Source organism: Diplotaxodon limnothrissa, linkage group LG15 (genome assembly GCF_057381915.1).
Source record: "Diplotaxodon limnothrissa isolate DT_005_m linkage group LG15, D_limnothrissa_male_GT1.1, whole genome shotgun sequence".
Taxonomy (NCBI): Eukaryota; Metazoa; Chordata; class Actinopteri; order Cichliformes; family Cichlidae; genus Diplotaxodon; species Diplotaxodon limnothrissa.
Window position 1 is genome coordinate 35,245,391 of NC_140610.1, and position 245,133 is coordinate 35,490,523.

Sequence of the window (245,133 nt, forward strand, 5' to 3'; positions counted from 1 at the left end):
TTTGCAACATATTCTACTATGTGCAATCCAGATGTTGTGTTATAATAGAGCAGGGTAGCTACGTGGTATATGTGTCCTAGTGAAGGTTATGTTATTAACTATAATCTTAATGAACGAAAGTTGCCAAGATGAATGCGTCATGGACGCTGTTCCGGAAGATGTCAGCGAGAGAAGGTGTGTTTCCGGAAGACGTGGCTGTTGCTGCAGTGGCAGCTGTCATCCAAAATTATTCTGAGAAGAGCTTTTTTGTTCTGCTTCTGTCTCATCCAGCTACATTATCAAGATGATTTCTCTAACGGACTCCCAAAGTAAGAGCTGTGTTTTTGAGTGTATCCGTAGGTTCCTGCTGTCTGAGCTAACCCTAGTTTGAGCTGCAGTGCTCAAAGTGCTAACTAGCACTGTCAGTACAAGAAAGTTACCTTTCATTTTTCTCTCATGACATTCAGTGGCACAAATAGCCAGCAGCTTTCCCCCCGATAATATCCGCTGTAGCCACTAGAACGACCAGAGTTACGTGCAAGTACATTATTAAGCGTTCTGACAACTTTACCATTCAGCGTGAGCAGCGGAGCTCCTTTGGAAGCCCTGCTGTGATTCTTATTGTGGATATTTCTGCCATCCTTGTTTGCATATGTGTTATTGGAGTACTTCCGTGTGCTTTAATTTGAAATAAGTCTGTTAGAGTTATGACTATGTGCAGGATTACATTCTGACATGCCGAGCATAGCTTCTGTCAATGTGTCCGTAACGAGATGTAAACCAATTGGTTTGCTTTCGACGTAGAAAAACGTGTAACAAAATATTATCTCTTCATGTTATCTTAAGATTTAAATGTCAGACTCTGATGGTTTGTGTGTCCTTCAGAGATTGGAATGGGATTAACAGGCTTCGGCGTGTTTTTCCTCTTCTTCGGGATGATCCTGTTCTTTGACAAAGCACTTCTGGCTATTGGAAATGTGAGTAACCTGTTGTTGTTGTTCCAAAGGATGTCTAAAAGTGCAACTTCTGATTACGCAGATGCATTACTGTGTGACACGTGACAATTATTATTGATTATAATCTGTTAGTGTGATCCAGCTGTGTTTAGTTTCACATAAACATAGCAACAGCATCATTAATAGCATCAAAGTGCCTCACTTTCTCAGCAGTGTCACATTTGCATTATTTCAGTTACACAGGAAATATAACTAAAATAAAATGTCTCAGTTATGAACTTGCAGGCCACTCTTCTGTGGAACCAGCTCCTAGTTTGGATTTGGGAGACAGACAACCTCTCTATGTATATTAGGCTGAAAACTTTAGTCTCTGATAAACAGCATAGTTAGGGCTGGATCAGGTGACCATAAATCTTTGAGGCTCCCCATGATGCACTGAGTGCTTCTTCTTCACTTTCCTTTTTTTAGGTCCATTTAGTTATTAGTTATTAAAATCTGACTTTCTTCCACAGCATGTCTTCCTCCTCTCATCCCCAAACAGTCGCAGCAGATGGCCGCCCCGCCCTGCTGGGGGTTTCTTCCTGTTCCCAGGCAAATTTACCTTCCCACTGTCACCAAAGTGCTTGCTCATAGGGGATCATCTGATTGTTGGGGCTTGTCTGTATCATTGTAGGGTCTTAACCTTATGGTATAGAGCACCCTAAAGTAACTCTTGTGTGATATGGCACTATATATACATAAAATTAAATTGAATTGAATCCAAAATCCCTCATAGATATTCAGCTGACTGCAATTATGATTCACGTGATTTTAACACATATAAACCTTCCAGTGAGCCCAATCGTCCCATGAAAGGGGGTAATGTTATCATGAAAAAGACCATTCCCATTTGGACAATAATGTTTCATGTCACAGGATTGCTATTACTGCTAAACATAAGAGAAGCACCCAATCACCTGACCATAGAGGTCAAAGGTTCAAGCATGATCTCTTGGTTTTTTTTAGCTGTTGAAAATGTATTCACTTCTGCGTGTCTCACTTTTTGCGATGCTGACGGCCTCTATTTGCTTTATAGTGCTCTGAATATCCACTGTAACACTAATATCAATATCTGTCGTCATAGAACTAATGATGGACTATTATTGGAAGAGCTGCTCTTTGCCTTTGCTACCAAACTAAATCAGTTATGTGCCAGACTGCAATTCATACTTTCTAATCTATTTAATGACATATTTCCCATAGATCTGAATGTAAATGGCAGTTAGGCAGTGTACGGATACACTGTCCAGTTGAGCAGTCTTTGTGACAGAGGGTCCTGCCACATGGGCTGCAGCAATAAACCATCTTTTAAGATGGTTTATTGCTGCAGGTCTCTTAGACCTTTTCTTCCTGCTAACGTGAAACAAATTCAGAATAAACAGGACCTGCTTGGAATTTCTTATACATCATGCCGGGAGTATTGCTTGAAGGCTTTTACTCTAACACTGGATAGATGGACTTGACACGTTCAAAATCATGACATTCATCATTTTTGTCGTTAGCAATATGGCTGCTTGTAAAAAGGATTGCATTTTGGATTTTTCTATAATGCTGCACAGTGTTAAAAATGTTCCTTCTAATATTCTCTGTAAGCACAGAAAATATACCCTACCAGTCAAAACGTTTAGAACAACAACATTCCAGTTATTTATTGGAATTCAAGTCGTTCGAGGTACAAAGGTAAGTTATGAACTGCCATGTTAAAAAAAAAAAAAAAAAGCTAAGGTTACCCAAAACTGAAAAAGTAATGCACATTTCAGAATTGCAGATGGCATTTTTCAGGAAACACAAAATGGGTTAACCATTTAAAGCTGTTCGGATCAAGCCTTGAAAGCTGGTGCTACTAATTTTTACAGGTGTTCCAACTTTTCTAGATCACTCACAGCACCCTCTGTCTGCATAAAAGCAGTGTTGGAGTGTGTTGCTACAAAAATGGTGAGGAAAAAGGCAATTAACAATGGAAGAGAGACAGACCATCATAAAATTTAGGTCTTTCCTACAGAGAAATTGCAAAGAAAGTCAAGGTGTCAGTGAGTATAGTTTCAAAAAGACATCAAAAGACACTCAGAAACAAACTCTAACAGGAAGAGGTCTGGCAGACCCAAAACTGAATCAGAGGACAAGTTTCTTAACCGCTTGCATGCATTTGGTTTGCAGTTTTGAACCCTTCTCTAATATGTTTCCACTCTTTTTTTTGTCTCTGCAGATTCTCTTTGTTGCTGGACTCTCCTTTGTCATCGGCCTTGAGAGGACCTTCCGCTTCTTTTTCCAGAAGCACAAGATGAAGGCCACCAGTTTCTTCCTGGGAGGAGTGTTTGTGGTGTTGATTGGCTGGCCCATTATTGGAGTTTTGCTCGAGATCTATGGTTTTTTTCTCTTATTCAGGTAAGATGAATACAAAAGGCACACAACAGATTCAGTAGACTGACAGTTATCTTGTTTAAAGAGCCCACGAAACACTGAAACCTGAGATACAGTAAACTTATTCTTTACATGAAAGAAGCAGGATGACTTGAGAGATCTGATTGAAACTTGGGCTCAGTCCTGAAAAGCCCTAAATTTTATATATTAAATTGCACTTTGGAAAGCACTGTTTTCATCAAAGTTGCAGTGTGTTTAAAGACTTAAAGTGGACATGAAACACTACATGGAGTACTATGCTTTAAAAAACTGCCATGGATTTCGCACTGTCTGTCTTATTTCTGGATTTAAGAAATAACTGCTCAAAGTCTTTAAAACAAGTTTAGCACCATCCTGAGTCTGCACAGAACATGACATCACCGGGTTGGGTTGATTAATTGTGGTCTATAGACTTACTGTCACGATCAGGCGAGCCATTTATTATGGTTGAGAACAAAGCATGAACATTAAAAAAATATATATATACACTGTAAAAGCTAAATTCCTAACAAACTGAAAACCTGGAACACTGGGAATACCTGGAGACACTTTGGAAATATTGAGAGAACGAGGAGACGCGAGGGAGCATTAACAGACGCAGCCAACTGTTGTTGCAATTTGGCACTATATACATGAAATTGAATTAAATATCCTAGGAGCCACACATAGGCGAGCAGTCTGAGAGTGAAGAGCTCTGTTGGGTTAATATGGTACTTTGAGATTATTAAGATAAGATGGGGACTGAATATTCAAGAGCTTGTATGTGGTGAGAAGGATTTTAAATTCGATTCTGGATTTATCAGGGAACCAGTGATAAGAAGCCAATACAGGAGAAATTTGCTCTCTTTCTAGTCCCTGTCAGTATTTTCACTGTAGCATTTTGGTTCAACTGAAGCTTTTCAGTTCAGGGGCCCGTTCTTCGTACGTCGCTCACTACATCCAAGATCAAATGACACATCCAAGACCAAACCATCGCGCTAACCGTGAGCTCGCTAATCCGGTTCCCCGAACACACCTGTTGTTGACGATTAGTACAGCTGGACGCAGTAATGTGACATCACTGGGTGTCGTAAAAGGGGCTACGCATCGATAGTAGAAACATTGATCGGCAACCCGCTGATTGGTCGGCGAAAATGTCGAAGGGGCGCGCTCGGTATTTTCCGGCAGCAGAGCAAGAACTCTTGATTGAGGGATTTCAGGAGTTTCAGAGTTTAATTAAAACGCAAGGGAACACTGCAAAGGCTGCAAAAGCAAGGAGAGAGGGCTGGCAGAAAGTTGCTGACAAATTAAACTCGTAAGTAATTTAATAATAACAATAATAATGGAGTGGATTTATATAGCGCTTTTCAAGGCACCCAAAGCGCATGACAATACCACTATTCAGTCACTTTATTATTTATTCATAGATTTATTATATTACACTATATTATCCAATATTATATTACATTATATTATATTGTTATATTATATCCCCTTTCACATTAGAGCCACAACAGGACCCACTAGAACATGGGAACAAGTAAAAGTGGAATATAAGAATATTCTACAGAATGGTAATATTTATCACTTATATTGCTTTTCGTCTCTTGGAAAGAGACCCTGAAATAATCTATTTGTTTGTTCATAAAAGCAACCAAGAAAAGGGCAGAGCAAAAAAAAGACAGGTGGTGGTCCTGCACCCCCTCGTCAACAAGTTGGTTAAGTATATAATACCCTCACGGGAAAATCGATATCTCTCAATGAGCACACTGTCGTGCTGAGCTAAAGGATCCTGTCTGTCCCGCAATATACGCTGAATTCTGAGGACTCTCCTTATCAATCTTGCACCTTCCGCAATGGGTGGCTCGCGTAAACGGACAGGACATGGCTGCGACAGGCTTCCCAAATCCACCTTCGCTTTTATAGCCGTGGTCTCTCATCTTGATTACACGAAGTGATTTGCAATTACTACTCTGAAATATGAATTACATCTGTAATAATCACATACATGTAATAGAATGTTAACAGTACATTTCCCTTTTTTAGGAAATGACCTGTATGTATCTGTGTGACATCAATAAAAGGATCAAGTGCTGCATTATCTTTAGTTACATTGATGTTATTTATTTATGGTGAAACAGTGGTGGAATATCGCTGTTGCTTTCGTATGAATGACGCGGACATACCTGCGTGGCCGCGATCTAATCCTGTTTACATAAAGTAAACCTGCTCCCGAGCAGGTTTACGCTTACGGCTCTGTTGCTATGACAGCAAGTCCCGGATGAGCTTCGGGGAACCGAACGATCCAAGATCACGCGAAATCGTCAACAATCTAATCCAGCTAACTTACTTAGCGAGGTACGAAGAACAGGCCCCAGGAGTTTTTAGGTTAGTGCTAATATGTGGTAGATATCATTTTAGCCAGTGTTGTTTAGAAAATGTTTTCAAAATAGACTTGACAAGGGAAAGTCTGTCAATTCCAAAATTATCACCGGATAATTAAGATGGAACCAAGAGATGCAGATAATGCTTAAAGACGAAGACCAAGCCCAGTTCTGAGGAGCCTTGAGAGCTAGCAACAACTTGGTGTTAATAATCGACCTGTGGGATGATTCTTTCCATCTTCATTATAAAAACATTTATGCATAAAAGTTGGTCATCTGGTCTGGTTCATACGGAAGAGGATTAGGCTACTGGGGAGGAAAAGTGAGCACGTCTTTTTTTTTTTTCTTCTTTTCCAGAATTCTGAGAAAAAATAATCCTGATGGAAAAAAAGTCAGAATTCTGACTAAAAAAGACATGCACGTGTTCAAATAATGTAATAATCAAAAAACACTTTTTTTCATGAATTGTCTTTGGCTTCTCCCCTCTGTCTTACTCTCCTTTCTTTAATCACATCCAGGGGCTTCTTTCCAGTGGTTGTAGGCTTTATCAGGAGAATACCAGTCCTTGGCTCCATCCTAAACCTGCCCTTTATCAGTGCAGTGAGTATTACCCAGCTCCACACCTGCTGTGCAGCTTTTGTTTAAACACAGCATGGTTTCTTCATTAATCATCATATTCAAACACCTCAAGCACAACAGATTAACCAGACTGCCCAAATAAATGCCATGGTTATTTAACTGAAAATCAATTTAGCAGACACACGAGCTCAGCATACACAGCTAGGATGGAAGCAGTTTGGAAAATTAAATGTAGTTTTGTGTGTTTAGCTTGTCTCCACACATTGCTTTGTGGCTAATAAACATACCCCTACCATGCTGTTGTGTTGGAAGCTTTGTTTTGAGGTGAGCATCTGTCTTTATTTTTATTTTTTTCTTAAGCCTTCGTAAGGCTCTGAGGACAATCAGCAGTCGTGGTCAGTCACTGCCGATTTTCCTTTGCATGTTAACTTATCTAACACGCTTTGAGTCTCATCTTTTTGGAGCAGGTAATTGTCTTTTGTTTTTTAACCTTTAAGGCACACACCACAGGCATGTCATCTGAAGACTGATATATCTTAAGATGACATGTTGTACATCCAGTCAGCCAAGCCATCCATCCATCCATCCATCCATCCATCGTCTTTTACTTCTCCAGTTCAGGGTTGCAGTGGAAAGAGTCGGTGGCCTGTCCAGGCTGGTGACCCTGGACAGGCCACCAGCCTATTGCAGAGATAGCACTGAGAGACATTGACAGTCACACTTGTAGCCAATTGAGAATCACCAGTGAAGTTTACCTGCTTGTCTTTGGACTGTGATAGGAAGCTTGAGTACCCGGAGAGAACCTGCAAATCCCACGCAGAATGGCCCCAGTGGATTTTAACAGTAAGGCTGCACCATGCAAAATGCAGTGAAATATGAATTGTACAAACTGCAGACAAAAGGATTTAAAAAGTTGGTCTGCAATGAGCCACTGAATATTTTAACAAGCTAAACAGCCAGCTTCTATGGAAGATTAGCTGTCACAATTTCCCACTATCATGTTGGCTAACCTGACAAAATCTTGTAGTTATGGGCATATGTGCATACATTTTCTTCTTTTTTAACAGTATCATGCATAAAAGAAGTGGATATAGCCTTCAGATCTAAAAAGGAAGTCAGTTCCTTAAATGACATTAACCTGCTCTCTCTCCATTGGTATTTAATAGTCCACCTATAGCAGGTGCTGTAGGGGTTCAGTGCAATAAGGACTGGGCAGCAGTCAAAGGCAGAGGTCCCGTTGGCTCTAGGGAAGGGGTCTCGAAGTCCAGTCCTTGAGGGCTGGTGTCCTAAATCTTTTCCATGTGTCCCTGTTGCAACACGCCTGTATACAATTAGTAGGTCACTAGCAAGACTGTATAGAACAGGGGCAGGCAGTTCCAGACCTCGAGGGCCGGTGTCCTCATTTTAGATGTGTCCTTGATCCAGCACAGCTGATTCAAATGGCTCAATTACCTCCTCAACGTATATCTTTTCCTCAACATAAGTTCTCCAGAGGCCTGGTAATGAACTAATCACTTGATTAGTTCATTACCAGGCCTCTGGAGAACTTCAAGACATGTTGAGAAGGTAATTTATCCATTTAAATCAGCTGTGTTGGATCAAGGACACATCTAAAACTTGCAGGACACTGGCCCTCGAGGCCTGGAGTCTGACACCTGTGGGTTAGGGGTTGCCATTTCAGCATGCAGTCAAGTTGTATACTCTTGCTAATGACCTACTAATTTTATTCAGGTGTGTTGCAACAGGGACACATGGAAACGTTTGAGGACACCGGCCCTCAAGGACTGGAGTTTGAGACCCGTACTCTAGGGACATGGAGTGTCACCTCTTTTGTGGGGAAGGCGTCTGACTAAGTGCTTTTGGTTAGAGATACAGGTTAGATATACTCATCAGGCTCACATCAGCACATATAGCTCAGGTTCTGAAAAGTGTTTCCTGGAGAGGGGCTAGACTCTGTTCCACTTTGGAGTTTCCCCTAGTGGGAGGTGGGTTTGGTATATACTAGGCTGCCTGTTTTACCCTGGTGGACGAAAGGGTTTCCCTGCACCATCAGGTTGTGTGCGATTATGTACTGAAAGTATAGTATTCAGACTTGTTAGACTCGTCTTTTTTGTTTGTTTAAACAGAAAGTAGTGCACACAACCTCGTTGCAAACAGGTTATAAAAATGACCTGAAATTTTGAGACTGTGCCTTGTCAGCTGTGGTGTGTCCCTTTAGGTCATGCATGCTTCACTTTAAAGTGTTGCAGGATAATCGCAAACACTGCAGTTCAGCCGCTCCTACATTTATCTGTGCCAAACATTCTCCACATGAGTCCTGAATGCCAACAAGTTGTCACTTAACACGGTTTCTTTCTTTTCTTTCAGTATGCGGACAAAGTGGGCGAGAGCAACACTATGGTATAACAGTGACTTTTTGTAACCAGAGAAAGTTGTTTGATTATAGGTTTTATAAAGCATCACAATCTCCCATGGTGCTGAGTAAAAGCACCTAAATATACAGATCAGATTCAGATTTCCACATTCAAGCAGACAAGGACTGTTTTTGTCTGTAACTTCAGTGGTCAGCACTACCAATCACAGATTCATCACTGTATCGCACCATCAGTTTCTTACTGTCAACACTAAAGTCTCTACAATAAATGTTTCAAATGCCATCGATCCCTTCGCCATTGACTGCATCTTGCGTTTAAAAGGAGGATAGAAGACTCCCTCAAGGCCCGACTTTATCTACATGATGTTCTTAATCTGTGGAACTGTCAGATAAAACTACCCAGTGCAAGGACAAGAAGTGGAAGTGCATCCTGCCATGTTTGCCACGTTTGTGCCTGTGCTTTAACCTAATTTGCACAAAAGCTTTTAAATCCAGGATTTTGTTTACAGTTACACCCCCGTTCAGCTGTTGGAATATTTACTTTGTCCATTTGTGATTGTGTTCAGTGTTGGCTAGAAGTGTTTCTGTATAAATTATTTTTTAAATATGATCGCTTGACTTTATCTGTTATGAGTGGCAGTCTGTCTACTCGTTCGTTGGGATAGACACAGTTCTCGAGTTAAGTGTTCAAAGACAATGTTCATGCAACACACAAGTTAAGGACACATTGGATCTTGATGAATTAATATTCAAATTGTAAATCCTTACTGACGCACAAAATAGTTTTATACCAAAATCATATACTGTTTGAGAGCTAGGATTTAAAATTACAACAAAAGTTTAAATTATTTTCTGCCTTTTTTTTTTTAGCTTTTATGATTTACTTGTTTTTTGTTTGTTTGTTTGTTTTAATAACCGGTAGTAGGAAATGTTGTTGGGTGACTGCTATTAGACATTTAAACAGAAGATGACATGCTACTAACTATAGGCATCAGATCTGTGATATTAGATGTTGCTAAATAAATAAGAGAAGGCTACAAAGCCAAACAGGATTATTATCAATAAAAACTTCTGTGTGGAACTGAAAAAATACTATTACAAAATAAAAAAGGAAACAACTTTCCCCAGCTGGGCCAGATAAAGCTAAGGCACCACAAGTGTGGCACAACTATGTGCATTTTTTTTTTTTTTGACAGTGTTGTGGAGGGTCTTCAAAGAGTACTCAAATAGTTTGCAGTAAATAATGAATAATATTTTTGCCATCCGTCTTACTTTTTATAATCTTTTCCTGTTTGCTTCCACCAAAGGGGACAGCATGTGGAATAGGCTCAAGCCCCCAAAACACTGAGTTGGATAAGCGAGTAGGTTTGTAAAATTCTTTCGCCTGTGAGGCTTTTTCAGTGTTTTCAGTGTTGACATGACAGTGATCAAAAAAAGCAACACTTGAATCTATTCTAAGGTTTTTGGGCCTAATTCACTAATATGTGTGAACAAATATTCTTAGCTGAAATAGGTGTGCATAAAAAGTTACTCTCATGTTTATGAGATGTGCACATAAGAATCATTCAACAGCCCATGCCCGCAGTCAGTATACTGATTTATCTAAGGTAACACTTTAGATAACTAACTAACTAACAGCTCTAAAGCTTAACCTAGACTAAAATGTAGCGTATGTTCAATGACTTTGTCACCATTATACACCATAGATGGGGGTAAGTAATTCATTTTATAAAGGTATAAGAACACACAAGACATAAGAGGGCCACACCAATAACTAAACTCAAGCCTGCTCAGTATTTATTTCATTATAAATTTTTAATTGTTTAATTTAGATTTCACGAGTAAAAATGCCAACATTTAATCATTATTTGATCAATATTTCCAAAACAATTGTGAACAAAATGAGTGAGAAAGATCGAGGCTATTTTGGGCTTGAAAATGTGTATTAAAGTCAGATTGAATGTCTTCAGTATCTCAGTGTATGGATTTGTTAAACTTTATCTCTGAAAAATGTTTGTTTACATAAAAAGGTTGAACGAAGAGAGCCAGCATCTTCTGAGCAAGGTTCCCTACATGTGGAAAGTTCTTGCCTCTGAGAGGAAAATAGAAATCCAGCACTCAGACTAAATGGAAGATTGTTCTGCTACTAATAAATCAAAAATCAAAATATTTTGATTCAGCGTTCTCGCCTGATGATGGTAACTATTTTAGTTACAACACCTCAACTCTTGGAAAGGGCACCTGCTAATATGCTTCTTTTTTCTCAGGGTATATTTGTGTTGCCCATCAAGTACTCTGATAAATTCCCCATCAGATATATATTTTTTGCAGTTTTGTAGGAACCTGCAATTTTTATTTCACCCAACATTTGTCTGGCCTCACATATACCAAAGGAAACACACTGGACCTGGTTTTTACTTTTATTATTTACATTTAATAAGGACTGTATTTGTTCTGGGGACATCTTTATTTGTGATCATCATGTTACTGTGTGGTTAGCGCTCGCGTCTTACATTCCTGTGCGGCTGTGAAATTCCCTGCTTTTGAACAGTCTTATTCCTTCACAATGACCAACAGTGGTTTTACGATCTTCTTTCCATTTCAGATAACATATATCGTGTTACAGTGAGGTCAGCTCCTGTTTCAAAATCTTTACTTTAGACAAATGACAGGATTTGCAGTTTAAAGTGTTCTTGTCAAAAAGTGGAGCATTTGTTGAACTCAACTCATTTATACATTCACCTGCTTCGATTAAAGGATGATGCATTATAGAAAGATTTTGACATGTTTAATTGTATAGTTAGCACTTTTTTGGCTAAGTGCCTACTCATTTTAAGAATCCCGCCACTTAAAAAGCAAACAAAAACAAGCTTAACAAGTTTCTCTCATTTACAGGCCAATCTAAAATTATTTTTTATGCAAAGATGTTAGAGAAGGATGTGGCTAAAAGCTTACAGCTGTTTTGGACAAATACAGCTTTCTGGATCATTTTCAGTCCGTCTTTAATCAAGCTCATTTAACTGGAACAGGTCTTCCTCCTTTGATCCAATGATGAAGAAGAATGTTCTGTTTTGTTTGACCTGACCTCTGCCCTTTGAACTGCTGACTACTACATGCGTGGTGCTTGTATCTGGGTCTGCTTTGGATTGGTTCTCCTTATATCTGTCTGAACAGTCCTTTCCTGTGTTGTTTCCCAGTCCACCTCTCTTGCCTATAATGTGCCATAACGTTCCACCTGGGGGCTTTTATTGTATTTGTTAAATCTTCTCCCTTTTCAGCACATTTTGAGCACCTTTAAGAACTTTTTTTTATCACTGATATGATGATGTTTCTCCAGTCTAGAAAAAAAAGTGCTATATTAAAAAAAACCCAACATTTTAACTTTGACACCGATGCAGCCCGAGCAGATCCCTGTGATCAGAGAACTAAAGCTGGAACTCTTTCCCACTGAGCCTGTGACCTGTGGACTCATCTGTGCTGTTTTTTTACAAAGCAGCTAAAAAACAAAAACTTTTGGGGGAAACCTTTTGTCCCTTTTTGTTTTTTACTGTTTTTGTTCTGAAGCTCTTTGTGATATTTATCTTGGAAAGAATTATATAAATAAAAATGTTCTTAACTAAATGAAAAAGCTGGTCTTGATTGTTCCATCCCTGCATGTGTAAAGTTTGGTTAAAAAGTCCTTGTTGTAATGCAGCTTTGCTAAACAAGGTTTGTCTATTCCCACTCTGCGTCAGTCAAGTTCTTGCATTTCTTGATTCAGATTGCAGTAAATAAATACTTAGAAGACTGGGGTTAGGCTAAATGGTGATTTTAAATTGCCCATAGGTTTGAATGTGAATTTGAATGGTGGTCTGTCTCTCTGTATTAGCCCTGCAGCAGACTGGCAACCTGTCTATGGGTGCACCCTGCCTCTCGCCCTGAGACAGCTTGGATAGACTAAAGATTTTATATATACAGTGGGGCAAAAAAGTATTTAGTCAGCCACCGATTGTGCAAGTTCCCCCACCTAAAATGATGACAGAGGTCAGTAATTTGCACCAGAGGTACACTGCAACTGTGAGAGACAGAATGTGAAAAAAAAAAAAAAAAAATCCATGAATCCACATGGTAGGATTTGTAAAGAATTTATTCGTAAATCAGGGTGGAAAATAAGTATTTGGTCAATAACAAAAATACAACTCAATACTTTGTAACATAACCTTTGTTGGCAATAACAGAGGTCAAATGTTTACTATAGGTCTTTACCAGGTTTGCACACACAGTAGCTGGTATTTTGGCCCATTCCTCCATGCAGATCTTCTCGAGAGCAGTGATGTTTTGGGGCTGTCGCCGAGCAACACGGATTTTCAACTCCCGCCACAGATTTTCTATGGGGTTGAGGTCTGGAGACTGGCTAGGCCACTCCAGGACTTTCAAATGCTTCTTACGGAGCCACTCCTTTGTTGCCCGGGTGGTGTGTTTTGGATCATTGTCATGTTGGAAGACCCAGCCTTGTTTCATCTTCAAAGTTCTCACTGATGGAAGGAGGTTTTGGCTCAAAATCTCTCGATACATGGCCCCATTCATTCTGTCCTTAACACTGATCAGTCGTCCTGTCCCCTTGGCAGAAAAACAGCCCCATAGCATGATGTTTCCACCCCCATGCTTCACAGTAGGTATGGTGTTCTTGGGATGCAACTCAGTATTCTTCTTCCTCCAAACACGACGAGTTGAGTTCATACCAAAAAGTTCTACTTTGGTTTCATCTGACCACATGACATTCTCCCAATCCTCTGCTGTATCATCCATGTGCTCTCTGGCAAACTTCAGACGGGCCTGGACATGCACTGGCTTCAGCAGCGGAACACGTCTGGCACTGCGAGATTTGATTCCCTGCCGTTGTAGTGTGTTACTGATGGTGACCTTTGTTACTTTGGTCCCAGCTCTCTGCAGGTCATTCACCAGGTCCCCCCATGTGGTTCTGGGATCTTTGCTCACCGTTCTCATGATCATTTTGACCCCACAGGATGAGATCTTGCGTGGAGCCCCAGATCGAGGGAGATTATCAGTGGTCTTGTATGTCTTCCATTTTCTGATGATTGCTCCCACAGTTGATTTTTTCACACCAAGCTGCTTGCCTATTGTAGATTCACTCTTCCCAGTCTGGTGCAGGTCTACAATACTTTTCCTGGTGTCCTTCGAAAGCTCTTTGGTCTTGGCCATGGCGGAGTTTGGAGTCTGACTGTTTGAGGCTGTGGACAGGTGTCTTTTATACAGATGATGAGTTCAAACAGGTGCCATTCATACAGGTAACGAGTGGGGGACAGAAAAGCTTCTTACAGAAGACGTTACAGGTCTGTGAGAGCCAGAGATTTTCCTTGTTTGAGGTGACCAAATACTTATTTTCCACCCTAATTTACGAATAAATTCTTTACAAATCCTACCATGTGAATTCATGGATTTTTTTTTCACATTCTGTCTCTCACAGTTGAAGTGTACCTCTGGTGCAAATTACTGACCTCTGTCATCATTTTAAGTGGGGGAACTTGCACAATCGGTGGCTGACTAAATACTTTTTTGCCCCACTGTATCTCCTAAACACAAACACCAAATCATGCACACTGCTCATAAGTAGATGAAGATGAACACACGCACAAAAAAACTACAAATAGGCAAATTAATTAAATGGCCTATTTTATTTTTAAAATGTCCACTAATTAATATTAAAATATGAGCAGTTTAGAAAAGAAAGAATTCAAAATGATGAGTACTAATGTCAAGATAAAAGCAACACTCCTGTACATCACAAGGTAAATGCAGTGTCAAATGAACACCAGTAAAACCAAAAACAACAAGGACAAACAAGGAACAAAAGAAAAGAATAGCCCTTTATTGTTGTTGTACATGTACAATGAAATTCTGGGTGTCCACACCAACTGTGCTGAAACAAAAAAGAAATAGTAGACAGCAGGAAGAAATATAAAACAGGAGAAATAAATACAATCAAGTGGGATATAAAGTATACAAAACAAGAGAATGTATCCAAAAATGAGAGAGAGAATAGGCCCACATTACAAAACAAGATGCAAAATGCTTGGAAGTGGTGCAAAGAGAAGACCGAATAGAGTGGCCTGTGTGTGATTGGCCTGAGTGATGGGGGCTACTCAAACCATGGCTCAGATTGGTGAGGTGGGTGGGGTAGTGTTGTTGACGATCTGAATGGACCAGAGGAAGAAGCTGTTTGTGAGTCTCACTGACTTGAGGAGCCGACCACACCACTGCTGTGTCATCTGCAAACTTCACTATGAGGTTATTGCTGAAATTGGCTTTGCAGTCATGTGTGAGCAGGGTTTAGAGAAATGAGCTGAGGACTCAGCCCTGAGGGGAGCCAGTGTTGTAGATAAAGGATGGATAAACATGTGATGGTGTTGATCCTAACAGATTGAGGTGTGTTAGTATTGAGTTTTTGCAGTATCATCCTTAACTCTGCTGATATCCCACTGAAAGATGAGTCATCCAGGGCTCATTTTCTGGGAAAATCATCACCTGCACCAACTCTCTGTGGCTTTGGAGTTTGCCCATTCTCTGACCCAGGCTAAGGAGACGCTCCAAGCCCTGTTCATCACCTCCACATTCCCAATTCCTCCACCTCGCAGCAGTAGCAGCAGGAAATCCTTTCCACATCACAGTAGCAGTGGACAAGCCTTCCCACGTTGCAGCAGCAGCAGCAGTGACCCAACTCCTTGAGTCCCTCCTCGTTCACATCACCGCCACAGCTAAATCTCACCTCCTGCAGTTCTCGGCCCAACCATTCTTATGGATTTAACCACCATCCTTCTGATCAGCAGATGACCTGCTGAGCTACAGCCACCCCATGAGTGTAACCGTATTAAAAAATGCACACAAATGCTTGGTGGCATCTTTGAGTAACCAGCTACAATGTGGGAAATAGGGCAGTTAGTGATATTCTTCTATTACTGACAGTGAACATCACTCATTCACTCCTGTAGGCTGTGGACTGTTCCTTTCATTAGTGGATATGTTGCCTTTTGATTCATTAAATGAACTCACATCTCTCCGTATACCGCTCCAGTAAGCAAGGTGCAAACATTAAAAATTACCACAGAGGAGAATATTGCTGTTGTTATGAACATCCAGGGTGCTCCACATTTCATATTAATGGCCTGCAGCTCCGACTAATTTTGAAAAACCACCCTGGGGAGCAGGAAGTGTTTAGAGAAGCTTGATTCAATTCACAGGTATTTTACAACAGACTTCAGCTGTCTGTGAAAGGAACTGGATCGATTAGTGGCACAATTCATTCACTCTCCTAACCGCCCCCTTTCCATCAAACTTGCATGACCTATTGCTGGCAGCATCTTGACAGAGCATAGAAGGTTCACAGAGGATATAAGTAGAGGCAGAGGAAACACCACCAGCAGCTACCCTGAACCTTCTACTCTCTCATCGTCTCTGCAGGCGCCAGGCTTACAGGACCTGTGATACCATGAAGGTAGGTGGAAGGCATGAAACATTTGCAGTATTTTGGTGGAAGGAATTTATTTATTTATTTTTCTTTTAAAACAGGTTTCATTGGAAATTTTTTTTTAAATATCTGGGCTTTTTGCATCCTCAAAAAAGTGAAATGCATTCTTTCTTGAAAATGTCATTTAGGAAAATGTTATCTTAACTAAACATTTTAATATCTCACTTTCTAAAAGATGAATCAATCAGCAATATCAAAGTAATTTTGGAGATGTCCTCACTAAAAGTTCACTTTTTTCTTTGTATTCACAGATATATTGCATATACACGTTTTTCACTGAGGCTTCACAGTTACTGAGTTAATTATTAAAAGATTTCTTCAAGTGAATATAAAGGCACATATCTGAGTGAGTCGGTCTGTGAGGAAGATGAAGGATGCTGATGACATGATTTGATCATTTCTTTTTTGCTGACAGGGTTTGAAGACTGTCACAATAGCGTATGTACTCACACTTTTATTACTGGCAACATTTATCTCCCAGTCACGGAGCACGCCAAAGGTACGGCTGGTTTGATTTAATTTTTTTCCCCTGTTGAACTGCTTTGTTACAAGATTACCAAAACAATTATTCATATTCTGACAGTATTCTAAAGTCATAAAAATATCTCCAGCTTTGAGCTTCAAATACTATTTCTTCTATAAAGGGCTCATTCCAGCGAAGAAACTGGACCCCGCAGGCTATGCTGTACCTCAAGGGCACCCGTATGTATCTAGCTACTGACATAATAGGAACAGGGTGACGATAAACATTTACTGTCACCATTTATCTATTTATTTAGTTAGTTATGTAAATAAACCATAAAGTTGTTTTTAAAAACATTTTTTCAGAGGGAAGAAGGTTCATCTCAGAGGACCGAAAAGAAGGAGATGTCTACGACACTCTTCACCTAGGTACAATAAAGTATCCTGTAAAATGTAATAACAAATCCATCCATCCATCCATCCATTCGCTTCCGCTTGTCCTTTTCAGGGTCGCGGGGGGCGCTGGAGCCTATCCCAGCTGTCATAGGGCGAGAGGCAAGGTACACCCTGGACAGGTCGCCAGTCTGTCGCAGGGCTAACACACAGGGACAGACAACCATTCACACTCACATTCATTCGCACATTCACACCTAGTGACAATTTGGATTATCCAATTAACTTATCCCCACAAGCTGCATGTCTTTGGACGGTGGGAGGAAGCCGGAGTACCCGGAGAGAACCCACGCAAACACGGGGAGAACATGCAAACTCCACACAGAAAGACCCCGGCCTGATGTTGGAATTGAACTCAGGACCTTCTTGCTGTGCGGCAACAGTGCTAACCACCGTGCTGCCCTTTGTATAATAAGTAATAACAAATGAATAATTTTTTTAAAAAAAAGTAAAGAACCTTTAGTCATCATTGGTGATAACCATAACTCTAATTTGAAAGCAAAATAGCCTCTTGAAAAAAATGAAAATGGTTTTGGATATGTGTGGGGGGGGGGGAAACATTTTGATTGCACAGGGCTTATGGTAAACACTGATGGTGACTTAGACCTCACAGAGTTAACTTTCATTATTTAAAAGAATGACAAAAAAAAAAAAAAAAAACTTTCCATGTTTATACACAGTAAGTGGTTTTCATGGCAGACCTTGACCTGCAATCACCTTCAGGACTGTGTGTTGTGTTTTCTTGATTGTCAGAGACTCGTAGTCACAACACAGAGAAGCTGACTGTGGACCAGGCTGCTACTGTTCTGCTTAATTTCCTACAGCAAGCTAGAGAGGGAGGTGAGAGCAGAATCTGGACCTATGGGTTCTATATACACGTTTTTCAAATGTATGTTTTTCATGCTTTGAGCATCACAAGATGCCATGATGGCCACTTCAGCTGTTTTTGAGAGAAGGTAGATATTTCTAGAGCTGACTGGGTAACTCATATACTGTACACTGTCATAGTGCAACTCCGACCAAATATACAAAAAAAAAAAAAATGATTAACTGTCCTTTAATATCTCTGTGAGAAAACAGATGATTTAGGTGTTAGAGTTCAAGTTGTGGGAACTATGGTACTATGGTAGTTGTCAGCATGGCTGTGTCATTGCAGTTTTATGAAGGTTTTTTGCAACACAAATTTGCCTTTATGCCCTAATAAAGAAAAGAGATTGAATTTTTTTTTTTTAAATTTGTTCCAGTTCGAATAAACTTCAGATTGTAGTGAAAAGGCAATAATATAGAAAAAAAAAAAAAAAAAAAAAAAAAAAAAAATCTCAAATCTTGTGGCATTTAGTTCAAAATGTGTGTTTTGTTCTTCTTTTTGCTCAATTTCAATTCCATACTTTCTTTTACCGTTCCTCTCTTCTAGCTGATGAAAACGCAGATGAGGTGTATATCCAGGAGCTACCAGTGTGGAAGAGGGAATATTTCTAATGTTTGTATCATTGCCAGACAACCTCTGATTTGTTCTGTGTGGGGGAAAAGGAAGCTGTAAATATAAATTCTCTAAATATGAAATGTGATGTTTTAATAAAAAGAGTTTAATTGAAACTGTTTGGGGCAAATTTTCTACTTTTATGGGCAGTGTTATTTTTCAGGTATATAATCAATCCCTGTAAAACAAAATCAAGAAGCTCCAGATTTCAAAAATATGAATCAAGAATTTAAACAGAACTGAAATTAGGTTACTTGGAAATTCAAGGAAAGATAAGTGTAAACGTGATGATAAATAATAAAATAGAGTACATCAGAATTTTTGCAATATTAGACCACAAGATTACCTTGGAAAACTCAAAACATATACAAACCATTTCAGTCCAGAGTGAAGCAAAGCGTCTTTTGAATCAAATCACGTCATGTAGCTTGTTCCCTTATATTGCCATATTTAAACTACTGTGTAGAGGTGTGTGGTAACACCAAAGTGCACTGTAAAAATTGTGTACTTTAGAAAAAAAAAAAAAAAAGGCAATAAGTAGTCGTTAGATTTTGCCCATCACTTTCTTATGTGAAGTGGTAGTTGCATCATCCTAGTGATTCCAAATGTCACTTGTGCAACAAGTCCAATCACAAAAAGTCAGTGGATACTGAGACGCATAGTTTACAGATGTAACCAAATTTTTGCAAAGTCAAATGCTGCAGACCTTCCAACCTCAACTTTTCGGCCTTCAGATTAGCTCAGTGGTCCCTTTGTTCAGTGTAAAGTCCACGTCTGTGTTATACTTCCTGTTTTACTTTGACAGTCCCTCGTCTCATCTCATCGTTTTTGGTTTTGCTTTCTCTAATCTGAAAAATAGTCTTCTAAAATTAAAAGGCTACAGTGTCAAATTCATTGCTCATTCTAAATTGCTCCTAAAGCGCAACCCTCTATCGCTTCATGCAAACAAACAAACGAATGGAAAGCCTGTGACAGACACTTTGTTCTACTCAAGTTTATTTTAAATAACTGTAATGTTCAGTTAGCATTTTTCAGACTCTGCTTGACTAAAGTTATTTTGGCGAGCTAGCATTTGAAGACAGATGATAAACTTAGATTTAACCTTTCTACAAACTTTATAAAAAGTTTGTTATGCAGGGTGGACTTTATTGCCTGGCAGCAGAATAAGTGTAACAATTGTTAACAAAAGGTGATGATGTGGGGGGGGGGGGGGGGGGGGGTCGTCATTACTGTGGTGTAGACTGTGGGGCTAACCAGGCAGTGACCCCGCCCCCCCCACCGCACACATTTGTCTGTCAAGTCCATCCAACTGTAAAGGCCATAGCTACTCTGGAGCATTTCAGTTTCTTGACTCTCCTTGTTGCTGCTTCTTCCCCTCTGGCACAGCATTGAGCACAAATGGAGATTTGATATTCATCCGGTCCCTCTCGGCCTCCTCATCTTCATCATAGGGTTCATCATCGTCATCCTCAACATCACTGTGGTGGGGCGTGGAATGGATAGAGGCAGAAGGAGAGGGTGGAACCGAGTAGGGCCGGGGATACCGGAAACCCTCCGTCTGTGGAGACAAATGAGCCCAGTCACTGTAAGTCAGTGATTCCTAAACAGATCTGTGAATTTTGCTACACTAATCTAAAGTTGAAGTAGATCGTTAATTATGATTAGTGTGTGAACTCTTACCAGGTGAGCAGAGGAGCCTAATAAAGTAAAAAGGAAGCTGGCAGGCTGGCCTAGAACCATGAAATGCTCATTTTTATCTGATAATCGCTTAGAAACATTGGATTTAAAAAGCACTCTTAAATACTTAGGAAATTCTTGTTACAGCAGTTGACTTCATCAAGAAAAGAAAACAAACAACAACAAAATGTATATAGTTGTAGTATTTCAGACTCCCAGTTTGCATCCAGTCACAGAACTAACCTTCCTAATCTGTTTATTCAGTCTGTTGGCATCACCAGCTCCACTCCGCTCTCCACAAGAAACTGACAGAAATTCTCCAGAAGTATCTCAGCTCCCTTAGGAAATAGAGGATGCTCACCCCCTTCTTGTATACAGCCTCTGTGTTGGTCTTCCAATTCAGCCTTTTAATGTAGAAGTATCTGGATGTCAACTCCTGCACCACAGCGGCATCTTGTCCTACGATAGACACGGGACGTGTAGCCACCATCTTCGTTTAGATATCCATCACCTTTCTGGTCTTTTCCCACATTCAGAAGCAGAGGATTTCTCTGCTCCAAAAAAATGATCCACCAGTCCTGTGTACTCCTCTTGTTCCCAACATATCCAATCACTACAAAAATCAGTATTTCTGGCGATGTCATGAGCCAGATTTTTACGTCTGATTTTAAGTGGGATGTGTACAAGGACAACAAGAATGGACGCAGCAAGTTCCCCTTGGAGTTGCTGTATTGAACATTAGACAAACTATCTCACATACCGCAGTTTGTCAGTTAGACTGTGATACATGAGATCCTGAGATGTTTACTAACATTTCCTGTATGTCTCTCTTAATCTGACTGAATTGTGTTAAACTTGATAAATAAAACAAGATGACCCTCAGCAAGCATCTAGATGGAAGCAAGGCTTATGTAGAGACCAAATATGAGAGTCGACAATGCAATCAATCTACCTGCCACAATCTGAAGAGGGTCAAGTGATGTTTTCATGGACCATAACAAGTCTCTCAGACTTTCTCACATGTGATGTGAGGGCCGCTGATCATTAGGATCCGATGGCATCAACTTGTTTGGTACAAGAACCACACAGAATTTAGTAACGCCAGTACATTTCTCATGCTTTCAATTAGGTTGTAAATGTAACACAGGATCACAGCTAGCTAGCAAAGGTCCTAGCCTCATGAGAACTGAGGGGAAAGGAAGAATAAAAAAAATGTAAAAAAATGAAGTTTTTCTGTTTAACATTTTGTCGTCATTTCCTGCCTCTTTGGGCAAAAAGAGGCCAGCCAAACACACGAGAAAGGCCAGGATGTCCTCTGAGCACAAAAGGGGATCAGACATAATCCCCACAAACAGTAAACTCTTTAAATCACTTCACAAAGCTCTACTTTCTCCTCAACACTTACTCTACATAAAGTTTTGTGCACAACTATGATCAAAATCCCTTGTAAAGGATTCCTTACCTTCAGAGGGGCCATGGGATCCATCTTGAACTTGTCTGGGAAAGCTCTACTAAGGGCCAGGTGACGTGCATGTATGTAGAACTGTCAAACAAGCCAGAAATACATTAAGAACTGAACAAACATTTCAATGAAAGATTTGCAATGTGGGCGTCTGAACTACCACCTCTAATTAATCTTGACCATAAGAATACATCCTTCAGTAACGACGAAAGTAGTTTTAAAGTTGGTGCATGCTTTGTTCTACATATGGACCAATTATGAAATCTTGTATGCTTGTTTTGCAATCATCTTGGAGGTCAGCACGTTATCCTGTTAAAGGAGAGGGTGAACTATATAGCAGATCAATACATGGCACATTGTACCACAGTTCACAGGAGCCACAGCATGGTAGCCCTATATTTGACTTCTGTAAGTGGAATAGCCTAGCACAACCAAAGTTGGCAGCTTGCTGTTCACTGTTGTATACCTGTATCTGGTAAACGGCAAAAGCAGTAATGAAATTGATTATTTATTGGCTGAACCAGAATATAGTTCAGTAGTAGACTCCCGTTTTCTCTGATTGTGTCCTGTTCTGACTTTAACCAAGTAACTATTCAGGGCTTCAGAATCAGAAACCGACCCGTCCCAGGTATCTCCAGTCCAGAAGGTCAGACAGCCTCTCAGTTCGGTTGCGCTGGATGATACGCTGCCGCCGAGACTGCTGGCAGAAACTGAACATGAACTGAGTTAGCTGGTTGCAGGACTCCTCAGCAGAACGGAAGCGTCGGTCCACTATATAGATACCTGACAGAGAGGAGGAGGGGGGAAAGAACATAATCCATAAGGATGAACACACATAATTCACAGTGTTTGTGCACCCATGAGTGTGAATGCACTCACACACCATATGCAGCAGGGTCCGACACGTGCTCCTCCATGAAGCAACCAAAACCTGACAAATTGGTGGTCACACTAGGAATGCCCATTACAGTACACTCACCTGGAGAACAGAAGACAGAAGCCCTAAACAATATGCACAGGGGAAGTATAAAGCATTTGTGTAGAAACATGTATGCCTGGCTACAACATGAGGATGGTCAGTCTACCAGGTGTGTAGCCCCATGGTTCATAGTAGGAAGGGAACACTCCAAGGTTACAACCACGGACAAAATCCTCGTAGTCCATTGGCAGCAGAGGACTAGTCGAGGACAAGAACTCCGGGTGGAAAACAACCTGAGAGGGTGACACACAGATAAGAGTTGCCCATGTCCTTATTTGGCAGCATAGCACAAATTAAAACATAAAAGTTAAGCCAGTTTGTTTGTTTTTAATAACTACAAGTTAATAGATTAAAGACCAACTGTGTAGTCACAGTAGATCTCTCCACATTTTAGATATATATTTTAAAAATTAATATCTATCTCCATCAATAGAGAGATCGAGAGATCTTATCACACCTGACATGGCTGACATAATGTTTTGTTTACCTTGACACGGTCGTTCCTGGAGTTGAAGAGGCCAACACGTCTGATGTTGGACAGGATGGGATCTGCTGAGTCGTCCAGCATGTTGTGAGTGGTTACTGGAGGGAGGCTGTGCCTCTGCAAGCCAAGAGGTTAAAGTATGCGATTAGGATAGATAAACATAAAAGTGAGGAATTCAATTGACCCCTGAGTGATTTTAAAAAGTGCCTGGTGACCAGGCCCTTAGGCAATGGGGTCCAGTCAGATGCAGCCCAAAGAAGCTACACTGGCTTCCCTCCAGTAGGTCCACCACCTGCAGGTTAGGGTTAGAAGGCGCTATAGGCATTGGGTACATTGTGTGACAGGCGATGTTCAAAGGCAAAGGCTCTACAGGAGGGCGGTGGTCCAGTCTCCAGATACCAGGGCTGGCTATTAGGAAATAAAACATCACATCTCTGGTGGAATTGAAGCCTGAGCTTGTGAGAGGTTGAGAGATATCAACTAGATATAGTCAGGATCTGGAACCATCCTTGGCAGGAGCTGGACTCTGTTCTAGTCCAGAGCTGCCCTAAGATGTTAGGAGGAATCTGGTATCAGGCATCGAAACCAGAGGAGAAGATACGGACCCATCATCTCATCATGTGGAATGTGAGATTTCTTCACAGTAACGTGGACGAATTGGTGGCCCTGGCATCAGTGGGCATCTTATCCGTCCAATTAACCACACTAACACCAAAAAGTAAGACAGTCCATGTTTATCTGCATCTAATCCAGGCTGACCAAGGAGAGCAGAAATAAGACAAGGGGGGGGTCTGGCTGTGTTTCTGAATGATAAGTGTCCAGAGTTACACCATCTAACTATCAAAAAGACACTCTGCAGTAAGGACATTGAGCTGGTAAGCTAGTAGAATGAGGCCGTATTATCTACTGTGGGAGTGTACATATGTTATCGTGATAACATGTCTTCCTTCTCTCGCCCCAACCAGTTGCAGCAGATGGCCCCGCCCCTCCCTGAGCCTGGTTCTGCCGGAGGTTTCTTCCTGTTAAAAGGGAGTTTTTCCTTCCCACTGTCGCCAAAGTGCTCATAGGGGGTCATATGATTGTTGGGTTTTACTCTGCATGTATTATTGTAGGGTCTACCTTACAGCAACTGTTGTGATTTGGTGCTGTATGAACTTCAATTGAAGATTGAATAACTGCATGTGCCGCACTCTCTGCTAATACTGCGACAGCCTGCGATGTTATCCACACTGTTAACAGCAGACTACAAAAGGACCCACAAATTAAATGAACAGAGCAAGATGACAATTTAAAAAAATAAAATTGTATTATGTTATATGAAATTCAAAATAAAATATTCCAGCATAGCTTTAACATTTGAGTCAAAATGAAAGTTATATCTTTAATGTTGTTGAAATAAGTTATCCTGAAATTTGTATGTGCCTAAATGTAATAGTGGCGCAACCATAAACATGGCCCTTTATGTAGTAAAAAGGTCGTTTCTGTCTGGTTGAAAAGATCCCAATTTCCACATCATTTTACAGATATTAACATTTTCTTATCAAGAGTGTCACCTTAGGTGTAAAGATTTCAGCTGAACACAGTTTGTCTTGGGAAACAATACACTGGTACAATTTACTGATATTAATCTTTCTAAGTCATCATCAATAAGGACTAATGGTAGTCAGTTACTTGAAAGAGGGGAAGTAGAATTAAAGATTATTTCACGCACACACGCACACACGCACGCACGCACACACACACGCACACCTGTGTGGCGTAGATGGCTCTCTTCATAATGGTGAAGTCATCTCGGTCCAAAATGTTGTTGAGATCAGGGATCTGCCCTCTAATGAAAGAAGACATACATACATCATCATCATCGATCTGCAAATTTACACAACACTTTGATATCAACATCAAATACCTCAGCAAGTAGAAATACTTACTTTAACAGAGCATCATACAGCTTTTTACCAAATTTCTCCTTAACAGCATGAGCTGTATCCCTGTTAAAAGCAAAGGAAATCTATCACCACTGCAGTTGTTAGTTTGAAGCACCAACAGTAACAGAAAATCATTATTATTTAGAGTTTAAGAGTTAAAGCAGGGAAGGAGCAAAGTTCCTAAGTTGCATTTTTGCTGAACCATGCCCACCTTGGCAACCACTCATGAGGAAGTACACATTTTTTAAATCAATGTTGGATAATGACGAGTCTTTCAGTACAGCTTCCTAATGGAGGTAAACACTTTGTTCAGGCTGCAGTTAAATCAGGTTTGTGTTTCAAATCAGATCAATACCAGGCTGTCTCAAACTGTCTGCTATTTACAAGTGAAGATTGGATTTGTCTGATGTGTCGTGGCTGCCCAGAAAGGTCGATAAGCCCAAGCTTGAAGCAATAAATGTTGTGCAGGTGATCACCACAAACAGGTGGCGAACAGCTACACGAGAAGTTCAGGGAACTTGAGCATCAGTAGCGCCTAAAAATAAATTCTCCTAACAACACTCCTTTGTCTCATTCATTAGTGCACTTTCTTCCTTATTACCTGTTGGCATACAGCCTCTGCTTTTGCATGGCAACAACAACATGGCAGAGACAACTTAGAAGGCCCTGCAATTCCCAGGCTCCATTTCAGATTTCATTCATGTGCCGTTCTTTATAGCCTTCTTCTAAATTGGGAGGCAGATGCACTACAACCTGTGGGATTTACAATTTTGCCAAAAACTGCAGCTCCCCAAGTGATCAGTGAGGGAGAAAAATCCCAACAGATTTCCAGATCCCCCCCTCCCCGGGTATTGTTCATCACATTTAGAGTATATAATGGAAAAAAAAAAATGGATGTACTGTACAGAATTATTTAATTGCTACAAATAATCAGCAAAGCAGGACGTACCAAAGCTGTTTACGTACTGCCTGCCCCTTCAGTGACTCCACATTGAAGTTGTTAGTTTTCGCTGGCATGATGAAGAAAACTACGACCGTCACATCGTTTCGGTGGACCTGCAGAGACGGTGACGATAGGTTTCCATTAGATGTGTACAACACAACACTACCAAAAAGGCACAAAACAAACACGGCCTCACCCGCAGCAGATAGTTCAGTCTGGACAGTGATTCAAGGAAAATATCTGCTCCTTTGTTTGAGAACTCATAGCGCCCAGCAATGAAGAAGATGAGGGTTTTATCCAAGTTGAAGTCCAGGTGACTACCGAGATAATAAAGATTAATAAAATGAAATTTTCGATTCATTTTATGAAGTACAACAAACTTCGAGAGCTGCCAGGACTACTTTTTAATAAAGCAACAAACCCATAGAAGTGTCCCCTGATAAACTCCTGGATTTGGGCCTTCTTGGTGGAGTGCAGGTTTTGAAACTCATGCATGGCTGAGAACTTCTTCACATTCAGCCCATTTGGGGTGACCACATCTGTACCAACAAAGGAAAAGATGGTTTTATTCATTTTCCGTTGACAGCGGTATCAAAATTACTTTGTGTTTAGCTTCAACATTTTATTTCAAACTTGAAGGTATTTTTGCCATCAATCCCTGGAATACAGTTGTGTGACTGTGTGAACATCATACAGAAACTGATTACTTCAAGTTACTGTTGCTAGTTATCACTACAAATGAGTCAATCATGATATGTATTTATCTACAGGACTGTAGTGTGATTTGTAAAAACATTTCTTGCATGACTGTGTTGCATGGATCGTCAGAAAACCAATAGACAACGTAAAACTACGTTCTTGTGGAGATAGTATAGTGAAAAATTTCCACCTGGTTTCCTGTGCAGCATGTGGTTGGCCTCCACAGCAGTGATCTGAGAGACTGTCGTGAAGACGTGAGCACAGTGAACTGCTGCTCTCTCTAAGCAGTATCGGTGGTAGATCTGCCTCTCACCAGCCTCCTTGTCAATGTTAAACTGCCACACACAATTTTTAAAAACAGAAAAAACAAAAACATTCATTTTACTTTACAAAACCTGTTTAATTATCAAGCATTTTTTTTTTTTTAAACCTGCCCAGAGCAGCAGAATATTTTTCTGAATGCCTTTTTTTACCAAATATATTTGCTGTAACAAGAGGAGCCTACAGAGGGTCTACTTTTCTCATCTGAATGTTTTTGTTGCAATTATTTTAAAAAAGAAAATATTATTCATATTATCGCTTGTGGATATAATGCTGGAGTGGACAGAGGGTGAAGACTAGGCAAAAGACAGGAGAAGTGGAAGAATAGAAGGGACAAAAAAAAAAGAGGGAGAGATAGATGCAAACAGACGTGCTTCCTCTGTAACAAAGTACACCAACGATACAACACCTAAAAGACAAAACAGAGGGAGGTACACAAACAAATACAGAGTTATGCTGTGTGTGGATGCGAGCGTGCATACATGTTTAAATGAGCAAGAGAGGACACGAGTGCCCGAGTATGAGCGTTTGTCATGAAACATACTGGGAAAATGAGGATGAGACTGCACCAGTTTAGTTCACCGCATCCTCATTAATCCTACAAGGCAAGATCTCGACTACCCTCGTGGGACCACAAAAAGGTTTGGTTATAACAGCATGTATAATTATCAATTTCAGGCATAGTTGAGCATAAACAAGAGCATAATAAAATATTGCATTTCATTTATTCAATTAAATGAATTTAAAAAAAAATCTCTTTTAAAGTTCATTTACAGTTTGTAAGTCTGGAAATGATCCTGCTTTGTTTTACCACATTGGCTGCATTTTCTGACTCTCAGTTAACAAGATTCCATCGACAGAATAAGTGATGGTCCTAAGAATCATCTGTCAATTATCCATTCGGTCAAGGAGTAACCTTTAGCTCCACATTGACCTTTAGCTTGTGTGGCCAATTACAAACATTGCATTGACATCTCCAAATGTAGCTCAACATTACTAATGATGCTCTAAGTAGTCCTAAAAGACCTAAACCTTTAAATATGAGCATAAATCTTATGGCTGGTCATTGTAGGCAGAGAGGCGCGAGTGTGAGTTGCACGCGTATTTTGTGATGGACGTGGGGTGCCAGGAGACAGACTCTTAAGAACTTTGCTTTTTGTTCTGTTTTCATAGGTACACTGCAATAGGCCTCAGCATGCTGTGGGCTTCTCTTCTTCGCTCACTTTTTGCATTTCATATTGTAGTGTAAAGGCTGTGCAATATGAAATATAAAAATGATTACTATTGTGATTTGATAATATAAATAACATGCCTACTGTAGTGCCCCTATGTTTACAAACACTGATGTTTTTCCCCCTTCTATTAGGGTCAAAAGGATTTAAGTACTACCCAATTCAACTATCTGAAATTTATTTATAATGAATCTAATATGCACATTGTAGGCAACATATCAGCTGTAAAGATCAAGCTCTGATTCACAATAAAACATTGACAAATTTCCCTGCCTGTATTATTAACTAGAGTCATAAGAAGGGAATGGCTTGGTGTCCATGACAGTTATAGGCCAACTACAAACAGTGTTACTATGTGTCTGTTTGCTGTAAGGCAGTTCTCTTGTTCTCTCACCTTGTCCAGGTTGTTGTAAAAGTCAGTGCTCCCAGCACAAAGGTATCTTCCCAGCAGGGTGGCATGTGTTGTGAATACTGTCGCCATGGGAATTTTGCGTGAGCGAGAGAGAATAAGTCCAGGACCTGCCTGCCATTCATGGAAGTGACTGATGACATTAGGTTTGTCTCCAAGGTGGTCTGTCAACTAAAAACACAAAAGAAAGCTGCCATGTTTACTTATGCCAACCATCTCAGTGATGCATATTGAGATTTATTTATTTTTATAAATCCAAAACTCAGCATAGGAGCCAACAAGACAATTAGGTTCACTTATAATGCACCTCTTTGAAGAACCATGCAATAAGGGAGCCCAAAATGAGCGAGTCATTGGCTTCTCGGTCATGGAAGGGCAGACCAATGTTGCAGGTGTCCCAAAGGTCCCCTTTCCAGCGGTCCAGGTTCCAGGCTGCTGAGCCTATGTCAAACAGGATTACGTAGGGGCTGCCCTCAATCAGCCAGCGACCAAAATGAACCTGCATTAAAAACAAGTTCAGCTTTATTAGGGACACTTTCAGATTTAAGTGCCTCTGTGCTTCTATCCCAGGATATGCATTCAGTTTCATGGCAACAGTTTTAGCCTGAGGTTAGCCTAACCCTAACCCTACTTAGGGCGTAGGTGGTATGAAGATTCTGGTTATATCCACTTTGCTAAGAGAAATTTTGGATGCATGCATTTGAAGTATAAAGTGATCACTATATTGTGTTGTTTTTTGCATGACAGCAATATACAGCCAAGTTGTGTTCTTACAAACACATTTTCTATCTGCTCTTAAAGTTAGACAATATAACTTAGGGATCATTTTAAACATCTCCAAGGAGCCTTGCAGCTTTAGTGTAGCTTTTTACTAAAGTCATGCTAATTGTTATTTCCTTAAATGTATTCTGACAGTCTGATCTGCAACTGTCTCATCAGCATATGTGCACCCTCTAGTGGTCAAACACGCATTTGGCATCTGAGCCTCCTGCGTAACTACCATTCAGTGACCATCCTCATCCAGCAATCACATCATTCCCATCATACACAGCGTACATCCAGGGCAGCCCAAACTGTATGACAGTGATATTCATCATTTCACAATGATGAATAACTAATTTCATGGGTGAGAACCCCCAGACCCACTAGTCCCCTTTATGGTTAAGCAAATTGTATGCCTGTCAACTCAGTAGGTTTTGGTGTGTCAACTGGTACACAGATAATCTTTCCTCTCCCATCCCTCACCTGGCAGCCGTTGTGGATGAGGGCATCCATGGCCTTCCTGATGGCAGGATTTGGTGGCTCACAGCTCTCCACCTGAGTCTTGAAGTTGTGCTCGAAGTATGGTCCCATCATGTAGTAGTTGTCTCCCCATTCATCCACAGTGATCTTAGCCTTGGTCTGGATGACTGTGTAGATTCCCCCAACTATAGTGACACACAGGGCAAGTGAAAAGACCTGAAGTCACTGCAAAAGGTTTCAAACTTTTGACTTGACTTGTCTTTTAAAAATTCTTGTAAAAAGTCCAATAGGAACCAGTCTGTATGTTCACAGACTCCTAACACATTACTACAGTAATCTGTGGAGGGGGGGGGGAAAAAAAAAAAAAAAAAAAAAAGACTGTCAGTGTTTGAAAGAAAAGGGTAAAAACTTTTAACTGTTGCAAGCCAATAGTGCTACAATTTGCCACTTTTCCTAACCCGTCTGGTTAAGAAATGGCGTTAAAGATCGCCGTTTAATTAGTCAGAAAAAAGGGGGTGGGGTGGGGGGCGCCTTCAACACCCCTTCTGAGTGGCGGAAAAAAGGGCAGTTTTCCCGGTCTTTGAACGCCGCTTTTTTCTGCCACCCACAAAAACTGCGTTCATTGCGCAGCTACGTGACGTAAAAAGCGATCTGTCGGAGTCAACGCCATTTTTACGTTAATTCTTAATCCAGTTATTTATTTTGAACTTTAACTATTTGATGCAGAACACCTGATTATTCTGTAAATAGTTTTAAATGGTTATATAAAAACGCCTGAGGCCTTGCTACATTTTTAGGAAAGTAGTTTCTATATAACTTTGTTTGCAAAACTTGTGCATAATTTCTTTTACATTTACAATTTCTTTTGCTTTTCAAGTTCTGAAAATGATTTGTCAAACATGTTTGTAGTTTTTGCAGTTAAAAAAAAAGAAAAAACAGAAGTGTAACTTTTCCTAACCTCATATTATTTGTGTGTTGATTTTAGAGGTAATACAGTACGTCAAAATGAAAAGAAAAACCCCCCAAATCAAACAAGGAGTGCTGACAAGAATTATTTTAAACAAGGCAAGGTAAACAGTTTTAAAAATGTGAAATATACAAGGTAAAATCAAAAGTATTGAAAAAATGGCCAATTAAACCCCAGAGGGTTAAGTTTCTGAGTATCATTGGGGTGAATTTGCTGGAATGTCAACTGAAAGACTGAAAACTGTTTTGAGTGCTTTCTGACTTGCTAATGCCCTCTCTGCAGAATGACTGATTTCAAATTGCTCAAGAAGCAGCCTTATAACCGGTTACAGACTGATGGGCAACAAAAATTGCTTCCTCATAATTTTGATTTCCATCTTCATTGGCATTAGGTGAACAGACACCTGAATGATAATTAAACTACTGCTACTTCTATAGCTGTTCACATTTCCAGATCAGTTAATCAAATGCATTTAGTAGCAGCAACTGGCTGCTTTTCAGTCTCCTAATTCCTATGGAAGTATGAAAGATGTTCCTAGTTTTTCTATACAGTGTTTTTGCTTTTGGTTTACTTTTGTTAAATAACCTCTTATTATGTGCAGAGACATAATCCAGATTGTCATTTAAAAATACACAAAAATGGAAAGAAAGACACAAAACATACCTACATACATTATCATCAGCTGTTCAGTCATTTAGTCAAACACTAAATCACTGAAAATAGTCAGGGGCCATCAATTGCTTTAACAGATCTTTTATACAAACCCATTTTGACCAGGAGCTGATATTGCACTGGTGCCATTTGTAGCAGACACAAAATTTCTGGTTTGTCAAGTCAAGTCAAGTCAACTTTATTTGTCAATTCTGCCACATGTACAGGACATACACAGAATAGAAATTGCGTTACTCTCAAACCCTAGTGATTAGAAAAATGCAAATAAAATAATTAAAAAGTAAAAATTTAAATAAATACAATACAATTTTACGTATAACAAAAAAAAGCTATGCAATATACAATATACAATATTCAAGTAAGAAGGCATAGTGGTGCAAAATAGGCAAATAGGGGGGTATGTAGGGGTCAAAGCACATGTGGTAATGTTTTTCAGTCTCACTAGGCAGCATAAAGACAAATACTGATATTATCACCAAAACATTCAGTGGAGAATGACGTCTGAGCTGCATCAGAGAGCAGGGATCATATAAACAGTAAAGCCAGAGAAAACAGCAGAGTGCCTGATAACCTCTGAACCTTAATGTTCAAATTAATATTTACATTTTTAGATTCATTAATTTGAAATTAAAGGTAATTAAACACAACATGAAACAATGTGCTATTGTCACATCTTTAAAAAAAAAGTTGCAGTTTCCATATCCAACTTCAATCCAAACTGCCAGTAAGAGTGAATAAACAGGCAGCAGAAATCTTCACTATGCATAAAATGTTCTCAGTGATTCGAGGCAAAAGCCACAATTAGTACTGTAACACGACACCTGCTGTCCACATGCAAACATATTCAATATTCAGTCATTTTATCTTTTTTGTGTTTAGGACACTACATGAGCATCAGCTTAATGTTTAACTCTTCAGAGGGAGCACACTCAGTGCAATATTTGCTCTTCAAGGGGCAAAGAGTGACTCTTTCATAAAATATTACTAATATTAACAGACAGAGGGGGTTTTTTTAAACAGGAAATTGTCACATGGCATGTATTAGAGATACAAATTAAAGTAATGTTTAAACTGAAATACTGATACTTTAAAGATACACATTTGTTACTGTTCATTATGGTTTCACAAGTTTTTTTTAATTCCTTTGATTCATAGATATTTATACATTCTGTATATTGTTTTTCTAGCCACAAGAGTAATTTAAAAAAACAAATATATACACACGCACACTGAAATATATTGACTCAAACACATTAATATGAGCTAACTGATTCAAATGAAATAAATACTACAATGATACATCCAGTGTTTTACTGTATAAAATGGAAATAGAAGTAATACAGTTCTGATGAAACTGACCTTTGTTGGTGACCTCCCAGGAGACTTCGAAGAGCAGCAGGTCCTCCACAGGCAGCTCGTCCTCCTCCCAGGCCGGCAGCACCCCGGTCAGGGATGTCATGGAAAGCGAACGGGACAGAGGCATCTTACAGTTTCTGGGGGTCCAACAAACGTCACTGTTGGGAAGAAGCTCCGCTTAATCTCAATGTAGGACCTTCGAACCTGTTGTGGCTAGAGGCCAGAAAGAGCTTTCCTCTCCGAAGGCAAAGATGAGACTTATTAAAAAAAGAAAAAAAAAAAAAGTCACGAGGGCAAAGCACTTCCACCCCGCCTACCTTCCATAATCATGTCAGGGTGAAAGGTTTGGTTTTGGGGTTGTGTGTGATAAAAACAAACTGCAGCTGTGTGCTCAGTCTTACTATTTATTTATTTATTTATCTCTCTGAGGAGTGAAGGCCTAAAGTGATCAATCCGCTTTAGGCTGACTCCATGTTAGCTTAAAAGTGTTGTTTTTAGAGCAGATACTAAAAAACACCTTTACATTCCACTCAATACAACCAAATAAGGATTCTACAAACTACTGAACATCTACAGGGAAATTTCCTCGCTCACGCAAAAAACAGAATAAGGCCTGTTTTCGCCCCTTAGTAGTGTCAAACTCCAGAAAAGTCAGATATTATATCAGCGGAAGCTGTTCACTCCTGAGTCAACTATATTAGCTAGCATGCACATGTGCTCCGTGAGGAACCACCCTGCTGCTGCTTAACAAGGCAGAGTTGATTAGCAAAGGTGCAGCAGCTTGTACCAATCTGACACTTCTCTCCTTAAACCTTACCAAAAAAAACTCACCCCAACTACTTTTATCTAATTAAGACTATTTTTGTAATGGTTTGTACTAAGGAATGATTTTGTAATCTGAATTTCTAAAACCAATAAAAGCAAAAATCAAAATTTGCAAAATAATTTGTATCTAACTGAGACTCTTTGCAGGCCTCAATGAGCTCTTACACTGGCTGACTGATTTATGTAGCTTTTTTTCATCTTTGTGACCAGTCAAAGTGCTTTAGTCTACCAGCCACATCTAACCATACATCTATGCGGACTTCCTGGTGAGAACATACCCCTAGGCAGCAGTTTTTGATATGGGCAACATGGGCGGTTCCCCAGGGCAGCATCATGGCATCTGCAAAAAAAAAAAAAAGAAAGTTGCTCGCCCTTCTGTTTGCAAGGTGCGCCTGCTGCTTACAGGAGGAGAGGGGCGGGCCGGCTGGAGCGGCATCTAACGACCAGCTTGCAAAATAAAACAAAATAAAAACAAACCAACAAACTAGGGCTTTCAATGTAAACGCCGTTGTCACGATTAATGCTATTAAAATTTTCAACGCAATTAATCCATTTGGAGCGCAGAATGACTCAAAATCCCTGAAATGTCTCTGTCAATGCATTTCGGGCACTTTGTCCAAAGTTTTGTCCATTCTGTGCTGCAGATGGTTTGATTGCGTTAAAATTTTTAATCTTGATGACGGCATTAACGCGTTAACGTTGGCAACCCTACAACAAGGGGTCCTAGCACTAGGGTTTGATTAGAGCGTGGAATATTCTTCTTATGAGGGAAACTGATAATCACTGCACTGCAAAAAGCTATGTGCTTTACAGATAACTGGGAAACTTTCTGGGAAAAGTCTGGTGTTGTTAGGTGAGGCAGCATCCATCCCACTTTGAATGGAGTGCTTTCATTTCCACCCAATATGTAACTATCCAGAGTTGGGACCATGAAGCAGAGCTGCAGTCTTACACACCTCTGTGCAACTTCTTTCCTCTTCCATGTACAAAGATAGGCAGAGCCTTCGGCTTTTAGACGCCTCTGTATGGAAAAAAAATAAACTGTGACAAAGCACACAGTTGGGACTGGATCAGGTAACCCTGAATACTCTGTTAGTTAAGCTGTAATAGGCCTAGGCTGCTAGGGGCTTCCCATGATGCAGTTACTGTTTCCTTTTCACTCACCTCTGCATTTAATCATTAGTTATTATTCATCTCTGGCTCTCTTCTGGCTGTCCCTCCCCGAGCGTTGTTCTGCTGGAGGTTTCTTCCTGTTAAAATTGAGTTTTTCCTTCCCACTGTCGCCAAAGTGCTTGTTCATAGGGGTTCATCTGATTGTTTTTCTCAATATTATTATAGGTCTTTACCCTACAATATAGAGCACCTTGAGGCTATATAAGCAAAACTGAATTGAAAATTGAATTCTATTGCACACACTGTAGTTGATTGCATAGAACTGGTTCAGTGACAACTCATGACTTTATATTGACTAAGTAAATGTTGCGGAAACTTTTACCTGGTCTCATTTCAGTAAAAATATAAATCTGATGCATGGGGCACTACCGCCACCAACTGGTGTGGAGTGTATATACAATTTTTGATGTGATAATTAGGTATTAAACATGTTACTGTCATGGTCCGTGTGAGTGGCTGTGTGTTTTTCCGCAGAGCTGGAGTTCCCACCTCTGGGCGCAGCTTCCTCATTCCAATCATGATCTGCGCCTGTTGGCAATTTGGGGCTGCCTGCATATAAGACCAGCGCTCTCAACACACACTCAAACACATCCTGCTATAGCAACACCCTTTTAACACATGTTCTTCGTTCTTATTCAGATATTTATTAGTAAGTGAGTTATGTGTATGTATATATTGTATATATTGTGCTATTTCTTACTTCTTGTATTGTCTGTTTTTGTTACTGTTTGGACTGGAGCACTGTAACCAACATAATTTCCCCTAGGGATCAATTCAATAAGTCTTCGCCAGACCAACAAGTTATTCCTGTGCATCATCGTATTTGGTGTATGCTTCCCTGGTGTTTGTCTGTGGTTTTCAGGAATCGTCTGGTACATCTTTTCACTCTCAACATTACTCACCACTTCTGAACGCTTGTCTGCTCAGTAATCATGATCACAGCCCAAGCTCTGTTAGATATCCATTTACCCGCCTGCCTTCCTCCCTGCTCCTTCTCAAAGGATTCACGATAAACACTCCCTCTGGACACTCGGATTCTGGACACCTGGATCACTTCGACTGCCTTCCCCTCACGCCAGCCTCCACCTACAAAATCTGTAAGACACTTCCAGGTTACTTACTCTTCTTACCTGACCAATCGCTGCCATCTCTGTGTGTTCAAGCGCCACTGACCCTCACCTGAGCCACAATCCTCTCCCTGAGTTGTCTCTCTAGCTCCTGCTATGACGATTTACAGCCCCTTTGGTTTTCACAGCTCATAGTTCACGTTTCTACTTCATAGTTCACAGCTCATTTTCAGATGTTTTGTTCAAAATGATCTTGTTCAGATGTTATTTACTGTCAAGATTCAAGAAGATTATTGTCATATACACCACAAAACACAAGTGGTTATGCAGAGCAATGAAATTCTTACTTTGCAGGTTCCCTTCACACAACTAAATAACAACTAACTAAAATAAAGAATAAGTTTAAGTCTGAGCATACAAAATAATAAAGTAAAACAAGTGCTTATGTAGCTTATGTGTGGGTGTAGTCAGAATCTAAAGTGCCAGTAGTTGCAACACTGTCACAGTGGTAATATATACAGAATGTGCTATATTAAAATGTTTAGACTGTATGAAGTTGTGTTATGTTAGATATAGATGTAAAAAATTACAATTTAACAGGTCAAAGATAATCACAGTTCAAGCGTAAGTCAGTGATTCAGTAGCCTGATTGTGAGGTAGTCACACTCGAACGTCAAGGAAGGTGGTAGGGAAGCAGACTATGCAGACATTTTGGGTTTCCAAGGTGAGCAATTTATTTGCAGTGAACTTAATTTAATGTATAACTTAACAAAACTTTCCCCAAATCAATTCATTTAACAAAACTCAACATAACATGGCTCTGGTGACACAGCTCACCTCTCCTCTCTCCTGCATCTGGTAGAGACTGGCATTAAATAGGGCCATCAATTTCCCTCCAATTGCCCAGCCAGTACCACTCACTCAACTGAGGGATCTAAAACTCTACTCAGGTTATCTAAAAACACAAAACCTCTACACACTTCTAATATGCACATTTACACAACTAAATGGCAGTATTAACAAAAGGAAAAACATTCAACAAATCCCTTTAAACATTAACACAAACAAAAGGAAGCATCTCTCTGGAAAAAGAAACCCCTCCACATGGTTTGACCTGATGATGTCATGTGTGACATGATCAGGACTTTAAAATGAGGAAATGCCAAGCGGGCGTTTCCCCACACCTGACACTCATGATGACTGAAAAGACAAACAGAGTAAGTATGACCAATTGACTTAATCTGTAACATAATAAAGTATAAAGAAACATAACTTAGTATTTGTCTTAATTTGCAGAATGTTTGATTTGCCGGCAACAAAACACTTACACAAACAAACCCGGGATAGTGAGTGAAGCAATGTTACTTGACAAATAGCAAATCATAGCAAATACATAGAAACAGAATAATGTGTACAATGTGCAAAAAAAAGGTAAACACATATGGGACAAATGGAGAGAATTACAACTGCTTCTCCACTTTGTCACACTGATAGCCTGTGGATTGTCCTTGCTTTCACACACCTGTAGCAGGCAGATGACAGGAGTGTGAACAGTGTGTGCTGTGGGTGTGTGTGGTCCTTGATGATGTTACGTGCGCTTTTTCTGACCTGAGTGTTGCAAATGTCCCTCATACATTTTATTTTATTTATTGTTTATTTATTGTTATTATTTATTTATTTATTTATTTATTGGGGGGGTCCCCCTCTCTTTTCTGGTATTGTAAATAATGAAAAAAAAATTATTTATTTATTTATTTAAAAGAAAGTAGGTGGGTGATGATAAAGACAGTACTTCTTGGAGTATGCATGGAATGGATTCACCTCAAACCCAGGCCCTCCGACTTGAGAAAGGGGGGGGTGACCTATCCTGCAGCCAGACACCAGGGGGCGATAGAGATGTTTTGGCTTCATTTTGGGGGAGCTGTTAGGTCGTCCCTATTTTCTACAGTCATCCATACAGTTATGTGTGGTTTTTTATGTTTAAATGACTCGGGTCCCTGTTAAGTGTTTAACAAAAAATAAAAGAAAGAAAGAAGGATGACATACAAGAGCTGGACAAAAAAATGAGTAAGATAAGATAAGATAGAACTTTATTAATCCCTCGGGTGGGTTCCTCTGGGAAATTCGACTTCCAAAAAGCACAGCAACGACCGAAGTTACAGTTACAGAATTGTTATAATACACACACACACACACACACACACACATATATAAATACAGAGACAAATATAAATAAAATATACAAAGGGGATAAATAGAATAAATAGGAATAAAAAATAAAAATACAAGTGAATTGCACATTTCAAGTATTGAGTCTATTGCACTGTTGACTATTTACAAAAAGTATTGCACAAGGTATTGTACAGTCAGGTGAAGAGGCACTACAGCTTAGTTGTTCCCCCCTCCTTTGTCCTCCTGTTTCCCCTCCCTCTCCCCTCCAGAGAGGAGTTAAACAGTTTGATGGCGTGTGGGACAAAGGAGTTTTTAAGTCTGTTAGTTCTTGTCTTGGGGAGAAGCAACCTGTCACTGAACAGACTCTTCTGATTGTTTATGGCCGTGTGCAGAGGATGCCCAGCATTGTTCATAATGTCCATCAGTTTCTTTAATGTCCTTTTCTCTGCCACTGTCACCAGAGTGTCCAGCTTCATGCCGACCACAGAGCCAGCCTTCCTGATCAGTTTCTCCAGCCTGGATGAGTCCCTCTTTGCTGTGCTGCTCCCCCAGCACACCACAGCATAGAAAAGTACTCCAGCAACCACCGACTGGTAAAACATCCTCAGGAGCTTCCTGCAGATGTTAAAAGACCTCAGCCTCCTGAGGAAGTACAGTCGGCTTTGGGCTTTTTTATACAGGTGCTCTGTGTTGCATGACCAGTCCAGTTTATTGTCCACCCACAGCCCGAGGTACTTGTACTTGTTGACCACCTCCACCTCCTCCCCCTCTATCTGAACCGGCAGTGGACCTTCTCTGGACCTCCCGAAGTCCACAACCAGTTCCTTAGTCTTTGAGGTGTTGAGTTGCAGGTGGTTTGTGTGACTCCATGCGACAAAGTTCCTCACCAGACTTCTGTACTCCTCTTCCTGATCATCCCAGATACACCCCATGATGGCCGTGTCATCTGCAAACTTCTGAATATGGCATAATTCAGAGTTGTAGCAGAAGTCAGAGGTGTACAGGGTGAAGAGAAGAGGGGACAGCACAGTTCCCTGTGGTGCTCCTGTGCTGCTGACCACAGTGTCAGACGTGATGTCCTTCAGCCTGACGTACTGTGGTCTGTCGGTGAGGTAGTCGGAGATCCAAGCCACCAGGCAGGGGTCCACCTCCATCCTGTTCAGTTTTTCCTGAAGCATACAGGGCCGGATGGTATTAAAGGCACTGGAAAAGTCAAGAAACAGTATCCTGACCGTGCCTTTTCCCCCATCCAGGTGTGAGTGGGCTCTGTGTAGGAGGTACAGGATGGCATCCTCCACTCCGACACCCGCCTTGTATGCAAACTGTAGTGGGTCCTGGGCATGTTGTACCTGTGGTCGGAGGAAGTTGAGGAAGAGCCGCTCTAGAGTCTTCATAAGATGTGACGTCAGTGCCACCGGTCGGAAGTCATTCAGCTCATTGGGCCGGTTCTTTTTGGGGACCGGGACGATGCAGGATGCAGGAGTAGCAAAGTAGCAAATACACACTTTGAAACCCCTTCACGAAGCTGCTAGTGATCAAGATCACTTTAAAAAAATTACAAAAGACTCACTTGAAGCAAAATATAAAGAAATTATGGGTGTCTAAAGACTTTTGCACTGTACTAGTTGTACAGCATTCAACACGGAGAATGAAAAAACTAGAATATTTTTATAGCGACGACTCATTCCACATTCCCGCTCCAGCTTTTTGATTGACTGCAGATGGGATTAAAAACTGAACTGCAACATTACTCAACAGCTTCATCGCTTTTTTGATTTAAGTGTTTGGTTTTTTTATGCAGCATAGTGATTTGTACTGAATGATGTTCTCAGCATTTCGTAGAAGCGCTGATAAATGACTTAAGCAGCATCAATCAGCTCTACAATTTACAGGACAGAGATGCACGCACTGTGATTGGCTGGCAGCCAAGCGGCGCAGGCGGTCACCTGGTGGAGACATAAAACAGGTTTGAATGGAGGGAAGGCTCAGTAGACAAACAATTTTTGGATCTGGTGTTGAAAGATGAGACTACTGGCTTTGGCTGTGGTTTGCGCTCTCATTGCTATCCAGGATGGACGGAGTGTGGGAGCAGCTCTGCAAGGAGTCGACCCTGCACAGAGAACACATGCAACAGGTGGCTACTGAAGTCTAATATTTTTTATTTGTTATTTATTACAGCATTATGCTATTCATTTAGCACTATTAGTACAGACAGGAAACGTGTCGCCTCAAGAGTTGCAGCCAGTTAGGTTTTTATAGGCTTTGTGAATTTGGAATTTACACTAAAAATAAAGGGTTTGAAAAAATGTAGTTTCACGTCTCAGAATACAGGCTAGAGGGGTGCAAAAAATCATGAAATTCTCAGCCCTAAATTGAATCAAAATGTTTGAATCATTCAGAAGCTGAGCCTGCTATAGGTATACGGATTCTAATGTATATACTTTTTGTTCCTACTAATCTGCTGCACTTTTAGGTTGTCTTGCATTCAGTTTTCTGTCTACTTCATGCCAAAGCAGCTTGATGGGGTTTATGTCTGCAGTTTGTGCCTGTTTCCTTCTCGTAATACTTTGGCACACTATCTTGTTGTAATGCAGTTCTTCTCAGTGTTGCAGGCCCCACTGCACCGATGACCAGAACAATGTGGAGTAAAACTAAATCAAATGAATCTGACTTTTGCAGACAAAATAGACTTAAAGGAAAATGTTGAGGCTTGTTCAAAATGCTGATATTAAAATTGTGAGATCTGAACTGTTTCCATCTTTTGAAGTGGGGCAGAAAAGTTTGAGTAGCTGTAGGATGAAGCGCTGAGCCTCCTGTTCTCATCATTATGAAAGCAATATACAGTCTTACTATCATTAGGACTGTATTTTCCTTATGATTCATGGATTAGCAGAGGATTTGGACATAATCAGTAATAGACAGGGTATCCATATGAAATATTTGCATCAACCATGAAGGCTTTGTTGACTCCTGTGGCTGTTTTAAGTGAAAATTATGATGTCGTAATTGACTGTCTTAATTTTGATATGAAGCTAAAAAACAAACAAACAATAAACCCATAATTTGGTATAAAAATAATTGACACATAGATATTTCATGGTCATAAAATCCTCTTTTTAAAAACAAAAGTACATGTCAAACTAAAATAATCTAAAAAAGAAAAAAAAATACATGAGTTACCTCATCAAACACTGTGTGTGTGGTGATGACTGATTCAATAGATTGTGTAGCAGGTTGCAGCTGCACGTACTCTGCTGTGTTTGTGTATTTGCAGTTGTGGACTGATGTGTCTGGGGTTTGCCTTCAGGAGCAGTGTCCTCTGCATTCAGGAGAACAGCAGGCGACTTCCTGGCAGAGGATCCGAGCCTCTGCTTTTCCCTGAGAGAGAACGAGGACCAGAGGCAGCTCCTTTGCAATGATCGCAGAAGTAATTTCAACTACAACCCTCTCAGCCTTCGCTTTGGAAAACGCTACAACGGCTACATTTACAGAAGAGCTGTTAAAAGAGCCAGAACGAAAAAGGTTTCACCCTTCTCTCTGTTCTTGCGAGAACTGGAGGTGCCCACCTGAAACAGAGGACATGAACTGGGGAAGTATGTTATTTGTGGTGGAAAGTCAAACGGCGACAGCAGTGTTCTTAAAACTCTTTATTTAAAAAAGGTTTCCCTGATTAAAACTTTTGCACCTATCTTTAATGTAAAATTATTTTCAGATGCTACAATGGAGAGGAGAACTATGTAAATAAAATACTTTTAGAGAGCATGTCTTGTCCTGTGTCTCGTCTTAATAATCTGATGAGTTATACAAGGAGATCCTTAGTAGTAATGAAGTGATTTAATTGACTGCAGTCACAAGAGGGCACTGCAAACTAAATAACAGGGAAAATAGTCAAATGTGTTTAGTAGAATTGTAAAAAAATAAAATAAAAATGCTGAATCAATCCAGATCAAAGCGCTTCTTATTACCGGGACATATGTAGAAATAACCTTTGAAAACATCTATCTTTGACCCTTGAGATTCTCTATGACTCCGGTTTTAGGTATGTTCATTTAGCGTCTATTGGGAATCAGAATCAGAATATTTTATTTATAGCAGAGCAAATTAGGTGATCACAGTCACTCCAAGACGCTAAGAACAATAACAAACATGGAAAGGTACCAATATTAAATAATACCTTTAAAAAACAAAATAAAAAAAGCATTTAAAAAAAAAAACAAAAAAAAAGTTGACATTGAGGTAACCCTCTTGTCATTTGTTCCATGGTTATATACTTGTTTTTTCTTTATTGCATTTCAAGTCAATAATTGACAGTTTGAGTTCTTCTAGTTTCAAGTTACTTTTTATTTTTAGTTCCTTTTTTAAAAACAAATTCATTCAGTTTGGTTCCATTTAGGTTCCAGAGGGAGTTTAATTGTTTCAGTTTAGTTTTTTTAATGTTTGAGCAGTTTTAGTTTAGTTTCTCTTGGCTTCAGTGGTAGTTTGTTTTTATTAATTATTTCCTCTTACCAATAACAATAATAAAATTTTGCAATGTTGTAATTGTCCACTATAGCACTACAGAACATGAGACCATTTTTTGGCAGAATACTGGTTATTGTTATTACAGCTTATTTCCTTTATTTGATTCACAAGAGTTATCCTTACACTATTTAACAATGTAAATAAAACACATTGTTAAAGGGATTCTCTACATGTGCTTAAAACCTACTTAATAACTATAAAAACACATCCCCATAAAGTCATTGGTTCAGGTATGTGGATGACACCTGGGCGAAAATCAAATCTCAGGATGTACCACAATTCACAGATGGTGTGGTTGTGTTCCAGGGTAGGATAACATGGCCCTCTTTTTCATTTCTTCCATGTACAAGTCAGCCACAGTGGGTGAAACTGGAGAACCCATGGCACACCCATGTGTAGTTCTTGTTCATTCAGTGGTGCTAGTTTCAGTTATTGTGCAAATGTACTGTGTATGTGTGGTAGTACAATTTTAGACACACTGAAACTTTTAGTCATACTAAATATTTCAGATTTAACTCAACAAATTTAGGCTACCTTTCCAAGTCTTTAAAGTAAAGTTTTATCAGTACAGATAAACAAGTCATTGGAATGCCTAAGATTTTATAGATCTACATGTTGATCAGCTCGATTTGAGATATTGCAGTATTATTTTTAGGTTATCATTCCAAATGATAAACTATTTTGAAGAAGGAACACATCAAATATCTTACTCTGCTGGAACTGCAGCTAATAAAACAGAACACACACCAAAAATAGATGTACAAGCAATCGCATTAACTAAACAGCAACACTGAGAGGACACCCAGTAATTACAAAAAATTATCTTGAATTTTTTTTTTTTTTTTTTTCTCTTTTTGCCTGTCCTGTTTGGCTCTTTTGCCATCAGAATTGTTGTCTAAAGGCAAAGAAAGATGCCCAACGGATTTACTTTACCAAACTGACCATCCCAGCCTTGCCGTAATGGTCCATTTGATTCACCTTTTATTGTTTATTTTATTTTCACTTACTGAATACGGGACAGACTTGACTGGGGGAAAGAAGGGGAGAAAGAAAGAGGGAAAGAGAAACAGCTGAGAAGAGGGACGGGGGAGAAGGGCAAAAGACAAAAACCAACAGAACGGGCAGAGAAAAAAAAAATGCATATATCAATCACCTGGATCACCTGCTGAGAAAGAAAAAAGAAAGCAAGCAGAAGAGAACAAGAGTAATAGAATAAACAACATCACAATGATATATGGGAATATGACAGTAAATACTAAATGTTAAACATTATTGTGCAGCACATAAGATCAACAGAACACAGTGTGCTTTGAGGTAGGAGCCAAAAAGGGTGTAGTTTGTGGGTGTGATCACCCGTGTGTACACCTGTGAGCATGGACGCGCTTGTTTTTTGTTTTTTTAAAAGGTTCCTTCATGTAATAATCTGCTAGAGGGTGTGGGGGGGCCACAGCCCCGTCCTCCAGGGCTTGAAGCAGGTGTGGAGGAGATCAAAACTCCAGACATCCAGAGGCCCCCAGAACACAAGAGACCAAGGAAGACCAACAGAGGGGCAGCTGCGCCACTGTCCCGGAAAGAGCTGAGGAGAGTCCCAGATGAGGGCTCACTCAGCAGCCGCGGAGCAGAAGCCAGGGGGAGTTGCAGTGACGCGCCCGTGAGCTCCGCCGGCAGCCAGCTGCGCCTGAGTGACCGAGCCCCAGGCCGAGAGGCCGGGGGCACCCCACCTCCGAAGTGGCCCGAGCGAGCCCCAGGCTCCAGGCCCCGATAAGCGGCCGCCAAGGAGTGAGCCGGTGTGTACCTGGACGCCCATCCCCGGACACAAAGAACCACCAACGCACCGATGTCTGAGGGGGTCCGCCACTGGCAGGGGAAGTGGTGGTAGGGGGAGATAGGCCTCCAAACCTTGGAGGGCCTGAGATGTCCCCAGAGAGGTGGCGCCTGACACCCAACCTGACATATAGACACAGACATACAGGCACACACAGATACAAACATCCATTCCCACCCTCATGCTCTCATATGCACTTACTCCACACACAACCAACGTGGAGACAGACATAAAGAGACGTTGTACACACGATCACACTCCCCAAGCATACTCTACAAACCGGGTCTAGGTGCCCCCGCCCCTGGAGGGGGGAACTGCACCCAGACCCAGGTGGTGTTTCCCTTTTCCCTGCGGTGGGGGGAGGCAGACCGCCCCGACTCCGCAGCAGCAGGAAGGCTCCACACTCCAGACCGCAGTCGGACGGCCAACTCCTCCTCCTAGCCCCCCTGCTCCAGCAGGTCGCAGAGAACGGGGGTGAGAGAAGACTCCAAACCTCCCTCCACCCGCTCATTGTAGTGTTGATGCATGTGTGTTCTAAGGTGCATTTAAAACCCAGGAGGGCATGGAGCTACCTGCCAGAGAGCAGCAGGTAAGCGCATGGTCCCTCCTGCTAGCCCTCAATGTCTACGTGTATTTAAAATTGAGAGGTGGGCAACGATGCCAGGGGTGGGGTGTACACCCTGATGGTACTTTGGACTCCGTGTATCGTGCCCACCCCCAAGATCCTATATGTATGTGTAATGAGAGTGTGAGTAATGTGAATGTCTAAGTTGTGGGATAAAATTGAGGCAGAGGCAGCCAGAAGGGGACAGAGGGGGGGGTAGCCTCCTCTGCACCCTGGTGACATACCCCTACTCCAAGGCCCTGCATGTGTGGGTGGTTGTGGTGGAGCGGGAAGAGGGAGGCAGCTGGAGATGGGGAGGGAAGGAAGGGAGGGGCAAGTGACCTCTCCCTGGGGCCAGCTCCCCCGCTGACCCCAGTAGGCACCCCCATACTCCGCGACCCGCCAGGGAAAGGGGGCCCAGGCCCATCCAGACCGGGCCCAGTGCAGCAGCGCCGCCCGGCCCCACAGAGCCCGGGACAGTCCACCCAACCCCACCACAGAGAAAACTGCACCCACCCCACCATCCACTCATCTTCCAGACTACATAAGACAATAAACACCCAGGCTGAGATCTTCCTCCACCTCTCCTGTATCTCCCCCTCCTGCAGAGGGAGCTCCTGAGGAGAGGAAAGCTCCTGCAAGATGTGACAATCTCCCCCACCAGTTGAAGAGCCCCCCAGGTGGCTCGACGCACCGGCGGCACCCTGCTCCAGGGCTGGGCCCCCATGCACCCACCCGCCCACAACCCCGGCAACACACCAACCAGGACCCAAGCCCCCGAGGCCCGGTCCGGGTCCCGGCCCAGAGACGGAGCGCCCCCAGAACCTCACGCCCATCCCGGACCCACCCAGGGCCAGCCAGGCTACCAGGTCAGTAACCCACGTCCGTCAGCACAGACCCTCCCTTATCTTGAATTAAGATGTTTCTTTTCCCCCCTCTGTTTGACAAATCATCAGATGAACCCGTTTCTGCAGCATTTGTCTCATACTTGTGACAGTATTGTCCTTTGCTGTATTTTCTTTGCAGATCGTCTGATAATATCTCTGCAGTGCAGAAAAATCACGACCTATGAAACCCCTCTTTTTAAGTCAGCGCACACAGTCTAAAGCAGAGAGCCATGGTTAACAGAGAAAGTGGTTATGATGTCCGTCATCTCCAAAAGGAGATTTAGGGATTTTTTTTCCCCCCGAGCCAGCTAAGACAAAGAAAGCTGGCTGTGTTGAACTTTGTTCATAGTAAACTTTTTGTGTCTCCTTGGAGCTAAATGAACAGGTAATACAAAACTGCTCCCCTGCCAACTTTTTTGAAATGTGCTCCTGACACAAGATTTAGAATGAATATTTCAGAAAATGAAAATTATTTCACTTTTAACTTTGATATGTTGTCTTCATCACATTTTGCCAAGAAAGCCTTCAAATGACTTCTAAATTATTGCATTTTGTCTTTTACATCAAACACAATCAAAAGTTATTTGTACTTTTCCACCAGATGATAGAACAGATTCATTATTTTGCTACAGGCTGTAACATTAACATGAACAAACATCAAAGACACATTCAGGAGGTGTAGTTTTATTAAGTCACACACTGCTGTTTACAACACAAGGCCAGAAAAATCACACCTCGTATCCATAAATCAGTCCTAGCTGGATACCCACATGCTTCCACTGCTACTGCACCTCGCTTCGACAGCACAGAGAAAGAAAGATTTCCCATCTAGACCCAAGTATGTGATGATTTGTCTGCTTCAAAGAAGCAACTTCAGAGGAAGGCTGTCCTTTGGCTTTGTTGATTATTTTGCTCAGTGACTCCCTGCTCTAAATTAAAACAACACGTGAAAATGCAGTTGAAGCAGTCAGTGACACTTTGTGTGTTTTTCTTGGGGGTTTTGTGTGGACTTCTAAGTGCATATGTTGGCTGACACTCTGGATCCAAAGACAGTACAGGAACAAAGGGCATAGATGTGCTAACACAATCACCGCGACAGTAACTTAGGCCTAGCGCACGACGGAAAGCAAATGTGCCCTTTTTTAAAAAAAAAAGCATACCAGTGTTTTTTTAGACCTACAAATAATCTGGTGATTGGCATGGAGTGAGCAGAAACATGATGTAAAACTGAAAAGTTCCCTGACAGTCTTAAAAACACTGGTACTGTTCTTCAAAATAAGGCAACACAAAGCTAGAAGAATGGGCAAGATTATGAAAGGACTGCGTGTGTGAGGACAGGCCTCACTGCATCATGGGAGTGGTACGTGGTGTGTTCACAGGTCCTTGAGGTCTTTCTGGATCCCCCACAGTGTGTCAGCGCTCTTCTTCAGCTGGGCAACCTCGTCATCAGTGAGGGTCATGTTGACCACACTGTTCACACCGTTGCTGTTCAGAATGCAGGGCAGGGACAGGAAGACCTCCTCAGCGATACCGTACATGTCCTGGAAAAGACACAAACACAAAATGAAGAAACACACCAGATGCCCTTTCTAATTCAAAACCCAAAGGGGATTCATAAATCATGACTAATGTTGAGAATTCACTACAGAATTAACTGGTGATTTACAGCAAATGTAGCTTTGGCCTAAAGAGCCAACGTGCTGTTCTGTGTAACAGCCGCCACGTGAAAAATGGTTTTCATGGAGTGACGGTGGCTCAAGAGGCAGAGCAGGTCAGAAGGCTGGTGGTTTGATGCACGCTGCATGCCAAAGTAAGACAATATACCCCAATTGTACGAGACAGAGTCTGTGTGCGTGTCTGACCTTGACCATGGTGGAGACGGGATGGACACGGCTCAGATTCTTGACAATGCTCTCGGTGAGGTCAGCAACGCTCAGGCCGATGGCCCAGTTGGTGTATCCCTTCAGCCTGATCACCTCATAGGCACTGAGATACAAAACACCATTATTAGCATCTGTCTGCAATTAGATATTAAATGTGTTACAGGAAGCTCGATTAGTTTACCCAGGCACACTGACAGGAAGGCTTTTATTATGGGGAAAAAGTTACAGGATTGTAAATCATTCTGAGCAACATGTATAAAGCCTTCGATCTTCTTATAGCAAGTCGAAAATATGTTTATTTTTTGAAGCGATATGATGCTGGATGCATATAAAAAAAAAAAAAGTACTTTGAATGAATGACATTCTTTGCCTGTTGTAATAAATCACATTATAGTACACAGTAACAGTTGCTGCTTCTGATAAACAGTAGCAGCTTCATGTATAATTTGATAACATCTCTCTGGTCTTAAATGCACAATTATTAACAGAACCCACACCTTGAAGCGAGTCCTTGCACACTTACATTAGCTTCAGCTCTGAAACTAACTAAATACAACGACTGAGGTTAGAGGTTCTATTCCCACTGGAGCCACCTTCTGTATAACTGTAATTACTTGTGGCCTTGAATAACTGCAGACATTCCCAGAATGACACACATATTTAATTACAGAAGGATACTGGCTTCAAAAACAGAACATCTGTTAGTTTGATTTGTCAGATCACCATGCGCCTTCCTTTACCATTTTCTGTTTTAACTTCTAGCGGTCAGTTTAAGTGTCCCAGCAGCATTTTTCTGATTGTATGCTTGTGATGCAGATAATTACCGATTACTGAATGCTGAAGAGGATTTCATTTACTTATATACTGATGGCACACACATATTTCCATTAGGTAGTAAGATTATGTTTGAAAAAGTTTGACTTTAAAATAAAAGGTATTTGTAGCAGGGCGCATAAATACAATTAAGTGTGTCCCTGTATTTATCCCAATTTCCTTTTTTGTTAAATTAGACAAGTTTCTCTCTGGGTACATTTGGAACAAAAAAAAAAAAAAAGACAAAAAAGAGAAAGTGGTTGTTGGGTTTAGATTTTATTATTGTCATTTGTATTAGGAAACATTTAACCATATATTCTTAGAGGTGTATAATCAATTGTGTAGTGATAAGTTGTGTGATCTTTAACAGGCTACAGAGGCTTGGTGTGTATTCCACTAGAATGCACACCTACATCCTGGGAGCATGGGAAGAGGTCGCATCTTGTCTTAATTGTTTTATGGTAGGATTAACGTAGCTACGTCTGTTCTAGTCTAAGTGCTTTTCTGTTTAGATGAACTGCTGGACTTCCTCACCGGGGGGGGGGGGGTCTACCCTCTTCCTGACCAAGGATGTTTGCCTTCATGTTATATGACCCTTTGATCAGCAGTAACACACACACACACACACACACACACACACAGTATTCTTTGTTCACATGTATACCTATGTAAGATGCTATATGTTAATGACCCTATGCATATTCATGTAACTACAATAAAAGGAGTGCTATGGGGAGCCTGGCTGAGAGTCTGACAGAGGTCAAGTGGTGGAACGACGCTTGGCTCCAGCCAGGTCTCCCTCATGCATGAGTAACCAGAGAACTTTGGTGCCTTGAGTCTTGCTTTTTGCTGTGTAGCAGATTGTCCTTAACGTTCCAGCAAATAGGTTTATACTATAGACTTATCATTAATTGGTCCTTCGAGCCGGATCCCTGGAGTCGACGTTCACCGAGGGGAAAAGAGACACACCGAAAGACTGACGTCAGCCAGGACTTATAGAGGTCCTGCAACAAAGTCCCGAGGCGTGAGAATTCGTCATCGGGCCGGTGGATTAGCCGTCTGTTTTTTTCTCCTCGATGGATGGCGATTGACGGGATTCTGGACTGATGCTACACGCAATGAGCAACACCAAGTAAGTTGAGAGAGCGACTCTATAACCGCAGAGCTGGGTTAGTGTCCCGAAAAAGAAGTTTTGGTTAAATCGCCCAAGGGCCCAAGCGTCCGGTGTGTGTCCGGTTTTGAAATCGCCCTGGGTGTGTGTCCCGAGCGTCCCTTCATTGGGTTTTGTCGCGCGACTGGGTGAGCGTCCCACTACTGGGTCAGGGTCCCGAGCGGTCCGGTGCAAGTCCGGAGTAGGCCTATTTTGTGTTGTTGTTGTTGTCATTATTGTCATTGTTGTTGTTGTTGTTGTGTGAGTGTGTGCAGAGCAGAACGCGTGGTGTGTGACGTCAGCTGTTGTTGTTGTTATTATGGGTTCTCAAGCAACCAAGAGTGTGCCAGAGGGTGATGAGAAGTTTATGATGAAATTCGCTCCCGGTAGCGCAAAGTATTTAGGACATTGGCGCAAGAAATATGATTTTGAAGGTAAATTGGTTGTAGGACAATGTCAAATGTTAGTAGACCAGTTGACAGTGAAAGCAGCCTGTGCGACAGGGAAATTGAAACAGGAGCGAGAGTTACAACTGGCGTCCGCTAAATTGTGGTTAGAGCAGGCGCCGAAAAGACAGGAGGCAGTGAATGCAAAGAGAGCAGCTTTGCAGGCATTAGCTGTGAAACCTGAAGATGAGACGGTGCGGTCTACTTCAGTGGTGCTGGTTGAAAGGACTAATGGCACAGTAAAGCTGAGACTCAGGAAAACAATGGAGGAAACAGGCAGAACATGGGTAGACTGCATTGAGCTAGTGAAAATGTATATGAGAATCACGCCAACTGATAATGGCCTAACGCCTTTTGAAATAATATATGGCAGGCCATTTAGAGTCCCAGTGTTCTGTAATGATAATGATAAAGCAGAAGAAGAAAACACACTAGCAGACTGGATGATTAAAATGCTGAAAAGCAAAGAAGTCATGAGTGCAAATAATCTGCCAGATGATTCTGTTTCTGTACAGGAAGAACGTCTGAAGCCAGGGGACTGGGTGCTGATAAAGGTCATAAAGAGGAAGTGCTGGTCAAAGCCACGGTGGGACGGACCATACCAGGCTCTGCTGACAACACCAACAGCTGTGAAAATTGCAGAACGACCCACCTGGATACACCAAAGCCACTGCAAGAAGGTGACACACATCCAGGCCAGCTCGGAGTAAGTGGCAGGAAGACCGGGAACAAAGGGGGGGGAAAGCCTCCAGGGCCCCTCGTCTCAATCCGGTGAAGAAACCAACTGAGCCACAGGTACTCATCAGAATGGCTGGTAAAGTGTTGTCTACCCTGCTGGGTGTAATGGCTTTGATGTCATCATGGTCAGCTGTGGAGACCCTGTATGTCCAAGGAAACCACACCCAATACCCTCATGGCTATTCTACAAACTTTTGGTGGCAGTTTATGAATACAACTGCCCACTTGAACAATAGGACAGACTGCTATGTGTGTGCTCATATGCCGTTATCCGCATATACATCTGGACTGTGGCCGTACAGCATATCAAAGGACAGGAGTTGGTGTCTGTTGGGCTTAGCAACTCATCCTGGCAACAGAGTCCTCTGGTCCCAGGCCAATTACAGTACACCTCTGAACATCACCTGGAGTAAGTCGCCACTTCTACACGTGAATTGTTCTGAGCAAACTGACTTATTGGCCTGGCCTCAAGTGTCAGACCCACTGCCAGACATAATATTGCTGAACAAGCTGAATACAGCCCAATTGCCGTTGTGTGTGATGAACAATGGATCATTGTCAGTGGGGGAGTTGCCGCTTCGCTTATGTGGATACATATACACTTACTGCCCTCCAGAGAATGAGAGCAGGTGCATGAAATGCTTGACCAGTGCAAAGTGCGCTGAGAACTTGACATTAAGGAGGACTGAATGCAAGTTCAACCTGGCTTACAGAATACCAGTAAAAGCAAAGAGTCAGAAGTGGACAGGATGTTCAAGGACGGTGCCAAGCAGCAAAGGAACAAGAGTTTTGGCTGATTGGTATTTCCTGTGTGGACATAAAGCCTATCTATCACTCCCTGAGGGATGGGGAGGATTGTGTGCCGTGGTGAAATTATCCGATCATGTCTTCTTCATGGACAGAGTTGAACATCACCCTAGCAACCGACAGAAGCGTGAGGTGAATTTAGCCTCACCTGACTCGTTTGGAGTGACAGTAGACACTGGAGTGCCGCGAGAATTCCGCATTTGGAGTGGAGGAGCTAAATTCTTCCAAAGTTTGATCCCAAACATCGGAGTTGCAGAGGTGCGGGATCATGTGGAGATCAACCGATATGCCCTACTGCGACACATTAATCTCACTAAGACTCTGGGAACAGCCTTAGCGGAGGAGCAACAGGCCATCAGAACGATGGTACTGCAAAACAGGCTGACCCTAGACTTGATAACAGCATCACAAGGAGGAGTGTGTAAGCTGATTGGAGAGACGTGTTGTACGTTTATTCCGGATGGATATACGACTGGAGGAGACATCTATGAGGCACTGCAGAACTTAACTGCTCTGCAGAAATATGTGGCAGACCACACATCAGGAGGAGACGCGTCACAAGGCTGGATAGCCTGGTTGACATCTGGACCATGGTGGAATATGTTCTTACGGTTTTTGACTCCCATTCTTACATTATTGGCATTGCTTTGCTTGTTTACAGGTTGCATTTTGCCATGTGTAAGATCGATGGTGAATAAAATGATTGCTAACACCTTTACCAATTACATACTGTTGCAGCAGAGTGACATGGATACTAAGGCTGATATGTGTGTATGAAATGACGCCTGCACTGAAAATGTTGACAAGTGGTGTAGAGCTGAAGATATATATACGCCGTATAGCCTTAAAAAATGACAATACAGGGTGGTGATGTTGGGTTTAGATTTTATTATTGTCATTTGTATTAGGAAACATTTAACCATATATTCTTAGAGGTGTATAATCAATTGTGTAGTGATAAGTTGTGTGATCTTTAACAGGCTACAGAGGCTTGGTGTGTATTCCACTAGAATGCACACCTACATCCTGGGAGCATGGGAAGAGGTCGCATCTTGTCTTAATTGTTTTATGGTAGGATTAACGTAGCTACGTCTGTTCTAGTCTAAGTGCTTTTCTGTTTAGATGAACTGCTGGACTTCCTCACCGGGGGGGGGGTCTACCCTCTTCCTGACCAAGGATGTTTGCCTTCATGTTATATGACCCTTTGATCAGCAGTAACACACACACACACACACACACACAGTATTCTTTGTTCACATGTATACCTATGTAAGATGCTATATGTTAATGACCCTATGCATATTCATGTAACTACAATAAAAGGAGTGCTATGGGGAGCCTGGCTGAGAGTCTGACAGAGGTCAAGTGGTGGAACGACGCTTGGCTCCAGCCAGGTCTCCCTCATGCATGAGTAACCAGAGAACTTTGGTGCCTTGAGTCTTGCTTTTTGCTGTGTAGCAGATTGTCCTTAACGTTCCAGCAAATAGGTTTATACTATAGACTTATCAGTGGTACTGGCTGGTCTCAGGTACTGGCTACAGGTGGAGGGCATGAAAATTCCCCCTGCGTGGCTGAGCTTGGAGATTTCTTCTTGTGCCTTATCCTCTTTACCAGCCCTGATTTATGCCCAAAAGCAGCCTCTGAGTGGAGGTTTTTATAATAACTCTATTGTCAAAGTTACCTTGAAAATATGGTATCAATTTCGTCGTTATTTTAAGTTGCCCTTTTTTCCCCTTCAGTCACCCATTTTGAAAAATCCCTCTTTTCAGCCTTCGTTAGTTGATGGTGCTTTTTATTTGTGGGCCTCCTTGGGTATCAGGTCTTTTTCTGATCTGTATATTCAGAATACACTTGCCTCCTTTGAACAGCTCTCATTGAAATTTGGCCTTCCAAAAAGTCACTTTTTTCGCTACTTACAAATCCGGAGTTTTGTTAAAGAGAAATCTTCCCAGTTCCCATCTAGACCTCCTTGTCATGACTTTGATAACCTTCTATCGCCTCCCCCTTCATCACAGGGCCTGATCTCTTGTCTGTATGGGAGAATGTGTTCCTTTGGCAACTCCTCAACCTCGGCTATTAAAATGGCATGGGAGCAGGATTTGGGGTGTGTGATTCAGGATGACTTTTGGGATAAAATTCTGTACCGGGTCCATGGCTCCTCATTATGTGCCAAACACGGGTTGATTCAATGTAAGATTTTGCACCGCGTACACTGGACTAAAGCCAAACTAGCTCAACTATACCCCAACCTTAGCCTTGATTGCGACCATTGTCATCAAACACCAGCCTCTCTAATACATGTGTTTTGGTCATGTCCATCCCTCAAACAATACTGGATTAATATTTTATCAAAGATCATCCAGCTAACTCTCCAACCTGTGCCCTTAACTGCTTTGTTTGGGGTTCTTCCTGATACAGTTGTCTTGCCGACGCCCCAAGCGGATCTGGTAGCATTTCTCACCTTATTGGCAAGACGCAGAATATTGTTATATTGGAAGTCCCCTTCTCCCCCATCCTGGGAAATCTGGATCAGAGATTCTTTGCATTTTAGCAAACTTGAAAAGATTAAATCCACCCTGCGTGGGTCTATGGCCAAATTTCTTAAGATCTGGCAACCCTTTTTTGACCATGTTCAGACTTTGCGGTCCCGCAACGCTCCCAATTAGCCAGCTCAGACTTTATTCTATTTTATTTTATCTTATGTTTAACTATACGGACTCTATTGTGCCTGCGCTTTATGATGGTATTTATTTACCTACTTTATACATATTTCTTTTCTCTTACCGATCTGACTTATCTCTACAACTAAGCTGACCACTCATTATGTTTTTGGTTTTTTTTGGTTGGTTTGTTTTGTTTTTTCTGTGTATGTGTGGGGGTTCTGAAACTCTCCACATCTCTCTTGTACACTCAGGAACTGCTATTTTGTACTCCAGGGTTTACTATTCGTATTATTAGATTGGATCCTTTCTTTTTTCTTTTTGTACACCCACTGGTACTCCTATAATTATGAGGTGGGAGTGTATGTTTCATATTGTTTTATGTTCTTCAAAAAGAAAACGGCATATTGTTTAATTTGTCTTTTGTAAAAATGGATGCAGAAAACTTAATACAAATATCTGAGAAAAAAAAAAAAAAAAAAAAGGGTATAGAGTTCAAAGTACAACCTGTCCACCACTGCCTTGTGTGTGGCCTTCCACTGCTCCTTATCGGCATCAGTGCCGATATCAGGGTTCAGCTTCTGCAGGTTGACTCCGGCCACATTTGCTCCGCTCCACACGGGCACTGAAGCAGGAATTCATGGAGATTTTACATGCAGATATGATTTTATAATGCTGTTATTAGACAGAAGCTAATTCGGGTGTGGACTCACCGCTGGTGTCTCCGTGCTCACCCAGCACCCAGCCGTTGAAAGAGCTGGCGTGGATGCCGAGTCGCTCAGCCATCAGGTAACGGAAGCGGGCTGAATCCAGATTGGTGCCGCTGCCAATGACACGGTGCTTCGGCAGACCGCTCAGCTTCCAGGTCACATATGTCAGCACATCAACTGCATTTAAACACAAACACACAATGCCGAAAACCAAATGAATATAAATAAATAGTATTCCTAAGGGTCTTTATGAAACTCTTGCACTTACCAGGGTTGGAGACCACAATGATTGTGCAGTTGGGGCTGTACTTGGTAATCTGAGGGACGATGGACTTGAAGACATTAACATTCCTCTGCACCAGGTTGAGGCGGCTCTCTCCCTCCTGCTGGCGAACACCAGCAGTCAACACGACTAGGCGAGAGTTGGCTGTCACTGCGTAGTCTGAAGGAGGAAGGAAAGAGTAACACATGATCTGCTCAGGCATGTATTCAGACATCTTTCTGTAGCATGGGGGTCAGTGCAGGTCCAGCTCCTGACCTTTGTCTGCCGTTATCTTGGAGGTTTTAAGGAAAAGGCTGCCGTGCTGGAGGTCCATCATCTCTCCTTTAAGACGGTCCTCCATCACATCGACCAGAGCCAGCTCATCACACAGGTCCTGACCACAGGAGAAAATTCACTACTGTATTTCCACACATTTCTCCACATCTCCGCCATATTCCAGGAGACTCTGGAGCTCCCCAAGACTCCAAAGATGGGGGGGAGAAAAAAAAAAAAAAACAAACAAAAAAAAAAAACTGTTGTCAATTTGTTAATTCTATTCCATTTATATAGTGCCAACTCACAACAGTTACCTCCAGGCTAGAGCATTGCAAGGTAAAGACACTACAATAATACAGAGAAACCTCAACAAACATTTGACCCCCTATGAGGAAGCACTTTGGCAACAGAGGAAAGGAAAAACTCCCTTTTAGCAGGAAGAAACCTCTGGCAGAACCAGGCTCAAAGAGGGGCGGCCGTCTGGCGCGACTGGTTGTGGTGAGGGGAGGAAGACAGAACAAAAGACATACTGTGGAACAGAGCCAGAGATTAATAATAACTAATGATTCAATGCAGAGAGGTGTATGAGGATGTGTCCTTATAGGAGATCTGTTCAGGTTTCCTGTGGGCTTTTTAACATGCAATATGAAGCAAATGTGACTGTGGATTGTTGCTATGAAAACATATATATAGTTTCGCACTAAACATGAAACTCTCAGATGGGACTGATCATAAATGAGACACAGATTTCTGCTTATTATAGAAATATGGCTGGTTCCAGAAGTTTTTTAATTAGACAGCAGTGAGTTTGTGGAAGTTTCTTCACCAGTTTGGTGAAAATAAAAATCATGACGTCTGAAAAAAATCAGTGAAAAACTGTCAAACGGCCAGAATTTCCATAAATCACAGAGGATGAGTTAAGACTGTCAGAGAAACTGACTCCAAACTTCAAAGACATGACAGTAGAGCATGGGTCTGCACAGACGAGACACACTGAACGGTACTTTGTGTTACCACATCTCAGGTTTAACCAATGAGAAACAATGTTTTGGTGGTGACAACTCATCTCTTTTTCTAGACACAGCAGCCTCCCAGGGAGTGCTCACTTCTTTAGATCAAATGGTGGAAACAGGAGGTCATTTTATAATTAAATTTCATCACAGCTTTATGTTTTCCTTCACACACTGGCTGAAGGCGGAGTTTGTCTTACCCGCAGCAGGATGCTGACAGCACAGGCCATGCCCACTTGGCCCACCCCGACCACCGTCACCTTGTTCCTGGGAGGCTCAGCAGCGCTGCCGGCCCGAGGGCTGATAAGCTTTTGGAGCACTGAGGACATGATTGCACCTGCAGGGAGACAGAGAGAAACAGGAAATTCAGTCAACTTGTCAAATGACAAAATAAAACAAAGGGAAAAAAAAATTTAAACAGATTGTGTTGACTGCTGCTGCTGAAGATGGGCCAGCACGGTGGTAGAGTAGAGGGCACTGAAGGCTCCTGGCTCAAACCACATGAACTTTGGGTTAAATGCTCACTCTAAATTGGGCATGTGCAGGAAAATTTTTTTTTTTGATGCATACAGAATAAAAAAACTCCATGAATGTGACTTACGTATCCTAACGTTCTCCAAGTGGTGTGTGTGACTAGAAAAGCACAATATTAACTGCAAATATTACTGACCAAAACTATCTGTGAAAAGTTCTTCTAAACTGTTTTAAGCACCAGAAGAGAAAAAAAAAAAAAAACAAGTGCTCCTATTCCAGTTAGCTCCAGTCTTAATTCCAAAACTCAGCCAAAAACTTCCAGAAAGACTACAAAAGCTCAGGTTTGTGGGTTTGCTCAAATGTTCACCTGAGCTAAAACTGTCCCATTTCCAGTTTACTTCCTCCCAGTCCTCTTTAAACATTCTGGGCCTATTACTGGGTGAGGGTTCTTATATTTTATCAGTCAAACTGTCCTTGTAGGAAAAACCCTGAAAAACTAGTTAAGCCACATAAACACATACTCTGGCACATTCATAACAACAATCAAAGGAACCAGCTACACAATGAACGGAGGGTGGTCCTTAGGCACAGAGGTGCTGGAGCCCCTTTTATGCATGTGCTAAACTCAGAGTTGACTGAACCACCTGTGATCAGCTGTTCGGGAACACCTCGGAGTTTTATTTTAAACTGTGATTGTTGACCATGCTTCCTGGTACAGGGCCCCAGGTGCTCCTTGTTCTCACACCGTTTTAAACCACAAACACCAGTGGAAACAGTTTGGAAGGTTCTGGCTTTCTCCTCAGACACTACACCAACTGGTGTAGGGTTTATTCTTTCAACACTGATACTGCTCTCTCCACTTCACCTACAGGTAAAATGTTTCCTTATGGACTGGTTCTTATATAGCGCTTTTCTACTCTTCTGAGCACTCAAAGCGCTTTACACAGGGGTGTGGCCGTATTCAGACTGCAGGCAGTAAGAAGGAGCCAGTCTCAGAATGACTGATTCACTGGAGGTTAAAACAAAATAATCTTGTCTTTTGTGTATTCTATCATTATAATAATTATAATGATTGTAATTTTTAAAACTGGGTAAGACCATTTCTATGCAAATATTAGCCATTTTCTACAAGTGAGAACAAAAATTCTATTGTATATACAAAAAGAAGATTTTTTGTTGTTATGTTTGTTTGGTACGAGTTGTAAACTTTAAAAAAACCCATCTAAATCGGTATGAAACACTTACAAACCATAATAACATATGTAAATGTGATTTGGGGCTGAAATGTCTCAGTAACCTGCAGAGGGTCTACTGTGAAATGACCTACATTGGGTCCAATGGTTGGTTTTATAAACGCCATCAAAAAGTCAAACAAAGTGAGTTTTGGACACAAGCTGTTCATTTCATTAGTTAATCATTATTAAGTTAAAATGATTAAACACTACCACACTCAAGGTTGACTTTGGCTAATATGTTTGATCACAAATGATGTGACATCACCATTAAAAAAGAAAACAAAAAAAAACAAAGAAAAACACCATAAACACAAAAGATGTAAGTATTTGGGTTTTGGAGTGTTGAGGTCAGAGACAGCTTTGAGGAAACAGCATGACTGTGATGGAGTTAAATCTGCTACATTGTAACTGCAAACTCTTCTGAAACCTTACACTGTAACCTATAAACTGCTCCTCCCCACAAATAGAACTATGTGCTACTGTTGACACAGACCACACGGGTATAAATTTTGGCAACAGTGTCAGCCGGTTGCCAAGGTTACTCCATAAAGCACATTACATTGACTGATGAACATCATCATGGGACAGATCATTAGTCCCCAAAGCAATGTGGCTCAGGCCTATACCACATTTTACCACTAAACAATAAAATCATTTTTATTACAAGTATTTTCTTTATATCAACTAACATTTTTATTTTTTTCCAAATTATGTGACATCAGTCCGTCATTGTAAAAAACAAAAGAATATTTGTTAAGCTGAATAATCAAATAAGATCATCTCCACGAGTCAACTACTGTTTTATTTCCGTTCTCTTTTCTTTCATTTTCACATTGGAGCACAAGTTTCTGCCTGAAAAGACAAAAAATATCAGGAGACTCGGAAATAAAAATGTAGTTGATGACAGAAATGGTTTCGGAGAAATTTTGCAGGTCTTTCCGTCCAACTGCTGTCAGACTCTACAACATGGTCTCTCCAGATGACCACACACGTACGTGCAGACACACACACACACACACACACACACACACCCAATACACAATGATAACTTTCGCCATGTCTGCTTGATGTGCAATAGTACCGAGTGCAATTTCCCAATATAACAAAGTATGTTATTCTATTCTTTTCTAATTCTTACTGCTTTTAAATTGTACCTTCTGTGCCATGACCAAAAAAATCCCCACATGTGGAACTAATATAGGTTTATCTTATCTGTTATCTTCAGCTGAAAGCCATAAAAGTATTTCCTTTTTCCAAATACTACACTGCTTACTTTCTTAACAGCCAGTGAGGCTCAATAAGAACAGGAAATTATTCTTTCAAAATAACAGTTAAATGACAGTTAGGTGTATTTTGGGGCTGAGGCCTTAGTCCTGACCTGTGCAGCTGTAAATATGGTGGCTCACACATCAAGGTCAAAAAAGTCAAAGACAAAAATAAAATAAACCAGACCTTACCAAAATATTACGTCCAATCTGCAGAAACTGCCAAATCTGATGTATTAACAGTGTAACATTTCAGTGCAACAAAATGACTAATATAATAAAATGACTGTGTGAACTGTAGATACAGTTATACAGCACATGATTTGAACGAAAACTGCTAGGCGAGGATCCAAAAAGAGATCTCTGAAGTTCACAGGGCCTGTGTTTGGAAGCCACTGACCTTAGCTGCCAGTCAGTGGTAAGAACAAAGCCAGCGAGGTCACCTTGTGTCATATTTAGCCTACCAACAAGCTCCAACCTCTCGGCTATACCAAGGTCAAAGAAATTTGTGAACAGGCCGTGGGGGAGGGGTGCTTTGTCTCCATAAAGGATCACCTTCTGTGCACACTTACACAGGATGTAGCTGCTGAACAGCACGTCTTTTCCTACCCTCTTAAAAATTACCATTGCAGCCACGTACATCACGTCTTTAACACGCCCCGAGTTCGTTTTTCCAGTTTGTGCTATGCCTCAAGGGTCTTGCATTGTAATTTAGTTACGTAAGAGTCCAGGCCCGAGTCCTGCCGTCCGCTTTCACGCAGAGAAAACTATTTCAAAGTCACGCGCACAGCGGGAAAAACGATTACTTGTAGATAACGATAAGTCGACACGGATGTGGTGGAACGCACATAAAGGGAAGGACGACGACATTCGCGTTGCATCACGGCTCTAGCTTCCTGAGTGGGCCTCTCCAATTGAAATAATTTTTTTATATCATTTTTAAAAAGCTAATATTAAACAGTGTTTAAAGCTGTGCAAAACAAGCGTGAAATCGCCCCAATTTTAACGATGCTGCAAAGATTGCGCAGACACTAGTGGAACTTCCTATTCACTGAAAATGGTTTCCTTTAGCTGCCGTTTTAACTCGGAGCATCCATTTCTGATGCGAACACGACGCCGCTTCAGAAAACAGCCACAACAACAAGAACATGGACTTACAGGTTTATAGAAAGCCTGATATTCGTTATCTGGTCCCGGAGGAGGAACAAGGTGATGTTCGGTGGCTGGTGAAGGATGAACAGAAATGTGGTGTGGAGCTGAAAGGGCTGCTGTGAGGAGGGGGAGGGTATAGAGGGAGGTGGATGTGAATAGGCTGGCTATGAGAAAGAGGTGGTGCGGGTCCGCCTGCTTGCCTGAATTCATTACATGTGGACTACTTTTAATAAAAATGATTATGGAAACTGCTCATTGTTGGTAAATACAACAATGCATAAGGCAAATGCAATATTTAAACTGGCATCTTTGTTTTCCCACTATGGACCATACCAACCTAGACTCTCTTTGTATTGTTCCTTGGTGATTGTAACAAATAAACTATCAAGCACGAGTTCCCCCAATGCAGACTGTTAATTAATGCCTGACCGAAAGAGTAAACGACTCTGGAAAATCATTACACTACAGTTAGCAATGTATCTACAATTTCCACCTTCACTTCTTCATTTAACTCCTTCACTTCCTCATTCTGGCCATGTCATGACCCAGTTTATTCCTGCATACAGGCAGAAACTAAAAATCTCTGAAATTGTCGTGAGGAAATCCAAAAAGTGGTCCAGTGAGGTAAAATAATATCTTCAGGCTACTTGGTCTGTGCCAACTGGGATGTGTTCAGGACTGTTACCAGTAGTTTGGACGAGTGCACAAAGTTCAATTTAAATTTAAGTCATTTCCCTTTATATAATGCCAAATCATAACAACAGTTGCCTGAAGGAGCTTTAAGGTGTGAATAATACTAAGAAAACAGAGAAAACCCCAACAATCAAATGACTCTCTATGATAAAACAGGAAGACCAGGTGCAGGCTGTGCAAAGATGCCCCTGAGACAATCCAGCACATACCAGCAGGGTGCAAGATGCTAGCAGGCAGTGCATACATGTAACTCCATAACGAAGTGGCTGGCATAGTTTACATCTGTGCCGAATATGGCCTGGAAGTCCCAAGGTCAAAATAGGACACACCCCCGAGGGTGACTGAGAATGACTGAGCTAAGATCCTCTGGAACTTCCCGATACAAACAGATAAACTGGTGATGGCGAACCAACCGGACAGTGATAGCTGTAGCTATGCCAAATAATAGCAACATCAGGAACATGAAAAGCTGAAGAAATACAAAGGACTGAGAGAGGAACTCGAAAACAATAGGATGTTGCAGCCTTGCCCTCTTCATCCAGCAACACATTCATACCTTAAGGCACCCAGTCAGACACACTGAAAATCAGTATGTGAACAGAAAGGGAAGTAAGAAAGGGAATATTGGGGAAAGTGCAAGAAGACATGCAGAGTCAAAAGTCTGTCACAAAACACCCCACCCCCATCATAGTAGCTGCATTCTTGCCTTATCAGTATTCCTCATTCTCTTTATCTCTAACACTTCAACGGCTTCCAATATTTCTCCCAGCCATCATTATAAACAGTCATCAGTTTGTCTCCATGAGGAAGAAATACGCAAAAAAAACAATCCCAAAAAACAGTAATCAAATATTCAGGTCCTAGTTTGAAACAAACAAAATTAAATATATTGATGCATGCTCAATCACCTGGGTAAGAAAATCTCAGAAAGTTGATTCTGTTCATCTGGACATTGCATTTTCAGCAGTACGCTACATTTAGGTCAAAGTCAAATTCAGCTTTATTGTCAAAATTTGTATGTGCAGATCAAACAGGGGAATTTGAAATTGCATTGCTCCAAAGGCCCTCAGTGTTACACTTAAACAATATAAAAGATAAAAAGATAAAAATCATATGCGCAATACAGTACAATGAGGGCTGGAATGGCCATCGGGCATACCGGGCATTTGCCCGGTGGGCCGCTCGTGATTTTTCGTTTTTATCGGCCGACGGGGTTTTATTTCTTTTCTTCTTCTTTTTTTAATGGTATAAATGAATGGTGGTGGATTGGCCAGTTGGTCATGATCGACTCTGGGCTGGACCAATTACAGAAGGAGGTCGAACTTTAAAGTTGAGGTGAAAAGGAACGCGATTTGTCCCGTACTACTTCAGCTAGAAAGTTGCTAATTCAGTCATGAAACTGATCAATGAAGTTTCATGACTGAAAGAGGAAACCAGCGGAGGTCGCGCTAAACAACAGCAGCACGTTTAAGCTTGATCAGCTGTTGTTAGAATTTATTTAATATTAATTTCTAGTATCAGCTGATGTTTGCTGGAGCCACAGCTGTAAAAACTGCTGGTCATGATGTCGGTTTGGATATCTGGTGAGAAGGAAACATGAAGATGAAACCAGGAGATGTCCTTACTGAATCATCAGAGCTGAACAGGTGATGGAGAAACAGGTTTACCTTTTAGGTGACATGAATGAGGTGAAGGGAAGTTATGAAGTGTTTCTGAGAGACAAATAACACCAGGATCCTTTTCTAAGTAGCTGACAGCTACGTGTGCAGGGGCGGGTCTAGCAAAGTTTTGCCAGGGGGGCAGGTAGGGCATTAACAGGGAAAGGGGGGCACAAAGAAATACTTTTCTTTCTTATTCTTATTTAAAATGTCTAGCTTTTAATAAATAATTATCTGAATCTTACAACCAAAGTTTTCATCTGATGTAAAATGTACAGAAATCCATTATAGTATTCAGTAAATATTAAGTCTAGTATATACCCTTGTAAGTTATAGTATTCTTTCCTTTGGGAAGGTACCATCTGTGCAGTCTGCAATTCTGTTGAAGAAAGATGTTGAATCTATTTAATTACTGGAGAAAAAGAATAGATTTCTGTGCATTTGTTTTATACGTGCATTAAATTAAAATCAGTTTTGTCAATTAAGCATCTTGAGGCAGAGGGTACGGGAGTGGTTCCCTTTTTTTTCTTTTTTTGCTGGGAGTTGGCAACCCTATTAGTTAGGTATATGTAATTATAAATTAAGTTGTTTTATATTTTTGCTAAGTACTGTTTAGAATACCAGAATAGGGAGGCTGGTGTAGGTTTAAGTTTATTATAAAGGCTTTATGGATTTTCCTGTAATACCATGGTGGGCCGGTCACTAGTCAAAATGCCCGGGCTGATTTTTTGTCCCAGTCCAGGCCTGAGAACAATACAATCTTATATACACAACAGTTTGCCATCCCGATGGCAGCAAACTGAAAAGACTGTTGGACGGACGAGTGGAGTCACCTGTAATGCAGAAGGCTTTTAAGGTGAGGCAGGTGCAGCAGATGTCCTGGAGGGAGGAAAAAGAAGTACCCACAATCCTCTCCACTGCTCTCACTACTCTTTGTAGCTTTTTCCAACAGGACCCAGTGCAGGAGCCGTACCACACAGTGATACAGCTGGCGAGGATACTCTCAACAATGCTTCACTAGAAGGTGCTCATAATGGGGGTCGAAGTTCTTGCTCTCCTCAGTTTGTGGAGGAAGTAGAGTCGCTGTAGGGCTTTACTGACCATGATGCTGTGTTTTTTTGACCAGGAGAGATCTTTATCTTCTATAAACAACTTTAAAGATCCAATTTCCCACAGGCCTCAGCAGACTCCTTGCTGAATTCCATTTCTACTAGGACCTTAAATGATATGCAGTCACAGTAAGTGGTGTAGAGCACTATTAATCTTCTCAAAAATAACAAATCACCAGGAACAGACAGTCTAGCTGCAGAATTTCATGAGGTTTTTGCTACTGAGCTAGCTCGTTTTTATGTGAAGGAACGTCTCAATGAAGAAAGTCTTCCACTCACTATGACTCAGTGACTGACCACACTGATTCCCAAACTCACGAAGACCATTTACCTGATTATTCTGATTCTGATTCATGTTATTTTTTAGATTTTTATAAAGCCTTTGACACTGTGGAACACCAGTCCATTGTACAGTCCTTACATAAATTTGGTTTTGAAAGTTACTGTTGTTAATCCATAGAGACTCTATACAGAAACGGCAATGGCTCAGTGAAACTAATTAGTGGAACCTGTCCTAAAGTTGATCTGTCAAGAGGCATTAGACAAGGATGCCCTGCATCTCTGTACCTCTTTTTACAAGATCTTTAGATCTCACATGTACAGTGGGGCAAAAAAGTATTTAGTCAGCCACCGATTGTGCAAGTTCCCCCATCTAAAATGATGACGGAGGTCAGTAATTTGCACCAGAGGTACACTTCAACTGTGAGAGACAGAATGTGAAAAAAAAAATCCATGAATCCACATGGTAGGATTTGTAAAGAATTTATTCGTAAATCAGGGTGGAAAATAAGTATTTGGTCAATAACAAAAATACAACTCAATACTTTGTAACATAACCTTTGTTGGCAATAACAGAGGTCAAACGTTTACTATAGGTCTTTACCAGGTTTGCACACACAGTAGCTGGTATTTTGGCCCATTCCTCCATGCAGATCTTCTCGAGAGCAGTGATGTTTTGGGGCTGTCGCCGAGCAACACGGACTTTCAACTCCCGCCACAGATTTTCTATGGGGTTGAGGTCTGGAGACTGGCTAGGCCACTCCAGGACTTTCAAATGCTTCTTACGGAGCCACTCCTTTGTTGCCCGGGCGGTGTGTTTTGGATCATTGTCATGTTGGAAGACCCAGCCTCGTTTCATCTTCAAAGTTCTCACTGATGGAAGGAGGTTTTGGCTCAAAATCTCACGATACATGGCCCCATTCATTCTGTCCTTAACACGGATCAGTCGTCCTGTCCCCTTGGCAGAAAAACAGCCCCATAGCATGATGTTTCCACCCCCATGCTTCACAGTAGGTATGGTGTTCTTGGGATGCAACTCAGTATTCTTCTTCCTCCAAACACGACGAGTTGAGTTTATACCAAAAAGTTCTACTTTGGTTTCATCTGACCACATGACATTCCCCCAATCCTCTGCTGTATCATCCATGTGCTCTCTGGCAAACTTCAGACGGGCCTGGACATGCACTGGCTTCAGCAGCGGAACACGTCTGGCACTGCGGGATTTGATTCCCTGCCGTTGTAGTGTGTTACTGATGGTGACCTTTGTTACTTTGGTCCCAGCTCTCTGCAGGTCATTCACCAGGTCCCCCCGTGTGGTTCTGGGATCTTTGCTCACCGTTCTCATGATCATTTTGACCCCACGGGATGAGATCTTGCGTGGAGCCCCAGATCGAGGGAGATTATCAGTGGTCTTGTATGTCTTCCATTTTCTGATGATTGCTCCCACAGTTGATTTTTTCACACCAAGCTGCTTGCCTATTGTAGATTCACTCTTCCCAGTCTGGTGCAGGTCTACAATACTTTTCCTGGTGTCCTTCGAAAGCTCTTTGGTCTTGGCCATGGCGGAGTTTGGAGTCTGACTGTTTGAGGCTGTGGACAGGTGTCTTTTATACAGATGATGAGTTCAAACAGGTGCCATTCATACAGGTAACGAGTGGGGGACAGAAAAGCTTCTTACAGAAGACGTTACAGGTCTGTGAGAGCCAGAGATTTTCCTTGTTTGAGGTGACCAAATACTTATTTTCCACCCTAATTTACGAATAAATTCTTTACAAATCCTACCATGTGAATTCATGGATTTTTTTTTCACATTCTGTCTCTCACAGTTGAAGTGTACCTCTGGTGCAAATTACTGACCTCTGTCATCATTTTAAGTGGGGGAACTTGCACAATCGGTGGCTGACTAAATACTTTTTTGCCCCACTGTATCTCACTGCTGGACAGAAATCTGATAATCAGTCAAATGGCTGATGATACTGCTGTTTTTCTGATGAACCAAAAACACATGTCTGCAGCTCTGGAAGCAGTAAAAGCGTTCTCTAGAGCTTCTGGCGTAGATCTGAATATTAACAAGTGTGAACTTAAGGAATATTTCAGTACATCTATTTGTACTATACAAGTTAAAAATGAAGTGAGATACTTGGGAATAATAATTACTAAGGATCAACCAAGAGGAACATCCTTAAATGTGAAATCTGTCTTCCAGAAAACTCAAAGTAGACTAAACCAGTGGCCCCTAGAGATCTCTTCTTAAGAGGAAGAGTTTTGATCACCAAAGCAGAGCAAATTTTACGATTAATATATGCAGCTCTGTCTATCCATGAGGAGAAAAAAACTCTTAAATGTTGCTGAACTGCAGAGCTCCTTCAGTGACAGACTGCTGCATTCTCGATGCATGAAGGAGTGTTTCGCAGGTCTTTCCTCTTCTGCAGCTGTCAGACTCAGAACTGCTCCCAACAAACATAGATGTTTACATCAGCACTGTAACTTGCACTATTTTATCAACCGATTCACACTATAACCAGGTTTTGCCTCTTATCTGTATTTAATTTAATTTAATTCAATAATGATACAGTACTCTGCTTTTGGTAACTGCTGGGTCTGTGTTTCCACAAGCCTCGCTAATTCTAGAGACTTATTCATCATGAAGAAAACAAGACAGTCGATCGATCGATTACTTGCGCAAGGGAGGCCTCGTCTGTGTCCACCACGAAAATGACCCCAAATCTGGCTTCCTCCCGCTGCCTTTTATTGAGAGACAGTTCACACAAAACACATCACAGCAAAGCAACGCCCACATGGTCCTAAGACCAGGCATTGTATGTATATGTGTGAACTTCTGTAAGAATGTGTGTGTGTGTGTGTGTGTGTGCATGTGTGTGTGAGAGAATGTGTGTGTGTGTGTGTGTGTGTGTGTGTGTGTGTGTGTGTGTTATGTGAAAATGTGTGTGTGTGTGTTATGTGAAAATGTGTGTGTGTGTGTGTGTGTGTGTGTGTGTGTGTGTTATGTGAAAATGTGTGTGTGTGTGTGTGTGTGTGTGTGTGTGTGTGTGTGTGTGTGTGTGACCTCCTGCTGACCACAGGAAGCTTAGATCAAAAAGCACAAGGATGTGTCTGTAATAAAACACTACAGCCCCCCACCCAGAACCTCGAGAATCTTGGGGGAAGGACAGTGGAATTCCTTTCATCAGAGGTGGCATAAAAATGACAACATTTAACAATTCACTCCAACAGAACCATTGTCCTTGGTGTAAATATGTAAAAACTGTATGTTTCTGTTCTGTGTCTTGTGTACTGTTTGTTTGTATATGTGTCTTTCTTGCTGCTGTTACACACAAATTTCCCCTTAGGGGCCAATTAAAGGATTATTCTACTCTATTCTAAATGACACTGACAAGATGCTCTTTAGCTTTGTGTGGAGAAATAAGACTCAGTATTTAAGGAAACTTGTTCTCTTGAACACATATGATAAAGGCGGTCTAAACTTTCTGGATTTTAGCACTTTAAACAACACATTTATCATTAATTGGGTAAAAAATGTACAAAAATATCTCAACTCCACTTGGAATGTTATTCCTCTCCATGTGATAATTAAACTAGGACCCGGTCCACGCAGACCGCGAAGGCCGGGTCCTCGAAAGATGCGGCCTAGGTTTTGGGACACAGCTTAACAATTATATAATTTCATATGTCCGTTATTAATAGTCGAATCTTCAGTCCTGGAGCCCTGCTGATCCATGCTAGCAGGGGCGGGACTTTATTTTGATGGGCATATCATGCGGCCAATCACATGCAAAGACAGACTGGGAACATATCACTATGTAAAAGAAGATAGGGGACAGCCGGGAGCCGGTGTTGCGCCCAAAACTGTTTTCCAATGTTTCCGTATGTTTTTTTTATGTGTAATATCCTTACGTATGTTGGTAAATAGACTTCGGTGAACAGGGTTTACAAAGGGGTTACATATAAAATTTAAAAATGACCTGTTTTTCAAGTATCTTTATAGCTCTGTCTTATTGTACTTAGATTATAACCAATCCGGTCCTTTTTGTCCACTTAAAATATGTTTACAGAACTATTTTTTATATTTGTTGCAATTTCCGCTGTCAACTTGAACTTAAAAAAAAAAGACATTTTTAATGTCAAGATAAATAAAGGATATATAAAAGCCACTGCCAAATACTGATTGTGGCTTCTACCTTTTTACAGGATTGTTGTTTGTGGCTTAAGATGATGAGGGATACATTTGACATATGTTTCACGTATTATAGACCAACAAGTTATTTATAGCAGTTTAAATAGGAGCAATCAGTTTTTGGCAAATACCGGAAATCGGTTTTTGGCAGCTGGCGATCATTTTTGGCACAACACCGGATTTAAATGCAAGCATCTCGGGAAAGAGTAAAGAAACGAAAGAAAACATAAAATGAGCAGCATCTGGCTAAATTTCAGTAATATTGTTATTGTAAACCGCAAAGCTGAGTGCAGACTTTATAAGACTAGGACCTGGATAAAGTCATACCCGTTTTTCTTTTCAGCTATTTTCCATTGTGCAGGATTCAAATTTGTCCAGGCCTTAAACCTCGTGTGTGTCTCCCTAGTAGTAGCAAATCCATAAAAATAGTTGGGGGGGTTCTGACAATACAGAGTTAAAAATTAGCTTCCTTGAAAAAGACTAAAGTGACAGTTTAGTATTGAATATTACTTAAAGTATATACAAAGTGTCTTTGAATGGCATAGATGCAGAAATGTCTGCATGTAGCACACAGCTATGGCTCAGTGTCTGAGTGTCTAAATGAGTCTCACAGGCCTGAATGTGCACTGCTAAAGATATTTCTTAAGAGTGATAGGTGGCCTATCATGTAAAATGAGTTTGACACCCCTGCTCTGGAGTAATCAGCTTTAAGTCTGGACCCCAGGTTGAGCAACTCGAGGGCAGTCAGAATGTTCCAACTCCTTTGTTGTCATGAGGTGCCTGTAGCTAAGGAGGTAGAGCAGATCATCTGCTAATTAGAAGGTTTTCTCTTCCTTCAGACAAGGTGAGTCAAGTTAATGCTACAGAGTTCAACTTTGGTTTAATCTTTGGACAGGGTGCGACAGAAATACCCAGTGCCCTCGTTCAACCATTCACGTTGGCAAAAATACTGTTAATGTAAAATAACACTAAATGATAAAGTTTGTAACAATCCATATACATTTGTTTTTTAGTCGTTTGCAGGTTATCTAATATGTTTTTTCATAGGACACATTACAGTGTTCAGTAAAAATATTTTAAAAACTGAAATCTTTTGGACTCTAAAGTGCACAAACACTTTTTTAAAACTCAAAACAGAAAGAGAGAAAGAAAGGAAAAAAGCAAGTTTACGGGGTCCTCGGTGCATGATCTGCCTGTCTGTGTGGACTTGGCGCAGTGCAATGGAAACATAGTTGAAAGTGGACCTGATAATGAAGGCTAAACCCTGACTGTCCCTGATGGAGCCCACTGCTATTTCCATCAACAGTGGGACGTGCTGGAAATGGAGTACTAAAATAGGCCACACATACTGTTCAAGCAGCATGTGCAATAACCCTGTTAGTTTATCAAATCAATGGATTCTTCGTATTCTACCTAAACGTGGAAATTACTGGAGCGATCCACCCAAAAAGAGGAGATGAGTAAACTGAGCGTCTGACAAACCTTTTTATCCCCCATAGTGTTGATGTTTTATTCAATCATTCACAGATGACAGTGTTGCCTCACAAACAGGGAACACATAAATAGACTCCATTTCCCATGACCCCCGGCAACCTTATCCTGCCAGGCGGCCCTGTTGTACCCACTGAGATGCAACCTTATCCCAATAGAAGACAACACTATTGCTGCCAGTGTAGAAGCTGCCCATTTTGTGGGCAACAAATGGATTGTAATGACACCATCAGTACAACAGCACACTGTGTGTGTGTGTGTGTGTGTGTGTGTGTGTAAGGGGGAGTTTCTGTGACCCAGGCCAGGCTCAGGCCCATTAGATGAGCATCAGGTAAATCTGCTAGGCGCTATCATTTCATTTGTGACACAGTAGTTCCTTTTAACTCAGTTTGAAATGCAGTGTCTGATTTTTATGTTCCACAGCTCTACTACATCATTTTAGCAAATACACTATTAGGATCATGAGGCACAACGTGAGCGTATGATAGTGGATGCATGCAAATGTATCTGCAAAATTTAACAGGAAGCAGTGGCTCCCTGGTAATCCAGAAGCAAATTAAAAACCCTTTTCCTCACATAGAAGGTCTTGAATAATCAGGCCCCATCTTATATTCCTCAGACCTCACAGTACTATATCACCCGAGTACAGCACTATGCTGTCAGACAGCTTACTTTTGGTTCCTTGGATATTTAATAGTAGAATCAATCACTTTTATAGAGCAAAAAAATATAAAAATAAAATTCTAAATTGTCTTTCTCTCTCACACACACAAAACTGTGCCATTTGTACTAGAAAATAGGATCTATCAGTAATGAACAATATCTATTGCACAATTCCAGCTTTTGACTTCTACATTAACCATCAACCACAGTCTGAGATGAGGACAATGGAATAATTGATCATATGTTATGCTATAATCTCACACCAGCATGCAGAGAGGAGGTGCAACATCTAATGGACTGGTGTAGAGTCAACAACCTGTGTCTGAATGTGGACAAAACAAAAGATTTCAGGAGAGCACAGAGAGATCACTGTCCATTTAACATTGATGGAGCATCTGTGGAGGCTGTCAAGAGCACCAAATTCCTTGGTGTCCACCTGGCGGAGAACTTCTCTTCCCTCCATCATAGACACCTATCACACCCACTGCATCCGCAAAGCCACCAGCATTGTGGAGGACCCCACGCACCCCTCACATACACTCTTCACCCTGCTGCCTTCTGGCAAGAGGTACCAGAGCATTCGGGCCGTCACTGCCAGACTGCCGAACAGTTTCTTCCCCCAGGCCGTCAGACTCCTGAACACTGAGTAACTGCACTGACACACACACACACCTCCAAGTTACTTTTTGTACAATGCTCAGTTTCCACTGTTGTGTCTATATCGTTCTGCTCTGTCTGGTGTTGCACTCTTTGTTTTGTTTATTTGCAATTTTTGCACATTGAACTTTGTAAAGTCCTGTGTTGATTGTCTGTTATATGTCATATGTAGCTTCATGGTCTCGTTTCACTGTGTACTGTACCACTGCACATGGTTGGAATGACAATGAAGCCACTTGACTTGACTTGCTTAGGGAGGGGCAGCGACTGGGTGGCGTGAGGGGAGGAAGACTGGACAAAGACCTCCTCTGGACTCCAGATATTATAATAACTAATAATTAAATGCAGAGAGGTGTATAAATACCAACAACAAATAGTAAGCAGGTCTCATAGGCACAGCCTATGGGCCTACTTCTAGCCAACTAGAAGTAGAGGACCGCAGTCCCAACAGCTGAGTGATTAAGGTAAAATTAACGTGGTAAAAGTCAAGTCAAGTCAAGTCAAGTTTATTTATAGAGCACATTTAAAAACAACCAAGGCTGACCAAAGTGCTGTACAGTAAATACAGATAAAAATACAATAGAACACAATTTCGTAATAACACCTCGCTGATAAAAATAAAATAAAAATATATAAAACAAATAAATTAAACCTTTCTAAAAGCCAATGAAAAGAGGTGAGTTTTAAGAGCGGTTTTAAAAGTTTCTAGGCTTTTGGAGAGTCTGACGTGAGGAGGTAAACTGTTCCACAGTCTGGGTGCAGCCACAGCAAACGCCCTCTCTCCCTTTGTCTTTAATTTATACCTGGGAACATCTAAAAGCATCAGGTCGGCTGACCTCAAAGATCTCCTGGGGCGATAAGTACTAAGGAGTTCTGACAGGTAAGAAGGTGCAGTGCCATTTAAAACCTTAAAAGCCAGCAATAAGATTTTAAAATCAATCCTAAAGGCAACTGGGAGCCAGTGGAGAGAGCAGAGAACCGGAGTGATGTGGTCTCTTTTTTTTGAACCGGTCAACAGGCGAGCGGCAGCGTTCTGCACCAGTTGAAGGCGATGTAGACAGGAACGATCTAGGCCAGCATAGAGGGAATTGCAGTAGTCTAGCCGTGAAGTAATAAAAGCATGGACCACTCTTTCTAGATCGTTCCTGCAAAGGTAAGACTTGACTTTGGCTAAAATCCGCAAATGATAAAAAGATCCCTTAACTACAGAGCTGATTTGTTTATCAAGTTTAAAAGCATTGTCAAAAATAACACCAAGACTCTTAATGGAAGAAGTGCAATCGGAGGTTAGGGGTCCCAAAAAGTCAAGAGAGAAGTTGGGATCTTTAGGAAGCCCAAACACAATGACTTCAGTTTTGCTTTCATTAAGGTGTAAGAAGTTAAGAGTCATCCAAGTCTTAATGTCAGACAAGCAGGAGAGTAGCGGCTGCAAAGAAACATTGCAGTTCAACCTCAGAGGGAGGTAGATCTGAATATCATCGGCAAAGATGTGGAAGGACACATTATGTTTACAGAGCACATCGCCCAGAGGGAGCAAGTACAGAATAAACAACAGGGGGCCTAGTATGGACCCCTGAGGTACGCCACAGGTTAAAGGAGCTCTGGGAGATGACAGTTCACCAAGGTGAACAGAAAAACTCCTATTATTCAAATAGGACTGGAAAAACTTTAAGACAGTGCCCTTTAAACCGACACAATGTTGAAGGCGGGATAGCAGTATGTTGTGATCAACAGTGTCGAAGGCTGCTGTCAGGTCCAGGGTTACTAAGACAGCAGCACAACCAGAGTCAACAGTTAAAAGCAAATCATTAAAAACTCTCAGAAGGGCGGTTTCTGTGCTATGCCGAGCTCTAAAACCAGACTGGAACTTCTCATAGAGATTGTTATTGTCAAGAAATAGCTGGAGCTGCGTGAGGGCGGCTCGTTCCAGTACTTTAGACAGAAAAGGGAGGTTGGAAATGGGCCTATTGTGGCGGACCACCAGGTGGCTCCACTCACACACAAGTTGAAGGGAAGTGTGGGGGTGGAGATTTTGGCGCTGACTATATGTGAAGTTCTGTCAGTTAATAAAGTTGTTGGAGTGAGACACTGAGATCTCTCCTGTCGTTGTTACATACCTCCACACTATAGTTAGAGAGTAGGGATGGATCTAGATTAGGCTTTTTAAGGAGAGGTTGAACAACAGCGTGCTTGAAGGGTGTTGGGAAACAACCAGAACTGAGGCAGGCATTGATCAGGACCAGAAGGAAAGGTCCGACTGAGTCCAGAACCTGCTTCAGAAGCCGAGAGGGGATAGCATCGGTGGAACAGTTGGTAGTCTTAACCTTGCAGACTATTTCATGCAGCTGAGAGAGAGAGATTGGTTCGAACTGATTAAAGGCAGAATGGCACAAAGACAAAACACAGGGATTGGAAGGTGAAGATGGAATGACAGACTGCAGGGAGGAAATCTTGTTTACAAAGAACTTTAGAAAGTCATTACAGAGGGTGGCAGAAGGTGTGAGGCTGGTGGATGTGTAAGGATTTACAATGGAATTTAAAACACGAAACAGAGTCTGAGGTTTATGGACACTACTGCTAACCAGGTTTGATATGTAGGAGGACTTGGCCTCTTTAACGGCTTTCTGATAGGTTGAAAGAGAGTCTCTGAGGATATTAAAAGAAATGTGCAGCTTGTCCTTTTTCCATTTTCTCTCAGCACACCTACAGGTGCGCCTGAGAGCACGAACAGAGTCTGTAATCCAGGGTTCAGCGTGAGCTTTGGGACGGAGTGTTTTTAGGGGAGCGATGAGGTCCAAAATAGAAGTACATGTTGAGTTGAAAAGAGCAGTTAAATCTTCTGCACACAAGGAATCAATCCAGTCCACCGTGGAGAGCTCAGAGTTGCTAAAAGTAGCAGAAAACTGAGATGGTACATGGGTATTGATGATCCGGTGACGGCGTGAAGGAGGTTTAACTGCAGCATCAGAACAATGTGCAGTGGCAGAAAATAGAACAGGAAAATGATCGGAGATACACGCACTCTCACAAATTTCAGAGATGTGGATACCCAAGCCGTGAGACATGACAAGGTCCAAAGTGTGACCCTTCTCATGTGTGGAGCCAGACACACACTGAGTAAGGTTGAAGGAATCCAACAGTGAAACAAAGTCTCTAACCAGGGGTTTAGATGGACAGCACACATGAATATTCAGGTCACCAACAATAAGAAAATGATCGAAATCTACTGAAAGCCCTGAAAGGAATTCCCCAAACTCACTGATAAAGTCCTTGTTAAATTTGGGAGGACGATATACCACTGCAATCAGTAACGGAGTGGATGAGTTTAGTTTAAAAAGCTGTAGTTCAAAGCTGGAAAAAGAGGAAAAAGAAATCTGATGGCAGTCATAAACAGATTTAAAAACACAGGCGAGGCCTCCGCCTTTGCCAGAGGACCTGGGAGTGTTTAAAAAACAACAGCCTGGAGGAAGAAGCTCAGAGAAAGCCACAGTCTCACCAGCGCGTAACCAGGTCTCCGTCAGGAACATAAAATCCAAGTCGTAAGAAGAGAAAAAATCCTTGAGCAGAAACGTCTTATTGGAGAGGGATCGAGTGTTGATCAAAGCCATAGATAAGGTGAGATCAGTAGCTGTCATCGGGGTTGATATGCGGGTGAGTGGGCGTAGGTTAGAGTTTGTAGCACCAAATCTGCGGATCCGTGGCTGTAGGAGAGCCGATGACCGAGGACCCGGAACGGAAACAGCGAGCGACGGACCCGGAGAGTCACGCAGGAAGGGAGCAAACACCAGGCGTGGGCCGGAGATGGCAGAGAGTCGCCTACCAGAGGAGAACGCCGCCGCCGGCATGGCGAGGAGTGAGCCAGATGACCGAGGGAGGCGCGGGCCAAGAAGCGGGCCTACCGGTAAAGCCGGAGCAACAGCAGGCGGAGTTTGAGAGACGGTTTTCACCCAGGCCCCTCACCGCAGCAGAGTAGCAGAAACCCATCTGAGCGAGGGGAGGATCAGCCAGGCAGGAGAGTGATAGAAATGCCTTTGTGCGAGCCAGGAGACCACTTCGCTTCCCTCGTCTTCTCCAACGTTTTTTCCGGTGTAGCTTGGGAGGGAGGAACCAGGTGCGACGTAGGTAAGGTGGAATACCATCGAACAGTGGAGGCACACCGCTTGTTTGCCCATCAAAGACAGAGGACAAAGGTGCTGACACTGCTGAGTCTCGAATAATAAAGAGAGTTTGCCGGTCATAAGTCCGGAGCGAGTTGATTTCCACAGTTAAGGCAAAGAACAGCAAACAAAAAACCAAAAAACAGGAGGAGGAGTGACGGCGAGCCGAACATACTGGCGCCATCTTGTACTAAAATTGGCTTTTACTCGAGTAAAATGAATGCCTATGTGACCATCAACTATGGCTAATAGTGTGGCTTTTAAAAGAAAAGGCAGCTAAGATGCTAGTAATCATTTAACTTTACACTTAAATTGTCAATAGTTTCAAATTTAAGGTTGTGGGGTATGGTAATGAAATGGCCAGGTTTATATTTGCTAAATAAGGATCTTTCCTGATGCTCACTATAATTTTTTGAAGGAAAAAAAAAAAAAAAAATCAGAAAAGGTCTGTTCTTCAGCATTAAAGTGACAATGGTCAATCTTTCTACTACTGCACAGCAACTGTTGATAATTGGGAAACTTCATTCTGAACACTGCTTATGTGTGGCCAATTGCATTGTGAGTTCTCTTCCTTTGGGCTCTGCCCTCCAGTCACTTGATTCATAGAGTGAGTGCATCAAACTGCAGCAGTGCTTGCGCAGCATATTGAATGGTTTGTGTGCATTGCTGCAGATTCTGCATGGGTAGGTTGTTGATTGCATGAGTGACAACAAATGTGGCCATCAAATGAAGTTATTTGCTCAGATGATATATTTTTCTCCCTTCGTACCCAAATATAATTCCATAGCATTTTCGGTAGGAGAAACATCCCTCTCAACTTCTTCAGCCTGAAGGTGGAGTAAGACCTCCCTCTGGTGGTACTCTAAAACACAGGCCCACCAAGAACACCTTGAACAGTGAACAAAGACTAGTCAGTCATCTCTAATTAAAATGTACCGATCTTCCAGTGAGTGTATTACACTACGCAAACAGTTGACAGAAATCTGGTTCTCCATGCTGATGACCTCAGGCAACTGAAACTAGCAGCATATGATGCATCACAACTACACCACCTTAAACCACTGCAAATTTCAGTGTAATACACAGAACCTTCCCAGTTATAGCAGTAGCGCTCCTTTAAAATTGATATTCCTGCACAGGGCAGATGCACTGTGATAGATGTTGTATAACCTTAAAAACAAACGCTTTAATTCAACGCAGAAACAGACAACAGGTGTTTTCCAGGAAATATTTAATTAGAATTTCCAAATAATCTAAGGACAGGAACTGATAAAACCAGACTGATGTTTCTACAGAGAAAAATTATGTCAGACCCTTGATCAGCCAAGAGTGACGGCTCCATCTTCTCGCCCATTTTGCTTTTAAATATACATGAGAAGTAGCACCCCTGGGCCCTGAAGAGCAGCAGGAGCTGAGGACATAAATACAGTGGCTGCTGTGTGCTGTAGGAATTTGGGGGTTTAAATGTGTTGCTTCTGGAGAATGCAGCTCAGTGACAAGATGGGTTACTCTGTAAGACCGAGCTTCTTCTTCAGGGACTCGGGCATCTCAGGTGGAGGGGGGCGTGGCAGGCGGAAGTACACCTTCACAGAATCGTAGATGAACCACTGCAGGGCTGTCAGAGTACCAATCATGATGATACGGGCAATAAGACCCTTCCACACACCTGAAAGAGACAGCAGTCCGTTATTCCTCACCTCACAAAACAGTGGTTCAGGTCAATCAAGTCCTACTTCAGTAGACACAAAAGCCACTTTGCTATCCACTGAACACAAAAATGTGCTAAACACAAAGTCATCATTCAACCCTACTTGAATGTAAACCAAGTACAGGAGGTGAGCAGTGTAAAAGTGAATTGTTCACAAAGTTGCACTCCTGAACCCCTGAGACACAACTGAGGCCTGATTGCAGGTATGCCATGACTCAAACTCCTCCCACAACATAGGAGCTGCTGAGAAGCTCTGCTCCTCCAGCAGTGGATGGTCTTAAACCTCGTTTCATACTACTGCTGATGAAACAACTGAAATAATGTTGATACAAACCTTTGGGTCCCAGCCTCTTGAGGACCTGCATAGCAGTGCTGCCCTTCTCTTTGTTCAGCACAGACACGACCGAGTCAGCAGGGTGGGACACGATGGCACAGAACACACCAGCTGCACACAAAGCAACGAGACATTAGAAACCTCAACCTTGATTTTCTAGCCTTATACAGCAAAAATGATTGGAGTTTACTTTGCATGCTACAACTAAAGGTCTAGTAGTTACTCAAAATACATGGCAGCATTTAATCAACATCAGCAGGGAAACATCCCCAAACTCACCAATGTAACCAGCCGTAAAGGTCACGACCAGCTGCTCAGGTTTGGTGCACTCACTGCGGGGCTTAGGGACAACATACTTGTAGAGCATCTCCACAGTTCGCTCAAAGCAGGCAAACTTCATCATGGTGTAGGGGATCTGCCTCATCCACAAGGGAGCCACTCCTTTATAGAAACTGGGATTACAGGCAAAAAACAAGGAATGAGCTCAGAGACACTTGGCACTAGAACTTCATATAGAGATAAATATCCCCTAATTTTAAAGTAAGTTTTAGGCTCAGGTACCTGTGTAGCTTACACATTTTGCTGGTTAAATGTAGTTTAAAAAATAAATTAAAAAAAAAATCACTCCAAACTGTCTTCCAGCTCTATGCAGAGACTATGTCGAATGTGTCCGTCCCCCAGGCTCGCTGCACTGGGAGATCCCTGCCCAGTGACAGGGTTGCCAGTGCAGCAGATGGGCTGGGGGACAGGTAGACTGTTCTCACACGCCAATGACTCAAGCACCTCCAACTGTACAGCCAGAAAGCTGCTGAGGAGCTCTGCTCAGAGAACAGCGCCCTCCAGAGGTGGATCTAAGGAGCGTGTTAGCATCACAAACTTGTTCTCCGTTTAATTATTCAATCAAGTGCTACCACACGTTATGGAACAAACTTACGCCCAGAGGCCCTCCTCTGCATACATCTTGGGGGCACACTCTCTGAGGGTGTTAGCATAGCCTGGCTGGGTCTGGATACGGACTTTGGCAGCCTCCATTGGAGCCAGAGCGATGTCAGCGAAGAACTCTGCGCTAGCTGAGGCAGCCAGGTACAGGGAGGTTCTCCACAGGTACGTATTCTCCTGTTGGTCACACAGTGGGAGAAAATAAGAGTAGTTCCAAGCAAGTCACACATAGCCTACACTGCATTTACACACATGAAGAAGGCAGTTCAGATTTCTCCAAAATAATGTGACAACTCAGAGCAGCTTCATGGTCAATAAACGCTCAAAGGACTCCTTTAAACTCATCCCATCTTTCTTCTGTAGACCAGAAGCATGACTCGTGCCCACCCTGCTTTGGCAGGCGTTCCCAGTCAAGTGTCAAAAAGTTCCACTCACCTCTCCTAGCAGGTCACTGTAGAGGATCTTGAACACTTCATAGAAACCAAACTTGCAGAGTCCCTGCATGGAGTAGCCAATGAAGGTAGGAGCCCAGCCCTTTGCCAGACCTCTGACACCATCTTCTCTCACCGTTACTGCAAATCCATTGCCAATGCTCTTGTATTTATCAGGATTCACCTAAGGAACAGAAACACTGGCGTGATCACCATATCAGCTCTGAACACAGGGGTTTTAGGGGTAGTGTTGTCTGCAGGTAACCAGCACCAGAAGGCTGACACTAAGAACATACTTGGACTGGAGACGTCCGTTTTCATGTCAGGTTACTGTTAATAACACTTATAATAATACTGTGTGAGGGCAAATAGAGTCATTTACTGTTAATTAAACTTGTCCATTTCTGCTTTGCTTGGTTTAACAAGCTCTTGTACACTCAGGATCCACATTCTCAAGGAGCAAACAGTTGTCTTTGTTTGTTCAAAGTCACTTCAACTCAATGACTGATATTTATTTTAATATACAATAATTCGTAGACTCCTTGCTAACATACTCATTAGTTGAAGGTTTGAGAGGCTGGCGTAGATGCTGGCTACTGGGAGGTTCAGCTTCCATACAAACCTGCAGACGGCACTTGACAAGGTCGAGGGGCACCACTGCTGTGTGTGTTAGGCCGCAACTCAGGATACCCCCAAAGCCACACAGAGCATAGTACTTTGAGGAGCCAAACTCGCAGCTGACTTCCTCTGTGGTAGAAGGGAGGGGACAAAGACATGCAGCATGCAAGGTCACATGCAACAGGACAAAAATCAACAAACACAGGGCCAAGTAATGGAAGGAGTCACCACTGAAACACCAAATAAGTGTGTTTTGCTCCAGGTCGCAACTGTTTCAATTCAGTGCCAACACCCTTCCATTATGGATGCCTCTGTCACCAACATGCCACCAATCATTAGGACAGTATGATCAAATCACTGTACAAATTCAGTATGAGCGGTCAGGGACCACAGTAATGTTTTGCAGTTAGGCAGTTCTCTCTCCTCGTTTACTGCTTTTCTTAACACACTTCAAACTTCCAACAGATCGTCAATATGTCAGTAAGTCTAAAAACAAATGCAAAACATTAGCAGGATCCCCAACTGATTAAAAACATGGTCTGATTAAACTGAAATAAAACAATATTCATTTCATTGGAATGATTACACACAGCAGAGAAACTGTCGTATCAAACGTACGGCTGTCTTTGCAGTCCTGTTAATGAACAGTCAGTGTGTTGCCTAAGCCAAACTCAGCTGTGTGTAATAAAACTGTCAAAAGAGAAACTGTTCTCCCTCAGGTCGGTCCTTCTGACCTTCAGACACTGGTCCTCTTCTGTGGGTGGCATTCATTTAACAATACCGTGAAAAATCATGCAGGTATGTTATGATCACTCCAACATGTCAGATTAATGGGAACTAATGGCAAAAATAAATTCACCACAACTATGCTGGTGACATTTCTCCCATGGAAAGATGCATTAATTTTTTTTAAAAGGACAAACAGAATTATGGTAAGTGGGCCAAAGACGATGGCAGCAAGCCGCAGCGACAGACCTGCATTCGGCATTTGACCAGATCGAGGGGAACGACAGCTGTGTGTGTGGTGCCACAGCTCAGAATCCCACCAAAGCCACACAGGATGAAATACTTCTGTGAGCCGAACTCACAACTGTCTCCCTCTGAAGAAACACAGGACAGACTTTAAGAACAGGGCAATATGAGCTCAGCATGACTGAGTCTGGAGCAGTGAGCTTATGGAAAGTTTGTCATCCACTTTTCCTCTTACCCAAAGAGCTTTTTACTGCCCGTATCATTTAACTAGGAAATTGGATATTTTGTCTTCCAAACTTAAACAAACACTAACAAACGTAAAAACTGCAGTTTCTGTTTCAAAAACAAATGATCCAAGCTTGATGTCAAATGGCTGGGCCTAGACTTGAGCAGGGAAGGAAGTTCAAATCTTGTGCTGAGACTTGGTTCTCTGAAAACCTGTTTGCAGACTGCAAGGCCCCAGATAAGAACACTGTTGTACTGTGTACCACAGCCATTGCGCCATCTGCCTTCAAAGGTGACCCCTGAGCAGCTCAGAGTCAGGGTCACATTCATTTTTGTTATAATTAGCGTTCAGAAAATCCTTAAAGTGTGTCAAACAGCGCATTGCTGTGCAAAGGCTGAGCGCTGCTGTGTCCTTCCGTGTCCTCCACGGGCGGCCTGTATGCAGGGCAGGCCCGACTGCTCCAACATCATCATCCAACAGTCCTCCGGACCACCTAACCCGTACATAAAACAAATCGAGTACACGTGCCTGCTCAAATAGTAAGTCCGACTACATATAATGTGCGAAAGTAGTTAGCCGCAACCGGGTACATCTGCTCAGCTAAGCTAACGCTAGCCTTGCAGCGACCTTTCGGAGTCTCGGCCGGCTTTACCGTCTACGGTGGCAGCTGCTGCCAATCGTCGGCTCCTCTGGCCCTTATGGCTCTGGAGGGGTTCTTCCACTTTCTGCAGGGTGAAGAGGGGGGCGCTGAACGGGTTGGCCCGGGCGATCTGCGTCAGTGTAGTGGGATACATGGTGGCGTCCTGCCGGCGGAGCTGCAGTGCAATGAGAGACAAGGTTAGCGTGAGCTAAGCTAACTGCTAACACAACCAACCCACTCGCGAGAGTGGGTCACGTGCTGCTCAGCTTAGTTTGACTGTCAGCAGGAAAATCTTGGCTTAATGACCTCAACGCACCTAAACTACAACAGTTATCTAACGTTAATAAAAGTCGCCGAAAGGTTACCAAACAGCTGTACATGAGCTCAAAATGCACGGCAGGCTAGCATTACACTGGCTTTAACGACACGGTAAAATGCTATGCTACATCAAGCTAACGCGACCTAAAGGAGGAGTGTCTGCGCTTCACATTAGAGACAGAAATAAAATAAACCCGCCTTTCAACATGAATCGCGGTTTGACAGTTACACGTCCATAACAAACTAATCGCCATTAATTCTTTCCTCTGTTCTCTCTGAAGAAGAAAAGCACGACTCACTTTCAGTGTCCTAAGATGGCGCCTCCGCTTCGCTGTAACCGGCTGCTCGAAGAGGCCGAATGACCTCGCGCTAAAATGATTTGTCCTTTCGTGACGTCACCAATAGTGGGAGGTGGGGCACAACAAGTAAGTCTTCAGTCGTCATCAAGGCGGTCCTTGTCGACAGGTAAGACTGGGTAGTTGAAACACACTGGACTGTCATATTATATTCAACATTCAGGTGTTTGTGTTCTATAGAGTGACTTCTAATTAGAACTGTGAGAGGAACACCTCTCATAGTTCTAATTAGTTCTCAAAGTTCCGGCTGGGTAAAGCTTTGCTCTGAAGGTGTGATGAAGCCCCTTTGGAAGTACTGACATCTGCTGGTCATTCGATGTACAGCAGCCCTGCTGTGATAATACATATGGGCTACAAACACAGTGGATATGTTCACGTAATTATGTATCAGTTGCACAATACTCATGAAGTCCTGTATAAAATATATATATATATATATATATATATATATATATATATATATATATATATATATATATATATATATATATATATATATATATATATATATATATATAGAGAGAGAGAGAGAGAGAGATAAAACGATTTGTTTATTCTCCGAGGAGAGTCCAGCAAAGCCTAAGAGCTCAGAAAAATACAAGAAGTCCTTCAGGAGGAAGCTGGAGTTCAAGCTTCAGCAGAACACCACAGGGGATGTGTGGAGTGGAATGAAGAAAATCACTGGGTTTAAAGTGACAACCGGTGGGCAGCCCGGAGATAGGAAATGAGCTGAACAGTTTCTTCATTCACAGCCCATGTCCACATGGGTCACGGAAAGACTGGCCCTGGCTCACCTGGGCAGTTCCCAGATCAACCAAATCTGGAAGTGGATGATACATTAATCTACATGCTCCAGAGAGGTTACGCCAACCTAAATAGTAATGACTGCACGGCCAGGATCACTCACGCATTTCACAACACCAATTGCCTCAGGGCAGTTTATATTTCTGGGGGGCACCGAGTCTTTTCCAAGCCAGCCGAGAGTTATCTCCAGCATGTCCTGGGTGTGCCACTGAGCCTCCTCCTGGTACGACCTACTCATTTTATTCAGGTGTGTTGCAACAGGGACACATGGAAAAGTTTCAGGACACCGGCCCTCAAGGACTGGACTTCCAGACCCCTGCTCTGGAGGATGCTACAATGATCAGTTTGTCGATCTCCCGTTTCACTCTTCACTCAATCACAAACAAGACCCATAGATCTTTGAACTCCTCCACCTGGGGTAGTAACTCATCACTGACCTGAAGCAGGCTCTACACCCTTTTCTGGGTGTGAGCTTTTTCCTGGTCCTTCTTTCAGTCCTGCTTTATTTTGACGGTTAGTTTAGTTATGCAACTTTGAGTTCTCTCCCTGGTTTAAATTCAGTCTGTATTCATTTCCCCATTCTCTGTTCAGTTATCGTCATCTCTGGTTCAAATTCCTGAAAATATCCACTGTGTGACCAGCACAACAGATACCAAGGCCAGGGTTATTAGACAGTCTGTCATGACCAGAAACGGCTCTTAACATTACAGCGGTTAAAAAGAGTTTCCAGTTATGTATGTTAGGTACACTATAGATTTCCCACTGAAGCATAATTCAGCCATTAGACTGCATAGTTATAGTGGAAGGCACTGTAAGTGTTAAGGAGTAAGACTGGTTTTCTCCTGACCTTCCAGTAACTGCTGACAGTGCAATAATTGTCAGTAGTTACTGAATAACTGAAGCCTTTCATTGAACTGCCAAATAAACACATTGGTCCTCTCTTTCTGGCCGGACACGTGGCAGCACTTCTGCTATCATTTGTTTGTATTTAACAAAATAAAAGTGCAGACATAAGTGTACACATTAGTTTTTGACTCTCTCACTGAACTACACAGCCTCAGCATGTCTGTACTCTCTGCTCATATTGCCTTCATATTAAATCATTGTAACATTGCACACAAATCCTGCCTAACAAAAAAAGTCACTTCATTAGCATTCTAGTTCTTCATGTGAGTATACGGGCCAGAAGTAGGAGTGGCGTGGGCCGCAAGTGGCCCCCCGGGCCGCGAGTTCGACACCCCTGTTCTGCAGTATTGATCAGAATTTCATTAAACTTAAGAGAAAATGTAATACATTGTTTGAGAAAATGTATTTGGGTATAAAATTTTATTACAAGAGAAGATTAGGAAAATAGTGGGGCAGGCTTTAAAAAGCATTTGAACTATAACAAGAAGCCTCCGTGTCTCAATAACAAAGATGGTCCAAGGTACAAACCAGAATAGCAGCTTCAGACTCTTAAAGACTGTTAAGAACAGAGATACTAAGGCATATTTTGAAAAGTTACAATCACACACACATTCACACCATGCAAGTACGACTAAAAACAAAACGACGAGGCTCCTGTGTCTTTGAAAGCTCCTGTGTGTGTTGATTAGTGACTGGCTTCGTCATCACCTGAGGTCCTAGCTTAAGGATGAACCGCAGACAGGGCTGCTGGGTGCTTTCACAATGAGAGTCATTGAAATGTATTTCTCTTCTCTATAAAAGCTTATTCAGAAATGAGGGCAAAAAAGTAGAATAGTACAAAATCTGTGATCGCAGCAAAATGTAAAGAACACTTAACACACTTAAACATTAATGAAACATGAACGAGTTAAAGCAGACTAAGTCTTCTTCACCTCTCAGTCTCCAGCTGTGCTCTCTATGCTGTGCTACCAGCAGCCACCTCCATGTCTGAGGTCTGAAATGGGTTTATGGAGGTGGTCTCCATGGCCTGGTAAACGAGGAAGAGGAAAGTGGCCACGATGGCCAACAGGAAGAGCTTTATCCACAGAGACATGCTGCGCTGTGCTGCTTGGGTCTGCCCTGCAGGCGGGAGGCTGGAGGAGGTGGTTTTGGGTGGCAGGCTGGATACTCTGTTTACTGAGTAGCTCTGAGTGTAGGAGGAGATGCTGGTCTTGGTGGCTTTTGGAGAGAACAGGCTGTCATCACTCCACAGGTCACTGGATGTCACAGGGCGCCCTGCTGCTCCTCGGATGGGCCGGCGACAGGTGGCACTACAAGAGAAACATTTAAGATTTAATATTCACAGAGACCTCAGCTCGTCATGTAGAGCAGATAATGTACTGGACTTTCCACTGTTCTGAGTCTCGGTCAATCCAGTAACTGCTGTCAAAAAAAAATCCTTGTTATGACAGCACTTACTGACCCTGGCCATGCCAAGTTAAAAGACACTGTAGAGACTTCTGCTCCACTTACAATGCCATGGACTAGTATTTGGCCCCTTCACACTTGTTAAAGTAGTAATTTTAATATCTTTTACTTTCGCTCTGGGGTTCATGTCCTGCTTTCTGTGGTGCCAACTTTAGAAGATCTCTGAATATTTATTTTACTGCTGACTAAACACATCAAACTTCATTTCCGGTAAGAAAAGAACAGCCGACTGCACTTACGTGATTCCCGCTGGACCGCTCCGGTCATTAAGAAAGAGCTCCTTCAGAACGTCTTTCTCGTCTACTTTTAGGGTTTGATCACTGGCTGCGATTTTCTCCACCTACACAGACAAGAGAAATCAAGGTTAAGCTGGGAAATGAACACACTGTTGGACAGTGTAGATGCACAGCCCATCGTGTCCTCCTCTGCCACTCACTTCTCCCCCTCGATGCCTCCCTTGGACATCGATCGCCTCATTTTGTGCCAACGAAGGAAAAAGCAACACCCTATCTGATGCTGCTGTCGCATACGGAGCACCACCCGCATTGCCTTACCCGGGACCTTTCAGTAAAACAAACATCTGGCTGAGTACCACGGGACTCTGGTCCCAAGTCCAAAACAGGCCAGCGAGTGTGCTCGTCTTCCCAGATAAACTGAGCTTTGCTTTATTCGTCCTTTTGTGGTTAAATCAATTCTTAATCTCTCAACTGTCTTGAGTTATCCAGAAATGTGACGATCCACAACACTTTCCGTGTCTCCCACTTCAAGCCGGTTCATTTCAGAGGGCTTGAGAAAGAAGACAACGTCACCTCTTTAGGTCTGTGAAGAAGTTTAAGTTCTCATCAAAGAGGCTGCTGGAGAGTCCCAGGCCTACAGCTGAACAGACAACATTGTATCCACACGATGGGTATAAAGGAGCTGTTATTAATTGACCTTTATAAACCCCGTTCATGCCTTTGCAAAGGTTTTAACTTTCTTTTAAATAAATCTCAGAAAGTCAGTTTGGTTTAGATATTCAAATGATTTTTCACAACATCTGCCACCCTCAGCCTGCTGCTGGCCTTCATCTGACAGAAAGTAAAGGACCTCAGTCTTTCTCGTAAAGGGTTCTGTGTTCTTAATGAAGTCCCGTTAATTTGTCAGTGGAACCCTTTGAAATTCAGATTATCTGGTAGCAGCATAAACCAGATTGACTTGAAGTTTGTCTTGAATCTTTTAAATTAAGAAAAGGAGATGGTGGTTTTATTACTTCAGCAGGAGGAAGTAAATTAAGTGAACTGCATATTGAAGACCACGCTATATTCATTAACTTCCCTTAATCTGATTACGGAGCAATGAGAGAACCTCCACAATATTCACAACTGTACTTACTGAAATCATGGCAACACTGGTAGAAATGAAATGGAAAAACACCTCAGCAGGTGCATGTGCAGTGCCTGAGCAGCAGGGGGTTCTGTTGCTACAACCAGCAGCACAGTATCAGATCACAGCACTCACATTACATAACTTCACACTGCTGTTATTTCTTCAAATGAGTCTGGCCATGTTGCTCTTTAAGCAGCTTTGACTGTACAGACAGAGTGGGGAGAGGGCTAAAAGTGGACTGCTTCAGGTGGCTCCAGTAAACAAGGACACAAACAGACAGATATCACAGGCACTGTGGAGAAATTAATCCACATCATGTGGTTTGAGTGTGACTAGAAGCAAGCTGATCCACTGAAGCAGTCTCACACTGAGCTTGAGTGAGTGCACTTGAGCTTCGAGGATGAAGAAGATACCATGCCGTGTCAGAGGAAACTGTGATTAAAGGCAGCTGCAGGGGTCCCACTATATTACACTTACTACATCTGCATGATACGTCACAATGATCTGCTTCTTGCTGCCACATACAGCTTTGATCGCCAAAATCCAAAAAGTCCGGTCATTGGAACCATTCCACTTTCACTGATAGAGGAGCAGGGAGTCCTGTTCCTGAAGCAAAGACTTGTGGGTCACTTCCACACTTGTACTTTAGTTTTTCTGGTGCAGTATAAATTTCATTTCATATTCACGTACGTCTTTTCATACATGAATAAGAGCTCTATGAGAATTTAGCAGGTAAATTTTCAGCAGTTTCTCATATGTAGCACAGAGCAAGAGATACAGAGCCTGGTTCATTACAGGCCTTTTAAAGGACGCATGATGTGGTCCCTCCGAACTCCACACACAATACCCGTGGCCTTGCTCTCGGCTAGAAGCCTAATAGTCAAGAAGAACAGAACCATTAAAAACATGAGAACCTCTCTGAACGCACTTTCCGCTACAGTGCATTGACGGCATACAAAGTAAACATGGGTAAGAGCAGATTACCGTTGGATGCTATCAAGTAACGGACACCTAAGAGCCTCTTTGGGACTCCCCTCACCGCTTAGCCCGTTTCTAGGTGTGACACAAACAGAGTTGCAGCTTTAAAGAGTGACCAGCAGTGGAATTATGAACGGTCCGTGTCAAGCTGCTGCCGTCAGATGAGTGGAAGCCATCACAGGGGGTCCCGGTGAGTAAGCGACACGCAGCTCTACTAACACAGCAGCCGGGCACTGACACAGAGCACCAGACATCCCTTTGTTCTGCTGCCAGTGACGGACATTGAGCGGAAAGAGTGACAGGTCTGTTCTCTGTAAGTGCGGTGAACACTCGTCTTACCGCAGCGTGCTGGCTGCTGTGGCTGCGAGTGGACATGACCGTCTTCTCTCTGCTCCTCACTGTTCTCTCAACCACAGGAGCTGGTTCTGGTTCCTCCACAGGCTCTGGACCACCAGCTGCAATCACCTCTGGCAAAACGGACAGTCACACAAAACACTATTTAAAACATTTAATACCTTATTTATTCATTCATTTCCAATTTTTATTAATTATTGACACATTTAATTCATTATTTAATGATGCATCTCTTTAATTCATTTTGGCACTCCTGACCCTGCTGCTGTGTTCATGAATTAATTTTATTGGTCAGCCTCACCCATCAAAGTCAGGGGGCGGGGTTAACAAGACAGGTCAATCCTAGATAATCTGATTGCTTTGAACTGGTGGTAGAGATGTCGCTAGCTCTGCTAACAGCTGACAGAGTGTACCGAGCGCTCAGCCCTGGCGTTCCAGGTTAACTGTTTTTTACATTAACTGGTTAGATTTTGTTACATTGTCAAAAACATGTCCATTATGCTAGCAGTGTCCAAGAATTCTTTACCCCCTCCCCCCTGCAATGGCTCTGCGCCCATTGTTAGGGCATATAGTTCAGGTAGTAACTATATGCTATAAATCACATAGAGCTGGATCAGGTGACCCTAGGTCTAGGCTGCTGGGGGATTCCCATGATGCACTGAGTGTTTCTTCTTCAGTCCCATTTTTCATTATGTGTTCATACACCTTTCTACGATGAATCATTAGTTATTAACCTCTGGCTCTCTTATACAGCGTCTCTTTGTCCTGTCTTCCTCCCCTAACCCCAACTGGACGCAGAAGATTGCTGCTCCTCGCTGAGCCTGGTTCTGCTGGAGAGTTCTTCCTGTTAAAAGGCGGTGTGGCCTTTTCATTCTCGCCAAAGCGCTTGCTCACAGTGGGTCATATGATTGCTCTCATTTTCTCTGTATTACTGAAGGCTCTTTACCTTGCAATGCTGCAGCCTTGAGGTAACTGTTGTTGTGGTTAAAACTGAAATAAAACTGAATTGAATTAACAAATTGACAACAAATTTTTTTCTTTATCTTTGGAGTCTTGGGAAGCTCCAGAGTCTGGAATTTGCAGGCAATTTGGAGCTCCTTTAATATGGCTATGTGGATATGTAGAAATACAGTAGTGAATTTTCTCCCGTGTGATGAGCTGGCTCTGGTTGATGTGATGGAGGACCGTCTTAAAGGAGAGATGATGGACCTCCAGCACTGCAACCTTTTCCTCAAAACCTCCAAGATAGTGGCAGACAAAGGTCAGGAGCTGGAGCTGCACTGACCCCATGCTACAGAAAGATGTCTGAATACATGCCTCAGCAGATCATGTGTTACACAACATAAAGCCCCCTTGAGGTAACTGTTGTTGTGATTTGGTGCTATATAAATAAAACTAAATTGCACCTGCTGTCTTGGAACGTCTGCCCCCCTCCTCCTTTCACGTAATGGTACGATCCCAGTCTGTATTTGATTGTGATATGATTGTGCCCCTCAAAATAAAGCCCCCACCTCTGCCTCCATGATTTTTCAGCAGGGCTGAAGGTTCAGCCCCCACGTACTAACAGGCCATCAATAAATGACATATGAAATTATCTTGCAGGCCGGATACAACTGTATCAGGACATACGTTTGACATCTGTTCTACACACAACATCCCCTTCATCAACACACGATATCACATTTCTCATATAGGTGATGAGGGAACATTTCAAATCCAAGCACTCATTAAAGTGCAGCAGCGCTGAATGAGCTGCACCGTGGGTCCTTCCTACCGTCCTCCCTGTCACTGTAGAGGTCAGACTCTGAGCCTACGAGCATCAGCTGTGGTGGCGGAGGCTGTGGAGGCCCTTCATCCAGCAACTTTTGTAGCTTCTTCTCATACAGCTTCCGGGTGGAGGCTGGGAGGACAAGACAAGGGTGATGTTGTAGCAGTGAAACCAACCTGGTTAATCCAGTAATGGGAGAAGTATCTGTCCCCTTCCTAATTTTTTCAAGTTTCACTACAGCTCATAGAATAAATGCTGTTTGCAGACAGTCAAGCAAACTATAAGCAATCTCAGCAACCTTGCTGACGACCAAAGCAACAACGTTTTTGGTGCAACACCCTCTTTGCAACCAATTTTCCCCTGGGACTGTCTGCATCTGTCATTTTACAAATGCGCAGTGAGTGCAGTCTCTGTGCCCACTATGGTGTCTGCAATGGTGAGCAGGATTACACTCACCCACAATTGGCCCCACGTCTAGTCCACGCTCGAGCAGTTCATCCCTCAGGCTCTTGTCACTCAGCGCAGTCACATCAAGCTCAGTTGGTTGAACCTTGTCTGTTTTCCTGGTGGCTTTCTGTGGAAAACAGCAGGGCAGCACACAAAACAAATGATCAGAGCCAGAACGGAGCCAGCGATAGATTTTTTTTAGCCTGAAGGCAAATAATCACAAAGTAATGACTGACAAGAGTCACCTAACACAGTTTCATTTTCAAAGAACCAGCACACACACTGCTAAGTTCACCAAGCCATCAAAAATAAATTAAAAAAAAAATAAATTAAAAAATACTTAGACGTTAAGCAACATTAAAAATGAATACTGAATTATATACTCAGTTGCAGTGCCAGCCTCACACAGACACACACACCTACAGCTGGAGTAGTTAGCGTGCATCATGTTAAACTTTAGGACTGTCAGAGGTCAGTAAAGCTGCTGATTCAACAACACTCAAATATTAAATTGTTACCATAAACATTAACACTAACCATTGACAATTCCGATGTTTCCATGTGTTTTTATGTATTCGTATTGGTTAACAGACTTCAGTGAACAGGATTTACAAAGGGGTTATACATACAATAAAGAAGTTACCCGTTTTGTAGGTACCTTTATGACTCTGTGTTACTGTACCAACATGATCCCTAATCCAACCAATCTGTTGTTGGTCACTTAAAATATCTTTGTACATCTATTGTTATATATGCTTCTTTCTCTCCCCGAAGCTGATTTTATGGTCAAAGGTAGCACCTCCTCTCTGCCTGCAGACAGCTCTGTGGTCAGATGGAGGCAGTGTACAGTCTGTGGGCCACTCTGCTTGTGTTGTTGGTAAGTGAAGTTCTAAACCTGACAGTGCTGAAGTGAAACTCTGTGTTAGAAACAAGGAAACATATCGCTGCAGTCACTGCCTGTGCTTTTAGTGCTGGATTTCTTTCTTTTTTTTGCAGTTCTCTCCCTCGTGCTGAACCCCACTATCGCTCCTTCTCTATTCTGGCCCAACATTTTGAGACAATTATGTCATCTGGTTCAGGTGATGTGTAGTCAGGATCTTGGAAGAGTGCACAGGAGTGCGTCTCAGATGGGTGAAAAGCCCTCTCCCCCCCTCTGTCACCCGGAATAGTGTAGCAGAAGGACTCTGCTCATAACATGGGAACTCATGTGAACGACAGAAGTCAAACTGCAGAAATTTTCCAGAGCAGAAAGGTGGTTACCACCTGTAACGTTCTGGATAACACTGCTGTCACTGCACATAAGTAAAGCCTTTTTCAAAAATCCAGGAGTAGTATGCAGGAAGATTCGTTATTTTATGAATACTTCATTCCTAAACCACCGTTGAGCAGATGTGAAAACTTACTCATGTACACAAACACGTTCTTTAATTTCCTGAAAGGAAGCTGCCAGGGGAAATATTTAGGGAGGAGAATGGGACCGTCTGAAGATGCTGGAGGCGCTTCATCATAGTCTGAAGTTTTACTTAGCGGCTGACAGGAAATTACTTGTGAGGCCAGCATAGTGGCATGATGCTGTGTCTCCTAATTAACAAAACTAAAGGCAGCTCTGCCTTGGAGCAAATCAAATAAACGTACAGTAAATATGTTGCTGAATGCAGCAGCGACATCATACTTCTGAAGACTCAACAGGACAGCTGTCGATAGCTTGTTGGTGGACAGGAACCCTCAGCTTTCTTCTTAGCTAGGCGCTACATGGCTCCAAAGGAGCGTACATGTGTGTGTTGAATGCACAGCTATAAAAATGTGACTCCTGGTTATTGAAGTAGAATTTACGGTCAAGCAGAGCGACCACATTCGCTGTCCACTGTACTCCACGAACTGCCGTCTGTCTGCAGAGGGAGAGCAAAGCTCTAACATACAAAGAGCTGAAGTGAAACTCTGTATTAGAAACAATGACAATTGTGAAACAGCTGGATGTGAACCCAGCTGTTTCACAATCACAGCAGCAGCTCCAAAGACTGCAAGAGTGGAAGGAGGAGGAGGAGGAGGAGGAGAAGTGCCTCTGCAGACCACACCCTGGCCTTTACAGCCATAACTGAACTAAAGAGCTCACAGCTCTGTGGAACAAACTCACTGTGGACTCTCAGACTCTTCACAGAGTCCTGGACAGACGCTCACACATTCCTCACACTTTACAACAATCCATCCAAATCTCATTCAGACCAACATCTAATCTGAAAACATGAAGCTTTGCAGACTCGAAGAGTCACAGCGAGTATCCTCTTTCATGTCAGTCACTGAAAAATGTCAGGAATTCATTTTTGGGCACCTCCCTTTGCAGCCTGTAATCCCTCAGGTATGTGAGCAGCAGCTTTCACAAGATAAACGGCATCAACACTCTAGTGCCAAGACACCAACTATGCTGAGTCGGAGTTCTTCCTAGCAAAAGCATTTCCTCAATGTTCACAATGATAATGTAAGCAGCTGCAGGAAAACATCTGTCTGCTCCACCACCTAAACCATGAAACCGCACTAAACACTCACTGCAAGAGCCACAGCACATGGTGGCTCAGTTATAATAATGGATTGGATTTATATAGCGCTTTTCAAGGCACCCAAAGCGCTTTACAATGCCACTATTCATTCACTCTCACACATCACCTCTGCAATCATTATACTCTTATTGAAACATCAGGCCTTTGGACAACATGGAAATGTGTACTTTTTATAAAAACTACATACTAGTATCATCTAGTACTGCCTGTAGTTTTAAAGTGGGCACACATCCCACTCACTTTAAAAGTGGAAACGTGTAAGATGCACTGTTTCTGTTACAACCTGAACTGATCATCAATCTGCGTCACAGCCAAATTCAGCTATTTCATGAGAAACCCGCTAAAAAACAGGCTGGAGTGCCAGCCTCCCCAAGGGACAAAGCGGGAGGGCTGCTTCAGGAAGGATACCCTGCAGACTTCAACACCGCCTCCTGGTCTATAATAAAATGCAAAATAGTAGTGTCACTCCTGTTTTCAGACACTTTGCTCTGTCAGACCTGAACAGACATCAGTTCGAACACCTGCCAGTTTGTCCCATTTCCTCCTCAGCATCAGAACAAATCTCTTCCTGACTGAGTGCATGTCTGCCAGCTCCTCTAACCTCAAACTCTTTATCCCACCTACAAAAACGAGTAACCGCTGTGCACATGAGCGCGCTGATGCAGAGCTGAAAACTATCAAAAGGCTCTCGTTCCAGTTCAATGTAGTCGGCAGAAACCTTCATTCACAGATCTGTGTCTCTGTCTACATCTTTTCTGTATGTGCGCTAAAACTTTCTTCTGCGTCACGATGGAGAGTCCCCAGCTGCTGCGGGATTAGTAAGGATGGGGCTGGAACTGAAGCAAAGAAGGAAACTCTGTGGGGAGGTGAGACCTGTGAGACTGGTTTGTGGGAAGTGATCTGGATTTGCTCTGCGATTCATTCACGAGACTGCCTTATACTTTCAATCGGAATGACGTTTCCAGTTATGTCTGTGAGGAGAGAGCGCACGTTTCAATGTGAGCCGTGTCCGATGGATGTGTTCTGAACATCCGAAACTATGCTGCGAACATTTACAGTAGTTAACAGACGACGAGTTCAGAACGTGGATTTTGGTGGCTGAATAATCCTGGTGGGTGTGGAAGTGTGCAAATGAGACGGGAGTGGGAGAGCACTTACTCTACCGGAGGAGCGGCTGGTGTCAGGCAGCGCGGGCGGAGGCAGCTCCTCGTCGCTGGAGAACGAGTCCGCAGCTGCAGCCGCGGGGCGTGTGCTTTGGCCGGCCAGCTTCGTAAGATACAGCTGCACGTACACGTCCTTCGTGGGGTTGCCGCTCGGGAGCTCCACGTTGTTGGCCAGCAGCTCGCTCTTTAGCTTCTCCTTGGTGAGCACAGAGGGGTCGCCCAGGTACTCCGGCATGTCGGCGAGAAGACGACCGGGCAACGGGTCAGCAAGTAACAGCTAGCAGAAAACAGCGGAGCCGCTGATGGCGGATCGGGCAACCAGCGCCGCCCACTGGACCGAACTGGCAGAGTAGTGTGTGCTTCAAAGAAGCACGTGGATATGAGCTGCTGTCTATCCTCTCGCTCCCTCCTCCTCTCGGGAGAAGGAAGGAATTAAAGTGGGAAGAAATGAGGAATGCTGCACGGTCCTGACCGGAAGTGGCAGTTGGTAAAGCCCACCTCCTTCCGCTACAAGCTGGGACTGATCAGAGCCAGAGGCTCAGTCACTGCGCAGAACTCATGCCCAGTGAAATCCAGCTCTTCATTCACAGACTGCTCACTGAGGAACTGGATACAGGAACACCATTAGATGTAATGTGATCATGTTAGACACGAAGATCCTTTTGGGTTCTGTCACTGAAAATTTGCTCAGATGTCACAGTTATGGATATTTGTGCTTTCTAGTTCACACCTGATGATCAGCTCTGTTGCAGAAGTCAGCCAGTGCTACATTATTTTATAGATTTAATTCTCTGAAACTGATGAACTATTGTTTACTCAATACAAAAAGTGTAGTTAGCAGAGAAACTCCCAGACCTTCCTCACCAGCAAACGTTATGGTTATGTTCTTTTCAGCATCTGGAGTGTGTATTTACAGTAAGCCTGCACATTTGGCAGGCGCGACGGTCAAGAAATAAAAGCTCAAAGTCCCTTTTTCTTTGTGCATTACTTTCAAATAAAAGTGTAATGCTCAGTTTATTTCATCACTGTGCACAAATGAAGACAGAAACCAAACAAGAAATAATCTCCTCTCCTTTGTCACAAAACAATATTAGCTTTGATTTGGACACTTTAGAACAACTTTAGATACTCAAGCAGAACACTGTAAAATACTCAAAGCAATGCTTCTTTAAGAAATGAAAGCCTCAGAACTTGAGCACTAACTCATTTATTCCTGTAACCATGAACAGAAAACAAGCCTTGGTCCAGCTCATCAAACACCTCAACACTGAAACCAAAACCGATGATGATGATGACGACGTCGTGCAGTTTGGGGTTGGCGGCTCTACATTAATAGAAGTTAGAGGACAGACAGAAGTGGGCTGATCAGAGAGAAAGCAGGCAGCAACGAGCTCACACTCACAGCTCTACTGCTTCACTCTGCAGCCCATGCTGTCCATGGACTGTCGGTGTGCAGGTGAGTGGACTGATGCTGTGACAGACAGGCCAGTCTTAGTGTCCACATCAGTTCTGATGGATGAAAATGCTCTGGACTTGGCTCCTTTCGTGGATCTCGTTGAGGCTCCAGAAGGCGACGCCCTCTCCTCAGGCTTTGATCTCAGGGGTGGAGGTGTACAGCTGCTCAGGGTTCTCACTCCCCAGGTCCTCTGAGAAGGAAGTGAAGAACAATGTGATACATGACAGTGTAATATCATCGTATGTGTGTGTATACACACACACACACACACACACACACACACACACACGTATATGTATAATCATACTATGTTCTGTAAATATACACATACACAAACATTTTACATGTTGCCACAGTTTAAACTCGAGTATTTTCCATGTGGTCATGACATGGTTTGAAAAATGTGCTACGCTGTGGTATAACATCATATGGATAGTTCACAGAGCTCTGAGGTCAGAACAGATGACTGGTCAGCAGCAGCACCGCCTCACAACCTTTGTCTCTTGTGCATATACAGTGCACAACACCACACAACTGAAACAGTGTTGCCAAAGACTGCTTTGTATTGCTCTAATCTTTATAAAAACTTTTTCATTCATTCGTTCAGCATTGCTGTCATTACAGTAACAGTGCAACAGTGTAACTGAATCCAGATGAAAGCATGAACACGTGTCATCAGTTCAGAGTTCAGACTTACCAGGAAGGACACACTTCCACAGGCCGTAGGTTTTTCCCACCGCTGTCTGCCACAGTCGGAGAGTGCCGTCCTCCGAGCCGCTCGCGTACAGCTCCCCGTCAGGACTGAAGCGAACACAATGCACCGGACCAAAGTGCCCCTTGTAGGATTCTGCAGACACATGAGCAGCAGCACCATCAGTTTCCGATTGGTCTATGAAAACATAAAGGAGTAACTGACCAAAGAATCAGGGTTTAACCTTTTTTTTACATTTACAGATAAGTAAGTAGATCCTGTCATGAACTGAGCTGAGCTGGTCAAACAGCGAGTTTAAAAAAAAAACAAATAAAAAAACAAAAACAAAAAACAACCCCCTCTCTCTCTAGTGACAGCAGAACAGAAACGTTGGGATATGTGAAACTGAAATGAAAACAGAACCTCGTGAACCCAGATGTTTTTAAATTAGTCTCCTGCTCTAGCACGCTGGCAACACATGTTTTTCATTACGCTCATTTTGAATTTGATCTCAGCAACACATTGGCAGCAAAAGACTGGGGGAAGAAAAAAAACAAACAAAAAAAAGAATCAGCTCGTGGAATGTCCTGGTCAGGAACACGAGTGGGAATGAAAAGATCATTTCTGTTAGAGAGCCAGAGGTTCACATTCAGTAAAAACTGTATCGTGTACAGACTACGACAATCTGGTGACGTCTCTGCGTGCAAGGGACAAGGCCAGACATAAGTATTGGATAGCTGAGACATTCAGGGCTCAGCGGAAAAGTGAGAAAAGTCAGCAGCTGCTCCCCTCAGCAGTTAAAAGAAGCGAGGATGGTGCACAGGGGGAAACACAGCCCTGTCCTCTCTTCCACAGTTGTGTGGCTGCCATCAAATTCAAAATGAACGGTTTGCTCAGTGCGATTATTCAATATGTTTCCTAGGTTCTGTTGTGAATAAAATACGAGTTTATGACTTGCATTTATTCTGTATTGACAGGTTCTGTTTCTAATTTCATTAAAGGAGTCAGACTGCTCCTCTTCATGATACAATGGAGCACTCTGCTGCTCACCCAGCTCTTCCTTAGTGCTGTAGTCAAACTTGTAGAGCTTGAAGTCATCACCACCGGCAACAAAGAAGTCCTTTTCTGGATGCAAGGAGGCTGAGTTGATAGGAGCTGGGGCCTCCACAGTCTTGATCAATTCCAAGCTTGATAATATTAATAAAAATAGAAACAAATTTAAATTATAAATGATGAATGCTTAATCAATAACAAAGTCAGTAATAAATCAGCATTAATAGAGGTGGTGGATGCCCTCTGTTTTATACACGTCACTCATTGACAATGAACGGGTGTGGCTGCAGGCTGACCTCAGAGCGTTGTAGAAAGCGATGGTCTTTCCATACGTGATCACAAGAATCTGTCCATCAGCTACGTACTCCATGCTGCTCACGGACGTGTCAAAGGTCAGTGTTTTCACCTCCTCCATGGAGCTCCTGTCCCACAGCCTACACACATGAACAGAGTGGTTGCTATGTCTACTGTCAGAAGTGAGAGGTAAGACGGGTGAGGGCGTGTGTCACAGTGCACTGACCGGATGGTTTTGTCGTCAGCAGCAGAGAGGATCTGCTGATCGTTGTTGCACCATAGAGCCTTTTTTATGGCCGACGTGTGGCCCGAAATTTCCTGTGGAGCTGACAGGGACACAGAAGCAACAGCCAGACACATTATACCACACCCAGAATCACTTCCTCCTGGTTTAGTGCCTCAGTAAACATCACATTGCAGGCTACCTCTACACCTGCTATAGCTCAACCTTTGACCTTCAGGGCATAAAATTTCATAACTGCATTTTCTTCTTTGGGGCATATCTAGGTTTTGACGTGTCCAGGATCTTTCTGTGAGGTTACAGTGAGCTGTGAACTGCTCCAAGCTGTGCTGACAGTAACCATCTGCTCACTGTAAACAAGTGATCGATAAAGGCAACTTCCTCCACCAGCACAGACGGCACTTTCTTCATGAGTTACCATAGTAACACCTGCTGCTGTGGAAGTTTTCACAATAAACTGTTACATTGTATATAATTATTTACACTTGATGAATTTGTCAGCTTCATCTCAAAAGAGTGATCATGCAGATCATTTTGTGATTTTACCAAGTCTTACTGTGTGTTCCAGCACAAACCAATGCTGCCGGCTGCTGTATAACCACCCACACAGCTCTGCAGTACATGCAGCAAGTGGCTAGTAATGGTCTAGCGACAGTACATATGGATATGTGGGAGCATGTACTGGTCATATGGAGAGCATGTCCACTTACCTGCTTCAGGGCTGCTCAGGTCATAGATACGCAGCAGTTTGTCGTTACCTCCAGTTAGCAGGCAGTTGCTGTCCTGTCAAAAAGAAGCACGTATTCATGGGAGGCTCTTCACTCCCACCCAACAAGCACAGAGAGTAAAGCTGGATTTATAATCCTGCACATGTGTCATTTTGCAAACAGTTTTCAGTTGTAAGAGGAGTGAGGGCGTGGGGGCTTGTCACTAGGGATGGGTATCGTTTAGGTTTTATCCGATACCGGTGCCAAATCGGTACTTTTGAAACGGTGCCGGTGCTCAAACCGGTGCTTAAAGAATGGAGAACACAAAATTGGTCCAAAAACCTCTCATGTTCAGCTGTTTTTTGTAAAAATATAACAATGTTAGCCTTTTCTGCAGCTATGGGGCATATATGGTATCACTCTTGGCTGGAAGCAGTGCTTAAACAATGGAAAAAACACAAACTTTGTCCTAAACCTCTCATGTTTAACTGTTTTCCACTTTTTCTTTGGTCATTTTAGCCTTTTTAGCCAGGGTGAAGGGAGTATCTGCCATCAAACAAGAAGACAGCAGCATGTAGCTATGATGATGTTTGCTAGTTCACCTTACATGCATTAATGTAATAACGTGGTTAGCCTACTCACGCAGAGAAGAACGGCTGCTGCTGCCATCATCATCCGTCATCATTTCTGCTACACTGGCAGGGCTAGGGGCCAGGACTCTCCTCTTCGTGTTTTTGGGGGATGTTGCATAACAGGCAACCCACCCGCAGTAGATGTGCTCGGTGTGAGGTCTCGCAGCAAGCTATCAAATACGGCGCATTTCTGGGCTTTTAAAAAAAACGCTATGCGTCGCCAGGTGTTTCATCGGATTTGAGGTGTTACCTCCTTTGACAGTATCACAGTATCAGCTTAAAGCACTTGTTGCAGGCTGCTGAGTTTGCATATTTTGCTATGAAGTACAGCCAGACTTTTAACCGCTTCGCCTTGGACATTTTTAATCTGTAGCTCTGCTTTAACAGAACGTACGTACGTACCTGGCCCCGCCTACTATCCTCGGAAACGTAAAATGATTGGCTAGAATCTAAAGTGTATCACAGCTCAGGAAAAAAAAAAGCACCGAAATAAAGCACCGAAATGTGCGCTGCTTTTCGGTCTGGTTACTACCGTTTATGTCAGAACCGGTGCCATCATGGCACCGGACACCGGTACCCATCCCTACTTGTCACCCATGTGAGACATGCTACCGAATGTTGATTGGTTGATAAGTGAGCCGGAATAGAGCAGGAAGCTATAGCAGAGTTCAATGAGGACGAGGCAAAACGCAAAAAACAAGCTCAAAAAACAAAGCATGAAAAGCACAGATAGTGACACATTTCATTGTTCCACAGAGCTGTGAGCGCTATAGTGCAGTTATGGCTGTAAAGGCCAGGGCGTGGTCTGCAGAGGCACTTTTCTCCTCCTCCTCCTCTCGCAGTCTTTGGAGCTGCTGCTGTGATTGTGAAACTGCTGAGATCCCACCGAGACTCAGACACAGGAGCTTGCCACTTCATGTGCCCTCCATATCTCTCACTTTGTCAACCAGTATCCAAACGTCATCATTGAATCCCTCTCATTTTCTGTGGGTTCTCTACCTTGTTTGTGTGTGTGTGTGTGTATTTGTATAATATTTATTTTTTCACTTTGAAAGTGAAGTTTTTGTGGGTAAACACTTGCTCTGAGTTCTTTAAGTGTGGTGCTTTATTCAAAATTCATGGTGCCCCAAATGTGTCCATCTGTGTACACTATTCCAGAGTTCACCAGGAGTGGGAGAACTTCTAAGTGATTCTTAAGGTGTTTTCACAGCTGTGCGCTTAGTTCATTTAAATCAACGTGATTCAACCCCGATCAGAACCAACTACCCAAACCTCTACATTACAAGCTTGAGCTAAAAAAAGGTTATGTAGCCATCTCCTGATGATTGCTCAATCATCCAGGTAAGAAAATCCCACAAACGTTTTCAGTGGGAGAAACGTTTTTTCAGACTGATGAACAGAATGCTTTGTATTCTGGGATGGAACAAGGTACTACAGATGTGCAAAGGTCTGTACGGGCTAGAAGCTACCTGTGAAATGAATGTAAATTCTCCAAGTTTTCCAATAATACACAACACAGCACTTTCTTCCATCCCAGACACATCTAGCCAATGAGCAGACTGAACATTCTCACGCGGTTTGTAGTGTTGCATTTTGGCTCGAAAAGCTACAAGTTTGCAAACTCATCAAACAATTCAGACCAGAGGAAACCAACTATAGGTGAGAAAACACCTCACGCACTACAATAGGTTATCCAGATAATCTGTTTGCTTTTGAAGGCAATACTGTAACATGCATCCGGTGAATCTTTGCAAACAGCATATTTAACTAATATTTATTACGAGGCACCGCGTGCCTGACATTGTAACTGGAGCTGAACACTGCTAAAGCTTTGGCCCTAGAATCACTACGGGCATGCAGGCTCAAATGTTTACTTAAACATTTGAGCTTAAATCTTAAATCTTTTACTAAATGGTGATTTGAACTTGAGCAGGCCAGGGCCTGTTAACTTCTGGTTAGTGATCAACATTGACAAAGAACTTGTTTCACAGCACTGACTGGACTAAAATGTTACCTTATCAACTATATTCTGTTCTTGGTGAAAGGTGTGCATCAATTTAAACCCACAAGTAGAGAAACACATACAGAAACACATGATGAAGTGCACTGACCTGAGTAAAGCTGACAGTTTTCACAATGTGTTTGTGTGCCAGAGACAGGACCTCATCTCCACTCACTGCATCCCACACCTTTCTGCAAAAGTCCACAAGGGAGCTGTTAACAGTGACCTCACACTGGGGGTGTGTGTGTGTGTGTGTGTGTGTCAGTGTAATATGTGTGAATGCAGAGGCTGCTTTATACAAGAGACAAAGTCAGAAGACACATATATGCAGAAAACTCATTCAAAGCTCAGTGTGCAAAACTGTTTCCTCTGTGACATACATGTGATAGAACAAGTCAGAGCCTCGTCTTACAAATCAGTGAGAATGACGGGTACATCAATATATTGGCTTATAACAGACTCTTGGAAAATAAGAACATTTAGCGGGACTAAAGATTTAGCTGTTGTGTCACTGAATTGTCCTTGCTTTGCTGGAACAAAGGGATAGATAAGAATGAAATAATAGGCGCAGCAAGATATTCTATTGTCCACAGAGTTCAGCTCATGATCACACTAATAAAAATGGCTTTACTTTATTCAGTGTAAAGCTTTTTCTTAGAAGGATGCTGGGAAAGCAAGGGTCACCATGGTGACCATGTCTATCACAAAGGCATGTGGGCTACGTCACTGCTATAGCCAAGCTAGAAAGGTCCCTGAAGCTTGTACTAGCACTCACATCTAAGTGATCGATTTTCAATACCATAGCATGAAGCAAAACAGCCGTTTAAGGTTATCTTGAAATGAGACCAGATCACACATGAACTGAGGTTTCAGAGTACATACAACAATACAACACTGCCAATGGATGCATGACAGATTATCCACAGAGAGGAGCACTGAGGATAACTGCCTCTTTCAGGCTAGTTTAGTCTGAGTGTGTGAACTCACGCTGTGAAGTCGGCAGCAGCAGTCGCTGCTTTGGTGGCGTCTGTGTTTAGAGTGGCTCCCCAGACAGCGCCCTTGTGACCCAGAAACGTTCCTATCCAGTCCCCTGTGTCTCCCTGGCGCAACATGGGCTTGCCATCTGATGGAGAGAAGCAGAGAGGATGTGAGCATCACAGTGTAACGGCAGGGGGCAGTAAGGATAATCCACAGGTGTCTGCTAGGTCCTGCTGACCGTGCGACAAGCAGGGGTCACTGACTTCTAGGGTGACATTTGGTTGTTGCTAGGTAAAATTGGTTGTAAAGAGTTGGTACTGCATTGAAAACCTCCTTGCGGTTGCTCTTTTTGCTAGCAGACTGCCACGTCACAGTTTGTATGGAACATGCAGACTTGTCTGCAAGCACTTGCCAATTAGTTGCTAAGTGGTAGTGAAAGTTAAGAGTGCAGTGCAAACAAAAAGCAAAAGCTGCATCTTTTGCAATGTGTTGGTTTAACCCCGGAACAGTTAGGCACAACCTTGACACTGAAGGCACACTTTCACTGTTCAGAAAATGTTTGCCTTCAGTTGTAACAGCTTCACTACTGCTCACTTCAATACTGATTAGTTGGTGAGTCAGCATCCTCCATGCAAGCTATTAATAAATGACTCTTCCTAAAAGAAAGAAAAGGAAAAAAATGAACTTAACCTAGTAAATCTAGGAATAGGAACACTGTTTGCTCTCAAACACCATCTTTCTCAGGGCTGTTTAGTTGCAGATCTGTAGCAACTCAGTGACATGAATACCATCTGACAGCCCAGAGACGATCATTATCTGATCATGGACTTTAGGACATGATCAGATAATGATAAACAGGATGTAATCTTTTCTATACTTTTTCAACAAAGTTGTACAATTCGAGATCAAACTTTAGGAGGAAGGTAAACCATCAGTAGTTAAGCTAGCCGCATGTGCCTCTCTCTCTCTCAGGCTCACACACATATGCGCCCCCGAGCGCACACAGACACACTTAATGACACCAGAAAACAATACAAAGACACAAAGTCAATCAATGGAAGAACATCATGTTTTATAAAGGGCTCATTTTAAAGCCCAACCCGCAACAGACCACGTCCAGAAGTAACACCAGATTCTCACAGGCTACTTTATGTTCATAGTCCTGCCAACACCTCTCACCCTTGCAGGCGCTGATGAGGAAGTATCCATAAGGAGTAATTCCACTGAAGGCCAGGTCCACCACAGGCCGGGTGTGACCGGAGCAGGTGAGGGGAGTCTGTCTCATCGCCATGGTCCTCCGGCCGGCCGGGAGACGGTTTGCACTGATAGAGGAGACGGTTGGATGCTAGCGGCTAGCTAGCAAGCTAGGAAAACTAGCGGAGTAGAAGGAAAACAAGATAACAAGCTAGCTTTGTAGGTTATGTTCCGTTGGATAGCAGTTAGCTGCTGCTCACACTGTGAATCAGAAAGAATAAACTGTAGGTCTGTCGTACAGCTCTACCTTCCAGCGAAGGAACGGCTACCGTGCTAATAGCTACAACATTGCAACTAACTAGCAACGTGCGACACGGCCAAACAACCATAGAGACGACGATGTTGCCGGTGTGTTACGCCAGTTCCGCTAATCATGACGATAACACTTCCGATGCCTTTCATAGTAAAAGTGTCATCGCTTCTAACGGACATTGATACTTTTTAAATTTTGATTGAACAAATATTGAATAAAGGCTTCTTCAGCAGTGCTGAGAGAAATGTTGATATCGATCTGTTATCAAGTAAAAACGGACAGTAATGTCCATACCAATACCTTTCACCCATAAAGGAGGCTTATGTGGGGGAGAGCAGTGTGTCATTATTTATTAGATGTATAATTATTTAATGGCGCTTCTATAGTTGAAATGTTCTATAAATATCTATCGTTATTATCAATACCTGGGTTGATCTACCCACCACTATTCTTCATGAGCTACCTGTCAGCTCGTTTTCGTTTTCAGACTTTAACTCAGACTTTTCATCGTGTAAAAGACACAGTTAAACGTTGTGACATGGAAGGCATCAAAGCTACTTTGTAAACAGGACTTATACTAATATTTCAAACAGAGATTGATTGTTTATTTGTATTACTTATGTATGTAATATTATCACAGCACGTAGTGTCAGTGTTACTTGGATGAGCGCACTTCAAGAGCCCGTGAAAGCTCTAAGGCTGTAAAAGACGTGCAGCTGTATGCGAATGCTTTCTAGTTTTTAGTGTTGAGGTACCGGCAGATCTCACACCAGGAATGAAACTATTAAAACTCTTTGTTTCGTTCGCCCCCATAAAACAGAAAGAATGTATTTATACTCTTACCTCCAGAGGGCGCTGAGTGCATGGATATATTACTGTAAACGCTCAGTGTGCAGCAGGATGACAGGGAGAGAGGAAGGTGCCTTGCTTCACGGCTGCAGGCAGAGATGGCGTCCTGCTGCCGGTGAATAAGCAGAAAAACCAATCAGAGGGAGGAGAGAGAGGACGCATCTTTCCGAGCATCGCACGGCTGAGGATACTCCCGCTGCGATGGCAGCAGCGCTGTGAAAGCCGTGGATGCTCGCTGGTGCTGTTTGAGTTGCAGGACGTTGGGACTCCCCCAGAGGAGGCGGTGGGGCTTGTTTTCTCCCTCTGGCAGGGCTCTCTGTTCGTCCGCCGCAGGGAAGAGAGGGCAGAGGGAGGGACAGAGGAACGATGGCTGCCGGAGGAGCAGGATGCGGGGATACGGTAGAGGAATATCGGGCCGAGGTGGAGCGCCTGACCCGGGAGCTGGCGGAGGCCAACCGCGAGAAGATACGGGCGGCGGAGTGCGGACTGGCGGTTCTGGAGGAGAACCAGAGCCTGAAGCAGCAGTACGCCGACCTGGAGGCCGAGCAGGAGGCGCTAAGGGTGGAGCTGGAGCAGCTGCAGGAGGTGGGGTCAGCAGGGGTATGACTCCTTACTCGAAATCCATGCACTGATCTGATTAGCGTGAGGCGTTTCTGACAGCACCTTCTCACCTGCACCCGCTGGAGGATGTTATGAGCTCACAGGGTGGTTCATTAAAAAGCCTGTCTGTGCACACTTCACCTGTAGTCACACCTGCTGGACATGCCAGCTCTTTAGCCAATATGGCTTAGCTTGTCAAAGATTAAAGACAGTACTGTAATACAGGCTAGTTGCTTTATGCTCTTTATTTAATCTGTTTTTAAATCAAGTCATTATATTTCACACACTACAAACTTTCTGGGCAAAATACTAAATTCCCCTCATACACCCACCATTTCTTTATATCATGCTTCCAAGGAGTCTGGTTTTCTTGTCATTTTTAACTGGTTTCAGTAGTTCTTAGCTTTCTCATGGGCTTTTTTGGACAATGTCAGCTTTTTCCACTCATCTTCACTCCAGTCCTTGTACCTGACGATTTTCAGAGGAATGGTTTTTGTTTTTAAATCCATTTAACACTGACTTATGAATCATTCGAACATGAAAAGACACCCTATGACTACACATAACAGGCAACTTTTCAAAGAACCAGTTTAAATTGTATCTTTAGGAATTTGTATTGCAGGCTGCTGGAAACAAAACACATTATTATTACATAGGCTGGTACTTTTATGGTGCTGTTGTTGAGCACTCACAGGACTTCCTGCTGCAAGTCTCATTTACTCAATCCCATACATACGCATTCAGTGCTTTAATCTATGCCCAAGCATTTTTTTAACATTCACTCACACTCAAATTCCAATAGATGCATCAGGAGCAGCTCAGGGTTCAGTACATTGTCCAAGGTTAATTGTGGGCACAAGTAGGACTGGAGGAGTCAGGAGTCAATCCACTGACCTGCTCACCACCTGAGCCACACCTGCCCATTTCTTTGTTTGCATCTATGGAAAATGTCTTTAAGAAATAGGAAAAAATACAATACAACAACGCTGAAACCTCATAAACCTGTTTGCGTTTGTGTCCATATAATGAACATGAGATTAGTATTCACTCTCCTTCAATCTCAGGGTAAATCAGAGAGGTCTACATATTAAAGTGTCCTTGGGCAGGATACCAAATCCCCAAATTTCCAGTCCGTCACTGTCTGAGTGGCAAAGTTGAAGCATTTATGGCAAAGAATAAAGGGCTATATCAATGTGTGAATGTGGCTTTTTGTAGAAAAGCACTTGGAGTGGTCAGTAAGACTAGAAGAGCTTTATATAAATCTCAGTCAACATACCAGATATAGTAGCAGTGTCCAGGCTGGGCGAAGTTTCTCCATTTAGAGTTAAAAAACGGTGCAAAAAAACTTCTGGTTGTCCCCTTCTTTTTAAGTTTCAGCTTTGCAACCATACTCCCCATGGACTTTGGTTTCCTTCATGCTAGTTGGCAGGTGGTGCAGTGGTTAGCACTGTTGCCTCCTGGCAAGAACAACCCCAATTTGACTTTGTGGAATCTTTGCGGAGTGTGGTGTGGTGGAATTTCCATGTGTTTGTCCAAAGACACGTAATTAACCGGGTTAGGTTAACTGGTGATTAGGTGTTCACTCATAATCGACTGGTTTCTGTCTCTCTGTGCTAACCCTGCATCAAGCTAGTGGCCTGTCCAGGGTGTACACCGCCTCTCGTGTTATTGGGACATTTCACCACGTGTAGGTTGTTTGTCTTTCAAGACTTTTAAGTACTCAGCTTTACTACTCAATATATTTTATAGAATTATGTAATTCTGCATGGGGTTTTTATCCACACTGGAGCTTAATGGTGATAATGATTCACCTCCAGTGAGTCTCATAGTCAGTCTCAGGGATAATTTTGGGATTGTGTAATTTTTCTGACTTACATTTATTGGAGAGCTACTGTATGCTAACACCAATCTGCCAGTTTGTGAGAATGTGTATGTGTCCATGCGACTCCATTAATTTAGAGAATATTTAGGTTTCTATAAGGAATTTCTTAAATTCAAGTGACCAGGCTACATCTCTACTGCATCTGTTTCTCTTCTGTCTTCTTTTTAAAAATACATTCAGGACAGAGATGACCTACAGGAGCAGGACTGAATCCATGATTCATTTTTGTGTTTTTTACAGTTTGTCTTGATGCATGCTCAATCATCTAGCATGCATCAAGAAATTCTAACCCACTTTGGCAAGGACAGCCTAAATGTGTATGTCAGTATGAGCAAACAGCACGTAAGATGGTGATTACAGGAACCACATGAGATTCAGCCTCAGATGCAGACAGAACAGAATCAACTTTTTGGGATATTGTACAGTTGTTTTCATTGCTATGAACAGCAACAATTAAGACTAAGTTAGCGTGTACTAATAGCAGCACAAGTTAGCATTGTGTTTGTTGTCTTCAGGTTGCAAAAAATAATTCTCATGAAATTTTAACTTTTTGGAGCTAATGTTTAGAGCAGGGCGATATGACCAAAAATATTTATCATACATTTGAAAATTTGCGATAACGATATAACTGACGATATAATTGACACTAGACAAAATACTTTACAATTCCTCAACTTTATTAGTGCAAAAAAAAAAAAACCCCATCAATGTATTTTCACTTAAACAAGCAGCTTTTTTTAAGTGCATTAAAGTTATAGAAAAATGTAACAGTGCAAATGCAAATTCCTTGGTGACAGTTTAAACAAAAGGCATTTCCAGTGGAAATTGGCCGACATATCCTCAGCATAACCATGTATAATATCCACAAAACTTAAAAAGAGGTTATACACACACAATACGGTAACATTATGTTGAAGCACAGTACGTATCACTCCGCGAGGCTCCGCCTACGATAGCCGTAATGCTCCGACAATCCATCAAGCAGTGTGGGTTCATAGCTTAGCAAAGTCGTACTGAAACATTTGACAGATTTTCGAGCGCCGTGTACATAAAATCATTTCCAGGTCAGTAAACACAACCAGAATTCATACATAAGGCACACGGGATTATAAGGGGCACTGTCGATTTTCAGAAAAATCAAAGGATTGATTTTAAGTGTGCTGTATTTTCCAAAAAACACGGTAATAACGACGGCCCGCTAGCATGCGCTACCAAAAATAGTGCTTTGTTGTGTATCTGACGGATGAAAGCCAAACCAGTTCCACACCACTGAAGTTGCAGCATTTTTACAAACCAATTCTGGTTCATCCGTTTCATTCAACGATCCACTTTCGCTCTTCTCATTCTGCATCGCCGCCATGTGCGTATGTAAACAAAGGCACTGCGCATGCGCGTTTTACCCATATTCTATGGCGATATTTCATTTTCCTATCGTTGCCCAACATTATACCGGTATTACCGTGAACGGTATGATATAGCCCAGCCCTACTAATGTTGTTTCCTATGACCATGCTTGAATAAATCCACTCCTAAGTGTTAATTCAGGCAATCCCTCACACATTTTAAAGTTTGTGTTAAGTGGCCCAAGAACACAGGAAACCATCCTGGACCAGGACATCACTGAGATTCTGGACAGTCGGAGGTGCAACCTGGCAGTGTCAGATGCAGTGAAATATGACGTCCCTTAGGTGTTCTTGCAGATTTAGGTCAGGCAAGCATGGGGGGCAGACATTGTCATAAATTCATTCATCCTCCAGGACTGCCTGCATGCTCTCATCCAGGGCTGCAACTATTCATCGAGTAAATAGTATATATATAAATATAAAATTTAGCATTTAAGTTTTTTTATTGTTTTTTTTTTCTTAACAGATGTCTTATGCTGGTAAACTTTAAAACATTGCAACTTCTAAAATGGAACCCAATTAGCAGTTCATTCTGAATTTTTTTCTCTTTTGAATATTTGCTATTACCCATCAAAGGTTGATTCTGTTCATCTGTACGTAGTGTTTTCATTGGGGGAAACGTTTCGTCACTCATCCAAGTGACTTCTTCAGGAGACTTCTGGAGACTGAAGAAGTCACTTGGATGAGTGACGAAACGTTTCTCCCACTGAAAACACTATGTCCAGATGAACAGAATCAACTTTTGGAGATTTACTTACCTGGATGATTGAGCATGCATCAAGACATTCATTATTGCTCATCAATAAAACAAAAGTATTTCTTATCTGATTATTCGATTCATTGATGGAATAATTGATAGATTATTTGGTTACTAAAATAATTGATAGCTGCAGCCCTAGTCTCCTCACATGAGGGTATGCATTGTCATGTCCGTGGAGGAAACCAGGATCCACGTCACTAGCGTAGTCTGACAGTTAGACCTAATAAGATGACCTAAACCAGCTTATTTTAGCGTAACTAAGGGATGAGTCAGGGTCACTAACTATAGTGACCCTGACTAAAAAGCAGAGAGTGTGGAACCAGCTCCCAAATCCAAACTGGGAGCTGGTTCCACAGAAGAGGGGCCAGAAAGCTGAAGGCTGTGCCTCCCATTTCACTGTTAAATGTTCAAGGAACCACAAGTCAGCCAGCAGTCTTAGACTAGGGTAATATGGTACTATGAGATCTGTGAGGAGACTTGAGATTTAACAGGGAGTCAATGAAGAGAAGCCAATTTGGGGGAAATATGCTCTCTCTTTCTAGTCTATATCAGTATTTTGGATCAACTGAAGGTTTTTCAACAAGTTGTAGGGCAGCCCATTAATAATGAATTACAGTAGTCCAGCCTAGAAGTAATAAATGCATGAACCAGTTTTCAACGAATGATGAAAGCGGATATTTCTAATTTTAAAGATATTGCTCAAATGCAAGAAAGCAGCACGCCCATGTTGGGATGACTTCTTTGTGTGTGTGGCTGCTGAGTTCCTATCCATCTACCTGCACCCGTGAAATTAAATTAGTTGCCTGAATTGTATTTTTTGTCACACTTGACTTTTGATAGAAATGTAATTCCATACTCTTCCTATCGTTTTCCTACGGTGTGCCATAAGGTTCCATTTCGGGGGTGTTACTGTTTCTGTTAAATCTGCTCCCTATGCAGGACATTTTAATCATTGGTATTTGGATGTCATCACTATCATTTTTTTATACTCACATAATACAAACAGGATATCTGTAAGAATATGCACAATGTACAATACTTGCAAAAGTCTTCTTATTTATTCTTCAGCACAACCTGAACACTGTCAGGCAGCTTTCTGTGATTTCTGTAAATAATACTTCAGGAATAGGTGTCCAGGGTTCATTCAGATCTCTTTGATGTTTCTGTCTTTTTCCTTCATTCTCTGTCAAAATGATGCCACGCTGCTTTAACAATGTTGAGGTCTGGGTTCTGGGCAGGGCATTTCAGGACTGATGGTGTTCTTCTATGTCCCTTTTCTTCTATGAATGTTTTTTATTGCACTGGCAATGTTGTTGATAAGGTGCTGGTTAACAGGTTTGCACAGTAGTGTTAAGGTTTTAGGCAAAAAAAAGTACTCTGATGCTAAGAGGTCAGAAACAAACACCGCATGTCTTTTAATAGTCAGCCTGAGTGAATGGGATATGTGACAAGTGAAGCAGAGGGGAAAATGCAGTGAGTTCATTAGTGTAGCTGATGAGGCTAAAAACAGAAGGGGACCGAGTGCAGTTATCCTCTGTGATGTCATGCAGCCAATGGCACCCCTCCCTTTATAGTCATCAGACACTGCCATCCTTACTCACCTAATGTTGTGGGATGGATCCTTTCACTCTGCAGGTGCTTTGGAAGAAAAGTCTTTATGCTGGCAAAAATCAGTTAGTAGAAAGTAATTCTCATCCAGGAGGAGCTTTGCTTGAAAATTGCTGAGATATGATATATATAGATATATATAGATATATAGATATATAGATCGAGACGCTGCAGTGACTTGTTTTTGGCCTCTATTTCTGATCTCTGTCAGTTGTGGAAGGAACAACCAAAACTGAGTTGCTCTTAAAAACAGCCTGGAGGTCTAAATGATGCATGCCTGGACAGGGTTTCAAAGCATCCGCACAAAAATGGAGAGGATGTGATGAATTATTCATTAAGTACGGGCCTATGATGAGTCCAACCCGGTGACAGCTTACTGTAACACATAATGATGTTATCTTGTTAAGCAACCTCAAGAGATTTGGTCACAGCAAATGCTTAAAAACGACTTATTTTTGCATTCTGAAGTCAAAGTAATTATGATGGAGGCAAAGAAGGTGAGGTAGAGTCATGTGAAGAAGAAAGTAAGCCCTCGTTCACTTTAAGGTTTTATTTAACAGGACTTAATAAGACTTCTGGGCCCAACACTGCGTTTAATAAGGCTTTTGTGTTTTTAACATGTTTTAATGCTTCGTATCCTGTTCTATTTAATCTCAAAAAGCAATACGTGTCATTTAGACCCCATTCCCACAAGACTGCTCATCAAAGTCCTACCATTAATTAATGCTTCAATCTTAAATATCATCAATCTAGAGCTGTAGCTATCAGTTATTTTAGTAATAGCATCACACTCATTTTAACAATTCTTAACAGAGATGGATTGATCTAGGGCTGCAAAGATTTGAATAATTTGAATAGCTTTATTATAAAAAAAATCACTTTTGCAACAAATTGGAATGTGAAGAAAAGTGAACTTCATAGCTGCTCCATCCACTGCCATTTGTTCCATACAGTAAATGTACAGAAGTAAGGCTGCATTAAAACATACAGAGGAACTGTCAACTTAGTCTGATACAATGTTTAAATTAGGTCACTTGCTGAAGGCTCACGGCAGTAGTTAAACCATTGCCAGAACTCAGTTCAGCGTCAGATACTGTTGACCATAATATTTTATTAAAGCGATTAGAGCATGCCGTAGGTATTACAGGTACTGTGCTGCAGTGGTTTTTATCATATTGATCTAACAGACTCCAATTTGTTCATGTAAATACAGAATCCTCTTTATACACTAAGGTTAATTATGGAGTTCCACAGGGTTCAGTGCTAGGACCAGTTCTGTTTATGTTACATACGTTTCCTTTAGAAGACATAGCATATACTGATGATACCTAACTTTATCTGCCCATGAAGCCAGATATCAAATACCAATTAGTCAAACTGAAGTAATGTCCTAGAGACAAAAAAGAGCTGTGTGACCTTTTATTTTCTGCTTCTAAATTTAGATAAAACAGAGGTTCTTGTACTAGGCCCTAAAAATCTTAGAAATATGGCCACTAATCAGATACTTACTCTGGATGGTAAATAATAAATAGATAGTTAAATGGACCGGGTCTCATGTAGCACTTTTCTATTCTATCTGGCATGCATTACCTTGGTCTCTACTAATTGCGTTAAAGTACATGAAACAATATAAAAATAAAGGATAAAAAAAATCTTGTTAATCACTCATGTATCATTTATACAAGGTGAAAGGGACTTTCATTTTTGTACCTTTCTCCCCAGGTAAAGTCAAGAGAAATAATCCTTTCCCCTCCTGTCCTGTTCCAGGCATTCGGCCAGGCATACTCCACCCAGCGTAAGGTCGCAGAGGACGGGGAGAACAATGAGGAGACACTGCTGCAGGAGTCTGCCACCAAGGAGGCCTACTTTAGGGGTCGTCTCCTGGAGCTCCAGTTGGAACTGAATCACAGTCGAGTGGCTGCCTCCAGTGCACAGGCTGACAGCGAGCACCTGAGCAGCCTGCTGCAGGAGCTCAGGGAGGTACGGTACAATCATAAGGCTCTCATATTTAATAGAGATACTTACTCTGGACGTTTAGACTTATGGATAACTTGATAGAGTGTTTTTAAAGTGTCATCAAAATCATGATCATGGCATGTTTAATAAGACTTGAAATTCGATCACATTCTCATCAAGAAAGTGACTACCGAGTTCATGGACAAGGGGCTGGAAGGGCTGTTTTGTCAGAGACTTCAGTACAACCAGACTTTAAAAACCCTTTACATACAGTCATGACCAAAAGTTTTGAGAATGACTCAAACATTGGTTTTCAGAAACTTTCCTACTTCAGTTTTTATGATGGCAATTTGCTATGATTTCATTACTCCAGAATGTTATGAAGAGCGATCCGACGAACTGCAAAGTCTTTCTTTGCCATGAAAATGAACTTGATCCCAAAAAAAGCCTCCACTGCATTTCATCGCTGCCATAAAAGGATCTGCTGAGATCCTTTCAATAATCTTCTCGTTAACACAGGTGAAAATGTTGACGAGCACAAGGCTGAAGATCATTATGTCATGCTGACTGAATTAGAAAAGCAGACCGGAATTGTTAAAATGAGTGTGAGGCTTGAAATCATTGTTCTTCCTGTTAACCATGGTTACCTACAAGAAAACACGTCATTGTGCTGCATAAAAAGGGCTTCACAGGCAAGGATGTTGTTGCTACTAAGATTGCAGGTAAATCAACCATTTATTGGCTCTTTAAGAACTTCAAGGAAAGAGGTTCAGTTGTTGTGAAGAAGGCTTTAGGACGCTCAAGAAAGTCCAGCAACGACCAGGACTGTCTCCTAAAGATGATTCAGCTGTGAGCTCAGGAATTGCAGCAGGCAGGTGTGAGTGTAACTGCACGCACAGGGAGGCGAAGATTTTTGGAAGATGCCCTGGGTTCAAGAAGGGCAGCAAAGAAGCCACTCTCCCCAAAAAAACCATCAGGGACAGACTGATATTCTGCAAAAGGTACACGGAGTAGGCTGCTGAGGACTGGGGTGAAGACATTTTCTCTGATGAAGCACTTTTCCAATTGTTTGGGGCATCTGAAAAGGTAGGCGCTACCATCAGTCCTGTCTCGTGCCAACAGTAAAGCATCCTGAGACCTTTCATGTGGGGTGCTGCTTCTCATCCAAGGGATTGGGCTCTCTTAGTATTTTGCCAAAGAACACAGCCATGAATAAAGAATGGGACCAAAACATCCTCCAACAGCAACTTCTTCCAACCATCCAACAGTTTGGTGAAGAACAACACCTTTTCCAGCATGACGGAGCACTGTGCCATAAGGCCAAAGTGATAACTTAAGTGGATTGGGGAACAACGCACTGAAATCTTGGGTCCAGGGCCAGGAAACTCCCCAGACCTTAATCCAATTGAGAACTTGCGATCGATCAATCCTCAAGAGGCAGGTGGACAAACCAAAACCCACTAATTGTGACAAACTCAAAGTGTTGAATATGAAAGAATGGGTTGCCATCAGTCAGGATTTCGCCCAGAAGCTGATTGACAGCATGCCAGGGCCAATTGCAGAGGTCTTGAAAAAGAAGGGACAACATTGCAAATACTCAAAACTTTTAACCACGACTGTATATGAGCTTCATTCTCCATTTTTTTTTTATGTCAGTTTTTCATGGTTTTGTGTGGAGATATACTGTAATCCATCCTTCACCTTCCCTCTTTTAAAAATTTCATCCTGCAAACTCTAAATACTGGTTACATTACCTTCCTTTGTGAGAACTGTGTCATAAGCAGCTCCAGCTCTCATTTTGTGCTGTCTTAGCAGAGCAATGAGATGTTGGAGCTACAGCGGACCCGAATGCGAGAAGAGATCAGAGAATACAAATTCAGAGAGTCACGGCTTCTCCAGGACTACACCGAGCTGGAGGAGGAGAACATCTCTCTGCAGAAACTGGTGTCAACCCTTAAACAGAGTCAGGTACAGACAGTGCTCAAGTAACGTCGTGAAACTGTTTCAAAGTGTATGTATGATGCTGAAGGTCATTAGACTTTAGCGCTGTCTTTGACTTATTAGCTACAGTTACCAGACAGTTATGTATATTCCCTGCTGGCTCAGATGTCAATCAAAGGTGTACTTATCTACTAAGAGGTCCAAAAGTTAAAGAAGCACAATTCATCTAGCACAAAGAAAAGATTACCCTTCTATGTCCCTAGCTGCTGCTGACAGCCCTCTGTCTTTCTGTATACTTCTTTTCTGAGTGAACTCTGAGAATCCATCCATTAGTTAGTGTTCTTACCCACTTAACCAGCAACAATTGCAGGGGAGTCAGAAGCCTGTCCCAGCTTTATACCAGGTATGCCCACGCAGATGACAATATGTGGTCAGGCTAGAGCAAACAGGTGGTCCTGGGTCCAAAACTTCCAGGGCCTTTCTGCATCTGTAGATTTTCTCCTTGTCATCTAGTATTTTATCACAATCCAAACATATGGATATAAAAGAAATGAAGCACACAAAGTGATTTAGAATATGGGCGAAGATGAGATTTCTTCATAATCTCCGATTCATTTCACTTTCCTGTGGAACTTCCAGTTTGACAGGTAAGACATTAAGATTAGTCAGACGCTGAGCATGTGCAGCATTTCAGTATTCATCCACTGTCAGGCCAATGTCTGTGGATTCACTACATTGTATTATGGAGAATCTTCAATCAGTCAGTCACTACGGTTGGTTTTTCTACCTGTTCAGTGTTAAATGACTAGGAGTGGTTCTCCTCATATTTACATCACCGATTTTTTTTCTGTGGCAGTCTCTGATTTCAGGTCATCCTCTACCTCCCTTACTTACGGTGTCCCTCAAGGTTCGGTTTTGGGGCCTTTATTGTTTTTAATATATCTTCTTCCCCTCCAACATATATTGAGCCCCTTCGAGGACATTTCCCATCACTGTTATGCTGATGAAATTCAATTCAATGATTTTCTTTTTCATTGAAACGGAGCAAATCTAGAAGATACCATCCTGTGCTCAATCAGTCGCTGACTGGTCCGGCGTCCCTCAGCTGGTTCAATAGACTTCCCGCGGAAGTAACCACAGGTTCCAACAGCAAACCATCTGTGTGGGTTACCATGCTTGAATTTGCTTGACAGGAGGTTGGTTCCCTTCTTCCAAGGCCAGGGCCTGTAACAAGAGGTGTTTTTGTGTTTGCTGTGCTGGTGCAAAGGTGAAGGATTGGAATCAGAGATAGAGACCCTTTCTGGCAGCAGTCATAATGAGAAATGTCAGCTCTGCCCAACAAAAGTGATAATCTAGAGATATTGGTGAAAACTCAGAAAGTATACTGTGGTGTAAATGAGACGCGGCGGGTCCAGGGATCATAGTTTTGAGCCATTTTATTTAAATCACATCACACCACAACTCCCACCAACCCCCGAGTCCCTGTGTTTTAACTCGGCGGGCTTGATTAAGGATGCCGTGCAGGTGCGTCCACCCTCGCTGCACGGCACCGCAGGCCACGCCCGACCACATATACCGTCAGTGCTCACTCATGTTTTTCTGAAACATGGTTGAATCAGTACATCTGAGACCAATGTGGATCTGCCTGGTTTCACCCACATATGGGGAGATAGCTACTGGCAAAACAAAAGGTGGGGGTTTGGCTTTATTTGTGAACTGTCAAGGAGAAGATGTTCAGAATACTTTATTGATCCCTAGGGGATTTATGTTGGTTATAGTGCTCCAGTCCAAACAGTAAGAATAACAGACAATACAGGAAGTAAGAAATAGCACAATATATACATATAAGTCACTTACTGATTAATATCTAAATAAGAAAGAAGAGCATGTGCAAAAAGGGTGTAGCTATTGCAGTATACAGTGTGTTAGGTGGATGAGTTGTACAGGGAGATGGCCACAGGCAGGAATGACTTCCTGTGTCGTTCAGTGGTGCTTTTTGGTAATCTCAGTCTCTCACTGAACGTGCTCCTGTGGCTAGCCAGCATGTCATGGAGTGGGTGGGAGGAATTATCCAACATTGGCTTTATCTTGGACAACATTCGCCTCTCCGACACCACCTTAAGAGAGTCCAGCTCCATCCCCACAACATTGCTGGCCTTGCAGATCAGTTTATTGAGTCTGTTAGCATCAGCAGCCCTCAATCTACTGTGGCATGTGACCACAGTAACAAAACCTGCTTAGCCTGGTGAGTGATACCAGCAGCAGGAGGAATGTGTTTTTTACAAAGTTGGACCTACTTGTCACTCTGGGCATCAACATGCCTATCTAAGCTGAAGTATTTAGGTTTGCAATTGCACAAAATATATGCATAAAGTTTAGAATAAATATATATTGTGTTTACAAACATTTCAAAGCAATTTTGATTTTAATATATATTAATCACCTAAACAATGTAGCAGCAACTCAAAATAAAGGTTCATACATTTGAATGTGAATGTCCACTCTTGTTCAGGTGGAGTATGAAGGCCTGAAACATGAGATCAAAGTTCTGGAGGAGGAGACAGAGCTGCTGACCAGCCAGTTACAGGATGCACTGCGTTTGAAGGACATCTCAGACGCCCAGCTGGAGGAGGCGCTGGAGTCTCTGAAGAGTGAGCGCGAGCAGAAGAACCACCTGCGAAGAGAACTTGTTCACCACCTCAGCATGTGTGATGTGGCCTACACTGGGAGTGCAAATCTAATATTCTCCTCAGCACCGCCCAGTGGCACTGCTACCCCAACTACTCTGCTCTCCCCAAACACAGAGGAGCCAACAAGGTGGATATCACACCTACAAACACAGGCACACAGACCTGTCTCCTCGACCCAGTGCATTCAGACTGTAATCTGCAGAAATGGGAGAGTAAGGGGGGGGGTGCAGCAGTTACTAATTGGTCACTGGCCACAGCTGCTTGTGTTCAAAGGTCGTTGCTTACATGAAGTTGCTTTAAAACTTTTCTTCTTACTGTTATTGACACTATAGCTTGTGACAAGACACTTTCTGCTCTAATCTGCCAGATGTAACGGTCACCTTCAGAGTGGCTCAGGACCAGTGACGGCTGTGGGCTCAGCGCTCAGGGCTAATGGAGAGTGCAGAAGGCAGTGTCTGAAAACTGAGGGGGCCGCCACATCAGACCTACTTACTGAGATGAACCTGACAGAGATTCAGAAGCTCAAGCAGCAGCTGATAGCGGTACGTTCCAATGATATCATCCTGACATGTAGACTAAGGAAGACAGTCAGTTTAATAAATGTAATAGTTTATGTCAAAGTAAATTAATTTACTTCTACAACCGCACCCAGTCTGCTTCACATTACCAGCAGTGAGTCAGACTGCTTCGTCACCAGTTCTGTTCAAGGCATTTAGGAACAGGCTTTTTAGGAGCAGCCAAGCCGTGGACTGTTTGGTGGTCTCAGGATCTCGTCTCTGCTATTTGGAGATGATGGTTCTGTTGGGTTCATCTGCCCCCAGCTTGCACTGGAGTGCTGTGCAGCTGAGTATGAAGCAAGTGTGAAGAGAATCAGCACCTCCCAGTTTGAGCCCGTGGTTCAAGACCGGGAAAGCACAAAAATGCACGAATTTAAGGATGTTCGTGAGTGAAGGGTGAATGAAGCAGGAGATAGAAAGAATGAGATCATAGATATAAGCAGAAATTTGCTTCCTCTGAAGTAGGGTGTGGAGCTTAGAGTAGAGCTGCTACTTCCCCTCATAGAGAGAACCAGGATGCCTCCTGAGCATCTCGTGGGTGAGGCGTTCTAGGCTAGAAAAGTGGCAGACCCAGAGCATGCTGGAGAGATTTACTGACCCTGGGGGGATTAAACTGAGCACAAAAAGTGTTTGTTTAATATGGCTAAAAACTGTGAGGATGATAAATAAGCTTTTGAGGAAAAATGTAGCATGTACTTTTTGAGGAAAAATGTAGCATGTACTTTGAATAAAAGTACAAAAAACCAACAACAAAAAAATCAGCTTTTCTTTGGATGACATAACTAATAATGCTTTAAGAAGAAATATATCTGGCTATTATTCCTGTTTTGCTGTTATGACTAGAGATGCACTGATGTCTTCACTCACTTACATGCCAACAGTGTAGCATGTGGCTCGCTGTTGTGCACAAAATGTGCATGAAACACACCGGTTCATAATTGGTCTTCTGGGATAACTGTTCCTGGCTGAAAACTGGAAATCAGTGCATCTGTGTGATTCTCAAAGTAAATTGTTCTTGTGGTCCCCAGGAAGCCCAGTTAGTAAGAATGTATGTGAAATATATCAGTGAGATAAGGGCTAGGCTAACAGCTAACGTCCACCTACGCTTTAGCCACCAACAGCCAGTGGCTTCCAGGTTGCAGCTTGCTGCTTCTGGGTTTGTTTGCACAGTTGCTGATGAACTTTAGTTTGAATTAGTGCTGGACAATCTCATTCTGGTGGCAGACAAGGAAACATTTCTAGGTGTCGCTTAGATGATGATGGTGTCAAACATGGACACAAGTATACACGGCCTTGGCGGCAAGTACCGGCTCAGAACAGTTTCTTCCTGAACGGGTTCTAATTCACATCTTCACATCAGTAGCAGCGTAATCTTTGGTTTTCCCCTTTTAATACGTTTAGATATTAAAACGATTTTTTCCAGAAGATGGTCAGATTGTGATATCTGTGCTACTGTCACTAAATTACTTCCCATTTAAATGTTGTGTTTTTATTTTCATTTAAACAGCCTCTCAGTTTTTTCAGAAATGGGATTGTGGTTGCACCTCTTATCTTTTTACTTTCTTACAACGATTATGTTGACATCACTGTAACCTCAGAAACTGCAGTTTATTAAGTCACGCGGGATACGGCTTTCCTTAATCATGCACTTGGCTTCTTCAGGTTGAACATGAGAAAGCAGCACTGATGACGAGCCTGCAGGAGTCCCAGACTCAGCTGCAGCACACCCAGGGGGCCCTAACTGAGCAGCACGAGAAGACCCTCCGCCTGAGCCAGAAAGTCTCTGCTCTCCGCTGTCTTCATCGAAGGGTCAGCCAGGAGGCTTGTAGCAGTCCCACCTCTCAACTCAACTGTGAAAGTCTGCTGGTGCTGGATAGAGACGATGAGGCTGAGGAGGAAGGAGAAACTGCAGAGGAGAAGAGTAAAAGTCTGGTATTTTCATACCAAACTCCCAGTCTGGAGATCTTGCAGTGCAAGTACCGTGTGGCTGTGACAGAGGTGGTGGAGCTCAAGGCAGAGTTAAAAGTGCTCCATGAGAAGCTTGCTCAGTGTGTGGAGGGAGCTGTGGAGGAGAAGCCAAGGCAAAGGAGTCAGCTCCAGAAGCTGGAGAGGCAGGTTGCCTCTCTGGAAAAGAACTGCCGGGAGGGACGGGATAAGGTAACAAAGTCATACTGCCTGTTGTCATAGAGTCTGTTTCCTCTCCTCTCCTGTGAGTCTGTGAGAGTGAATGTTTCACATTCTCTATCTTTACACTGTGAACTTAATGTGAAGGTAAGATTAGTTTTGCCAGTTTCATGAATTTGTGTGTTGAGTGAATGAAACCTAGTGGATTGTGTTTGGAGGCCCTCTGCAGAGAGAACTGGCCTCCCTGTCTATCAGACTCGGGGTTGGTGGCTGCGGGAGGACAGGTGGATGTGAAAGTATCACTTATTGCTTTCCAATGAATGTGGCTGCTGTTGTCTTTCTCTGAGAGGAGTGTTCAGTTCAAACAGTGTTCAGCTGTCTCTTCACAGATTTATATAGGTTTTTACAGTGGTTATACCAGCTAAGGCAGGATGGTGATGTCAGCTACAGAGTGCTGGTGACACCAGCTCCTGCAGTCATGCAACAAACGGGCTGCAAACCTGAAAACTGATTTGGCAAAGTTGTAAGAATAGTGCATGAGAATAAGGAAGTCGGCTCACAGATAGGTGGAGGAAAATGAAGGTAGTGGACAGATGGGGAATGAAAGCTGAAGCCGATATGCAGTATGTTTGAATGAAAGCAAAGAGATGGTTCTCTATTCCAGTTCTCAGATACTGAGTAACAGGGTGACACATTTATTATCTCTGTTCTGAAGGGAACAGCATTTGGTTACGAACAGCTAAGTAAACAACAAAGAGTTCATGGAAAGGATGAGGACACTGAGTAAAGTAAGGGGAGAAAAGCACTTACAATAATGTGGGTGAAGCACAGATATCAATGGTAAAGAGTAGGCTCAGTGGTAATGGTAGGAGCAGACTGGAATATACCAACTATCCTTCAGCTCATAGCAATGAGAAGGGTTTGTTTAACTCAGGGGTAGAAAACTCCAGGCCTCGAGGGCCGGTGTCCTGCAGGTTTTAGATCTCACCCTGTGTCAACACACCTGAATCAAATGATTAGTACATTAGCAGGCCTCTGGAGAACTTCAAGACAAGACTTGACAAGGACATAAAAGCCAAGCGGGAAAAGATAAGGGAGGGAGAGGGGAAAAAGATGCGTCCACCTCCACCAAGAGCCAAGAAAGAGAAAGAATTTCACTGAGAAACAGCTAGTGTTGAACTTCTGGGACATCAATCAATATTCTGCTTTTTGTTTTTTGGGGGACTACAATTTCAGTTTTGTTTTTTTGTTGTTTTTTTATTTTATTTATTTATTTAGGACAGTGCATGTTAATGAACATAAATGTAAAAAAAAAAAATATTACATGAATGTAAACATGCCAGATTATAGCCAAAGGCTAATTTCCATCTGTTGTCCTTAAACATAAAAAAATAGACATAATAATTCATAAAAATTCATCATTCATTCATAATAAAAACTCCATCACCAAACTTACACATACACACCATTCTGTTCCCAAATAAAACATTAAAACTATACAACTCATACATGATCACACACTTGATTTGTCCATAACCAGTTTTTAACCTTTGCCTTAAACAAATTGAGTGTAGAGCATTCTCTAATGGGTTGAGGAAGACTGTTCCACAGATGGCCTCCCTTAACAGAGAGGACGTTCTGCCCAAATGCTGTCCGTCTGTGGGGTATAAACAAGTCTCCTCGGATTGTAGCTCGAGTGGTCCTGTCTGAGCTTTCTTTATGCCTAATGAACTGCTTTAGTGGTGGTGGAGCAAGGGAGTGTAAGACTTTATATATTAAACTCACTCTTTTAAGTTTCACTAAGTTATTGAAGTTCAGTAATTTATGTTTTTTTTTTAACACATGACAGTGGTGGTGGGAAGTCGGTTTTTTGTCAAGTAGTTTTAAACTTCTTTTATAAATGTTTTCAATAGTTTTAGTGTTGTTGGACAAGCAAGTGACCAGGACGTCAAACAATAGTCCATATGAGAGATGATCATTGAGTAAAAATAAGTTTTTGCAACATTCATATTTAAATTATTACGTATATGATTAAAATTTCGATTATTAAATTTAAGTACCTGGGACACTTTATTTATGTGTCCCAGGTACTTAACAATTGTGCATATGTTAATTTTTTCTCATTTCCTTCTCCTCTCTTTTCAGATTTGTAGCCTGGAGTTTGAATTGCAGGCTGTTCAGTCAGCAGCCAATGAGAGCCAAGGGGCACTGAACGCAGCTCAGGATGAGCTGGTAACCCTGAGTGAGGAGCTCGCCCAGCTCTACCACCATGTCTGCCTGTGCAACGATGAGACGCCCAACCGTGTCATGCTGGATTACTACAGGTGTGACTGTTTTACTGCTCTTAGAGTATCCATGGAAATTCAAATAATAAATAAAACCACTCACATCATAGGTGTGTTTGTCTGTTCTATAAAAACTTCTTTAAAAAATAATATCATCTACGAGAGGCCTGGGAGCTTAAGGGTGAGGGTTTGGTGAGCATTGAGCTGTTTGCTTGCTTTCTTTTACTTGATGTCTTAGTTGAGAAAGCACCTATGACACTAAAGGTTCTGTTCCATTATCTGTTCTATTCTTCCAGACAAGGCAGGGGCCTCAGGGGCCTTAGTTCTAGTCTCAAAGCCATGTGTACAGACAACAGCAAAGTTCTTCTCACACCACGCCTAGCCAGACGGCTTGCTGCTGTTGCTTCAACAACCTCAACTCCAGGAGAGTCGCGGACGCCCTCGGAGTCTCCATCCAAAGAGCCCTTACATGGAGGGAGCCGAAGAGTGGAGAAAGAGGTCCTTCAGGTGCCATCTGAGCAGAGCCTGCCACCTAGCACACCTCCAACCCGCTCACCTAGCATCAGTACCTCTTCATCATCATCGTCATCTTCATCGCCAGCCATGGAGCCTGCTGGTGAGCTGCGCAGGGAGCCCATGAACATCTACAACCTCAGCGCCATCATTAGAGACCAGGTACATCTGCCTGTACCTCCTGATGTGCTGCTATATTGCCAAAGGTCTTTTCTCATCCCTACAAGCATTCAGGTGTTCCAAATACTTCCATGAACATGGGTGTATAAAATCAATCACCTGGGCATGCAGACTGCTTCTACAAACATTTTTTAAAGAAAAGGTCCTCACTATTAAATATCCCACAGGCAGCTGTTAGTGGTACATAACAAAGTGGAGGCAATCGGGATCAACAGAAAGTCAGTCAGAAAGTGGTACGCCATATAAAATCACAGAGTGGGCTCCGCGGATGCTGAGGTGCATAGTGGCTGTGGTTTCCAACTTTCTGCCGAGTCAATCGCTGCAGACCTCCAAACTTGTAAAGATTAGCTCAAGAACAGTGTGTAGAGAGCTTCATGGGATGGGTTTCCATGGCCGAGTAGCTACATCCAAGCCTTACATCACCAAACACAATTCAAATGCTATAAAGCACGCCACCACTGGACTCTAGAGTAGTGGTGACATGGTCCAATTCATGTTCGTGTGAAGGCAGATGAGCAAATACTTTAGGCAATATAGTGTTAATCGTTGTTCCTCCTCTCTACCACCTTCTTTTCTTCCGGCATAAGATGTGACACCTCCAGTGGTTTCCTTTTTTCTTATCTGCTCCTGTCTCCTCCCCAGGTGAAACACCTACAGCGGGCAGTGGACAGGTCACTGCAGCTGTCCAAACAGAGGACTGCAGCCCGGGAACTGGTTCCTCTCTTGGATAAGGATAAGGAAAGCTGCATGGAGGAGATCCTGAAGCTCAAATCTTTACTCAGCACCAAGAGAGAGCAGATAGCCACTCTTCGACTGGTGCTCAAGGCTAACAAACAGGTGAGTATGGAAACGTGATGGTTAAGTTATTATAGGCAACAATATTTCAATAATTTTCCATTGCTGACATTTCCCTACGTGTATTTAACAAAAAAGTAAAACCCCTCAGAGAGTTTTAAGCACCAACCCAACAAGTAGTGACATAAGCATGTAAATAAATGGTAAACGGACTGATTCTTATATAGTGCTTTTCTACTCTCTCATAGACAGTGAAAAAGAAAAGAACTGTTGGTTTGAATGGACGGAGCAGTTTGGTTTTTATGCTTAAGTGCTTTCTTTCTAACAGTCACAGATGCCAACTTCCCTTCTTCCTAAAAACTGGTTCTTGGACTTCCTCACATGTTGGCCATGTACATCTCACATTTGCTTTCTTCCTCTCCGTTATGCATATGAAACATATAAATGATATTTGCAAACAACTGATTACTGCTGTCCACTGCTAAATATTCTAGACAAATAGTCAAGGAAAGTCATTCTGAATCGGTATACATAATATACACTAAAACCCCTGTTATACGAGTACCTACTTGGATCAAGGTCATAGTACCTGATACCAGGTACCTGCTCAGCTGGGGTTCCAAGCGATTTGAGCAGGTACTAAAATGTGACTTCATGTCAATTGGCTGTCAGATAAGTGTCCATAAGAGGGTCCTGGAAACCCTATTGATCCTCTACCTAATCACACGAGCCAAGGTGTGAAAACAGGTGTGAATCACAATCAGCTAAGGTTTTGGATGAACCCATTGTGAAACCTAGCCCCACCCTATCATGTGATTTACTGAGGTCAAATGACCCAGGATGTGAGTGGGCGTTAAGGCGTCTGGGAAGGATCTCAAAACTGGATCATAGGCGGCAGACAGTTGGTGTCATAAGCCACCTCCTCTGTTCAAAGATGGTCGCTCACAGTGGACATAGATGGCTTCTTTTACTCCTCTTTCAAACCATCTGTCCTCTCTGTCCAAATTGTAAGCATTGGCATCCTCAAAGAGTGACCTTTGACCTTTAGATGCAGATGGACAGCCAAGTGTTGTCCTATGGAGGTGGCTCTTCTATGTTGTGCCATGTGTTTATGAAGTGGCTGTTTGGTTTCTCCAATGTAGAGGTCTGAGCATTCCTCACTACACTGTACAGCATACACTACATTGTTAAACTTGTCTTTGGGATGAACCAGTTTTTGTCTGACTGTGTGGCTGGTCTGAAGTACACTTGGATGTCGTGCTTTGAGAAGACTCTCCGGAGTTTCTCTGACAAACCTGCTACATAAGGGTTGACAGTATTGCTCCATTTGCCCTTCTGATTCTCCCTAGACAGAGGAACCTCTTAGGGACACTCCCAATAGGGCTTGAAAATCTGGAACTCTCCACAAATTGCTTTTAGAACTGAAGAAGCTTCTCGGATGAGAGGTGAAACGTCTTCAAGAAACTTAAAGTCCAGATGCTTTTCTTTCCAAGCTTTTTAGACTACGATGAACCTTCACAGACACTTCACAGTAATTCAAAACCAGTTTATCCAAGTAGGTACTAATGGAAAAGGGGCTTAATATACAGTCACTAATATGTCTGTGTGTTTAACTAGACAGCAGAAGTGGCTCTGGCCAACCTGAAGAGTAAGTATGAGGCGGAGAAGTCCATGGTGACCGACACCATGACAAAGCTGAGGAACGAATTAAAGGCCCTGAAGGAAGACGCCGCCACGTTCTCCTCTCTGCGAGCCATGTTTGCTACCAGGTCAGAGAACAAAACAGAACATACTGAAGCACAAACATTTCCAGAAACTCTTTGAGAATCCATGTGTTGGGTTAGTGCAGGGGTGTCGAACTCCAGGCCTCGAGGGCCAGTGTCCTGCAGGCTTTAGATGTGTTCTTGATCCAACACAGCTTATTTAAATGGCTAAACGACCTCCTCGACATGTCTTGTAGTTCTCCACAGGCCTGGTAATGAACTAATCATTTGATTCAGGTGTGTTGACCCAGGGTGAGATCTAAAACCTGCAGGACACCGGCCCTCGAGTCCTGGAGTTCGATACCTGTGGGTTAGTGTGTCAGGGAAAGCCTCTAAAGAATTTAACCAGGATGTAATAAGAAGTCCAGTCATTTCTCTTTCCAAGCTCCTTAGGATTACCATGATCTGGATGACCGAGCACCCACACAGACAACCAGGAATGTACTTCATTAATGTACTAATGTACATCACAGCCCAGCTCTATTTCTAAAGACAAACGGTCCAAAAACTCAGCTTTGTGTTTCCTCTCAGTCAACAGACTTTGTCATCTTAAAGAATAGGTTGATATTTCATGCATTTACATTTTCCTCATTTTACTTGTTTCAGTCTTTACAAATGCTCCACACAGCACCCAGCTGCTTTTATCTGGAGCTTATTAACTAGCATCACGTATCTTTTTCACCATACTCAAACTTAGACATTCCACCAGGTAATGTGTAGCTATCCAATTAGAGTGCAAACATCATCTGTCTTTCTTTCCACATTTTACATTTTAGTTCATTTTCTACACTACTCAAATGTCTGCTTTGTGCAGGTGTGATGAGTATGTGACCCAGCTGGATGAGATGCAGAGGCAGCTGGCTGCAGCCGAGGATGAGAAGAAGACTCTGAACTCTCTCCTGCGGATGGCCATCCAGCAGAAACTGGCCCTCACCCAGCGTTTGGAGGACTTGGCCTTTGATCAGGAGCAGTCCCATCGCACCCGGGGGAGCAGGTTGACCCGTGGAAAAACCAGCACCCCCAAAGTAAGTCCCTCGACTTTGACTACAGCCTCCAATCCTGCTCAAGGGTCCAGTCCAGCTTTGGCCCCTGGCAGCCTCCCTTCTATCAGCCCCACACCAGCTCTTCGCAATGATCCCTCTGACCACCTTAGCCCAGCCACTGCGGCTCTGGCCTCAGCTACCACCTCCCTCACCTCGCACGCATCCTCTCACAGTCCGTCATTACCATCGGTTGCCTCGCTGAGTGGCCCTCCAATGCCAGGGAGCCCCCCTTCTCTGGAGACCCCCTCGCCTCCTTCAGCACAGACCCCACCCTCAACCCCTCTGAGGGTTTCTCACTCCCAGTGGACGGTTGGGGTGCGGACGTTTGTGGTCGACTCCCCCAGTTTCAGCGCCAACATCTCCCCTGCTCCCGCTCGCCCCTCAGGCCTATCCAGGCACTGCACTCCACACACTCACACCCCTCCTCTCTCCCCCACTACCAGGCCCACCCAGCCAGGATCTGCTCCCTCCTCTCCCTATCGGTCCCCTGGTCTGGGTCTCAGACGGTCCACGTGGAGCCCCTCACCTCGAACTCGTCCCCTGCCCAGCATGACACGCTCATCCGTCCTTTACACTCCCTCCTCATCCTCCCCTTACTCCTTCCCTTACTCCCCATCTTCTTCCCACAGCTATTCATCTGCCTATTACAGCTCCCCTTCTGCTTTTACCCCCTCTAGCTCCTACCTCACCTCTGGCACCTCCACTTCCTACAGCCATTCCTCACACTACACGCCCCTCTACCCCAGATTCTACAGCTCCTACAGGCCCCGGGAATGACGCTGTACTGCAAGTCTGTCAAAGGCTACTGCACTGAGCTCCCCGTTTCTAACAAACTGCAGCCCCCATAACGCTTCTCTTTTATCACCTAAGAGGGGGCTCACAGAAAGGAGGACAGACTGGTTTCCCGTTTCCTGTGCCTAAGCCGTGGCCAGTGGGTTCTGAATGTTCAGTGACTTTGCTCAGGGATTATATGGAGCACAAACGTCCCCGCCTTCTTTTATTCTGAGACTGCTGACTGGTTCACAGGAGGACATTAACGAAGACTTTCCAAAGTTTTTAGCATTTAGATGAATCAGGTTGACTACACATTGACTGGACACTTACATGTTTAGATGGGGCTCATGACACATGAAACACTGTACTCTGTATTCAGTTTAATACTCACATTGATTGGTAGTCTGTCTCATATCCTCTAAACCGACACATTTTTGACACAGAGGAAGCAGTGTTTTTGCTGTGGGTCCTCTGTCCTAGACCACGGTGAAAATCCTCATGGCACAGATAATGATGCATAGCTTGGGCACTCAGTTACTCTCGTGGAGCCCACAGGTTGTGTGGACAATTGTCTACAGCTGCTCGTTTTCATTTCCTTCCCTCGCTGCAGGCCAGTGTACATTCTTGGGACACTCCTCCCGTTGTGGTCTTCTTTGTCCAGGGTGTTGCCATGATAAAGCTCATCCCTCAGTATTTTTTGTTCATCTCTAGCAACACCCAGTGTTCTTTTTTATATATAGCCATACACTCAGCTATGCATGTTCACTGTCCCTCCGCTTGCCTTTGAAAGGTCTGTGTAATTGCAGTTGAAGGCTGTTTGGAAGGTTTGGGATGGAGAAAATCTTTTAAGATGAACAGGAAGCTGGGATGAGGGACCTTAAACTGTATGATCACCGTATGATCAGTTGATACTATAGTATACCAACCGTACCATCTCATCTCATGTGTTCTTGTAGCCAACACACAGTTTTCTGGTTAAGTTTTTTTCCCCAAAGATTAGAGTTTTCGTTAAAAGGAAGAAAAAGTTTAATAATTTTATTAGTTGAAGACGCCACACATTTCTGATTTTTCTTTTCTGCGCAGTACTCAAGGCTGCGTCAGGCTCTCCAACCCATCAAATTTCAGATTTGCCTGAAACGATTCAAAGGGAAAGATACACTTCTGTGTGTTTCTTTTTGTCCATTTTTGGTCATTTTAGTAAAAGTCATCACATTTTGTGGCAAAAGAACGAAATGAAGGATGTTTTTCCTGCTGTGAAATGTCAAAACTGCTCAAATTTGACCTGAACAGTATGTGAGGGTTAAACAATATGAATTATGTGCCTTGTATACGAGAAATGTACAGAATACAGCAGCCCCCACCTTCAACACTGTGCTCTCTACAGGCCTCTAAATCTGATAGCAGAGACTGGACATCCAAATATTTTAGATTTTTCAAGGATCCATCATTCCAAGACCAATTTATAGTCTTTACCAGATATTTACCCTAAAAATGAATAACCTAGCTTAAGTTAATCAGTGTTCATTCCTTTAAGGATTTTTTTTGAGGAAATCCTTTTCTCTGCATATTCTTTTTAAGAAGCGCTGACCCATGAACATAATCACAGAACACACTGCATGTATGGCATGGATATATAGGGAAGAGCACATTAGCTATTAACACATTAGTTAGTAGATCACTGTGTTGTTTTCTTGGAAAGCTACCATATCCTCCAGAACCATCATTGAATTCTTTCATGTATTTATTTTCCCTAAAATCACTTTTTCTGTAATATGCTGTCATAGACACTGAGCGGAAGTGATTAAGCATTACTCTGACTCACTCCTGTCATGGTAGACTTGGTTGTAATGGCATGCCAACAGTGTAGCATCTGTAAAAGAATGAATGATTTCAGCATAGCTGAGGGCTCACCTCACCAAAGTTAGTGAACCTGACATATGTTATTCAGCCTGGCACGAGTCATCCTGGAGCTGGATGACCTGTAGCATCATGGTGTGGTTTGAACTGGGAGAAGAGACTGGCTAAACCGAGTGAGTGAGTGAACTTAAAGGAAGAGTGAAAAGAAATACGCTTGTTAATCAAGGTTGATATCTGTTTTGAAACTGGCCTCTTGTGTAACCACTTCTTGATTGACAGATGATGTGAAGCTTCTTGTGATGTGAGTCTACTGACAGTTATTTTGAAAGATGCTTGACGGGCCTTAAAAATTCTGTTACACCTGATATCTCAGCAGGAACCAGCTGCACGGTACTTACAGTTTAGCCTGCTCTGGCAGCTTGCCTTCACCTGGACACAAACAGATAATGTGCTTCCTTTTACATGTTACTCCTCCTGTACCTCAGGCTAAAATGCTGTTCTTTACGTATTTGTCTTTGGCTTGGATTACTTTTAGTCATAATACTTTTTTTGGTCTGGATACTGTTCGTGAAAAAAATCTGGAGCCAAAATGATCAACTTTGTGTGGCCTGTCACTTGCTTTTTAGATTTAATTGATACTAAAAACAGTCAGAAACATAAATAAATAAATAAACGATTTGTTTGTTGCAGTGCCATTCATTGACAAAGCGCAGAGCCAAATAAACCAAGGAGCACCCCTGGGGTGTCAGGCCTTCAGCACACGCACCAGCAGTCGCCTTCTTTGGAGTGAGGATGTCTGAGTCCTCGTGTCTTTGTTACTTAACCATAACGTACAACAAAATGTGTCGTGCACTAGCATACACACTGAGTATTCACACGCTCGTTAGACTGACTCACAGTCACAGCTTGGCCTTCTACAGACACCTGCCCTCAGCATTGTTAGTCTCTTCTGCCCATTGACTGTATGACAGCCTCCCTGTAAGGCCAGTTTACTGTGCTGGGTTTAGCATACAGGGCTTACAAAATAGAGACACAGCTTTCTGAGGCCAGTTCTTCAGGCACAGAGGTCACTCACTAAGGCACACAATAACAGTAATGTTTCCACACTGGTTACATGTAGCAGATTAAGAGAACGTCAAATCTTATCCACTGCGGTCCTTTCATTTCAAACACATTCACATTGTCCTGATCTAGAACAGTCATACTGCATTTCCTTCTCCACAAGCGTTCAGTTAGTTCATTACAGAAGTCATTTAATACATAAATATGTTTAGCTACTGTAAGCTGGGAAAAAGCAGACAAAAAATGTGATTTCTTACTCGTGTTTGTAGGGCTGTGTGCCAAATCATGCTCCAGGAGACAACTGTGTAGACGATCACAGCAGAACAATGCTTGTACTGTTTTGTAGTCATGATGAATACTACAATTTGATTTCAGTGCAGAAGTGAACTAAGTGAAGGCTACAGGAAACAGGGAAAGCCAACAGTATTGTCAGCAACACTGCAGGTTTATCACTCAGAGACATATTTACCGCGTCATACAGTATATCACTTTAGTTACATCGGTGAAGCCAAAGAGGACACATGTTGTCCGAGTTAAAGTTAAAAACACCTTCCCACTTTAACCCGACTGTGGTACATGTCCTCTCTTTTTATGCAACATCCTCCGGTGATTATTAAACACGCAGGACTGCCTTTCAAGTGATTATTTTCAAATGGGTTTGATGTTTGAAGGCTCGCAGTGACAAAGTAACTCGACCCAAATCCGTTAAAGCAAACATAACGTTTTCTGTTTAGAAAATGTAAGAAGTAGAAAGTACAGATATTTGTTTAAAAACGTAGGGAGTAAAAGTAAAAAGTAGTCGAAAATGAAACTACTCGAGTAAAGAACAGATACCTGAAAATTGTACTTAAATACAGTAACAAAATATTTGTACTTTGTTACTTCCCACCCAGAAAGACAAGTTACAGTGATGGGCAGCATGGCTGTCTGCGGTCACAAAATCGGTCCTGGCATTTTCAATCCAGATGATTGCTCAAAGATAGATATAGATATATATATATATACACACACACACACAGTTTTGAAACAGTTATTCTTGTTAATCACGTTGTTACAGTTGTTGTTTTGTTAGTTCTTAGCTGCACTGCACACATGTAGCAAAAAGCTACACTTTGACCATTAGCCACTGCTAATAGCTAAAGTAGCCGTTCACTTTACTTGAATCCTTTACTTGCTCCCTTTCTGATTACTTTCTTCATCTATTTTCTCTCCTTGTTAATTTCACCTCTCGCTTTCTCATCCTCACAGTGGCCTTTCAATTATGCCAGACTACCAGTCCAGTCCTATTCATACCAGTTTTTTGTTTATATTTTTTTTACAGTTGTTTCTCAAAAATCCTCCAATTTTGATTTTGAAGTAAGTTCTGAGCTTTCTTTTCCCCCAAAACGGATCCTTGTCAGGAGTTGATATTTTATAAATGTTCAGGAACTTCACAATAAGTAGTCCAATTTTCTGTTCAGTTTTTTACAGAGGAAATTTAAGACATTCATACTTGTGAATTATTAGAACCCTGATTTAGTCAATTAGTCTTTCTGGATGTTGTGGAAATCCAACTTAGATTATTTGCTGGAGGGATTTTTACCCCTCTTGAAAGAAATCCGATGAATAATTGGTGGAACTGGTTGGTTGTTGTCATGTTTCCCTAAAAGGTCCAGGGGATGTGGAAAAGCAACAAAATGTGGTTTAAAAAAAGAAGATGTGAAGGCAACATGGTTAGATTAAATATTCTTATTAATCTGTTCTAACTAATCAAGCTTAAAGAGACAAGTCGCCATCGCCTTTAGAAGAATGGAAACACAACAAGGCTCTGTAGTCGGTGACTAAATATAAAAGTAAGTCAAAAAGTGCTACCAGAACAGGATTAAACAGCTACCACACACGGGTCCCTGGCTGCAAACCAACAAGACTCTCTGGCACTAGAGCGCCCTTTCTCCAGCCTTAAAATCTCCGCCTTAATTGCTTAGTAAAGTTGGCTGGGGAAAGGACAACACCTAAGGCAGGAGAAATCAAAATCCCTACAGACCCTATTAGGGTCATAACAGGTGGTATAAATGGAGGTCTCTCTGAAACCTGTGGGAGTCCCTCTTACCATGAAGTGTCTTCAAAGTGCTCAATTTGTAAGATGGCTACATTAACCATTGGTGGATTTGTGGCCTGAGATGAATAATTAGTTGTATCTGGACATTTGGCTTCTCCAGACAGTGTATAACAGAGAGCCACATAGTTTAGATGTCCAGACAAGAAAGATTCAAGGAAAGCTTGAACATTAAAAAAAATGAGTCTAGATAAATATTTAAAGGGATAACATTTACCTTAAATGCTCACATGCTGGTCATATGAAATACCTAGAGCCTTTTAACACCACAGGAGTTTATGAAAAGGGCAGCAATTATATATATATATGCACATATTTATTTTATTCAATGCAACTGTAACTTTTTTTCCCTCTTATGAACACACAGCAAAGTAGTTTTGGTGTTCTGATCAACTGGTAGCTATAAACACGAAGTATAAAAATAATCGTCCAATAGGGAGGAAACAGTTTTTTTTACTTCAGTTATTAGCACACCCTGAAGCACTTTTATCAAACTTTAATGTCAGTTTACTTGTTCACCGTGGCTCATAATCACAGCATTTCATGTAGCATAGCCACATAAATTTAACAGATTATGTAACGGTAACGATTTTGGTGTGGGATCATGTGGCACCTGTCAATTTATATGATCATGTGGAGAGAAATGATTTGGCGTTGTTGAAGGCCATACTGGGTTAAGTGGTTTCTGTTTTTGCCCCTCTTGTCCTTTATGGAACATGCTGTTGAGGTCACCTCCTTGGCTTACTATCAATATACTTAGCAATGTACCATCACGAGCAGGAACAGAAAAATTCACACCAGGGTTTGTGGAAATGTAAAGTTTTAAGATGAGTTTCACTTTAGCTTTCATGGAACTAAGTGGCTGCTATGTTTCTACTGTTCTTAAATGCATCCATAGACCCACCAAGAATGATTCAATTTAATTAAGGGAATAAAGTCCACTTATTATGTATTCAGTTCTAGACTAATTTTGTATCTTTTGTAGTTTCCATCACTTTGTATGAGTTTTACTTTGGTCAGAGGCAGGGGCACTGCACTGCTTGCATTTAAAAACAAATAATTTTGTTGAATTTATAACCAACATTTTAATCTGCTTTTCCAGTATCATGTTGCTGAATGTACTACACAACACCGGGATTCATGCTTTCTTTTCATGCTGTGATCATACTGGGTGTTCTGTGCAAACAGCTATTGATCTGTCGTTTTGGCACCCAGACTATTAAATGTCATACAGCTGAATGTGTTCAATGCCTGTTTGCTTTCTAACCACTTGATAAGCAGGTGTACATACTGAGTATTTCAAAGCTTTAAATGTACAGCTTTATGTAAATGTATATTGCAAATACAATTGAATACCATGTGTCATTCTTTGCTACTGATCACTGCTCAAGTCACTTACACTTGACAAATTTCCATGATTTTCATTTGTATTTAGATGTTTGTAGTTCTGCCTCTCTACAATCTGCAAATATACAGCCTTAATCTTACTTTATATGAAATATTAAATTCAAATTTGACCTTTTTCTTCATGGATGTGTTGGTAAGTGTTAAATCTCCTGTTGATAAGCCTTTATTATTCAAGTGGTTAAATGTGAAATAATACCATTCAAAGTTGGTTTGCATCCATCTAACAGTGTCAGTTTCTTGCAGATTGTCAGTAGCCTTCTGCCACAGTGCCGTTCCGTATTCACTCCCCACAGCTGAGGGTTTGTCCTTCTTAGCACTGATCACAGGTAACAGCAATGGCACAACATATCAGCAGGTGTGTGATATCTGTTGGCAAGCATTCTCCCTGCATCGCTTTAAACTCTGATCCAACATTAGATTATTATGTTGTTGTCACCTGTAAGTTTCAGTCAGATTCTTTCACATGCTCGCAGAACAAATTAAGAAATTATTAGTGCTGTCAGCGTTAATCTCGTTAAAACTACGTTAACGCCATAACAGCATTAACGCGGCAAATCTCCGTTAGCGAGTTACCGCGTATCGCCCCGTGTGTGGGGCTGCGCGGCATCAACGCGTTAGCCTGAGTGGGTTTCTCTGAGTACTCTGGCTTTATCCCACAATATGTGACACAGATAAAGTACTTAAAACACTGTATGGTTTAATGTGGCTCATACTTTAAGGTTCTTTAAGCTTCAAGTTTCTCTACACTCCAAAATTTGGAGGTGTGACCGTGGCAGTGTATCCCGGTAAGAAGAACCAATATCATAACACTGAAAAAAAAAAAATCTAACGTTACCAAATGAGGAGTGAATGAAGCCCCATGTTCAACATGCAATCTTTGTGTACTTGTATTGATGTCATAAATAGAACGGTGAATCATAAATGGATTGGTGCCGATATATTTCTACTCTTACTGGTCTTAATCTGTTTTGCATAACGTCTGAACAATGATTTCTAACTCGAACTTTCATATCGTCAGCAGTGGCAGTTCCTCGACCCTCTTCCGTTGCTCAGAAGACGTTTGTGAGTCTTCATCACCTGTTGAAAAGAGCCCATAATACCAGTCTGTGATACTGTCATCCCAGAAGAACTGCAAAACCGTTTCTGCATAGACTCGACCTGAGAACTGTTCCACAATATCTTTGGTTATGTTTACTTTGAAAAATCAAAAATATTACTGAGACAGTTTCTACTGCTAGGAGAGCAACATGAACCACAGTCCCTCTTTATCTGTGTATCAACCCATTCAGTGCTGGTCAGATCCTCCATTTGTGTCATTCACTGTGGTTATTATGTCTCAGTTGGCTTGTTGCCCGGTTTTATTATGTGATCGCAAGATAATATTCAAAGGAAGAGGTTAGCAAAAAACAAAGAGGGATAACTACAGATGAAGAAAGTAAACAGGGGTTTGAGGAAGCAAGGTGTTTGAGTTTAATCTGAGTAACAACAATACCTAGAACTACAATAATACAAAGTCAGGTGAAGTTTAAAGGTTTTATTTGTTTTGCAAATGATTTAGATCATTTAATTTCAAACCTTTTAGATAAAATGTATTTCAGAAGCTGCTAAATAAATAAAACAAACGTCACACATCAATTTAATAATTATAGAAGAAGAGCATTATGGAGAGGTTCCAATTGAACGTTGGATAAAGGGTAGTATTATTTATCTTAAAATAAAATAAAAAACAAGCTCACTGTCTGCCTCAATGTTAAGATGATAATAAATGACGATAAAAGCAGAAAAGTTCAAGTTTATCATTTTGTCCACATCTGACTGCAGCCTCTCTCTCACCTCCGTCTGCAGCCCTTTCCATCCTTGTGATCCCAGTGTTTTTCCCCAAAACATTCCCATAACAGAATGGTTAAACCCTCATTTGCACTTCATAAAGTATGCACAAGGCTTTAGCTTTTTATACAACAAAACTTGTTGCCTGTTTTAAACTTCTGTATAAGGAAATATAAACATTTACTACTACTTTTTTCCCCATTTCTTCTCCGGTCAGGTTTTTCCACAATATTTTTTTAAAGTCCAGAAAGCTGAAGACATCACTGGCTTTGAGGCCAAGGGAAAAAGATCTGTATGACTTCAAAATGACTAGCAGTTATATATGATAAATAAATAAATATAGATCTCAAATACTTTTGACCATTTCTTTTCATTCTTGGATTTCTTAGGGAATACCACCATTAACAGATCTCACCCCTGTCTCTCTTTCTGTCTAGTTGGAACAGATTGTGGACAAAGACACATAAGACTAGTCAGTAAACTATGTTATTCACCTGAGTTCTGCTATAATACAGGCTTTTAAAATACCACCCCAAACAAAACGCTAACAACCAAAAACAACAAATTTTCCCAGTAATACATCTTTTAAACAGATAATGTGATTATGTGACTATTATTGCTTTAAGGAATTTCACGCATATGTGCACATACATAACAAAGGCTATCAGTTTTGACCAATCATGGTGGCCACCCAGACCAAAAATGCCAGGTCTGATTTTTTGTCCCAGTCGAGCTCTGATTTGGATTGTGGAATTTGGTGTAAGAATGAAAGAATGGATCAATGTAGGTCAAAAAGTGCACCAGCACTGAAGATACAAATACCTCAGAGACACAGCTAAACACTCCTCTGGGTCAACACAATCAATGTCCTTGAGTGGCCCAGACTTGAACCTGATTAAACATCTCTAGAGAGATCTGAAAAATGCTGTACACCAACACTCCCCATTCAACCTGACTGAGCTCGAGAGGTTCTGTAAAGAAGAACTGAGAAGCTGCCAAAGGTGGTTCAACAAAGGCTATGAATACTTACGTACATGGTATAGTTTTGTTTTTTATTTAAACAGTAATCAAAATCAAACATACAGCTTTCATTGGCCATGCTGGATTAATGACTCCCAAGTCAGGGAGCCAATTATGCAGGTGGGTGGAAGGATAGTTTTCTAGTCAGGGGATCAGTCAGACGTTGAAAACTATCTTGACATTTTGATAACCAGATCTATAGGTGATAGTAATTAATGAAACTTTATGGCCTCACAGTCTACCAAACTGTATTGATGACATATCTTAGCAGGTATTACTTGTTAGGGAGAAGATATTGACTGCCAGTATCCTTAGATTTATTGGCTGGCACAGCCTTTTGGCCACACCGGACAAGTAGAAACAAAATGACCTTTTGTGCCACAGTAAAGACGCTCACCCACTGCAAGGCATCCTCTGTGGGTTAGTCGAGAGAGGCGAGTATGGCCGAGCAACATGGCTTGCTTGCCTGACTGTTATTGCTAGCTCCCTCCGTTACTCCACCCTGATGGAACCTTTACTGTGTCTGACTTTAAAGGACCTCTTTCCACAATGAAACCAAAGAAGTCTTGGAAAAGATGAGAGTATCATCAAGATCAAGAGTATCAAGATTGACAAAGTTGTTAATGAAATCTCTGGACATCGTTTGAGGGTCTGAAATTTCTGCAGGAGCATTTGTTAAACCAAAAGACATTACCAAGTACTCAAAGTGACCCAGATGTGTATTAATTGCTGTCTTCCACTCATCCCCAATCCTTTATTCTCACCAAATGTAAGCATTACTGAGATTCAACTTGGTAAAAACAGTCGCACTCCTGGAGCAACTCAAAAATAGAGGTAAGCAAGGGTAGAGGGCATTTATTCTTTGTCGTTATCTTAAACCACGGAAGTTGATACAGGGCCAAAGGAACTTGTCTTTCTTCTCTACAAAGAAAAAACCTGTGCATAGGAGATAATGAAGGACAGATCATTCCTTGTACTAATGAGTCAGTAATGCACAATCCATGGCTTCATGTTCTGTCTGTTGAACAATCATCTGCACCATAAGGAAGAGAGAGAGCTAGATCCTTACTGAACATTTTGGCTAGGTCGTTAGGTCGAGCTTGGCAAAGGTGTCAGTTTCAACTGAGGGAATGGCTGACTTAAGGTTCTGTTGGTGGCAGCAACATTTCAACCAGAAATTTTATTTTTGCTTTTAGTATGTGAAGGTTACATTCACTAAGCCACGAGTGTCTTATAACCAAAGTGAGGTGGGGCCTCACCCTACTGCCAGAGTAAAAATAAAAGTACAATATAGAACACCAACATCAGAAAGACAACAAAATCTGAATAAAATGAACATTTCTGTACTGGGTTAAAAGCCAAACCGAAAAGTTGTGTCTCAGAATCTCCTCTCTGCTTTTCGTAGATGATGTGATTCTGTTGGCTTTATCAGGATGGTGGCCTCCAGCTCGCACTGGAGTGGTTCACAGGCCAGTGTGAAGTGACCATCTGGGAGGGGCTCAGAGTAGAGCTGCTACTCCTCCACATTGAAAGGCATCTGACAATAATGCCTCCTGGGTGAGGTGTTCTGGGTAGTGCAGTGCAGACCCAGGACACACTGGAGAGATTTTATTTATAAGCTGGAGAAGCTGGCTAGGGAGTGGGAGGTCTGGGCTTCTTTGTGTAGGCTGCTGCCCCCGAGACCCGGGTAAACTGAAGAAAATGGAAGGATGGATCAAAGCATTTTGTTAACACTATAAAAAGGTGCTAAATAGTTCTTCTCATTACTGTGGAGGACAATGCTTGTCTGACAAGGGTGCCTGGGGAGGTGATTTCAACACACAGCCAAGACATATCATGTATCAGATATCCTGGCAGCAGTGGCGCAAGAATGGATGAAAATGTAGTCTAAGCTGTGCGGTGCACTTTGGAGTGCTTGGACCCTTACATAGCTGTTTTACACCTCGGCTTCGGACAAATCACATGATGATTATTGGGTTAGTGACCTTCAGGACCATCTCCAAGGTCACAAACCAAGTCTGGGTTAAATGGGAGTCTCCATCAGTTGTTAGAACTGAAGAGGCTCCTTGATAAGAGCTGAAATGTCTTCACAAACCAAAAAGACGTCCCTCAGACTACTGAAAACAGAATGGGCTATTTCCCCTATACTGTAGTGCCAGCTGTGTTCTTATTTATTGTGTTCATGAGGTCAAACTGGCGATCACAGAAGTAGGAATGATGAAACGGCACGCTTTGACTCTTTGCTTTTATTCAGGTAGCAGCATCAATCAGCACTGTCCTACTTACACACTGCAGCCCCACTCAGCCCTGCAAGGCTAACAGACGAAGACCGAATATCATACAACAGTCACTTAGATAGCTTCTTCACATTCATACACACTAACCTGCACCAAGACCTTGTGCAGCTTCCTGTACAGGGTGAGAGATCACTGGGATGTGTGTGAGAGAGAGGCCTCTAGTTTCACATCAGTATCACGCAGCATCCTACGGGACTGCACACACCCAGGACACCAGGTGTTTAAGCTGCTGCCGTCTGGCAGGAGGTTCAGGCTGCTGAGGTCCCGAACAAATAGACTCAAGGACAGCTTTTACAACAGGGCAATAGCCCTGATCAATGTAAATAGCTGACCTGACTGGATACCTCCCTGGACTTTTTAGGGGGAGTTTACAATGTTTAAAACGATAACAATAATATTTATATTTATAACAAGGTGCAATAATAATTAATGTGCAATAATAACAGTGTGCAATACACATACACTTATTCTTCTTTTTTATACTAAGTTAATATACTGTGTTGTGTTGTTTGTTACGTTGTGATGTGTCATATCGTGTCGTGTTGTGTTATATGTAGTGCCGACGTAGGACAGTTTTTCCAATTTCATTGTACTACTGTACTATGTATGACTGTGCAATGACAATAAAGAGTTATCTTATCTTATCAAGTTTGTGTGAGTCCAGGGACTTTTTTGGAGACTAGGACCGAGTGACAAGTTGCTGCCTAATGACGCGTTCACTCTGATCCTGGCTGGGACCTGACAGAGGCCGCGGTGCCTCCAGCTGCTCAAAGTGGAAGAGTGAATCCATAACTGCAGCTGACTGCACCTTCAGTTAACAATTTTTACACGCCTAACCTGCAGGAAGAAGGACTGATGTGGATTAAAATGCATGTGTTAGTTTTATTACATTTTGGTTGCTTAGGTAACAGGTTGCTTTACCACCACACTCATGACTGAAGTACAGCAGGCAGCAGGAAACACAAGGGCAGCAGCTGTGCTCAGATAATCAGATTGTCTTTTCCTAGCTGAGCGAAGCTGCACAGAAGAATGTGAGCCATAATTATATCAGGGTGAATTAAGGAAACGTGGTTCAACGCTGCCTTTATTTCCTATAACAGGAAAGCAGTGATGGTGTCCTATAAGTGGACTGACAAGCAACACAGATCATCATCTACATCCTAGTCAAAGATATATATATTTTGAACAATTTGTTATGCCCATAAATGAACTCTTCTTGAAATGACCTTTGCATGAAGCTCATTCCCGTGTGAAACGCTTTGTAAAGCAGACTTAATAAAAATGAATAAAAAAGGTAAATGGACTGATTCTTATATAGCACTTTTCTACTCTCCTGGAGCACTTTATACAACACGCCACATTCACAGAAGCACTTTCCTTTCAGTGCTTCCTAGCTAACACTCACACACTGATGGATGCTTGAGAGACCCTGCAACTTGGAGCCAGGGATCGAACCATTAACCTTGCGATCAGTAGATCCTCAGCTACAGCCACCCCGGGATGATACCTGGGGTGGCTACCTTATTAGGTATTGCCAAGATTAAATAATTTGACTACAGCAATGTGTGAAGTGCACAGGAGGAGCGATCGGACCTTTACACAGCCGTTTCACACTGTGACTCCTGGGGCAAATCACATGATGATTAGTGGGTCAGCAACTTTCAGGACCATTTTAAAGGTGACAAAACAAATCTGGGTTAAATACCGGGATTCTGCTTCACTACTTCTGTCCTCACCTGACCTCATGATGTTTTCCACTGAAGTCAAAACGTTCAGTTTCACTTTCACTGTATTGATTACAAAATTATTCCTGCAGTGATTTGTGTTCCTAATGTCTTTAGACCCGTATCTAACTTTAGTTTTTCTTTATAATATCATACAGGACATTAATGCCCAGTAGTGTCTTGTTATCAGGACTCTATGGCTGCCAGTCTGTCCACAGCCTCTCCAGGTAACATGAAATTAGTGGCACAACATTCATACCAGACCAATAATAAGTTGACGATACACCAACTGATGGTGTGACACCTCACAAACAAAGAGAGCGCACACTGGCACTGTGTTATTGGCTCATTTGGCTGCTATAGTATCATTGTAGGGTCTTTACCTTACATTAAAGCACCTTCAGGGACCTATTATTGTGATTTCGCGCTATATAAAAAAACCTGAATTGAACTGCTGTCAAACTAGAGGCCAGAGGGAGAAAGAACGAGCGTGAGGAAGAAAGTGTTTGGGACTCACCTTACTGGAACTGGTAGATTTTTACAGATTTCCCATCCACCCATCAACCATTTAACCCACTCATAGATAATGCTGACTGTTGGGCCTTGTTGCTGCACTCTGTTATGGGAGGCAGTTAACTAAGCGACAATGCTTCCATCTGCTGTCACATTCTGTAGTCGTACCAAAACCGAAGACACACTACAGGGCTGATGTGGAGATCCCCTGAAAATTAACCAAGCGGATGGTCTCCAGACATTATTACACTTTTAGCTTATTTGTCATACGAGTAGGAAGATTTATTCTGATCTGTATCAGCCATGAAACAAATTCAGCAGCAGCAGATGGTCAGATGGCTGCTACCCTCAGTATCTGAGTGTGTCTCACTCGTCACAACAAGGTTTTTTAACTCTCTGTCAACATGTTGACCTCTTTGTCCTGCTGCCTGCAGATCGGTTGCATTGGAGCCGGGGCTGTGCTGTCAGTCATACTGCAGCTTCCTGTTACTTCATAGTTTTGGAAAGCTTAGTCCACAGTGCTCTACACCCTGCTAAGCACTGTCCTGGCAGAACGAACACACACACACACACACACACACACACACACACACACACACACACACACACACACACACACACACACACACACACACACACACACACACACACACACACACACACACACGTATCTACCTTCACATACACATACAAACACACACCCACACACACATAATGTTACACATAGCCATAACACTGTCATTGGTCTTAGAAATATGGCAAGGCAATATTTTTGTTTGCTGTCTATCATATTCCATAACTGAAGCTTGAGGCCCACACACCTGGGGCCCAGCCCCAGCAGTCCCTTGTGCGATCATTCATAGCTTTAACATCCTGGGAGAAGGAAACACTTCACACATTTTCTCCTTTATCCACAACTGATGACAAAGTTGGAACAAAAGAGCCCCTGCAGTGTCACACTTAGTGTCCAATGTTCTGAGGGACTTAAGTCTCAAAGTATCCCCAGGACCCACACAGGCTTCCGTTCACACTATGCTCCCCTCGTGCAGCCTGTGGAGCATGTCAGTAGTTCAGAGTTGGGGCTATGAGGGTCCGCAGTGGTGGCTAGCTGTTGTTTTCAGCCGTCATGTACTTAAGGGCGGCAAAACCGTACCGCCGCGACATGTTCTGTTGGAACTCCTCCTTCAGGGTCTTCAGGCAGACCCGGTACTGCTTATTGGAGCGGAACTTGGTGATGTCAAAGCTGGGTGCATGAGGCATATGGATCATGAAAGCATTGGGCAGAACCACAAATTCATACTCCTGTGGAGAGAAAAGAACAAACTTTCAGTCTGAATTCCTCAGGAATCACCGTTCATACCTGAGCCCATCTGATCTGGTAACATGTAACTGCATGAGCCACATGCCTCTTGGTCGTGCATAAGAAGCTAAAATTCTCAGTCGAACTGAACCGAAGTGCGCAGTTAACATAATTACTATTCTCATATTTTCAACAATGAGCAACACCTGTCACAGGACACACACAGACATTAGATATAGTGACAATAAAAATTTTATAAACACAAAATAGTTTCTATGACTTTTAGAAGTTGCATTTTTATGCTCCAAAAAAGGATGTTTGCATAAAGACTATTGTTAAGCACTTCAGTCAAACCTGACCTATGACCTCTTAAAATTAAAACCCAGTCATAATGAGTCGCATGCTGATTTCTTCTTCAGCTAAAAGAGAACAGGACCTGTCACTGTAAAGCCATACAACCTGTCCAATCATTTGACCGACTGAGCTTTTGAGCTTTCTTTATCCTCAAATCCTCAAAATACAAAAATAAATGTGGTTAAATTACACAGTGGAAATCAAAATTATCTTAAGTTAAGTTATCCTAATGGAATGGAATATAGTGGAAAAGGATTTCATCATTTGAAAATATTCTGTATCACATTATAAAACAAACTTAAATGAGAAATTTAAACGTTTTCCATCCATCGACTGCAGCTTGTCTGGGTTACAGAGGCAGTTGTCTTGGCAAAGATGCCCAGACCGCTCTCTCCCCAACTACTGAAAAATGTCCTTGTTTAACTACCTCCTTGACCTCATGCCCAGGGATAGACCAGTCATCCCTTTCCCCCACAATTTGCCTCCTCAAAGGAAAGGATGTCAGTGGGCTCAAAGAAACCCTCCTAATAAGTCAGTTAATAAATTGATACATTTTTGTACTACTCTGAATGCTTGAAGTGCTTTTTTCAATTTCTTAGAATCTAACATTGTTTCACACTCTCACACTCTGATGGGGAACAACATGGGCTTCAGTATCTTGCTTTGATATGCAGACTTGAGGAAGTTGAGGGAGTGAACCCCCAACCTTCCACACGGTAGACAACCAGCTCCACCTCTCAGTCCATAGCCACACCACATTCACCACCTAACGATATCCTTATATGAAGTCAGCAGCTCTCTATCCTCACCACATACAGGTGAGCTGGAAGATGCTTCTCTATTCTGAGTCACTTGACAGTTTGTCAGTTTGCCTTGACGTCAGTTAAAAGTCTTGTTCCATAGCATCACCAAACCCAGGTTTTTGCTTCAGCTACTGCCAGAGTCACTCTCTTTGTGACTCTGGCAACGTAGGGCCTACCGTTACCTGTCAGCTGACTGGTCAGCGTATCCTCAGAATAATAGCTTGAGTATGAGACCTATCTAGCGTCTTCCCCTACAACCTGACTTAACTTGCCACCAGTTGGTGATGAGTTGTGCTGATCAGCTATGCTTTTAACTTTACTTGAGGTCCAAAACACCAGTCTGAAGGTGGTGGTGGTTTGAACGATTCTTTTAACTGCTGAGGAGAGCAACTGCTGACATTTCTCAGAGGAATGTTGTCCTGGTCTTATCTGATAGAGGATTCTAGCTGCTCAACAGTCCTGAGGCTCCAGATGTTCTAAGCTGGTGAATGGTGTGGACTCTTCTGCTATGAAGCCGTGCTGCTGGAATAGATGCAATATGCAGTTTAGCATCGTCCTGCTAAACTATGATAAAGACACCTGCTGTCTTTATGTTGCTCTAAAACCTGTATATACCTTTCAGCACTGATGGAGCCTTTCCAGATGTGTCAGCTGCCAGTTCCATAGGCTCTGATGCCCCCAGTAGTATCAAAGATACAGGCATTTGAACTGAGCACCGATAAGCAGTCAGGTCATCCCTGTCCTCTTTAGTCCAGAGGACGCAGCGTTTTCCAAAAAACATTTTGGTTCCGATTTCTCTGACCTAAGATCCGTTTTCCACTTTGAGCTTTGGTCCATCGGAGACAGCAGTGTTTGTGGATCAATGTTACAGATGATTCTTATCTGCATGATAGAGCTTTAACCTGCACGTACGGACGGCACTCTGAGCTGTGTTCACACAAGGTGATTTGTGAAGTGTTGCATTCTCTCAGTCTGTTGATGATATAATGTACTGTAGACAATGAGATGTTCAGTCTTCACAGTTTAGGAACATTACTGTGTTATTGTAGGATCTTTATCTTACAGTATAGAGAGCCTTCAGGTGACCGTTGCTGTGATTTGGCGCTACATAAATAAAACTGAACTGAATTAAGCTAGTTGCAAAATTTGTAGATACATTTTTCTTCCTGTATTTTCTTCTGAGAAAAACTCTTTTTATATCCACTCATGTTACTGACCTGTTGCTAATAAGTCTACTGTATGTTCGTCCAGTTGTGAGTTTAAATAACCGATGTGTTATTATATGACTTAAAGAGATTTTCAAATCACTGGATTCTGTTTGTATTTACATTTTACACAAAGTCCCAATTTTGGGAGTAACTGAGGTTGACAATGGGAGCACCGAGTTACCTGTGCATCCAGCTCCATAATGTGAGCCACCTTGTTCCAGCCAAAGCCCACAAAGCGGCGGTCATACTCAGGACTGTCCCTCCTCACCATAACATAGGGCTCAAAGTCAGCCTCCCACTGCACTCTGTAGGGAGTGGTGGCTGTCCGCCATTTGGCAAAGTTAGTTGGTGCATGGCCTTTAGTCCACACATGATATCTGTAAGGAGAAAAAAGGAAAGTAGTTTACCAGAGCAGAAATGCACTCTACAGTTCCTAAAAGATTAGGTGGTACTTTGGACACAGGGATGCTAAAAGCTCTTTCTCTAGCGTAGATGTGAAAATTGAGTCTTTGAGTTTTTACCCCACTATTCAGACCAAATCATTTATGATGGCAGCACAGTTATCTCCATATATGTGAGTGCCATAAGACCATAAGATAAAAGACGTATTACAGACTGAAGCAAAGTGAATATGACTCAAAGAGCCTTGGGCACCCATAGAGACTGCACACAGGAGTCATGTGTGCAGTCCATGTAGAGTTTTGACCAGTATAGTGTTGCATCTGTACTCACACTAAACATAGGCATATAATTATCTCCATGTCTGTGAGATGAAATTACATTTTCATTAATTTATGTCAAAGTTATTAACATCAGTATTTTGTGAAACCAGCTTCTTATCCTTCTGTTCCAGATGTAAAGCAGAAGGTTTGAGTCACGCTGGTTTTACTGGATGTCATGTGTGCCTCATTGCAGCTTTCTGTTAGTGCCACTCATGTCTTATGTCTGCACTGAGCACCCCTGGTGCGCCTTCCCTTCAGAGTAGTGGTGTTCAGACTGCTCTCGTCCTCTGAGTCCACTGACAGAACGTATCTGCGAATCTACTATTCCTTTCTGGTTCACATACCTTCTACGACAGACAGGGACAAACATGTCTAACCTGAAGGTGAAGAGTGTGCCCATGTCCAGCTGAGACAGCAGCTCGGCTTTAGATTTCGGGTATGACAGTCGATACCGAAGTGTCTCAAAGGCGGGAACCACTAGAGCTTTCTTGGTGTTGGCCATGTCCAGCTGCACCACAGACTTCCTGCACATAGACGGTAAGTGATTGTTCACAGTGTCAATGAGGAATGAGATCAACATTTAGAGCTGTCCTTTGGTTTTTACTTAATCATCTTACCTGAGATACTCATAGAGGCTGTACATAGGCAAGAAGTCAATGTCTGATAGGAACATGTAGGGTGTGTTGACGTGTCGCATGGCCACATTTCGTAGCAAGTTGACTGGGTAGAACTGACCCTCCTTGTAGACAATGTGGTAACCGACATTCCCACGACTCATCAGCACCTCAGAGCCCTGAGCATAGCGAAGGAACTGCTGGGCTTCAGCATCTGACAAGTACAGGGCGAGGCTGATGGGGCCTTCCCAGTGCTTACAGATGGCCTCCAACATCTGGAGCCTACAAGACCAGATCACAGGCATAAATGACATCACCAAATAACTTATATATATATATATATATATATATATATATATATATATATATATATATATATATATATATATATATATACACACACATGCATCGCGACTGGAGTATTAGTTTTGTCAGCCAATGACAAAACATCTGCTGTTCTTTCATATTACAGAAAACAGCAGGAGACCTTGCAATGAAATACAACTACTGGATTGCAATATTTGAGATGTTAAAAAGGAAGTCTGCTTGCTAGCTGTGGGCAGTTCTTGTTCTGTTTTGTTCACAATGATTATTCTGAATTGATGTTAGAATAAAAATATGAAAAGTCAATAAAATAATTAAGAAGTCTTTTTTTTTTATAAACCACATATTTCTGTCACTGGCAACCGCAGTGACTGAGTAGTTGAGAGTGGTGGTTGGAAGTTGCAGGTACTCACTGTGAAATTGATTGGTGAAGCCCAAGTGAGGCAGGCCTAGAGGCTGTCAGTGGTAATTAGGGTAATTAGGAAAAAAATGTGTATTTCCTGACTAGCTGGTGAGTAGTTGCAAGAGGCTGCTTGCTGTAGCAAAGTGGAATTGATTGCAAAGGTGTATAGAGCACTGAACCAAAAACCTCCTTGTATTTGCTTTAGTTGCAAACACATTTCCATGGTTGCCCATAGACAGTATGGAAAACACTGACTGGTCTGCACACAAGAAATGGAGATCATTCCCCTTTAAAGTAAAAGATGAAATTTTTGAAAAGTGTTAGTTTCTGTTAGTTAACACTGAAGGCAAAGTTTTGGTTTGACTTGCACTTTTCCAAGTTACGCTACCATTTGGTGGTTAGCTTTTATCGGGGCGACCATGGTTCAGGGGGTTGGGAAGCTCATCTTGTAACTGGAAGGTTACCGGTTCGATCCCCTGCTCTGTCTGTCTTGGTCGTTGTGTCCTTGGGCAAGACACTTCACCTACCGCCTACTGGTGTTGGCCAGAGGGGCCGATGGCGCGATATGGCAGCCTCGCTTCTATCAGCCTGCCCCAGTGCAGCTGTGGCTACAACTGTAGCTTGCCTCCACCAGTGTGTGAGAGTGAATGAATAGTGGAATTGTAAAGTGCTTTGATGGTCTCGAAAAGCTCTAAATGTAATCCATTATTTTAAGTGTCGGCAGACAATTCGATTCAATTTTATAAAAAAAGTGCCAAAACAAAACAACAGTTGCTTCAATACCCTTCAAGACCCTAAAATAATACAAACTGCCATTTTCCATGCAAACTATAACTAACTATGATAATTTACTAGCAGACAAAGCAATCACAAGGATGTTTTCAGTGCAGCATCGTCTTTGCAGCCAATTTCACCAAACCACAGGGAGCAACCTCCAGCAACCACTCAGCAGCCATCAGGAAATATTCATTTTCCTCTAGCGACCAGATGTTGCCAGGGGTTCACAGACTGGTTTTGATTTTGTTAGTAAGTAAGTAAAGAATTTTAATGCTCCATCCATGTTATACAGTCAGTTGTTGATTGTTTTACTATGTTGATGTATTGTCTACTTTGCTACCAGTCAATATTTTTGCAAGCATTCCCCATCATGAAGATGTGAAAATAAACCTTTTTAATGCCACTATATCGCCTTGATCCAGATTATTGCCGAATAAGAGATGAACTGATCTCACTTTCTGATGTTAATCAAGGACACTTTTAGACTCTAAAATTATTAACCTAGAAGCTCAGAAGTTCTGGGGGTAGTCATTTTTACTGACTGTTAAATACTTTTCCCTGGTCTATGGTTTTAAAAACATAAAACTGCAGAGTACAGGCCGAATGGCTAACCTTTAAACATTTCAGGTAGGTTTGGGTATTTGACAGTATGACAAAAGCTGCAAACTGAAAAAGAGCTGTTACTGGAAGGATGTTTGCTTCTGCTTTTTAAGTATCCTAGTATTCTTTGGTAGTGCAGGACTATATATATAAACCATTAGCCTAGATATGTAAATATATTTCTCCCCCAATGTCATACCTAAGAGGTTTGCTCCTTCGATCTTCATCAGTCAACAGATTTGCCAACACAGCTGTTTATTGTGGGTTTTTTCTAACCAGGAGCAGCTCTAATATGTTTTTTCTTAACATTTTCAATGTTCTAAAACCTCTGGAAGCCTTCCACTTCATTGTTCTGCCCACTTTGAACTAAACACACCTGTGTAGCTTCTGTAAGTGTGGGTGTAAACCAGCACCTGTCCATAGAGAGCTGGGCGACGAGAGTGACATCTGTGTTGTCAGAGCTGGGTTTATACTCATAGTGCAGGAAGTAGAGGTGTGTTCGATGGACAGTGAATCGCTCTCGACGAAACTCGTAGCACGGATCATCTTCATCCAGCTCTGACAGTGTCTTCTGGAGCTGCAGATAGAGAAAGATAGGAAGAATAAGACAGATTACAGACCAGAGAGACAGAATCTCAACAACAACAAAAAAACTAGACAAAACATGCATGTCACTGAGTGAAATAAGTATTTGATCCCCAAACAAAACATTTCTAGTACTTGATGGGGAAACCCTTTTTGCTGGTAATTCTCGTAGTTTGGACACATCTCAGGAGGGATTTTGTGTTACCAATGGCAGTCTTGGTGACTGTGAGCTGCATTCATCTGCCTTCAGATGATTAACAAGCTCCTCCTGTGTAGTTCTGGGCTCATCCACCACCTCACTCTTAACCATCCTCACCCTACGAGGCAAGATTTTGCAAGGGACTGTGGCTGCAAGGTGGTTGGTATCTATGGGAGTGGTAATCCCTGAACCATATGGTGGACAGAGGTGAAAGGAGCAATCAAGCTGAAGGAGGAGTCTTATCAGTGTTGGTTAATTCAATTCAGTTTTATTTATACTGTGCCAAGTCACAATAACAAGGCGCTTTGAATTGTAAGGTAAAGACCCTACAATAATAAAGAGAAAACCCCAAAAATCATATGATGAGAGTGGGAAGGAAAAACCTGGCATCACCAGGCTCAGGGAGGGTGACACGATACTGTGAGGCCTGATTACTTAAGACAGGGAGCCAATGAAGAGATGCCAGTATAGGAAAAATATGCTCTCTCTGTCTATTCACCGTCAGTACTCTTGCTGCAGCATTTTGGATTAACTGAAGGGAGTTTTTAAGACAACTTATAATAACAAATTACAATAATTCAGTCTAAAATTAATAAATGAATACACTAGTGTGTCAGTGTCACATGATTTTAGAGATCTTGCACAAATGAAGGAAAGCAGTCCCACATATTTGTATGTGCATTGAAGGACATATCCTGATCAAAAACGATACAAAGTTTCCTTTCAGTGTTACTGGAGGCCAAGGTAATGCCATCCAGCTTTGTAGTACAACACTCGTCAAAGGACAAGTGTTGTACTACAAAGCAAACAGGGATGACAGACTAAGGTTGGTGTTCCCACAGCAGCAGCAGGAGCAAGTTTTAAGATTGGGGCATATTATTCCACGGGTGGGGCATCTGGGAACTAAGAAGACAAAGGACCGAATTGCCAGCAGGTTCTATTAGCCAGGTATGAACAGAGAGGTTGAGGAGTTTTTCTTGCTCAATCTGTCAGCTGGCTGGTGATAAAAATGTCCCAAAAATTCCTTTAAAGCCTTTACCTGTTATTGATGTTCCATTCAGTCGCATTGCAATGTATATAGTGTGGCCGCTAGAGTGAACCCAGGCAAGTAATCGCTATATATTAGTGGTTTGTGCCTACAGTACCAGATATCCAGAAGCATTTCCCCTTAGGGAAATTACAGCTAAACAGACAGCTTATGCTCTCTTGCAGGTTTTATTTCCCAGGTGGATACTCCATCTGAGATTTTGACGGATGATGGTTTTGAGTTTCTTTTGCATACCCTGAGGCAGGTGTATAAGCTTTAAGGTATTAGCAGTATTTAGACCCCCAAACAGATGGCTTGGTGGAGAGATACAATCGAACTCTGAAAGCAATGTTGAAGAATTTAATCTCAGCTGATGCTAAAGATTGGGACATGTGGCTTCCTGATTGGCTGTTCGCTTATAGGGAAGTGCCTCAAGCATGAACCGGCTTTTCACCTTTTTCACCTGCTCCTGTATGGCAGGCAGGTGAGAGGACCATTGGATGTTCTGTAGGAATCCTGGGTGAGGCCGAGGAAAGAGGTGACGAGCGTGTTGGACTACATTCTTCAGATGAGGGAGAAAATGGAGCAAAACACCAAATTGGTGAAGAGACATATGCAGAGTACTGTCACAACAGGGCCGCAAGGGAGAGCTCGTTCAGCCAAGGACAGCAGGTACTCTTATTACTTCCTACTGCTGAAAACAAATTGTTGGCTAAATGGCAAGGTGCTGTGCTAAGAAAGCAGTTCAACAACTCATGAGATCCAGATGCCAGAGAGAAGAAATCCAAAACAAATTTCACATCAATCAGCTAAAGCAGGGGTGGGCAACTCCAGGCCTTGAGGGCCGGTGTCCTGCAGGTTTTAGATATCACCCTGGGTCAACACACCTGAATCAAATAATTAGTTCCTTAGCAGGCCTCTGGAGAACTACAACACATGCTGAGGAGGTAATTTAGCCATTTAAAGCAGCTGTGTTGGATCAAGGAAACATCTAAAACCTGAGGCCTGGAGTTGCCCACCCCTGAGCTAAAGGAATGGAAAACCCAGAATAATCCAATCCAGCAGCAGTTGTTCGTGCAAACTGTGGCTGAGGAGGATGATATCAATGAGGAATTTATGCCTGTTGGGCTTAACTCTGTCTCTCTTGACCTCTCCCATCTCTCTGTAACTCAGCAGGAGAAGTTGCATGCCATTATTCCTGCCAAGTTATTTTTAAGAAGAAACCAGGGATGAGAAACCTTGTGGAGCCTGACATCTGCCTGAAAGAGAGTACACCAATATGGCAGAGAATGTACAGGATTGGAGTTTTGGAGAAGTAGGTAGCTCTGATATTGGATTTGGGGGTTACTGAGCCCTCAACCAGTGAATGGAGCAATCCTATTGTGATGGTAAAAGTTGTAATTGTAAAAGAAATTGAAATTTCGTTTAAACTCTGTTCCAGTGAAAATAAAAGCATTCTAAACTCAAATGGATTCCTTGGAAAGAAAAGTTTCACGATCTCCACCAATCCATAAATTAATTTGTTTTCAACTGACAGCATGGCAAGAGCATTTAACCTCTGCTGTCCCATGGTGTTGCATGTGAAGGTCTTAATTCTTTTCCACTTTATAATCACTTCTGCTGAATCAAGCAGAAGCTTTTCAATTTCTGGCAGTGACACTCTTTCAGATAAGGCATCCTGAAGGTTGTTCTCAATTAGCTCGAGCAGAAACGAGTATTTCCTGTGTGCAACTCAAAGATACTGTACAGTGACTTCATCCTAATTTTGATCGCTCCTTCAAGTGTGACACTGGGAAATGATGTGACAAACTTCCTTCAGAGAATACAGTCCGTTATTCTCCGGAGGAAGTCGGACGGAATAAGGTGACCACTTTTGATAAATGTCTCCTGTACCTGCACGACACATTTAGTCCTCTTATTCTTTCTCTCTCAGTCAACCCACTCTCTCTAAAACTGTGTGTTTGACTGGATGATCATGGCCATTTTTACACATTGCTTTTCGAGGACATACATAATATTAAACTCTGGTGTCAGCATAGAAAAACTGTAGAACCTGTAAAAATGAAATAAAGCAAATAAACCTGCAAAAATAAAAAAAATACTTCCAAATCAGAGAGTCTTGTTGACTGCTGAAGTGCCCACTCCTATCTATCTATCTATCTATCTATCTATCTATTGCATCATCATAGGTTTGCACAATTAATTTATTCTTGCTATTTTATTGCTTGCGAGTCATTTTGTCCTTAACCTAAACGAATGCAACTTCACATGTGCTAAAAAGTTTCTGCATGTTATGATTCTAACAAGAACAGACCTGTTGTCTGCTGTTTGCTGACTGTGAAGGTCAGTGGCACTTTTGCGTCAGTCTGAGCCACTGACTTTGATCATGAACATTATTACCGACATGTGAACAGCTGCTTTTGTGTCTGGCATGGTAGATAGACTGGTGCTTATGCTATACTCTCCTACTCTGCCTTAGCACTGAGCACTTTATACAACATGCCTCATTCAACCATTAAACAAGCCCTATCTATGCTGAGATTCTATAGTATATTTCACACTGTTTGTGTGCCGGGGATACAAGTTTCACCTGGTTGGAGTTTTGTTTAAGTAAATGTTTATCACTGTTGACAGTAGAGGGCAGCAGGGTGCCTGCTGTGGGACTGTTATGGCAAGACACACCTCTGTTCATTCTATTCTACAGATTAGTAATGGCTCCAAAAGCACAAAAACTTATTAATGAACACTGAAGTTTATCCTCTGTTACTCCAGGCTATGTTTACAATGTCCAATATGTAACACTGTGCTTACTTGAGCTACTCTGGCTAAAATAAAAATTGCATAGATATGCTTCAAGCACAGGTAATGTCTTTTAACACAGAATCATTGTCATGGTCCTGGGTCATTTTGTCCCAGTGTTCCTAGTTTTTCTTGTGTTTTTGTATTTTGTTAGTTCATTATTTATTCCATGGTTCCTAGGTTGTTCAGTTTAGTTTATTGGATTCCCTCCTTGTGTCTCTGCCCTCTGTGTCTCCCTCTGTGTCTGTGTTTATATTGTGGTGTGAGTTCTTGTGCCGTGGTTCCCTTCATGTTTTATTGTGTTAGGTTTTCCATGTTTCCCCAGCGTGTCGTGTCTGTGCTCTCCCTCGCTGTGATCTGCCTCTCCTCTACTCCCACATCATGTTTCCTGTTTTATTGTGAAGGTCCTGCGTTTTCATGTTTATTCTGTTCAGTCCAGTCGCCCCTGTCTCGTTATGGTTATTCATGTCAGCTGTTCCTTGTGTCTTCTCACTTCCTTGTTATCCCTCTGTGTATTTAGGTCAGCATCTCCCTCAGTCCTCTGTCGCGTCGTCCCTCATGGCTGCGTGTCTCTCCCTGTGTTTCCCCATGAGTTCATATTCTTAGATTTTCCCGGTTTAGTTTTGTATCGCTCCCTCTGTTCCCGGCAATAAAACTGTATTTTGAATTCACGTTTTTCTTAAGTGAGTTTGTGTTTGAGTCCAATTCCTGGTTCATGACAATCCTGCTCTCTTAAAATGTAAAGATCAGATCACTTAGTTTTAGATTTTTTGTTCAGTGTTTGTATGTTAATTATACAAAGCAGGTCTGAAGTTATTCAGACCACCCCCAAACAAAACATTTGAATACTGTCAGTAGCCAACTTGACTGGGAACACGTAAAGCATAAAAGTAATATGAGTCATGTCAATAAAAACTTTAGGAAGTACAATACATATGGATATAGGTTTCTTTCTTTCTTTCTTTCTTTCCTTCTTTCCTTCCTTCCCTCCCTCACCCTCAAAAGATGACTTTCCCTCCCTGAGCCTGCTTCTGCTAGATCACAGGTGTCGAACTCCAGGCCTCGAGGGCCGGTGTCCTGCATGTTTTAGATGTGTCCTTGATCCAACACAGCTGATTTAAATGGCTAAATTATCACCTCAACATGTCTTGAAGTTCTCCAGAAGCCTGTTAATGAACTAATAATTTGATTCAGGTGTGTTGAAACAGGGTGATATCTAAAACCTGCGGGACACCGGCCCTCGAGGCCTGGAGTTCGACACCCCTGTGCTAGATGTTTTCTCCTGTTAAAGAGCTAATGATAGGAATTCATAAAACCTGGCGCACACCTCAGAAGCAGTAAAGGCATCATGAGTGTAGGTGATGCAAAATGTCCATGTGCATCCACAATGCTAATGCTAATGTCTGACTAGCCAGCATACCCTGAACCTACCATGTCAGGTATTAATTTAATGTACTAGGCATAGCAGTTACATCAGGAGATGTAGAAACTCTCATGTATGTTGTCAATACCAAGTCAAGAGTTAAGAGAATTCCTGACTTATTTTTCAATTGATAAGAAATTTACTCTTTGTTCGCTACAAATGTAACTTGTTTCTAACTAAATGGATGATGGCAGTTTGAATCCCACAGTGGTTAAGCACCATCTCAAATAACTTCACTACACTGACAACAGAAACAGAAGCACAGAAGTCCCACATACATTCTCACTGTTGTGGTCAGCCTCACTGGGACAGCCGAACAGCTCTCGTCGCAGAAGGTTGCCATCGTACTCCAGAAAGGTAAGATAGAGATTCCGGAAGAATTCCACATGCTTGTTCTTTACTCGCAACTTCTTTGGAGAGTTCCAGTGGATCACCTGTTGAGGAGAACCACAAATGGGAGAGTGGTGAAGAAGCTTCTGGTATCATCAGGTTCTAAAGAATCAGAGCAATAAACCAAAACATTTACACTGCGCTTTGCCAAGAGTGCAGAACAAAGTTACTACTTGTTGTTAACACTTGTCCGTTATTTGGCTCAATACCTGGCAAAAATAATGAGAGAGCAGTGAAGAAAAGCCTCATTATACTGTTTGCTAAGATGTGAAATTACTTCACTCAGTGCTTTAGACAAAGGTGCCATTTCACTAACTGCACTTTTTTGCAGACTGATATAAATACGTTTCAGCAATGCCATTCAAGATGCTCGTTTGTCATATTCAGCAACTCAGTGTTTTGGCCAAGAACACTTTGTGGACATAGAATGAACTGCCAACCGTGCGAGGAGCACATGTAGCATTATCCAATGCAAGAAGATACATTATAGAAGAAACCACATGAAAGAATCCACAAAACTGCCAAAACATGTATGAGGCGTGGCTTCACTTTTGATTGGTAAGATCAAGAGCTTTTCCTAAAACTCATTCAGCAGAGTTTCTTAATGTCTTTGTTTAACGGTCTCAAAAGCACTGTGCTAGTGTGGAAAGTTAAACACGTCCAGTTATTTTCTATTACTTTTACTTGGATGACTAAAAACCTACACAGACCAGTGTGGTAAGAACAGTAACAGACCCTGTGCACGAGAAAATGCTAAGTTCCTGTTTTAAGACCGGATGTAGGCTTGTACATTTCTGGTAGCTTTATTTTGCGGTCAATCGCTACTGCGAAGGTGGACTCCAAAATCATGTCCGAAATACGAAAACGGAAAGATTACATTAAGTTACAAAGAGCAAAAGGTGGGAACACTCACCATTGCCGTGTCATTAAAAATAAAATGATCAATTTTGACGTTTGAAGCGTGTAGATCGATTGGTTGTTTACATCACATCAGAAGACACATCGTCCACATTCAGAAGCACATCTCTGTATAGTGACAGTTCTTATGATTTAAACAGGAAAATGTCCAGTATTGAAACTACAGGTGAAGAATAGTCAAAGCCAGATGTTTCCCCGTTATGTCGATATCAGCTGGTCAAGTGCTCTCCTACACAGCATGTCAACAAACCGTGAAAAAAAGCCACAGGATATAAAAAATACATGAATGATTGCTGGTAAGGGTCTCTATATATTAGTATTTACGAAGGGTATGTTGTGACTTAGCTTCACAATTACAGTGGTCCCTCACTATAACGCGGTTCACCTTTCGCAGCCTCGCTGTTTCGCGGATGTTTTTAGTGCAATTTTGCATGATTTTCTTTCTTTTTTTTTTTTAAAGCGCAGTGTGTTCTGCGTCCTGATCGACTGCAGACCGTTGTCGATCTCCGTGCCGTCTCTCCTGTACAGTACAGAATCGCTACATCAATCGCTAGCAGTGTGACTCTGAAGTGCTGTACTGTATGTTTGTAAGTTTGTAAGTTTTCTCCTCAACAAAAACAATGCCGACGAAACGTTTTGCACCGTCATAGGCACCTGTGGTAGCACCCGAGAGGCAGAGGAAGATAACCATGGCACAAAAAACATTGGACTTCTGGGACCATACGGCGCACCGGGTTATAAGGTGCATTAAGCTTAAATTAAGCAATTAAGCTTACATTTAAATTCATTAGTTCTAAAATCCGTCATTATTATTTATAGGAAAACAAATATACTGTATGTTTACTTTTCAACTAAATGTTTGAGACTGAAAACAGGTTTTGATCTTTGGTTTCATTCTATAATACTGGACTTTTTTTTTTTTTTACGAAGGTTTGAACTCTTAAAGTGTTTAAATGACAGAGAAAAGTGGGAAAATGTCGATGCCTGTCTGAAAAAAACTGTACAAAGCGTGTAGTGAGGGGTTTTACAGCCTTAAAACATATAAAATAATTGTAAAAAAATAAAGTTGGCTACTTTGCAGATTTCACCTATTGCTGGTTATTTTTAGACACCCGCAATAAACGAGAGAACACTATATACAAATACTAAGAAATATAAAATTTGAATCCTTTTTCTATTTTGCCCTGAGGCGAGGGGGAAAATATCGACAAGTCGATGAACATCATCTACAGATATATTCGTTAAATGCTCAAGACATCTTGAGAAATGTAAATCGCCGCTTGATTCATCCATTTGGTTGACCTGTTTTTGGAAAACCCGACCGTAAACAAGGTGCGAATATCACACCGGAAACGAAGCGCCTTACAGGCGTTTCCCCACCGGAAGTAGCATATGCTAAAGTGCACATAATCTATAGCTGCATGCTGGTGTTATTTTGGAGTTTAGAGGAGCAGTGAATCTAAAGAGCATGGTTAATGGCACTAACAACTAACATTAGAGTTTGTTTTGATCTCATTTTTTAATAGTACTCTTATGCAGGGTTTGAAATGTCTAGTTATTTGAAAAATAGAAAGTAAAATAAAGGATAGAAAGTGGGGAACACCTCCGAGCAGGTTCATATGTGTCTCGATAAATGTATAACGGGCTTATCAAGATCTCACCTTTAGGTCGGACACATCTTTGTAGCACTTTTCGGAACGGGTGTGGTCAGACAGCTGGACGTTCCAGAAGCAAGGCAGCTGATGAACCAGGAACGGGTTTTGTTTGATCACTGCGTTAAAGATATCCTGCAGACACAAAATCATATAAGATATGATATCCCCACACAAAAACCCCCACATATTTAGGTTGTCCATTCTTTAATCTGCTGAAAGAGATGTGTCTTCCTGAATGTTTTAAATGTGGTACAAATGCTAACTTAAAGAACTAAGTTGGAATCTGCTTTGTGAGTATTTTTCTGTGTTTAATTGATCGATTTCGATTTTTTACATACATGAATCATTTATCATCATCAGCAACCGGAGAGCTGGGAGGGATTACTACCTGCCTCATGGTTTTATGTTTAATAAAAAGCAAGTGAAAAAGATATTCTGGAATCTTACTGGTCTGGGCCCAGTTTCATAGTTCTGACTCAGCCACCATCCTGTTAAGTGTGCTGTATGTATCCAGATGTTCATCCTTATACAGTCCATTTATTCGTACACTCACTCTCATAAAGCGAAAAACTTGAAATTGCTTTGAGGAAATGAAGTCTGGTTACATCTGACAGACTTTTCTTTAACTTTGAGATTTTTGAAAACTCACAAAGCAAAAGCCTAAGTGCCAGCTTTAGCTTCCTAATGGGAAACATAAAAACTATTTAACCATGTAATGAATACTACAATAAAGTGGGCTGACAGTCCATGGAAGGAAGTCATATAGCAGAAGGCAGATGGAAAGCTGAAAGGAGCCTGCTCCTTTTCCAAACTGCCTACCTTGTGGGAATTTTACTTAATGAAGGTTTAATTTAACTCTCATAACCATACCTCTCATCTAGACAAGCTCTGAATAACTAAACGGAAAAAGGATAACTTCACAAAGCTCTCAGTGTTTGCCCTGTGACTGTTGATGTGGAACAACTCAGAGTATGATAACATGTCTTTGTGACCACTGGCACATAGGTATGCCCAAGTGGACTGTGGAAACTGTGAAGACCACTAACATATACATGAAGAGTTCTATCATCCTGGCACAGACACAATGCAGGACTCCAGTTATTTAGTATATTTAGTTTTGCAAAAGATCCAAACAAAGTTTCAGAGGAGAAAGAGTCTTATAAGTTTTATTTAGCTTGTAGGTGTCTTGAGTCAGCTGACAGTCACTGACAATCCAAGAGGAGAATGGATCCGGCAGTAGCTGAAGCAAAAACTCAGGTGTGGCAGGAGCTCATTGGTATGGGCCATTAGGTCCCTGTACAACTGTAGTGAAAGCTCTCGATCCAGCAGTAAGTCGGACCCTTTGTTATCAATTCTGTTCCTAAATTTTATGACTGACCAACATTTTTAGGTGAGGCAAGTGACTTTATAGGCAGTGACCTCCAGCTCCCACTGGGTGATTTGCAACCAAGTTTTAAAGCAAAAGAAATGAGAATTGCCACCTCTAAATCTGACACTATTGTTCTCAGATGGCAAAGGGCTGCATGCAGCTAAGGGAGGAATCGCTGTTTATTTTGACGTCCTATTTACTGAGCGAAGAGTGAAGCAGGTCACTGACAAGTTGAGGGAGGATGTCTATAAATAGACAGCTGCCTCTGTAAACTGGACCCAGATAAGCGTGAGAAAATGGATGAAGGTCAAAACTATATCTTTTGAGATACAATGTAAAGCTGGGCATACACTGTGCAATTTTGGCCCATTTTGAGCCGATTTTTCAGTCGTGCGACCATTTTGGGGATCGGCCCGAGTTTCGCCTTAATCGTGTGTTGTGCATCGTGTAGTACATAGGTGTCAAACTCTGGCCCGCGGGCCAAATTTGGTCCGCAGCCTAATTACATTTGGCCCGCGAAGCCATACCAAATTACTATTAGAGCTGGCCTACTGGTATTATACAGCTAATATATATATTGTTTAGTATTAAGCTTTGCTTGTTCCATATTCAGTTTTTCAGCAAAACTTGTTTGAGTCCATAAGAAAAGATTCATTCTTATATCTGGAGGAAGATTTTTTTTTCAATAAATATTAACGTTAGCCCGCGACTTTGTTTCATTTTGAATTTTGGCCCACTGTGTATTTGAGTTTGACACCCCTGGTGTAGTATATGTGGGGTAACAAGAAACGATTAACACCTCACGACCAGCTCCCGATCATCAATCATTTGGTCGTAAGAAAATCAAACATGTTTGAAATCCTGTCGTGAGGCTGTCACTGCAGCCTCTCACACTGCGCACGCGCAAACACAGAAATGAAAGTGAAAAGACAGAGCAACACGGCAGTGCAGCGTATGATGGAGGCACAACTTGTAGAACTTTGGCAAGTTCATCTGGGTCTTTTCGATGTGGCCTCACAAAATTATCACGACCACAACAACCATGAAAATAGTTGGATCTATACATTGCTGCTCAGTCACAGCTGCCTGATCAATGTTTTTCATTAGCAATTTAGCAAAGTTGATGGTGGTGTGTGTGTGTGTGTGTGTGTGTGTGTCTGTGTGAGTGTGTGTGTGTGTCTGTGTGAGTGAAAGACAGAGAGGGGGAGCGAGAGGCACATTTTGTGTTATAAGCTTCATGTTATGGACGCACAGTGTGAGCACTCAGGTCGCATCAGATCAGGCCGTATAGTGTGAGACGCTGCATCGTGACCTATGAACTTCTAACCCCTGCGACTCAATCATACAGTTTGAGCAGGAGCTGAATAGCGTGACTGAAAAAATTGCACAGTGTAAGCCCAGCTTAAGACTAACGCCTGATTTAGACTTTTGCAGGGAACCTTTACCATTACGTGTTCATGTTCCAGTGTTTCAACTGTGATGTCAGCCAATTAAAAAAAAAGAAAAATGCTGGTACTTTTCTCTCCCAGGTCCCTACTCTTTGCTGTGGCCAGTGAATTTTTGGGGGTTTTTTTGGGGGGGGGGAAAACCAATAGTGGATCACTGACCTTCAGAACCATTTTCCAAAGGGGGGGGAAACCCAACCTCTGACCCCAAAGGGGCCAGAGTTGATTTTGTTTTCCAGTAACTGCTGTCACATCATTTTGTTTTCAACAAATTAAAGAAACATTTGAACAGTTCAATCATCAATATCCAACATGTCATTTTTTGTACAGTCTATAACCTTTATTGACTGCAACATTTGATGCAACATACTCATACTAATTATACACAACTGAAAATATTTTTTTAATGACTTTTATTATAATGGCAGGTTTACCCACCAGTCCCAACCTCCTTTTCCTGGTGATTTCATCCAGTACCAGAGTGAGATATTCCTATTCAGATTTTAACTGTCACTGAATGCAGAGTTGTCAAATTTAAAGGACATTTTTATATTGGTGCAGCACCATAATGCTGTGCTGTCAGTATATGAAAGCACAACAGGTTTATTTAATTATGTAAGTCCGAAAATACTACTTTCAAATACAGCTGTTTTCACAATTTAAATGACACAATTGTGATGTGAGCTATGACAGTGTGTGTGTGTGTCTCTTACCTGGTCTGCCAAGGAAGTGGACAGCATGCTCATTAGTTCCCTTTCTGCAGTCAGTCTCCACATCTGCTCCCATCTGAGCTTTCGCAGACGATCCAGGAGGAGCAAAATAACCCCTGTAAAGTGGACACACACATGCTCAAACACACACACACACACACACACACACACACACACACACACACACAAAAGGTACAAACAAAGATGGTAGCTTAAGAAACAGAGTGATTGGCGTCTAGCTGGTCTTAAGGAAGGCCAGCTCTTCCTTAAGACCAGCTAGACGCAGTGCCAGAAGTGTTGTTTCTCATTCACATTTTCTCATTTTGTTTCCTTTCTTAAATTCAGTCATCTAGACTTTGCTTTACACAGCTAACATGCTAAAAGCAGGTTATAAGGTACTCACCAGTGTTAAAGCCTCTGCCCAGTGCTGGCCAGGGTCGATGGTTCTTCCACAGGTTCCCCAGATACCAGTCACTCTGGTTCTCTACCAGACCTAGAACTTGCTGGCCTGCCACACACATACATATCATGACTGTTTTCACTTGTTTTTTGTTTTTTTTTTTTGTCTCAAACAAGCACCTTTTTATCTCCACAACCTTCAATTCATTCAACTTTAACCTGCTGCACAGTGGCTGCAATGTCATTAGTAATTACTGATTTGTAGTATTTTGAGGAAAAAAATAAAGGCATTTCATAAGGGATGAGGACAAAACATCATGATTATATTGGGAGGAATAACTGTATGCCACAGTCCTGGATCTGGTGACCCAGTGTTTGTGTTTTTTGATTTATATAATATAATATTCTTTGATTATTGTTATTCATGGTTTTGGTTATCTTTATTTCTTAGGTTAATAGTGATCTTAGTTCTTCCTCAACTTTTATCTAGCCTGCGTATAGTCGGTGTTCCTTGTTTCATGTCGAGACACCCTTGTCTCTATGTTCTGCATTTCCTGTGTCTCCCTAGTCAGTCGTGTCTCCATGTCTCAGCCTCAAGTCTGCATCTTTGTGAATGTCTCATGTTTTCTGTCTCATTTTGTTAGATTAGCTCCAGCTGTGTTCCCACCTGTTTCCCATCCTCTCGTTACCCCTCTGTGTATTTAAGGTTTGCTGCTGGATGGACTGTGTATCTCCCCTGAGGGTTCTACTTTCCCCATTTCATGCCGGTTATTTTGCTATGAGCCTATGTTTTAGTTTCTTCCCAGTTTAGGCTTTGTAGTTTATTCGTTGTCTCTTTTCATGTTGCATTTGTGTCCTGTTCCGCTGCTAATAAAGGCTCACTTTTGGTTTAAGTCCGTCCAAAGCGTCTGCATTTGGGTCCAATGTCTCTCTACTCCGCACTCCGAGTTCAGCAAGACTTTGAAAGGACGTATGTAGATTGTTTAGATAAGAGAATTTATAGAAACAATCTGCTCGTTTCTAGAGCGGGTTGATTGCATCATTTGAGAAAGTGTTTCAATAGCAGTAACAGTAGATTAAAACTGCATGAATGACATAACATGAGCTTAATAGTGGAGTGAAAAACTGTTGCCTCAGAGCAAGAAGGTCTTGGGTTTGAATTCACTATCTGGCCGGGGCTTTTCAGTCGTTGTGTCCATGGGCAAGACACTTCACCCCTTGCCTACTGGTGGTGGTCAGAGGGCCCGGTGGCGCCAGTGTCCGGCAGCCTCGCCTCTGTCAGTGCGCCCCAGGGTGGCTGTGGCTACAATGTAGCTTGCCATCACCAGTGTGTGAATGTGTGTGTGAATGGGTGGATGACTGGATATGTAAAGCGCTTTGGGGTTCTTAGAGACTAGTAAAGCGCTATATAAATACAGGCCATTTACCATTTTTCTGTGTGGAGTTCTCTCCTATCAATTGTCTCTCTGCAAGAAAGGTCACCAAGCTGGAAGCTGGACGCATCAGTAGCAGCAATGGCGTGTCCAGCGGGGTGGCCTGGGGGGGCACAGGCCACCCCCCAAACCAGACTGGCCACCCCAGGTGCCACCCCAAAGGCCAAACAATAAAATTCAATCAAATATCAAATGTCCGATTATGTTTTCACGGTGACGCTCAGATATCCGAGTGTAAGTGAATGCAGCATCGCTTCTGCGCTATGAGCATCACGTTAGCAAAGGTAGGAGAGCCAAGCGCGAAAGATGGCACTGCAGGAAACAATTTTTCGGTGAAAGAAAATGAGGACAGAATAAATGTCCCGGTAAGTAATATTAAGTTTGTTGAGTTTAGTAAACTTCGGTGAAATTAGAATACCAAGGAAAAAATAACACTTAAAGAATTATTGCAGCTGTGGAATATTTCAGACAGTATGCTACTGAGGGCAGCTAACATAAGAGTTATGAGTTATAAGATATAATCTAAGTCGTAACATTGCTGTATGGAGCTGCAGATTTGGTTGCAGGTTAACATAGCTGGACTGGCCATCGGGCATACCGGGCATATCCCCAGTGACTTATTTTTTATTTTTTTTGTAATGGCATGAACAATGAGAGGTGGTGGATTGGCCAGATGCAGGTCGATGTGTAGAAATAACTCCGTTGTTTGGTGGTGGCTATGACGGGGCTTCCACAGAGGCAACAGGTGGATGAGGGAAGGGGAGGCAGGAGGAGAGCCCCGAGGCAGCCACCAGTCCGAGTGTCAGGTGAACTGAACTTCAGGTAAGAAGTTATGACCTGCAGTCTATCTGGGTCAGATATAAACCAAGTTTAGGTGGAGTTTATTTTCATGTTGCTGACTTTTTACTGTCAGTTGCAATAACTCATACTGCGTTCTAGCCAGTTTGACGGAGTTTTTATACAGCTGGGTGGGTGCTATGATGTTACTGATAGTGAACTTTATTTTATTCATAAGGTTAGTTAGTAGAGTTGCCAACGGCTCCTTAAAAAAATGGAATGGTCCCTCATTCAGAGAAAATATTACGCGTTTCGTATTGAGCTGAGAAGAGACGCAGTTTGTCCCGGACTTTAGCTAGAATGGAAAAAAGACACAAAGCTGGATTTATTCTGTGTGTTTATGCTGCACAGCTGCCTCTTCTTCTCTCATTCTCTCCCCCTCCCTCTCCTGTTGCTACTTCAATCATGAAACTGATCAATGATCAGCTGATCGGCTTTTCTCTCTTGTTTGTTTATCGCCCACTTTGCGCCAGAAAGAGGAAACCAGCGGATGTCGCGCTAAACAACAGCAGCACGTTTAAGCTTGATCAGCTGTTGTTAGAATGTATTTAATATTAATTTCTAGTATCAGCTGATGTTTGCTGGAGCCACAGCTGTAAAGCTGCTGGTCATGATGTCTGTTTAGATATGTGGTGAGAGGGAAACATGAAGATGAAACCAGGAGATGTCCTTACTGAACCATCAGAGCTGAACAGGTGATGGAGAAACAGGTTTACCTTTTAGGTGACATGAATGAGTTGAAGGGAAGTTATGAACTGTTTCCGAGAGACAAATAACCCCAGGATCCTTTTTTATGTAGCTGACAGCTGGTAACTGTGCAGGGGCGGGTCTAGCAAAGTTTTGCCAGGGGGCCAGGTAGGGCATTAACAGGGAAAGGTGGGCACAAAGAAATACTTTTCTTTCTTATTCTCATTTAAAATACCTAGTTTTTATTAAATAATTATCTAAATCTTACAACCAAAGTTTTTATCTGACGTAAAATGTATAGAAATCATACATATACCAACAAGACTGTACATCACTGTCACAACAGGGTTTGTTTTCAGTCAAAGTCTTTATGGCTTTACTACCTGGTGGGTCGGTCTGTAGTAAAAATGCCCAATTTTTTTGTCCCAGTCCAGCCCTGCAGGTTAATACTGGCAGTGTCACCATGCCAGCTGACTGTATTTTATCATCAGCCAGTGTTGTTCTTTATCAATATTACCAAAGTTTACCATAAGGCAGCATAGAAAGTATTTACTTGCTTTCAGGTTTTATTCAAATGTTAGTCTTTTTATTTGTTTCCCCACTTTTTTCCTGTTTCAAAATCAAACACCAGTTTGTGAGAAGATTATCTTCTTTTTTTAACAGGCAGATAAAGTTTTGCATTGGAACTGGCTAATTTGTCAATTGTTTGTTACAAATGTTCGTATTTTAATTTTCAAAAATGTTTTTGCCCAAAACATATGTGCACTACATGTCAGTAAAAATACTATGCAAATATTGATGTCCTTGAATGCTGAGTAAACACTGACAAAGCACTGATTGTATCTCTTGTACTTTATCAACGCAGTATCTAAAAACTTTGCACCGTAGTGGTTAAAATCTCATTCTAATAAGAGTTAAAAGTGCATTTGGTTATTAGGTTTATAGGATTATTGAATTATGGTTAACGGTTGGTAGAATTTTTTTTTTAAACATTATCTGCCAATTAAATCTGCCACCCTTCTCCAAATCTGTGCCCCTACCTGGCCCCCCCCAACAAAAATTTTCTAGACATGCCACTGAGTAGCAGACACTTTAGGGTCAAATATCATAACATCCAGATCCAATAGAAACCTAATCATATCATAAAACCAGCTTTTATGTTAAATTCACAACAAAGTGTCAAAAACTTTAATTGCTGCCTCATAAATGGAACCACGCTGCAATAAAAAGAAGCAAGAATTGAATTCACTCATACATTTAAAGCTTTTGAGTCACTGAACAAAAAGTATAAAGACAGCAAGTGGGTGGAATTAAATATAATTGGGAGATTAAGAGAAGAGAGGAGGAGGGGAGTATGCGGGCTTTAAGGTGAGAGATTACTGAAGGAAGCTGGGCAGAGATAAAGGTTGAGGAAAGAGGCAGTGGGAGCCTGGAGAGAAGAGCATGGGTGCAGTGGTGGCAGGTTTAATGAAGGCTATAAGGAAGATTAATGAGAGCTTATTGCAGCAGGCAGCAGAGAGCAGGGTGCTCCTTTACAAAGGCTACGAAACAAAGAACGCAGATCTGCCTGAGCAGGATAATTAGAGCTCAAATACAAAAAGCTATAGTTTATAAAGGTTAATCAAACTGGATGGCCACAATATTTGTATGAAATTAGTTGAGTTCCAAGTGAAAAAAAAAACACAGGGAACAGTTATTCAGTGTTAGACTGCATCATGAAATACATCAAAAACAGCACTGTCCGAATGTTCCTACAGCAAATCAAATCAAATCAAATCACTTTTATTGACACTGAACTAAGCAGGAGTGTGAGTGGTAGTGACAGAGACAGGGCGCAGCTCTTTGGCCCAATTACTCACCCTAAGAGGTGTAATCTAGCTGTAAACCCAAACACTCAAACTAAAATAAATTAATGTAAACTTATTTTTTAAAAACACTCCTACTAAAATGGTAAATGGCCTGTATTGTATAGCGCTTTACTAGTCCCTAAGGACCCCAAAGCGCTTTACACAGCCAGACATCCACCCATTCACACACACTACTAACTCAAATAGCTTAGGTTCCTGTAACATTTTTCAACATATTATTTTTAATGAACTTATTAGCAGTGTTGGTCAACTTACTAGAAGATAGTAATTAGTTACTAATTACTGATTACTTCTCCAAGAAAGAAATCCCATTACTTTACTGATTACTTATATTCAGAAGTAATTAGTTGCGTTAGTACTCAGTTACTTGTTAAAAATATGATACACAACCTGAATACGTAATAAAACAATAGACCTTTCAACCCAATTCTATTTTTTCTGCATAATCCATCATATAAAATTAATCAAATGAAAAAAGTCTCTTTTTAAAATTTGTTTTACGAGTTTTAATGTTTACATTTTATGCACATTGCATTAAGCAAAAATTATATGTAGCTGTCTTTGACTTGAAGAAATTTGTTTAACATTTAAACCTGTTTTCTGCATATTTCAAAAATATAAAATAAAATAATTTTTTGTGTTTACACTCACTCTTTCAAATAGATGCAAGTAAAACACAGCAAAGATTAAATAAAATCAAAGATTCAGCTGCACTGAGTCCTGTTGCTCTTAAATCTATTTTCACCTGTTTAGCAGGAGTGGGGCGGGTGGAGGTTTGCCCGGTACTGTAGCAGTCATGTCAGTGGGGGGATCTGGGGGTTTCTCTGTGAATTTCACATTCCTGTGGCAGTGTGCTCGGTGTTTGCTCAGATTTTCTTCCCACGCACAGTTCACAGCAGACGCTAAGGGGGCAGGGATAGCTCAGTAGGTAGAGTGGTCGCCCCATGATCGGAAGGTCGGGGGTTTGAATCCACTGAACGGCTACCCTGAGGTACCCCTGAGCAAGGTACCGTCCCTACACGCTGCTCCCCTGCGCCTGCTTAGTGGCTGCCCACTGCTTCACTGAGTGAATGGATCAAATGCAGAAAGTAATTTCCCCACAGGGATCAATAAAGTACACATTATTAATGTTTCTGTCCCTTTTTACAGAATCAAACTCAAAGTAATGTAGTTACTTTTTTACGCTTTACAAAATCATGGTTTGGTGACGCAGTAACGCAGCGTGCTTATGAGAAAGTAACAGTCATCTAATTACTTTTTTCAAGTAATGAGTGAAGTAAGGGGTTAATAGTAATCCCTTACTTTACTCATTACCTGAAAAAAGTAATCAGATTACAATAACACGTTACTTGTAACTTGTAATGTTTCTGCGTTGCCGGCTGGTACATATGTACATTCAGATAGTGCACCTTATAAATCACTCCTCGTTAGTTTGTGGTCAGGAAGTGGAATTTCTTGCAGATTCCGGGGCCACTCATTCTGTGTTATGCTCAGATTCTCTCTTTCCACAGGCTGTCTTAAGTGAGAAGTTCGCTCATTCTGGATTTGCATCAGGAACCGTTCAGAGGGAAAATTTCACCGTAGCCCCGTCTTCTGTAGAAGGGCAGGGGCAGAAATTCAGACACGGGTCTCTGTGGTCTGATCTGTGTCCCGTCAATTTGCTTGCCAGAGACTTAATGTGTAAATTAAATATAAATTGCATCTCCTGCCATGATGTTATTACACTAACGCAATCAAACTGATCATATGATGGTGAAATATTGCCCCGTGATCCTGGCTTTCGCTTATGAATGGAAGCTGGGAGGAGGGTCGCTTGTTGAAGAGCTCGCGGCTGCATGCCTCCAGAAGGCCCATTCTCCCAGCAGTTACATTAGACTGGACAAACATGCTCAGCATGTAGAGCTCTGTAGTATCCTCAATATACTGAAGCAGGTTAGGTATCCAAACAAAGAAGAATTCCCACATTTAGAATAAGAAGAACAGAACAGGCCAGTGCACATACTTCACAGAACAAATTATAGGTGCACGTCAGTGAAACTAATCCAGTATATCACATCTTTTATGAAGGTAGAACTGGAGAAGTGTTGATTAAAGAATAAGAACATTTTGGAGGTTTTAGTTTGCGATGCTATTGAAGTGCATCACACAGAGAGGTTTTTCTGTTACTCTCACTGATATGAGGATGCTTGACATTTTCAGTAGAAACAATAATAGCAACGTGTCTGGACAACAGTTTCTATAACAAAACTAAGCTTTTTACATTTCATAAAAGTGGGAACAGAGGAATGTTGTATGTTTAGTTCAACTAAGTTTTATTTATTCTTACCAAATCCCAAAAGCAGTCACCTTGTGGCACTTTATTTTCTTTATCATTATTCTTTTCTCCTTCTTTTAGCTGCTTCCTTTTGAGCTTGCTACGCTGGATCATCTGTCTTCATCTCACCATGTCCCTGTATCCTCCAGCCTCTGCATACATTAACCTCCTCTGAGGTCTTTCTCTTTTCCTCATGCTTTCAGTCCATGTTAACCATCTGTTGTTCAGTATATCCACTCTCACTCCTCTGCATGTCCAAATTATCTCAGCTTTGCATTTTTAAGTTCAGAGTTCAAAGACTCTACAATAATACAGAGAAACACCAAACAGGGAGGGGCGGGGCCATCTGAGAGAAAAGGAGTTGCATTACCTTTGAACTTGTGGAAGACGGCCCAGAGTTCAGCAATGTCAGTGGCAAAGGTGATGTCTGTGTCTAGAACGATGACTCTCTGTAGATCTGATGGCAGGGTCTTTGTCAGTACCAGTTTCATTAGCCCATAAATCCCAGAGTAATGTTTGTTAGGAATCCATGAGACTTCGGACTGAAACACAAGAGGAAATAAGGGTTGGGATCATTTACTGTTAAATAGAAATAGCTCATAATGTTTCGCATTAAATAAAGCAGTAGCCATGAGATCATTAAGCAGCCCAATCAGTAAAGCAGGGTGATGGAGTCTGTGTTCCCCACCTTCAGCTCATCTGCGTCATAGAAGTCCACCCTGACGGCAGGAACCATCCATGTATGAAACAAGGAGGACAGGATCTGCTGAGCAATGGAGTCTGTGATGAAATGGAAATGAAGGGGATTCCGCCTGTAGACACACACAAATACCAAGCTCCAATGAATTCACGGCTTTTACTTTTACTTCCTGCATCATATCACAAAACATTCAGTACATGCACAGTGGGAGTTTGGAAAGGACAAACTGTCCATTTTTACAAGAAACTTGAAATAAATTCTGCAAAACGTCACCAATGTGCCCATGATCCACATATGTGTTTCTCATATTCTCTGAAAAATGTTCATCACACATCATGATGTCTAACACACAGATGGCATATTAAATGAGCAGCCACATTTTTTCATTGCGTTTATTTACATGAGCTGTCCGCTAGAAGAATAACCATTTTAGCAAAGTTTGTGAGAGACTGAGTTTAATAAGGCACAAGACGTACAGGTACAGGAATGGAAACTGTTTTCACATCCATTTCAAAATGCACTCATCTTTCCTGTTGTCTTAGAACCCAATCTTTTCTTGTTTAGCACATAAATATAAACTGTACTTTTCCTGGTCAATAAGACTATGTGATATGCTTGAGAACTCCAAAACAAGAAAACAAGTCCAGTTGTTTCAGCTTCAGCATTAATAAATGCACATGTTAAACCCTAAGGCTGCAAGAGACAGACATGGCACACTGATGGAGAGATGATAATCTTACATCTCATTTCAGCTCAGGGAAGAGGTGTGAGGGATGGGGGTATAAAATAGGTGTTCAGGACTTCCGAATCAGGTCACAGGAAAGTGACACTAAGCTGAGGATGTGAGCACCCGGGGGTGTCTTATGCTGATTGACTTTGTGTATCAATGTGTCAGCTGCACTGGCTCAATAAGCACTGAAGGCTGGGAGCTGTCAGAATGTATCAGAACCCAGAAAATCAGAAAAGCTGTCAACACAGCAGTGCACATTGAAAAGACCTTCACATCCTTTGGATAAACAGCAACAAGGTTTTGATGGGACGATTAGAATTGTGCTAAAAATAAAGTGTCACGTACATCTGATTATAAAAACTATTAGGCTGTAGTGACCCATGACAATTTCATCCTCATGATGCAACGGCGTTTTCTTGTGGATTTGGTGAAAGACACTAAGATCCACTGTGCTCATGCTCTGTAAAGCACTTTGAATCACCTTGTTGTTGAATTGTGCTATACAAATAAACTTGCCTTGCCTTGCCTTGCCTTGCCTCATATCTGCTCAGAGTGAAGGATTATCCTAAACTACAACAGATGGCGTGTGTGCAACTGGGGCACCTTTTCCCCTCTCAGTGCCCAAACAGTCAGACCATTGGCTGTCAGCCTCACAATATCCTATACGACTGTGCTTCAACATATCTAATATATCTGTTTATTTAATATACTCGACTGACTGCTTCTGCTGTGTGGTGTGCCAGTCTACTGTACATTTTTAGAAGTTTAAATTTACATCCACTTCTCTTTTAAACCGCCCCAACTTTTCTGTGAGAGACCCTCACTGAAGATGAGAGCTCAAGTGTGGTAGAGCAGTTTTCAGTGCAAGAGACTACAGTTTCCAAAGTAAGATCAAGACCCTCATCGTGCTCTTTTAAGATATTCAACAATGACAGAGAAAATTTAGCCGAAACATCAGAACCGTGGTGCGTAAAAGAGTCCCATCTTGTGCAGGCTCAAACCTGCACCAAGACAATGCTCACTCACTGACTCAACCAGCCATCACCTTTGGCCTTCTATAACTTCCTTGACCTTCAGTGTCACAGTGGCCATATTTATATCAGATAAGGCTTTTGATTTTATAGATCTGTTCTCAGAATCTTTTGATCATACCTCATTACTTGTAACACTTTTGGAAATGGTAACTAATTAGAAAATAGATATGTAGGGAAGGTATGGTAGTCATAGTTAAAAGTAACAACTGTTGAATGGGCATACATTGTCCACATTCATTTTTCAAAAATTGTTCAGCCAAACCTCTTGCTTAGAAAGCTTTTTTTTGTAGACCTGTAACAACGTCATGTTACTATGGCAACAGTATTTACTTTTTCCCTGGTGCAGCCCTTGAGGTTATCTGTCTGGAACAGGCCACTTTAGCCTTAAAAAACACAAGAGTGGCTCACAGTCACAGATGTGTGACTGAGATGACCACACAGAAATATATTCGCTCTCACTGACATCGAACAGAGCCAAGAGTAGGAAAAACTCTCTGAAACTGAGTGCTTCGAGCAGTCTGAAGCCTGAGCTGCTAGGTCATAGAGATTTCCTGCACGCTGACCTCAACTTTTTGTATTTGTCTTAATATTAGCATACACCATTGTAATGCAGGGTGGATGTAGCTCAGGAAGTAGAGGTCATGCATTCATCAGAGTGTGACAGAAAGCACTTATGTGTAGTAAAAAACAAAAGTGCTTCTATGAGTGGGTGAATGAGGCATGTTGTACAAAGCGCTTTGAGTGCTTGTCACACTTTATATAACAACCAGTCAATTTATCTTAGCTTACGTGTCAGAAAATAGCAAAGACAAAATAGGCTCATTTTGAAACTGATGACATTATTTTTCTGCTGAGGTTGTATTATTGAGACAGGACATATACAGTTGCTGCTGAACAGAAGACAATGATAAGAACCTCCACTATGTGACAGAGTGCAGCATAAAAAGGCCATCTCTCAGGAGTGACAGCATCAGTCACACAGACAGGCTCTTCTACAAGGCTCTCCATCATTTAGGCAAGAGATTCACTGGTAGCAAAAAATTCATTTGCTAAAACATCTAGCGGCAGAAATTAAGCGGCAGAACAGTAAATATAAAGAATGAAATGGCACACATCTTTAAGCTTGTTTCACAGGGAATTAATAGCATATTCAATAATGAATTACAAGGTGACAATAGAGGGAAGAAATACCAAAATTAAGTAATTTTGTTTAAATCTGCTTGTCACAAGGTCAGAGTGGATCTGTTGATCAGTGTCCTAGATGCTGTTCCACATTTTGATTCACCAGGATTCCCTACACAGTCAGAACAATCCAACAGGATGACTGCTCAGGCAACTGTCTGCTCAGGAGGAGGATCCATCATGTTTTCACTTCTTTAGTGAAGGGGAGCCCAATGAGTTGTCTTTGACGTACCAAGTATGTAGCCAGTCATTTATATAAAACACAATTAGGCAGAACGGTCATGTTGATCTAATGATGGACACTTCTGTTTCTGACTTGGAGAAGACTCATAAAAACTCAAGAGCCTTCTTATTCCAGCTTCAGATGTAGTTAGACATTTTGGACCCAACGTGCCACCAACTACCTACCTGCAGACTCTGCATTTGGCACAGCTGAGGATGGGGAGGAACTGTTGGTGAGGTTCATGAACACGTAGCAAGATTATTATGGCTTACTTGCATCGCTTGCAGGTGGCATTGACCGCATTGTATATAGGGGAGGTATACAGCCACAACAGGTCAACAAACACTTCCTGAAACAGTTTTACAGTGGCTGTTGAGACCATGACTTGCTTGCTGTTCTGCAGCTAGAACTTAAGAATCAAGAACCCCCATCACTTGCTGAGCTTTTGTGGCTGCTGCGTACTGCAGAACATAGGCAAGAAACAGAAAGTAGTTGAATAAAACTGCACCTCTGTACTACAAAACTGAAGGTTGTCTCCCATAGACAGAATGTTCAGCAAGTGAAATACAGGCTGAATCTGCATCAAGCGACATCAGCAGGTTAAAAAAATCTGAAAAAGCTGACCTGAAAAGCCAATTGATTTCCCTCATGGAACAAATGAAAACCACAGCTTCTAAGAAAGAACAGATACAGAAAGATGAAACTAAAAAAACCTGACCATGCAAAGACCAAACCAGGGCCCTCTTACACAGCACCTCTACTTTAAAGCCAAAACTGTGGTAGTGTTTTCATTGTGGAGAGGATGGTCACATTGTGGCCACGTGTGAGTCAGATTCAACTCATGCCTTGGTAACTGCAAAAAAGAAGGAACTAAGAATTGTCAGCAGTTATGGGAACGCCAGCAAAGGAACACACCTTCATTAAACTGAAGACATTCCCTGTTGTGAGACAGATGGGAAATGCAACGGGTCAAACACATATGACTGATAAGAAGCCTAAAGTGACCGCTAAGAAGTGTGTGATATTAACATTGCATGCTGAGCGAGGTCATTTCAAATTACCCAAAGGTTTGATAGGGGTAAAAACTACAGCACAGGTTCAAATGGAGGGCAATTGTGATAGCTGCATAATGGATACAGGCTCCCAGGTTACCACAGTTCCCGAGTCTTTTTACAATCAGAACATGCCACAACATGAGATCAGAGCAATCCTTGAGCTTTTGGAGGTTAAAGAAGCCAATGACTAATCTATGCATTATCTAGGCTACATTGAGATTAATGTTGTATTCCCCAAGGACTTTTTGGGTGCTGAGGTTGAAGTTCTCACACTTGCATTAGTGGTTCTAGATGACTTGACTTTGGGAGATCAGGTAAAACACTGCGTAAGCTGTCTGATGAGATTCCATTTAAGCACAGTAAAGCTGTCCAAAAGCATTTGCAAGAACAGCCAGGTGTAATCAGGGAGTCCACGTCACCATTCTCTTCGCCCATAGTGGTGGTGAGGAAAAAGAATGGGAACATGTGTCTCTGTGTTGATTACAGGAAACTCAATTTGCAGACAGTGAAAGATGCTTACGCGCTCCCGAATTTGGAGGAGACCTTCTCCACGCTGAGTGAGTCCCAGTGGTTCTCTGTCCTCGACTTAAAATCTGGCTGGCCATCCCTCCCTAGTTCTGCTGGGGGTTTCTTCCTGTTAAAAGGGAGTTTTTCCTTCCCACTGTCGCCAAAGTCCTTGCTCATAGGGGGTCATATGATTGTTGGGTTTTTCTCTGTATGTATTATTGTAGGGTCTACCTTAAAATACAAAGGATCTTGAGGTGACTGTTGTTGGTGATTTGGCGCTGTATAAATAAAATTGAATTGAAATTAAATCAATACCGATCCTATCACTATGGGACTTGGTACTGCCTTGTATCAGGAGCAGGAGGGTCAGATAAGAGTCACAGCATATGCTAGCAGGGTTTTGTGTAAGCGTGAGTCTCATTACCATGCCCACAAATTAGAGTTTTTAGCCCGAAAGTGGGCAGTTACGAAAAAACTTTGTGATTACCTTTATGGTAGCCAGTTCAGTGACAGTAGTCCTTTAATACACTCAACAAAAATATAAACGCAACACCTTTGTTACTGCTCCCATTCCCCATGGGATGGACGTAGAGACCTAAAATTCATTCCAGATACACAATATAACCATCCCTCCCAAACAGTGGTCACAAATCAGTCCAAATGTGTGGTAGTGGGCACATCTGCTATATTGAGATAATCCATCCCACCTCACAGGTGTGCCACATCAGGATGCTGATCTGACATCATGAGTAGTGCACAGGTGTACCTCAGACTGCCCACAACAAAAGGCCACCCTGGAATGTGCAGTTTTTTGCGCTATTGGGGGTCTGGGGACCCAGAACCGGTCAGTATCTGGTGTGACCACCATTTGCCTCATGCAGTGCAACACATCGTCGCATGGAGTCTATCAGATTGTCAATTGTGGCCTGTGGAATGTTGGTCCACTCCACTTCAATGGCTGTGCGAGGTTGTTGGATATTCGTGGGAACTGGTACACGCTGTCGTATACGCCGGTCAAGCACATCCCAAACATGCTCAATGGGTGACATGTCCGGTGAGTATGCTGGCCATGCAAGAACTAGAACATTCTCAGCTGCCATCTGCCCTGAACAATGTGAACCATGATTCATCCGTGAAGCGCACACCTCTCCAACGTGCCAGACGCCATCGAATGTGAGCATTTGCCCACACAAGTCTGTTACGGCGACGAGCTGGAGTCAGGTCAAGACCCCGATGAGGACGACGGGCATGCAGTTGAGCGTCCCTGAGATGGTTTCTGACAGTTTGTGCAGAAATTGTTTGGTTGTGCAAACCAATTGTTCCAGCAGCTGTCTGGGTGGCTGGTCTCAGACGATCTTGGAGGTGAACCTGCTGGATGTGGAGGTCCTGGGCTGGTGTGGTTACACGAGGTCTGCGGTTGTGAGGCCGGTTGGATGTGCTGCCATATTCTCTGAAACGCCTGTGGAGACGGCTTATGGTTGAGAAATGAACATTCAATGCACGGGCGACAGATCTGGTTGACATTCCTGCTGTCAGCATGCCAATTGCACGCTCCCTCATTGCTTGTGGCATCTGTGGCATTTTGCTGTGAGACAAAACTGCACATTCCAGGGTGGCCTTTTGTTGTGGGCAGTCTGAGGTACACCTGTGCACTACTCATGATGTCAGATCAGCATCCTGATGTGGCACACCTGTGAGGTGGGATGGATTATCTCAATATAGCAGATGTGCCCACTACCACACATTTGGACTGATTTGTGACCACTGTTTGGGAGGGATGGTTATATTGTGTATCTGGGATGAATTTTAGGTCTCTACGTCCATCCCATGGGGAATGGGAGCAGTAACAAAGGTGTTGCGTTTATATTTTTGTTGAGTGTATATGCAGTGAGCTATCGTTGGCTAGCAGCACTTTCTATGTTTAACTTTTAGCTTCAGTGCAGAGCTGGAAAGCTGAATTCTGATGCAGATGGTCTTTCAATGTGACCACATCGAAAACTGCTCAATGACACTGTTTCACAAAAAAGAGCAGGAACGTACATTCAGTGAACAGTGGTTCACTGAAACAGATCTGTCTGGTCAAGGAATCACAGTTGGCCCAGATGTGGTACCAGCTATCTGTGAGAAGCATCTCCTTGGCTGTAATCCAAGTGAAAACACAGACGTGGAGTGTGCGTTCACCCTAGTACACTCAGCCTTGTCTGTAGCTGCTATACCAGATGAGTTTGTAAATGAAGATCAGTGTGATGATTTACTAGTTATTCCCCACATGCCAGTAAAGCAGCTAAGAGCCAATCAACAAGCTGACCCATGTTTGAGGGAAACCATAGCTCAACTTGAGACTGGGAACAAGGTTTAACCCAACTTTAGAAAGCAACTGCCTGATATCCCCTTGCTAATTAGACAATTCAGTCTTCTTGAGCTACACAATCAAATACTGTACCGGACACATCAAGTTGTTGATTCTGTAACCTGACACACTGTTCTTCCGGAACAGTTTCGAGATGCAGTCCTCCAGAGTCTCCATGATGATATGGGAGGCTTACGCATTGTACATACTCTCAACCTCGGTGAGAACAAGATTTTACTGGCCAAGCAGATGTTGAGGGAAAGATTTTGAGAGAAAAGATTAAAACCTGTTAACACTGTGTTCTGAGAAAGTTCCTTCCTGAAAGCGCTGCTCCTTTGAGCCTATCATGTTCAAAGGACCAAAAGAGCCTGAGTAATATTAAGGACATTTTTGTACTTACAGACCAGTTTATTAAGTAAGCCATTGCAATCCCAACACCAAACCAAAAAGCTCAAACAGCCAATTGTCTGTGGGGTAATTTCATTGTCCGCTATGGGATTCTTGAACATTTGCACAGTAACCAAGGGCCTGACTTTGAATCACACATCATCAAAGAACTTTGCAAAATCATGGGTGTTCACAAAATACATACCACACCCTACCACCCTACCAGTGGAAACACTGTGGACTGTTTTAATAGGACTTTGCTGAACATGTTTGGCACATTGGAAAACAAAGGCAAATCACAGTGGCATAGCTATTCGAAACTGTCGGTCCATCCGTACAATTGTACAAAGAATGATGTAACAGGATTCTCATCTTATGAATTAATGTGTGGTTGTCAAACCAGATTGTCTGTTTTAGTGCATGCTGTCTGCCTGAGAGGGAAATATAAACTTGCTGAGTGGGAGTCAGATGTTTATGTTGCGGTAAAACAAGATAGAGATCTCCCAATTTACACCATAAAACCTGAGAACAAAGAAGCTTCTTGGCGAACTGTTCATCAAGTTCTCTTACTCCCGTGTGGCTTCATCACACCAACTGGGGAGAAGCCTGTTACGACAAAATTCAAGCACAAGCCAATAACGCGGTTATCAGCTAAATAGTATGATGAGACTGAGCCTTCTGAGACAGAGGAGGATACCATCCGGCTTCATGAGAGGCTTCCCAAAGAAACCACCCAATTCACCACAATATATGAGGTTCCTAAATCATACTTTGATAGAGCTGATAGTGAGATAGTGCAGCCAAGTTTAACTGAAGACTGCTTAGGCGTCGATGACACAGTGATCAGAGAAAACTTGTTTCATGATAATCCAGAGACCACTGTAGAGTGAAAAACACTTGACTGCTGATGCTCCCGAAAATGAAAGTGACTTAGCAGACATGTCCACTTTCTAGGGAGACGTTCTCCGAAGTGGAGAAGACTCTAACATTGACCCTAAGGCCATTAACAACAAAGATTCACAGCAAAGTGTGGAAGGTTAAAAAAATGGACACTATTAGGCATTCAGTCAGAAGCAGACTTCAACCAGAAAGACTGCAGCACACCCACTTGGGAAACCCACTGATATCTATTGTGCAATATTTATTCCAAGGCTTAAGCTTAGCTTAGCTTAACAGAGCAAAGTTTCAAAAACTCACCAGGGGCTATTCCCTCAAGTGGTGAAGTCACAGCCATTTCTGATGCAAAGTGACTTGCATTACTTTAGGAGAACAAAACTAACTCTGGTTTCATGACTGGTGAAATGTAGAAACATTTTGAACTTGTCATTTGTACAATACAATAAAAACAGAACTTGAATTTAAAACTAATTTTGTTCATGCTTCATTCCTCAAGCAGAAATGTTTATAGATATTTGTCAGTTAACTATGGTTAATGTGCATTTGAAGTAACTCTGACCTCGCTCTTAGGTCAGATTTTTTGATTTGGAGATCAAAGGACTCAAAGTCCCCAGAGAACTTCGAATTTTAGACCTTCTGGAAATCCACAGAAGGAGAATGATCTTCCATTGCAATGGATGTCGTGCCACAGCCCATATGGAACTCAATCTTGCAGTCCGATTGCCTGAATTGGGTTAGGGTTAGGACAAACTGTGCAAACCGTACATCAATCGTTAGACCGATTTCACACCAATAAACTGCTGAGATCACCTGACAGGCCTGAACTGGATAACACTGATAACTAAAAGGCCCGGGTCTTACTTTGGTATCTAGTCTACTCTATCAGAATACATCAATTTGTTGGAAAACATTATTATAAACTAATCAGTGTGTATATATGAGTACACAAAAAGAAAAAGAAAAAAAGATTTATACTCCACCAAGTCTGTTATTTTAAGAGAAGGAGAAAAGATTTGCTGTACCTGTGGAAGAGGACAGATTTAACCAGCGTCACCACATCTCGACTTGCGTTGTAACCTGCACATACAATGGCCACATGGATGGTCTGAGGAGAAAATGACAAAGCGATTAAGAAGGAGAGATGTGCACAGCACAAGGAACAAAGTATAACTGTGAATTGGCTTAGTAAAAGAAAAAGAAAACAGTGATTGTGTGTTGGAGCATTCATTAACTCATTCCACCTCAATCCAAAGGGCAATTATAGTAACTGTCAAACAAAAGTTCTCAAACGTGTATAAAACTCAACTGTAAGATGAAGCTTTGTAAAATCGAATGAATTTTTAATGAGAAGATTGAGGAAATAGATTTGATAATACTTTTATGATACTATACTATATACTCATATGATAATATCTTCATACATTTAGAGCAGATATTCTAATAATTCTCAAATATATGTTGATTTCACAACATATAGTTGAACAGATGGCTGGAAGTTCTCCTTTATGATATTTTGGTAGACGGCAGAATTCATGGTTCCATTTACCACAGCAAGTCTTCCAGGCTCTGCAAAAGCAAAACAGCCTCAGACCTTCACACTACCACCCCCATATTTTACTGTTGCTATGACACTCCTTTTCTGAAATGCTGTATCACTTTTATGCCAGATGTAATGGGACACACAACTTCCAAAAAGTTCAATTTTTGTCTCATCAGTTTATATTTTCACAAGAATCTTGGGGTTCATCAAGATGTTTTCTGGCAAAACTTAGATGAGCCTTTATGCTCCTTTTGCTCAGCAGGGGGTTTCATGTTGGAACTTTGCCATGCAGGCCATTTTTGTCCAGTCTCTTTTTTATGGTGGAGTCATGAACATTGACCTTAATTGAGGCAATTGAGGCCTGCAGTTCTTTCAATGTTGTTCTGGCTCTTTTGCGACCTCTTGGATAAGTCGTCTCTTGGATGAGTGGGGTAATTTTGGTTGGCTGGCCACTCCTGGGAAGGTCTTTACATCGCAATAAAAAGCCCATTGAAACAACTGCTGCTGTGATTTGGTGCTATATAAGTAAAATTAGAATCAGAATCAATCAGAATCAGCATACATTATTAATCCCTAAGGAAATTGTATGGTTATGGTTGCTCCCTGTAATGGCCAAACCCGTGGCCACACTCTAAAGTCGGTAACTTTTGTATTTTCATTCTTCATTTGAACATAGTAATGAAGAAGACATTTTAGTTGCCAATAACTTCATTGATTGGTTTGGATACATTTGTTCTATTTGTAAGCGCGCACATTTAGTTTACTTATGTATTCATACTACTTCATTTCTTTGCTTTCTGACTAACCTTTGTCTTTTTATTTCTTACCTGCCATCATCCCTGGGAGTTGCTGGACAAAAGATGGTAGCTAGGGTTTGAAACCATTAAATATGAAGGAAGATAATTGGACCACACCACCACTTCCTGCTGAAGGGGGGAATGTGTGTTTTCTTTACTTTAAAAACAAAGTATTTGTATTTAATTAAATATTTGAGTTTAGGGTTTAATGGGGTTTTTTGATTTTCTTCTTTAGTGTTTAGTTTATTAACAAACTAGATTGTACTGCATCGGTTGTGATTTATGATTGTGTTTTGTTTGTTACCCCTCATGTGTCACAATGGTCTGATCAGCCATTATACAGTGGGGCAAAAAAGTATTTAGTCAGCCACCGATTGTGCAAGTTCCCCCACCTAAAATGATGACAGAGGTCAGTAATTTGCACCAGAGGTACACTTCAACTGTGAGAGACAGAATGTGAAAAAAAAAAAAAATCCATGAATCCACATGGTAGGATTTGTAAAGAATTTATTCGTAAATCTGGGTGGAAAATAAGTATTTGGTCAATAACAAAAATACAACTCAATACTTTGTAACATAACCTTTGTTGGCAATAACAGAGGTCAAACGTTTACTATAGGTCTTTACCAGGTTTTCACACATAGTAGCTGGTATTTTGGCCCATTCCTCCATGCAGATCTTCTCGAGAGCAGTGATGTTTTGGGGCTGTCGCCGAGCAACACGGACTTTCAACTCCCGCCACAGATTTTCTATGGGGTTGAGGTCTGGAGACTGGCTAGGCCACTCCAGGACTTTCAAATGCTTCTTACGGAGCCACTCCTTTGTTGCCCGGGCGGTGTGTTTTGGATCATTGTCATGTTGGAAGACCCAGCCTCGTTTCATCTTCAAAGTTCTCACTGATGGAAGGAGGTTTTGGCTCAAAATCTCACGATACATGGCCCCATTCATTCTGTCCTTAACACGGATCAGTCGTCCTGTCCCCTTGGCAGAAAAACAGCCCCATAGCATGATGTTTCCACCCCCATGCTTCACAGTAGGTATGGTGTTCTTGGGATGCAACTCAGTATTCTTCTTCCTCCAAACACGACGAGTTGAGTTTATACCAAAAAGTTCTACTTTGGTTTCATCTGACCACATGACATTCCCCCAATCCTCTGCTGTATCATCCATGTGCTCTCTGGCAAACTTCAGACGGGCCTGGACATGCACTGGCTTCAGCAGCGGAACACGTCTGGCACTGCGGGATTTGATTCCCTGCCGTTGTAGTGTGTTACTGATGGTGACCTTTGTTACTTTGGTCCCAGCTCTCTGCAGGTCATTCACCAGGTCCCCCCGTGTGGTTCTGGGATCTTTGCTCACCGTTCTCATGATCATTTTGACCCCACGGGATGAGATCTTGCGTGGAGCCCCAGATCGAGGGAGATTATCAGTGGTCTTGTATGTCTTCCATTTTCTGATGATTGCTCCCACAGTTGATTTTTTCACACCAAGCTGCTTGCCTATTGTAGATTCACTCTTCCCAGTCTGGTGCAGGTCTACAATACTTTTCCTGGTGTCCTTCGAAAGCTCTTTGGTCTTGGCCATGGCGGAGTTTGGAGTCTGACTGTTTGAGGCTGTGGACAGGTGTCTTTTATACAGATGATGAGTTCAAACAGGTGCCATTCATACAGGTAACGAGTGGGGGACAGAAAAGCTTCTTACAGAAGATGTTACAGGTCTGTGAGAGCCAGAGATTTTCCTTGTTTGAGGTGACCAAATACTTATTTTCCACCCTGATTTACGAATAAATTCTTTACAAATCCTACCATGTGGATTCATGGATTTTTTTTTCACATTCTGTCTCTCACAGTTGAAGTGTACCTCTGGTGCAAATTACTGACCTCTGTCATCATTTTAAGTGGGCGAACTTGCACAATCGGTGGCTGACTAAATACTTTTTTTGCCCCACTGTATATACCCTTGTATGTCATTTCATGTTTTAGGTCAATTATGTATGTTTGAGCAGTCATTTGGTTTGTTAAGTTTGCAGTCTGTGCCTAAGTTCAGTTTTGTTTCTTTGACCTCTTTTATGAGCTCAACATTTATTAGTCTTGTAAATATAATTTTGGGGGTTAAATAAATGGAAACTATATTTTTCTAATAATTCCTGGGACGACTCCTGTTTTTTCAACTCGGTCTATCACACTCCCAGACAATAAGGACAGTAACTGAACTAAATTAAATAATACATCATATTACAGAGTTGCAAAATATAACAAATAGATCTTGTCTATATATAAATAGGTCAATTATAAATATACAGAATATTACAGAGATTAAATTGTACTCTAAACTTAAAAACTTTATTTTCACTGTAGAGGATGTGTAAATATTTGTGCTGTCAGCATTAACCTCGTTAAAATGACGTTACCGTTAGCGTTGTTAACGCGTTGACCCTGTGCAGCCCCACGCACAGAGTGATCCGCGTTAACTCGCTAAAGGAGATTTGCCGCGTTAATGCAGTTATTGTATTAACGTCATTTTAACGAGATTAACGCTGACAGCACTAGTAAATATTAAGGGTGTAACTATTAAACTGTACAGTGCATTAGATGGAGGAGTTGTACAGAGAAATAAGCATTGTCTGAGAAATGTTAAAAGACTAGCTGCCCCAGAAAATAGAAACGACTCTGGCCCTTCCTGCACAGTGTAGTGGTCTCTTTAATCCAATCCAGTTTATTATCACCGAGGTATTTATAGTCCTACACAATGTTCACATCAACTGCATGGACTGAAACAGAGTCGCAGTTTTCCTGGTCCTGCTAACATCCACAATTGGTCCTTTGTGGTGTCCCTGTGTTGCTGATCACCTTGCCATACACAAATGTTGAAGACGCACATATTGTGGTCATTCATTTAGGTAATTAACAATCCTGGACACAAAAGAGGCATCCACCTGCATCGCTATCGGCTTATCACCCAAGAGGGTTGGTCTGATAGTTCTGAATGGACTGGAAAAGGGGATCCTGATGTGACCTGACAGTAGGTCGAGCTGGTCAAAGACGAGTCTTTCCAGGGTCTTCATGATTTGGGATGTCAGAGCCAAAGGTCTGTAACCCTGGGGGCCACTGGGACATGGTGTCTGTGGTACCGGAATGATGTCTTCCACAGCACCAGGATCCTCTGCCGACTCTGACTCATTTATGAAAGACTCCACAACACTGGAGGGCACAGGCCTTGAGGACACGAGGACTCACCCCGTCTGGTCCAACAGACTTGTCTAAGGGGAGTCTTCTCATTTGTCTCTGAACCTGGCTGAAAGTAATACCTGGGGGAGGGGTGTCAGGACTTTTACAGGAAGCTATGGTGCAATGTGTAGAGAGAGTGGCGTGGCTGTGGATCGCAGGCTGACTACAGGTAAGTCAGTAGGGGAGTGAGCATTCACTGCAGTGTTGAATCTGTTGAAGAACACATTCAGCTCGTTGGCTCTGTCCTCATTGTCCCCAGCTCCTCTGCTGTTGGATGGGCCTGAATTAGGTGATTCATGCCATGTCACGCCTCTCTCATGCTGTTCTGCTGGAGTTTCCACTCCAGCTTTCTCCTGGAGTCGTCCTTACCCTCTATGACCTTGTCCTTCAGTAGTGCCTGAACCATTCTCACCTCTGTTGCCCATTCTGAAAGTCCTCTTCTTGTCATTGAGGTGAGCTTTTATGATTTGAAGCCTATTTTTTAGCAATATCTTATTTAGCAGTTTAGTAGAGAATATAAATAAAAAAATTAATTAAAAACAGTTCAAACAAGAAACAGACAAATATGTCGGCTGCCAGACCATGAGAAAGTTCAACAAGAAGAAAAGGTACAGAAACAGAGGTTATAGTCACAGTAGGAACCCTCGGATAAACAAATGAATTAGCAAATCACTCTACAGAAAAAGCTGACATAAAATGAGTTGACATAAAGTGCTCTTATAAGCGCAGATTGATGTTACACTCAGCCAATAAAGGCCACCACATCCTCCCAAATTTGTCTCTAGTACCAACTGTATTTAGTTGAAGCTTTTTCAGTTGTAGAACAGACATCTCATTGAGCCAGTGTTCAAAACTTGGTTGGGTAGCTGACTTCCAAGTCAGTAGGATGAGTTTATTTGCCACCTCCATCCCAAGGTGCACAGCCATCTGAATATAGAGCGCCAGCTGATGTGACTCGGAGGAGCATCTAAATATTGCCAGATTTTGATTTGCAATGTTATTGCAATGTTACAGAAAAATTATCCAGAAAACCACTGAAACACTGCAGACCAGAATGCGGTTAAGAGTGGGGCAAAACCAGAATAGGTGGGCAAAAGACCCCTCACCCAATTGGCTTCTGTCACATACAAAGGATATTGAGGGAAATATGTGATTCAGCATAACTGATTTGAGGGCTCTTGAATCTGTGGATCACAGTACGTTATGATTCATGGCAGGACACTGATACTGTGTCAAACACAACATGGATATATTAAAGCTTACATTACCAAGCCACGTCACAGAGTCATATCTCGTTGAGGAGGCCAGCAATTAACTAGAAGAGTAGGCTAAAATATGCCTAAAGGCATCCTGTAGAAGCAGAAACTTTGAATGGTCTATTGTGGGTAGAACACTGTAGTATTAGAAAACCTGCTTGTGGAACCTGCTAGGACAAAATTAAACATATCTCACCTCGCACTTATCCACCACTGGGTGTCGGACACAGTCTGAGCTATTACCCACTGTAACAGCTTTCTGGCTCTCATTGTCACCTGTGCCTTCCTCTGAATGTGTTCGGCTTTGGTTGCCACGGTGATTATTGCTCGGAAGCTGTGCAGATGGGCTCCTAGGTGGACGGCTAAGTTCTCGGCGCAGCGCCCGGTTCTCTTCCTCCACCACCCGAACCCGCAACTCTAAGGCCTGTCGTTCACCGGCTCCGCCCACCGGGGTGGATGACAGGGCTTCCAATGGAGAAAGAGGGAGGGGCTTCACTGTGGAATTATAACAGGGAGAAACTGATTTAACATGATTAAGAACATCAGTGTCAGTGGCCAATATATATGAAGTTGAATACTAATAGAAAAACCCACACTGACCAGCCCCAGTGTGGGTTTTCTATACAGAGAAACCACTGATATGAAACGTCACTGCACAAAAACAAATCTAAATTGAAGCAGGTAAGTAGCTTGTCCAAAAAGAGGTGCGTCAAGTGTATAAGGCTAGAGCTACAGCTATTATTTATTCCTATCCATGGCTCATACCCATGGACACATCTTATTAATCTGGAATGGTACAACAGAAACATATAGTGCTGTGCTGCATAGTGCAGTTTTAGGCTTGATTCAGGAGTGGTACGACCATCTTCATTCTTCAGCACAACCTGAACTTTGTTGGAAAACTTTCTTTCATTTCTGAGGATTTTTTATGAGTCTGTGTGGCCAGTACCATTCTCTATGCTGTTGCTCGCTGGAGCAGCTGGTTGAGGCTCTCAGACGCCAAAAGACTCAATACACTGAACCTCAAGACCAGTAATGCTGTGGGGATGGAGCTCCCTTAAGGTGGTGTCAGAGGGGCGGATGTTGTCCAAGACAAGGACAATGCTGGACAATACCTCCCACCCACTCCATTACCTGGTGGCCAGTCACAGGAGCATGTTCAGTGAGAGACTGAGATTACCCATAATGCACCACTGAACAACACAGGAAATCATTCCTCGCTGTGGCCATCTCCCTGTACAACTCCTCCATCTAATGTACAATACCGTAGTTAGCTGCACCCTTTTGCACATCCTCTACAGTGAAAACAACAAATAACAAAGTTTTTCAGGTTAAATTACAATGTCGGTCACAAATAGTTCTCCAGGCTTCTTTTAAAGCTCTTCTTTGGATGTTTCTGTCTTTTCTTCCATTCTCTGTCAAGATGATCCCACACTGCTTCAACAATGTTGAAGTCTGCATTCTCAGGAGGCCAGTGAGCAGCAGATCAAATTATAAATGGTTTTAAGTGCACATTCAGACCTGTGAGACTCATTTAGAAATCAGACATTGAGCCATGGCTCTGTGCTACATGAAGACATTACTGCATCTCTGCCAGTCAAGGGCACTTTGTATATAGTTTATTAATTAATAACTGACATATGAAATGTTCTCACAGGCCACATTGTATCGCGTGCCAGATGTGGCCCATGGGCTGCATTTTTGACACCCCTGTCTTAATATTTTTTCCCCCAATTTGTATATTTATACATTTTATATTTTTGAATACTGTTCATATGTAGTGCTGTAGAAACTGCCCCCCCCCCCTTTCCCCACATGTCTGCACTGAGTAGGAGATCCTCTTTATCTCATTGTACATCTGTATAGTCACAATAAAAGGCATTCGACTTCTAATATGATTAACTTCCCAGAATGGAATTGTAAAGGAATGAAATACTTGGAACATATATTTATTATATTATATATTATTCTTATTATATATATTTATTCCATCTCACAAAATAGATATACAGTATGTGATTAACAAGATTAGATTTTTAGAATAACAACAAATTAAATCTATAGTAAAAAAGAAATTTAAACCTAATAAAGTTGAATTACAAACATTAGTCAGTTTAGGATTTCAGCTTAGACCAAAACTTCTGGTCTCAGGTTTGCTTAAAAACCTTTAAAAATTGATTAGAAATCTATTTATTTTAAAAACTTTTTAGGGGCTTCTTTACAGTTTACTTTATTTCTATGGCGTGTTACATTTTCCTTTTAAATTGCTTACCACTACTTGTTTTGTCTTATTACATTTTGCTTATCAGCTTAAGAGTCACCTGTGAAGAATTGTACCAACCTGCATAAAAGCGTCTTTACAAATAAACATTGATGTATGTAAAACATGATGTATGTAAGACATTTTAAAGAGCCACATAACTGCTGGATTCATGCTTTGTTCACAAACCAGTTCAAATGGGATCAGTCCAAAGATCATAGTTTCAAAATGTATAAAACGCATTGCTTTGGCAATATTATGAATATGATCAAGCCAATAAAACAAATAAAATGAACTGAACTGAGAGGTAGTGATAGAGTCAAAATGTAAAACTGAATTTGAGCCAGTAGTAGCACATCGGTCCTGTCTCACACATCCAGGCTTAACCTGCAGCCAGGCCCTGTCACAGCTTATCACACTCCCAGGAACTGCATCCCACCACCAGGAATTACTGCCAAATCTGATAATTACTTTGCAGACCTTGGTGACTATTCCATTATGGGAGTGTATACACATATACGCTCTCCAGTGACTGTGACCCCAAGTCAAAATTGCCAATTTAATCATAATTAATAATGGCACTACTGCAGCATTTCAATCCTGTGAGTCAAAGTGATTAAAATGGCTCCAAGAACTTTTGGACATTATTGTCTGGAGGAAGTAATCAACTTTAGACAGGCCTCAGTAATTCATTAACATACCACCTCAGGAAGAAAGTTGGGAGAGAAAGGTCACTTTGGCTACAGGAAATTTGTATCTTCACACTTTCTGGGATAAGCCTCGGGCTTTAATATTAAGGCATGACATGCACTGAAAAGTATGACAGTACTGTTCCTTATTTTAATCCCAGCAACCTAAACTTTTATCTTTACTATGGATGGCTGTAGCTAAGGGGGTAGAGCAGGTTGGTGGTTTGATCCCTGGCTGCTCCAGTCTTCATGCCAAATATCCTTGGGCAAGACACTAACCTAGAGTTGCCCTATGATGCATTAAATGTATGTGACTGTTCGATAGAAAAAAATATAGAAACACTGCTTGTATAAATGGGCGAATGAGGCAAGTCGTATAAAAGCAATTTAAGTGCTCAGATTAGAAAAGGACTATATGAGAACCAGTCCAGCATTTTGTTAACATTTAATCAGCTCAAACAGATTTTTCAAAATAGGTAATATTTATCTGTAATATTTAAAAACTTAACGATGTGTTAAATTTAGAAAAGAATAAAGTCAAAAATAAAATGTTGAAAAAAAACAACCTTTTATCATGAATTTTTTAATTTTAAAACAGTTAGAACAGGAGAAAGTTTCCCAGTCTTGCATCACTTTTTTTAAAAAATCCTGTCCTGTCTGGTAGCTTTTGCAATCAGAATTATGATCTGAATGTGATAATGTACCAAACACAGTTTGCTTTTCCAAGAAGAACTCTATAGGCTCTTCTTGTTCTTGTTTTATGTGTTTATGTATTCATTTCTAATTAGTGTTTTCATTATTGTTAGACTGTTTCAAAATGGTCAAAAAAACCCCACAGAAACCTAAATAATTTAAAGCCATAAAAGTTGCAAACAACTGTGCCAATACTTATTGTCCTTACCTTGAAAGCTCCCGACTGACAGGTAAAGCCACGTAAGTGCTGGGATGAAGAGCAGGGCGAGGGAGGCCACCAGGAACTTCCGGCGCCCGCGACACATTCCCAGCATCCTCTGGACCAAAGCAGATAGAAAGAGAGGTAAAGTGACCTCTATGTAGGTAGGAGCTGCTGTCCAGGCTGAGTCATAGCACTGAGGGAGAGGAGAGACCAGGACAAAAAAAAAAAAAAAAAAAAAAAAAGAGGTTAGAGAAGAAGCACACATTTCACAGTCTACATAGATTGATTATTATAATGATTATTTTTTGATTCCTGACGCTGATGATGTTTGAGCAGGTTTACTCATTCAGCTTCAGAAGAAGGTGACATACGCGACAACTAAGGAATTTCTAGATAACATGGACTCTTGGAGAAGATAGGACACCCTAAAAGCCATGCAATCTGCTCCGTTAGAATTTCATCCAAGTGTGTATGATACACAAATGCCACTTGGTGGAGATGTGACATCTGCATACTAAATTTTAAATGAGCGAAGAATGCGTGGTGGCCTGTCACTTTCCTCCTTACATGCTGCAACGTTTATTTACAGCACCAAAGCTATATTGTGTAGGATGAGGAACAGGTAAAAATCTGGGTTAGAATACCCAACCTGTTCCCAAGCAAACAAATGGTTCTGACCAAGCCTGCAGTATATGACTGCCTGAGAGTAGAAGTCAATCATGACAATAATTGGCAATGAAATGTATCATTGCCTTGTTAGGAAGCACAGGTTGTGCAAGTGGCTAACATTTCTACTTTCAATTCAGTTTGGTTCAATTCAATTTATAGCACTACATAATAAAGTGAAAACTGCATCCATTTATTGTATACAATTGCAAATGTCAGATCCAAACATTTAGCTGTTTAGCTGAATATTTTTTGAAAGACTTTTTGACAAAAAACAACAACAACAACAAAAACAAACACAAAACAAGTTAAAATAAAAAACATCAGACAAAATTATTCAGTCAAACTGTTCATCTAAAACTTAAATCACACCTTCAGAAATGAAGTCTGACAACTTTCATGTTATTAAATATCACATAACACATCAGGCAGTCACACACTATGTGGCTTTATGACCTAAAGCAATTTACCACAGTCTGTCCATAACGAACATCGTGTTCAAACATAAGTGTCCATAAGTGCACGTGCCACCAGGACTTGGCTTCATCAGGTGATGGCCACCAGCTCGCACTGGAACTATTCGGGGAAGAGTTTGAAGCGATGGGAATGAGAATCAGCACCTCCAAATCTGAGGCCATTGTCCTCAGCCGGAAGTGGGCGGAGTGCAAGCTCTGGGTCAGGGACAAGTTCCAGCCCCAAGTGGAGGAGTTTAAGTATCTCAGAGTCTTTTTCACAAGTGACAGGAGAAGGGAGCAGGATATTGATAGATGTATTGGTCCTGCGGCTGCAGTAAGGCAGATGCTGTACCGTGGTGAAGAGGAGAGAGCTGAGTGTAAAAGCGCTCAAATTACCGGTCGATCCTCTTCCCTACCCTCACCTATTGTTACAAGCTGTGGGTAGTGAACGAAGGAACGAGACTGTGGATACAAGCGGCAGAAATGGTCTTCCTCCGAAGGGTGGCTGGTCTCTCCCTTAGAGATAGGGTCAGAAGTTTAGCCATCCATGAGGGGCTCTGAGTAGAGGAGCTGCTCCTCCACATCGAAAGGAGATCGTTGAGGGGGTTCGGGCATCTGATAAGGATGCCCCCAGGGCGGCTCCTGGGTGAGGTATTCCAGGCATGTCCCACTGGTAGGAGGCCCCGGGGCAGACCCAGGACACGCAGGAGGGATTATATCTCTCGGCTGGCCTGGGAACGCCTTGGTGTTCCCCCGGACAAGCTGGAGGAGGTGGCTGGGAAGAGGGTACACTAGGTTTCTCTGCTTAGGCTGCTGGCCCCAAGACCCGGTCCAGATAAGCGGAAGAAGATGGATGGATGGTAATTTGACATATTTTAGTTTGATGTAGAGCACAGAGGTTAGAAGTACAATTATATAATATTATTTGAAAAATCCTTTTTCCATTATAACTACATTTGTAGTTAGGGAAGCAATATAGTATCATAGTGTCACCCGGTAAAACGATGTAAAGCAGGCAGAGTTTAAAATGAAAAGTATTACCAAATCTGTTTTTTTTGTCCTTTTTCTTTTTTTTAAACATATGGCCTGAGCAAAGTGAAGAGTGCAGAGTAAAGTGGAGTGGCTGGGGAGACTTAACCAAGTGTCTCCACAAAATTCTGACAGGCAGGCTATGAATCATTTTATTAGGTCCTTAGCATTTGACCCTTGTGTGATAATAACTCCACTAGATCCTGTAATTTACATTACAAATGCTACACTGAAGAAATTTATTACCACATCCAAGTCAGATGTCAGAGGACAGAGTGAACAAATCCAGCTATGCAGGGATCAGCCTCAGAGTCAGAACACTTTAATAATCTATAAGGAAATTATGTGGGGGAAAAGCAGGCAGAAAAAACGCATTGTTTTGAAAAAGCAGGAACACAACACTGGAGAAGGAAAATAGCATACCTCTGTATTTTCCTTCACTTACTAAGAAACAAACAGTGTCTCATTTTTATGGTGGTTTCATTTTGACAGCGAGAGAGAGAATATCAACTAAAAATCCAGAAAAAACTATTGGTTTGCATATAGTAGAGTGAAATAAGTATTTGATCTCCTACAAGAAACTGTGGCTCCAAAGGTTGGCTGTCTCCATGTGGCACACAAATTATAATCAATTAATCTATTTCAGCTACTCTTGATTGCAACTTGTATATGAGTATAAAACACACCTGCCCACAGAATCAGTTTCAAAGCAAGACTGTAGAGCTGTACGAGGCTGGAATGGGCTAGAAGACCATCAGCAAGAAGCTCTGTGAAAATATGACCACCGTTGGTACAATGGAAGACATACGAAATAACCATCAATCACCGCTGGTCTGGAGCTCCATGCAACATCTTGTTCATGGGGTGGAGATAATCTTGAGAAATGTGGTGGATCAGCTCAAAACTACACAAAAGACGCTTGGTAATGATCTGAAACCAGCTGGGTCCACAGTCACCAAGAACATCTTTGATAACATGTTACAATCTTTTGAATCATCTTGTAGGAACCACAAGGTCACCTTGGATCAAGAAATAAACAGGCCAAATTTAAGTTTTTCAGTGAACGTTAGAATGATTAAGAGAAGGCTTGGGAGAACGTGCTGTGGTCACATCAAACTAAAGCCGAGCTCTGTTGGCATGAACATCAACACTGTATTTAGAGGAAGAGAAATGCTTAATATGACCCAAAGAACTCCATCGCCACAATGAAGCACAGAGGTGGAAACAGAGACTGTGGAAACAGTCAGCACTGAACCACATTCAGCACTGGATCAGATAACTTACTTCCCCCATTGTAGATTTACAGGAAGAGACATACACTAATCAGCCACAACACTGAAACCTTGTGCTGTCTAATCACCTATGAGATCCTCAAGTCCAAAAGTACTGTATAGTGTCCTAGGCGTTTAGCACTTAGCAGATCCATGGATTCAGTGTCTTGTACAATAAGACCTCTCTGGGTCGAATTTTCCTAGCAGAGTATTGCAAAGAACCGATTAATGTCATTAAGCTCTTTTGTTTTTTCTTGTTGTGGCTAATTGATTATATGCAGCACTGACAGATAGACATGACATAGATAAGGTCAATGCTTGGGAAACCAAGTTTTGATTGATTGGCTCTTAAATTCTTTAATTCTGTGAGAAGACCAGTTTGCATTACTGCTACAATAAATTACATCTATTTCTTGTCATTATGGTTTATAGTAGAGATCCACCAATTTATCACTTTCTCAATTTGTTGACTATTTCCTAAAATGTGTTTTTAGAGAAACTTTCTCCAACACTCTCCAGCAAAAATTAAAACAACTAATAAGATCACACACGCACAGTCCCCAAAATAGATCTTGCTCTTGAAATGTAATTGGGAATAAGCCTTGATGGGGAGTTTCTCACAGTATCAGAAACTGTGACATATAAAACCTACTCTTTTTTAAGGGTGGAGTTATCACATGACTCAGCATTGTCCACTGTCTATTTTAACTGTATATTTTTTGTACTTTGTTTTGAGAAAACAGAAAAAAAAGAAATATAGAAAAAGCCTTTACACTATTATTGGAAAAAGTCATCCCGGGATCCAGCAAACAGCCCCAGACCATCACACTTCCTCCTCCATGTTTGACAGTTGATGTCACACACTGTAGAACCATCCTTTTACCTGCTCGAAGGCGTACAAAGATTATGCGTGATGAACCAGAAATTTCAAAACTTGATTCATCACTCCATAATACCTTCTTCCAGTCTTCAGTAGTCCATTGGTGTTGTTTCATGGTCCAGGCAAGCCACTTTGCCTTATTCTGACGTCTTAGCAACGGCTTTCTTGCTGCAACTCGTCCTGTCAAACCTGCAGCTCGAGGTCTTCTCTTCACAGTTGAAACTGAGATTTTCTTACTACGACCACTATTAAGTTGTGCTTAAAGCTGTTTTTTTTGTGAGCCACCTATCATACAAGCTGTTAACTCTCAGAAACTTGTCCTTTGATTTAGTTGTGGCTTTGGGTGCGCCAGACCTCTTCCTGTCAGAGCCCAAAAGGTTGAATCTATTCAACTGGACATAGCATTTTCAGTGGAAAAATGGTTCGCCACTTATCTAAGTGACTTCTTCAGTCTCAGCTGACTGTGGGTTTCCCCAACCTTATAAACAGTACCTTTGCACAGCGACTGAAACTAACCCAGTTAATGAACAATGGGCTGTGAGGTCAGTTTCTTGGTCATTAATATGTAAAATGTCATGACCATTGATCAACAACCACTGATCAAAGACCACTGATCATTGATCAATGGCCATGAGTATAATAAAATGAATAGAATTAACCTTTTGGGATTTACTTTCCTGGGTGATTGAGCATGCATCAAAATGTTTTTTCCAGATAGTGTTTTAGCTTGAAGTAACTGCGTCTGTTTCCTCTGTAAAAGCTGTGTGATTCTAAACTTTATTTCCATTAATGGGGGTAAATATTATTATTTTGATTACCAAAGGGGTGTAGTGATATGAAGTAGAAACCTAGCATATCGACATTAAGAGTCAGAACTGAAACTAACATTTGAAATCTGACTTTAAGAAGATGAACATGTCAAAATATAATATGCTGTAAACCCTCATATACTGTGTGAGCCTGGACATGGACCATAATGCATTGTCTCCAAAGTCCACTGTTAATATGAAAAGTATAAGCACATATCACGATGCAAGAAGAAAAGAATTTCTTGTTTATTCAGTGAATGTTTTTGTTTAGTGCTGGCAGCCCAGAATGAGAAAATCAATGAAGCAGTGACCAGAAGAGGCTCGTTTGCTGATCCAACATACTTCATTTAAGAGGCAGCTTCCATGTTTATTTATAAAGACAAACAGGCATAATCTTGAAACATTATGCATTCTGGGACAAAAGGCGATATCGATTGTTGCCTGATTAGCTTAAGGTTTTTGACTCATTTACTGTTAACATCTGAATACCCAATCCTCAAAGGTGAATTTACTGACAGGATTTTGTGCAGAAGCACTTAATGAAGCTGAAACATCCTCCTGATCTTATGCTCAGAAAATGATCCGAATCATAGCCAGTGGTTGTTCATGCATTTATACACACAGCTGTATGGTCATTCTAAAAATATTATATTTTTACCTTTGAATTAAGATATAAGAAAACAATAAATAATTTAAAAGTTTAGTTAATAACAGAGTTACAAAGTTAAAATATTGACCATTACAAAAATTATTTAATATGTGGTGACACGGCCTTCAAAATGATTATTTATACTGTATTTTTTTCTCATTTACTTACATTTTATATATTCCATTAATAATCAATTTATATGCCTACAGTCATGTCAAATATATGCTACCACAGTTGTGTTTGTTTGTGGAAGTATTTGCTTATGGAGAGATGTTTTGCACCTGTGCAGCCCTCCAAAATCTTCGCATTGCCCAGTGTAAATGACACTGTGCATTGGTGGAATGCCAATTAGTTGACAAGTGGCCTGGAACATGGAAGGGAGACCGAGGCCTTTCTCAAAGTGCGTATTTGTGTGTACTTGTGTTCTCATGCACTTGTTATATGTCATCAGTTGCAGACCAAGTACTGTCCCAATTTAAAGTACACATCAAGCCAAGTATGCTCAAAATTCCCGGATGTGTTCTTGCTCCTCCAATTCTATCGAGCATGCATCGGTGGTGACTTGTGGACCTGGTGCAGCCAAATATCCCAGAATGCATTTCATCCAAAACGCAAACGCGGCAATGGTGGAGGAGAGCGGCTAAGAAGTTTCAAATATTACTCTCTGTGTAACAAAATAAACTTTTAAGATATTTTACGGCAAGAATGTAGCTGTGTAAACTTCAAATATCTGCTATCAAGACATCACACATTTGCAGAAGTGCTCCAACAGTTTTGGAGATGTCTGTTACCCCACCAGCTTAGAGCCGGCGAGAACACTTGATTCCCGGCACATCGTTTTGAAACCCCCGTGGTCTTTCGCTACTCAAGTTAAACATGACACAAGTCACTTAGGTAATTTAATTTAATAAAGTAAATCTTATTTATTTCAGTGTTTTATTTGTTCCTGAACAAATCAGTTTGGCAGTAAATAAAGTTAGAACAGTTCAGTTATGAAGCTTATTTAATTTTAAAGTCTTACTTTGAGAGCTGTCAGCATATTTTAAATAGAATATTTCACCCATCATATCCCTGATGTAAAAATATGCTGTTCTTATTTAAACAGCTGACTGAACTAAATCTAACTGTAGAACATCTGACTAGTGTTGTTGAGTAATGAGGGTTTCCCATACCTGTTTGAAGCGAATAGTGCACTGCGCATGCATGCAGTGAAAAAAAGAAAAAAGAAAAAAAGGCTAATACAGGACCAGGTTCCCCCCCAGAGTCAAGAAGCTTCTTGCATGTAATGTCTCCACAGTTATACACTGTAAAAGCTGATAAGGAATCATGAACCCAGCGTCTTTACTAAACATCAAACATGGTGTCAGAAGTTGTGGTGTGGTCGTGTGCTAAAGAGCTGCCAACAAAATGCTAAAGTGAAAGTTTTCTCAGCACCTTGATGACATAAAATCCCTTGTGCCCAACTCTGTGCTGCCCTGGGTTCCTTTGCTAGCTCTTCCTGTGACTATGTCAGTAACTTGGGTGTACTGCTGCATAGCTCGCTCGAACTCAATAAGCAAGTGTCTGCTGTAGTGAGATCTAGCTTCCACCAACTGCACCTTATCTCTAAGGCTAGGCATTATGTTCCACATGAGGACCTGGAGAAGCTTATTCACGCTTTTGTGACCTCCAGGTTGGATTATTGTAACTCCTTGTACTACGGTTTTCCCTCTTCTCTTCTTCTTAGACTGCAAACAGTCCAAAATGCCGCAGCTGGCCTCTTGACTGGTACCAGGAAATTTTGCCCTATTACTCCTGTTCTAGCTAGCTTGCATTGGCTGTCCATAAAGTACCCTATTCAATTTAAAATATTACTCCTTACATTCAAAACTATTAATAAATTAGCGCCGAGTTATCTTAGTGAACTTCTCAAGCCACATACTCCTGCTAGAACACTTAGATCTGCCACTCAACTACTTCTGGTGCAACCTAGATCTCGGCTGAAGTCCCGGGTGACCGTGCGTTTGCTCTGGCTGCCCCGGTACTGTGGAATACCCTTCCACTCGATATCCGCGTATCTGATTCCATTGCACTGTTTAAATCACGACTAAAAACCCACTTATTCAATCTTGCCTTTCCCTCTAAGTTAATATTTCTTTTATGATTTTATATTATGCACATTTATGCTCATTTAATTTCTTGTTTGTTCTGTACCTGTTGCTTTCCTATGTATCAGTGACAGCTACCTGCTTGCATACCTAGTACTTGCTTTGGTCCTATTTCTATTATCTTCCTTCTATTCTCTATGTTACTTGTTAAGCACCTTGGCATACCCTTGGTTTTTAAGTGTGCTTTATAAATAAAGTTTATTATTATTATTATTATTATTATTATTGTAGCGAGCAAGCAGCCAGCTAGCGTTGTTCAGCTATCGTATCAAAGACTAGTAAATGACCATTAATGACCATGTTGGAAGGATTCCGTACACCAGAAACATTGATGTTCAAAGGAAACACTGCAAAGAAGCGGCATGTGTTCAAGCAAAAATCCGATTCATTCATTGCAACTGCTCATTCAGATAAGGATGCCCGAACTACAGCGTTTATCCTTCTAAACTTGGCCAGCTATGAAGCCATCGAGAGGGAGCGTGCCTTCCTTTACACGTGGAGAACACAGACAAGTGACCAGAGCAGAATCAAGAAAAAACGTGCAATGTCTCAAATGCAAATTCCACAAACTGTGTATTCCTCAAATATAACTATAGAAAGTAGGGCTGCTCAATTAATCGAATTTTAATCACGATTACGATCTGGGCTTTCAACGATCATTAAAAATGACTGAGCCGATTATTAGCCCCTCCCTCATTTATCCGCGACACCTTAAAGGCCGGTCCGTGAAAATATCCGGTTGTTCAGTGATGACGCGACGAATCCTACTTCCGGGTCTAAAGTAGTCTGCGTTTAATATGGCTTTTGTGTTGTTAACATGTTTAATGTTATGTATTTTCTTCTATTTGATCTCAAAAAGCTCCTAAAACAGTCAGCGACCACTGTTGACCTCTCTCGGCTTTTATTACCGCTAATCATTTATTTAAGCTCAGTTTTTAAAACCTTACGATGTAACTACAGCCCAGCCCATGCAGCAGTATATGAATGACTAACCTCGTATTGTGGATGGATTATCTCAGTTGTTCTCCTGGCTGAAGTTTGGTCCTTTTACAGCATCCTGCCATGCGATTACATTTGTTCCTGACCACCGAGAACACTCACATTAACTTTTATCGAGTGGAAAAAAAGTTAGCTTGTTTATATTATGCTAACATAGCTGTGTTGCTAGCGGTCACGTAGCACATCATTATATACCAGCTAGCCCAACTTCAGTAACCCTACAAACGTCACTGCTGTTTAGTTTTCTGTCTTCATTTATGCTGGAAGTGATAGCAGAGCTGTACGTTTTAATTTGTTTCCAAAACCCCGCAGTCAGGACATGCTATATTGTATTTAGATAGAAGCTAGCGAGCTAACTCCCTGCTAACTTCTAACTCCGTTAAATGTCATAAATTCCGTTTTCATGGATGCCTGGATGTTAAACTCAATTGTTACACCTGGTAGAGGAGAAGGCTGATCATTTTATTAAAGATGAAATACTTTAGACAGTTTTTCAACTCTCAGTAATGCCATAGTGATCGTTTGATATATGGACCTGCAGCGGAGTTTAGACCCAGACACGGCTAGTGACGTCAGACTGAACAACCGGATTGTCGGGCATAAACCGGTCCGTGGCGCAAAAAAGGTTGGAGACCGCTGATTAAGAGGACCCGAGGGAAGCTCGGAAAGCTAAGCAGAAGTTATTTGGAGAGTGACTGCCGTTGGTTGAAAAGAGAGTTTAAAAAAAAAAAAAAAAAAAAAAAACTTCAGTGGTGTTGCACACTATTTTATATTATTTTTTTAAAGTCATTGTTAACCCTTTAAAGCCGGTCAGAGCAGCACGCTCCGTTTTGCGTAACTATTTTTAAATCCCTGTAGAACCTGAACCGTGTAAGCTAGCGCAATAATTTGTTTTGCATATGAAACCGGAGGAGTTGTACTTACATCTTATGCCATCAGCTTGTCCTCGGTCACGGTTTCCTTCCACATATAGCTTTGCAAAAATTGCATAAAAAGCGCTTGCAGGAACAAAAACATAATATTCCAGAAACACGCTTTGCCGATCCTATCAGCTGTTCGTAACACTTCCCACAGTGAAATGAGGCACATGCTGTTTTCTTTGCAAATTTGCATCATAGGATTGTTTTTTGTTTTTCCTGCAGTATATAAAAATTGGTGTATCTCCAAAATAAAACTATGAAGACACTCAAAATAAATTTCCTGTGGTGGGAAACTATTTTTTGCAACTTTATTGTATTTAAAGTTTTGAGGGATAAACCTCTTAAATTTCTCCAAGTAGAAATATATGTAAACAAAACAAAAGCGATTTTCAATTTTTTTTGTAGTTTATTGCACTTTTTTGCAATTTATGTAATTACTATGGACTTAATGCATACATATTATTAAAATATGGGCTATAACAGTTGTATTGATGTATAGCAACTTGAAATGCTCCCACAAATGGCACTACAGCATGTAAAAAAAAAATATATATATATATATATATATAAGCTCTGGTGGACTTGGTTCCATAGTAGGTCTTAAAGGGTTAAATAAATATCGTCAAATAATCGTGATCTCAATTTCAGTGAAAATAATCGTGATTATCATTTTTGCCATAATCGAGCAGCCCTAATAGAAAGGCATAAGTTTAACACCAGAAACCAATGACCGTGATGAAACAAGTCTTATGTGGACTTGAAAAATAAGGCAGGCAGTTGCAGGTTTTACCAACAACCTCATCAGAGACATACTCATTTGTGTAGTACATTAATGTACAACTTCCAGATATTGTACAAAAAAGGCTTACATTGCACGATCTGGCAGAGTTTGCAAGCCAAACCCCAACACTAAGGCGTAGGAGATGGACTGTTTAAAATTGTTTTTAAAAGTGTACATTATTTCTTTAAATATTTATTTCTACTATTGATATTCATAGAAATTACATGTAAATTGATGTTGACAAAGTGAAATGTTGACCATGTTCTTACCAGTGAAACAGTTCCAGGTTTCAAGTGAATGGCTAATTTTCAAGCTATAATATTATGGATTACAATCTATTGTTAATGCATTATGCTGAAGATGTTGTTGCTAGGGTTAGGGCCCACCACCCGCAGGAGGCGCCATAGGGGTCGGGTGCATTGTGTGCCGGGTGGCGGCCAGGAGCGGAGGCCCTGGCGGACTGACCCCTGGCTGCAAAGACTGGCAATAGGGACATGAAATGTCACCTCTCTGGTGGGGAAGGAGCCTGAGTTAGTGCGTGAGGTTGAGAGGTACCGGCTAAATATAGTCGGGCTCACCTCTACGCATGGCTTGGGCTCTGGAACCAGTCTCCTGGAGAGGGGCTGGACTCTGTCTCAGTCTGGAGTTGCCCCTGGTGAGAGGCGGCGGGCTGAGGTGGGTATTCTAATATCCCCTCGGCTTGCTGCCGGTACGTTGGGGTTTTTCCCGGTGGACGAGAGGGTTTGTTCCCTGCGCCTTAGGGTCGGGGAACGGGTCCTGACTGTCATCTGCGCTTATGCGCCGAGTGGCAGTTCGGAGTACCCAGCCTTCTTAGAGTCCCTGGGGGGGTGCTGGAGGGTGCTCCACCTGGAGACTCTGTTGTCCTGCTGGGAGACTTCAATGCTCACGTGGGTAACGACAGCGAGACCTGGAGGGGAGTGATTGGGAGGAACGGCCTCCCTGATCTGAACCCGAGCGGTGTTTTGTTATTGGACTTCTGTGCTAATCACAGTTTGGCCATAACGAACACCCTGTTCGAACATAAGAGTGTCCATGAGTGCACGTGTCACCAGGACGCTCTAGGCCGTAGGTCGATGATCGATTTTGTAATCGTATCACCAGACCTGCGACCATATGTTCTGGACACTCGGGTAAAGAGTGGGGCTGAGCTGTCAACTGATCACCACCTGGTGGTGAGTTGGATCAGGTGGCGGGGGAGGACGCTGGACAGACCTGGTGCACCTAGTGAGGGTGTGCTGGGAATGTCTAGCAGAGGCCCCAGTCCGCAAGATCTTCAACGCACACCTCCGGCAGAGCTTCAACAGCATTCCGAGGGAGACTGGAGACATTGAGTCCGAATGGACCATGTTCAGCGTCTCCTATGCCGAAGCTGCTTCATTGAGCTGCGGCCGCAAGGTGATTGGTGCCTGCCGTGGTGGTAATCCCCGAACCAAATGGTGGATACCAGAAATGAAGGGAGCCACCAGGCTGAAGAAGGAGTCCTATCGGGATTGGTTAGCCTGTGGGACTCCGGAGGCAGCCGACAGGTATCGACAGGCCAAGCGGAATGCGGCTCGGGCAGTGGCTGAAGCAAAAACTCGGGTGTGGGAGGAGTTCGGAGAGGCCATGGAAAAAGACTTTCGGACTGCCTCGAAGAGATTCTGGCAAACCGTCAGGCGTCTCAGGAGGGGAAAGCGGTGCTCTACCTGCACTGTGTATAGTGCTGGCGGAGCGCTGCTGACGTCGACTGAGAAAATTGTCAGGCGGTGGAAGGAATACTTCGAGGACCTCCTTAATCCCACTGACACGTCTTCCGAGGAGGAAGCAGAGTCTGGGGATGAGGGGAATGACCCGCCAATTTCCGGGGGCGAGGTCACTGAGGCAGTTAAACAACTCCTTGGTGGCAGAGCCCCTGGTGTTGATGAGGTCCGCCCCGAGTTCCTGAAGGCTCTGGACGTTGTAGGGCTGTCCTGGTTGACACGCCTCTGCAATGTTGCGTGGAGATCAGGGGCAGTACCTGTGGACTGGCAGACCGGGGTGGTGGTCCCCATCTTTAAGAAGGGGGACCGGAGGGTGTGTTCCAACTGCAGGGGGATCACACTCCTCAGCCTCCCTGGGAAAGTCTATGCCAGGGTGCTGGAAAGGAGAGTTCGTCCGCTAGTCGAACCTCGGATACAGGAGGTGTTGGAAAGGCTGTCAGCTGTGTGGGGGGGCCCCCTTGTGGCGAGAGAGCACAGTTGCACTATTGAGCACATGTTCCAGTGATCAGAGTTGGAGCTAACACATAGCAAGAGCCGCCTGGCAGACTGACTCTGCAGGGGATGTCTACACACGGTGTGAGTTGTGTGCGTCGCTAAAGAACTGTGAGTAGACGTGGAGCCATGCCTGAAAAGGACAGTTTTAGTCTTTTATGCCAATTAGACATTTAGTGGATGTAGAAGTGTAATGTGTATCGACCTGTTCGCTATGTGGCTAGTTCATGCTACTAATGCTACCTGTTATGCTACATACCTGCTAGCTGTAAGCTAAACGATTTGGTGTTTGTGATATATTGTTGTTGGGTGTATTGGCAATCAATGTCATGTACTGTAAGGGTTTGGGAGTAGTGTATGAAACTCGTGCATGTAGATGTTCATATAGGAATTCCCATTTGTAGTTCTGGTTAGATTCGAAGAACGCTAATGCATCATAATTCATGACTTAGATGTTTATTACATTCAGTATTCTGTATATGTTCTGTTCACAGACCACACACACACCCACACCCCTCACCACTCTGTAAGCCTGCGGTTGCATTACTGTGTTGCTGTACTGTGCTGTTAAGCTGAGGAATCACAGTAAAGACGGTATAACCTTTATCTGTGCGTCCTGTGTGTTCTGACCGACACCCCAAGGTGAACACCACTGCTATTCAGCCAACGCCTATACAGTCCTGGGTTCAACCCAAATTAACAGGAGGAACAATGCGGTTTTCGTCCTGGTCGCGGAACACTGGACCAGCTCTTTATCCTCTCGAGGATACTTGAGGGTGCATGGGAGTTTGCCCAACCAGTCTACATGTGTTTTGTGGACTTGGAGAAGGCATTCGACCGTGTCCCTCGGGGTGTCCTGTGGGAGGTGTGTTGCGGGAGTATGGGGTGTCTGGCCCATTGCTACGGGCCATTCGATCCCTATACAACCGTTGCAAGAGCTTGGTTCGCATTGCCGGCAATAAGTCGGACTCATTCCCGGTGGGTGATGGGCTCCGCCAGGGCTGCCCTTTGTCTCCGGTTCTGTTCATAATTTTTATGGACAGGATTTCTAGGCGCAGCCAAGTGGCGGAGGTCTTTTGCTTTGGTGGCCTCAGAATCTCATCTCGGATTTTTGCGGATGATGTGGTTCTGTTGGCTTCATCGGGTGAGGGCCTCCAGCTTGCACTGGAACGGTTCGCAGCCGAGTGTGAAGCAGCGGAATGAGGATCAGCACCTCCAAATCTGAGGCCATGGTTCTCAGCCGGAAAAGGGTGGAGTGCCCACTCCGTGTCGGGGATGAGTTCCTGCCCCAAGTGGAGGAGTTCAAGTATCTCGGGGTCTTGTTCGCGAGTGATGGGAGAAGGGAGCCGGAGATCGACAGACGGATTGGGGCTGCAGCTGCAGTAATGCAGACGCTGCACCGGTCCGCCGTGGTGAAGAGGGAGCTGAGTGTAAAAGCGAAGCTCTCAATTTACCGGTCGATCTACGTCCCTACCCTCACCTATGGCCACGAGCTGTGGGTAGTGACCAAAAGAACGAGATCGCGGATACAAGCGGCAGAAATGAGCTTCCTCCGAAGGGTGGCTGGCCTCTCCCTTAGAGATAGGGTGAGAAGTTCGGCCATCCGGGAGGGGCTCAGAGTAGAGCAGCTGCTGCTCCACATCGAAAGGAGCCAGCTGAGGTGGTTCGGGCATATGACAAGGATGCCCCCTGGGCGCCTCCTGGGTGAGGTGTTCCAGGCATGTCCCACCGGGAGGAGGCCCCGGGGCAGACCCAGGACACGCAGGAGAGATTATATCTCTCGGCTGGCCTGGGAACGCCTTGGTATTCCCCCGGATAAGCTGGAGGAGGTGGCTGGGGAGAGGGAGGTCTGGGCCTCTTTGCTTAGGCTGCTGCCCCTGCGACCCGGCCTCGGATAAAGCGGATGAAGATGGATGGATGGATGGATGGATGTTGTTGTTAGTCAGACATAAGCTAAAGAAAGAGATTGTAGAACATCTGACTAGTGTTGCTGAATAGTGGGGGTTTCCCATACATATTTGAAGTCCATGCACGCAATTAAAAATGGCTAACACAGGACCAGGTTCCCACCCCTGGAGTCGAGCTGCTTGCATGTAAGGTCTCCACAGTTACACACAGTAAAAGTTTATAGGGAATCATGAACCCAGAGTCTTTACTAAACATCAAACGCTAACATTAAAAATATTTTAATTCAGAAGGAAACAGGAAACAGAAACAGGATGTTAATATATGGAGATCCTGAAGACTGCTCCAGAAATGATCAAATTATGTTTTAAATATTTGTTCAATTCTCTTCTGAACCCCAGCAGACTATTGTAGGTCTTGAGTGTCTACTAAAATAAAAGCATTCTAATATCTCATCTGTTTGTTTTTATTCAATAAGCAGCATAGCTTATTAAGAGAGATTAAACTTGAGTTTTTGTCATGAAGTGATTGTGCTCAACTGTATTAAGCTTAGACATTATGAAACAGATAAAAGTAAAAGCAAATTTGGCCAAAATGCTTAAAATACTTATTTAAATTATTTGTTTTTTCATAAAGAAATCTACTACATCATGCGTCTTTTCAATTGCAAATATTAATCACAGTTAAATTAAGAGGGGATGGCAGTTAAAACCCTGGCTGCCATGGACAGCTGTCATGGTTTTTAAAACAGCAGCTCTCTACATGTTGCACAATCATGTCGCTATAATTAAAAAGAGGGAGGACTCATAATCTTCACCAGCATCACACTCAGAGGAAAACTTTTCTTTCTCCACTGTAGGCCCGCCCCAGAAGATGGACAAACCCAGCATTTCATGAACAGTGGGACAGCGAACTTTGCATTGTGTGATATTAGACGTACTCACATCCTCAGCCAAGCTTAGAGGCTCTGGACTTTTACATAACAATGATATATTCACTCCTGTAGAAAGTTATACATTAGAAATATACATTATCCCCTCTGGGTACTCTGGTATGAATTATAATGATTTGCTATTGGCAAAACACAGTTGGGTAGAATTCCAGGTTAAAGGTTTTAGTTCAACATACAAGTGACAACTTATGACCTTTCACCAGGTTTTATTTAATGTCCTCTTCATGTAGCTGAAGACATTCATTGTTAAAAGCAAAAGCTGTGCAGATCTGAGATCAGCAGCGTTCTTAAACACCAAACTTACTGTTTATGCTCATTGTATATTGATGACCTGATGTTTTGTCTTTAATTTTCTCAGTAAAACAGCTGCAGCATTCACTAACAGTACATAACATGGTACTTTAGACTTTGTACTTTATTCCATTAGTTACATCTGGAGTTATTGCTAATTTACTCCAATATTAAATTAAGTGTATTCTGCATTAAGAGTGAACATACAGGATGATGTTACTGGGTAGTGCTGAGGTCTGAATTTGAGGGCAGCTCCTGTAATCACAATGAGAAAAGACTCATAACAAACTGTCAAATGTGAAGTTTATCTCTGAAATCTGAAATAAAACTGATCCTTCCATGTCCTCACACACCCATATGTACGGGTAGCATACGGTAACAGTGATTTCTTTAGTCAAGGTAAATTCATTCATGTGCACGGATTAGCTAATGAGCACAGCTTTACCCAAAAGCCAACTGTAAGCTTAGCTAGCTAGCTAAGGACTTTACTGATTAGCTTACAAACACACATTTAACTTACCAAAAAAGTGCAGCAGGACCTCAGGTCCTTCTGTTGATTACTGTAGATCATCTCATGCTGTCACTATGACACAGTCAGTCATGGTTTTGTAAAGTAAACGCTTGCCCTCCTCTCAGCATCCACGGATTCATCTGCCATTCTCGAACAGAGATAGGCAAGTTTCTCCGTGATTGCAGCTGTTTTTCAGAGCTGTTACGATGACCAAATTGAACAGTATTATAGTTGTAATTAGAATCAGAGTTATGAGAAGGGAAACCCCTTGAACACGAATCAGCATGACGCGAACTACTAATAATGGCCGAAAGCACATCCTTGGAAAAAATTATCTGAGGAGAATTTTTGTTTTTGGTTTACCCCAGTCCCACCTTCTAAAATGGAGGAGGCGGGGTTTGTGACCTATACTGTAGCCAGACACCAGGGGGCGATAGAGACTTTTTGGCTTCATTTGGGGGAGCTGTTAGGTCATTGGTTAGAACTTGGATCTTCTTCACGGTAACTGGTTGCGCTGCACATTTCTGACACTGCCCACATCTGACAAAACGTGCAGGTAGACTGTCAGTCAGCACCTGCCCACGGACTACCAAGCCCATGCTACCATTCAACGAGCTTTTCCCCACCATGACCGTATTCCTGCGTGCAACTGTTGCCGCTGAGCTAGGCAGCTGACGTACGGCTGTCTGTGTGCTCAGTGCCATCACCCGAGGACTGGGAAGCAAGAATTAGCATATCTGAAAACATGGCAAAGTAAAGGTTGTTGGCGTTGTTTTCGCAGCTCTCAGTAAGATTAAAAACACTTTTTAGGAGAGGGGACTGAACTTGAACCGTTTACCATCTCCTTCCAATATTTAAGACTGACTTAGAGGAAAATGCCCCAGTTTTTGTATGGGAGGACGGCACACAGTAAATCCGCTGCGCTGTACACATGCTTAATGACCGTATGAAAAAGGGCCTTATAGAAATGTAAGCACAAGGACTTTAAAGGTTATAACAAGCGAAACAGATCGTGGCATAAATACCAGGGTTGTTAGCGTGACCGTGATAGTCATTGGTGAATAATGTCACACTCACCTGATGCAGAGAACCTCCAAATACTGCTTTTATGAGCCCTCGATCAAATCAATACCCAGCACTGAACCCCGTGGCGCTTTTCAAAAAGAGAACTGAGCCTGCAGCTCAGTCATAACGGTCCTTCTGGCGCAAAATAAGCCCGTGCTCCGTCGCTCACTCGCTCCATCAGGTTGGGATTTTCTCGGGATATTTATGTGGCCCAGCAGCCTCGGCTATTAGCCCCGGCTACCAGCGACGACATCTGAGCCTTTCCGTTTGCTTCGGGCTAAATAAAGACTTAATCTCACACCGGTCTGTGCTGCGTCGAAAACACGGCAGTTCCAGTCTCATTAAAACAGCGCCGGCTTCGCGCTTGTGAGAGCAGCAGGCAAGAGGCGAACAGCCGCGACGGTCCGCAGCGGGAACACGGAGACCCGGTGTCGCTGCTCCGCTCAAGCTCAGCAACTTTCAAATCGCTCCGAGTTCCCAACACACTTTAAAATCCCCCAGTTAAGATATTCCAACATCGTCCGTGTCCTGGTTCTGTCTGAGTTTTCGGCCTCAGCATAGCATCTCTTTCTTCCTGACAGGCAGCCAACATCCAATCCCAACGCTGGATTCTGGAAGTGTGGGAGGATACAAAGGAGTCGATCAAACGGATTGGAAGTCTTGGAATTGACTAACCTACTGATGGGCTGAAGACCTCAGCAGCCCGATTAACACAATCAAAACACAATTGAACTGAAGTAACAAAACAAAAGCTGAGGGTCAGTTTTGAGATTTTTGGGTTCATCGCGGTTAGCATTGCTTGACCTACAGGGTCTCTGTCAGGTCAAGCAAGGCAAACAACATTTGCCTTGTCATGGCTTCAAATACACCAAAGTCTCTCTCTGTCCTTCCATCTCCTTCCATCTCACAAAGCCTTCTGCCATTGGGATATTTCACCTATATTCATCTATCCTTTACATCAGTGCCATTTTGTGGCTGCAGCCAGTGATTGTAACAGGGGATTAGCATCTAAGACAAACTGCCACTAGTTCTGCTCTGAGATCAGTTATGAGCCACACTTTGTGTGGAAACAGAGTTAGCATTAGCATTTGCATGATAAGTTTAACTAGCTGCTTTCCCAACACCCTGCCTTCTTTTTTTCAATAATATTTTTACGCCCTCTGGTAGATATTAAAAGTTAACCATGTCACAAGCTGCTTAAGCCTTATTTTTTTAAAACATTGATTTTAATATACTTTTATTAAAAAAAATAAGATGTATGCCTGTTTTTCTGAGCTCATTAACAGCAGCACCCATATAGCACTGATGGGGACCTTTTTGTACAGAATAATCATTTTCAGTTTTAATAATTTCTAATAATAAGAAGAATAATTTAAACCGACTGTCAGCATAAGAACTACATAAACCTGTCCCACAGGTGTTTTTTGGATCACATATGTACTTTAATTAATTTTGTTGTGTTATTAGTAAAAACATTTATAATCACATATTTAAAAAATATTAATTGTTCTTCTATAGACGCTACATATTCATTGTATAAGACAAAATCAGTTACAAGCACTATTAGCATCACTGTTTTATGAATTTATTTACAGATTTCAATGACAACACATATTAGTACCACTGCACTAAACACTGTTTAGCAAAATGTATTTACAATAAAACAGTGTACACATAATGTCAACATTTACATGTTACCATTTGTTTTGAGATAAGCTACTTTAAATATATAATTTGTAATGATTTGAGTGTTTTGAAAATAATTCAAAAAGAGCCCACAAAGACACAAAAAAAAACCTTACTGAAAGTAACATAGCAAATATCATTACCCCCCCCCCCCCCCCCCCCCCTCCCCTCCACGATACAGTTGTGGTATGACCTAATTTGTTGGTCTTTATATAGATTCTTAGTTCATCAGCCAAGGAACTGGAGCAGCTGCCACTAAGGTAACTCAGAAAACAGAGGAAGATTACATTAAGTGTAACAGTGTAAATTAAAGTGTGCACACTTATTTATAGAATACAGCAGGGGTGTCAAACTCAAATACACAGTGGGCCAAAATTCAAAACTGGAACAAAGTCGCGGGCTAACGTTAATATTTATTGAAAAAAAAATCTTCCTCCAGATATAAGAATGAATCTTTTCTTATGGACTCAAACAAGTTTAGCTGAAAAACTGAATATGGAACAAGCAAAGCTTAATACTAAACAATATATATATTAGCTGTATAATACCAGTAGGCCAGCTCTAATAGTAATTTGGTATGGCTTCGCGGGCCAAATATAATTAGTCTGGGGCCAGAGTTTGACACCTATGGAATACAGTATTGTGTGATTGTATAAATCAATTCTAAACCAAAACCACCTTCATCACTCTGTAAAGTAAAGGCTATTTTTAAAGAAAGCAAAATATAAGTGTAGTGTTATGTATAAGTCTCTATTGTAGCACTGTGATGTTTGGTAGATATTACTATATGTGTGGCTATAACTGCAGCCATCAATTTGATATGGGCCCAATTTGATATGGGCCCAATTTGATATGGTGGAACAGTTTGTATTAATGCAGCTCTCCTGAGCTCCACCTGAGTCTCAGTCCTCAGAACTATGGATTTTGCACTTTCACAGTGCTTGTCAATTTCTATCTGAAGAGTTATTTCTTATATCAGAAGCATATTAATTTTCCTTCAGCCTCCTCAGTGATCTGAACTGCCTCACGTTTTTCAGAGAGAAGCCTACATTTACACTGGAATATTTTGGTTAGCAGGCCTACAGTGCTCACGCTCCCTTCTCATGAGTTTTGAGTCCTTCTCTTGGGAGAATGCTGGTTATTACTGAACTGGCTGCGTCTTTGTAAATAAATCATTAGTGAATCACACTGTAATTGTGACATCACAAAATTTGCCTCACTAAATAAACCTGCCCCACATTTAAATGAAATGCATCTTATTTTCCCATATTTTACTGTTGTGATCCAGTGAAACTGCTTTCTTCCTCCCTGTTTAATATTTCTGTGACTGCAGAAAAATTCCTTCCATCCATCACTTATGACAACTGAACTGCAGTGTAGTAAAAATTAATCCTTAGGACTTTAATCCTTAAGACTGCAAAACAGCAAGGCACACTATACGAACACTGATTATACAGAATCTTAAGCTCACTTTTATCAGTTAATATCCTGTAGATCATAATCTTGAGCGTCACAGCATTTATAACACCTTTGCGCAACAGCTGTACATTTAACAAATTGTTCTTCAAATTCTCAGCAGGCCCTGGCAAGACATGGAAATTTGCAATCATAGTTAACAATTACAGATGTTTGGAAATACTTTGTGTAACATGATGGAGTCTTATTTCTGCCCAGCCTGACACCCACAGTGTCTCAGTGCTTCCATACTTGGTTACAATTTAGTTTTTTTAGGCTCTTGTTGCTGGCTTCCTAGAGTATTTGAAAGTAGAATGGGAGGGAGAGGGTTCAGTTTTCAGGCCCCTCTTTTATAGAACCAGCTTCCAGTTTGGATTCAGGAGACAGACACTATCTCTACTTTTAAGATTTGGCTTCAAACCTTCTAAAGCTAAAGCATATAGTTAGGGCTGGATCAGGTGACCCTGAATCCTCCCTTAGTTATGCTAAGTAGGCAGGGTTCTAGACTAACTTTTTGCCACGGTTGAACTGGTGCGCCTAACTTTTTTTCTTAGGCGCACTCAAATTTTTCAACTGCATCGCATAAAACCGCAGTTTTACATGTGCACTTTTTTGGGGGGGAAATTGTGTCTATACAGACACTATTAATTTGTAAATGATTAACTAACAATCTTGTCAACACAAGGTTCTTTGTTTGGAGCACATTTCTACAAGAAAGATAAGTTACTGAAAAAGTGCTTGTGCTTAAAGTCCTTTGGCACTCTTTGGCAATATTGTAGACAATGTTAAACTTAATCATCATCTCAGCCTCCTCTGACAACCTGTTTGCTGCTGCCTGCTGCAGCAAACAGGTTGATGGCTCCGTGTCAGAGCACTGGCTATGAATTTCAGATGGATCAGGCCTTAACTTAACAAGAAAATTATCAATAGTTCTTTTCATCTTTTCTTATTACCCACAGCTACATCCACTTCTGTCAGGCCTAGGCTATTCACTAGGACTGGGTGTCATCACTCATTTCTAAAATCCATTTGATTCCGATTCACAAGGTCCCAATTCGATTCAATTTTGCCTCAGATAGTCAGAAATATTATAATTCTGATCATTTTTAAGTACTGATATATGTGAAACTTCATCAGAGGTGTGAGCATCAAAGCAGATGTGTCATGAACCGTAGTTCAGCACACAAGCTGGACCCAGAAGCAGAGACAACACGCCAAGGTGCACGCAAAAGAACTTTATTTTAACTAAGGGCGTCCCGGAAGGGTCAAAGGAAAACACGACAGGTAACTAGAAAATCAAGGGACCGGGAAATAACTCAGGAACGCCGTAATCGGGACTGTGGGAGGCTGCAACAGAAAGAGGAAGAGGGTTACTGGGGAACGGAGAAATAACAGCATACGTGGGTAGAGAATGAATCTTACGGTCCAGATGGGGCTGTGGGAACTGGAGGGAGGGGTGAGGGTCCGCGGGGAAGTTCCAGGTGATTAGAGGAGACGAGTGCCGGTAGTGATCCAAAAACTCCAGGCAGGCAGGAAGACAGGCAGGAGAGGGCTCCAAACACGCCAAGCTGTTACCGCTGAGAGGCGACTAACGGACTGGCGTGGAGCAGCTGGCTGAGCTGGGTTAAATGGTCCACCTGATCGCCTGGGATGGGATGCAGGTGTGGAGTCGACGGCCACACCCGTGGGCGTGGGCATCCCATCAGCTCCCTGGACACCGGGCCACGGACCATGACAAGATGCCTTCGTGTCAGAGTAACTGAGGATAAAACACAGAAAAAGGAGATTTTCCTGGCCTGCATGCTTTTTATAGCAGATAACCTCAAACACATTGTGCAATTTTACATGATTTTAAAAAGTTTAAATTTCTTCAGTACTGAACAACAAAAATTAGACTCTCTTTTCCGAGGTCATTTAAGTAAAAAGAAAAAAAAAAGAGCGGCCAACAAGGCTGCAAACAACGGTAGACTGGTAGGTAATAAGTGAATGAATAATGCTGAAAACAGAGATTTGAGATCGGAAACTGTTCTTGAAGTACAGAGAGAGAGAGAGAGAGAGAGAGAGCTGTGCATGAAGTGTGATTTTATCGTGGTGGGAGCCAAACAGCAGAAGTCAGAGGGAATTCATGACGATGTTTATCAAATGTGGAGCGTAGTTTTGATCTTCTTTTGCTGCTGCTTCAGTGATGTTTGGTTGGTGAGGGCAGTAGCAGTTTTTGATACGGGTGACATGGATGGGTGGTTGCCCGGGGCGGCATCACGGGCATCGGCAAAAAAAAAAAAAGTTGCTGTTGCTGGAAAAGTCTCCTCCACAGAAAAACTTTATTGTCATCTCCGCCACATACAGTCCAGTATATAGAGAGACGAGATGACGAGGCTCCAGTTACAGCAGTGCAAGTAAACAAACAATAAATATAAGAAGAGTAAGAAAATAAATATACACTTTAGGACCAGGGGTAAAGGGATCAATAACAATTTAAAATTTATTATTTACAGTTTGATGATTTAAAGTCTCACACACAACCTGTTGACAGGGGAGGGGCCCCGGCTGGTTCCAAGTAGAGCACATTTCATTCATAATGATGTAAACCCAAGTCCATTATGTATTCATGATTTGAATCCTGGGTTGTGTGAAATCCCAGAAATACACCTGAGACAAAGTGAATCTGTGAACTAAGGTGTAGGTCTATTAGGTTATGTTGTGGTGATCCTCGAGTTGGGGGACTTGTGTTCATACTGGAGTGCAAAATAAAACCAATGGAAGATGGACAAGAAAAGTTCAAAGCCATCAGGTGCTCAGTTTAGAAAAAATAGAAAAGAAGAGGAGGAGAAACGAGCAAAAGATACAGGTAAGCAGATGTGTCATTGGATAATGGCAGGTCATCCTGAAACAATCAGAATCAGAATCAGAATACTTTATTAATCCCTAAGGAAATAATGTGGATTACAGTTTCTCCAAAAAGAAATGGTAAAAATAGTAACTGTAACAGACTAAACTCCAAACAATACATTATGTTACAGATTTTAATATTACAGTTTTTCTCGATTGCTAAAACACATTTCTTGAAACTACGCCTCATATCCTCACAACAGTAAACACAAATCCATAACATCTCACTCAATTTCCCAAACATCCTATTTCCAGGTCAAAATGAAGCTCTACACCCAAAACTATTCACTCCTGCTGAAAAACCAAACTTTGCCCTCAGACATCAAACACAAGCCCTCAAAAACACACACACTACAACAGAGTTTTGCACACTGGTACAATTAATTCAAAACAATAGTTCCAAAACAAATAGGTTGCTTATGATTCTCCCCTTCAAAACCCTTGTCACATGATAAACACAAAAGACGCAACCAATGTATGTACAGTGGCACATTGTCATTCATGTACTATACAGTACAACACACACCAGAAACATTATCCCACCTCAGCATCTTGTCTTTGGTCTGGGTCAGGCCAGAGAATCTCATCCACATCACAGGCTATATTGGCCCCAGCCAGGCAGCGGGGGTAAAATCCTCTTGCATGCCTGATCCACCCCTGGCATACATCTACTGATATGTCTAGGCAGGCCTCTTCCATGGCCTGAAGGAGGTGAACACGGACATAAGGTTCTCGGTCATACACTTTCCACCGCCATGCCGAAAATAACTCCTCTATCGGGTTTAGAAAGGGAGAGTATGCAGGCAGAAAGATATTAGAAAACCTTGGGTTATTGGTAAACCAGTCACGAACCAGAGCAGCGCGATGGAAGCTGACGTTATCCCACACAACAACGTAGTGAGGCTGCTCTGGCTGTGCTGGTTCCCTGTAGTCCAGCTGGAACATATGTTGTCTTAAACCATCAAGAAAAGCAAGGAGAAGCATAGTGTTATAGGGTCCTAGTACGGCATGGCGGTGGAGTACCCCTCGTTGGCTGATGGCTGCGCACATAGTGACATTCCCCCCATTGACCAGGGACATTTACAATAGCCCGATGGCCAATTATGTTCCTCCCCCTTTTCCTTCTTTTGGTCAGGTTAAAACCTGCCTCATCCACAAAGATTATTTCATGGGGAATAAATAAAATTGAAAATTGAATTAAATTAAACATCATGGAACTGAAGCAAGTTTTAGTATTGCACACTGCATTGATAAACATGGAAAGCTATTTACAGACTGAGAATTTATTAAGGAGGCTTTTCTCCCCAGCTCAGAGTTGTTATTTACAGTTTTTTCTGATTGCTTAAGCACATTTTTTGTAACTATTGGCTAATTTTGCAAAACTCTTCACACAAATAAGAAAACCTGTCACCCAATCATCAAAACATTGTAGTTCTCTTGCAAAAGCAAACACAGCTAGATTAACTCTTCACACCTTCGTAAAAATGGTGTTTCCGTATCAAACACACAAGCCATCATCTACTAAGCACACAATGCGCCAACTGCACACTGATGGTATGAATACAAAACACATCTGGCTTTTGCTTTCTCTGTGCACAAGGTAGGCTATGTCAGTTTGAGCTCATACTTCTGTCATAGATCCATAAGCATAGAGGGATCCAAACTTCAAGTACTGGTGTTTATTCAAACACATCAAAACAAACACAAGTGTTTATTTCCAAGTATAAGATTATTTGCAATCTGGGTTACTTGGTCTGCAGTGAACATGCTTCCTCTGCCCCCAGCATCTGGTCATCTAGCAATTCTGTAAAGTAACAATTTCAGTATTTTTACATCAATGGTATTGGTGTGTTTCTCATTGGCATATGGCAGTGCTACAAATCTTTGTGCGAAGTGACTGTACTAACCGATTCTCATTTCAAGATGTCCTTATGGTACTTGCTACAGTGTAGCGGCTCGAGTTAGGCTGGACCTGTTGGCCAGCTACCCTCAGGGTCATTCCACGGTTGATTACATGGTCCACTATTGTAGCTCTGATGTCATCAGCAATTCTATTTCTTACTCTTCCTACCCTTCCTCTCCCCCCTCCTCATCTTCCTCTCCCCCCTCCTCGTCTTCCTCTTGCTCCTCCTTGTCCTTGTCATCCTCTTCATCCTACTTCTTCACCTCCACGTCCTCTTCCTCGGCCTCCTCTACTTCTCACTCTTTCTGCTCCCTCCATTGTACTCCGCACACACAGCTTACCTGTATTATAGTGCTTAGGCTGATTGCAAAGTGAACTAATTATCTAAAAAGGTTTTCACATGTGAAAGTGTGCCAGACAGTTGGCAAATTAGTGTTAATGATAGCCATACATGTGTATACTTTTGCTAGGAGTGTGTTGGAAATTTGGTAATTGAGTGTTGTGCAGTGAATTGTGCCTAAAGTTTTGCAAAGTGTGTGTTACAAAATTACAAACTGAGTGCAAAGCAGTTTTTGTGCTTTTAGTTTTGCAAACTCAGTGAGTGGTTTTGCTATAAGTCTGAATAGTTTTAGAGATTGTGCTACAGGAATCACAGTTAGGGTTTAAGCATTCAGAAAAAACTGTAATGGGCTTGTAAACAGCCATACAATTAAAGCAAGGATACAAGACCCTGCATCAGCCAGAATTGTGGAATGACCCATCCAGGAAATGGGTGACAATGTCAGAGCCCAACAAACAGCTGGTCTGAAAGAAGACCAAGTGTTTAGTGTAGCGTAGTGTCTAGAGGCTGTACAGGAGGAACTGTTCTGCTTACAGTTTTTTACTACAATGTTTTGATGATTGGGTGACAGGTTTTCTTATTTGTGTGAAGAGTTTTGCAAAATTAGCCAATGGTTACAAAAAATGTGCTTAAGCAATCAGAAAAAACTGTAATCCGATGCCTGAAACAACTCAAGGTGAGGATCTCGCCAACGTTTTTAAGGAACATTTTAAGCAGCGAAAGACTGACATTACAAAGACTTTTGCTGTGACAACTGATGGTGCGCCAGCTATGGTTTGGAAACACGATAATACTTTGTGTATTATGAATGGCCATAAGGGAGGTTTTTATTAGTAACAAAAACTGTAAAATTTATGAAAATACATTAAAAAGTCCAACATTTCTGCTTATGTGTTTGTGGTAAGCAGCAGATCAAACAAGTTAAGAATTATAAATGGCTTCAAGTGCACATTCAGGCTTGTGAGTTCAATGTAAGCGTGGCACTGCTGATTTACCACAGTGTTGCTGGAAAAGTCTCCTCCACAGAGAAACTCATTTCCCCAAAATAAAGGAAATGGAGGAGGTGTGGGCACGCTTTGCACACCTTCCCATTAGGTATTCCATTGCATTGCTGGTGTAATTGCTGGACACCAGATTCTTCCATTTGGAGAACCACAGAAAAAAATCGCATATCAACACGAAATCTCTGTGATGCCAGAGTTTCGTTTCATCAATGTGTAATTTCAACCTCCTCATTCAAACAGTTTGAAAACCTGTTTGTACATGATGTTTCTACCACCTCCTATTGTTCACGAGTGGGAACTGTTTCTCAGCCACAGTGCATTCTTTTTTTTTTTTTTTTTTTTTCACCTTTTATTGTTTATTTTATTTTCACTTACTGAATACGGGACAGACTTGACTGGGGGAAAGAAGGGGAGAAAGAAAGAGGGAAAGAGAAACAGCTGAGAAGAGGGACGGGGGAGAAGGGCAAAAGACAAAAACCAACAGAACGGGCAGAGAAAAAAAAATGCATATATCAATCACCTGGATCACCTGCTGAGAAAGAAAAAAGAAAGCAAGCAGAAGAGAACAAGAGTAATAGAATAAACAACATCACAATGATATATGACAGTAAATACTAAATGTTAAACATTATTGTGCAGCACATAAGATCAACAGAACACAGTGTGCTTTGAGGTAGGAGCCAAAAAGGGTGTAGTTTGTGGGTGTGATCACCCGTGTGTACACCTGTGAGCATGGACGCGCTTGTTTTTTGTTTTTTTAAAAGGTTCCTTCATGTAATAAGGGAAACACCACCTGGGTCTGGGTGCAGTTCCCCCCTCCAGGGGCGGGGGCACCTAGACCCGGTTTGTAGAGTACGCTTGGGGAGTGTGATCGTGTGTACAACGTCTCTTTATGTCTGTCTCCACGTTGGTTGAGTGTGGAGTAAGTGCATATGAGAGCATGAGGGTGGGAATGGATGTTTGTATCTGTGTGTGCCTGTATGTCTGTGTCTATATGTCAGGTTGGGTGTCAGGCGCCACCTCTCTGGGGACATCTCAGGCCCTCCAAGGTTTGGAGGCCTATCTCCCCCTACCACCACTTCCCCTGCCAGTGGCGGACCCCCTCAGACATCGGTGCGTTGGTGGTTCTTTGTGTCCGGGGATGGGCGTCCAGGTACACACCGGCTCACTCCTTGGTGGCCGCTTATCGGGGCCTGGAGCCTGGGGCTCGCTCGGGCCACTTCGGAGGTGGGGTGCCCCCGGCCTCTCGGCCTGGGGCTCGGTCACTCAGGCGCAGCTGGCTGCCGGCGGAGCTCACGGGCGCGTCACTGCAACTCCCCCTGGCTTCTGCTCCGCGGCTGCTGAGTGAGCCCTCATCTGGGACTCTCCTCAGCTCTTTCCGGGACAGTGGCGCAGCTGCCCCTCTGTTGGTCTTCCTTGGTCTCTTGTGTTCTGGGGGCCTCTGGATGTCTGGAGTTTTGATCTCCTCCACACCTGCTTCACGCCCTGGAGGACGGGGCTGTGGCCCCCCCACACCCTCTAGCAGATTATTACATGAAGCCACAGTGCATTCTGATGCCCACAGGGCTGCATTCTCAGCCCCCTGCTGGACACCCTTTTATTAATAATGGATTGGATTTATATAGCGCTTTTCAAGGCACCCAAAGCGCTTTACAATTCCACTCTCACATTCACACAAGCTACAGTTGTAGCCACAGCCAGACTGCCCTCTGGCCAACACCAGTAGGGTAAAGTGTCTTGCCCAAGGACACAACAACCAGGACAGAGAGCCCAGGGATTGAACCGGCGACCTTCCGGTTACAGATGCGCTTCCCAACCCCCAGTGCCACGGTACTGTTGACCTATAACTACACTCCAACCAAACCAGCCAATGTTAACCTCTACTGTGTGCCTTCCTCCTGTTTTCTATATATTCATCTTGTTTGTATATACTCATTTTGCCTGCTTTTTTATTGTTCCTGTCCTGCTATTTATAATTTTATCCATACACAGTTGGTGCAGAGCATCCACAATTTTGTTTTCCAAGTCCAATAACAATAAAAGGGTATTCTATTCTATTCTTCTGTTCTAACAAGTTTGTGCTTTGTATTCACCAGCAGGCCTCTTCCTCTTGGGAGATGGAGAATCAGAATCAGCATACTTTATTAATACCCATGTCTGCAGAACCCAGTCGCATTAATGACACCATATATTCAGCCTGTTCCAAATAAGAACATTATTCCCTTCACATTATACTTACAAACACGTCATATCAGTATGACACTCAAGGCAACTGAGAGTGCCAGCACACAGAGTCTCACATACTTTTATTATTGTTCAGAAAGTCATTTTCTTTTCTGTTCACTTCTTGTACACACTCTACCTCTGCAGTTCTCACATTTGCTTTTCAGGACCATTGCTGCTGTAACTTCACTGCAGCTTTGGTGCTGTCAGCTTCAGTACTGCTCATCTCCACACACACATAAGTCCCAGTGTCCCACTGCGTAAAATAGGAGAGGTATAATTAGGTGAAGGCTGGCAGCTGTCCCAGCCAGCCTCCCCTGGCACTGCCCCTGAAACCCCTGTACCACCCTTCCCTGCAGCTGAGTCACAAACCACACCCTGCCACCACAATCTGTTGCTGCAAACTGTTTTAATGTCACTTTTCAGCAGAAACATATCAGAAAACCTATTTGCTGTTAAAATTGACCTTAGCGTGGCTTTAACTTCATATATTTTCATTACATTTTTATTATTGCTGTTCTGTTTTGTATATAATTTGTGTATCTTTCTGTAAGATGATTTATACATCGGGGAAACCAAACAACCTCTAGGGAAGCAGATGGGACAACACAGAAGAGCTAACTTGTCAGACCAGTGCTCTGCAGTCTATTTAAACCTAGAGACCAGTGGACACTCTTTCAATGATGAGGATGATACAGGGGATGAACATGTCCTGGACAGGGAGGAACCCTGGTTTGCTAATTTTGATCATTCTTCCAGAAGTGCATTTGTGAGACCTGGCTCACAGTCTCTGCTCTAATTCATCCCAAGGATGCTCTGTCAGGTTGAGGTCAGGACTCTGTGCAGGCCAGTCAGGTTTTTCCATACCAAACTCACTCATCTACATGTTTATGGACCTTGCTGTGCACACTGATGTGTAGTCATGTTGGAACAAGAAGGAGCCATCTGTTTCCAAGAAGTTAGGATCATGAAATTGCACAAAATGTCTTGGTGTGCTGAAGCATTAAAGAGGCCAAGGACAACTCCTGACAACTCCAGACAAGTACCATTCTCATGGCAACTGCCAAGCCCAGTCTCACCCATCGGATTGCCAGATGGAGAAGTGGGATTCACCACTCCAGAGAACATGTCTCCAGTGCTCCAGAGTCCAGTAATGGCATGCATCCCCATCACATAACCACTGCATCCGACACTTTGTATTACACTTGATGATGCATGGCTTGGATGCAGCTGCATGAAGCACTCCACACAGTGTTCTTGAGCTAAATTGAAGGCCACATAAAGTTTGGAGTTCTGTAGCAATTGACTCTGCTGAAGGTTGGCGACCTCTGTGCACTGTGTGTATGTTTGTAGAAGCAGTCTAGTTGATTTTATACACATGTGGCCATGGAAGTGTTTGGAACACCTCAATGATCTGGAGGTGTATAAATGTAGATTGTACAAGTTTACAGATTTATTTATTTTTTTGCCACTAATTAATTTGCTGCCAATTGAATTTTACAGCTGGGATATTTGTAGATTTTGAAATCAGGCAAAAGTATTAAAATTCAAAGAACACCAATAGATTTAAGAGAGAAAGAGATTCATCAGCACCAGTGTTGGTCAAGTTACTTGAAAAAAGTAATCAGATTACTGCCCTTCTTATAGTAAACTTACCCTTCATGTTGTCTTTATTCAATTTCTCAAAAAAGAGTGCAATAATTTATTCAGTCGTGAAAACAGCTGTAAGCAGGTTTTCTGAATGAATCTGTGTATTCTATTAAAAACAAACATAAACAATAAACTTAAAGCTTAAAGGACATGTTAAATATGTAGCCTGAAAAGCATTTTAAACAGGTCTTGATTATAATTAGCTCACTTTATTTTCTCCTGCATTCCTTCACCAGAACTTGGTGAATCATAACATGTAGCCTTTTTAAGTTACTTTAAATACATTCGATCTCAGTTAACTTCTAACTGGCCCCCTATCTATCATCAAGCCTCTTCAGTGCATAGAATAGCTCTCCCACACATGGATTTATTCATTTTCCATGATCTGAAATACTCCTGTAGTATTAATCAATTGAGCATACGGAGTCAGATGCCCAGAACTTGAAAGAAAAGTAGCTTGCTTTAATTCTCTTTTGTTCCCTAACTTTTTTTTCACTTCAGATATTTTTCTCTTGGAATTGGCTAAAACATGCCAAAACAAATGCATTTTGGTTTCAATTTTCTGGCACATTAACACATTAAGTTTCACAATTACACACTTTATGCAATGAAGAAATGAAGAGGATGCTTTGTGACACATTTTAATTTTAAAACAACTATCACCTGGGGCGATCATGGCTCAAGAGTTGGCAGTTCGTCTTGTAATCGGAAGGTTGCCGGTTCAAGCCCCGACTCAGTCTCACTTGTTGTATCCTTGGGCAAGACACTTCACCCCACCTACTGGTGGTGCCTGTGTCTGGCAGTCTCACCTCTGTCAGTGTGTCCCAGAGCAGCTGTGGCTACAATGTAGCTTGCTATCACCAGTGTGTGAATGACTGAATGTAGTGTAAAGTGCTTTGGGGTCCTTAGGGACTAAGTAAGTATACTACAAATAGAGGCCATTTACCAAAGTCAAATCTGACAACTGCTATCTAAGTACATTAACTATACTTTATCTTTTTATCAGTAATAAACAACCAACCAAACAAAACCATGGGTACCACTACAGGCACCACACGAAAGCAGTTTACTTCTGCCAGAACTTGACTAGACTGGTTCTTACTTGCTACAGAGGTAACCCCCCCCCCCAACCCCCACCAAACTTGTGTGCGCCTTCACCCTTTATATAGTACTAAACACAAGGTATAGCTAAAGGTGATGGCAGTATCAGTAGTTTCATGAGAAGTTGGTCACACGTAAAAAAAAAATACAGAAATTTGGTCTGTTTGGATGATAACACCACCCATCCATCCATCCATCCTCATCCGCTTTGTCCGGGGCCGGGTCGCGGGGGCAGCAGCCTAAGCAAAGAGGCCCAGACCTCCCTCTCCCCAGCCACCTCCTCCAGCTTATCCGGGGGAATACCAAGGCGTTCCCAGGCCAGCCGAGAGATATAATCTCTCCAGCGTGTCCTGGGTCTGCCCCGGGGCCTCCTCCCGGTGGGACATGCCTGGAACACCTCACCCAGGAGGCGGTGGTGATAACACCACGTAACTTGAAAATTTCCCACTGCAGACACATCAGCTGCAGTACTGTGAACCCTCAGTATCTGTGTGATAGCATTATTTTAATATTTTATTATGTGTGTTTTATTGTGTAGTTTTGTTGCACTTTTTTGGTTGCATGCATTTATTTTGAAAGTGTGTCACTTCCTACCTACAGTCTCCCCCAACTTAAAGAATGACTTGTACCTGTAACAAAGGGTCTCGCAGCTAAGAAATGGATGCTAAGAAATTTTAATTGGGGTAATAATAATAATAATAATAAACTTTATTTATAAAGCACACTAAAAAACCAAGGGTATACCAAGGTGCTTGACAAAAATAAAATAGGAAAAGGGAGATGGGAAGGAAAAGAAAAAGGACCTGGCACGTATCAATTATAAAAACCTTGACAATCATAAGATATAAAAGTAGTTCACAAGCATAAAAAATGTACCAGCGCACACCAAGTGTTAACTAGGTGGAAAGGCAAGATTAAACAAATAAGTCTTAAGCCGTGATTTAAACAGTGGCATAGAGTCAGACGCCCGGATAGCAACAGGAAGGTTGTTCCGGGGCAGCTACAGCAAACGCGAGGTCACAGCGAGACTTCAGCCGAGAACGAGGTTGCTCCAGAAGAATTTGGGTAGCAGATCTAAGTGCTCTGACAGGAGTGTGTAACCTGAGAAGCTCATTGAGGTAGCTCGGCGCCAAGTTATTAATGGCACTTGATAGTGTTTGTGAGGAATTGGGAGGACATATTAGGATTGGGCTCTTATTAGATGGCTATGTAGTGTTTAGTTAGGCATGATTAGTCTCCTCACAGCTCTGGATTTTTCAGATATAATTTAATAGTTGTTTTTTTTTTTTTTTTGCTGCTTTCTGTCTGGTCTGCCCTCCCCTTGGGTCACATGACACACAACAACTTCAGAAAAGAAGTCGAAGATCCTTTCTGCAACAGGTAAAGGACTGGCGATTTATCTGTTGCTGCAAGGAGAACTTTTCCACACTGAGACTCAACATTCTTACGTATTTTTCTTTTTAAAACTTTGAGGCATCATCTGACAGCTTTGATTGTTCAAAATGGTTTATCTTTATCTTTAGTGGCAATTCAATTCTAGTGCCAGTGACAAATCACAGCAACAGTCGCATCAAGGCGCTTTATATTTTAAGGTAGACCCTACAATAATACATACAGAGAAAAATCCACCAATCATATGACCCCTATGAGGAAGCATTGTGGGAAGGAAAAACTCCCTTCTAGCAGGAAGAAGCCACCAGCAGAGCCAGGCTCAGGGAGGGGCGGCCATCTGTTGCGACCGGTTGGGGAGAGAGAAGGAAGACAGGATAAAAGACGTGCTGTGGAAGAGAGAAAGAGATTAATAACAGATATGATTCAATGCAGCGAGTACTGATGCTTTTCACAAAACTTTGCACATTCCTGTACACACACGTTCAACTTTAACAAAAGGAAATGTATAAATCATAACAGTAGTGTTGTTACATTTGCATTTTATTTGTGCTATTACTACAGAACACTGACTTAGATGACTCATTTGAAGTAGTTATACTGACATAAACATTTTCAGCACAGATTGCATTTTTACTTTACTAAAAGCTTCACTGCATTCACTCTGCTCAGTAAGGACCATCACTGACAAAGCTGAAACACAGGTGAATGTAAATAATGTCAACATCATGATTAGACATGAAAACATCTGAAAACAAGTTCCAGGGAAAAAAGAAGAAACTGATAAATACTGCAAAGCTTGATGTAGGGAAACAGTTCATGAAAGGACTTGATGGGAAAACATCACACTATTGGCGAGTAGCCACAGTTTTAGCCACATTTAATAAAGAAAAAAAATAAGCAAAATACATTAAGTTACTGAATACATTTATAAATAAAATTTAAATGTTTGTGCAACATAAAAAACTCTTATGATGAACATATTTTAGTTTGCCAGACCTATTCATTTATGATAAAATATATAAAATTAAATAAAAATGTCTTGGTGTATCCTCAATGCCAAATTTTTCTACTGCTAGATAAAATTAAACTTAATAATCAGTGCACTAAATTTCTGAAGTAAGACTCTGGATATCCCCGCCAAGGTATCTCACAATATTCACAATATCAAACCTCTGTCAACACTGGTAACCATCACTCTGCAGGGTCACCTGCAGGTACATGAAGTATTTTTAGGGATATTTCATCACTTGCTTATGCCGGCTCCTCAGTCTTTTCCTAGTCTTTGGTTTGTATGTTACTCATTCGGTCACTGAGCTCATCAAAGTAATTATCAACAAAGCGAAACATCTGGATGACGGCGCTGAGCAACAAGATGTCACAATTCATGTCCAACTCCAGCTCCTCGCTGTAGTTCTTCACTGGAATGATACAGGACAACGGCACCCCGAGCCGAGAGCCGGCCTCCTGCATCTGTATGAAAGAACACAGGAAAAAAGTATTAGTACCCTCATCTAATTTTTTACTCACTAAAAAAGAGAAGAAAAAAGTACAAACTCACCACATCCTTGATGTAGCCACTCCTATATACATTTCTCACATCCTCTTTCACCTGTGGACAGGCTTCATCTACTTTAGTGAGAAGGACCAGCTGAGGAATACCTGGAAACAAAGGAGCAGGAAGATCACTTCCAGACTGCCAAAGATGTTTATGTATTGGACTGTAAGAATTTTAGGAACACATCTGGACTCATTGAAGATCAAATGAGCTGAAGTTGAAAACTTTGATCACATGAAACAGTCTGGATGCAAAACTGATCTGCCTCCAGTTATGTTATTGTATTTTTTGGTATACCTTTTAAAAAATATATAATTTCACGAACTTTGATTTACACATCACTGCATTTTCTTTTGATTTTGTTTACATGGCATGGATTGTACATTCCACATAAACTTGTTCAGAAAAAAGAATACAATGAAACTGAAGAGGGACTCAGTTTTACTGACCGATTAAGTTGACCTTTCTGCGGATAGCATCCAGCTTCTCCTCCAACCCTGTGGGCATGATGGAGACCTTGGAAGCATCAATAACATAGGCTACACAGTGGATCTTGTCCTTGAGTCCAGGAGATGTGCGATAGCTGTGGGCCTCAGGATGCAGAGGAGCTGAAGGGTTGAACTAAATGACACATTTGAGGAGAAACAGAGACACAGTTTGAGTCGACTGCTGACAAATCAGTGTTTCATACATTCAGTGTCCCGCTGATATAATATAGCACCTGATAACGGTCTGGCAGGTGACCTTTGAGGATGCTGCTCAGATCGTCTATGTCAAGCCCCGCCCCTTTGGTCTCCTCCAGTCCCATGGTATCACACAAGATTATTGGCAGAGGTTTCCCTTCACGTCCAGCTTTCACAGAGTAGGAGCGAAACTGTTTACAGTACAATGAGAATGAGTGACAGACCACTGAAATCAGTCACAATAAGTGGAAATCATCAGACAGCAGACACAGACCTGTGTGGTGAGGCTGGTGGAGGAGGAGCCAGAGATGGCCTGGCTGGTGACGTGGCCTCTGAATACAGAGTTGACAGAGTTAAAGAAGCTGGACTTTCCAGCTCCGACTGGTCCAATGAGCAAAACCCGAGGCTGGGTCACAGAGCTGACTGTGGGTTTGTAGCTTTTAATGTACTCAATCAGCTCCGTCCTCTTCCTGTACAAAACAAGGAAATAAAGAACATTAGAAGTCATATTGACTGTGAATTTTGCAGATATGCCAGAATGGTGGTTCTATCAAACCGACCCAGATTCCCAGATTACAGTCCTCCATGGTCTCTCAAGTTCAGTTGTTCCTGTTAAAGAGAAAAAATAAATGATAAATATCAGATTGTAGGTGTTTTAGGTGCACTTTGTAGCACAGTTAATGTGCTAAATCTAATGTCATCAGGTTGAATCTTAGCTTGCTTTTTAGTAAATCATATATAAATTGATGTACAATAAATCACAATAAACTTCACACTCACGTAGTCAAGATTTGCGAGTCATTTTATTATATTTATCTATAGACTGTCACACCTAAAATGTATCACTGCTTGTCTGCAACAACTAAATGAAAATGTGATTATTCATGCTTATTCATGCTAGTTTTATGTCAGTTGTAACGGGACTCAAACCTTCAAAAAAGTTCACTTTTTGTATTGCCAGTTGACAAAATAGTTTCCCAAACGTCTTGTGGCTCATCAAGCTGTCAATTTTAAATGTGCATATTTATTTATTTATTTATTTGTGGATAATGTCTTTCACCGTGGTTCACTCTAGTCCCCAACTTTAGATGTCACTGACTTTGTTTCTCAAGTTTCTTTATTGTTTTGTGATGTTTTGCTTTTTGAGATCTTTTAGCTTACTTCATTTTTTCAGACATCTTTAAATTAAGAGATTTCATTATTCGGCAGGTCTGTTAGTAATCATGCTTGGGTGTTGGCATATTGTAGTATTTGTACTGTGATATATCAAATTTATCAACACTTATCTGCAACAGCTAAATGATTACATGATGCCTTATGTTACACTTACCCTCCACTTGGTAGACTTCACACTCAGTCAGGTTGAGATCATTGCCATGCATTTGAGCAGCGGGGAAGTTGTAATAATTTCCTGGATTGCTGTGCGTTACTGCTTGGCTTGCATTGACAAGAACCAAATCTTCTCCAAAATAAGGCCCAGAGTTAGCTATCATTCTCACTGCACATGCAAAATTATTAACTGGATATTTGATGAGCTTTTTAGCATTAAATGTGAAAAGAAAAGCCTGATCATCATTCACGTACTGTCCAGACTGACTAAAAGGTTGTTTGGTGTAGCCTCCAAACACAAAACCAGAGTTGTTGTAGCCCACAGACACAGTGGGAGAGCGGTTGTTACATCTTTGGTGAAATGCTGCACCGGTGAAGCCGTGGATGCTGGCCTTGTACAGCAGCTGTAGTTTGACTCTCCCCAGCTGAGCGCAGATTGTTCTCTGCTGGCTTTGTGTTAGTCTGGGGTTCATTTTGGACTTGGACTTCTGAACTGAGTAAAGGACAGTGAATGAATTTGTGGAGCTCATTGAACCAAAACAGACACAAATGGTCAAAACTACATTGTTTTAAACCACACAAACTTAAAGCAACACTACAGCATGATTAGAATTTCCAAGTCATTTGGATTAGAATTATTCATGTTATTCTTTCTTATGCATTTCTTGCTGAAAACTTGGTGACAGGAAAGCCTGATTTAGTTTACTACAGATCGCTTTGTTATGTCCTTCATATTTTGTCTCTCTGTTTCTTTAAAATACTAAATATCCTCGAATAAGAGTAAGATGCACAGTACCACAGCATGATATGAAGCATGACTTTGTATTTCGCGGTAGACCACACCCAGCTTATAAACTGTGCCAAATAGTTCTCCTACTTGTTCATCAGTCATTTACCCCATTTTTACTGGTTGCAGGTACTTTTAGAATATTTTCATACATGTTACTTAAATAAATAAATCAGCGAACAATAATTACACTATTGTTCATTAATTAACTATCAATGAACTACATCACATGGCATTCATAATCTAATCAGAATCAAAATCTTATCAATATGCATCTCTTTAATAATTTCAGTTTTACCTCCTGTTATAGAGAGCTGAGGAAAAAAGAGAAGAAATCACAAATGCGTTGTTCAGATGTGACAAGCAGTTTCAGGCCGGCAGAAACGAAACCGAAAGTCTCAGACTGGAACACGCTGGATTTCAAAATAAAACACTGTGTCCGCTGGCTTTTCAGTTTAAAACACATATAAAACAAACCTAGGTGGCACACATCATAAATAATGTATACTTTTGCTTATGTTTTATGAGGGGTCATTGTTCTTCATACTAGTGATAGTATGAAGATAGAGTGATAGAGTGAAGTAAACCACATTAACATAATTAGATTGATTAAACAGCGACTTGCTCAGAAGGAGGTGAGTGTTAGAGCATTTGATCATTATTAATTAATTCAACAAGAATTCTCCCCAAAGAGTAAAAATCAACAATAAGAAAACTATAAGAGCGGAGAAGCCCAAATTGCTCCAGCTCCAAGTTAACCTTTGTGATGACTTTATTCAAAGCAGTAATGGAGATGGAAGAGAGAACGGTGCACTGGGTAATGCTGTGTAACACGAGGAAGGCCGTCTGTGCAGGGTGAGGATGACTGAAACACGCAAATTTCACTTTTATGCTGTGAAAGAAAAAACTTAAAGCACTGAATGAATGTCAAAACCTTTGATAACATATTTCTGAATCACATTTGTGTTGCATTCAGAATTATATTTTATCAATTTCATTAAGAAACAAGATTACTTACTTTAGCTATGTGCAGCGTTTTGTTGTTGTTAAAGCTTTCACAGAAATGTTAAAATCACACAAACAAAAGTTTTAAAACAAACCCATTTTTTAAATGTTAACACTGAAACATAAGTGATTATCGATATGTGAATGTTGACTTTTTTCTTATTACGAGAAAATTGTAGGCCAAAACTTATAGTCAACACTACTAAGAAGCAGCTTAACCTGATCCAGGGCCAAATGTTTATTCTCTGCCAGGAAACAGTGTAAACAGTGAAAAGGAGCATTTACCTGCTATTAAGAAAGATGATGAATAAATAAAGTGCAGATTAGGCATTATTGGCTTTGCTTGTGTGTTCTGTTTTTTGAGCAATAAACACTGTGGTGGCAGATTTCTTTTTTCATGTATTGATCACATATTTAATCATATCACATTATAGTCAGTGTTGGTCAAGTTACTTGAAAAAAGTAATCAGTAACTAATTACTGATTACCTCCCCAAAAGAGTAATCCCGTTACTTTACTGATTACTTATTTTCAACAGTAATTAATTACTTAGTTACTTTTTAAAAACCCGATTTACAACCTGAAGAGGTGATAAAGCGATAGATCTTTCAGCCCAATTCTACTTTTTCTACATAATCCATCATACAAAATGTAATCAAATGGAAAAGTCTCTTTATTTTTAACTTGTTTTATCAGTTTTAATCTTTTAACTTTATGCATCAAGCAAAAATTTAATTATATGCAACATTCTCTGACTGGAATAAATTAGTTTAACATTTAAACCTATTTTCTACACATTCCAGCACATAAAATAAAATATTTTTTGTGTTTACACTCACTTTTTCAAATAGATGCAAGTAAAACACAGCAGAAAATAAATAAAGTCAAAGACTCAGCGGTCCTGTTGCTCTATTTTCACCTGTAAAGCAGGACTGCGGTAGGCGGAGGTTTACCCTGGTGCAGGTGTGCCGCGGTCAGTTGAAGAATCCGCGAGTTTCTCTGTGAATTTCCCATTACGTTGTAGCGCACTCGGTGCTTGCTTGGAAGTTTAGGGTTTTTTTTCGCTGTATAAAGAAGTTTTCTTCTCACGCACAATGGACGCTAATGTTTTTGTCACTTTTTATGGAATCAAACTCAAAGTAAGGTCAGTACTTCCACGCTTTAAACGCTGCACGCTCATACTCTCTCCCACAATCGATATGTGATCCATTGTTGATCTGCACACAGCTGTTGTCACGAACGGCGCACTCGCTTACGTCACTGTCGTGACGTTTTTAGTAACGCAGTAACGCAGCGTTACTACGGGAAAGTAACGGTAATCTAATTACCATTTTGCAATAGTAATCCCTTACTTTACTCGTTACTTGAAAAAAGTAATCAGATTACAGTAACGCGTTAACGCGTTACTGCCCATCTCTGGTTATAGTAATATCACTTTCTCACTTTACTATAGTAAGAGCACTCCTGCCACTAGTTTACATACATGGGGAATGTTAACACAGTGAGGCCATTATAATGGGAGACGTTAAACAGATAGTGGGACTCCTTCTGCTTATCAGGGATGTAAATCCTTAGGTGGAGGCCAAGCAGAAAACAAGGTCATAATTCTCTCTGTGAGGGAGAAGGTATAGAAACTGACTGTTTGGACTATTGGAGAGAGTCAGTGTGAGGGCACATATTTACAACCCTTAGAAAACGGTCACGGGGTTGTTTACAGCCTGAAGCAGCCAAGAGGGAGTGACGTAGCGTGAAGAAGACGGACATGCGCAGTGGGAGAGAAGACGAGGGGAACAAAAATAAAGCACACGTGTCCGGATGAGAAGAGACGCTAGGAAAGGGCCGCGGTCAGGAAGAGACCCGAACAAAGTATAAACGGGAGGTTAGCGAGACAGTATACGGTACCGCAGCGAGTCTAGGCTGGGTTTCCGTCCGTGTATGCACTCTGACTCCGGCTACAGCGGCCTTACGGGTGTAACGTCGGGGCGAAGTGTCGGCGGAGATAGCGCTAGCAGAGGGGCTAATCGAGAGCTAAGGCTAGCGGCCGCTCCCCTCCAAACGGCCTCAGTTTCCCGGCGTTGCCAGTAGAGTTTGGCGACAAGAACGTTTAGAAAGCGAGACAGCACGGCTGGCTGTCTGGCGAAGGACCAGCGAGTTTCCGGGAGAGGAATTGGGCGGCCTCACTTCGCACGGCCTGGGGACTGCCGTAGCTCCGTTAGCCCGCGGGACCGCCATCTTGGGCCCCGATGTCGGCGGTGTTTGGAGTACCCTGCCATCCAGACGACGCTCCGGTTGTTCACCCTGCTTCAGCTGGCTGTGTGTAAAAGTTTCACCTACCCGTGGGTTCATTACGCTCCATTTCAGGAGGGGCAAAGGTACAGTTCCTGTGTTTTATTTCCTTGCTTTGATGTGGACCAGAGAATGAACATTCTATTCCGGCTGTGGAAGTTCTGGACAGCCTAACAGACTGCAACTCCGGTTAATGACACATACCCCTAGAACTATCTGTCCGTCCCACCCCAGAGACAATTTACTGGAGTGAACTGTAAAGACTGAAAATGTTCCTTTGGTGTGTCGGACATTGTAAATGATGTGATGAGACTGTGTCGACCATTTTAGACAGAATATTTGCTGTGTTAACTTTTACTGTTCTGCTGTGTTGTGAGTGTTTTTCCTGTGACTAGGGTGGGTTGTGTGGAGTCGAGGACTCCCAACTCTGGGTCTCACCAGTCTGTTTTGATTTATTTTACCTCATTTTATTTCTTTCATTTCTTTGGTCCTGGGGAGGCTCCTTGCTGTTTTCCCTTTGCTCTCCAGGGCCCTGTGGACATTGTTAACCAAGTTTGGTTTTTTTGAGGGCTCTCCAGATAAATAAAAAGAGCCACGTGGTTTAAAAAGTCGTTGTTGAATGCTTTTGTCCGACCCAGGTTGCCTTGGAGTAGGGGCACCCGAGTCATTTGGTTAGGCACAGGACGACGGAGTTAAGTGGGACCGTGCTAGTATTCCGTGTGCAGGCGCTGCTATCATTGCAGGTCCGGGCCTGGAGTCCTCCTTTTGTGCCTACCGTTGCCAGGTAACTAACCCCATTCTTACTGAAGTAAGTGTCCGGGTCAATCGCGCTAGAGGGGGGTACGGACTTAGATCCCACCACCCGCTAGTCGTTCAAGGCAGCCTGTGCGCCCTTCTACCCCTACATAGCAGGGCTAGTAGCCCCTCACAATTGGCGTCACGAACAGGATTCACCCATTGGCTCGGGGTCGTTATAGAGGAGGAATAGAGTTAAGGCAAACATGTCTGAACTAGAAGATTTGAAAAAGAGCTTTGATGAACTACAAGGGAGGCTTGCGGAGCAGGCGGGTGCCTTACAGCAGGCACGAGAAGAACAGAGAGAAGCTCTTTCTCTCGCAAGGGCAGTGATTGATCAACAGGCCCAAGCTTTAAAAGCCCCGGCGGCAATCTATGTCCACCGAGACCGCAAACTGGCAGATTTTAGTGGTTGCCCTGGAAAGAGTGGAGATGATTGTGTGGAAGAGTGGATCGCGGCAATGCGGTCTGCGTTCCAAGTCATGAAGGTGCCAGAGGCGGACCGTGTAGAGCTGGTCAAGCAACACATAAAAGATGAAGCCAGGGCAACTGTTAAGTTCATGTTGGATGGGGCAGTAGAGTCTGTCGAGGGCATATTTGAGGTTCTCCTTCAAACCTATGGAGACAAGGTCCCCATAGGTACTAGGTTGAAGGAGTTCTATGAGAGAAGGCAGATGTCCAGCGAGACGGTCAGAACTTATGCCTATGACCTACAGGAGAAGCTGGCTTTGATTAAGAGGCGAGAACCCAACCGCGTTCCCGACTCGGAGACGGTGTTGAAAGAACAGCTAGTGCTGGGTTTGCGAGATGACCTTTTGAGGCGAGAGATGAAAAGGAGGGTCAAAGAGGAGAAAGGCCTAACCTTCATCGGGCTGCTGCAAGCCGCAGTTGACTGGTCCGAGGAAGAAGAAGCCCAGTCCTCTCTCGCCTCCCAAAGTAGGCTCAGAACTAGAGGTGCGGTTAACGCTGCAGTACCGGCCGAAGATAAACCATCCCCCCTCACCCTGGAGATGCTCCACGAGGAGGTTAGGAAACTAGCTGCTCGTCAAGAAGAGCTGTACTTAGCACTACAGAGCAGGGAAAGAGGGAGCAGCCAGCAGAGTGCACAGCGCAGGCGAACACCCCTGAGGGACAGCGAAGGGCGATATATTTGCTACAGCTGTGGAGAGCCTGGCCACACTAGCCGGCATTGTACCAAAAAGCTAGACGCAGGGGCTCTGGCCCCTATCCCCATAGACCTGGCGCAGGTGGCATTTTCTGGCAATCCAAACGCCAAGGGTGGGGCCAAGAAACACCCCACCACACCGGCCATAGGCCGCCAAGCAGCCGAGTGTCTTCTGACAGAGGTGGAGGAGAGCCTCCAAAGGAGTGCTCTTGGGAGGTGTCGCACCGTCCACCTTAAGATAGGGGGGGTAGACACCACCTGCCTCTGGGACACGGGGTCAAATGTGACAGCTATTACGGAGTCCCATTTCCGTAGGTGTTTTGGGCCACAGGAGTTGAAGTCAGCAGACTGGATTGAGCTCACAGCCGCAAACGGGCTCGATATTCCTGTCTTGGGCTGCTTGGAGGCCGAGGTTGAATGCGCCGGGAGAGTGGTTGGTAAGAAGTGCATTTTTGTACTCACCGATACTCACCCCCAGGTAGACAAAGCTAATGGGCTCCCAGGGATTGTGGGGATGAATGTTATAGAAGACCTCGAAGCGCTCTTTATCGCAGATGGGGGTCGCGTCCACATGGACCCCCACGCTCCAGACGAGACAGAGGCCACCATCCGTCGGTTGATAGCCCGAGCGAGGAAGGAGTTCCCGCGCACGGGTCCGGGTGGCAAAATCGGGTTCGTCAAGGTGGCTGGCAGGGAACCCGTCATCATCCCCCCGAGGAGCGAGAAAGTGGTGGAGGGTCGTTGCGGGGTCTCACCTAGGGTTGAGTGCCAAGTGCTGGCAGAGGCGGCAAAAGAGATAGCGCTGCCGCGGGGACTGTTAGTTGCCAACACTATTGCGACAACCAGTGGTGGAAGAATCCCTCTCAGAGTGATGAACACAAGTGAGAGGGCTGTCAAGCTGATGCCAAGAGCCAGGCTTGCCGTTGTAAGCAAACCACGAGCTGTGCTCCCCAAAGAGGTTGTATGGGTAGAGGAGAGAGAGGGGGCACTCGTGGTTAAGCCGCTGGGTCAGGGTGAGAGTATAGCGACAGGGGGCGAGGTTGGGCAGTTGCCGGTCCCTGTACAGGCTAACACCCGGGACCTCACTGAGCTACAGCGTCAAAAGCTTTGTCGGCTGTTAGCCCAACACCAAGACGTATTCTCGGCAAGCGAAGTTGATTACGGCTACACCACCACGGTGACACACAGTATCCCCACCGAGGCACCCCCAATCAAACAGAGGCACCGAAGGGTCCCACCCCATGTCTTTCAAGAGTTTAAGAGGCACGTTCAGGAGCTCGTTAGCCAGGGGATCCTCAAAGAGAGCTCCAGTCCTTGGGCCTCACCTGCGGTGGTGGTTATTAAGAAAGATGGAAGTGTTCGATTCTGCTGCGATTACAGGCGGCTGAACGAAGTGACGTGCAAAGATGCCTACCCACTTCCCCGCATCGAAGAGTCGTTGGATGCGCTCGGCAATGCGCTGTTATTCTCGACCCTGGACCTGACCGCAGGCTACTTCCAAGTGGCCATGAGCGAAACGGACAGGGGAAAAACGGCGGTTACAACACCATTTGGCCTGTTTGAATGGACTCGGATGCCATTTGGCTTGTGCAACGCCCCAGCCACTTTTCAGCGGCTGATGGGTATGGTACTGGGGGACCTCAGTTTTGATATACTCCTTGTCTACCTGGATGACATTATAGTCTTCTCCCGGGACTTTGATAGTCACTGCGAGAGGCTTGAGACGGTGTTCGAACGTTTGAAGCAGCACGGGTTGAAGTTGAAGCCGACCAAATGCTTCCTTCTGCGGCCGGAGGTTAAATTCCTTGGCCACGTGATTTCTGCTAAAGGCGTCCAGGTAGATCTAGAAAAGGTCAAGGCCCTGGAGGCATGGCCGGCTCCAAGGAGCGTGCGAGAGGTGAGGCAGGTGCTTGGATTCATGAGCTACTACAGGCGGTTTGTGCCAAGGTTTGCACAGTTGGCCAAGCCTCTGCATGCCCTGGTTGGGAAAGGGTTGAAAAACACGTCGAGGGGCACCCAGGCGTTTGTTTGGACCGGCGAGTGCCAGGAGGCCCTGGACGAGCTGAAACGATGCCTGGTGTCCCCTCCAATCCTGGCATATCCCAACTTTGGCCTACCCTTTATATTGACCACAGATGGGAGTCTGCACGGACTCGGGGCTGTGCTCAGTCAAAAACAGGAGGGCGTAGAGCGTGTGGTAGCCTACGCGAGTCGGGGGCTGAGAGGCTCCGAGAAGAATGACAAGAATTACAGCGCATTTAAACTGGAACTTCTGGCGCTTAAATGGGCTGTCACAGAGAAATTCAGGGACTACCTGATGTACGCCAGATTCACAGTAGTCACGGACCATAACCCGCTGCGCTACCTGGCAACGGCTAACCTGGGGGCTGTCGAACAGCGGTGGGTAGCACAACTCGCTGAGTATGACTTTGAGGTGTGTTACAAGCCTGGGCGACAAAACACGAATGCAGACGTCCTCTCCAGAATCCCCGACCAAGAGGAACCCGAGCAGGAGGACACAGGCAAGGACTTTATCAAAGTGGGCCCGGAAGAAGTGCGTGCGTGTCTGTGGCCCGCTAGGTTGGAGAAGGATGGTAGGGCTGATCTGAAAGCCAGAGTACAAGCGACTGCTGGGAAAGCTCTCGGTGGGCACAGCTGGGAGGAGGTCGAAGGGGCTCAGAAAAGCGACCCGGTCGTCGGGCCCGTGTATCGGGTGGTTGAGAGGGGCACGGAGATGAGCCATGCCGAGCTCCACGCGTTAACACCGGACGCGAGGCGGCTTCACCAACAGCTCGACCGCCTTAGGCTTTATAAGGGTGTGCTGTATAGGCATGTCAGTGACCCTCGTGATGGGGAGGAGATCAGGCAGCTCATTGTCCCAGAGACCTTACAACGTAAGGTATACGAGAACCAGCATGAGCATGGGGGGCATTTCAGTGCAAAGAGCACCCTCGCGGTGATGAGAAGGAGCTATTACTGGCCTACCATGAGTAGAGATGTTCAAGATTGGGTTCAGCAATGCAGGAGGTGCGCATTGGCAAAGGATGTCTTCCCCAACCACAGGGCCCCCATGACCTGCAGCAATGTCACCGCACCCCTGGAGGTCCTCGCTATGGACTATACGGTGCTAGAAAAGTCTTGTGGGGGTTACGAAAATGTCCTTGTCCTTACAGACATGTTCACCAGGTTCACCGTTGCCGTCCCCACCAGAAACCAAACTGCTGAGACGACAGCAAATGCTTTGCTGAAACATTGGTTTACCTATTACGGGTGCCCGGCCCGGTTGCACTCCGATCAGGGGAGGAGCTTCGAGGCTAGTGTGATAAAAGAGCTGTGCAGGGCCTACGGGATTGCCAAGAGTCGCACCAGCCCTTACCATCCGCAGGGGAACGCGCAGTGTGAGAGGTTTAATAGGACCATGCACGACATGCTCAGGACACTGCCACCAGAGAAGAAACGGGATTGGAAAACATACTTGCCAGAGTTGGTTATGGCTTATAACTCTCGTGAGCACTCCTCCACGGGTTATGCGCCCTTCTACCTCCTGTTCGGGAGGGATGCCAGAATGCCCTTGGACCTCCTGGGAGGGAAAGACATGAGGGAACCAGAGGCGGACAATCTGGACGACTGGGTCCGGGACCACCATGAGAGGCTTAGGACCGCGGTGGAGGTAGCAAGCTCGGCTACTCAGGAGGCCTCTAGGAGGAGGAAGAGGATCTACGACCGGAAGTCCCGCGGCGCCCTGCTTCAGTCTGGTGATCGGGTGCTGTTGCGCAACCACAAGCCCAGAGGCAGGAATAAGATCCAGGACAAGTGGGAACCCAACCCTTATTTGGTGGTGAAACAAAACCACCCCGACATTCCTGTGTTCACGGTCAAGCCAGAGAAGGGTGGCTCGACGAGGGTCGTGCATAGGGATCAGCTCAAATTGTGCACCTTTCAAGCGCCGACATGGCAGCCGAAGCAGGCCAACAGGCTGCCAGCCGAAGTGGAGTCCGATACCGACTTCATGGAGGGGGTTTGTGTTCTACCACTCCCATGTGAGTCGGACCCGAGCGCTCTCGTTGCCCCAGGGGCGGACGAGATCGGCGACTATGTCGCCCAGGGGTTAGAGCCGGATTTAGCGGGGGAGGTACAACCAGTTATGGCCCTAAGTGAGCCAGAGGACAGCGATGGGGCCTCAGAGGCGAGTGATGAGGTGCACGAGGAGCGAGGGGAGGTTTTGCAGTCTGAACGCCCTTTGAGGCGAACCCGAGGGGTACGTCCTGCGAGGTATAGAGATTATGTTACGAAATGAAGCCATGGATTACTGTTATGCTCATTTGCAATGTAATGCGAGTCATATGTGAATGGTATAGAGTGTTACTGAACATGTGAGTTAATATGTGTTATTCTGTGTTTGTTACAGGGATGAACTGCTTGAGTCGTCGCTGGTGTGGCAGGGTTTAGCTGGGGGGAAATGTGAGGGCACATATTTACAACCCTTAGAAAACGGTCACGGGGTTGTTTACAGCCTGAAGCAGCCAAGAGGGAGTGACGTAGCGTGAAGAAGACGGACATGCGCAGTGGGAGAGAAGACGAGGGGAACAAAAATAAAGCACACGTGTCCGGATGAGAAGAGACGCTAGGAAAGGGCCGCGGTCAGGAAGAGACCCGAACAAAGTATAAACGGGAGGTTAGCGAGACAGTATACGGTACCGCAGCGAGTCTAGGCTGGGTTTCCGTCCGTGTATGCACTCTGACTCCGGCTACAGCGGCCTTACGGGTGTAACGTCGGGGCGAAGTGTCGGCGGAGATAGCGCTAGCAGAGGGGCTAATCGAGAGCTAAGGCTAGCGGCCGCTCCCCTCCAAACGGCCTCAGTTTCCCGGCGTTGCCAGTAGAGTTTGGCGACAAGAACGTTTAGAAAGCGAGACAGCACGGCTGGCTGTCTGGCGAAGGACCAGCGAGTTTCCGGGAGAGGAATTGGGCGGCCTCACTTCGCACGGCCTGGGGACTGCCGTAGCTCCGTTAGCCCGCGGGACCGCCATCTTGGGCCCCGATGTCGGCGGTGTTTGGAGTACCCTGCCATCCAGACGACGCTCCGGTTGTTCACCCTGCTTCAGCTGGCTGTGTGTAAAAGTTTCACCTACCCGTGGGTTCATTACGCTCCATTTCAGGAGGGGCAAAGGTACAGTTCCTGTGTTTTATTTCCTTGCTTTGATGTGGACCAGAGAATGAACATTCTATTCCGGCTGTGGAAGTTCTGGACAGCCTAACAGACTGCAACTCCGGTTAATGACACATACCCCTAGAACTATCTGTCCGTCCCACCCCAGAGACAATTTACTGGAGTGAACTGTAAAGACTGAAAATGTTCCTTTGGTGTGTCGGACATTGTAAATGATGTGATGAGACTGTGTCGACCATTTTAGACAGAATATTTGCTGTGTTAACTTTTACTGTTCTGCTGTGTTGTGAGTGTTTTTCCTGTGACTAGGGTGGGTTGTGTGGAGTCGAGGACTCCCAACTCTGGGTCTCACCAGTCTGTTTTGATTTATTTTACCTCATTTTATTTCTTTCATTTCTTTGGTCCTGGGGAGGCTCCTTGCTGTTTTCCCTTTGCTCTCCAGGGCCCTGTGGACATTGTTAACCAAGTTTGGTTTTTTTGAGGGCTCTCCAGATAAATAAAAAGAGCCACGTGGTTTAAAAAGTCGTTGTTGAATGCTTTTGTCCGACCCAGGTTGCCTTGGAGTAGGGGCACCCGAGTCATTTGGTTAGGCACAGGACGACGGAGTTAAGTGGGACCGTGCTAGTATTCCGTGTGCAGGCGCTGCTATCATTGCAGGTCCGGGCCTGGAGTCCTCCTTTTGTGCCTACCGTTGCCAGGTAACTAACCCCATTCTTACTGAAGTAAGTGTCCGGGTCAATCGCGCTAGAGGGGGGTACGGACTTAGATCCCACCACCCGCTAGTCGTTCAAGGCAGCCTGTGCGCCCTTCTACCCCTACATAGCAGGGCTAGTAGCCCCTCACATCAGCTTTGCCATAAGAGCCTATCCTTTGCTCTTTCTTGTGGTCTTCATCTGTGCTCCTAATGATTTCTGCCCAACTCGTCAAATAATCTTATTTTTCAGCCTCATTAGACGAGTACTGTCCTCTTACTGGGGGTCAGTTGGTGTTTCAACTGGAGAAAATGCTTCAATGTTGTGAAACAAGAGAAAACAAAAGCTCACTGAACACTAGGGCTGCCACGATTAGTCGACTAGTCATGATTACGTCGACTATCAAAATTGTCGACGACTAATTTAATAGTCGACGTGTCGTTTGAAGTTTTGCAAGATCCCAAATGATGCAGGAATAAGTAGTAGGATTTAAGTGTAATAACGGACTGAAACAGAAGATGGCAGCACTGCATGTACAAGGATGCCAGCTGCCATTAATCTGTTCAGTTTATCAAGACACCACATATTTTCAAAAGCGCTCCGGCGTTTTCGGAGACATCTGTTACCCACTAGCTCGATAGCAAGCCGGGGTTCAAGGCTCACTAGAGCCCATGAGAGCAGCGGACTCCTGGCAAATCATTTTCAAACCCACCGCCGTCTTTCGCTACTCAGGTTAAACATGATATTGTGGTGAGCTCAGACAAGGAGGAGACGGAGGTATTGTTTGGTCTTGCTTCCCGTGAGCTAGCCAGGGAGCACAGCCGTTTATTAACATTTGCAGAAGAACACTGCCGCTAGCTAACTGCTCAGCGCGGCAACAACAACAACACACAGGGCGCCCTCTGACCCCGGAAGGACACACCGTCGCAGCGAGAGGGCGTCACCCGTCACTATGGCAACATAGACAAACAGAACCCCGAACAGCCCTGACCCGCTACAATATATAAGTTACTTAGATAACTTAAAAATGTTTTTGTTTGTTTTTTTCAGTATTTTATTTGTTCCTGAGTAAATCGGCTGAGTTTATTAAACTCCGCCGAAACAATCTGCACATTTAATTAAAATTTAATAATTGTCTTTATTTTGAGTTAGCACATACCTTAAACACTTCAAGCTGTAAGCTAATGATAGTTATATAAGAGCAGATGCATGCTGGTGTAATAAGCTGTAGTTTTACGTACAATGGATGCATGATCTGATTAGTCGACTAATTGCAAAAATAATCAGTGACTAGTCGACTATCAAAATAATCGTTTGTGGCTAGGGATGGGTACCGGTGTCCGGTTCTGACATAAACGGTAGTAACCAGACCGAAAAGCAGCGCACATTTCGGTGCTTTATTTCGGTGCTTTTTTTTCCTGAGCTGTGATACACTTCTAGCCAATCATTTTACGTTTCCGAGGATAGTAGGCGGGTCCAGGTACGTACGTTCTTTTAGAGCAGAGCTACAGATTAAAAATGCCCAAAGCGAAGCGGTCAAAAGTCTGGCTGTACTTCACAGCAAAATATGCAAACTCAGCAGCCTGCAACAAGTGTTTTAAGGTGATACTGTGATACTGTCAAAGGAGGTAACACCTCAAATCCGATGAAACACCTGGCGACGCATAGCGTTTTTTTTTAAAAGCCGAGAAATGCGCCGTATTTGATAGCTTGCTGCGAGACTTCACACCGAGCACATCTACTGCGGGTGTGGTGCCTGTTATTGGACCCGGATTTAGCAACATCCCCCAAAAACCCGAAGAGGAGAGTCCTGGCCCCTAGCCCTGCCAGTGTAGCAGAAATGATGAGGATGATGATGGCAGCAGCAGTCGTTCTTCTCTGCGTGAGTAGCTTAATGTTGTTCGTGTGTAATTTACGTTGAGTAGGCTAACCACGTTATTACATTAATGCATGTAAGGTGAACTAGCAAACATCATCATAGTTACATGCGGCTGTCTTCTTGTTTGATGGCAGATACTCCTTTCACCTTGGCCAAAAAGGCTAAAATGACCAAAGAAAAAGTGGAAAACAGTTAAACATGAGAGGTTTTTGGACAAAGTTTGTGTTCTCCATTCTTTAAGCACCGGTTTGAGCACCGGCACCGTTTCAAAAGTACCGATTTGGCACCGGTATCGGATAAAACCTAAACGATACCCATCCCTATTTGTGGCAGCCCTACTGAACACCTGGACTTCTGTATTGTATCAGTCTTGCTGTTTGGTCTGTGAAAGTTTGTGACAAAGCTGGAGAAAGTTCCCTGTCAATTATGTGCATGACACTGATATTTTAAAGACCATTTCAAATGTGCTCATTTTGAAGTTACTTCGCAGCTCATTGACTAATGATAATGTGACTTCACACTCAATCAGGTTGAGGTCATTGCCACACATCTCTGCAGAGGGGAAGTTGTAATAATTTCCTGGATTGCTGTACACTACTGATGCTTTTGTGGACAAGAACCAGTGCTTATCCAAATTAAGGCCCACAGTTAGATATCATTCTCACTGCATTTCCAGGACCAGTAACTGGATTTTTAAGGAGCTATTTATCATTGAAGGTAAAAAGAAAAGCCTGATCATCATTCACGTATGGTTCAGACTGACTAAAAGGTTGTTTGGTGTAGCCTCCAAAAACAAAATCAGAGTTATTGTAGCTCACAGACACAGTGGGAGTATATTTGTGACATCTTTGGTAAGATACTGAAATACTGAACCACTGAAACCATGGATGCTGGCCTTGTACAGCAGCTGCCACTTGACTCTTACTAGCTTGGGATTCATAGTAGTAAGTGAAAAAACCTGCAGTCTGCTGAGACTAAAGAAGTCACCCAACTTTTGGGGATTTACTTACCTGGATGATTGAGCATGCATCAAAACATTTAACAGTGTTTCCTAAATACCCTCTCTTGTCTGATCATTTCCTGTTAACATTTAAATTTACAATGATTGATTACACAGCAGTGAGAAGTAGACTTCATCCCAGTAGATGTCTTTCTGAATGGACTGTAACTAAGTTAAAGGATAAAGTTCACCCACTGTTATCATCTTTAATGCCCTGTACCAACGCAGTGCAGAACAGCTACCTGAATCCCACTCCCACAGATGTTGATTATCTTGTTAATAATTTTTTTCCCCACTATATACGTCCATGGATACCGTAGCTCCTTTGAAAAGAAAGCCACAAATCAGAAGAACTTGACTCCCAGGTATAACTCTCAAATCTTAGAACAGATAACTCGTAAGCTAGAGAGGAAATGGCGGTACGGCAGATGTGTGGCCCTCCAAGTATGTTCCTTCTGCAAATATACCCCAAACCTGTAGGGCTGTCGTGGCTTCATGTATGGTTGTGGTGGTGTCCACGGTCCATACTCAGATTGTCTGTGAAAACATTAGCCCACATAGCAGACAGGTCTGGCCCAGATCTGGTATCAAGCCAGCACTGCTGGCTGACTTCTGGCATGATAAGACATATGTCATCCAGATATGGGCTTAATTAAGGTACACATTAGGCTGACATCTGGGGCCAGAGCTGAAACTGTTCTTGGCCAGCACAGGGGTGTCTGCAACTGGCCTTGTGATGGCCCATGTGTGGGTCACCTCTGGCAAACCAGATCTGGGCCACCAAAGGGCCATCATTCTTTGCGGTATGTGGGCCATGTGTAAGCACACTGTGTGGGTCAGATGCGGGTCAGATGCGGGCCATACCAATTTTGCTATGTGGGAGGAATCCACGACAGCCATACAGGACTGTTTTGACAACACGGTTTGGGGTATATTTGCAGAAAGAACAGACTTGGAGGGCCACACATCTGCCGTACTCTCATACATCAACTTCTGTACTGAGAGTGCAACAACAACAAAAACTCATAAAGTCTTCCTGAACCAGAAGCCATGGCTCAACAAAGAAGTGCAAGCCCTACTAAGAGCATGTGACAATGCCTTCAAATCTCTGCTAAAGGGCATAAACAAAGCCAAGTGCAAATACAAACAGTGCCTCAGGGGAACATTTTAGCACAAACAACTCCAGAAACATGTGGCAGGGGATCAAGAGACTCACAGGCTACAAACACAATTGCACACAAACAAACTCTCTGCACATCACCTTACCTGACACTCTAAATGAGTTCTCCGCCTTTGACCAACAAAACAGGGACATCAGCACCTGTTTCAGAGGGGGACAATGCCCCCATTCAGCTGGAACAGCATCAGGTCAGAACCACACTGCACAGAGTCCAAAGCAGCTGGTCCTAACAGAGTAGTAGGAAGAGTGCTTAAAGCATGTGCAGACCAATTAGCAGAGGTTTTCGCCTTTCATCTTCAACCTCTCACTGCTATAGTCTGTAGTACCATCCTGCTTTAAGTCAGCCTCCATCATTCGAGTGCCCAAGAAGAACACAGTGAGCTGCTTGAATGACTGTCATCCAATTCCTTTAATGCCCATAATCACCAATTGTATTTAGAAACTCATCATGTCACACATTAAGGCTGTCATTCCTGCAGACCTCAATCCATACCAGTTTGCATACAAGGCAAACAGGTCGACAGACGATGCCACAATAACAGCTCTTCACACAACCCTCACACATCTGGACAATAGTAACACTTATGTGAGAATGCTGTTTGTGGACTTAAGCCCCACCTTCAACACAGTTCAACCCCACAAACTGGTTAAAAAACTAAGCAACTTAGGACTCAGCAGCTCACTGTGCAACTGGATATTGGACTTCCTCAGTGATAGACCCCAGAACGTCAGGATGGGAGAGCACACCTCCTATTTTCTTTGTATTATCTGTATTATTGTATGTTCATAGGGTTGGTGTGTGTTGCCTTGGGCAAGCTATCCTGTGTATTCGTCAACATCTGGATGTCCAGTCTGTGCTTTGGGGATTCTAGATTGCACACAGGCTTTAGGCAGTGGAACATTCAGGTGAGGGAAGTGCTATTGCCCAGTTATGAGGTAGTTTAGGTGGGTGGGGAACAGTGATGGGAATAATGGCGTTACAAGTAACAGCGTTACTAACGGCGTTACGTTTTTCAGTAACGAGTAATCTAATTAATTACTATTTCTATCGTTACAACGCTGTTACCGTTACTAACAAGAAAATGCAGTCCGTTACTATTTTTTAACAAACAGACGGTTGAAGCTGTGTTCAGCTTACGGCATCTTATATCAGTTGCACAGAAGTAGCTCCAAGTAATCTGGGCGCTACAGCTTTATGCAGCTGCGCACGCTCCCGCGGACGGCAGTCACTTTCTGGCATACGATCACTTTTTGGCACAACACGTGTTGCTAAGGGGGCAAAACAATCGTATGAGCAGTGCTGGGACTAACGCGTTATTAAGTAACGTGTTACAGTAACTACGTTATTATTGTGGTAACGAGCATGGTAACTAGTTATTATGCCAAAACCAATCTAAATCCCAGGTGTTATTCGTTACTTCGTGTGGTGGCTATCGCGGAGCTTCCACAGATTCAGTAACATTAGCAAGTGGTGGAGGCCAGCAGGTGGATGAGGGAAAGGGGAGGCAAGAGGAGAGACCCGAAGCGGCCGCTGGTCCGAGTGTCAGGAGAACTGAACTTCAGGTAATAAGTTATGACCTTCAGTCTATCTGGGTCAGATATGAACCAAGTTTAGGTGGAGTTTATTTTCGTTGTGCTGACTTTTTTCCGTACTGCGTACTAGCTAGCATGACGGAGTTTCTATACAGCTGGGTGGGTGCTATGATGTTACTGATGTTGAACTTTATTTTGTTCATAGTTCATAAGGTTAATTATTAGAGTTGCCAACCGTGCCCTAAAAAACGGAATGTCCCATTTTCAGAGAAAATATTGTGCGTTTCGTATTGAGGTGAAAAGGAACGCGATTTGTCGCGCTAAACAACAGCAGCACGTTTAAGCTTGATCAGCTGTTGTTAGATTTTATTTAATATTAATTTCTAGTATCAGCTGATGTTTGCTGGAGCCACAGCTGTAAAAGCTGCTGGTCATGATATCAGTTTGGTTATCTGGTGAGAGGGAAACATGAAGATGAAACCAGGAGATGTCCTTACTGAATCATCAGAGCTGTGATGGAGAAACAGGTTTACCTTTTAGGTGACAGGAATGAGTTGAAGGGAAGTTATGAACTGTTTCTGAGAGACAAATAACACCAGGATCCTTTTTCTATGTAGCTGACAGCTGGTAACTGTGCAGGGGCGGGTCTAGCAAAGTGTTGCTGGGGGGCCAGGTAGGGCATTAACAGGGAAAGGGGGGCACAAAGAAATACTTTTCTTTCTTATTCTCATTTAAAATGTTTTGCTTTTAAAAAATAATTACCAGAGTCTTACAACAAACGATTGATAGATTGATACATATATACCATCAAAACAGTGTACATCACTGTCACAACAGCGTTTGTTTTCATTCAAAGGCTTTATGATTTTTCCTATAATGGCGGGCCGGTCTCTAGTCAAAATGCCCGGGACAATTTTCTGTCCCAGTCCAGCTCTGTATGCAGCTCATCTGCAGTCTGGTGTTACCTACATCTTCCTATTCAGAAGGCAGAATTTCCGACTTCTGAGTACAATCGAAAGCACCACGACTGCAGTTTTTGTGTTGGATGTAAAAAGCACACATGTCGCTGTGATGTAGGCTAGAATCATGGCGGCGGTCAACAAGAGAATTCTGAGTAAAACCAAAGTTACTTTCCCTAGTAACTAGTTACTTTGAAAGTAACGAGTAACTTGAAGTAACTGAGTTACTTTTGATAGAAGTAACTAGTAATGTAACTAAGTTACTAATTTAAAGTAACTTACCCAACACTGCGTATGAGTGCTGCTGTTTGACTGAGTAAGAATAAAGTAGTCATGGTAAGTGAATCACACGACCACATCAAGATGACAAAGTTACAAGGTGATATATACCAGTTTTTAAATTGTGTTGAAAAATGGAAAAATGCACCATGTTGACCAATCAAAAAATTATATGGCAACATGACATTTGGTTGTTTAGGAAGAGGAGGAAGTTTCAGGAGTGACGGTGAGAGAGAGCGAGAGCGAGTTTTGAGATGTGAGAGATTTGTGACCTATAGCGTGTTTGGAGTGTGTAGTTAATGTCTTGTCTTGTGTAGTGTTGTGGATAGTTTTGTGCTGTCTGTCAGAACAATGAGGTGGCTGCTGTCTCCAGGTATAAAACAGGAGTGATACACCTGCTGTCAGACCTGCAGGTATCAGGCTGTGATGTTCTCCTTTATAGTGGACAGAAATTATGTTTTTGGAGTGGCACAAATAATTTGTGTGGCATTTTATTGAATGCAGAACACCTGATTGTTATGTAAATAGTTTGAAATGGTTATTTTAAGAAAAATCAAGGTAAAAGGTAAATGGCTGCAAATAACTTTGTTTCCAAAACGTGTGCATACGGTTTTAAAATTGAAAATGTATATTTGCATTTAAAGTTATGAAATATGATTCATTAAACATGTTTGTGGTTGTTACAGTAAAAAATATAACTTTTTCTACTCTGATTTTATGTTTTTTTTGTCTGATTTTAGATCAATTGTGTTAATACAGTATGTCAAAATGTAACTGTAAATTCAGACATGTGAGGTTGTGCTGAAAAAGATGATACCAAACAAGGCAAATAAAATTAAAATGGCCAATTATACCCTGGACCCCAGAGGGTTAAACTTTTTTTTTTTTTTAAAGCAACGCAATAGTTACTTTTCAAGTAATTAATTATTTTTTGAATCTTGTAACTCAGTTACTAACTCAGGTACTTTTTTTTGAAGAAGTAACTAGTAACTAGTTACTTTTTCAAAGTAACTTTCCCAACACTGGCAGGGAAGCGTCTCAGATTCAGGAAAGCCTATCTTGTCCTTTTTGTCTGTTGTTGACTGTGTGACTGGTGTTGAGGCTGTAAGGTATGGAGCCCAGAATTCATATATTCAGTGTCTTGCTGATGAAATGCATTACCTGATAAAAGTCTGGCAGGTGACCTTTGGGAATGATGGTGAGGTCATCAATGTCAATTCCCACCTCTTTGCTCTCCTCTAGTCCCATGGTATAAAAGAATTATGGGCAGAGGTTTCCCTTCATGCGTACCTTTCACTAAGTAAGAGCAAAATTATTGGCTACACCCCAAAACGTGGCTCACTGAAATGAATCACAGTGACTGGAAATCATTAGACAACAGACACAAACCTGTGTGGTAAGGCTGGGGTGGTGGAACCAAAAATGGCCTGATTGTTGATGTGACCTCCGAA

The 245,133-nt window shown here is 42.4% G+C and overlaps 12 protein-coding genes and 1 non-coding gene across 17 annotated transcripts; 5 read left to right on the forward strand and 8 right to left on the reverse strand.

Moving 5' to 3' along the window:
- Positions 1–201: 201 nt before the first annotated feature.
- Positions 202–10,536, forward strand: golt1ba (golgi transport 1Ba). The gene is made up of 5 exons (XM_085372281.1): positions 202–308; positions 865–956; positions 3,181–3,359; positions 6,256–6,337; positions 8,684–10,536. The coding sequence occupies exons 1-5, from the start codon at positions 284–286 to the stop codon at positions 8,720–8,722; spliced, it is 417 nt and encodes a 138-aa protein (XP_085228407.1). The 5' UTR covers positions 202–283; the 3' UTR covers positions 8,723–10,536.
- A 5,640-nt stretch (positions 10,537–16,176) lies between these two features.
- spx (spexin hormone) lies at positions 16,177–18,609 on the forward strand. Its single transcript, XM_085373538.1, has 6 exons — positions 16,177–16,182; positions 16,631–16,714; positions 16,860–16,917; positions 17,044–17,106; positions 17,884–17,970; positions 18,545–18,609. The coding sequence occupies exons 1-6, from the start codon at positions 16,177–16,179 to the stop codon at positions 18,607–18,609; spliced, it is 363 nt and encodes a 120-aa protein (XP_085229664.1).
- Positions 18,610–19,144: 535 nt separating this feature from the next.
- Positions 19,145–33,228, reverse strand: gys2 (glycogen synthase 2). Of its 2 annotated transcripts, none has more exons than XM_085372092.1 (16): positions 32,982–33,228; positions 29,987–30,168; positions 29,049–29,240; positions 28,727–28,912; positions 26,970–27,114; positions 26,502–26,619; positions 26,277–26,397; positions 26,087–26,193; positions 25,141–25,200; positions 24,962–25,040; positions 23,216–23,329; positions 22,835–22,961; positions 22,633–22,728; positions 22,369–22,532; positions 21,750–21,830; positions 19,145–20,168 (listed from the first exon to the last, which is right to left on the reverse strand). In XM_085372092.1, the coding sequence occupies exons 1-16, from the start codon at positions 33,103–33,105 to the stop codon at positions 19,950–19,952; spliced, it is 2,115 nt and encodes a 704-aa protein (XP_085228218.1). In that variant the 5' UTR covers positions 33,106–33,228; the 3' UTR covers positions 19,145–19,949. The 2 variants fall into 2 exon arrangements, with proteins under 2 accessions (XP_085228218.1, XP_085228219.1); XM_085372093.1 differs by lacking the exon at positions 19,145–20,168 and adding an exon at positions 20,655–20,746.
- A 7,000-nt stretch (positions 33,229–40,228) lies between these two features.
- kiss2 (kisspeptin 2) lies at positions 40,229–41,785 on the forward strand. The gene is made up of 2 exons (XM_085372443.1): positions 40,229–40,349; positions 41,523–41,785. The coding sequence occupies exons 1-2, from the start codon at positions 40,238–40,240 to the stop codon at positions 41,783–41,785; spliced, it is 375 nt and encodes a 124-aa protein (XP_085228569.1). The 5' UTR covers positions 40,229–40,237.
- A 4,941-nt stretch (positions 41,786–46,726) lies between these two features.
- ldhba (lactate dehydrogenase Ba) lies at positions 46,727–61,051 on the reverse strand. Its single transcript, XM_085373405.1, has 8 exons — positions 60,940–61,051; positions 57,008–57,144; positions 55,798–55,915; positions 55,528–55,701; positions 55,263–55,436; positions 55,057–55,174; positions 47,915–48,038; positions 46,727–47,593 (listed from the first exon to the last, which is right to left on the reverse strand). Exons 2-8 carry the CDS (start codon positions 57,134–57,136, stop codon positions 47,426–47,428), a joined length of 1,005 nt encoding a protein of 334 aa, XP_085229531.1. The 5' UTR covers positions 57,137–57,144; positions 60,940–61,051; the 3' UTR covers positions 46,727–47,425.
- Positions 51,067–52,666, forward strand: LOC146617860 (uncharacterized). The gene has a single exon (XM_085372822.1). It carries the CDS (start codon positions 51,152–51,154, stop codon positions 52,664–52,666), a length of 1,515 nt encoding a protein of 504 aa, XP_085228948.1. The 5' UTR covers positions 51,067–51,151.
- A 16,003-nt stretch (positions 61,052–77,054) lies between the features above and the next one.
- Positions 77,055–82,404, reverse strand: slc25a3a (solute carrier family 25 member 3a). Of its 2 annotated transcripts, none has more exons than XM_085372998.1 (8): positions 82,321–82,404; positions 81,716–81,878; positions 79,870–79,994; positions 79,252–79,431; positions 78,812–78,993; positions 78,157–78,329; positions 77,878–77,988; positions 77,055–77,501 (listed from the first exon to the last, which is right to left on the reverse strand). In XM_085372998.1, the coding sequence occupies exons 2-8, from the start codon at positions 81,855–81,857 to the stop codon at positions 77,341–77,343; spliced, it is 1,074 nt and encodes a 357-aa protein (XP_085229124.1). In that variant the 5' UTR covers positions 81,858–81,878; positions 82,321–82,404; the 3' UTR covers positions 77,055–77,340. The 2 variants fall into 2 exon arrangements, with proteins under 2 accessions (XP_085229124.1, XP_085229123.1); XM_085372997.1 differs by lacking the exon at positions 79,870–79,994 and adding an exon at positions 80,841–80,965.
- LOC146617862 (small nucleolar RNA SNORA53) lies at positions 78,543–78,742 on the reverse strand. The gene has a single exon (XR_014906905.1). It is a non-coding gene; the product is annotated as a small nucleolar RNA SNORA53 (small nucleolar RNA).
- A 2,096-nt stretch (positions 82,405–84,500) lies between the features above and the next one.
- tmpoa (thymopoietin a) lies at positions 84,501–94,447 on the reverse strand. Its single transcript, XM_085372515.1, has 6 exons — positions 94,180–94,447; positions 90,476–90,593; positions 90,026–90,151; positions 88,237–88,364; positions 85,794–85,894; positions 84,501–85,397 (listed from the first exon to the last, which is right to left on the reverse strand). Exons 1-6 carry the CDS (start codon positions 94,417–94,419, stop codon positions 85,043–85,045), a joined length of 1,068 nt encoding a protein of 355 aa, XP_085228641.1. The 5' UTR covers positions 94,420–94,447; the 3' UTR covers positions 84,501–85,042.
- Positions 94,448–95,198: 751 nt separating this feature from the next.
- Positions 95,199–103,827, reverse strand: strap (serine/threonine kinase receptor associated protein). The gene is made up of 9 exons (XM_085373650.1): positions 103,418–103,827; positions 102,248–102,383; positions 101,370–101,451; positions 98,630–98,702; positions 97,905–98,004; positions 97,681–97,818; positions 97,382–97,518; positions 96,338–96,487; positions 95,199–95,830 (listed from the first exon to the last, which is right to left on the reverse strand). Exons 1-9 carry the CDS (start codon positions 103,527–103,529, stop codon positions 95,769–95,771), a joined length of 990 nt encoding a protein of 329 aa, XP_085229776.1. The 5' UTR covers positions 103,530–103,827; the 3' UTR covers positions 95,199–95,768.
- A 1,133-nt stretch (positions 103,828–104,960) lies between these two features.
- LOC146617865 (protein bicaudal D homolog 1-like) lies at positions 104,961–127,471 on the forward strand. Of its 2 annotated transcripts, none has more exons than XM_085373649.1 (11): positions 104,961–105,194; positions 112,615–112,827; positions 114,616–114,771; positions 117,257–117,561; positions 117,802–117,976; positions 119,654–120,156; positions 122,269–122,439; positions 122,697–123,075; positions 123,736–123,930; positions 125,506–125,657; positions 126,466–127,471. In XM_085373649.1, the coding sequence occupies exons 1-11, from the start codon at positions 104,961–104,963 to the stop codon at positions 127,469–127,471; spliced, it is 3,489 nt and encodes a 1,162-aa protein (XP_085229775.1). The 2 variants fall into 2 exon arrangements, with proteins under 2 accessions (XP_085229775.1, XP_085229774.1); XM_085373648.1 differs by having other exon boundaries at positions 119,654–120,148; positions 122,261–122,439.
- A 14,452-nt stretch (positions 127,472–141,923) lies between these two features.
- Positions 141,924–206,111, reverse strand: large1 (LARGE xylosyl- and glucuronyltransferase 1). Its single transcript, XM_085371848.1, has 15 exons — positions 205,757–206,111; positions 188,169–188,355; positions 184,515–184,813; positions 178,521–178,603; positions 169,122–169,245; positions 168,804–168,975; positions 161,299–161,403; positions 160,899–161,011; positions 157,378–157,503; positions 154,687–154,842; positions 148,789–148,952; positions 146,275–146,553; positions 146,035–146,181; positions 145,117–145,312; positions 141,924–142,572 (listed from the first exon to the last, which is right to left on the reverse strand). Exons 2-15 carry the CDS (start codon positions 188,272–188,274, stop codon positions 142,375–142,377), a joined length of 2,268 nt encoding a protein of 755 aa, XP_085227974.1. The 5' UTR covers positions 188,275–188,355; positions 205,757–206,111; the 3' UTR covers positions 141,924–142,374.
- A 16,551-nt stretch (positions 206,112–222,662) lies between these two features.
- LOC146617867 (interferon-induced protein 44-like) lies at positions 222,663–225,427 on the reverse strand. Of its 2 annotated transcripts, none has more exons than XM_085372389.1 (7): positions 224,956–225,427; positions 224,186–224,234; positions 223,900–224,095; positions 223,664–223,816; positions 223,392–223,563; positions 222,946–223,046; positions 222,663–222,857 (listed from the first exon to the last, which is right to left on the reverse strand). In XM_085372389.1, the coding sequence occupies exons 1-7, from the start codon at positions 225,425–225,427 to the stop codon at positions 222,663–222,665; spliced, it is 1,338 nt and encodes a 445-aa protein (XP_085228515.1). The 2 variants fall into 2 exon arrangements, with proteins under 2 accessions (XP_085228515.1, XP_085228516.1); XM_085372390.1 differs by having other exon boundaries at positions 223,900–224,091; positions 224,182–224,234.
- Positions 225,428–245,133: the final 19,706 nt, after the last annotated feature.

Bases quoted from the DNA above. Each gene is read 5' to 3' on its own strand.
- golt1ba (XM_085372281.1), top strand. From the start codon at position 284: ATGATTTCTCTAACGGACTCCCAAA. The intron at 309-864 runs GTAAGAGCTGTG...TGTGTCCTTCAG, and splicing joins TTCTCTAACGGACTCCCAAA to AGATTGGAATGGGATTAACA. The intron at 3,360-6,255 runs GTAAGATGAATA...AATCACATCCAG, and splicing joins GGTTTTTTTCTCTTATTCAG to GGGCTTCTTTCCAGTGGTTG.
- spx (XM_085373538.1), top strand. The intron at 16,715-16,859 runs GTACGGCTGGTT...TCTTCTATAAAG, and splicing joins AGTCACGGAGCACGCCAAAG to GGCTCATTCCAGCGAAGAAA. The intron at 17,107-17,883 runs GTACAATAAAGT...CTTGATTGTCAG, and splicing joins CTACGACACTCTTCACCTAG to AGACTCGTAGTCACAACACA.
- gys2 (XM_085372092.1), bottom strand. From the start codon at position 33,105: ATGCCTCTGTCCCGTTCGCTTTCCATGACATCCCTGACCGGGGTGCTG. The intron at 28,913-29,048 runs GTGCATTATAAG...TTGTGTTTTTAG, and splicing joins TTGCATGGTTCTTCAAAGAG to TTGACAGACCACCTTGGAGA. The intron at 26,620-26,969 runs GTGGAAATTTTT...TTGTTGGTACAG, and splicing joins CATGCTGCACAGGAAACCAG to ATGTGGTCACCCCAAATGGG.
- kiss2 (XM_085372443.1), top strand. From the start codon at position 40,238: ATGAGACTACTGGCTTTGGCTGTGGTTTGCGCTCTCATTGCTATCCAG. The intron at 40,350-41,522 runs GTGGCTACTGAA...GTTTGCCTTCAG, and splicing joins ACAGAGAACACATGCAACAG to GAGCAGTGTCCTCTGCATTC.
- LOC146617860 (XM_085372822.1), top strand. From the start codon at position 51,152: ATGGCTGGTAAAGTGTTGTCTACCCTGCTGGGTGTAATGGCTTTGATG.
- ldhba (XM_085373405.1), bottom strand. From the start codon at position 57,136: ATGTCCTCAGTGCTCCAAAAGCTTATCAGCCCTCGGGCCGGCAGCGCT. The intron at 48,039-55,056 runs GTTGTACTTTGA...TTTGTATCTCAG, and splicing joins CACAAGGCAGTGGTGGACAG to TGCCTATGAGGTGATCAGGC. The intron at 47,594-47,914 runs GTCAGACACGCA...TGTCTTTTCCAG, and splicing joins CCGTCTCCACCATGGTCAAG to GACATGTACGGTATCGCTGA.
- slc25a3a (XM_085372998.1), bottom strand. From the start codon at position 81,857: ATGTATCCCACTACACTGACGCAGATCGCCCGGGCCAACCCGTTCAGC. The intron at 77,989-78,156 runs GTGAGTTTGGGG...CTTTGTGTGCAG, and splicing joins CTTTACGGCTGGTTACATTG to CTGGTGTGTTCTGTGCCATC. The intron at 77,502-77,877 runs GTTTGTATCAAC...TGTCTCTTTCAG, and splicing joins CAAGAGGCTGGGACCCAAAG to GTGTGTGGAAGGGTCTTATT.
- tmpoa (XM_085372515.1), bottom strand. From the start codon at position 94,419: ATGCCGGAGTACCTGGGCGACCCCTCTGTGCTCACCAAGGAGAAGCTA. The intron at 90,594-94,179 runs GTAAGTGCTCTC...TGTTTTCCACAG, and splicing joins CCAGCCGCTCCTCCGGTAGA to AAAGCCACCAGGAAAACAGA. The intron at 85,398-85,793 runs GTAAGTGCAGTC...TTTCTCTTGTAG, and splicing joins AGCGGTCCAGCGGGAATCAC to TGCCACCTGTCGCCGGCCCA.
- strap (XM_085373650.1), bottom strand. From the start codon at position 103,529: ATGGCGATGAGACAGACTCCCCTCACCTGCTCCGGTCACACCCGGCCT. The intron at 101,452-102,247 runs GTGAGTTCACAC...GGACTTTTGCAG, and splicing joins GCTGCTGCCGACTTCACAGC to AAAGGTGTGGGATGCAGTGA. The intron at 97,819-97,904 runs GTCAGTGCACTG...TCATGTGTGTAG, and splicing joins GCTGACGACAAAACCATCCG to GCTGTGGGACAGGAGCTCCA.
- LOC146617865 (XM_085373649.1), top strand. From the start codon at position 104,961: ATGGCTGCCGGAGGAGCAGGATGCGGGGATACGGTAGAGGAATATCGG. The intron at 105,195-112,614 runs GTATGACTCCTT...GTCCTGTTCCAG, and splicing joins AGGAGGTGGGGTCAGCAGGG to GCATTCGGCCAGGCATACTC. The intron at 117,977-119,653 runs GTACGTTCCAAT...TGGCTTCTTCAG, and splicing joins TCAAGCAGCAGCTGATAGCG to GTTGAACATGAGAAAGCAGC.
- large1 (XM_085371848.1), bottom strand. From the start codon at position 188,274: ATGCTGGGAATGTGTCGCGGGCGCCGGAAGTTCCTGGTGGCCTCCCTC. The intron at 161,404-168,803 runs GTAATGCAACTC...TGTGTGTGGCAG, and splicing joins CGTCTTCCACAAGTTCAAAG to GCCAGCAAGTTCTAGGTCTG. The intron at 146,182-146,274 runs GTAAGATGATTA...GTCTATGTGCAG, and splicing joins AGCCTCTATGAGTATCTCAG to GAAGTCTGTGGTGCAGCTGG.
- LOC146617867 (XM_085372389.1), bottom strand. From the start codon at position 225,427: ATGAACCCCAGACTAACACAAAGCCAGCAGAGAACAATCTGCGCTCAG. The intron at 224,235-224,955 runs GTAAGTGTAACA...TCTCTTTAACAG, and splicing joins TGAAGTCTACCAAGTGGAGG to GAACAACTGAACTTGAGAGA. The intron at 222,858-222,945 runs GTGAGTTTGTAC...TCTTTCATACAG, and splicing joins GTGGCTACATCAAGGATGTG to ATGCAGGAGGCCGGCTCTCG.